Raw genomic sequence first — 230,190 nt, forward strand, 5'->3', positions numbered from 1 at the left:
AAAGATAATACATCTAAAGGGGTTTATTCTTATGTAATATATTTTGCTATTTACCATATGAGTCATTCACATGTATGGAGTAAAACTTTAAACATATTTGTCATCATCATCAAGCCACTGTAGTAAATCAAGCTTCACACTAAAGAGAGGCCTTTTGGTTCACGAGTGAATGTGCATTTCTCAGTCTGTTCTCTTTCTAACACTCTGTCTTGCACACACACACACACACACAAACACACAAAAATGTTTTCACGCCAGCATGAACAGCCCAGACATAAGCCATGTTCTCTGGATCATTAGCCGCATGTATGCTGTAGATCTCACGGTGCGCTGAGCCAGGGTCAAGTCAGCCACTCAGTTTGGGTGTGTGTGCATGTGTGAGAGTGTTTGTGTGTGTGTGCGTGTGTTGTTGTCGTCCTTCTGTCTGTCTTCTTGTTTATGTCTACATTTTCTGTCTTTCTGTCCGTCCAGCTGACCCGCAGATAAAAGCCAACTTCTTACACTTCATCTCCCTTTGATGCTTCTACAGTAGCTGTTATCACAGAGTGCTCTGTTCCTGTGTGTGTTTGTGTGCTGTATATGTGTGTGTTGTGTCAGCATCCGCGCACGGCGCACAGTGTGCATGGCAACAAAAAATGTCGATCCCTGTGTATTTTCTGCTTGCTCCATAAGTTCCTTAATACAGCATCAATGGATTCACAATTAATCTCCAGCTCTCAGTACCTGCTTTCCTGCGCTCTTTCACCTTCACTCACTCTGCTTCACACACACAGACAGACACATTAACACACACACACACACACACACACTCTTACAACCCTCACAGCTATCTTTCACTCTCTGTCTATTAAACTCTGAATAGGGGGCAGCAGAATACTGCCATTCTGTTGTAGTATTTGATCAAGAGCAGCTACAAGGCTGAAACCCATGCTGTGTGGAGATATGTGCCTGTGCGTGCATGTCAGTGGATGTGTAGATGTGAGAATTTGCATGTGTGCGTGTGCGTGTCTGTGAGAGAGAGAGATTAGTAAGATTACCAAGCCTGTTTTAACAGCCTCAGTGCTACTGTGGTGCCATCTCCTGGTGGAGAAGCACAACAGCCTTGACTTAATTATACAGCAAGTAGGAGAGCTGGCTGAGACGATACACATTTGCATTCAGAACACTCAAATAAGGCTTTCGAAAAATGCGACATTTGAAATATTAAATTGAAATGTCATATATTAAAAAAAAAACATTTAATATAGTGACAGACATCATAAAACATTTCAATTAATTGCGAAAATTGGGTTTAACATTTAGCATATTGGATAACATGACATGAACTTTATAGTGAATGCACATTATACAGAGGAAATACAACAGTACTGTACAACCTGTAGATTATAGCAGCTTGCAGCATCTTTCAGTGCACACATCCACACACACACACAGAAACATTTTCTCACTCTTACACAAACATAATGTAGTTATAATATGAAGCCATCTCGATCATTCATACTGCTAGAAGAGATGTGTTAATTTGTTTCAAGGGCTGTTCACTCATCCCAGTGAAGCATCCATCACAGACAATGCTGTTGCAAAGACCATCTCTTCTTTTCCATGACAGAGTTTGAAGTGACAGACTTTGTGACGCTAATATCTAGAGTGGATTGGAATTGGAGGTCCGCCAAGGTCTGAGTGTGGGGAGAGGATAATTCATTCAGCTCTGGCTCAAACACACATACACACACAAACAGCTTCTGCAGGTTTCTTTTTGCATACTGACACTGCTGCAGAAAAAAAAAAAAACTAAAACAGATGCACACACACACACACGATGAGTTAACCCATACTGTAGGTTTAAGGACCAGACATTCATTCCTTTCATTTACACAGAATGCAAAGAGCATATTCATATATACAGTCAGCGGCTTTGTGATAAAATGCTGAAAATTGAGTTTATTTGGGTATTACCATCCATGTTGTACTCAAGACCACCTAAACTGAGACCAAGTCAATACCAAGACCAGAGTCTATCAAGACTAAGTAACCTGTTTCATCATTATTTATCACAAAGCAAAAATGCATGTTTTGCAATGAACTCTGTGGTTTAGGGAGGCAAACTGTTATAACAGAAGATGTGTGTGAAAGGGGACGTGTCAGAGATTTAAGATTGGAAATGAGCAGAGTGATTGTTGCATTTGAAGCATTGTAACATCCAATGACAGTACCGACATTTTGTCACTGCCCCTCAACAACTCATACAGTTGTGCATGGTGCCTGTTAGTGGCTGAAAGAGACACAGTGGGCTTTCAAGTGACTTTGCAGCTGTATGAGACACATTGGGCATTCAGTGTAGTATAAAGGGGGTGAAAGTCCACATCTGGAGATGGTGGGGTGGATGGATGTGCCAACAATCACAGGACTTTGATGCAAGAGCCCAGGGTTCATGTCCTATGTGAAAACCAAAACATGATTAAAACTTTTAAGGCACATAATGTTACGTCCATCATGTGATTTGCTTCATGTCATTTCTTGTAAGTCATTTCAGTGATGTCACATGGAGTTGTTTTTTGCAACCATTTCACAACATGAACCACATGCTGAAAAGGCTGTCTGGCAACCCCTCATACAGATGCTAAAGCGCACCTTGTGTGCCTGTATGAGATGCTGAGGGGCGCGGCGGACAAAACTATGTATTTGATGAGATGGGATGCAAACAGATTGGTAAATAAATAAATCAGACCATGTGCAGGCAACTTAGTGATATCCTCACAGTTGTGGTCTTGACTGGTCTTGAAATATAATGCAGTTTTTGAGGCAAACTGAGTAAAAATTTGAAACCTTCAAAAAGTGGTCTTGAGAGGTCTCAAAACTAAGACCAATCTTGACTACTACATCACTAATTTCCACACAGCTGACATCTTTAAGAGACAGAGAAGCGACTGAAAGCTGAAATGTAGATAACATACTGTACATCTGTCTACCACGACATTCATTTCCCTTGTCACAGATCTATAAGACCCAAATCACCTTTGAGTGTCACAAATATACTCATTAAAATACTATGTACAGTAAGGACCACTTTATTTAAGCCCCTGGAGATGCTTGGTAAGAGTGCCCTTAACATTGGCCTTCCACTGGATAGTTCTGAAGTGGCCCATTGATGTACTCTACTGAGGGAGCTGCTGAACCACTGCACTTTGGTGTTCAAAACATTCAAGTAATGCCAGGAATCAAGAGTATTCACATGCACACATACCACTCTGGTGGATTTGCTACCAAAAGAATGTAAGAAAATGGACACAACCAAATATCTGTTTGCCTGATCTGCTCCCAACTCAAAGACATCCTTCTTTGTTACTGTAACATTCAACATTCATACAGGGTCCCTTCTTTACTTGTAGCTGCTTCAGCAGTTCATTTCTTGTCTAAGATATGAACAGTACTTCACTCTTCATAATTACCATCAATGACTCTCAGAATCAGTATCTGATTATGATGTGTTCACAGTGTTTCCCCATCCATTCATCTATTTAGAGTGCATCCTCAGATCAGGTTCTTGTTGATCTGTGGGCTATGTAGGTATGAACAACATAGAAACCAGGTGTCCTGAGTGCACCGATGGATTTACAGGAGTAGAGGCTGTAGGTTTTTCATATCGTCCCCTGGTTCTGTTTTATTCTCTGTTGAGTCTCTAGGCGATCTCAGGGTTGGGGTAGTGTTTGAAGACCTTGTAGATCCACTGTGTGTAGAAGGGCACATTGATGAAGATGCCAGGCTGGTTGGCTCGAGCGCAGCCTCTGCCGTGGACACTCACTCCCATAATAACCCTGATGTCACCATCCCGACACACCAGAGGGCCACCGTAATCCCTCTGCAAAAGAAGAAAGATGGCACATTCTCTGCATCATCGGTGTAGAAATGGCTATTGTCACTGTTTGCATTTTTGACTGGGTTAAATGAAAGCAAAACGCACTTTCACACTGTCAGTGACAGACAGCACCATCAGTATTTGTGAACATGGACTGCTCTCTTCCAAAGCAAGAAACCACAAAACCAAGGCTTTGATTGCTGATGAAATTTACTGCAACAGTCTCCAGCTGCTCTGTTTATGACGGACTGAATACTAAGCCTACAGATTCAAAGAACATTTGTTTGAGATTTGGATCAAACTAAGCTTTGAAAGCACTGCGTGGAAGCAAGGCGCAAATATTCTTGTAAATTCACACTGAGAACAATTACTTTATCCAGAGGTCTAAGGCCTGTTCTTGTTTACCAACAAGGACTGAGCACACCGTGTGAATTCTAGTGTAGACTTTTCCTTCAGATCCCTGAAACAGTTATTTGCCCTCATGTTTAAATGGTCAAACACCTCCCTAGAAAAAGAATATGATGATATGAAGTAACAGTTTACCTCACACACTCCCTCATTCCTCTTGCCTCCTGCACAGATCTTGGTGTTGGTGATGTGAAGGTTCCCTCGGTGCATCTCTCTACACCTCTCATTGGAGACGATGGGCAGGTCGACTGCCTTCAGTATGTCATCATGGCCAGTGCCTGAAACAGTCATAAGGCGTACTTTATTGCCTATGTTCAATCCCACCAGGATTTCACAGGCTTTGTATGGGGAGTTGTGGCCTAAAATGCCACACGGCAGCTTTTCTAAAAAAAAAAAATGTGATGCATGTTGCAATGTTTTAGGTATTTTTTGCTACTAAACTGCAGGGGCAAATGAAAATGACACAAAAAAAGTACAACACTGAGCGGGTTCATTGAGACATAAATGTATGAATGGTGGAACGATTGGACAAATATGTGGTGAAAACTGCGAAGGGACTGTCTGTTTTGTTGTAGCCAGTAAGCGATCTGATAGCAAAATAACCAAAATGCACCACTTTTGTTAACCCTGCCACCCCCCGTTACGAGAGGGGGCATTGGAGGGTGACTTTAAAAAAAATGCAGACAGTCGTTCATGAGTAGGTTCAGTAGTGGCGGGTGAATGAAATGATCCGGGTTGCTTAAAAGAACCAGCCTCCTCATTTCTAGTCTATAGTGCTCCCATGAAAACCCCCCACCCACACCCCTTTTAAAGATCAACAAATCGCCTACTAGTTGTAGCAACACAAATGACATCTTTGTATCGTAGAACTCCTGTAACATAAATATAATACAGTACAATAACATATTTAGCATATGTCAAGAGCAAGGAGGGGCATCTGAATGGCCTATACAAAAATCTTGAAACATTTTAACTTTTATTAAAATTATCAATCTTCCATAATCCCATCTGTGTATAAAGCCACCCACCAACAATACTGAGGGCTGAGGAATCTATGGCCTAACCTCTGCCACAACCAACTACTGAAAAGAGGACTGTGTTACAATATACATTTGCACCTCCACCTTATATCATTAAAAACTACACAGACTTCTGCAGGGGAAATGCAATATAAATTCAATATACTGCAAATCTGGGAAACCTGGAGATTAGGTATGTACACAACAGCTGTATTGAATGTAGAATATAGAATATCAGTACCTTTGGTCTCTCCCCATCCGTACATTTTGCAAAATTGTCCTTCTGGGATGGAGCACCCTGCCACAGGTAACTGAATTGTGCGGACATTGTCTGCAAGAAGGGGAGGCCTGGACATATTTAATGAACACAAATTCAAAGCATGATCAACATCACACACAAACACATACACAGTATATATCAGTATATCTCTGAGATGATTTTTCCAGGTACTCACTTAGACAGCCTTATGAGAGCTAAACTGGAGCCCTCAGGACCACATATCACGTGAGCTATGCTGACTTCCTGTCTCTTGGACAAGTCAGGAGCGCCCTCTCGAATATCTGAGACTCCGAGCCACACTCGATACTCACTCAGGTCTGGAACACTGGAGAGGCACAGACAGACAGATTTAATACTTAATAAAATATTCCACATTTATTACTCTCTACAGGCTCAGACTGATCCGAGCAGACGGTAGCAACTGAAGAGAGATGGTTATGCTTGAATATAGAGAAATACATAGGGACCGAACAAATAAATCTTACATTCAATACACTGAGGGTATAACAGGAAAAAAGTTCAAGCAAAAGCAAATAAATGACATTAACAGCAAGCACTGGAGTTACCATGAGGAGAAGCACTGTCTGTCAGTGAGCACCCACATCTCTCGTATCAGTGAACCCCCACACCAGTGCATCGACCTGAGAAGAGCACAAAACACAAATCTAAGAGCTGGGAAACACCTCATATGAATAGATACATTGTTAAAAACCGCACACACGGAATTAATAGAAATCCAGAAATGTGTAACATTTGAGCAGAGGGACACATAGTAGTTGAATGAAAAACAAACGATATACAAAGTTATTCCAGAATCACAAAATTAATCACATCTTGAACTTTACAGATGTGGTAATGCTGGACTGACAGCATATATGACAGAGGTGTTGACTTGAGTCATATGATTTGCACGCAAGCCAGAAATTTGATGACTTTAGACTTGACTTGACAAATTTAAAATACTTGCAAAGCAACTTGGACTTTAGCAGCAATGATTCATTCAGGGATAGATACCAATATTTTTAAGCAGTGGCCCCACTGGCCACCAAATTTGGTACATTTTTGATGGCCAGAATGTAAACTTATACAAAAACAACACAGAAATTGCAGTTTACACACAGACTTCCCTAACTGTGACACTATGTGTTGTTCACTTTTCCCATGGATTGTGACGTGGTGTTTCCTCAAGGCATTGTTTCTAATGAAAAACCAGCACGGCTTCTCTAATAGCAGAGGAAACTGTCAGCACTCACTGCAGTTCATTACATCCTTATATGTGTCATAGTCTTGCCACTTAAACTCCTGCTTCCATTCACTCCTACATTTTTGTTATTACATTTTTCATTGTCTGCTGTTTGTGTTTCTTTAAGGATTGTGTTATCAGTTTGAAAGGCTTAGTAAGCCCAGACTTCAGTATCCTCACATATCAGTAGCTAGTCGATGATGAGCACTGCTCGCTGTTTTTCAGAACTGTAACGTTGTGTTGACAAAGGCTCACGTTCCTGAGGTCCAGTTGGAGAAAAAAAATATACCAAAGTTTATTTTGTTTGTGTTTGAAAAAAGAGAGAGACAGAGAGACAAAAACTTAACAAAAATAAAATACCTTGTTTTACTTTGATGTTGCACAGAGAAAGTTAAGTCAAGGCTGTTGTTGAAACGACAATTTGTGTTGGGAAGAGGGCGTCATGATTTGTTAAGGACTTCAAACTCAAAGTTTATGGCTTGGGACATGAAACTTGAGTGCAAACTTGGAAGAGAAAGACTTGGTCCCCTGGTATACAGTTATGTATAGGATTTATATTATAGACAGTCATGCTATAAGATTAACTCTGACTTGAATGGCTGTTAGGTACATTGTTGAAAGAATAAGTAAGAGTTTAATAAATTTCTATCTAAACTAAAATTGATACAGTGAATTTGAGATTTCCACAACTTAAAATTGCCCTTTTTGACCATTTATGAATTTCTTATAATTTGGTGAGTTCAGTTTTATTATGAAAGTATTGCTGAATTCTAAATGTATGGCATCCAGGTTGATACTGTATTTACAGCCGTATAGAAACAGCCTCATTTTCTCAAATGTTTGCATGCATGTATCTAAGCTGCATTTAAACCTGCTCTCGAAAAACAAAAGTGAAAAAGGAAAAAAAAAAAATAAAAAATTCGACTGGAATTTTTATGAATTCAAGGGTGGTCCGAGCAGGATGGCCTACTGTTCTTCTTCAGTGGTAGAGGACAGTGTGTAGAATATTAAATGCACCGCTGTACCCTTTCTGTATGCTGACCATCCAGCTGCCGTCTGGTATGCCCACTGGACCTCCTCCCACAATCCTGGTTGCTTTATGGACAAAACACCCCACAGATGACAGCTCACCTGGAAAAAGCAGAGACACACAAACACACATAGAGAGAAACACACAGAGAAATATTTCAATGTATCTCATGGCATACAATATAAGTTTAATTTGGGACATAAATATGCATTCATAGACACAGACATACTGTCATTAATGGTGACATATTATTGACACAGTCATTATACAAGAGGCACTTGAGCTGCCTAATGATCCACCATAATCATCATTACATATAAAGCACAGCCAGTTATACTGATGAGGCCATTAATCAAGGTAATTATTAAATATGTTTATATATCACATGAGTGTAATTTGAGGGGTTCATCCTCTGTTCTTGAGTTATTACGTGCAGAAGAATGAATCACACAGTCAGACCAACACACATACCAGATGCCACCATGGCAGAGTAATGTCCTGCATCATGTACCATAATAGCTGGACATAAAAAGGACTCAATCAGGCTTCTGAAAACACCATTGCTACTTGCCTTGGAGGCTATCAAATACAGATCAGCAGCTGAGCCACTCTCAAATACAGACAGACAGACGAGCTGACAGAGACACTCACCCAGTGGAATGGAGTTCTGTGAAGCATCACCTGCACAGAGGAGAGGAGACAAACAAGGGATCAGGGAGTATTAACTGATACAAGATAAGAGACGGCCTCACACAGGAGTGTAATTTTCATACAGCCGTGGCCGCCAGGCCCCTCGTGTTGGTCTGTCATGCAATGATCTTTTTTTTTTCAAATCTGGAGGGCTTTGATTGAATGTAACAAGACTTAATCCCAGTTCAGATGAGAGATTCACAATAAGATGAAACTGTTTCAGAATACTGCAGGGAAAAGTTGCAGGTGTGAACTGGCCCATCCTAGCTTGACTCAGGCCAACTGATGGCATCATCTGAGCCGGCTTATCGAATCGCCAGCGACTAGTTTTAGAAAATACGGCAATGTTTCAATCTTAATCAGCTCATAGTAAGCTCAGCCCGTCAAGTCAGTTACAGACCTTCAATAATGGCAGACTTTTGGGTAGAAGAAATAGAGAATCACCTCATTAGTGTTTGAGGAAGAGCCGTGTCTCTATGACACAAGGCTTTAGGCCACAGTCAGACAGAATCAGGCGTTACGGTGATTGACTGCAGGGTGGTGCAGTGATCTGGGTATATGTAGGGGTGTTTATTTGTGACAAAAACATAACTGATGTGAAACAATCATAAAATGTACTTTTGTGATTCACTGGCTCTCTCATTTCCAGTGCTCCCTCACCTAATTCAGACTGTACCTTGACAGCCCACAGTTGCACATTCACTCTTCCTTTTGCTAACTCCGCTCAGCCAGACTCCTGATGCACAAACCATTTATGTTTTCATTGTTAAATCGATACTAAAAATGCAACTGTGGTAAATTACTCACTGTCCTCATCCCTACAAATTATATCCAGCTAAAAAAAAGGCCCCTATAGCTCAGTTGGTAGGGCGTGCGCACCATGTGTTAAGGCTATCAGTCCTCTGCAGCAGCTGCCGGTTCAATTCCTGCCTGCAGCACATTTGCTGCATGTCATCCCCCCTTTCTCTCCCCCTTTCCTGTCATATCTTCAGCTGTCCTATCCTAATAAAGGCGAAAAGCCCAAAAAAGCAGACATACAGGATTGTTGTGACAATCATTTAAGACAGCTACATTGTAAATAGTAGCAAGTTTCAACTTGTCTTGTTGTGAATCTTAGGTCTGAACTGGGCTTTAAAGTTCTATATTATACATTTGCATGTTGTAGCTTTTCCTTTAGTTCCAGGCCAGAAACTTGTTTCCATTAATTTCTGTACAGTATGAAACTCAATTAGCACACTATAATTACCTGCTTATGTTGTGTAATCCATCATTGTAAAGAGTGAGAGTAATTTGTTGTCTGCATTACATTATTCTTGCATGTTAATGCAGTTTACAGGACTGGACTAAATTACCTCACATCATTAAAATTCAGACGGTTCACCCCAAAAACAAAATACATCCCTGCCTTCTCTCCAGTATAAAAGTACTAGATGGCACTCAGCTTGTGGTGCTAAAAACACCAAAAAGATAAATTTGAAAAATTCAGTAGCAGTGTCTCTTTACAGAAACAAAAATATACTTAATTTTGATTTTGAGGTGAACTCTCTCTTTTAGTGAACTTTGATAAAATGCATAACAGTTAGACACAGAATATAGTAACACTCATAAAATACAGCAGCATTGTTTGAAAAATCATTAGCTGTGATGTAATGTGAAGTAAGTAGAAGCAATGTGTGGTAAATAGCCTAAAACATGTAAAATCACTGGTGTGGTCCTGCTAATAAAAATGTTGTAAAGAAAGATTTTGCATTGGCTAGAGAAGCATTGGAAACCCAACACAGAATCATGATTGAAGACAAAGGCAAACACACAAATGCTCACACACACATACACACACACATGCACACAGTCATGATGCCTCTGGCTCTTGGTCCATGTGGGAATAGTTAGAAGGAGCCCTCCCTTGTCTTCCGGATGAGTTGTGAATCTCCTCTGACACACACTGACCTGCAAGTGTAGACAGATCTACACACTGCAAATAAAGTGTGTGAGTCTGTGTATGTCTGTGTGTGTGTGTGACAGACCAGCCACCAGACACAGTGCAAACAAATCCACACTAGTTATATCTTGGATCAAGAGACATGACAAACTTTCAGTTTCACACGGCCTCACAGATTGTTTTCCCTCCATGTGTCTCTGTGTGTGATTGTGTGCATCTGTGCAGGTATTGCATTCACACACTTCCATTCACTCACATGGCTTTACGTTGCAGTAGTCCCAGGGAATGGCAGAATTGTTGGTGTAACACCAGGGCCCATGTTTGTCTTTATCAGGGTTTCTGCAGTGGTTTCCCTCCAGGCCAGCCATCAGCATGCCCCTCTCACCACTGTACAAACACACAAACACAAAAGATCCAATAACTTATCTTTCATCACCATTCAGTAAGCCCCAAAGACAATTTTCAAAACAAAATGAAGTTTTCTTTTCCTTTAAGCAGATGATTCGCCTGTTGATGAAAGCAGAAAGGATTTCCCGGTGATTTATTACTATTAGTAAAAGCTGAACAAATTCAGCCAGATTGGATCTGGACAGTCAAACTACACAGCTGCGTAGGCTCGAGTCTCTCCGGACAAGATAAGAAGGTAATCTGCAAAAGAATTACTCACTGAGACAGTATGCATCCACCTACACGCACATGTTTAATACATGCTCCTGCAGACATATCCCACACTTGATGGTGTTCTCTCAAGACTTTTAAAACCACAAACAATCTTTCCCACACTGGATTTCTTGAACGACAAGGTGGAAAAATCTAAAGAAAAAGGGAGACTTAGAAATAAAGGTGCTACCTAGAACCAGGTTCCACTTCTAATTCTTTCAGGGCCTTTTTCCACCAAGTTTTTCGAACCGGCTCCAAACTGTTTGTTACCTTGGTGCTATCTCGTGAACCAGCACATATTTACATCAGTTTTGAGTGGAAGCATTGTAATCAAGTATGTCATCAACAGAGGGCGTTACACAATGCGGCCACTTTGTCTACTGAGAACACTTTTATATTCTGAGAGTTTTAACTAGAACACACTCATGGGGTTCTGATGAGAAACCTTTTATAGTCCAAGAGTTTTATCAACTACCCATTCAGGGTTTTTTTTCCACTAGTAAATAGTTCTAAGTGTAACCTCAGCCCTTCAGGAGGAACCCTTTTGGAACCCTTATTTTTAAGAGTGTAGAGAGGGATGCTGTGTACCAAATCACAGTGATCCAGAGGTCCAAACCTGTGTTTGTGTGTGTTGTATTTCTAGCAGCTAGCATAACAGCCAGCTCTCACTGTGACTCCCTAACCCTGACTTCTGACCCCTGGGCAGGAGCCAAGCGGTGGAGCTGATTGGCTTTGAAGTGTTCCTACAAAGGAGGGGTCCAGGGTCAAAGGTGAGGAGTGAAGTGTATATCCCCCAGCCAAGTTATCACTAGCAGCCATTCCTGCTGAGTTAGGTCATCTTCAGGGAAACACTTCTCCAGCCATTTAGAGATACTAGAGAGGCTAGTCACGGCACCCGCAGGAGCCGTTTTCTCCTTTGAGAAACAAGAGGCCTGACTTGATCCGTTAACAACAATAAGACTTAAGTAGAGGTCAATAATAGGGCGCCGCCCTGCACTAACCACCACGTCTCAGGTTCACACACATGGTTCTGGAAAACACAGACATATTCCCCTGCACACTGAGCTGTCATGCACAGGCTTGTATCACAAAGAGCTAATTTCTCAAGCATTGTTTCTCCTGTTGAAACCCATGAAATTTGCATATTTTCTGCTCATTACCGGCGCTTTCCTTTGATCCCATTGAGCTTTTAAAAAGACGCTACACTGTGTTAAACCTTCTCTCATGGGTTCTCTGTATGACATCTTGATCTCTATTTTAGGCAGAGGAGCTTGTCTGCAGTTTATTGATGGCATGGGTCTGTTTTGTACATCATAGTGGAGTTTGGGAAAGTTATTAGGTTAGAAAGTAGCAGGGATCCAGTGGGCTGACCTGTTGCTGTGGTCTCTCCAGGGAGCACAGGGCAGGTTTGATCTAGTCCTTGACTGCTCTCCTTGGTAATTCTCTCCAAAGCCTTCATAGCAGTCTGGATTTAGAGAAAAAGAAGAAAGAAAATGAGAGAGGAATTCTAGACACATACTTCACTTCTGTATGAATAAACAGCTTTGAACAAAAGCATTCACAATAAGCTGTACTCAACATTACTAAGCCTCTATAAACCAGCATCATCACAACAATAGTTTTTGTGCATTCTTTGACATGCTGTATTGTTGCGCGTAGGGCTGTGACAATAACTGCATTACTGCAATACTGTGGTCACATGATGCCTACTGCAGGGTTTGAGCTCCTTACCAACATCACCACAAATCATAAATCACAAACATTTTGAAGGGTCTATTTCTTCTTGAGATCAACGCATTTAACTATAAATACACCTAAAGATCAGCTCTGTTACACCCACAAGGCAGGAACACAGTCTCTTATTGGTTGACACACTCAACCCAAGGCATTTTAGGATTGTCACTGGGCAGCTAACAACATGTTTTCAACAACAACTGTTTTCAACATGGGAGAATGAAAAAAATTATCACAGAAGGCATTCACTGTTGGATTTATTGTTATGGATTTACTTTACAAAACCAATGCTGCAGTTCAAGGTGGGATTACAAAGATTCTGAAGGGGATAAGATTGCACTGGAGCTAACAATACAAAGGTAGAATGCTTGCTTAACATTAGCCCTTCTGACTCAGCTTACTTTGGGGCTTACTTAAGGTTTATTAATATATATGCTGAGGAGCAGGTTGGCCTATATGCACACTATGCAAGTTACGTAGGGCTCTGCGAGGTACGCAAAGACTCCGTCTCCCCCTCGTGCCAAAGTGGTTGTCAGTGTTTACAACATTGATGAGAGGATGAAGCAGAACTAAAGAGAAAATAATACTCCAAGAGTCAATGGGGTCAACAGTAATCAGGTAAACTTGTGTTTTCTGTTTTCTTGTGTTTTTTCTCCTTTCCAAGTTTGCTGTAATGCATTCACAGTAATGTAAAGTTGATGTGATATTTTACAGTGCATGATGCACTCCTCTCTGTCTGTCGTGTTGGGCAGTATGTCTGTCTGTGTTGTGCTTATGGCCACATCCAGGGCTGTTCTGTGACTTTGTGTCTAACAAAAGTGAGAATGAAACACTACTATCTGCACCATTGTGCAGTAGCATTTATAATCTGTAGCTCAAAAAAGAGTGTGTCGATAACTGCGTGGAGACCATCTGCTTGTCCCTCTGTCTGCAGAGGGACAGACATTCAGTCATTCAGGTCATTTACTGGTGCAAAAGCACTAATATCAGACTGTATAAATACTTCACTACAAGTGAAAGTCCTGCATTCACAAAACCTTGCTGAAGTTAAAGTATGGAAATATTATCACATGTTGCAGTAAAATGTTCCCTGTCAAGTGCTGTATGTATGGCTGATGTTTCTGGATTAATATTATTGCATTAATGTTAATGCTGTAGATGTTTAAGGTTGAGTTTATTTTACTCTATTTAACTTTAGCAGAACTTTGCTTAGGGCCCCATGGAGGTCTAGATCAGCTCTGATATACTGTGACCTGTAATGTACATTTACTGCCACACTGACAACTTGCTGATAAGTTTAAGTTTCTGCTTCACTATTAGCAACATCATCAAGTCCTAGCTCTCCTTCACTTCACTGCCTTGTTCCATAAAGGAGCTCTGCTATACTTATGACAGTATGCTTCAGTAATGTCCAGTAAAATTTAATTTTTAAGGCAGTCATGGTAAACTGCCATCCCATGAGAATATGTTTTGTAACCGCAGTAAACAAGCCATACAACCACAGCCCTACGTGCCCTGCAGACCATTAAAAACTACTAAGGACTGATCAATTTTATGCAGAACAATAAAAGGAGCTCTTAGTTTCTGACCTACCATGGCTGTCGTTGGATATAGAATATGCAATGATGATGAAGATGTAGGAAAGCTAGGAAAACAAAGACGTCATCCAAAATGACGTCTCAGAAAAACGCAGGTCATGAATAAGGTTTTAAGCTGTCTGTTACCCCGCATCTCATATCTGTGTGGAAAATATTCAACCCTTGAGGGCAGACCACAACACAACCTCAGGGAGGTTTTATAATCCCAATGGCTAGGTCGCATATTCTCAAAGACATATCCCTAAGATCCCTTGGGAAATTTGTATTTGTCTACTCAGCCATAGATCTACATCTTTTGCTTCCAAATCTCTCGCTACCCCAGAAAGAATCCCATCCATCACTAATCCTTTCACTCTATCTTTCACTGTCCAGTGAGACCTGACGATCCTGAGCTGCTGTCAGAGTTCGTTTATGTGAGGCATGGTGGTCAGTCCTTCCCACAGCCCCATAGGGCTACGATTCTCCACAGGGACAGAAGGGACGTGGTTACAAGCCAATATGTGTGGTTACAGTCTCATGTGAACTCCACTGTCCACAAAATATGAAAATGCAGAATATTTTTGCTTAGGATGTGGAGCAAATCAACTTTCCCTTGCTGTTTCAAATAAAGCTGTTGAGTTGCTCACCACTGGGCTTGTTTTGGGTACCGCATTGAGGGATGTTGGTGCAGAACATTGTGCGGACTCTTGGGTCTGTAGTGAAGCACCAGGGGGATTCTTGGCCATCTGGATTCCGACAGTAGTTTTCTCTCAGGTCTCTGGAAAACATAGAGAAAGTCATCCAGTAATCTGCTATAAGTGCATGCAGGTGGTTGAGTGAGTGGATGCATGTCTTATGTGAGACTCTGACTCACTTGCAGGGGTAGGCTTCAGGAATGAATGTGTGGTTATGGGGATACTGAGAGTCCCAGCGCTGGCAGGTGAGTCCAGTGGGCACCACATCTACAGTCCCCCTGTAACCCTCTCCCCTGCCCTGATAACACTCGGTTGTTTCCACAACATTACTTTTAGGAGGTGATTCTGTAAAAGTGAAAAAAAATATATTAAGGGTAGGGTGATGCTAATCAAGGTAGCATACAGCAAAATGATATTCCCTCACATAACATGTGAATAGTTCAGGATACAGTCTAAGCTACAGTAGATGGCAGTTGATGAGCCTCCAGTTTGAAGAAGCGGCAGGAGCACAGGCATAGGAAGCTAAGGAATGTCTTGCTGTGGACAGAGTCAGCAGCAATACATATTTTGACTCTTAAAAGAAGGTCCACTAAAAAAAAAATCTGTTTAAGTGTACTAATATAATGACTCTTTCCCATTGGAAAAAGGCTGGCTGATGGCAAGATAAAGTGGTGAAAACATTCTCAACATAACATGCACTTAAAGCGATTTTTTTAGTTGAGCCTTTTTTTTAGGTGGTTAAAATCCATTTTGTTGCTGACCGGGTAGTCCTGCTGCTTCTCCAAACTGAGGGCAAGCTGATATCTATCTACAGGAGGTAATGGTAACACTGATCATGGAAAGGTACCTTATATAACCCCATGTCAGAAACACACATTAACATAGTTATTCAGCTTTTTCCAGCAACACAAGCATATGCAAATTTTACAGGGTAATAAAAAAAAACAAAAAAAACAAAGCAAATACAATAGTTCAGGCTCTAGATCTCGTGGTGTGATAGTCAAAACATGAAAGGTGTTTCATCACCACCCCTTATAACAAGCTTTATATTTCCACATTCACTGCCATGCCGGTCTTTTCTCAAAGACACCCACTCAGTGGCCTTTGAAGCAGATGTACGCAATTAACACATGGATAAAAATCAGACTAAAGCAGATCCTATAAATGGAAACAGGCATTAACCAAACCTATAAAGACGAATCTCTGCATTTAATGATTTGAATGAATTTCCTTCAACAAATATTGAACAACTGAGTAATGCAGGACAACACACTAAACAGCAGACACCCTATGATTACAGTCTCTATAGGCAACCCCAAATTCAACATCAGCAAGAATTTTCACATGTGATTGTACCAAAATAGACAAGGACCCAATTTATGTTCTGATTTGCACGAGAAAGCCAAAGACACTGATAAAAAGCCAAGTTTGGTTGAAATGGTTGATGGAGAGATGTGGGAAACAAGGACTGGAACTGCAGATAGAGTTGGAGGTAACTGAACTTTGTAAGAGCAAGCCGAACTTTAGATGAACTGTGGCACTGCCCTGAAACCTTGATGAACCCGATTAGATTGGATTATTTAATAATACTCTGACACGCATAACACATCACGCATTTTTCCATTTGCCTGTCATTCTAATATTATTTCTCCCACTCACACATGTGATATAGAGGTCCTGATTACAGTCGTAAAAAATCAAATAACGCAGGATTTTATTGCCCAACTGTCAACACCAAATGGTCAATATTGTTAAAGACCAAGATATGCACAAATCCGCTGGTCAAAAAAGTTCCAGTCCACACCCTCACCCTTAAATTGTTTGCATGAGAGCTGCAAATACTTTGCTTTATTTGAATATAATCAGGTTGTTGTAGTACATGTACAAACAGTTATAAACAATAATGATTTAGCACTGAGGAAATATTCAGTATGACAGCGCGTTTAAAATGATGAACAGCTGAACAGCCTCGATGTTTTGACCACCTGCTCTCCACAGAATAGCTCCCTCCTCTCTACGGGTTTAGAGGACCTACAGTATAATGAGGCAGATACGGCCAAATTTGGAAAAACAAGGCAGGAAATCTTATCTGCTCTGTTTTTCTTTATAAAAGCGCTGCTCATTACACTCGAGTTACACAAGTTCATTAGCCTGAACATTGTGCGTGATTGTATCCAACAATGTGTTGCGCTGCAGATCTTCAAGACTCTAAAACAGACATTTTCTACCCATACAATATGTCTAAAAATAGATATGCACCAGTTGTGACAGTAAACAAAGGAGCAGGCTTTGACAAAAGAACACTTTGTCTCTCTGTCTCTTGCTCTCTCCTCTCTGCCTTGTTTTGATTAAGACTAACTGGGTCGTAAACTTGGTCTGTTCCCAACAAACTCCCATATCAGAGAGAGGGAGCGAGTGCAACTTTTAGAGGGGAAAGAGTAGGGGGGAACAGTGAATCACTGGGTCCACATGGAGCGGTGCCATCTAGTAAACATGGTGCCAGGACTGCTGATGATTCTTGCAGGCAAACAGGCCAGTCACAGGCTCAGGAGAGAGAAGCTGAGCCCAACAATAACACCAGTCCTCTCTCTGTTTTATGTTCTCGAGGACCACAGTGGCTGCCTGTGTGGCTCTTCGCTGATTATAGGTCATCTGTATCTGCTGGCTCAAGTGTAAAAACGCACGAAACACAAGCGCCAGGCCAGACGTGACACATGCACTGAGCTCTTCAATCACACTGCTTAAACTAAGTGTATGAGGTGTAATGAAAGCAATCTGCTTGTAGTGTGTGTGTGACCCCGGTGTTGTGTCTGTGTGTGTAACAAGAGGTTAATATGGAGCAGTAACTGAGCCCTCTGCAGTTTGACCATCACACATAAGAGCTGGCATAGAACAATAAACAGCAGGCCAGTGGCGCAGGGGGAAAAATAAACATTCTGGCTATTAGAGAAGACATAACAGAGAGCCAAGCCTAAGAGGGGCTGTGTGTGAGTGTGTGTGTCCCACAGTATTAAACAGCGAACAGGAGAGGAGTGGTAAAATTAAAGGTACAGGAAGTTGTAAATTGTGGTCCAGTCAGTCACACTTCATGGACCAGTACAGAATACAAACACACCCACTTAACATGCATGACAAATGTTAATGCATTCAACCACACGCAAACAAACATGCATGCTTACCACAAACTTTGATGTCGCAGTACTCCCAGGGTGTGTTTGGGTCCGTGGTAAAACACCAGGGTCTGTGGCGTCCGTCTGGGTTCCTACAATAGTTATCATCCAGGCCCTTGTCAGGGTACCTAATGCAAAACATGCAGTACAACAATCTTAGTGTATAGACAAAAACTATATAGGAATGAAAAGCAGAGCACAAACAACTATCACAGTGTTGTGATGGTGAGATTCACTGAGGTGAAGTCAAGTTGAGTTCCTCCTCTAAATCAAGCAAGTCAGGTTGAGTCTCTCCTGAAACTGAAGTCAAGCTGAGTCCCTGCAATTTTGAGTCTCTCCTGTTGTTCAAGCAAGTTAAGTTGAGTCCTTGCTATAATTCAAGCAAGGCCCATGTTACTGTGGTGAGAATCAAGCAATTTAAGTTGAATTCTTCCCATAATTCGAGTCAAATTGAGTCCTTTCTATGATTTCCTTTCAGGATGAGCCCCCCTTATAATTCAAGACGAGTTCCTGCTGTGAGAATCAAGCAGTTCAAGTTGAATCCCTCCTATAATTCAGGTCAAGTTGAGTCCCTGCTCTAAGTTTAAATATTAAATAATATTTAAATAGTTTTCACATTTAAATTACTCAGTGGTAATGAAAGTTGAGTTTTACTTTTAACATTAATGAAAACCATTGCTCAGAAACAGCACAGAAAGGGGTACAATGGCATGTCTTGAGAAGATTTACATTAATTAAGTCAAGAGCATGCAGCTATGTTAGTTGATAATGTGTGCACATATTTTCACTGCTTATATGACCCTGATTATTTATCAGTGTTAGTCAAGCAAGTCTCAAGTTTCAGAATTGCCAAGTAATAGCAGCATAAAACACTAATTGTCACATCATTCTTAAAGCCCAGAGGCGCCAGAAAAGAGAAATCATCTATCTATTTTCCCCTCTGCATCCATAGCAGAACAGAGCAGAAGTGGAGAGACAATTCACCATCGCACGCAACAGAAGCATTAATAACTAGGAATGGTGCAAGGACTCCATCTGTGAATCTGTTCAGAGCTCAGGGGAGTGAGGAAGATAATAGGCTGCACCGCTACAGGTGTTCGACAGTAAGTCATCCCAGAGTCCCACATCCCTCCAGGCCTCCAGCTTCTAGGCGCGCAGTATCAGGCTGTGGGACCCTCTCATTACATTAGTGCTATGAGCAGTCTGGGACCTCGTTTACACAAACACTGGGATGATTAAGGATGTGTTAACGAGTCCCCACTAATCCAGACCACCTGCCATCTGACTAGCTGGAACGCTCTCCTGACACAGACACACACACAACACACATGCACACACACAATCAAAGATCATGTAAGGAATACTAATACTGACAAAAATATATGGCTTCTCTAACATAGGTATTAGTTTATCTCACGGCTGGACACGAGTCTACTTTATAATTTACTGAGAGCTTAAAGGAATTTGGGCCAATTAAGTCAAAATGAAGAGTTTTCCCAGCATAGTGCTGCTAAAAACACACAATTACACACTGGATTCTGATAGCATTCCTTAGGGGAAACACACACTGGCCAACTGCAGAGTTAGTCACAAGAAATTACTTTATGAACTTATTATTACATGAGGTATTGTCATGCTTTTTGCTCTTAAATTATAGGTATCCGTGTGTGGGCTTAAGTGTGATTGAGCATGCACAATTTAGTGTGATGCTGAGTGATTAAGATGCATGCACGTGTGTGTGTGTGTGTGTGTGTGTGTGTGTGTGTGTGTGTGTGTGTGTGTGTGTGTGTGTTACCTCTTGGGGTGGTACAGGTGTTCGTGTGGTCCATCCAGGTCCCAACGCTGGCATTCCTTTCCACTCTCTGTGTGGTCCATGGGTCCTCTGTAATCTTCCCCATTACAGTTCATACACTCAACTGTGAAGCAATGACACACACACACACACGCACACACACACACACACACACACACACACACACACACAGAAACAGCTTAGAAACACTAAATCAAAAATTCACTATCCTCTGTTTGCTGTTTTGGTGGGTCATTACTGTCACAATGAGACAAGAAAAAAGACCCAGCTGAATCACTGAGAGCACAGAATGAAAATAAATCATTATACTTTTAGTAGTGTAGTTATGAGTTGACAAAGCAATAAACTTCAGCATAATGGATCATTCACTTTAATACATTTTAGGTCATAATTTTCTGACCCAAAGTGGTGATGCAACATTTTGCAACAAAGCCTATCATAAATACTCGTCAGATCTCCCTCAAAGGTCCATTGTGTATGATTTACAGGGATCTATTGGCAGAACATGCCAGAAATTGAACATGGTATTAACAAGAATGTTTTCATTAGTGTAAATCACCTGTAAATAAGAATTGAGGTACCTGTACTTCTATACTTCACTACACTACATGTCAGAGGCAAATATTGTACTTTCTGCCGCACTACATTTATTTTAAAGGTTAACATAGAACTTACTTTTAAGATTATGGTTATTAAAACAAAATATAACCAGAAAATAAATTATTTTGGTAGTTCCCTGCAATATAGCCTAAAAAGCTGGTATTGTTGTTATTGGTGCTGAGTGCATATACTCACACACTTGCTCAAAATGGGACCCTGCAACTTCACAGCAGTATCACGCATGCCACTCTTTTCCCTCCAGGATGGCAAGGTCACACTCTATGGCATTTATTCTCTGTTCATTTGTCTGTTTTTTACAAATGATTTAACGAGGCCATACAACAATGACAACCATCGTATCACATCCATTCAGGGTTAGTAGTATATGGTAAACTGTTAAAAATAGTGATACATTTTTATCAATATCAGTATTGTGAAGGAAAAAATGTTATCTGAACATGACAGAATTTGGATGTGTTACAAAAGATTAAGCTGTAAAGCTCTAAAGTACTTTGTAAATCTAATATCCAACATTTATATAATAAATGTATAGACTCATATAAACACAATTCCTTTTAATGATCACTTATGACTTACTAGAAGTGTGTGGTGGTGTCTGTGTCTGCAGAGACTCTGCCCTCTGCCTATATTTGCTTATTCTCTCATTTTTTCTCTGTGCTTGGGACATTTTACCAACTCAAAACATTGGTATGTGACTTCTTGGTGTCTTCCAAGTGCATTCACAAACAGCTTAGACAAATCCTACTGATTCTACCTCATTAGCTCCACTTTTACCATCTGCAACATTAAAGGGATGAACACAGTATGTGTATATCAGCATAAAATGGTACAAGATCTGACTAGTTCCTCCACCACTGCCACTAGATGCCACTAAATCCTTCATTCTGGTCCTTTAAGTTTAGACAATATATAGAGTATAAATACACTTAATGTACTGAAGCACATATTATGTGTCACACCAACAAAGGCAAGGATCTCTTTGATGTAGTAAAGGCACCTTTTGTTGCATAGTGAGTAGTACACACTGTCTAGTGTAAACAACAGAGAAATACAGATTAGAAACAGATGTTTGTAAGTCCACTGCTGTCATGACAGAGCACATTTGGTACCGCTGGCTGCATGTGCGTGTGTGTTTTGCACACGCCGTGCTTGCGTGTCTGTGTGCATGTTTCCTATTAGGACCAGCTAATTTCTGGAGAAGCCCTCCAAGTCATTTTTGTCTGAATGTGCGCAGGCATTCTATCAAAATAAAAAGTCATTATCTCTGTTGTACAACTCGCGATAACCCAGTGGGACACCATATGTGAGCCTGAGAGCAAGAAGGATTCCCATCCTGTCTTATCGACCTACAGCCTGGTTCCTCATTAACGTGAGCCGGTGTCATACATGCAAAGGAAACAACCCCTCTGACAGCACCAATCCCCAGGGATTAGATAACAGAGGTCATTATCATCCCCGTCTTCAGGAAGACGTCCGTGCCTGACAGTAATATTGTGTGATATAACATGGAGGCTGAAACACTGATGGGAAAGTCTTTTTCTTTCATCGCAGCCAGATAAATATCAAAGTTTCCCTTATACAAGCCCATAACTCAAACTCAACAGCTTTCTACTATGTTGGATAAAATATCTTAACAATTCATCTATAGGAGACAACGGGGGATTAATATCCTCTAACATTCCAACACCAGCCTCTTTAGGTTCAAACCATTTACGAAAGCTGAATCTGATGGAATGAGAGAGGACAGCATAAACTGAACCACACACCTGGAAACAGCTGCAGCTGGCCTCAGAAAAAAAAAAAAACTGTGCCCCACACACACACATATATGCAGACAGATGTAGAGTGGAGCACAGTTAAAGCCAGTGTTGCTTAGTCCAAGGCACTATGTGATTGCCTAATTTGCTGCAGCTCATTTCAGACTATCAAGCTTTAATTGGTGAGGCAATTTGCAACATGAAATGGGCATTATTTTAAGACGAATGCCCACTCAGATGGATATATTTTGTGTGTCCGTGTGTGTAGCCTACCCTGTGAACACTGCGGTATGCCACACTCCTGGTGTCTGAGGTGCGGTCGAGGGTCAGTGGTGAAGCACCACGGGCCGACGGTGGAGTTGTCTGGGTTGCGACAGTAGTTTTCTCTCAGGTCCTTCTTCCTGAACCTCTTGGACATGAATCTGTCAGGAGCAGAGCCGCAGTTACACAAACAGGCACATGTATCAAGAGAGGTTGCCAAATACTTTGACTAGCATGCAGAGCAACCTCTTTTTGAAAATCCAAGGCCACAGTTTCTTTTTTATCTCTGGCAGGATGACAAACCCTCCACTCATGCTGCTTTAGCTCGTTGCTGCCGTCGAGGCTGAAACCTGCCTCTCAACATGACCTGTGAAAACTAACAAGTGTAAAAATGACTGATGGCTACGCTAACGCTAAAAGGTTGAACCGTCCATCGATGACATGATGTTATTAATGAGAGAAAACACAATAATATGTAGAAGCAATGTTAGTTTTCCATGAGGCTGGTTGTGATTGTAGTGTAAACACTTTGACAAATGACTCATATCTTCTACATCAGGCCAGCACATGGCTGTGGTCACCAGTTGCAATGGCGAACCTCGCGAGGTCTTTGACTCAAGCTGTGTTTTTCCACATGATGATGAAAAGATAAAGTTCTGAAGCGGTCTCTCTCTTGGAGAGGGTAATGACAGGGACAGACGTGAGAAGGCCTTCACTGGACAATCAAAAAAGGACAAACCTTTCACTGATAAAAATGCAATTTGTTCTTCTGTGTGTGTGTGAGTGTGTCAGTCAGAGTTTCCCATGCTTGTAAGCTGACTGATAAAACATACAAAGCTTCTGGGTTTAATTACCTGATCTACAGAGACATTAATAGCGGGCTGATAAAGCAGGTTCACTGGAGGTACAAACGGACGCTGCCCTCTTTGATTGGTCTGCTGCGGCGACAACTCACTACAAAGCCTTTCAAAGTCATTTAATATCTCTGAGGAGAGGGGAGTGGAGAAGGAAGGAGGTAGCGTGAGGTTCAGAGATTTAAAAAAAAGGGCCTGAGATGAGGTGTCGTGTTTAAAGTTCTCTGATGGTTATTAATATCTGGCACAAGATAAACTCTCCTTATTTTCATGGCATTTCCTCCTCAGTTCTCAGTATTTTTCCAGAATTGCAGCCCCTTGACACAAAATACTGCACTGCATAGTCACCACAGAAATGAGACTTTGACAATAATGGGAGAAGATGATATACTGTGTGTCTTTTCCAAAGGTAAACCTTTGAATACTTTTAAGTGGACGCCATGCAGTGTATTTTCTTTTAGGCTGTAGAGTCATTTGTGTTATATTGTTATGTTTCATGATGTCACTTAAAGGGGCAATATGTAAGACCCTGGCATTCAAAAATGACTACTGCCATCCAAATACAAAATGGAGCTATAGATGGTATATTAAATTGTTAAATCCTTATTTAATATACAATCTATGGTTTGAAGCAAGCTGTGTACCCCCGCCTCTCTTACCCAAACTCTAAACCCAGGCGGGTTGCCTGCAGGCAGCAGGAACATTAAACCTACCAGGCAAGATAAGCGCAACATCATACAAGAGTTTGACAATGACAAATGACGGCGAGTCCCACACTGTAAATTGATTAGCTGTTTATAACTCTGTCAGCTGTATGTCACTGTAAAGTTGAGCCTGTTAACCCCACAACAAAAACCCAGTGTTCCTAAAATGTACACTGGTGTTGGAGTTCAGTGACTGCCTGTCTTACTGCCTGCCTCACTCCATTAACATATTCAGTTAAACACTTGTCTCCACCTTCTAAAAGATAATTGATGATTTCTAACAACTAATAAGCAGCATGTTCAGCAACATTCAGCATTGATTTTGACTCAAATAAACATGAAATGGGCAAACAAAAACAGATGTCTCAGACCAGAATAGGAATTTCACAGGAGAACATACTGGCTGTAGCGTGGTTGTCAAAGAAGCCAGTATTTCAACTTTGCATGTTTTCTTAATCTCTGATGACATACCATGATTATTTTACGATTTAGTACAGTAAATAGGCCTATACTTTAAGATAAACTACATCTACACTAGACTTAATGTGAGACTTAATACTCTGAGACAGTTTTGTAAAGGATAAATGCTGTTATCTTGTTGCTTACCAGGCAATTACTACAGATCAGTGCTAATGTAGCATTCATAATCCTATAGAAGGCACTGCTTCACTCGCATCCTTTGTTTTTAAACTCCAGTTAATTGGCTCTTTCTTCTTTTGGGATCTACACTGTATCAGAGAGTCTGCCTGCATATTGGAAAATGAGCTTTATCTGAGAATTTAGCTGGGGAATGTACCTACAGCTTAACCAAAAGCTGCATATTAGATATGATCCTAATCCCAGTAAAACACACATACACGCACACACACACACACCTAGATAAACAGTAGGTTCACGGCAGGAAATGATCTGTGACTCTGTAAAGCGTTACAATGAGGTCAGTTCTGATGAATGACTGCTCCCACGAGCCTAATCAACCCCTAATATATCATACTCATATACACATACACACATGCACAGACTCGCCCCCAGCTACTAGCTAATTGCATCACAGGCCAACACTAATAGTAAGAAGCAGCTTTTACGCTACTTTGTTTGACATTGTGGTGAAAATACAGATTCTTACTTGTGTTCGTGAGGGATGGGAGAGGCCCAGGCCTGGCACAGGATCCCGCTCGCTGTCACTGACCTCCGCCCCCTGTAGCTCTGACCTGTACCCACAATGCACTCCCTGACATAGTCTGAAAAAAGAGTCAGACAGAGGGAGGATGAGGAAAGACAAAATGACAGTACAACAGAATGAGCAAGTGAGACGAGCCAACCACCTGATCACAGTGTTGTGTACACAGACAGAGCCAGTATGGATGATGAAGAAAACAGACAGAAAGAGATGTTCGGCTATAATGCGGAGCTTAACAAGGCTGCAACAATGCCAAAAGCCGAATCTGTTTTCCTAATCTTCTGCTAAACATTTGGATCCAGTAAAGTAGGCTACACAGCTTGCACGTTCACTGTTGTGGCCAGAGTCGAGTGGGGTGGGGGTTTCCACCGTTTACACAAGCACTGCTTAATGACAGAAAATGAACCATAATGTGCTGCGACACAATAAACATGACAATAGTCCTTGCCCTTCCTTGTCTTTCTCTTGAGGGAATAAACGTTAGAATCACTGTGAAAATAGAGTTAGAACATTTTTCTGCATATTTAAAACAAAATCACTGTGAGAAAATAAGTTGAGACACCACAAAATTTCAAGCCAATTAACTGCAATAGATTTTTGAGTTTAGAAATAAACTTAAAAAAAAAAGTTTTGCTGACTTTAATCTTTAATTTAAATAATTTCCCTTTTGTCTTTAGATAAACTTGAATCTTTGAGTTTTAGAAACTACAAAAAATAAAAATAAATAATAATCAAAAATTGGTCACAGCAAGCTGTGAACCTTATTTGTTATTATTTCGGTGCCTGAAAATTAAATGGTTTTAATTGAAAATATTAAAGCTATTACAACAAGTTTTTAACTGGTTATGAAATAGTGTCAATTTAATTCTGATGCCTCTTTGTGATCTACGTAACTTAAAGAGACCATCCACAGATGGTTATTCCTCTATAGTTGTTCTTACTGCCTGCCACTGGGTCAGACTCTCAGTGAAATCAGATAAAATTATGTGTTCACATTTTCACAGGCAAAGTCACAGTGAGTTATCGAGTTAAAAAGAAGCAGGAGGAGATTTTTCTTCAGATTCAAGTTTATCTAAAGATTGGAAAATAAAGACGATTAATCAATAAAACTTTTTTCAAAACTTAAGCATTTGAGTTGGGCTCAAAACTCAACAATTGAATTGAAATTTTGAGTTTTCTCAACTTTTTCATTTTTACACTGAAGGAATACACTAAAGCACTATTGCTTATTTGAACTGAGACTATATAAATTGAGCTACAGTTAGACTATATAAATTGTAATTTGTAAACTATACAGACTTGTTTTTCTGAAAGCTTTGGTGATGGGGGACACCATAGTATCAGCTGGTAGAGAGACAGAGGTGGAAGAGTAGAGGGCACCTTTCTTTTGATAGAGTTGGTAGTTGAAGTCCTGTTGGCTCTGAACTCCTGGCGAGTTCCTGTCAAACGACAGCCACTGGCATTTCCTGTTTTTATGATCATAGAGGAACGCTCTGGAGAATAAGGAGGAAAGGAAAAGAGCAAGACAGAACAGAGAGAGAGTGAAGTACATAATGGTCAGTTTTATGTAACGTCTTGACGCATCAAGGCGATTAACGCCGCCATTACACGAGCATGCAAAGCACTTAGGAGGCCTGCTAAACCAGTCAGAGAGCCATGCACTATACCTGTGAAAACAAAAGTATAATTAAGGGACCTGAGGAACCATCACTTTTCAAAGAGTTCCCTTACCTGCAGCTGAAATGATATTATCATAAGAGCAGACATACCTGCAGGTGAAAGGGAGTCTCCTGTTGCGGCTGCATGCTTTGGCACACTTAGCCATGCTCAGCTTCTTGCTTTTGGTCAGGTGAGAGGAATCAAGAGACATGATAATCAGTTGCACACCATCAGTCTTCTGATAGTCCTGGAGCGCATTTCTTCTTCCCTCTGATACACAATTACATAAAATGTCCATGAGCACTCAGTTTTATCAGGCAGTCTAATAATTTGTCTGCCTACTTTATTAGTTTGTTATATTACCTTTCATATATAGGGGAGACTGGGGAGTATTGTAATGTGGGATTTGTTGCAACCCCCCCCCCCCCAATTTTATGGTAAGAAAGTCATTTATTGTATTGTAGATACAATGGTTTGACTTACAATACCCAAAGAAGCAATTTCTTACTTTAATTTGATTCTTTGCATCAGTGTGTATCAGTAATGGCTGCCTGGGGTGGGTATAGTTGTAACAGTTTGTTAAAATGATGAGAATTTCTGCTAAAAGAAGAGTGGGTCAGGTCCCTACATTGTCAGCTCTGGGCCCACAATGCCTGCACCCTAGGGGCCAGTCACGTACATTTGCCACAGCTGTGACTGTATGTGACACATAACCCATTCAGGACACACATAAAAGTACTTTTAGTCACTTTTAGTCACTTCAGTCAAAACTATTTATTCTTTATATCAGTTCAGCAAATTATCTCTCAATGTTACATCTAACTCCGCTAGTGTTACAACTCACACCAGTCGTGGGGTAAGTTTTAACAGCGTAACTATTTGTATTTGCAGTAACTGTGATTTTGTATTTGATGTCCAAATGACTTTTATTTAAGTATTGGTACCCTGTATTAAAGTTTGAGAGGTCAAGAATGAACAACCACTGGGTTATTGATGCTCAAACAAAATATGTTACTACCATCCTGGTCTCTCCTACTGTTTTCTTTCAATGTAAAGGAAGGAGAATTGAAAAATTATTATTATTATTATTAAACATGCACACAAACACTTCAGCAAACCCCTATCTGTGGTCTGAAGAGACAGTGTGCACAATCTGCTAATGAGACTGAGAACACCGGGCAACTGCATCCCAATATGTGAATTAGTGTACTTTAACTGTTATTAATCTACAGCAGCTAATAGGATGCACAGTCATTTATCACTGCCCCCAATGAAACCTGGGCTGACACACAAACTTACACGCACACAAACACAGAGACACTGTTTTTTTCCTTACGTTGTTGGCAGGTTTTCTGCATAAATCAAAGAGCCAGTTATACATTTACATTTAGACAGCAAACTCATGCCTCCTCCTCCTACTCTCTGCTGAAGCTATATGCACTTCAGTCGATTCAAGAGCTTCTATCAAAACAGAAGAAAAAAAAAAAAAACTTAATCTGATGGTTTCTGTTGGAAAAGTGCCCGAAAGCCTGTCGACTCTTGAAATAACGCGTCATGTAATCGAAACAGACATCAGAGTGGGTATTTACTGTTTGCTGGTGTGGTGGACAACCTGAGGATCACAGAGGACCGGAGGCATCATGTTTGTCCGATCCTCAACTTGACTCCACCGGCTCGGCAGTTTGTCTGCCTGAGCGCCTACACGCAATGAGCCGCAAAATCGCACTCTGTTAGGACTATACAGGATGACTGAACCACTAATTTGATTTTAATATGGGTCATTTTGTGGGACAGTGGGTTAGTGTATCCACTCACTTTATCATAGAGTGTATTTATCTCCCGATCCAGACAGATAATGTATGTCTTAATGCGTCCCTCTGCGGTGTAATGCGCACTACAGCAAGAGTTGAGGTGAAAAAGCCTCTGCTGGATCAAACTAAAAACATTGTTTTCATCTCGTCACACCAGCTGGAGTGGACAACTCAAGAAATGTTACTATGAATCACTTAAACTACACTGTCTTGTTAGTATTAGACGCGAAAAATAAACAATAGACAAATATTCCTCACATACAGTGTAAAGACTAATATTGCAGATGGATTGACGGAATACTAGACTATAAAAACAACAGAAAGTAATAAAGTTAGATTAAGAAATCCTCTGTGAACTCGTGTTTGACAGTCTGTTTTGCACGGAGCGCAGAATCAACGCGTTCAGCACCAGCTCCACAGACGTCAGGGACCGAGCACAGTTGCTTTTCGGCCAAACTTACCAGAACAAGAAATGACGAAGAGTCCCAAAATCAGCGCGTAAATCCACATGACGGCGTCTCGAAGCAACAGTTTCGGAAACAAATTGGGAAACGCTGTGTTTTTTTCCGCCGCGCTGTCGGGACTGCGACCGAGGAGATGTTGCCTCCACCACTGCACAGATGATGCGTCTCCTCTCTAAGTACTTCCTCGCCTCCCTCCCTCGCTGTGCGCGTGCATGACTTTATCTCTCTCTCCCTCTGCTCTCGCCTTTTGTTTCTCTCGTTCTGTCTGTGTCTCTGTCCATCTGCAGCCCCTCCACTTTTCAATTAAGCCTCTTTATTGGCCTGAATGTCACATGTGAAGCTTCAGTAACGGTGTTGAATATGGCAACATCATTTTCACACACCCCTTCAGAGTGATGTTAATGTCAGTGTGTGTCTTTGTGTCCCATTCAGAAAATATTACATAATGAACAGATTGTGATTCTTTATCTTTCTTGCCTTGTTTAACTTTTTTCCCTTGCCTTTGTGTCCTCCCATCTACACAATTCAAAACTTGTGGAAGGTCTATAAAACAGCATGTTATGCATAAGTTGTAAGGAGTAGTAGAAGTCAGAATTAGAGCCAATAGTAGCCAATATTATCAGCCTGATATTGGCATATCACAGCTATATCGGTCTCTATCATATGACATATATTTGACCAATATGCACTGATATGAAAACGTTGACAGAACATAATGCAGTTTGTTTTTATTTGTTGGCTTTATAGGCACGATTTTATGTATATTTGATATTTTTTCTTGATTCAAGTTTAATATTACATATATTTTTGCTCTATTTATGTTTTTTTTAAAACATTTATAGTTATTAACAACTGTGAAAAAATAATGGTGAAAGTTTACTGTAAACTGTAAAATATCCTCTGTGTTAAAGGAACAGTTTCACGTCCAAAAATATGTACTTAAGTTCAAATAGGAAGTTAGAGCCATGGTATAATTAATAGGTTGAAATCCTTTAAATATATGATATATGGATGAAGAGAATTTTTCTGCTCCCACCTCTCCAAACTTTGGGAAGTTCAGTCAGGCTGCAATAGCACTGCAGGAGTGCAAGACGAGTGCAACATTGTAATTTGACAATAACAAGCTACGACTAGTCCTACACTGTAAGTTGATCAGCTGTTTATAACTGTCAGTTGTGTCAGAGTAAACCTATATATGCCGGTATATCGATATCTGATTTTTTTCTAACTCCCCTGTATCAGTAGTCACATTGGCCCCCCAAAAACTATTATTAGTATTAGTCGTAGTAATACTAATACTAGTATTAGTCAGGCCTTGGTCAGAATGTCTCAAAAGCCATATAGTGGGATTATGAGAGCTAAGATTCAATATAACAAACATGTAAAGCATCTGCACACTCTGTTCTGTGCAATAGCTATTTACTGAAGAATCCTCTTTAATAAACACATACCACAGAAACACATTAGGTTATCCAAGATGCCCTCCTGAGAGAGAGACACTATGATTCCTTGTGGAAAAGTTTGAGGAATTTAATAATAATAATTGTTTTTATTCTCTGCCCGTCCCTCTCTGTCACACAGCAACATCCCACTCAGTCATCTTCTTGTATCTTTTTTTCTTCCACGATCACCAAGCAGCAGAGTGTGCAAAATGAAACAGATATTGGCAGGCACTTGTCAGCGACGGGAAACTCAGTGGGGATGTAAAATAAGGGGTGGGAGGAGGAGTGTGTGGGGTTGTTTATGCTGCTTTCCTTCTTCCCCCCCTGTGCCAGATAAGAAGTGAAGTTGCTGGTGGGGGGTGGATGAGGACAAGACATCCCAATCCATCTCCTGAGTGTCATCTCTATTTCCAGCGATGACAGCACGAGATAGGAGACGTGACACTTAGCTGGCCTTAGCATTTTCTCTAAACATCTCTGATGTCACCAGGCGGCACTCCTGTCCTCCAGTGACAGTCAGATGGGGCGCACGGTAGATAGGAATCACATTAACTATCCAGTGTTAGATTGAGAGTTACTGCATCGTGGGGATTCCCGATATTTTCTTTTAACTCGCACCATGTGCACAAAACAAAACAGAGGGTTAGGTGGATAAATATGCAGGAGGAGACTGACTCCATCTCTATCTTCTCTCTGGTTCAGTGAGTAATGCTCCTGCGGCTTCCTGAGAGGACCACGGAGTCATTCGCAATAATAAACAATCAGCCATGAGTCAGATACTTTCACTGGAGCGGAGCACAAGTCTCCTTGTTTCTCTTTTTCTCCAACCTTCCTTTAACAGTACATGCACATGCAACGCAACCACATATACTCTCTCCTGCAGGCAAACATGCATTCAAACTCTTTTTCTTCTGTGTTTCCACTCACAAACACGCATGCTCGAATATAACGAGCAGCAGATGACTGGATAACCTTCACCAGTTTGAGCTCGCAACAAAAAGCCCTCATCACCACAATCTCATTACTGACTCTCCTAGCAAGAATCCAGTGGGTGTTTTCACTGCGTCTGAGCGAGCCACGGCTTCTGCTAGGAGGATGGAAATTAGAGAGACCCAGTAGCCCCACTGCTCGCACATATGAGTGCCGTCACCATTCAGGACTCCTCACATCTGTGGCTGGTTATTGCCAGAAACTTCATATCTTCATGCAGCTGGTAATGGAGGGAGGAAGTTCAGTGGGAGATGGAGATGATATGGAGAATGAAGAAGTTGATACTGAGAGTGTAGATGAGGAGCAGTGTGAGGAAAAATGGATTGACTGTAGAAGGAAAGTACAATACAGACCAGTGTGCTCCAGCTCGCTCTGTCTGTCTGTGTATTTGTGAAGCGTGTGGAGTATTAATAGACAGACTTCCTGCAGATTTGTTTGGAAGTTTTGTGTGCATCGTGTGAGTCATGTGTTGTATACTGCTACTCCTCTGTGCATGTATGTGTCCATATGTGCAAGGTTTCATCTGCAGCAAATTAGTTGGAGCTCATTGTGACCTCTAATCTCTCCTGCCTCTCTTCCAGATTTCACTCGTATGACCTTATGTACGAGAGACGGAGTGGAGTGGAAAATTGAAAGGCAGGATGACAAGAATAGGGGACAGAGAGTTTGAGTGAGACATGCAGAGATAAGAAGTGGAAAGGGACTCCGATTGAGGAAGTAAGGGAGTGCAGAGCAGCAGGTATTTCACTCTAATGAGAAAAGACAGATATTTAGGGGCTGTGTGTGTGTGTGTGTAGGGGTTAGTGATGACAGCGGTGGCCCTCGATGCTGTAAACACAGATACTGTGTCAAGAGATCCTCCTTTAAACAAACACACACTTCCTGTTGTCAGTGCATGTGTAGTCGCTGCTCGTAATTGAGATCTGCTGACAGTTTTGGGTAGCACAAATAAACTGCATACGCACACAATCTGTTCATACAAACAGTTTGAAAATATGGCTTCTTTGATAAAACATATGTAAAACCAGACTTTTTTTTTATTGCAGCTCTGCGGTCACATTTCCATTTAATTTTTCATATTGCAGCAGTGAAAAAAAGGCTGTAGAGTGGGCAGAGGACAAAAATGCAAAACTGGAGTTTTAACACATCTTCATTATCATGTATATTAGCAGACTGAGTCACCAACACATCCCTAGAAATAGCATTAAAGAACATCAGAGGACCATAACAGATATAAACCACTCAATATGCCATTGATTTTTCTTTCAGATAATTCACCCTCTAACAACAAACAACTGCTTTTCTCATTGTCTCTGACACACTGAAACTTACACTATCGATTACAGAAAGTCGAGAGCAAGATCTTACTAATGACTCATCTTTGATGTGCTGAATCATTCCAAATTTAACAAAGCTGTCATGTCTGCAGGATTTATTTCTTGAAAGAGTGATCCTTTAAAACTTAAAGGTCCAGTGTGTAAGATTTATGATGACTTATTGGTGGGTGTCATTAGTATAGAATCACCTGAAAACTGAAGAATTGTTGTTTTCAATACCTTAGTATATGCTGTTTATATCTACAGAGGGCACAAGTCCTCTTCCAAGGTCACCATGTTGCACCTCCATGTTTCTACAGTAGCCCAGAACCAACAAACCAAAAACTGGTTCTAGATTCGTTCTGTCACGTTTTATACAAGTTTCACAGCCACCGTAGGTTCTCCTATATGCTTGGAAAGTGAGAGTAAGATAAAGTGTTTGCAATCTGCAAGCTCACCGCTAGATGCCACTATATCCTACACAGTGGTCCTTTAAAGTTCCCATGAAAAAGCTAGTATACTGCTTCCTGTAAAAGATGCAGCTAGGGATGGACATGTTGCAGATTTTGATTGGCATTTACAGTAGCCAATAACGCTGTCCGTTCTTCTTGGTGACCAGTTTTGTTCAAGCTTGGTGACCAGTCATGTTTTATTATTAGTTATATATGCCATTGAGCTACTTTAGCAACAAGTATGCTAAAGCTATCAGCCCATCAGGAAAGCTCTGTAATTAAATCACTGGGAGTTGAAGCTGAGCAGCTGCAGGACGTCAGAGAGGAAATCAGAAAATATTTTCTCTATTAAATATGATCCAGTTTCACCCGAATCAGAGATTAAAGTTATAAAGTTGTGTTTTTGCACAGTGAGGGTCCATTCACCAGAAACACTGTAGTCCTTTCTGAGTGCAGGATGAGTCATCAACAATCTTTAATCTTTAGTTTCAGGAAAAAACAAACCCTGAAATACCATTTAAAAAAAAACAAGAATATCTACAATACAGCTATTTAGATATTGGCCAGATACTGGCATATAGTTTAATACATGCAGTATGTGATTAAAAAAAACACACTTCAAATACTTCATGGGAACTTGAAAAGAAATATGAATCTGCAGTCAGTTTCTCATTGGATCAACTTTTCATACTCTCAACTCCTTCAACAGGATAATTGTTATGTTGCAACATATTGAGTCTTAAGACATACCAACCATTTTAGATCAGCAGTACACGTCCAGCTCGCAGTGCACAGTCCTCGTTCAGCCTTTTGTCCGTCTGTCCTCCTGTGTTTATGGGTGTTGATGTGAACGTCTGTGACAGAACCTTGGAACAATTCATCAACAAAATGGCCTTGTGAGTTTGTATATCCACACAAACCATAACTGTTTAAATGACACATCCTTTAACATGGTCCACATAAAGCGTGTCGCGCAAATACATCAACATCCCACATGCACCCTATTGTGCCGGCCCTTTGACAGCAGATGTCAGTCACTCAAAAATGCACAAAACTGAAACAAACTGAAAAAACGCACACAAATAGGTCAGGTTTACATACACAACCTATATTGTTTATATATTTACATAATGTATTGTAAAGGAAGGACTACTTTGTACTATTGTCTAGTTCCAGATAGTGTTTATTTATTTATGAAACAACCTTCCTGACCACAGTGGTCAATAGTAGTGTCTATACTTCCCTTTGGGATGTGTTAATTAGAACTTGAAAATCATAACTGAACACAACATTAGTCACTAATCACACACAGTGAACAGAATTCCACAAAATCCAGTCTAATCAGATAAGATATTTGCTGTTAAGTGTTTAAACATTTCACTTACACAAAGAGACTATAATCTAACTACAAGGGAAACATTTAAAGTGAAATACTATAGAATTCCAAGCATCTATCACTACAAAGGAATATACCGCATGGTCACAAAGTAAAGCTTTGATAGGAAACCAAACACTGCCTGAGGACAAGGGGAAAGGGGAGAGCGGCTCTTAAAATAGTGCCTAAACCTGTGTTTCCTCATTTCTTACACATCTGTGAACAGTCAGCTCGTCTTGTCTGCTGCTTACTGCTAATTTACCCCCACATGACTCACATAGAACTGGAGACACACAGGGGAGGGAGGCTGGTCGGTAAAATTAAAGAACTGAGGGGGGAAAAAAAGCTGCTCTGGGGCAGCAGGTACATTTCATCCCACATGTGTCTGTGTCAGACCTCATACGTGTAATTAACGTGTTGATGGTGAACATGGCGTCGGGCAAGCGGGACAGCAGGCAGCCTGGGTCTTCGGAGCCCACCTGAGTGATTCAGCAGACACGCACAGGTAACTTGAAGCATAGAAAACACATAAACATGTCGTGTGGGGTCTTCAGAAGCCAGCTGCTAAAGTTTTTCTACTTTACTCCTCTGCAAAAACAAAGTTGCCAGAAGGACAACACTCACAGTCTGTACAACAACTGCCTCTCTCCCTTTTGATCTGTTTTGTTTCCATGCCAGTTTTTTGAGCATATATTTGTGGGACATGGAAAAAATTAAAACGAAACAAAACAAACAAATAAACATGTTTCTGGCCCCGGTATAAGTTGTACTGAATGAAGATGAATCTCCATTACTTCAGTGACCATCCGACTTTTCCTCTAGCACCACCAGCTGGTTAAATTCCATAGAAATGAACATCCACTGCTCCCCAGGGAATGAATTCTGTTGACTTTAGTGATTCCCTGACTGAGCATTTGGCCAAAGCTTTTACTTATCAAGTGAAATATCTTGACATTTAGCAGATGAACTGGGACAAAACCTTGTAAAGTCATTCACTGTCCCCAGGGCGTTATTAATATAAAAGACTTTCTGTCTAGAAACATCAAACATCAACATTTCAGTTTGTCCCACACTTTGGTTTACAGGCAAATGCATGCAAAAATAATGACATTCCCATGAGAATCTGTTGTACTTCGTGTTAAGTGCTACTCAGCAAATGTCATCATGTTAAGTATGCTAACATGTACAAAAGTATTTGATGTTAATCCTCTGGGGATCATGGATGAGGATCATGAATATCTGTCCCAATCCACCTAGTAGATATTAGATATTAAATCACATAACTGAACACTTTGGTCGGCTGGCGGCAATAGGGCAAAAATTAAAGCCACTGTGATTCAACCTCTGGTTGCCATGAATGTCTCTACATCATTTAGTCTGTGCCCAGTGCATGTGTTACTATTGCTAACCAGAGAAGACATTCAGTGTTGTATTTTTCAATATGGATTTATTTGCGAAGTCTCTGAAAAGACACTACAATTAACCTGCAGAGGCTAACATTGTTGGCACAAAGGGATTGCTCTTGTTAGCCTGTCTTGCTCAGCGTACTTCAGGGCTAACCCCCTTCAGAGAGACTATTCTTGGTCATGTGAAATTACACCGTTTATTAACTGACACGCTGTGACCTGGACTGTACATTTACATCTACATTTTTTTTACAAGCTTCTGCTCTGCTATGAGCAGCACTGTCACTGTCAGTTTGCCACTGCCATCCCCTCGCTTCTGTGTAACTGTGTAGCCTTTTCACCGTGGGAAGAAAAAATCCATACCGTCAGAGCCCGAGTTTATGTTAGAGAGAGAGAGTATAGACTATAGGTTCACACTGTAATGGGACATAAACCATCTGTTGCATTGATGTTATCAGTGGAATGTGACAGGTTGCTACCTGGCGGTCTTCCTCGCCTTTGTCGGCACATCTAAATTTCTTATCGCCTTATCAGCAACTGTCATTCAGTGGAAACACTTGAACTAAGCAGCAGGAATGTGTATGACGTTGCCTGTGTGCTCATACATCTTGTATGCGTGCATGATACAAAGTGTGGATCCACTGATGCTATTAGTAGTCAAAATCTCAGAGGGTATCAGTGAAGAATGAAATTACAGAAGAACAAAACTACTGTAAACGCAACCATTATACTGCATGAACTCAATAGCTTATGGTTTAAATGTGTTAGCCATAAAAAGTCATTACAAAAGAAACTTTAGTAGCAAAATACCTGATCCCACGAAGAGAATTACATACAGTATACAATTCAACCTTAGTGAGTGCGTGTGCCCCCCCGCAAATCTAACACCTCATGTTACCAGTTAATGCATGTTAGGCCCCACTCTAAACACAGAGAAAATCCACAAATCAATCCCCAATCTGTGCTGGAATGGAATGTGTCCCGTTGAGACCGTTCACCTGGACAAAGTTTTCCAGTGTTACGCCTGCCAATCACACGGAGCACACACACTCAGACAAATGCGCAGCCTGCTTACAATCTGAGAGAAAAACCAAGGTAGTGAGAACAGACAAGTGTGTGGTTATGTTTATGGGTTTGAAAAAGCCTGTGGCATTTCCTGATAATCCACGCCAAGTCTGTGTTTGGTGTTCTTCCCAACCCTCAGTTAGTCTAACATTATCTCCATTTTGCAAATATATTTTAAGGCTTTCTTTGGCTTATGCTGCTGCCAGGTCGGGTGGGGGTTCGTAAGAACAGGTGCCAAAAAGTTTGAACAATGACAGGAAAATATCTGAAACCTATTTCGGATCCTTTTCTGTGATTAAGAACTCATTTGATGCTATCTGTGCTTTCCTTTGCCATGCTGGTTAGCAAAAACATAAAGATTTATCTGCAAATAGTGTTTGATCCAAGTCTGGGGAGAAAGAAAGTGTCTCATACAGGAAAACACACAGTGGATCTACCCATGCACTCAGTCGCCGACTTCAATGCACAGTAAGAGACTGGCTTAGCTTTTTTACAGGATGTCAGAGAACCTTAGTGACCCTGATGCCCCTGACCTGCTGTGTTTTATGGTGACGGAAAAACTGTGACCTCTCTGTTGCTGCTTACAGGAACTGTACACTTGTGTTTTCATAATTAGAAAAAAAAAACAAATGGTGCCAATTAAAAGTTTCAGCTAATGTAAACCACATTATATTTACCAGATTGAGGGAAGTTTATTCAGACATGGGTTGATTGCCCTGGGGGGTGAAGATCCAGAGAGTGCTGAGGCTAAATTTAGTGATCAAAGTGTCACTGAGTTCCAATACTGTTCCAAAATAGCGCTTGCTCGTAAAACTCTACGCAAATGGATAATATAGTACTATCAAAAAAATGTTAATGAACTTTAGGGGGGTTTGCTAATGACATGCTGATCCTTGCAGATCCAGTCACGGGTCATGTTGTTGATGCAGCATCTATCTCATGTGTCACTTCCTGCAATTAGTGGAACAAACCCAAAAAAACACTCTCAGACTTTAACTTCACCACCAGTGAGTCATACAGCTCCAGCTTCGAAGGCTTTAGATTGGACGAAATGTTCTTTCTTGGGAAACCAAACACTAATGGCGTTGTGCAGAAATATGCCTGTTTGACCAGCAAATGAAAATGAAAGCTGATGGGCAGAAAAGGCATTAAAACTGCATTTGGTACTGAAGTTCTAAAAAGACCATCTGTATTAAAGGCCTCTGTTGTATAAGTCATTGTTCTGCTTATCACATCACAACCATACCAGAACACATGCATTAACATCTTGATGAAAAAGAACAAGTCAAAGTAGAGTTTTCCAATCAGGCGAGTATTTATCTAAACCACTCATTTGGATTAAAAAACAACAGTGAACCAAAACTGTCCATTAGTATAATCATACTTTGCCTCGTAAATCTACATGTGCACACATTTGCTATACTGCAAATATGAAAAGTCAGATTTCAAGGTTCAGCGGGTAACTTCCATAAAAATAAAGGGGGGAAATATGTCATATTTGCTTAAACTGTCACTATATCCTTACAGTAGTACATGAGACAGAGAAGATGTGAAAAAATCAGGTCCCTCTGGCTCCTCACAGTGCTCCTAATGGTGTCTGCAAGAATCCCCTTCACCTGAATGGAATTTAACCAATCGGAGCCAGGAGGAGACTCTAATGCAGGCGGCTCAGACCGAGCTTCCAACAAAAATGTTGGTATTTGACAACCTGGGAATGAGACGTAACGATCAAGAATCTTTCTCAAGACTCCCCAGCTGTTTACACCAGAAAATACAATGTTTAACAGACAGATTAAGTAATGATTTTTCATCTTTATTTCCTTTTAGAAACAAATGGTTTAAATAACATGCTAAAAAATATGGACTTACTTTGTGTCACATGCCATCACTGCGATCCCACGGTTTGATTGTGGCCTGCAAACTTTACTGCATTTCATAACCTTTTACTCTCCAACCATGTGTACCACTACTTTTAACTGTCAACTAGGGAAATTAAAGAGAATAGAATAGGACAGAGAAAAGAAGAAGTTGTTGCATGTGCTGAATTGACTCAGTTAAGACATGATTGCACAGCACAATGTGGCCCCATATGTCAGCAGTGAAGTTGGTTAAAAGAACGGATGCCAAGAACTACAAAAATAAAGCATAAAAGACAAAACAGAAAAACCTCAAAATGAAACACAACAACTTAATTTTCATTTATAATGAATGCAACATTTATTTTAAGTAATGTTCATTTATTCTCTTGTAGGTTTTTGACTTATAAAGTATCCACATTGCAAATTGAAAAGAGATGTCGAACTTGTCCCTGCCTTTCCTACGTCTGTAACTTCTTAAGCCAGGCATGTTAAAGGCTACGACCTCATTCCCATTTACAAGAGTATCCCGTTACAGCCTCCCCTCTAGATATCACCATATAGCACACATACTAAGACCTCCCAGTCTGACACATCTGCAAGAAAAACAAACGTCTTTATACTCTCCACTTAAACCTGTGAGCGTATTGATTCTTAGATTACCAACAAATAAACAAAAAATACCATCTAGTAAAGCACAAGTAACGTGCAAATCCTCTGTCTGTCACTCGGGTGTGAGCATCTGCCTTTCTGCCGCTGCTCCGGGCAGGAGATGGCAGAGCTGTCTTTGTCAATAATGTCACCAGAGGCGTCACAAAATTAGAAACACAGGGAGAAGACCTCAGTCAGAACGCACACTGCCACGCTGCGTCATCTTACAGTTAAGCTTTTCATTTGAAGGCAGCTTCTGTTGCCCTGCTCACTATGGCATTCGTGTGAAAATGCATGTGGGTGTGTGTTTGTACCGGTCTGTACTCTAGGATGAAAGAGGAAGAACTCTGCAAACAGGAAATAACTAGTTCATGGATTTTTCAAAAAGAGCAATTACGTTTTCTCTTGGGGGTTAATTTCTACTGTGCATTAATGTTGTACTATAGGCACTCATGTTTGGCCAAATGTGTGTTTTATGTTGAAATAAATAGTTTAAAATAACCTCATTAAGTGAGATTAAAATTTGTTGGACTGATTTATACATATGTCGGGTATACATTATATATAAACTAGGGGGGAAAATGCAGCTTTGTTGAAACTGCAAACATTTACATTTTATTTAATTAATCCACAGCAGTAAACACATTACATGTAAGTATATGAATACCTAGCTTAAAGGCATACTATACAGGATTTTGCTTAAAAAAACAATATATAGACTGATAAAACATAATCCCTTTCATTCATCACTCAAAGTGTGTGGTTGTGTCTGCATCTGCAAAGACCTGGCCCTCTGCATGTGTTTTCTTATTTTCTCATTATTTTGCTGTGTTCGTGACATTTCTTGACATCAGTGACTCTGGAGAAAGATAGTCATTTGTTGAGTCTTATTCCCAGGCTATCAAATACTGACACATTGCGTTGGTGGCGGGGATGACTCATCAATCAACCTCAACCCAAAGTGTCCATACTTGACGACGCGGGAATGAGACTCATCAACTGTCTTTCTCCAGAATCGCTTAGGGGCTGTTTTTCCTGACGTCAGCGTATTTCTTTTTTTTATTGTTCCAATGTAAACACCACGTATATACTACTCTGCCAATGCCTGCAGCATAATGAGGTGCTGAGCACTGAGTGTTTTTTTTTCTCTCCCAAATATGAACCCACATATACCAGCAGGTCCACCCTCCTCCCACCATGGTTCAACATTCTCCTCATCCAGAGCAACAACCAGAGCAAAAAGGCTGACATTTTTTACATGCAGTATTTGTTGATGACACAAACTATCTGGGAAATCTGGTGCTTGCGAAACATAAAGTAACTGTTACTTCCAGTGTTGTGCAAGTTCACACTTCAGAAGAGCTAGCTCAGATTTTTAATTTTGAAGTTCACATTGCCATACACTACACTACGGCAAACTTGAACGCCGACATGCTGTTAAAATTTCCATCTGGTGACTTGAAATCCCGACTTCCCAGTGCAAATTGAACGCCCCATAATACATGAGAGCTGTAGGGAGATGAAGAGCGAGACAAGAAAGAGAACAGCGAATATAATGGGTCTGTATCAGTCTTTTTCTCACTGTAACACAATCTCCACTCTTCGTTGAAGTTCATACACTAAATGCTAAAGTTTTTACACCACGCCAACATTTCTGTCCATATTCGGACACTCTGTCTCTCTCCTTGCTGCAATCACTCTTTGTTTTAACCAGCATTATCTCTCTCATGAGTGAACATTCACGTTCACTGATTGCAAGCTGATCCGTTTAGTTCACTGTTCACCAAAAACATGACCATGTTCAACGAATGCCGCTCTTTTAGTGTGTTCATACACAACACCGGTCACTTTAGTGGAAATTCAATATCATAACAACCAAAGCGTCTCAGCTGAAATACCGCTGTGCCTCTTCAGCTGAGTCTTATAAGAGGAGCACTGGAATTTTCAGGTGGGGAAAAAAAAAACGCTTTGGTGGACATAGGACCTGAGTCCATTTTTAGTTCACTTTGTAAGTTGCTCAACCACAGCTGCTGTCTCTTTCCCTCTCTCTTTACTTGAGCTGGAGAGGAGGGGCCAGCTTTGAATGGTGCGTTTACAAACAGCAGCCAACAAATCCTGCATATCGATGCCTTTAAGGCTCCTGAAAGTCTTGTTGGAATTGACCCTCATTGGTTTAACTTCTTACCTTCCTGCAGTGACGTGTAACCCTAGGGTGTGTCAGTACCCCGTGACATCACTGTTGGGCATGGTCACATGTGCAACATATCACACTTCTGACCACACCCAAACACAAAAGTTTGAAATGTCGCTAGGCAGTGACATCAAAATGTACAGGGCTATATGACAAAGCAGCAGCCAGCCACACTTACTTCATACATAAACTCAGACACAGATGCGGATGCACTTCCCCGTCTCAGCAGCTCTCTCTTTGGGCAGGAAGGATGACATGTTTGGTCGGCTCCCAGTGGAGCCAAACCAACACGGCCAGATGTGACAGAATAAAAAAGAGCACCCTGGGTCATAACAATACAACACTTTTATTGTGAATATATTATATTTGCACAATAATCAACACCATGTTATAAACATTTTTCTTCTCTTTCATTTTCTCTTTTATACAGTAAATAGTATTAGTGTACAAATGTATACAAAATTTATTCAGGCTAGTCAAGTTCCACAAAAGAGTAATTCATGTACAGTATTAAAGCACAATCAGATATCGGAGGGACACGCACATGCCTGCACATAGACACGGGACCCCCGGGGTAAAACACAAGTCAACACGCGACTTTGATAAACAGGCATAACCTGAACACTCAACACCAGCAGGTCACCATGAAGACGAGGTGGAGAGAACTTAACTTTAACTGTTAAAATGGCTAAAAATGGAAAGTAAAACACATTATGTATGATCTTTATGACTCATGTTAAGGTAAATTAAGGCAATGCAAAATTAGCACTGGTATTAGTGTGTTACAAGGTCTCTCCAACAGGCCCTGATGCTGACTGTGGGCATAGACAGCGTTCAAACACAGAACAAGCTCATCCCATGACATTGCAGCGTTTCGACACTGAGCCTTCAGTGTCTGCTTCACAGCACTTATAGAGCAACACAAAGAGGAAACAAGCATAAGGAGGAGAACAGCGAAGAGAAGAAAACAAAGAAAAACAGTCATTTTGTTATGCTGATCTCATTCACAAGTCATCTTGACTCCTGAGTCTGGTGATCCAGAAAGGTAACAGAAACAGGACTAATAAAGAGGAGTGTTGGAACCAAGCTCAAGTGTGGTTTCGCTTTGTTTTGACCATGGAAAAGAAATGGTAACACTTTATTTAATGGGGTGTGCATAAGACTGTCATTACACTGTCATAACCATGTCATTACCCCTGTCATTAAAATTAAACAGTCTTCATAAATGTTTATGACAGTTATCATTAAGTAGTAAATTATGCCATTTTTCATTCAAAGTTAACATTGCTTGACAACTTGACATTAATCAAGCTAATAATTGACCATTGTAAGTCATGAATATTTTCCTCGACCTCAAGTAAGGTGGTACATTTAGGACTTGTCATAAATATGTCATTAAGGTTAATTGCACTGTGAAATGCTTTTATAACACTGTCATGAATAATTTCCTGGACTTCCACACAAAACATTTTTGTCTTGCTTATTGTCAAAGTGTAATTACAAAGACATTATTGGCTTAATTAACGTCTCAAGTCCTGTCATAACAAAGACATCTCAAGTGATGTTTACTCAGCATTAAAGATAACATAACTGACCAAATGACATAACTTAATGACATCAGTGATAAACATTCGTAGGGAGTCCTTCGTGTTCATGACAGGTTTCACGACATTGTTATGACCACGTAATGACAGTCTTATGCACACCCCTTCAAATAAAAATATTCCTCTCCCATAATCAAAATCACTGGTTGTTTCTACTGTTGTTCTGGGTCATATAAATGAGAACAACTGCATCAGATTCGGCCCATTTCACAACATATCACTGCGAGGGCTGCCCTCTGTGCTATATTGCAGCAAGCATTAGCATAGAAGCATACATGGTAGGAATATAACTGATGCATGTCTTCATTCAGATAACAGACTGTCTGAGCTACTATGTAGGCACTGGGAATTTGCTGCATCAAATTGAAGACAACCAAAGCTGTCAGACCAAGTACAAACATATTTTAAAGTGTAATATTCTAATGGATTTGATTCGCATGGGTGCTCTCTGACCTCACCTATTTCTCAGAGAGGTATCTAAGATATCTATCTACCTAGCTAACGCCGTAACTTGAATACTGATGCACACCCACATCTGAGGAATCTCTTAAAATAAACTAGCCTGCAGATTCTCCGTAGTAGGTTTGTGTGTATCCTTTGTACTGTGTGGAGCTTTGGTGTCAGAGTACTGGTGTTGTCTTTAGCTCTGTACTGAGCACATGCTGCTACAATACAACACCTAGCTAATCACGTAATGCTAGTTGATTTTTGAGTACAAAAGAAATGGTCGATAAATAGATAGGTACAGTACATTTAAAAAACACTCAAACAAAAGGGATATTCTTCATAGTTGTACTGGTTGCCAAAATCAACAATCATTGCAGCATAATGATTCATACGCAATTATATTATAATAAGCAACAAACAATATCGACAACTACACAAATCAACGCTGTCAGTGAACATACAGTCTTTGAATGATATTCAGTTGGCATAGTGGGACAACTCTTCAACCTCCGCTAAATAAATCAGAGAAACAAATTAGGCAGAATTAAAGGGTTTGGTTAGCTCTTACTCTTGCACCAATATTAAGGAGTATATCATGGAAATGAGTGCAGCTGAGCACAGTAAATGTGTCTCTGTCTCTGAAGATGACGAGGAGGAAATGAATGAGCACCCTTTGGCATTGCAGAATGGAAATGCTGATAAAAATGTCTATGCAACTATTCTGCATACATCCTGGATGGCATAACTGGAGTGTCTTCTGGCCTTTTGTGAAATGAGATGATGATCAGTGTGTACTGTAAGTGTGTGAGTGTGTGTGTCTCTGTGTGTGTAGGGGTCATGAGTGTTGTGAAGATGTGACGAGCCACAGCAGCAGTAGTTGGAGCCCAAGCATCGGCCAAAGACACGGGCTTAGGCAGGTCCCCCCTCCGCAATCAGAATCATCTTCCTGTTGGATGAATCGGTTGTCAGTAAATTAGATAAATGAATAAATTAGATAAACAGTCTTGTCCAGAGGTGTAGTGCTACTTGTTTAAGAACCAGAGCGCACCTGTTCCTATTGTGGCCAGTTTACATACGTTAGTCAGCTGTAACTGACCTCACAATTAAATGCTGGGGTGACTTTTGGGAATATTATGCGACAAGTCTGCATCACACGTTTCTCATCAATTAACTGCCAACAGGAGAACTACGAGTATGAATATTTGTTTTTATTGGCTCTCCTGTGTGTTGCCTAAAATCTGAGGCACCCAGGCAGCATTTATAAGCAACACACTTACTGCCTATAGGAATAAACTGCAAATTGGGGGCCATACACTATCATGTAAGCGTAAAAAAAGTGGTGGATATCATTCTGGTGCGCTCTGGCAGCACTACACCTGTGGTCTTCTCTTACATCCAGCAGCTCTACTACTACGTACCACCATCATCACAACTACTAACAACAAGGACTTCATACATGTATTGTACCTTATACTGTCATATTATATCATACTGTGATGTAGGATATTATATCACTTATATGTAAGCCTACCTGTTATATTAAAATTTGACATTTTAGGAAATATGCTTATTGACTTGCAGAGATTTCCACTTACCAGCACCTAAAAACTAATTAACCAGCTTTATCTCATTTGTTTAATACCTCCAAAAACTGAAAAGTAATTATAGTTTTACACAGAATATGTGCCACACTGTCCTGAGTGGGTGCACAGAAGAATTATAGTTCTGTATTTTCCATTAGTTTTCATTTGTAATTTGTTTTTAATCTTTGTTTTCAATTCAGTTTCGTTTCAATTTGTTTGCTAACTTTTAATTCCTTTATTTTAATTCCTTTATTTTAAAAAGTTTGGTTTTAGTTTAGATTTCATTAGTTTCAGTATTAGTTTTAGTTTAGTTTTAGGCAATGCCAGGGGCAAAAAAAGTAAAAGTCTCAATAAACATACACACCAATACCTTGTCATTATATTTAGTTTAAATATAGTTAGTTTTTGTTTTTTTCTAAAGTCTAGTTTTTTTGTCTTTATTTCAGCCTAACTTATTTTTTTCAAATAGTTTTCATTTTCAGTTTAGTATTAGTTATAATAACCTCTGTGCAGAGCCTCTCTCCACCGTACAGTGAGAGTGGTATCCGTTTTCTCATCTAACTCTTGGGAAGAAAACAGACAAGAGTATTTCCCAAACACTTCATTTAACTGTTCATTTAAATTCTCTGTTGCAGTTTCAGAGGTGTTCCGGACCTCACTCCGCTCTCCGTGCATGTGTGTGTGTATGCACATGCACCTGCCCACCACAGTGCGTGGCTTTTTTGTATTTGATGATGGGAGTATTCAGGATATCCGTTCATGCCAAAGGCCTAGGAGAAAGAGGTGGGAGTCTTCTATATTCAAAGGGCAGGAAAGCCATGCGTAGCTTCCTCTGTTTACACCAGTGACAAAATGGACTGGCCTGGATACAGACTGTCTTCCTATGAGGAGCTGAGCCAAAAGTAACGGGACAGATGGAAAGAGGAAAATGGGAGGTGGCCTACTTTTACTCTGTTCATATACTTCCTCAGCCATTCCTCGCCTTCCCTTTGCCACCCAGCACAGCCTCTCCACAATATAAACACGCAGGCACATGAATTAGTGGCCTGTTATGTGTGTGATCTACGCCTTCAGAGCACAATGAGTGGCTGAGTTCACAAAGATATGGGAAATAATTTTTCCAAATATTTAGACGTCGTATAAACTGTTCAAAGTTGGGTGGTGATGCAATGATCTCACACATGATTTATGCACCTCGCTCCTTTGTTTTACTGATTTAGCTCAAATGGTACAATACATGAACTTCCATCACATCTTTTCAAGGGAATCTACTGCTTTTGCTACTGTGTGAATCAGATCTGAATACAGCTTGAGGCAAAATACATCCAAATGCGCTAACGTATCTACACTCATATTTCCGACAAAGCAATGCTAAATGAATACATTATGGCTGCAGATATATTAACATGTTTTTGGTGCTATTATATGGAACTGATTTAACACTTTTAACTGCCAAGATTCAGTCTGTTCTCCATCTGTTGGGGTAAAACACAGGGAAAAGCTAAAAAAACAAAAAAACAAAAACAAAGTGCCATAGAAAGATGTAGCATTATGTCATGGAGACAGGCATGCAACAGAGAAATGAATCCCACATGTTATTCCAGTGTGTTATTTGCTTCTAAATTCTAATGGGCCATTTCCTTCTCAAATTATTTGAATGTGTGTAAAATGAGCTGAATTGTTGTAAAATAGGTAATAGCAAATAATTATAAAAAGATATAAAATCTAGGGATGTCTGGATGATGTTTTTTTTTTCTAGTCACGATTGCAGATCATCTATATGCCATATCAGCCTATACACAGCCAGTACAAATTAAGTATAGGTCCTGTGTTTTGGATTCAATCTGTGTTCATGTGGAGGCAACACAGAGTGAGAAACTGATACATAAATCATGTTGAAGGTGCTCCTTTTACTTAACTAGCAGTTTTTTGTGTCATCATTGGTTTTCACAACCAGCAACTAGTTTTTAGATATTCTTTATGAATATGAATATAATATGACTACGCCAAGCACACTCCAATATCCAAGGATCAGCAGGGGTCATAGTTTTTAATAAGTCAGTAATGAAGCAGCGTGAAGCTGCGTGAGGACACTGACCCTGAACTCAGCACCAGAAACAACAAGAGAGGTGTGGGGCTCAGTGCAGAACCTCTGCTGATTGGACAGAGGGGCTCATCCTATCAGAAGAGAGCAGCAGCCAGTGGGATGCAGAATCACAAAACAAGAATGGCAGACGATGAGTGAAGAAATCACATAAAACAAGAGTAATAAAAACAATATTGTGATAATTGCAAACAAAACAAAAATAAAGAACAAAACGAATGAATAAATCAAATAAGGATCAGAGTGGAAGAGCAGGCAGCCAACAGTGCTGAACGCTGATGAAAACCAGGCAGAAATTGACAGAGGCCGACTGTGAAGCCTCACTAATAGAGCTGTTTCCAGCAATATTCACTGCACAAAGGCACATGTGTGGTTGTGTCTTACATCTTCATTGTTGTCAAAACACACGTCCGGCCCTTTGCGGTATCTGGGATTCTGAGCCAGCTCGCACGGATCTGGACCTTCAGCTGAACAGACACTCTCAGGAAAACGTTATTTACAATCGGCAGTGCATATTTAACACTTTTAACAACGGCAATTAGATGGTGTGCTGACTTTCAATTTCCCTGCCAAAAAAATCCTTCTGCAGTTCCAACTGATCAGCCTTGGCGAGAGATGCCCTGATTTATTTTCTTCCAGATATTTGCTGATCTTCTTTTAACATCTAAGAGAGATTAAAATAAAAGAATTAAGAAAGGCAGTCCTAGAAATAACTACATGTTATGTCATGTGGTCAAGTAGTATTATGAAGCCAGTAATTGCAAGTAATTTTGCCAAAGTGTCTCTAATAACGTCAATACTGTAATCTTATGATGACATTTAAATCAGTCTTCATCATTAAACCGTGCCATATGTGTTTGTTTATACAGCAGTGGTTCTCAACCTGGGGGTTGATACCCCTAAGGGGGTGGCGAGATATTTGTGAAGAATAAAATAAAACATTGTGGCAAGCAGCGCAGAATGAGAGGCAGGAAGCAGCAAAAAATATGCAAAATAAATTATAAACCAGCACAAAAATGACAATCACCAACACAAACCACCATGTTCTGACACAAACACTAACAAAAAATAACATTTGCATTTTGGAATCTAAAATAGTAAACTTAACAAAAATCTCTGTCCAGCAAGCGTGATAGGAAATAAATGTCGTAATATAGACAGGAATAGTTTTTACATCACATCACCTGTACGGATGTTGACGGTTGTGAACAACAACCTGATTTTTCTGGGGGGGTCAAAACTCTAAAAGGTTGAGAACCACTGTGCTAGAGCAGCATGTGTGCATCAAATTATGTGTGTCAGTGTTTGTGTGTGTTGAGTGGAGTCCTTCACCCCTTTTCCATTCACTTTTTATTTTCAGCACTGGCCTGGTTTGACTCGGCACATCAGCCCGCCACAGCAATGATTTGCATCTCCATTACAACAGGGCAACCTGCTTGAAGGTCGGTCTTTCGACTGAAGACGAGCTTAGCTCAAGTCAAGCGGCTGTAAAACAGCAAACAAACACTTTTCTCCTATACATTCTTCACAATAAAAGTCCTGTGTTATTTTTATTCAAAAGCAGCTTATTATGAAGCAGCTGAACTGGGAAATGTTGGATTTTCATCTTAAGATGACTCCCATTTGACTGAGAGCAAACATGAAACAGTAAAAATAAAGCAGATGACTGGAAGTACAAACAGTCAGGAGAGAAATGCATAGACTTTTTAAAAACTCTTTTCTCTCTGCTCTCCTGCACAGATATGCATTTACTCTCACAACACACAACTCGGCACAGCTTGGCATGTTAAAAGTGGTAATGGAAATGCAAATCAGGGCGGCATGGTGTGACTCGGCACGGCCAGAAATGCCAGTGGAACAGCCTCGCTTGTTAGCAACCACTGGTGACCTCTGATGATAACACCTGTGCTATTACACCAGCAGAAAGCTACGTTCAAGACACATCTGTCAAATGTTATATATATTGCACATACACACAAACAAGCCCCTGCTCTTAACCTTAATTCAACCTGATGGTAGCATGCAGCCCAGATGAGTTTAAACAAAGAAATCTAATATGGGAGTAATGTGAGACAGGCTTTCATATGCTGTGCATCTGGTTTACTGTTCACCCGTGAACATTCAGAGGGGACCTACTGCAAACTCTTTAGGTGTATGTCCTTGTATTGAGAGTTAAAAGCCCCGCTGTCACAGGGGTGATGGATGGAGGGCTGGAAAGTAAAAAAGGAAGTGTAACTCTATGTTCGATTTTTACAAGTTGAGTGAAAGGATACAGGGTTGTTCCGCCTGTCGTAGCGGCCTGGGGTCACACGACAAACACGTCGCCTTGGCATCGGTGATCAGGAACACCAAGTTGGTGTTTGGCAGTTTCTCCGCACGATACATCCTAGAAAGCACATATGGCCACACACATACTGGTAAACAGGCTATAAAATATTCATACTGTAATATGCCTATGGTGCAAGGATATTATGCAGCTCTTATAAGAAATACTCTATAAGAGATTTAATTTGAATATACAGTGTACAGTATACTGCACACACATACACGTATGAGTACAGCTGTGCACATGTCCACCCTCGAACCTCTTCTCCTCTCTTGGGGTTGGCTTTTTATGGTAGTCTTGAAAATTTCTGTGTCTACAGTCGTTAACATTGGGGAGTAAAGCACCGGACACGTGGGACTCATAACACCCAGTAATTACAGCCATATTTAACCCCCTCCGACAGCCCAAATTGACACAAGAGGAGGTTAGAGCAAAGTAAATGTGCAGTGGTCCGTGGATGTGTATATTAGTGAGTTTGAAGTAAAGCCAGAGAGAGAAGGAAGAAAAACAGATAAAAGAGCTTTTGTGCTTCCCTCTGCAATTCCGGTCACTGACAGATCAAGGTAATCTGTGTCTGATCATCATAAAACAGCTGCCTGAAATCAGGCTGGAAAACAGAAAGAGGCCAGGAAACTAACACTATTCTTGAGCGTCCCTGCAGACCATTAAACAGAAGGATGTCCAGGAAGAAGATACATTTAGAAGTGGAAAATATTTAATAACAAAACGCATTTAGAGTATAAGTTGAAAGAGCCACTGAAATGGGAGCACATACACTGTAAACACAAATTAATCCATAACACAAAATATGTTGTGTGTCCATAAAAATATTCAGGACTGTCAAAAATAACATGAAAATGTTATGTTCACTTGACACAAACACTCACTCATTGTGAGACTGACATATTTTAAGTTAAGTCAAGAAGTTTGGATTTTTGAGTTATTTTACTAAAATGCATAAAGCCAGTATAGTCTATTACCTTTTTACTTACATATTTTGACAGATGAATGAAAAATATGTACCCAATGTTTTTTATGTTCATATGACATGTAGTCAATGTCCTGTTCAATAAAATGAAAATGTTCACTTTAGATAACAGTATGACAACAAGACTTGCAGTTTCATGCTGAGCACATTTTTTTTTTTTGGTCAGCATAAAGTGTTACTGAACAGTTTTATATTTTAAAAGGACTGTTCACCCCAGAATCCAAAATACCTATTTTTCCTCTGGCCTGCGATGCTGTTTATCCATCTGGATTGTTTCGGTGCTAAGTTGCTAAGTTTTGGAGATACTGACTGTAGAGACGTCTGCCTTCTCTCCAATATAATGAGACTACATGTCACTTGGTTTGTGTTGTTCAAAGCGACAAAAAAATCAACAGCAATGTCTCTTTCCAGAAATCATGACCAGGTTACTAAAGCAGTTTCATGACAGAACTATTTTCTCTCTACAGTAGAATCTACCAGGACTACTTGCTCTCTGCTGTAGAATCCACTAGAACTCATTTTTTTCCATTAGAAACTGATGCTGGAATGAGTTTTGAACGAGGGGGACTCTCAGCTTTGGATGACGTTAATACACTACTGTATGTCAGAGATGCTTTCACAAATATTTGCTGATCAGATAACGAACACTATTAATCATCTGACAATATGGTGGCTAAATTAAGCTATTAACCCTTTGATGCACAACATATGAACACCCCTTCTAATGCGCAACATGGGTCAAAAATGACCCGCATTCATTTTCCATGTGTTTTCAGGCTGGGTGAGTGTTTCTTTGCTGTATTTTTTTTTTTTTAATTTATTTTATTATTAAATGTCCCAATTATAATTTTAATATCTTGTTTTTGATTAGTATAAGGTCAATGCTTCCATTGTCTGTTTATTATTTTAGGAATAAAAATAGATTTTGGATTACTACACCACATGGGTCAAAAATGACCTATTTATCCAAGTGTGATTTTGAATTAAATTACTTCATGCTATAACAATAATTTGCTTCAACTAATCACTTTAGCAATGCTTTGGGCCAAATAATCGTACATTTTATATTTGAAATGTGTTTATTTGTCGTACACAAACATGGACATTCTGTAGACACATACCTCTGATAACAGTTGAACAGTTGATATTTTAACCATTTTAACATCTGATTTGTGACCAAATAAAATATAACAACTGATCACAGTACATATTGAATAGTTTAACAATTGTAATCTTATTTGTGACCAAATACAATAAAACACAACTGATCACAGTTTTCATGATGCATTTACAGAAGCTTGTAACTCTCTGAAACCATCTAATGATGCACTGACCTGCTTGTAGAACCACTCTGCTACACAAAGCCTATAGAAACACCTATAAAAATTTTAGCTTAGAAATACAATCAAAAACAAAAAGCTGTTGTCATTTTCTGATGTAACTGTATTAAAATCACTGCATAAAATTAGATTGAAGCTAACTGTAAGGAGTTCTCCAAGTCTGTTAACTAACTGAGATTTCTTTCTGTCTTCAGGAGCAGTATTTTTATTAATTATGTGGTATTTTTCACCCGGATAAAAACAATCCAACTTAAGCTACTTAACTTAACTTAAGCTAACTTTAAGCTACCTGGAATAATGAATAATTATAATAACATCTTGAGATTTAATTTTGTCTTTCTCCTGCCGTCACCATTACCGCTTTTTGTTTGAATGACAGAGGGAGAGCTTGCTTGTTCTTGTTAGTGCGCCTGGACGTATTTCTGCTTTTACATCAGTCCCATTTGAGAGGAGCTACTGTGATTGGTTTCTTTCTGTGAGGAACACAGCATGTGACCAATTGCATTTAAGAAAAGAAGAAACAGCTGACTTCAACAATGTGCTCAGTCAAAAAGTAACAACAACCTTCCTACAAATGTAGTGGACTCAAAAGTACAATATTTGTCTTTGAAATGTAGTGGAGTGAAAGTAATAAGTTTCCAAAAAAATAAATACTCAAGTAAAGTACAGATACATAAATAATGTACTTAAGTACAGTACTCAAGTAAATGTACTTCACTACTGTCCACCACTGAACGTAACACATCTGATCACAGTAGACTGCTAACAGCCATTTCAATTCTTACATCCCTCACAAATGACCACGATTTTCGATGAACAGCCATGATCTGAATATAGAAAAGCAAATGCACAAAATATTATCATCAGTATACAGAGACAAGCTTGATTTTTGGGCAGCCAGGGTTTATTATGATCTTGAGGCATTTCTAGTGACAGGATCTGTCAACTGTCGCACTAGTTTAGCTTTATTTTGGTGTCCTAGCTAAGATAGCTTGCTAGCTACAATATAATATGCTATAATACAATATAGCTAACAGTATTGAATATATTTTCCTCTCTGACAAGTAATGTACTTTTTCTCAAGGTAACTTAAACCTTATCAATTATTATACAGTTATATTTCACAAGTCTAGCTAGCAGCAGTTACTTTGACAAGTCTAACTAGCTAACTAATAGGATAGTTATTTTTCTTTCTGAGATAAGTAGTCTAATGTACTTATTTAATAGACTGTATGACTCATTCTCAAGGTAACTTAAACCCTTATCAATTATCATATACTTATGTTTCACAAGTCATCAAATGTCAACATCTAACTAACAGTAGCCTATTGAAAATGTTTCCCTTTCTGACAAGAAATGGAGCTACTTAGTCTTCAAATTACCTTAAACATAATCAATAATTATGCAGAGTTATCACATCAAATTTCTTATCAGGTGAGATGATAATTATTGTAAAATAAGACTTACATGTTTCAGGTCTTAAAATAGTTCTCCACAGTGGGCTACAGTAAATACTGTATGTTACACAAATGTGGGTCATTTCTGACCCATGTGTGAAAACTTCATGAAGACTGACAAAAGCTATGCTTATTCATAAAGGAAGAACAGAACACTTAATATGATGATTTGTGCTAAATAAAACAATTAAAATTTACTGAATAGTTGGATTAATAAATGATGAAATACATAGATTATAAACATTCAGCATAGAAACACTCAGCCATACATGAAATAACATGGGAAATGGATATGGGTCATTTTAGACCCATGTTGCGCATTAGAGGGGTAGTGATATAAAAAGTGTTTTTATTCAAAATGTAAAAAAGAAAAATATACAAGAAGGATGAATTATGATCAAAAACAAGTTAATTGAGGAATACCTGGAATGCTGAGTAATAAAATTAATTAATTGCAAAGATACAGCAAATAAAAACTCAGTCGGGTCACTTTAGACCCATGTTGTGCATCAAAGGGTTAAGCAATAGTGCTGTCTGATACGTACAAGCTAGGATGAATATTAATGCTGGATGATGATTGGTTTGTAAAATTATTTTTAAAATAGAACTCAGCCCCAGGGACAGTTCTAGCATCGCATTGTAAGTAATGTTGTATTTTTTTAATGAACATTTAATTTTGTTATAAGCTAGATGTGAAATTGAAGAGGAAAATGAGTCAAAACTCCACAGACATCAAAGGTGTTTTTTGATTTTGAAGTGGTGTGTGTGTGTCTGTCGACTAAAGCCCCACAAACACTGTCCTTCAGGGTTCAGACTTTGTCCTGTGTGCACAGGAAGCCTATTTAACACATAATCATTATATTTTTCATGAAGGAGTGGCTTTGAGTCTTATTTGGCTTGAGATTTTAGAGATTGCTCTGAAAGAGATGAGAACATTTTCACACTATATGTAAAAAATGTAAAATGATCTCATATTTCTGTTTCAGCAGTGAGGTACAGTTTCATTCATGATTTTCCATACACATACTATCCTAAAAACCTCTCATAGCAACTCACGATAAAGTCATAGAGCAACAGAGATATAGAGCGTCCCATAACCATAGTAACTCACTGTCACTCCAGGCGCATGGTGCTGCTGGACACGGAGAGATGCTATTTCTGAGCAACAAGCACAGAAATAAAAAAAAATATACAAATAAAATAAAGTGATTTGTGTAAAGGCTATTCCTCAATTTCCCCTGATGGTCTGAATAAGAAGCTGCTACTGCAATGTCTGTCTGTCTGTGTGCTGTCAGCGTCTTTTTGCACCACTACATTATCCGTTTCTTTTTCACTGTGATTCATTCTATATCCACTACTGAAGTCAGATCACTACATTACACTGCACCTTGCTGTTGGACAGCCATTATGTATGACTGTAATACCTGGCTTAGCAGTTACCACTATTTTTATCATAACACCTGAAAAGTTGGGGAGCGAAAAGTCTTGTTGTCCTTCCTCTTCTGTTGTTTTCTACAAATCAGTTAACTCAATTAGTTTTTACTAAACTCAAATAAGACTTTATTCAACCTAAATTCAATTAACTTACATTCTTAAGTTGAACCAACGCAGAATTATTTACAGTGCACATTAAAAGTTTTGGGTACAAGCTGTTTAAACTTCTAAGTGAGGGAATTGGCATTTATAGTCTACATATTTGTTTGTACACATAATGTACAATCACATTAGGAAACACTCACGTACCTGGAGCAGTTTCCACAGTCCAGGACACCTGAGTAGGATCTTTCATCGTTGTCAAAGAAGTACTGAGTCTGCTCTGTGATGCAGCTTTCCTTAAACATGGCATCTGGTATGTCTTCATCTGCTGACTCCGCTGGAAATAAGAGACACGTTTAATAAAGAAAAACGAGGGAAAGGATTAGTGAGAAAGTGATTAAAGGGATTAAAATGGACCAGATCCTGTTGTCTCATCTAAATTAGGCTGACGGTTACACTTTACACAGTCAAAGCTTTTGTTGCTCACCTGCCTCTAGAAGGTTGGGGAACATGAGACCGAAGAAGAGCTGCTGGAGTATTGACCTAGACACAGAGAACGAAAAAAACAAGATGAGTCACTCAGATGAGTCAGAAGACCATCTTTAACTTATTTACATTCAACAACCAAACACTGTTTAATAGCAGCCACACATCTGTCCATGGCTAGAGTCACTGGTGATGTAAATGTCAAGGGAAGTATCAGTCATTCTATTTAAAAAATCTGGTTTTATTGCAGTTGGACAGTCATACAGATAGTGATGCGGTTCAATGTTGTGTAACTGCCCTTGTACTACACTGACCTTCGACAACATACAAGCCCACTCCCAAACAAACTCCTTCCCTAAAGTACAAATGTACTCCCACTCTAAAACACACACACATACAAACAAACACAAAAAGCACATGAAATGATACACAGAAACACAAACTGTACACTCACCAGGCAGCACTGGAGGCCCACCAGCCAATACTGAGCAAGTCTGCGATGGTAGGCTGGAGAGGGACAGGAAAAGAAAGTCTAAAAAAAAAAAGTCATGACTCTTTTTTCCCATTTGGCTTTTTTATATCCCACTTATAAATATAGAAACTAGAAAAATCAAGAATCGGTATTTTTGGTTTTTTTTTTTCGCTCCATCCCCATTGAACAAGGGTGTAGGTTTCGTTTCCACACTGGGGGTCTGTGGGTCCTCACACACACTTCATTTGATGGATAAATTCTGATGTGCTGAATTGTGAATTTTCACATCAGTTTATGGTTGAAATGTCTTAAAGAAAAATACACAATTCCGGTGGCAATTCAAAATATAATGGCATATAATACAGTACTCTTTGGTATTCTGTATTGCTTTATTCTTCATATTATAAATACACAAAGTTTGTTAAAGGAAGTGATTTCGTGTTTTCATGAAAGTCATGAAATTGAGCTGTGACAGATTCTGTATTCTGTCCACGTTAAAAAGTAAAACTCTGAAAAAGCTCTCACTCACTCGATGTGAGATTTGGGACAGATTCTTCAGATTTTGGCTGTCTTTCTTCAGTGAGAGGCACATTTCACACGGCCAACTGTTGAATGTAAATCCATCACATGCTGCCGTCTCTGCCAATATTTCACCCAAAAGTGTTATTTAAAGTAGGAATACAGTGTTCCTGCACTCTTTAGGCTAGCACTAATCTGAGGCTCCAAATGTGGTAGCAAGCCACGTGTTGAACTTCAGTCTGACACATTTTATCCCTCCCTGGGCGCAGTACACACTTTGCATCTTCATTGTTTTATCTTTTGAAGTATTTCCACAGAATGCTGATAGCAGCGACTGTGTTGTGTTAGCCTAATTCAAGTTACTGTACTAACTGTATTAACAGTCAGAAGTGTTTACATTCATGCCGTTTTGTGCTGGTTAATCAATTAGGCTAATTGAAGCACTCAGTATGCTCTTCTGGTAACACAGAAAAGCAGCAAAACAAACACCACGCTTCATCATGTAAATTAAATTAAGAAAAATACAGTACTTGCTTTGTCTTTATTTGAGGCCCTTTCAAACGGCAATGAAATTTATTAGTCCTTCGCAATTTTACAACTGCCTTTTTTCCTGCTTTGCTTCAGGATTGGGAGGTTGTTGCACCCCATCTTTAACTTTGAGGAGGCATAAAACATGTTGTAGTTGTTCTTCAAAAGGTCTTTACTATCACATAGAATAAAAGCTAATGTACTGTAAATACATACATGTATAAATAATAACTAATCCTGCTGTGTGACAGCTGGTGTGAGTCAGTATCTCACCACATGGACGGACCGCGGTCCCGCTGCAGCCTTGCTGTCTCTCTCCGGGTCGCAGACAGACTGGTAGTCATAGGTCTTGTTGAAGGAATACAGGGAGGTGTTGACCAGGTTGATCATCAGCACAGGATCCACCTCGCCAAAGAACTGACCTATCTAGACGAGTCCGCGCACACAAACACACGCAAAGCAAACAAGCAAACAATAAAAGCGGCGTAAGGCTCTGCTTGTATAAGCAAACATACAGCTGTGTATTATTCCCTCTGACGGGGCCTTATGGGCTTACCCTTTCACCACTGCACATCACTGCACTGAAAATTTGGATTTTATGTGCTTAGCCTATCAGGATGAGTCCATTCAACCATTTTGTGTGAGCCCATATAAAGGGATGGCAGTCACTTCGCCTCTAAGGTCTGTCAGGCTTATGTTGTATTAAGAATAAAGGTCACATATTTATAATCCTATTATTATAATCAGAACAGGTAGTTTCACAAGTAGCTGAACACCTAGTGGATGAGCAATCAGGTGATTGGTCTTGTTTATATGGGCAGCCTTTATAAGGAGGAATGAGCTTATTCAAACTGGCTGGACATAGAGAGTGTATGAAGATGTTTGATAAGCTGATATGTAAAGATTGTGTGTAAAAAGGAGTGATGATAAACTCAGTATGGCATAAAAAATGAGGTTGTGATTGTTTTGACAGATATTGCAACTGCGATACAATTAAAGAGTAGATGAAATGATCATTTTTGAATCACAATTTTCATTTTAACTGAAAAAAAAACATTAAAATCATGACGATGTGACATTTGTTGGGGTCTGAACACTGTAAATATAAACTTTTTGTTTTAACTTTATAAAGTGTCAGGGCTGCTTAAAAAGTTTAAGCTGACTGAATTTGATGTAATTAATTTTGTAATGATTTAAAACAAATAAATTTCTAGTCAAATAAACTAAGTTGTGCATGAGTTTTCTCTCTCAAAAAGTGCACGCTATGATGAGTTTAATTAATTGAACTCTGTATTCAACTTATCATTTCATGTCAAAAGACAAAAGGTAGAAGAACTCATGTTTATGTTCTGAGTGTCCTAAAAATAAATTGTCAGCTATACATTTTCAGTTTAATTAACTTGAATAAATAAAACTTTTAAAGTTAAGTTAATGAGAACAGATTAGTGGATTCCATCAAATACTTGTATGATTTTTTTTCTGTCTACCAAACAAACTTGCTTTCTTACATCTGGAAAACAAGATTTGTAGGCCAGGGCATCTCTGCAGCACTGCAGTACAATTCTTTCACATGCGTCTCCTTTATTGAAAAATTGCAGCTTCTGTGGATATATTTGTGGATATATTGCATTTGGACATATTGCAACTTTGATAATATTTTGGCATGAAATGCTGTGTGAAGACAGTCACAAAAAAACCTGCGTGATCCCAGCAGACACCGATGTATCACAAGATGTGAAAAAGAGATATGAGGGCGCTTGTTCAAATGCTCGAAGACCATAAACTCTATGCCAGACACTGCGATGGTAGAATGGATCAAAGCTAGCAGATGTCCTGTCACGACTGACATGAAATGTTTCTGAACCCACTGTATATCCAACCACTGACACACATGGGCCCGTAGCAGCCTGTGAGAGTGGAGTTAACACAGCAGAGCTGACTTCTTGCGTACACCGGGGACTCACTTCACTACAGCTTCCATGACTGACTAAAACCCATCAGACCTCTCCCTTTGATCCTCCTCCAGTGGCTAGTGCTTTACTTTACCGGAGACATGGATGTACTGCTGTCCTACAGGAGCTTTCAAACAGCTCGCAGCTAACAGGCCATTCTCATAACTTAGCTGAGTCATAAGCCCTTTATTTGACCTCTATATGAGATTGATGGATCCCTGTGACAGAGGAAAGAGGAGCCAGGTATGTTGAAATGTAGAGAAAAGTAAGAGATATAGAATTCTGGCAGTCTTTGATTTGAACTTTTCTGACTATGTGACTACAGATGTTCTATTGTGTTATTGTTTATGATCAATTACTGTTCGTTTAGAGAAAGGCAACATATAGGTGAAGCAAACGTGGTCAAGTTAAAGTGAGGAAAGTGGTCACCGGTAACTCACCAGGGTGATATACTCATCCTGATTGGACATGAGAAGAAATCCCCCATCGTCCAGGATCACACAGTCTACATGCTGCAGGGTAAAATGATTAACATTAAAAAAAACAACAACAACAACAAAGTCAAGCGATAAAAATGTGGAAATTGAAAATGACCTGTCAGTATTTTAAAAAGAGATACTAACTGTGCTTAAAATTCTCCTCCTGTCAAAAATATGCTTTTCTTCTTGTTCATACAGTTGAATATTTGTGCTTCACTGTGCAGAATGATGTATGTGCAGCGTTTTTTTTTTTTTTTACTAGAAAGATGTTTTCATGTTCATCTATTGAAAGTGGAGTGTTTATCCGTACTCAAATCACAAATAGTTTAGAAGCCAATCCTTGTCCAGTATTCAATTTGCAAAAGTGTGATGTGGAAACTTGAGGGTTCCAGTGCACAAACACTGAGAACGGACTCTACAGTGAAGTAAGAAACACCTGTTGTCCAGCAGTTCAATTTATAGATTATAGATTTTTAATGAAAGGGAAGGAGTAGATGTCACTTCATTACATTTCAAAATTTCAATGAGATAACTGAGCCATTTTGTTTGAAAAAACATATCAGATACAAATTATTAAGTTTTTTTGCAAAGTGCAAAAAAAGAAAAAAGTTCTTGGATTAGATAATAAACTGGATTGCTGTACCTTGTCATTCCTCAGACAGCCACAGATCTCATCCTTGCACTAAAAGGTAAAAAGTGAGCCAGACAAGAAATCAGTTCTGTGCACCAACAGATAAATTTGTCAAAGATAATGTAAAACAAATGGACCTTATTAACACGACTTACATTCAGTTTTAGGGTAGCGTTCATGAAACTGTTCATCCAGAATGACACATTGAGTTTCACTCCCACAACTGCAGAACAAACCACAAAACAGGCAGAGGTACAACTGTGATGAGTCTTTTCATTTATGTTGCATCATAAGAAGCAATCATTTTGGTACTATTAAGACTGACCTGCTGGTTTGAGCGTGACGTCGCCGATCGTGAGGTCCACTGCTTTGCTCACGAGGATACCTGACTCAGAAACAGGCTCCCTGTTCTCTGCTGCTATTCAGAGGGGAAACACAGGGGAAGCAGTAATCATTGTAATTTAGATGCAATCATATTTAAAGGCACATGGCCGAGAATATTTCTGTGAAACAGGAATAATCGCTATCCATTGTGGGAAATTCCATACATTTTTAGTTGCTTTTAATTTATGTGAGCAGAGTGGAGTCTGTGAAGCCAGTACATGTGTTAATCCAGTCAAGTGTAGCTGTAAGCAGCACGGCTACATTACACTGACGTTTTCCTGCCCTAATGTCTGCTAGAGAGATCAGTGCAGATAACAGGAAGTATACAGGGCAGGAGGGAGGGAGGGAAGGAGGGGATGATCGCTGAAAGACACAGCGGGAAAAGGAGAAGGATAAAGAGAGTGATATCAGAGGCCTGAGAGTGTGATCTTTGCCAGTAGGTTTGGGATGACGTCCAAAGGCAGAGAGCAGGATAGGCTCAGTGCCAGGCCACACTGAAGAGCCTCACGCACGGAGAAGTGCACGCACATACGCACATTCGGAAAACTTACTGTTGAAAGATGGAGCTGTGAAAATATAAATTTCATTGTCCAGGGTCCTTTTGTAGAAGCTGGACTCGTATGTCTCATGATTCTCGGTCCAATCTTCTCCAGCACTGAAAACATTAACACAGTCACGTAATTTTATATATGGACCATTATAAGCATAAAACACCCAGCAAATGCGTTTGATCTATCGGAACAATTTATATTTTAATCTACAGCCAAATGTTAGTCAGTGAAATAAGAGTCACACCCTATCCAGTTGATATATGTCAGGGGCATGATCCAGTAAAAGCAATAACTGATTGTATTTCATGTTTTATTGTCAGGAGGAATATGCATTCATCTTCAGCTGGAATGTTATATTCTGACCAAGTGGAACCCCCAAGTGTAGTTCAGACAAAAGTAGCAGCAGCAGGGAAATTGAGGAAAATGAGCCGCGTTTGGCTGCTGGATCTGTGGATTTGACCCGTGTCCTGTTTTGGCCTGGCAAGCTCTGGGAGTTCAAGCTCAAAGTGTCTAATCCTCCATGTTCTGGAAAATAACCCAGTGGAGCAGGTGAGTGAAGCAGCCAAAAGCGATCAACCTAAGAGTATTACAGTCTGTATCCATTTTCATCTCACACATTTACACCAGCGGATATTTGGGCAAAGCTTTTCCGTGCTGTTTTACAGCGCCAGAGCTCTAACGCTAGAAGAGAAACTGAGAAGATGGGAGGGAGAGTACCTTCTCGGGTAGACTCTTGTGATTCCTCCATCTGTGGCTACGAACCTGGCCACAATCCCGTCCCTGAGAACATAGAAAACAGCAGTCAATCAAACATTACAAGACTAGTGTTTTTAGACCAATATGCATTATCTCTTTTGATGCCACAGTAAAAACAAACAGGAAAAAGTCACTGAACACTTTCTGGTTTTGGTGGGACGATAAAGACTGAACAGAACTGAGGTCTTGAATAGGGCTGTGATAATAACTGCGTTACTGCAATACCGCAGTGATGTGGTGCCTACTGTGGGGTTGCGGTCGTCACCATCATCACTGGAAATTTTATTTTGAAGGGCCGAGCTCACGTTATTCTATCTTGTCTATCTATCGTGCAGTGCTTTGACAACTGCACAGTAGATAGCGCATTGATCTTTTAATACATCTATGAATCACTGCTGTCACACACAGAACGCAGCTTCTGATTGGTTGACAAGTCAGAAGCGAAGCCTCTGATTGATTGACACGCAACCCAAGGTATCGTGGGCGTGCCAATGGACAACTAACAACATGCTAACAAAAACACAACAACAATAACTCTCATCTGCTCATCATCTCATCTGAAAATAATTGTTAGTTGCGGCCCTAATAATTTCAAACACGTAGTATTAAAAAAAGCACATCAAAGTCAGTCACACATATTAGAAATAGAAGTGTTTGTGAACTGTAAGACCGAGCTGCAGACGCAACACAAATCGTTTTATGCCCACAGTCACTTGTCTCTGCATGTCCTAATGTTAAACAGATACCCCGCAGTGTGTGGAAGTGTGTATTCAGATTATTTCAGACAAGTGGGCATACCATGAAAGGCAACACACTGATGTAGTTATTTTATTTTCCTCTCAAAACAGCATGTCTTGGCAGAGTGCGGCGTGGCTGGGCGTGATATGCATTTTGCGCTCTGCTTTCATCACGTTTCACTAGTTAGACGTGATCGAATCACCCAGAGAAAAGAAAAAAAATATCTCTGGCTCAGTTAGTCAGTAAATTGGGCATGAAATGAGCATAAGCTATAGTACAAAGCAATAGTGTACACATGCAACACAGACTTCCATATAAGAAGTAATACATCTCTGAGAGGAGCGTAAAGGTTTGGCACTCACACTGTCTGCTCGTTCCAAAGTTTAACCAGTTCCGCCGTCAGACCCGCATCCAGGATTAGTCGACTCACCAGGGAAACATTACCTACAGATTCAAGGCAAGATATATTTTACATGTTGTGAACATTACAAAACCACAATAACAGTACTTAGTAGGGAAAAGGAAGCAATGACAGCCTATTGTTTACTTATCTGGGCAGTGAAAATGAATATGTTCTACTTGAATATTAACTCTCAGATGAATTACTACCGATATGCCACAGAGCGCTGCACTTAACCCGGCATTTTTTGGCTAACAGTAAGAGTACTGAGAGGACTGGTGATTAAGTGTATGAAGGTGAAAGTCAGGCTGAAAAACAGCAGGTGCATTCAGTCAGATATTCTCCCTGGATAAATGAGGGAGGAGAAAAATGATCTCATGGCACTTGTCAGGAAATCATCCAGCGGGGAGACATGTTTTTGGAGGTCCTCTTTGAGTGACCATTAGACAGTCAGACAGCAGGAAACACTTTGTGAAGGGTTGGCTTTTGCAGCTTTTGGAGACAGACGATGCGAAAGTATTGAGTTTTATAAAGCCCATTGTCAAGAAAAGTACTTTTCAAAACAGTGCAACCTCAGCATATGTGTGTCAAAAGCGTTTTGTAATTGGGTGTCTAAATGTATTACAGAGTTAAATGAAAGACATTTTAAGACTTTTTATGCCACTGTTTAATTACAAATGTAGGCAAACTCTGAGTAAATACTTATATTGTCAGTTCAAAATTATTAGTCAGGCAAAATGACAGTAACTGGTTGACTTAAAGAATATTTGTCCAAATATGTTTATGCTTGTAAAAAAAATTTAAAAAAATCACTTAACTTGACCTACAGCCAGTCTGAAACAAGGCCTATTCACAGTTTCTATGCTGAAAGTCATTTAAACCTCTGTATTATGACAGTGGTTCTGTTTTATTATACACTGTTTTTTACACAAACAGGTGAATGCTGTCCATGTCTCATTTAGCCTCCAGACAGTTGTCTGAATAATTCTAGTCAATTTCCTTGTGTAAACTGGACTGATGATTGCCCCACTTTTCACACCTCATCTTTTACTCAAATATGGGTGAAGTACTGAATTAATTAATTAAATATTAAATACCTTGTCAAGCAGAATTTAAGACTATTTTATACTTTTTAAGACTTTATATCAGCAAATGTGAATTCAAGACATTATAAGACTTTTTAAGGACCTGTAGTCAAGAGTCTGTTCAAATGAACTGCGAGAACACACTGCACAAACAGCAACAAGAAAAGCATTAATGCCTAAGTATATGGCTTGACCTCGGGGTAAAATGGATCAGGGATACTTCGATCCATTAGCTGGATGATGGTGGTAAGCCATACTAGGAGGAATGATCCATTAGGTGATGACAAATCAAGCATCATGAGTCATTGTGCAGCATGACAGCATCGGGCTTCTAGGAAACTTACTGGATCAGGCTGACATCACTGTGCTTAGATGGCAATAATCTAATGACCAAAGTCACGCTCTGACCTTCAGATGCTGACCATCATGATGTCAGTGTGGAAAACTCCACCATGACTAACAGTAAAAGATACCATGCATGCATACATAGACACAAACTTCCACTCTTATTAACACACAGAGAAATGCAGCACACTGTATATTGATTTAGGTGACATTGTGCAGCTCAGTGGAATAATAATACTCATATGGATATAAACAGTGCAGCAAACTGACATCACAACCAGTGTAAATGTTTCAAGTGAAATAAAAGATGCATGACTCACATGCATCTGGAGTGTTTCTATCAATATACTGGCTGAAGTCAAGGAGGAACTGGGTGTTGTTGAGTGACAGCTTCAGATCTTTGCAGTACTCCCTGAAGAAACAGTATCGACAGTTTCAGTCTCGTGTATACTGAAAATGTAGTTGTACAATATTGTTGAGATCACGTACCTTGGAGCAATGAAGGTGTAACCAAACTCATCAAACCTCTCCAGCTGTATGGTTTCCATGGCTTATGAAAACACAAAAAACATCTGTTTTATGCTCTTACTGTAATAAGATTTTTGATATTACACATTAGTTACTTAAAAGTGTGGTTTCTCTTTATTAAATGATGTAAATTCACTGGTACGTGCGCTGCGAGACGACCACATGAATCCAGGAACACGTGACAAGCAGGTGATCATATTCAATATTAAGTAATGCTGTGGTTGATACATAGACACAGTCGTAAACTGCAGCTGAAAGGCCCATACACACATGCATACACACACGCACACACACATAAAATATTGGACAGATATGAGGTGATGGATTAAGGTAGAGAGTGTGAATGGAGTTGCCGTGGGGAGGCATGAGAGAATAACTGAGTGAGAAATACTTGCCTTCTTGCCCTGTTGTGACCCCCAGAGAGAAAGAGATGGGGAGAGGAGAAAGTAGGAAAGACAAAGGGTGATAAAAATGCATCCATCATCTGACAAATGATGTCATACCTTGGAAAATGTGCTGAAAAATTGTAAATATTTCCCACAGTAGGTAATAAAACACTACAGTGCAACTGTGGTGAAAGAATATTAGATCTCACAGACAAACTTTAAACATAAAAAAAGATTGAGTGCACTTTTTTTAGAAATGCAGAACAGGAAATGAGTAGATAGGGATTACAGCAAGGACATGCAAGCAAACAACATGTAAAGGTCACAGAGATGCTATTTTTGTAGCATTATGTAGTCCATTATGATATAAATAAAAAAATGAAAAAACACGGTTATACATTATTTAACAATACATTAATAAGACTTAACAAGCCATTCTTTGTATAAAAGTAGATGAAAACTAGAAATAATAGTCTGTCTTAGAAGCTTATACTTTATTAGAAGGTAATTTGTGACACGTTACAACAGAACTGTGTTATAAGCTTAAGTGTATTTTCCACTGTTAGACTTTAGAGACACATCACAGCAGAATTGTACTGTAAACTCAAGTGAAACCACATATCTCTTACTTCCCCATTTAAAAACAACAACAACATCTGTGAACCAGATCAACCAAGTAAAGACCAAAATTATCGAGGCAGGGGCATCAGTCTTATTTACTTTGCCAATTGTGTGGGACAAGCCAAAGATGGTGCTACATAAAGTAGCATATATGTGATTTCACTTTCGTTTACAGTGCAGTTCTGTTGTAATGTGTCTCTAATTACTCTCTAATAAAGTCTAATAAGGATCTAACCAAGGGTCTAACACTGTGTAATGAGGAACATATTATTTCTAGTTTTTGTCTAATTTGTTACATCTTATCAGAGTACTATTAGATGTACGGTGTCTAATTATGCTATAACTGTGTTTGTTTACTGACTATTTAAGAACATATTTTGTCTTATTGACTAATTTATTACGAAGTACAGCTTGTTACATCTTATTAGTGTACTGTAAAATAATGTGTGACCCTTGTAAATATACAGTAGTAATAAAGAAAATTCCTTCCACTCTATGCTTTGTCTGCCCTGGCTCTGGATCTCATTTAAAATTCTCTCTGGCAATTCTTATCTCATAAATGACATGACAGGCATCAATGGCCATCATTCACTGCTCTCTTAAAATGATGACATTTTGGACATCGCCTTTAAAATATATCGAGTCGTGTGGTGAAGTCTGCGAAAAAAATTACTGAGCGCCGAGTTTCCTCGGGGTCATGGAAGTCTGGTGCAGGATGAAACAATGTCCTTCACATAAAACATAACGGGCAGATTCATTGTCCCTCTGTCTCTATAGACTGGGCAGGGTGTCTCTATGTCCAATTGCTTTCCACACCATACATTCTTTCTCTTATTTCTTGTTCTTTGCTTCTCTGTCACCGTCTCCTCAACCCCAGCATTAGGTCATTTATTCAATGCATGCAGCGTTCCTGCTATATGGATGAAAAAATCTGTTTTCATCCATCACACCCTTGGCCAGGGACCCTCCCTAATGTATTGGGAGGACAAGTGGCTGCAGGAACCACCTACTGCAGGAAAGTGGTTAGATGGATCGAGGTACTGGTGGTCTGGCTCCAGTGTGAAACCCTATATGGCTGTGCAGAGAACTTTAGAGTCCCAAACTCCCTATCGGAGTAGTCTGTGGCAGCTAGGCATGGTGTGTTACTTTCTTTAACAGGCCTGTAAACGTTCTGACAGTCTTTATGGCACAGTGACAGACTTGTTATAGCAGAGAGGGAGTGATACAGAGGCCGAAACACTTGGTCAAAATCTCATCTGTTGGAATAACTGCACCATTAGCCGTTTATGCTTTGTGGCGTCACATCAAAGTCAAGAAAAAAAAACAAAACACTAAAGCCAGATGGTTGTGCGCTGAATCCAGTGTTTTTCTGCTAATTATATCCCTTGATCAAAGGGATTATCTGCCCATGCATCTACAAAGTCACGATTAAACATTCATCCATCCATCATCCATCCATCCGTCCATATGTAACCATGCAAACACAGAGGACACAGAGGAGCATCACATGGAAAAAAAAGATAAAGGACGCAGAATAGTGAATACTTGCCCCAAGAAGAAGCTGTGTAAATTCAGTGTGAAAGGAGGACAGAGAGAATAAGTTGCATCAGAATCAAAATACAAAAAATTGTATGAAGAGTCACAGTTGAAAGTACAGTGTGTGTGTGTATGTGTGTATAAGAATAAGTTTTGTCCTTGTGATTATTAGCTATGCTCTGAGCTGTTAGGAGAAGCAGCCAGTGTATCACTGCAGCGAGACAGCCTTGAGAGCACAAACAGAGCGAAAAAATAAGCTGGAGAAAAAGAGAAAAGAGGGGAGGGGGAGGGGGAATTTAGGAGGCATAAAGACAACGAGGTGAGGACAGGTTTACAGATTAGATAGAAAGACGGAGAAAAACAGAGAGAGAGACAGAGAAAACAATTTAGAGTAAAGTTTGTTGACTTTGGGTAGCTTGTCACCCAATGGAAAATTTAGGAAATAAAAGATCGACTTAAAGGAGAAATGTGTAAGTCCTTATCATTAAAAAAATGAGTACTGCAGTACGAATAGTGAGTAGGAGCCATAGACTGTATACTGCTAAGTTTAACTTTCTGCTCCGCTATGTGCAGTACCATTATTCATCTGCCTGTCAGTCGATGTAAAGCTAAGCGTGTTATCCTGTAAACAAAAGCCCACTGCTCCGAAAATACACAGTCTGGAGTTGGAGTTCGGTGACTGCCTGCCCTGCTGCCTGCCTGACTCCATTAACATATTGCTCAATTCAATGTAATGTAATTAACATCTACTCCTCCCGAAAGATCATTCATGATTTCTTCCCATCTATAAACAGACATTTCAGCAAACATTCAGCATAAATATAAACTCTGGTAGATATGAAACAGGCAAACAAAAAAACAGTTATTCCAGCCTGGAATAGAAATTTAAAAGTAGAAATAGACGACTGAAGTGTTGTTGTCAGAGAATCCAGTGTCTCAATTCAGCATGTTTCCTTACTCTCTGATGACTTATCTTCTTTATGATTTAGTGCAGTAAATTTATTACATATTTCTCCTTCAAGGATAGAGAGGTAGAGGAATTGAGTTGGCCACTGAAACGCAGTGAAAAGGGTGGAGTGCAGAAGAAAGAAAAAAACATTTGGTAGGAAAAGGCGATAATGAGCAGGGAGAGGAGGTGTGATTATTCCGTCTTCTTCTAAGCCAGAAGGAGGGCCAGAAGAGGGGAGTAAAGAAGGACAGGAGCAAAATGCAGACAAGATCAAAAGAAGCTAGTGCTGGGCTGGGCCTGGGAGAAGGAAAGCATGTGGATGAGAGTGTGTGTGGGAGTGCAGGGCGACTGACCAGTGGGTTACACTACAAAAGAAAAGCACCGTGGGGATCTGCTGATCTTTTCACCAAATACAAAGGAGTGGTTGTGGTTCCAGCTAGGAACGAGTGATACAAAGAAAGAGGAGATTCTTGAGAGTATGACCCAAAGAAAAGTATGTATGGGAGTTGGCTGCAAGGCACCAGCAAAATTAAATCTGATTGATTTGTTTGTGCTCTGTTTATCATGAGGGTGTATGCAGTACTCACACATAGCTTGTTTCATGTCGTCCCCCAGTTTAGCTTGAATGAAGTGCTCGCTGTATTTAGGCAGAGCGAGAGCCAGGCTGCAGCAAAGACAATCACAGTCACACTGAGGACAAAATATTGCAGTTGGAAGTCGTCTGAAGGAATCATTTGCTGCAAGGAACTGTCAGCCTTTTAGTTCAATGGTTAATTTAAGTTTTCCAACATGTTCTGTGCGGTGGTTTTAAATTCTTTAAATGCATGCAATTATAGGCAATTTCTGTCAATCAAGAGAAGAAAAGTACACAGCTAATTAAGGTTTCAGTGTTTTTCACTAAGGCATGTTTTTCTGCAAGTTCAGTGAAATGCAAAACACATCTCCTAAATGTATTCCCCATTAACCAAGAAGAGCTTGATGTTAGAAACAAGACAGTGACCCCTGTTGGCTTAAGTCACGTCCTCCATCAACTGGAGTGCTCTCAGTAGTTAGTGACAGTGAATTTTCTTAAGTGACATAGGGACAGCTTAATGAACCGTAAAGCAGTAATACAAAATTGCTGACATGACTCACCTGTAATCTGTTCCATTGACTGGTGCCCATGTGTAAGTCCTGACTCCTCTGTCTATATACCTCTGCCAAAGATGAAACACAGGAATTGGCATTTAGAATTACTTTCTAATGTTACTTTAAATAGTGTGTTTTTATTGTACAAAAAAACCCAATACAGGATATGATCAGTTTATATTTTAAATGGTAAAAATATCTGAAAATTGCAATTGACAACAGCTGTATTAAATCAAGGTAAAAGCAAGGAAGTCTGGCACACAGTCAGCAGCTCATTTGTGTTTTCTCTCTCTGTTTCTCTTCACTTTGTATGAGCAGACAGATATTCCAAAGTACTCTCACTGCAAGATGCCCTTAAAGGGATAGTTCAGTCAGTAGTCAGTGTATTGGCTACAGTAAATGGAGGTCAGCACGCCCCCAGTTAGGAGAAAGTACCACTGTAGGAAGCTAACTGCTGTGGACAGGGCCATATATATAAGTATACGCTATAATTAGAATATTTTCACTACTTTATCCTGCCATCAGACAGGTTTTTCCAATGGGAAACCTCCGTTATACAAGCCAAATGTCACCGTCTTAAAAACCAACCAAACTTCACAGGCAAAGTCAGTAATTTTACCTCACAGAATACAGGAGTTGCTGGTCTACTTCTGCCTTGATCCGTTTTTTATTTGTAATATTGTGTAACTTTGGTGAATCTGTCACTTTAGAAACATCAGAGTCACATAACAGCACAAACAAACTGATCGAGGCAGCTTTAGACCACCTATGGAGTTTGGTTGTCTGATGGCAAAGTAAAGCAGTGAAAATACTTCAAATATAGTGTACACTGAACTGTTGTACACCATACAACTCCACTTAAAATGATCCAAACTAGTCCCTTTCTTTTAGCCAGGAGCAATGGCTATTTTATGTAGGGGAATAAAATTTAAGTGGAAAGTATAAGGTTAGCATTTTCTAGGAGTATTTTGATAAGATATGAAAAAATGGAAGCAGTGAGCCTGAAAAATTGGCTAATAAATATTCAAACTAAGTGTTTCCTTCATATAAACTAGCTGAATTGTACATTATAATGACAACAGTGTATTTATACTACTGTAACATAACTCTCACTTTTTCCTGCACAATGGATCAAATTTTGTACTGAAAATTTATTGTAATTTCAGCCCCAGTTTGTCTATTTTACAATGTTTGAGAACAGCAGCTGCAGCTGTAGATAAGACCCACGATAAGAGACCTCTACAAAAGCCTCAAATTTAAAGTCACCCAACATACTCCAGTGCGATACATAAGGCCTCCTGTTTTCGGTTACCTCATCCTGAGTTTTCACCAGAGTGTCAATGGTACGTTCGCCTGTCTCTCCATCAATCATCATTCTCCTGATCTGTAGGGAAGAAACAGACAGTATTCATGTAGTTTCATATGTCACTGAACCTGATTTACTTTGTACCAGCGGATTGGAACACATCCTGTCTCATAACCTCATGCTAACAAGTTAGGGACACTAAATAAATCACATGCAAGGATTGATCATGATAGCTTTATGAGGAGTCATGAGACATCTGGCACCTGAATACCTGGCTGGATGTGTATGAACTGCACCTCAGTACCTTTGCTTGCTCTGTGTGTGTGTGTGTGTTTGTGCATATGACGGGGGGATTTCCATGTAGTTCCTCTGTACCTCCACTTTGATGTCATTCTCCAGCTCAGCATCCAGGAAATCGAGGGTAACAGGTTCCTGGAATTTAGGATTCTGTGGGAAACATAATTCAGTCTGTAGCGGAACACAAAGAATACTACACACAGACAAAAAACTTAAAATGTCTTAAATAAGATTTTGACAAGACTTATAAAATTATTGTATTATGAAGTTAACATTGCTTTTATAAAGTTGCATTAACTTCAATCTGCACAGCTCTGTTAGAACTTATCAGGATGTGGTGTGTGGGTTAAAATAGCTAATTTGAGAAGAAATAAGTTCATGTCTTTCATTGATTATTGGTAAGGGGAGTGAGATCTGGCTCCAAAACAGCATGGCTGAAGCTTGTTAGAAAAAAAGAATTTGTAGCCCATTGCACTTTATGCAAGAAAATGCTCAAATGAGGAACTTTGGGAGTAAAGGCAAGGTATAGAGTCACATTAAAAGTCAGAAAAACAAAAATCCACCACCAAACATCTGCCATCACCCAATACAGGAACATTCCTGAAGTCCAACCCCAGTCCCAATCTGTGCTAACAATGCTAACCTTAGTGAGTGACTTGTGGACAGCCAGTATAGACATGAAATTGGTCTTGAGTTGCATTAATAATGGTTTTTAAATGGTTTTCAAAAGCCTTAAATTTTACTTGTTGAAACTTGCAGAAACCCCACAAAAACACATGGACTGATATGAACAAACCAAAGAAGAATCCTTTATTTTAGGCTGAGTCGTTTGGCTGGAAGCAAAGTTTATTATGTAATAACCGTCCTTCATATCACTCTATCTAAAGTGGGCAGAGTTGATAAAATAAAATGTTGTAAAATGCAGCGGACTGTTTCACAGTTGTTATTGAGAGAAGGGTTCTCACTATGGCAATCAGCCATTGAGGAGAATAGCTCTTTGCATCTTACTGCCATTTAGTGGACTTCAATTATTTGAGCCACAATGATCTTTTGTATTCAACTCAGGAGCAATGCCATATATTTTCCCAAACACATGAATTTAATCAATTCCATGGGATAAAATCTAGAGGGTCCCATATGGCAGCGTTTTGACAACATATCTGTGACACCAGACGCAGCTGAATCAGATTTGATACAAAGTGACACTGGACCCTATTAATGTCCTCTCTTAAAAACCCTATACGTCTGAGTGGCTTTATGGTGGTATAAAATGGTAGCAGTAATCTAGTGCTTCTCTATAAAACAGCAGTACACGGAATCTGATACCAGTCTGTCCTCGACAGCGTTTGTTCACTCTCTGGCTCAAAATGTGGGGTGATGTTTCTTGTTTTTAAGTTGACATATGCAAGCAGTGGCTCTGAAAATCATTAAGTATACATTTCAGCTTTAAAGGAGGCAGGAGAGTGAGGATTAAAACTTTGCTCTTGTCACAGCAAAGCTTAAATTAAGAAAAATACCATTTGTAGATAAAATGTAAATCAGTACAAGTACAAGAGAAGCAATTAACAAAACGCTCAATTAAATGGCGTGAGATGAGTTCCTTACATTTGATGGTAAGTGAAATGAAATGGAGCAGCAAAGGAAGCCGATTAAGATGAAGCATCTCAACATGAAAATGAGAAAAGAAAGAATAAAAGATCAAGAGATAGAACACTGGCTGATACAGAATCAAACATCAAACATGCACAAGAAAGACAGGAGAGAATATGAAAAGATCCAAAATGGGAACACTGGATGGTGTGAATAGCAAAGTGGAAAAAAAAGATCAAATGAGGAATAAGGAGTGAGGGAAAAAAATAGAGCAGCCAGATTAAAAAGAAAGAATGAAACAGTGAGAGGATACTGTATGTCAGCGGAGACTTGTCGAGGTGAGCCAGGGTGTGAGATCAAAATAAAAAATGCTACTGCAAAAGGGGAGACTTGTGTGATGAACATGAAATATGTACAAACATAATAAAATACAGAAAGAGTCACCGCTGAGGCAGAGAGACAGGAGACATGGGAAATGTTCAAAGGGCCCAAGGTCACCATCAGTATTCAGCTGATTCAATGAGACAATGAGTGATGGACAGGCAGCCCTCCAAGCCTCACACACACAGTGCAGAGGCTTGATGGGAAACATAATAATAACTCTGCTTTCATTCTTGAATGCTCCTTGTACTTCTGATTCTGATAGTGCCTTTATGTTTGTGTTATAACACTAAGGCTGCTCTCAGCTGACATTGCTTTGTATACATTTGAGAGGAAACCTGAAGTACGGTACAAGTCAGTCCTCTTCCCACTGCATTTTCTCTAGCACAACAAGGAATCTTTACATGGAAAAAGGAGGTGAAAGCGTAGTTAGAAATGCCAACAACATCTGCAGAACTTTAGAACAACCTTTGTGGAACCAACAAATAAAAAACATATAAAATATAATGCTGACCTCTGTAGACAGATCTGGCTATTGACAACTGATCGAATTCTCTGCTTCAACTGTGTGAGAGCCTGACCGAGGCCAACCAAAATTTCTGTTATGTCAGAAAGTCATCCGGTAGTCCTGTCACCATTCAGGAGCTATTGATTGGTCCTTGTTGCCCCCTTCGCACTGCACGGCAAACGGTGCCCGAGGAAGCTGAAATTCGGTCTTACTCAAAAATGAGTCACGTAGCTCAAAAATTGGGCCAGAAATGGGATCTGATCATACAGTTTTTGCCGAAACAGGTAACAAATCCCCAGGATATGTCACCTGTTTTCTCTCAGACTCAACACTGTCACAAAATATTTCACACGGTTACAAAACATGCACATTACATGTTTGTATTTTTTTTTTCCATGACCAGAACGGTCATTACAAGCATAGAGTTTTATATCACATAATAGATCTCCTGCAAAAAGTAATGGTTACCTACAGTCAATGCTACTCTAGCTGAAGGGAATTACATCTATGGGAATACAATACAGAAAACTCCGCTATGTTTACTACTTCTGCAATCAACAGTACAACTACTTCTACTTCTTCTCTCACCTCATGAAAAGTGACAGCATACTTATTATTGAGCCTGAGCTTCCTGTTACGAATCCTTTTCTAGGAAAGTTATAAAAAGATGGACAGTGATACAATGTGGTGTTTCAAAAATGTGTGTGTGTCTGTGTGTGTGTCCATCAAAGAAAAACATGGCTTTTAATACATTGTGTAACTCCCTGCTGTAACTTTTCTGATAAGTAGGCCTTTATCTAAACACATGCAGAGCTTTGACCACAGGTAGAAGTTCTAGTCTGGATGAAAAGTTTGAAAGGGGACAAAAGACAAGAGGGAAATCTTCTTTCTTCCGGGGGGTAAAGAATATGTAGCGCTGCGATATCTCTTACTACTGAATTACAAGGTTAAACTAAAAGGACACAGAAATACAGACATTTCTAAATATCTTGAATGTCTTCGTACTAGTTACAGCACCATCATCTCATTTATTTTTTTAGTTTTCTATTGTTTAATGTAGTTAAACCAGTTTTTCACCACTGTCTGTGTGTGAGTAACATCTCTTTTTGTGTAATTTCCAGGAGGCTTGAGTCAGTTATAAACTAATCCTTGTTTTATTGTTGACATGCGAATCCAAACCAATAAAACCAATAAAACTGAGTATTAAAGTAATTGGATCCATAAGTGGTTGTCTTGTTGTATTAAATTGTGGAGATTTGTGGGTGGATGGATGGGAAGCAAGTGTGTGTCTTCATGGATTGACTGTTCCAGGACCAGGGAGGTGCCACTCTGAATATCTTGACCCCAAACACAGAACTCAGTCCTAGGCAGCACCTGTTTGCCTCAGGCTAAAGACAGTGGGCTGGAACCTCTTGTGGGGTCACAGCTACTTTATATCTGTATCTCAAAGGAACACTTGGATTATTTGATGTGGGGCTGTATGAGGTACTTATCAACAGTCAGTGTATTAGCTACAGGAGATACTGATCGCCACACCCCCAGTTTGGAAAAGCAAGAAGGTACAGGAGCTAAGAAATCTGCTACTGTGAATGGGGGAGAGAGAGATCCACCTGAAAATAAACATCACTCTCTCCAAAACAACCAATCTCCATAGGCTAAATCAATACTTTTACATCAGAGAGCATAGGAGTTGCTGCTCTAACGCTGCCTTGACCGGTTAGTTTGCTTATGTTTTTGTGTGTGAACTGTCCCTTTAATATCTGCCTCTGGCTAGAAATCCTGCTGCATTTATTTGAGGATCTGTATGACTATTCGGGGCCTTTGGGTGGTCAGGACAGGCAGAATTAAACCGATATGGTAAGAGACATTGTAACATATATTTCAATGTTAAGCCTTGTTGTCAATATAATTAAAATAGCTATAAAATCAAAAATGTTTAATGAATTTAGTGTGCTAAAATCAAGCTAAACAGGAAAGACTGTCCTAAAAAAAACATATTAATCAAATTAAATATGAAAAAAATCATACTGTAGTAGCATGATATATTCCCCTGTTGGAACAAATTAAATTATATTCTGGGGTGTTCTACCTTCACTTTAAAACACATTATCTCTACTGTATGCCACAGTGCCTCATTTTATCCTTCATTCTTAAACATATATGCCAGTTCGCTGCCAAGTCTACATATCTATTTTATCTCACATGGTAATGAGTGACCTTCTAGCCGACATCTGAGGACTGATGAAATCAAGTCATACTCTAACCAGAGAATGAATTCTCTATATGAAGATTGATGAGGTGACGGCACATGGAAAAGTTTGAGAAAGGTCTGCACCATCTGCTAGCCTGCATATTATTCACAGAGTGCAAGCAGTTATTGTGCAACCATGTGGAATAGTCAGAATCTAATATAATGCTGCAAGACATGAGCCACATAAAGTGATGTATAGGGCCAGATGTGATACCTTTGGCTGGAGATTGGGGTGCAGCAGGACATATCCATTGGGATCAATGGCAAAGTAGTATCCATTTGGACCAATCTGAGGCAGAAGATGAAGAGAGAAGGACATTATATCTTTGGTTCCAGAAACCCACGTGATGCCAGTGCCAATACAGTATAATGACAAGACAACTGGTAATGGCTGTCAAAAAATGTGTCAAAGAAGGGTCTCAGTGGTCACAAAAACATACAACAAAGGACATCTTTTATCAGCAGATGATTTTATATAGACATAAGATCTTTAATGATATTGGATGTCACTTAGTAATTGCACCAGAGGGAAAACTCTGCAAGTTCTTCACAACTGTGCAATTCACAAGACTTGCTTTGATAAATGTATTTCTCTGTGTGCATGCGATCACATATGGGCGTTAAACTCACTGTGAAGCGTGGTGTGAGCTTCTTGATGTCATCTAGAGACACATCAATCCCCATTACGCCAAGAATCAACTGATTCTGGTGCTGAGAGGAAGTATAAGAAAAAAAAGACATAAAATATATATTCATCAGGTCCTGCCACTACTGACTCCAACCATCATGTGTTCATAGCTGCTGCACCTTGCCATTCCTGTCATCTTTGGTCTTGGTTTTGTTGAAGACAGGTAGTGTTCCAGTGATGACCAGACCCAGTTCCTGATGGAGAATCAATCAAACACACTTAGGAATCATGCTGTGTCACAACTAAGCCCATGACCTTCAAAACAAAAGAGAACTGCTCCAAAATAATGACTGGCTGCCTTTCTGCCAGCCAGACTCTGTTAACATATTGCTTAATTTAACTGTTATAAACAACTACTCCTTCTAAAAGATTATTAATGACTTCTTAAGCCTCAAAAACACACACTTACTCATTCGACAAACATTTGGCATAATTCTGACTCGAATAAACAAGAAATGGACAAACAAAAACAGATGTCCCAGACCAGAATGGAAATTTCAAAGGACATACTGGATGTGGTGTTGTTGGAGAAGCCAGTATTTCAACTTAGCATGTTTTCTCAATCACTGATGGAATATCATGGTCACTTTATGATTTAGTACAATAAATACATTACATATTTCTCCTTTAGCACGGAAGGAACATTATTCTTGTGTCATTTAACGTGGAAAATGAATGAAGACACAAAAAGTGTCCTACCAGAGCATCGAGGTATACATTGGTCCACTGGACTTGTTTTGCTTGTTTGTCTGCCAGAACCATTGGTCTTCCCAGAACATCCAGGTATTCCTAAATTGAACAGAAAACATAATTTTCCAGATTAATATTCTTTTACCAGCAGACTAAGTGCTTAATGAATGAGAAAAAAAATACATCTTGATGCTCTAACCTGTGTGTTTATTCTGATGGCTCCAATGGAAGGAATCTCATAGAAGTAACCTGGATAGATAATTTCACCAAAACTTAATGCCACAGTCACACAATAATAACACAACTATAGAAGGAGATGCACAGCAACTGTATTTCACAGCAACCCCAAAACAAGGAGCAGATGAAACACTCTGCTATACACTGAACTGATATGCAGACCTTTTTCTTGTGCATGTATGACGTGATTGTTTATTGATTCATCTATGAATATTTTTTATCCAGATGCATTCCTCCACAGGGAGATTTAAAGTGTTGTCATCACATTTTGAGCTACTAATGTTTTCAACATTTGGCCAAGGACATTTCAGCAGGACAGATGACAAAGGGGCTTGACGGCAGCTCCTCTGTTTCTAAAATTTTGTTCATCATCACTTCATCACCCTGTCTTGTAGTTTATGTATTGTTTTATAGTGCCCATAGACCACCTGGGTAGGTTGAGACCATCGACATATATACAGATGGACAACATGACAGCTCTCCAAAAGCGAAGCCAAAATATCTTGATCGTCCCCTGGGGCTGCAGGTTCAGTCATAAAGCCGGTCTCCTCCATGTTAGCAAATGAGATGTGTGCCAAGCTAAGAATCAGCCCTGATACTATGCTGTAGACTCTGGTTCCAGTGATACCACAAGTACAAGACGTTAGCGGTCATATCCAGGACATTTTGGCTTGTATGGTAGGAGGAAGTGGAGACACTAGATGTAGTCTACTCTTAAATACAAGTTACTCTTAGACAAAGATTTAACAAACTGATAAGAAGACTCAGCACTGATGTGTGTTATGATATGTGCTGTACCTTTATTGGAACAGGCCATCCACTGTATGGGTCCTTTATCATAATTGTGCTGTCCGACTGAGAACGTGAAGATCCTCACCTGGAGCATAAGATTCAGTTCAACAATATATATCATGCTGTAGCCTTACAGAGTTAAAATATATATTTTCTTTATAATTCTGGTAGGATAACTGATATATTTTTCTCATTGACCTTCATTCATTCGTGGTATGATGTTATTATATACAACAATCCTGTACATTTGTGTGATTTGTGGGTGTAGATGTGTGTGTGTGTGTGTGTAGATCTTTGTTTGACACATTATACAGAAACCCAAATCTGCCTTCTGCATAAACTTTTGGGTAGTGAGGAAATGCACACGGAAGTTGCAACCCAAAGGGAGCTCCAAAAAGCTGAGTCTAATAAAAACTACAATGGAAGCACACCCCCACAGATAAAAGCAAACACTCTGTGTGTGTGTGTGTGTGTGTGTGTGTGTGTGTGTGTGTGTGTGTGTGTGTGTGTGTGTGTGTGTGTGTGTGTGTGTGTGTGTGTGCATGTTTTGTGTGTCATCCACGTACCTTTTTGTCAGCATTGTACTTCTCCAGTATGGCCTGAGCTCTTTCCTCTCCTCCATCAGTAAACAGCATGATGATCTTGTTGCAGTTTGCTCTGCTCACATTAGTCTAGTCAAAGGAAAATATGACAGTTTTTTTAAATTATTGTGTAATTTATTTTCTATCCAGAAAAGGTCACCCTACTGGTCCACTGCTTTGGCCCAGATAAAGACACCAGTTCACACTGTCATAAACTTTGGCATGCTTGATTAGAATGGTGACGTCGTTTGGTGTCATCATCAAAGTCAAAACAGAATCAACACTTGAGGTTTCTCAATAAATAATATAATAATATAATAAATAACACTTCACAGTGATATTGTTATGTAAATTCACATGGTTTCCTAGATGATGAACCCAATTATCTTTGGTGGCATCAAGCACTTTTCTTTATCTCATTCTCAGACACATTCACGCTCCAAAGGGATATTACCTTTTGATTTGGATGAGCCAATGGTCTCTCGTGCCACCCTTGTTTGTTCAGTCCAAAAACAACCAAAACTGAACACTGCTGCTTCTTAGACTGTTGCAAGGCTTCAGACTTTGTTTTGCTGATGGTTAAATAATACCTAACTATGCCACATATCTTCTACTACTGCATCAGTATAGCTCTGTGGACGTTCAGAGTTATCACTCATATTACTTTTAGTATTCCACCAGTTGGGTCAGATTACTTTGAAATGTAGTCAGTTACTGAATATAAATTACATGGCAGTTAGTAACACTCTAATCTGAATACTTTTGGATTACTGCTGCATTACTCCAAACATTGAAAATATGGCACCTTACAACAAAAAACTGGATGTAGCCACAAAAGGTTCCACAAGTGAGTTCCTTTTTACTTTGTAAATATCTCTGTAAATACATCTGTAAATATTTTCACTGAAAATAAAATGTATTTTTGAAGAGGGAACAGTTAGCCTGACCAATATATCACCTGATATTGACCCTATGATTTTTTTTTTTTATACAGAACAAAATGCATTTGCAATTGTTTTTATTTGTTAGCTTTATATCCAACTTTCTAAACATATTTGAACATTTGTCTTAAATTAGGTTTAATATATATATATATTTAGTTCCATTTGGTATATAGTCATTAAAAATATCAGTGAAAGTTTCAGTGCTCTGATATCATTTAGGACAAAATTAAAGTTTTGTTGTTAATTTACAAAATATCCTGCTTCCATTATATATCTTTGTCAAGTGCAAACTACGTTTTGCGTGATTATTGCAAAAAAAATGTGCTAAAGATGTGTGATAAAGAATATCAGCTAATACATTAATATTGTATTTTTTTTACTCTTAACTATCAGGACTGGCATTGGTCCCAAAATCCTGTATCCGTCAGGCCCTAATTAATAGAACATTGGTTACCATAAAAAAAAATAAATTGTAATTCTAAAATTGCCATATTCTGATGATGTAATTCAAGTTATGCTTGACAATGTAACTAGAATCTAATTACACATTTTTCAAATGTAGTCTGGGCTAATTATAGTTACTTATTTTTTGTATTCTGATTACATAATCCAATTACATGTAATTCATTACTGCCCAGCCCTGCTGTCAAATAACTGCACTTGAGGATACAGCATTGCTTTGCCATTTCAGGGTTTTCCTTCATCTGTATAAGTCTAATATTTCTTTTATTGTCTGGGCAGTTGAGTCGAGATAACACATTCAGCCAGCAGATGGCAGTGAAAGACAATACTCTGCTGCTGCTGAAAATATGAAGGCATCAAAGGTAACGTTCATTCAAAACTTGTTTAAAGGCTCTTCTGCTCCCAGTTACACTTAAAAGGGACAAAATGACACAAAATGACATGGTTTTTCATTAAAAAAAAACAGGGAGAATTTTCATCTTACCGCAGAGAGCTGCTCAAAAGCAAACTCAAAGCCTTTTGTGTAGTTTGTAATTCCTTTCGCTGTGATGTTCTGCACCGCATCCTTCAGCAGCTTCTTGTTCCTCACGTTGGCTTGAACCAGATGGTCAAAACACGCCGTCTTCTTCACCCTGGTGTTAAACTGACAACAGAGGCGAGGAGTTACGACCTACAAATTATTCATACAATTACAACATGTGTGCATCTGAAACAAATGATACAAATGCAGCACAGACACACACACGCACACACACAAACACTCCCACCTGGCCTTGGCTGTTATCAAGCAGTGGTAAACAGACACATTCATCAAGCCCCACTAATTGCTTCACATCCTCGGAGCTCAACGATTTGGTACCCATGGAAACAAGATTCTGCTATATAAAAACAAGGTTAGGCAGCAACACCATCTTTTTTTTTTTTTTTTTTTTTAAAGGTGAGACCTCCTTATTTCCACCTTGAACACACATATGCGCACATATGCACACACTCCAGCAGCCAATAATAACCAAAAGCCTGCCTCCTTCTACTCTGAGCTGTGCTCCAGGTTTAACAGATGGTCCATATTTTCATTGTTAAGAGAGAAATATGTGATATAGTTACTGTCCTATATCATGAAATGACCATGATATGTCATCAGAGATTTAAAAAACATGCTAAGTTGAAATACTGGTTTCTCCAACAGTGCTACATCCAGTCTGTCCTCCTTTGAAATTTCCATTCTCGTCTGGAACATCTGTTTTTGTTCATCCATTTCATGCTTATTTGACTTAAAATTAATGACAAAAGTTCGCCAAATAGTAAGTGTCTGTTTATGAGTCATAAGAAATCATTAATAGTCTTTTTTTGAAAGAATAGATTTTAAATTGAGCAATATGTTAATGGAGTAAGACAGACAGCCACTGAACTCCAACTCCAGAGCAGCAGGCTTAGCTATACATTGACAGACAATTGATAATTATAAATTATAAACAGCTGATCAACCTAAGGTCTAAGACTTGTCCCTGCTCGTTATTTTCGAAACATAATGTTGTGCTTAACTCGTGCTCATGTAGGTTCATTGTCCCTACAGGCAACCTGCCGGAGCTCGCTTCAACTACAGATCGTATATTAAATAGGAATTCAACCTCTTTATTATATTGATGGTGGCTCCAACTTGCTATTGGACCGCAGTACTCATTTTTGAATGCAGGAGTTTTACATATTTCTCTGTCTGTCTGAACCTTTTAGATCAGTCTGTCTGAATCTTTTAGGAGCAAACACAAAGGACCGATTCAAAGAGTGCCCAGTGACAATAAATACAAATGACAGAATAAATTATAGAATACAGTGACAGAATATACAATATTGGTATATCAAGACACGGGACAGCAGTATAGTAAAGCAGCACTGCTATTGTGTTGCAGAACTCTTCTAAAACAATACTGCACCTCATCGATCTCAACTAATCAATGTGTCTCTGTGAGATGGCCAATAGGGAGGCAGAAAACACTGATCTACACGGACAAGCAAGGAGGCAAAAAGAGCCCTGACTGTATTTGAGCGTGTGTGTGAGTGTGTGTTGGTGTTTCCAATGAGCCTGATAGCCTTGAAGTTCCTCCTAGATTGACAACAGATGTACACATCTCTATTGGACTGAAAGGCACAATGACGACAGCTGTGGTTTGACAAAAAGACTGGATCAAGGCGACAGCACATGAACACACGCGTACACATAAACACGAGTTCACACAATTGCCCCCGTGGAGCAGTCGGGTTTCTTTTTATCACATAATCTATTAAAAGGAGATGTGAGGAAGGTGAGACGGGAATGTGGGAGGAGGGTGAGGAGCCAAAAGTGACAGGAAGAGGATGGAAAAAGAGGAGGGGGAGGGTGTGAATACATGGTTTAAAAGCAGGAAAGTGACGAAGTGTATCATGTATAGAAAATAATGAGCTCATGCAATATGATATAAATGAAAAAAGTGTAATAACTGACAAATTACGGTTATATGTTATTTTACTGTACATTAATAAGATGTGACAAGCTGTACTTTGTATCAAATTAGACAAAAACTAGAAACAATATGTTCTTTATTGGACAGTATTGGACCCTTATTAGAATCTATTAGAGAGTAATTAGTGACACATTACAACTAAACTGTACTCTAACAGTAACTGTAACTAAAGTGTATTATTTCCCACTGTTTCCGCCTTATTAGTCCATCTGTCTTGGTTCCTCTGCCAGTTGTATGGGACCAACCAAAGAAGATGTGTCTCAAGTAGCAGATATGTGATTTAACTTTAGCTTACAGTATACTTATGTTGTAAAGTGTCTCCATTTATCCTCTGAGAAACTCTAATGGGGGTCAAACAGTGGGAAGTAAGACATTTAAGGTTATAGTACAGTCTCTAATAATGGTCTACCGATGGAAAAAAAATATACTCTAGTTTACAGTACAGTTCTGTTGTAATGTGTCCCAAAATACCTGTAATAAAGTCTAAGGCTGCAACACTGGGAAACAATACACTTTAGTTTACAGTTCTGGTGTTGCATTGGGTCCCTAATTACCCTCAAATAAAGTCTAATAAAGGTCTAACGCTTTCTAATGAAGGACATATAATTTCTTCTTCTTGTCTTATTTGATAGAAGTACAGCTTGTTATTTCTTATTAGTGTAGTGTAAAATAAAACATGACCAAAATCCTATTCTTGCTTTGTGAGTTAGTGTTGTTGGCCTTGCACACAATGTGAATACAACCTACTACAAATTCCACTGTTCCCTTGTGATCCTATTACAACAGCTCTTGTGTGCGTGTGTATGTTTGTGTGTGTGTGAGATGGTCCAGGCCTTGGGAATGGATTAGCGATGACACAAGAGAGAAGGCTAATCGTCAAGCCCTAATCCCGCTGGACTCCGGTTTGGTACTCCGGCTTGCCCACTGCACTGACGCTGACTAACAGCACTGACACCAGCTAACACGGCTGAACGGGCTGGATAAAACTGACGGAGGCTCAGCGAGGTGGGAGGGTGAGGGGAAAGCGAGAACACAAGTGAGAAGAAAATAGAGAGGATGAGGACGGAGAAGGAAAAGAATGAGCGGAAAGGAAGAGCCATCAGCGTTCCTCTGACCTACCGCAGCTGTTGAGGAAGTGTGTGAGCATCTTCCATGACCAAATGCCAACTTAGTCCCTGGGCTACTGTTAATGAGGAGGGATTTATGGGTAATATCAGAGATTAATGATTTAGTGTCAGGTTACAACACCCTAAGGGCTAGACATGGGGTGCTGTGTGCGTGTGTGTGTAAGTAAGTGAGTCAATGACCGAAAGAAACAGATACAGAGAGGATGACACAGAAAATGAATAATGAGTTGTGGCAAGCCAATTAATGGACACCAAGTTACATTTCTAAGATCTGAAAACATGGCGACATTCAAAAAAAAAAAGTCAAGATGGAATAACAAACATGATCATATCATCAAAGATGTTCCAAACAAACACTGAGGTTAACCAAACAGGAAAGAAAACAAAAGTTAATGTTATAATTATGATCCAAACTGTCTGTTGCAACATCTAGAACAGTTTGCAGACCTCCGAGGATCAACTTCGACCTACTGTATTTGCCATAGTCGGGCACTTGCATAGGATGCATTTCAATACCCATACTACCATACTATTTGGTATGCCAGAAAGAGAATCAGTATGTCCCTCTATGCCGTATGCCACAAATACCAGGATGTCCAGCTGCATCAGTTTGCATTTTGCGGGGTGTAAGTCAGCATGCTTTTCTGGCACAATCTTCTGTGCAGTAGAAGCTACGTTACATCTAAATGAGCCGCAGAGACAGCGCCGAGTGATGACAGCTCATTGACAGATGGCAGAATTTTTTAAGTGAAGAAACTAATTCTAAAGATGACCTATAATAACAAAGGACATAACTCTGAAAACAACAATGACAGAGAGACCATAAACAGCCCTAACCAGATAGTACTGAGACAAACTACTTGGCCACAACGTCTGATAGAAAACTGAGGAAAACACGGACTAAAAACAGACTGAGTGAATGCAACCTGGCAGTGGACACAGGCCGACACAGACAGACAGTCCTGGCTGCAAAGAGCAGAGAGGTTGTGTTCCTACTGCGACCAGCAGCACATACTAAAAGGAAAAGAAAAAGTATACGATTTGGAACACAGCTAATGTTTTCCTGAGCAGTAAAAGATAAGTACCAACACTTAGATACACTCACTTTCAGTTTATGTCCAAATAAAGTGGTTTGGATAATCTGGCTAAACGTTTGGTCTGTTTACCACATGTCTGGTAGTCTAACTCAGGGGTCGTCAATTATTTTTCATGGGGGGAACATGAGAAATTGATCAGGCTGCTGTGGGCCAAAAACAAATGTGATTTAAGGATCCTCTAATAATGGCTGAATCTATATATAATGCAACAGTCAAATAGTTCTATATAGGACTGGATAACACAGAAACACCCCTACTGTTGGACAACTTTTCTGAATTGCCATGTGATGGAACAGTGAATCATTAGAAGTTTTACAGTATTCCATGCATGCCGAATACAGCAACAGTAGACAAACATGATTAACATTAAAGTTTTATTAGAGTTTAATATAAAAGATGCAGTTTATTGTTGTAACCAGTGAACACAGCATTGACCCATTTCTAAATAAAGGCCTGATAGTGTTTGAATGGTTGGAAAAAAAATAATAACAGTCTTTGTTAGATTTTAATTGTAATATTTCCAAATGCTCTTGATGGCTTTGCTGGCCACACGAAACATTTCAGTATTTTGCCCAGATCTGGTCTAACTGCTCATTTTATCACACTGAACTTCAATGTGTCTGTATTCCCAGATTTGGTAAAGACAGTGTTATTGTAACCAGTAGAAACACTGGCCAAAACTACGAGTGTAAGACCCAAATTGTTATAAACTTCACATAATCCTTTTAGCACCTTAACAAATCTATGGGTGCCTTCCATCTTCCTCTGACCGCTTATTCATTACAGCTACAGTACCACACTATTGTTTACATTGCAGGAAAACATTTCAAACAAATGAAAAAAGTTCTAAGTCAAAACTGAGTTGAACTTTTTGAACTAATCTCCCTCACTCTGTCTCACTTTCTTAGACGCACACACGCACACGCACACACTGAGCTCCCCGACAGATTCCGATAATTGCACATCTTTGCAGAATCACAAGTCCACCGTGAAACAGAATACATTGTGCCCAAGACAAAGGGTCCCTGGAGAGAGGAAACAGAGTCTGAATGGCTGTCTTTGTGCAAGGAAAACGAAGACAGCTCCAATCTCTATAAAGACCCATCTCAATAAACACCTCCACAGGCGCCCATCTACGCATCACACAGCCTCCTGATTGGCTCTCTTTCTGAGTGTAATCACAAGCGTGGAAGGGCCTAGAATAGATGGTCAGAGAATGAAAATGTGGAGGGGAGAGTGACGGAAGTGATTGGTGGGTGAGAGAAGTAAAAATGAAGGGAAAGAAAGTGAGGCCGGTGAATGGAGGAAAGTTGTATATAGAAGAGGGGGAGGCGTACCTTACAGCGTGCAGGGAGATCATGCACTGACACAAAGAGATGAATTGAGGTATATGGTGAGATGCTGCTGAGACTCAATGATGAAAGGAAAGAGTGATGGAGAGATCAAGAGGGTGATGAATGAGTGTTTCCTAGTGTTCACTCCAGTCAGAGGTACAGCTTTAATTCCTTTAGGAGCGATGGGAATGCACACACACACACACACACACACGCAGACATGGGTACGGAGGTGGGGTGGGGGCATGTAGTGCAGAGTTTTAATCCTGTACACCAAATAGAGCAGTGGGTATTTCATTAAAGGTCTGTTTCAGGGTGGCCAGACCTGAGAGAAATCCATATTTCATTACTTGTCATCCATCTCTCTGTCTCTGGTGTGTGCATGTGTGTGTGTGTGTGTACGCGTGGGCATGTGCACAATATCTCCATGTGTGTATCTTCATTCAAATGCATCTGAAAGCGCATGAATGGGCGTGTAAATACATGAGCCCATTCATGCGCGCACATTCTGAATCTGTCTGTCACTCTGCCCCTTTTCCCAGCTTGCACCATGCCCCCCCGCCGCTTCACACAAACAGACCACCCAACGTTCAGCAAGTGCAGGGTTTAATAATACTCACATAAACTACATTGACGTAGTCATCGTCAGACAGAGTCTCCAGCATCTCGCTGACGGAGGTCCTGATCAGTTTGAGAGTCAAGCCAGACACACTCCCGCTCCTGCAACAACAACAGAAGAAAAAAATACCTGACAGCTTCTCACTGCAATCTGTCAGCTCAGTTCTCGTCCTGTGAGATTTTTCCTCAGTGTAATTAGAAATGCGTCTGCTATGGGAAATGCATTACATTATGTGGCAAATCTGGGAAGGCATGTATTGTAATCAGGGGAAATCATGACTGATGTGAGGAGGTTACGGATCAATGAGGTTAGAAAGTAACTCACGCATCCACCAGGATCAGCATATCTTTTGGTGAGGCAGCTCCTTGGATGTACCTAAAAGGACATTAAGACAAGCTGGTGTGAGACACACACACTCTGACCAGTGATTAACATAATAATTTACTTTGATCGCAATATTACGTATTCACTTTGAGCCGTATTTTTGTTGCATATATTTGGAAGGGCAATATTACAGTAATTAAGGTAACAATGGCAATAAGAATACTTCTAAGGTTTTAAAGGCTGCATTACAGTAAAGTTATGTTGTTGCAATATATATACATACATCTTGATGTTGAGGTAAATGGTCAAAATGATTGTGATGTTTGATTTTGTCCGTATGACCCAGCCCTACTTTGAGTTACATTTTTGAAGTATTACACACATACATACAGGGCTGGACAATATAACAATGTTACAGTAATAAGAATACTCGCAATACCAGAAACTCTCATTTCAAACTCTACTAACTAACACTGCAACTCATATTATGTGGCCCTTGGGAAACTTATGAGGAACAAAATTTGCACAATTCTATTCTGGTTTATGGAAGTCAGCGTACAAAGACTACATGTCTCAGAATGTGTGCCAATTTTGTTATCCATGCATCGAAAGCGTCTAGAGGCTAGATGTCAGTATAGGCTAGATAGCATCTCAATATCATAATGTAAAGTTGTTTCCAGCAGCAGCACTCTGGACAAGTGGCTGTAGCTAGTAATGTTAATAGTAGCAGCCTAGCAAAATGCCATCATTTTATTTTTAAGCCAATACACATTTTAGATTTGAAACCCTGCTTGTGGAAACAGACTGAAACAGCTCTTCTTATTTTGACATTTGATATTTCATTTTTTAAAATCAATCATATAATAGTTGCAGACTTGCTTAAGCCTACTGCTACGTTTACAACTGGCCCTTTGAGGGCAACAATAATGCTGGTGTGTCCCAGGATGAAATTGAGTTTGACACCCCTGACCCAGTCCTTCATATACTTACTATAAAGAGAAGAGACATTTATTTCCTTGCATAAACACCGATATCAAAATGCCCGAACAATCAATTACATAAGAATAAAAAATCATAAATACACCTAAATAAATAAATACAATTTTGGGCTTCAATTCCGACCAACAGCAGTTTTTCTAGCAATTCTCTTACCATGGCCTCCTGCGGACGTCATACAGGTCTATTTTACTGGGGGTCTTACGAGCATCCATCCAGGGAGAGGCTTGAGGAGGAGATTAGACACAGTATGTGATTATTATACTTCTCTCATAATTATAAGGAATAAAACACTAATTCTTATTTTGGATTGTTTTCTGACACCTCTGAATGTCAGACTGAAGTGTTGATCTGCAAATATCTGGCAATATGCAGTGTTATATTCATCCCAGCAGTGCCTCATCACTGTCAGTCATATTGTGTAGAAAAGAGAGGCGGGTTAAAAAAGAAAAATCTCTGTCATAATGACAGTTAGCTTGTTGGATGGAGTTCTAAATTTTTCACACCATCTACATTATAACATGTTTAATGCTCGCTAAAATTATTCATGAAGAGATAAATAGCAGAGAAATAAGAGAAAATATTCCAAGCACGGAGTGCTGGATTCACTTGCTTTGACAATAATCAGCTGCTTTCTATCTGTATGCTATTAGTGAGGGGCACCATGAAAACAAGCCAGTATGAGAGTGTGTGACTGCCTATCATGCATGCTAAGAGGTAAAAAAAAAAGAAACAAAGAAGAATAAATTCAGGGCCAATGAAAATTCATGAATATTAGACATAAACTTTTCCCATAAAGCTATACAGGGTCTATGATGACAGGCAATCTCATGAATAGAAATAGCTTGGCAGAGAAAACACTCCCGATAGAGCAACATGAGACTAATGCAGTTAAAGATAGTATGACACTATCTATGGCACCACATATAAAATCAGTGAGGAAAGGGGTTATTTATTGAGCTTATTTGTTCAGTGATGTGTGAACAATGCAGACTCTTCAGTATATTCCCTGGCTGTTTGTTGTTTTGATTAAAAGCTACATGCTGTATCTTAGGTCAACCAAATAATAATCGGCTGATGAGTGCACTCCCGATTTGATAAGGAAGGAAACAAACACAGCTTCAGCAGTCTGATATAAACAGATAGGGCATTTCCTTCATGATAAATGTCAGGCAAGACAAATATTTTTTCTTTTCTTTTTTTTTTTTTTTCACCTGGGTAGTAGCGGGCCAGGCCTGTAGCGCTGCCAAACACCTGCCAGAGAAGGGTTGGGTCATCCTCTCTGTTCTTTCTAAACACTTCCTCCAAAGCCTCCGTCCAGTTCAGCTCATTCAACACAATGGTGGCTAGAAATACACACAGATCCACACAAACACAAAAAAACACAAACATGTCAAAAGAAAACATTGGTACAAAAAATATACGGTATATTATTGCAACCATTCTTGATCTTGATTATCCACAACTCTGCAAATTAGTGCATGTCTGTGTATGTATTCTGCAATGATGATCAAAGTAGACCTGCAGCAATTAATCGATTAGTTGTCATTACTATTTTGTTGATCCAATAATAGGTTTGAGTAGTTTTTTAAAGAATAAGAAGTCAAATTTCTCTGATTCTATCTTTTAAAATGTGAATATTTTCTGGTTTCTTGACTCCTCTATGACAATATGTGACTATACTATATTGTGGACAAAGCAAAACACTCGTCTTACGGCAAACCTGCATACAGAGTCTGCATACAGAGAGGAAGCCCAGAAGCTGGCAGAGTGGCGTTCTATGAACAACCTGGTGCTCAACGCCAGCAAAACCAAAGAGACGGTCATTGACTTCAGAAGGCATAGAGTGGACCATGCCCCACATTACATCCACAAGGACTGTGTCGAGAGGATGTCCTCCTTCAAGTTCCAAATGGCGGAGAAGCTGTGCTCGTGGCCTTCTACCACTCCACCACTGAGAGCAAACTGGCATACTGCATCACAGTGTGGTACGTCGGCTGCTCAGCAGCAGGCAGGACGGATCTGCAGAGCGAAAAAACAGCCCAGAGAACCATCGGCTGACCTCTGCCCTCCCTTGAAGACATCGCCAGCTCTCGGTGTCTCTGCAGGGCGAGGAAAATCACCACAGACCCCTCTCACCCCGGACAGCACCTGTTCAACATCCTGCCCTCCAGCAGGTGGCACAGGTGCATAAAAAGCTGAACAAACAGACTCAAAAACTGTTTTTATCCCTGGGCCATCAGAATCTTGAAGTGCAATTATGTTTGAATGTACTGCTCATAAGTGTTCTATTTATTTATTTTATTTCTTGTATTGATCAGGCGAAGCATCGTACATCTGATCTACAATAACAATAAAGGTTTTTTTATTTCTATTCTATATATAACATTTTGTGGACCAAAGAACAGATTAATCAACAATTAAATTAATTGTTAGTTGCTGCCGTAGATCAAAGAATATGAGTGTAGGTGCAGGTAACCCAGCCATTGTAGACTGTCCAGGGTTCAATGTTAATGTTTTTTGCTTGGTTGAGTAAGTGGGTCAGAAATCTACTTGCCAGTCAATTTTTTTTGCCCCTGCACAAACTCTTTTATGCATTAGCGGTTATCAAATAACAACAAAGTCTAAAGTTAATTATCTTATTTAATCTAGGGCTGCAATGTCTAAAAAATGTCAGAAAATGTGTATTCTGCTAAAAGGATATAGCAGTGCAGGTAAGTAAGCCATTGTAGACTGTCATAGACATGTGGACATCCCAGATTAACACAATCATTAAGATTCACATGCACAGCCCCACTCGGTGTCAGCCCACTCGCCCAGCAGGAAACATGAGCAAATATTAGGCCAGTACACCCAGCCAGTGCCGGTCTTTAGTGAGAAATACTGAGGAAGGCTTTTCTGTCAAGTAATGGGTTTGCACTGATAAAAATCAAACAGTGTTTAATTTTACCCGAAACACACAGTGTGTGTCTGCATGTGTGTGTGTATGTGTGTGTATGTGTTCGTATGTGTGCATGCGTGTGATTGATAGTGTGTGTGGTGAGAGGCAACAGGCATTATGGATGTAATGACACAGCACCCAGACAGCTCAGAGCCACATAACACTCACTATGATGGATGGAGACACAGCACATGCTGCCCTGACTCTATCATCGCTCTGTCTCTCCACTACTCTTCTTTTTCTTATTCCTTCCTTGTTTCCTCTCTTTATCCTATATATATATGCCTTTACGTGTACATCTATATGTGTGCATGTGTGTGAAATAGATCGGTACCCTGTATTGAGTGTGACATAGCCCATTGATGTGCAAAGCAAACACTGTTCATTTGCATGCGTGCCTCTAGAGGGGCGAGTTAATGAAGCCTTGGTTGCCAGGAGTGCATGTTTTTTTATTATAGGAAGGGCGGGGGGGGCATGCAGCGTATGTGTGTGTGTGTGCACAGTAATGTATTTCCCTCATTAAGTGCAGAATTTTAAAGGGAGAGAAAATAACACCACAGCCCTTGTTAGATAATGAGAAAATTACAAACTGACCGTGTGATTTTTGAGTGAACATTGATGAAGACAGATAAGGAGGTGGAAGGCTATCTACAGATAGGCACACTCATAGATATTTAGATTTAGCCATTTTGTCAAATAGCTAGACACAGAGAGAGAGAAGATATTACACATACATAAATACTTTAGGCCAGTGGTTCCCAAACTTTTTCCTTAAGGGAACACTTTTTTATCATAGAGTACGATAGACCCTGAATAAGTGTCTTATATTATGGATATATCATATTTTATTCAGTGCAAGTGATTTGGATGAATTCTCCATCTGTTTTTTGTATTTATTTATTTTTTTACTAATCATGGATACAACTTTAATAGGCTTCTTTTTTGACAAATTCATTGTTTGTTTTTTTCTCCCTGATGCTTGGCCATTGTTCTATTAGCTCTTTGGTTATTTTAACTGAAAACTTTTCCAATGCAGGATGAGGCTGTTTAGCAGAGAATTATGTGAGTTTCATCTTAAATAATTATTTAAACTTAAAAATCATGATTTCAGTTATGTATATACTCTACCTGAGAGGATCTGGTGACCCCTAGTGGGGATCAAGGGTTGGGAACCAGTGCTCTAGGCTAACAAGCTGAAATGCAGTGCTACACAAGCCAACCAGGCCTTTATTCAATAGGATAGGTGAGGATAGAAAGGAAAGGTGCCACAGACTTGAATCAAACCCCAGCCGCTGTGATAAGGACTCAGTTTTCAGTACATGCGGTGCACTCTCTACCAAGTGAGCTACCACAGTGCCTCAATATGTTGCTTTTTAATGTTTCCATTGGTTTTGAGTACTCCTGAGTTAGTCATAATATTTAATAAGCTGCTTCATAAGGGATACGGCATCCTCTAGTCGCCCATATTGCCACTGACACTAATGAATTCCCTGGCTGCACTCGGCATGGCTTTGATGCCACACTGAATCTACACCCTGTGATGACTTCATCTCAGTGGAATACCACGGGTGCTATATAATTCAGGAACAAACATGGATTAGCTTTTCTGAACAATAAAGAGTACTTAATTTTAACTGCTTTAAATAAAGGTAAGTAGTCAATCCCCCAAACACTCAAACAATCATCATGTACTTTCGGTCTTGAAAGGACTGCTAGCCCCACTGAAGAAAACTCACTCTGATATAGTGATGTGTTTCAGCTAGAAGTGAGTTCAACAGAAGAAAGTCCTAATTACTAGATCATCAACAAGGTAATGCACATATTCACTTTTTTTGTTGAGAGTTAGTTTAGGGTGACCAGATGTCCCCCTTTTCTAGGGACAGTCCATTTTCAGTGGCCTCTTCCCAGCTGGAGCTGTACCCAGAAATTCATTAAAAAAACAGAGGCCACAAAGTGAAATAATATTTTACATGGCAAGAAAGACCGGTCAGCAGAGGCTACTGTTCGACGTCTCAATTGCTTATTTTGGCCAACAGAAGGGGTTGCACATTACAGCAGCTCCTCTTCCTCTACTAACCACTCGCTCACACTAGGTTTAGAGAAAACTGCTGTGGGAATCTCAAGTGAATCAAGTCAAGTGAATCCACAACATCACCGCAAACATCTTTTCAAGCCAGATAGAGTGGAGATGAATGAGAGGAGGCAGACTGGTTAAGAAGAAGAGTGAGTGCGATACAGGAAGAAAGCCAAAGATATGATTACAGCGCCTGCCAGTTTATTATTCCAAACAATGTTTTGGAGATAAAACTGGGCAAGCAATGAAACCTGTTAGCCAAAGCATTGTATCTAATAGTGTACACTTTATTATTATAGACTGGAGAGGAAGAAGAAAAATTAAAGGTGGAAAGGGCAAAGAGAAGAAAAGAAATGTTTAAGAAAAGACAAAAAAACATTGTAGCTTGACCATTTTCTTTTTGTCCATAATTTACCATAGCTTTACTCACCATGCTACTGGAAACTATGATTTTCTGGCACAGATGACAAAGTCACTCAGTTCAAACCAATTTTATCAGTCGGTCTGCACCATAGTTTTTTATTTTAATGATGTATTGACTACCAAACTGGAAATTTCAGGAATCTGGTCACCTTACAGCTGCTACAAGAAGTTAAACTGGTTATGAAACAGTCTCAGTTTAATACCGTTGCCTCCACATGACCTACATAATCATACCAGACCATCTGCAAGAAGACTGCCATTTCTCTACTGTTGATGCCCACCATTGTGTTGAAATCAGATTAATTTAGCCTGAGTTTATATTTTAGCCAGCAAAAAAGGAGGCAATTTTTATTTGGATAATTTTATTTTATGGTGTTTTTTATGGCTATGGCAGTGGAAACATGACAAGGATCTCCGAAATCAACAAAATATTAAAATTCCTTGCAGTAGCTATAAGTTAGATGAAAATATTAAAGATCACAGATCAGTTTATGTCTGTACACTAACTAGAGCCAGCCCCCGTTAGCTTAGCTAAGCACAAAGACTGGACACGGGGGAATACTGGGCTCTGCCCAAAAGAAACAAAATCTCTTTCTCTCTCTGTCTCTGTCGCTGTCTCTCTGAGTTTTACTGTCTTTCTTCTCGGCTGGTTTGTTCTGTTTTTCTGGAAGAGAAAAACTGTGCGCTAGCATGAGGAATATCATAATATATGCTCTTCAAAATGATTTATTTAACTGCGCTCTGCCCTGGAGTGTCATATATATTATATACATACATTTTCAGCTTCTGAATCCAAAAGCAACACCACTGAATTCAACCATTTTCTGTTCTGTTGGTGTATCTCTGCCTCTACCTCATACACTCTCTGTGTCCTTCACTCGACCAACAGATGTGGCTTTTGTGATGTTTCTGTCATATGAACGTCTTCGTTTCCTATCCGACACTCGTCTCACACACGTGATGTGCTGCCGCCTATATAGAAGGTGATTTCATAAACTTGCCTCCCACTTTACCCAGAAAATCCAATTTTCTCCAGCTGAGCAAAGGCTATTCCTGGAACATTTATAGGGTGAAGATCAAATTGGAGAGTTGAAACCTCAATAACGTCTATCTCTTTTTTTTTTCTCCAGGTATACAAAATACATATATCCTGCATGTGTGCTCATATCTGACATACAGTATGAATGCGTGCACAATCAAAGACACGCAAATGACTCTTCTTTGAATGCATTCATTCCCTAGCCCCTTTCCATCAGCACTGTATGCCCTATCTATCCCTTTCTCTAACTCTATTTCCTAGACAGTAGAAGCCGTCAGAACTTCTGGGTCTCAAAAACTGTAAAACTAGGTATGCTGCTCAAATTTGGATCAAGATTATGTTACTACATTGCCTATTTCTCATTTAAAATGTTTTCAGAAAAATATTTTGGTGTATTGTTTTGTGGTAATATGAGAGAGGTTGTGACCCAACAGGCTGACATTATTTCCTGCTGAACAAACAAGCCAAAACTAAGCCCCGCCCAAGCCTTAGTACGTCATCCTCCAGCTTCATGCTCTCATCTGTACCGTGCATGTTGTGGTTGTAAAAAACCAAGATGGCAACCCCCATAATGCCAAGCTCAAGGCTTCAAAATGGTAGCCCACAAAGCGTTGGGTGATGATCCTGTCTATTCTCTTACCTAAGTAACTCTAACCTAAAACTTTGTTAAATGTTCTTTTTTAAGTGTGCTATTCACACTTTAAACTCAGAATTTAACTAAACTGACATATACTTATTCTGGGGCTTGTGTTAATATTCACACACACCCCTCTCTGGTCACCAGCATCACGGCCTACAGCCCCAATATATTTTTCAGTGATAGCGGTGGATTCCCAGGTTAGCTCGCTAACTAGATTTCTGTGGTGGTGGCAGTTACTTTGTGTAGCAAATGTTACGGTTAAATTAGATGATCAGTTCTTGGATGATGACAGTATTTTCACAGCTTAAGGCAGAAATGTCACTGTACTGTGATGTTGGTCCTCTTTTCTGATTTAAAGACAAAATAATGTTGAAATTTCCACCCAGTGAAGCTTTTTCTCACTCAAGGTTATAATAATGAATTGACTGTAAGATTAGCTATAGTTTCACTTGAACTAGAGTGGTGCCGTGATATGGTAATATTTAGTTTTTTTTATTTTAAAATGTGTTTTAAAATTGTAGTCCTGCCAGTAATCCCCATTTATACTTAATGCATCTGCAATCTGATTATGTCTTTTTTTTCTGTAATTGCAATGGAATACAGTTACCTTTTTCCTATTGTGATAACATAATCCTGCTATTCCCCAAACCTGGTCTCCACCTTAAAATACACTTGTGTGTGATTGGCTTTTCAGAGGAGTTTGTTCCCCGCTACATAAGTGTGTTACCAGATTTGGGTCTTCACGCTTGTTCCCACACACCTATATTTTCTTTCATCTCTCTCAGATCATACGTCAGCCCTGGATAGGTCCCAGCAGCTCAGCGTATCTATGCATACTCATTACGGGCTACCAATAAACAGCATCCTTGAGAGAAAGGGAGTGTGAGGAGTCATGGCACCCGGCCCAGATTATGGCCAGAGAGGTATCTTGGGGAAAAAAATGACAAAGTCACAACGAGTTCAAAAGAGTGCTAATAAACTAGGCTTGCACTTTTTACAGATAACAGCCCCCGACAGCAGTGTGTGCCCATCCCATCCCTCACTCCTGCCCCTGTGTTTGGGGTCAGTGGAAAGGTGAAGTTTGTAACCTTGGGGCCAGACGGTTCCCCAGCAGGCTGACGGCCACGCTGAGGAAGTCACTCCATTCTGCTGTCCCTCCAAGTCACTGCTGACGCAACACATCCCACTGCACGCTAATTAGTGGATATCCGAACACATACACATGGACACACAGATGCCCAGTCTCACACAGCCACAGATAAAAATACACAAGCATGAGCCAAGCAGCAACAGTGCAGCCTGCTGGTTAAAGAAACTCTCCTGTAATTGGACTCATGTTCAAACGCATCATGAACCAAGTGTCCTGGTGAAGTATCTTTGAGCAAGGCACTTTATCGCTCACTCATTGTAAGTCTGTGATTACAGCATCACCCAAGAGCTTAAAATGTAAAAATAGGAGAAAAGGTATCCGTTATAATACATAATTCAGACCACAGTTAAGATATTCAACAGACCATTCTTAAGTCATTGACATTCAACTTGAGCTGTGCTAATGTCAGAGGGACTCTAGAGAATCAAATTATTCTGAACCACTCAAGGTAAATGTCACCACATGATGAGGGAATGATCAGAAATGTACATTTATGACAAACAGGGCAAATACACTCAGTAACAGATGCACATACTGTATGATTCATCACAATCTTAAATATTTTTACATGGGACGTGAATTACAATGCTCACTACTTGGTTGTAAAAATGCTAACGGAGCCACCTTGTCTGATTTCGCACTTTTAACACTGTAATACACTTCTTTAAATGCTGGTTTTTATCTTTTTATTCAAGGTATTGGTTTTGGTGCTAAGTGCTGTGACAGGACATATGTCAGACAAGACAGACAGTGAGGAAGGAAGCTGATGAGCGTGACTGAACATAACATGAATAAAACTTTATTATTAGTCTGAGTAAAAGAGCAAAAAGTGAAAAATGTTACAATTAGGGTGACTCCCCCCTACCACAGATTAAGAGAGATCACTAGCTAGAATTCATATCAATCAAACTTTTTATTTATGATTATACTTCAAAGCCATTAATTCAAAGCCTCAGGACACATGGGAAGGTTGAATTAAAAGACTCATTATCAAAACCTTTCCCCAAATTAAAAAAAAAAGGAATTAATGCCTCATGTTTGGAGCTTTACTCAGAAAGATGAAGGCCAAAAGGATACATCAATTCATTTCAGGTAGCGGACCCTCTGTTCATTTACATCCCAAGGACACACGGCTTAGCCAGGAGACAGTAGACTACAGGAGAGAATCCTATTATGCTGTATGATTTTTTAAAGCATCATTTAGCCATGGGCAAATTTGCTAGAGGCACAATCTGTACACAACATTTCATAATGGGTTGGTGTGTCAGTTGTATCCATGGTTACCACTTGGGTTTGTGTGTGTGTCGGTGTGTGTGCGCGTGTGTGCACTCACAGCCATCATAGATGTCAGTGGGGATGTGGACAGCCGTGTGGTTGTGATCAGTCAAACGTTTAAATGATGGGTCCTCTTTAAAGTCTGGTCGAATCCTGTATTTCCTCCCCTCCGTCTCATTTGCATCCAGCTGAGGGGGGGAAAAAAAATCAAGATGCAGACAGCAATGCTGACCATCGGTTTAAGACATCACACAAAGCCTCTTTATTCTATTTGCTGAAGCATCATTGCATGCACGAAACAGTTTGTGGGTTCACTTAAAAGCTCAGGACCTCAAAGACAGTCTGACTATACATCCTCATCAGCTCCGTGTCTGATGTGATAATGTCATCGCTGCACTTTTCGCACCCTCCCGGCTCATTTAAGAAAATATAGCATCATCAACTATATGCTTAATGATATCTTGCTTTTTCCTCCTTCTTATCATTTTCACTTGGGAGCAGAATAGCAGGAGACAGCCAGATTGTCTGTGCCCCTTGTGGAGATTCATAACTCCTACCGTGCATTCACCAATTTACATCAATGAGAGCGGTACAGACAGGGAGATATATGAAGAAAAGCATGATGAGATATGGAGGAAAGAATGCAGGGTAGAGAGGGAGCGAGGTAGGGAGGTGGAGGGGGAGGGGAGGTAGAGAGAGTGTGAACAGTCGCTTCCTAATAAAGCAACAGTGTAGCCAGCTCATACATCTCATCTGTCAATTAGAGGAGAAACATGGCAGAAACCTCTTCACCTGAGAAAGGGTGGGAGGAGGGATGACGAGGAGGAAGCTACTCTGGAAGAAAAGCCTGGAGAAGAAGCGGAACAGGGTGGGATTGCAGTAAAAAGGCTGAGGCAATGATAGAATGGCAGGGTGAAAAAATTAGACGTGAATGTGGTGGAGAGGAAAAGGAAAATGGAGGAGAGGAGCAGGTGAAAGGGAGGACAAGAGAGAGAGAGAGAGAGAGAGAGAGAGAGAGAGGGTGCAATGTACACTCTTACAAGTAAGTGTTCCAGTAAGGGATCTTCCTGAGGTTTTACTGGGAACCACTAACTTACAAAGAATCCTTTTTGCTTTTTGGAAGAAAGACTTCTTCAAGGATTGCTGAGACCCCTGAAGAAGTCTTTCGTCTAGGGTTCTGGGTAGAACCCCCTGAGTGGGTGAAAGGGAGGACAAGAGACAGGATGCAGTGTGCACTCTTAGAAATAAGGGTTCAAATGGTTTTTTCCTTAAGGGCTGAGGTTCTACTGGGAACAATTTGCTTATAAAGATCCCTTTTTGGAGGAAAACCCCATTTTTTGAAGAACTCTTTCATCAAGGGTTCTAGGTGAACTAGACCCCCTGAATGGGGTCTAGATAGAACTCTCAGAATATAACAGGGTTCTTGGTAGAATCCCCTGGGTGGGTTCTAGACAAAACTCCTGGAATATAAAATTGTTCTCAGTAGGACCCCCTGGGTTGGTTCAAGATAAAACCCTTGTAATTTCAAAAGGGTTCTCAGTAGAACATGTTGGGTGGGTTCTTGTTAGCACCCTCAGGGCCCTATCCAAATGGGGTCTGGTTCTTGACCAGTTCAATTCAAGATCCTCGTAACCATGGTGGTATCTGATGAACAAGTCCACTTTTCAAACAGTTTTGATTGGAACTGTTGTAATCAAAGATGTCACCAACAGAGAACCACTTTGGTTCCCAAGGAAAAGCCGCTCTTTTTTTAGTTCTAGCCTGAAACCAGCTTTTCAGGATGAAAACTAGTTTATTTTTGGTGTAAATGCTCAAAAATGTTCAGAATTAGGTGCTTGAACCAGAATGGGGTTGGTAAGGGCTATTAAGAGACTGAAAAAGTTCTGGATAGAATCCCTAACAGGGTTCTTCATAAGACCATTGCACCATTGAGTGTTTTGCTGAAGAACCTCTCATATGGGGTTTTGGGTGAAACCTTGGTTCTAGGTATAACCCTTTATGTTGGATTCTAAGTACAGCTCTCTAAAAGGGTTCCATGCGATCCTCTAGATGGTTCTAGAACCTTTATAAAAGGTCGTACAAGGAACCAAGAAGCGTTCTCCTATGGTGACCAGCCAAAGAACCCTTTAGGGTTCTAGTTAGCACCTTTATTTCTATGAGTGCAGTAAAAACGTATCACTGGCCCATGTCTTGAGTGTGACCTGTGTGAATCTGCGAGGGTTAAACTGGAAGGAGAGCAAACAGGGCGGAAGGATAAAAAGTACACTCACATTGTCTTTTGCGTTGTAGTAGGCAATTTCATCATCCTGTAAACAAGTCACACAGAAGCACAAATATCATTTTGTGGCTGCTTCAGGGTGTTGCACAAAGAAGCGTAACATTTATGTAATCATGCAATGCTTACTCCATTTCCAAACACTTCTTTATTTTGTTGGCAGACAACACCATTAGTAAATTCTCCAGTTTTATGTTAATGAAGACACTGGCCCTCTCTACCAATGCAATGAATACTGTATGAGTTGAGCTGAGTGTGCAGAGTGTCCCTCTTTTTACATCTGTGTCTGTGTGCCTGCAGCCATTTGGAATACTCCAGGGAAGCATTTTCCTGCCATTGAGAAAGCAATATACTGAGTCACAGCTTAGACACATATAGAACTGTGCGTATTTTTCCTGACCACAGCTTTACTCTGAGTTATAATTGTCTGCCATTGTGGTTCTTTGAAAGCAGAGTATCTGTCATGTGAAATGAGGGCCATACTGCGTCACAACACAGTGTATAATGTGCAATAAACCTATTTACTAATGGAACTCTAATCACAGCTAACGACACACAGACGCAAACAGATTAAACCTATTTAAACAATGAAATGAATTTATGGCCAGTAAATCCAGACTACGTGCACGGCCATCAAAGGGATAGTTCTGATTATTTGATGTGGGTTTAAATGAGGTACTTATTGAAAGTCAGCCTATTACCTACAATAGATGCCAGTTTGGAGAAGCAGAGAGGAGTAGCAGCATGAAAGCTATGCAATGAACTGCTGGGGTCATCAATAAAATATATTGTAGCCTCCAAAAAAAAAGACCAATGTCATTTTAAGTGTACGCTGTATTTAGAATATTTTCACTGCTTACTTTGTGTCAGACAGCTGTTTCTGAGGAGAAAACCCTGTTATTTAGGCCAAATATCACTCTCTCCAAACCAACCAAACTCCACATGCAAAATCAGTAATTTTACCTCCCAGACCACAACGTTGCCAGTCTACTGCTGCCTCCAGCTGTTAATTTGTTTGTGTTAACACCAATAAACTAACAGATTTGAGGCAGAGGTCAACTGGCAGGGTCAAATGAATGATTTTGCCTATGAGTTTGTCTGGTTTGGAGAGAGTGATATTTGGCTTACATAAGAGCATTTCCCCCATCAGAAAAGGTTGTCTGACAGCAAAGTAAAGCAGTGAAAATATTTTAAATACAATGTACACTTAAAATGGCATTGACATTTTTAGCTGGACCTTTTTGTAAATGACTGAAAGGCTTTTTTTTTGCTGACCCCATCCTCAGCAGGGCATTGCTTAGCTTCTGTGCAGCTACTCCTCTCTGCTTCTCCAAACTGTGGGTAGGCCAACTGGCATCTACTGTTGGTAATACATGACTGTCAGTAGGTACTACATTCAACCCCACGTCAAATAAACCAAACTATCTCTTAAATGTTTGTGCGTTTGTGTATCTCCCTGTGTTTTACCCACACACAGTGTACAATACATGCACATAAAACATTTATAATACAAATACTTATGCAGGTGTTTCTGTAAGTGTGTGTGTGCGTGTGTGTCTGTATTTTTGTGTCCCTCTGTTACCTCAAACTCGTCTTTCCACTGATACTCCATCTGGAAGTTCTCAGCAGCTGTGGCCAGTTTCTGGGGAGTGAAATATGACAGGGATTTAGATTGGAAACTGCACAAGGTATGCCTCTCTCACAGCGTGTCTAATTATAGAAAAACCTGAGCAAAAGAGAGTATGTTAAAAAGCACGATGGAGACCATTCTGGAGACGGAGAAATGATTATGATCTCACTCGCGGAGCTCAAACCACAGGGCTATCGGGGTCTTACAGCACTGTCTGCTAAAGGCCACACCACAGAGAGTCATACTGTCAGAGTGAAAAGGTTGTACTGTAGGAGCAGAGTGTGTGTGTGTGTGAGTGAGGCCATGAAAGAAAAGAAGAGAAAAGGGGGGTGTCAGCAGTGAAAGAAACAGAAGATCACTGAATAAAGTCAAGTGGAAATGGATTACCAACTGAGAGGCTGTCCGTCAAATTGGATGCTCCTAAATAACAGGGGGATGTAAATGTAATTAACCTCACCTTTGCTCTACACATCTCTTTTACATGCGCACACGCACACACTGAGAAGTAATAGAGCAAAAGAAAATAGTGGCAAGAGTAGTTCATTTATCGTACTAGAATATTTCTCACACAGTACAGGCAATAAAAAGGCCAAGCATAAACTAAACGGCACGTATTTATCATTCTGGAAACAAATGACTGCCTTAACTGCTCTGTAGACATTCGGGGAAGTATTTATTTATTACTGAAACATGATGAGTTTGGAATTGCATTTAGAGTTGAGGATTCTGTGATATTTAGACACTGCTTTCGAATACATTCAGTGCTTTAACAGGCTTTCTTTATGGTCTTCACAGTTTGAATCTGTCTTCATTCTTTCCTTTGAAGGGAAATGAGGTCAAAACTGAGAACAACACTGGAAAGAACACCATGACACGCAGAAAAGGGGGGAGGCAGACAAAGATCTGATTTCTACATTTTACCGTTGATGTGTGAACTAATAGACTTTTCCACAGCCGACATTTTGACAAGAAAGCATAGGATACACACCAAGCCCCCAGGATGAGCGCCAGGCTTTGACGCCAATTTGACATGGTGGCCAAACCATGTAATGACAATGTCATGTGATGCTCTACAGCCCAAAAAACTTTTCCTCTATTATGTTGTGATGGAAGTGGCCTCACAAACCCTACAAAATGACTTGTTTCATTATCAAGATTTGATCCATTCTGTCCGATAACATTTGGAAAGACTAGACGAGTAGCATGATGAACTAACTTAATCACTAGTGCGCTTGCTCTATGGGCTGTACAATGGGGAAACTTATTTGGAAACTCTGGCACAGAAGTTGGCTTCATGCACCACTGAGCCACTCTAACAGGAATGTGGCCACTTCCGATGGTGTATCCACTTCTCTTTGTACATCCATGATGAAGACAGGTGTTACCAATGTTGCTAATTTAACATTTGGTAGTATTGAAAGTACAGACGCTAAAAATAGAAAAGATCTAATCTATGACTTTCAGTGTAGCAAAACCTGGCAGTGTTTAGTGACTATTTCTGTACCAGCACTGTTAGCAGGTTGGACAGAAAAAAATAAAATTCATTCTCTGTGCTTAGGACTGTTTTTTTTCCTTCTTGTTGTGGTACTGAAAGAGATACTAGATAGGTATTTTTTTTTCTTTTTTCACACTTGTATTGAAATTTAAAATACTGGTATTACTTGGTACCTCGGGCTCCTTCCCTTTAAAAGTGACAAGTTAAGGTTTGCAAAATGCGAGCTGACTAGCTAGTGATCAATTGATGTGTTTTGCTAACATTAGCTAAGATGTGAATATATGTTTCTTTTACAGGTCCCCATCTTTTAACCATCTTCAAAATGTGGTTTTCTTTTCAACATAGACGAACCTAAGACATAGCACATCTAAGCAGTTTTTTCCGAAAACGGAAAAGAGAAAGTTCCCCAAGGTATACGGTGCATTGGTGTGTTCAACTGAAGTTGTATTTACCATGTTCATGACATGAACGCATTTGAACGCCCCCCTCATGTTGCATTCACGACATCTGGAACTGAAAGTTTTCTGTTAGCTCAGAGTTCACAATGTTCTGTTCAAGACTTCCATGAGTTCATAAGTTCCATTTCAATTTAGGACTAAAGCTTGCTCGACTATTATTAGAGAACAGGAGTATTTTTACTGTGCATGTTGGCTCACTGGAAAGACTCTGCTACATGTGTGTACAATTTTATTTCATATCAGTATGACTGCCATGAAAAGCTCTATTACGCTGATGCATACATTTCTAGAGATTTAACCCAAAATTTCACCACTGGTGCCTAGCACATTGACGGTAAGGGCTGGAATAAAAGAACAGTGAGATCCCAAGGCAGTGAGCAGGCAGAGAAACAAACAAACATCAACACTATTTTGAAAGACGGTGTGTAGTATGTTCACCCAGGTAAATCCACACAGATCAAACCTTAACCTGGCCCTGGCCTGCTCCTCTCTGACTGTACCGGTTAATGACAACCCCACAGAGGAAAGGACTGCCCTTAAATAAACCCACCTGTCCGACTTCCCTCACAACAGCGGGGTTACCACAGCCTCAGAGAAGCTCCACTCAGGGATGTATTTCAAATTAAGTGAAGCAATTAGAATGGATGAATTGTTGAGCGCATTTTTGGCTGAATTTAGTCTGATATTCATCTGTTGGACAAGTAGGAAACTATAACATGTCAGATGTGTGCATGAGCAATAACTGGATGAGATATTTCTGTCATTCTGTGCTTTTACTGAGTGTGGGTATGAATGTGTATGTGTGTGTCTATGACCATGTGTCTGCTGTCGGCAATGGTTCCATTCTTGATCAACAGTCCCATCCCTTTGGCCTCCAGTCCTGGGCTCTGTTCCAGACCTGTCTCCACCTCCTCTGCACTGGCTGTCAGTAGCTAAATATACACCCCATCATCTGAGCCATAAACACACACATACACACACACGCCAATACAAAATAGTGATTGTGAAGTTATTCTGCACCATGTTAACCATGTACAAAAATAACAAGTTCAATCACAGTATCAAGTACTGAATCATGTGTTTTTAATTTATGAATTCTGTCCATCAAATGCTTGACGCTTGCTTTTACCAGACATTGACGGTGTTTAAACCATTTAAGGATTCTGTCTGGAGATTTATATCAGAATCGATAGCTCTGCTAAAGTATAATAATTTTATGGGCAATCTGAAATTTGAAATCGTGTGCTGGCAGACGTGGGAAGTAGCAAAGTACAAATACTTCGTTACTGTACTTAACACTAGAACCTCCAGTGGTTGGTGTAACCTAAAACAGCCAACAAGTAAAATTTACCTGCTATTAGAATGCATTGATTTTCAAGCTGCAAGCAGTCAGTGATTAAATTCATTTGTTAAATTTTAACAGGGGAGGTGGCCCAATGGGAGCACCGACCTGCCCCCACACCACCACTTTCAACTGTGTAAACCTCAAATTATGTACCTAGCAGCCGAGCACGGTGCTACAGACTGTCCTTCACTCATTTGTATCCATATCTTTTTCTTTTATCCATATTGATGGTTTGTCTATGATTTACAATGCAGATCTATCACATGGTAGTAGACAAAAGGTGTTGACAACAGCAGCATATAAAGTTTATCTAAACATGTGGGATTAATAGTGTAAGAATGACTGTTTTATCTATGTGGTAAATTATACCTGTTGGTTTGACAATTTTTACCAATAGGTGGTGCTGCATAATACACTTTTAGGAAAAGTCAAAGACTTGGAGACTTGAGTATTTTAGTGAAACAAAGTTACATACAACTGAAGAACAGCCTTGTTTTCAGTTTTCAGGTGTCTGTACTAACTTTTTACTTTTGCTCCCTGCATTTTAACACAAATAGTTGTATTTTCTACTCATTATACTTTCAAAACAGGCTGGTTAGTTTAGTTTCAATACATTTGAGGGGAATTATTGATTATTTTTATTTTGCATCATTGCACCTTCCTGACATCAATACCGATTTCAACCTAAATGGAAGAGACAACATACATAGACAATATGATTTGTTGGTCTATCTATCTGTGCATATCCTGCACAACAGCCATAATGAGACAAAAATGACATAAAAGGCATAATGAGACAAGAAAAAGGGAGAAATGGTGAGGTTCACTTCACTCTGCACAGAAACAGGTAGCAGAAATCTACTTCAGAGGGCTAATTTTACTTTTATACTTTGAGTACAAGCCTGTAGTTTTCATTTTTACTTAAGTAAACAAACTGCATCAGTATATGAGTAAAGAATGTGTGTAATATTGCCACCTCTATGTGCTGGTCATACAAGCTCCTGAGCTACTGATATCTTTGCACCAACAACATCTAACCCTGCAAAAACAAGTATCGGTACAAGAATGCTTTACCAATGTTTTATTGTGTATTCAGAAGTTTAATAAAATGATATATGAAAAAACCCAAGGCTGAACTGTGTGGTTGTACAAAAACCCACTCTTCTGCAATTAATAATTAAATTCTGTGATGCCTCAGCTGCAAAACATTCAGAAGAAAATCCTCCTTCATATTTTTATTCCTTAAGTGTTTCACTGAAAAAAAAGAAAAGATAAGATTTAGGACTGTAATAATATGGCACCTGAGGGAAAGCAGAGGAGCAGCAGTTCATATTCATGTTGAAAAGGCCAAGTGCAGGAGGTCTTGTCATTAGGTTAATGTCAACTAATGTCACTGTAACATCACATCATGTTAATGTCACACCATTGAGCTAATTCAGTGTTACCACTTATGCACAAATCCATACCATCTCTCTCAAAATATGTTCATATATATATATATATACACACACACACATGTTCAATTTTCCTAACTCATATGTATAATACTATGGTACAGCAGTGCATGGACATATGGATATTGATTACAGATCCCCCAATAGGTTAAGGATTTCTCTCGTGGCATGATGTTGTATGTGATCTGATACATGAGGATAAGCAACAGCTGTTCAATACTTGATACGTCATGCATCATACTCCAGCAATTTGTGTGACATTAATGAAGAATATGGGACTACGTCATTTTGTGTCAATATACCCTTCTCCCTCACACACTTCCTTTATATGAACATGCACATGCAAATGCGCACACACACACACACCTCCTAAGAGAACAGACCGACAGGGTTGTTAAAAATTCATGACAGGGCTTTGACGAAGCTCCTCTCCCCTCTGGGAGATATGGGGGAGGGTGAGAAGGGGTGTGTGAGGAAAGATACCTAATTACCCTTCTCTTTTTTTTCCCTCTGTATCCCCTTCTATCTCTCTTTGTCGAACACATACACACGGAGAGGTTATCAGTCTACCCGGAGAAAGCGACGCCACAATCAAATACTACAGAGCCCTGATTTGATGAGACCACTCCCTGAGTGACAGCTAACCTCTCTAAACTGGCATAACAGTTCATTACGGAGCTACTGCAAGGCGCTGTTTCTGACAATTGATTAGAAGGCTGCGTTGCTCTGTTGGAACGCACAAATTTAGCACTACAACCGTTTAGTTAATGGGTGTAAATAACACACTCCCTATAGACCTAACTGCTCATTAGTCTCCCTCTCACTTATTGTAGTATAGATATCCAACCTCCACGCCATAATGAGTTCACTCTGTCACCAGGTGACCACTGGAGACCCGAGGAGGACCACCGCTCCCCTGCAGCCTTAATGGGGGAACAAGAATGCATGGATGCGAGAAGACTGGGAATTGGGATTTATGGATGTAGGGAAGTGGAGTGGTTAAAGGAATGAGGTGCTTTCGTGAGTGAAAGGAGCGAAGAGGAAAAAGAATTCATAAGAATCATGAAATCTAATACTGGCGGGCAAAAATGTCCAATACAGTCTGCAGGCAGCATTGCTTGTTGGCTATATCTTAATCCCAGCTGAACATAAAAACGGCCTAATGATGACCACAGCAACTGTGGTGCCTATCAATATTCCAACAGCCAAATTGACCGCATAATGCAATATTTCTCATTTTATGCACCTTCCACTGTTCATGCACACTGATGTATGAGATCATTACACTGCAGCTGCAGAGAGTACAAACATTTGGAGCAGGCCTGAGAGTTGGATGGCAGTGGAGTTTTTACACTGTAGAAATAAGGTATTTGTATTAACTTAAAAAACTTTGTGTTTGGGTTGCCTTAAAATTTAGCACCAACCAAGCTCATAGAGAGGCTACCTAATTGCCATTAGCTTTGTTAGCCCTGCAGAACTGGGAGTCCAGCAAGAAGCTACTTGAGCAACAAGTAAGGTGCTAAAGCTAGCATTGTCCATCCATCAGGAAATCACAGAGTACACCAGAAGGAAAACCAGAAAATGCTTTCTCCATAAAACATGACTCAGTTTTTGTGCTTTGGAAAAGTGAGGCCCTGCCCCCAGAAACACTACCCCTGAGTGTGTCATCAACTCTTTCAAATTGTTTTATGAAAAAACAACAACTCTAAAATGCCATTAAAAATACTGAGAATATCTACAAAACTTCTTTTTTGTCATTGCTGGGCCAAATGCAGGCAAATAAGTGATGCAAAGATCGATATATATATGTAATTAAAAACTCAAAAACTGATTTTGACTTAATGGGAACTTTAAGTGTGAGGGGTTGACTAAATTCAATACTAACCTTAATCATTGTTCACAGTGTTTTCATTAGTGTGGGCAGATAGCAAGTTTGCATTATATATGTTTTCTTCAAACTATAAAACAGAACAATGCATTCCACAAAGTCAAGTTAGGATAACTTGTTTGTAAGTTTGGAAATGTTCTGAAGAGAAATAAAAGAAATTTTACATTTAATTAACTTGAATAAATAAAACTCGCATATTTACACTGAGGTAAAAGAGGGGTTAGTTCTGATTTTTGTTGATTTTTTTTTACAGTGTACCTGCTAGCCCCACAGAGAGATATTTCTGCCCTGTTCTCACCAGTCTTATTGTCATTCTGCCAGGGCAGCCCAGCAGCCCACCATGCATTTAGTGAGAAAGCAGCAGCTTAAAGGATAGACAGGGAAGATGAGACAGGCTCTGCTAAACCTCGCAGAGCCTCCCAGACTCCCTGTGTGTGTGTGCGTGCATATGATAGTGTGCATGTGTTTCTAAAGGCTCCACACGCCTGAAATCAATGGGCCATTCAGAGCACACTGCCTTCTCCCCCAGACAACAAAGCAATACTCACAAGAGTAGTAACGGTCTAAAAGATCATTAACACCCACATTCAGTCTTATCTTTTCCCTTCCTTGCTTCTGACAATGTGTCCACATTCATGAACGGTGGTTACCTATACGCCATAATGAGTCCCAACTCAAAGAGATGGAAAGAAAGTAAAAAAAAATAAAAAATAGGGTGGCTGTGAAGGGTCAGTAGGAGAAGCAGAAAGAGAGGGGTCTGAAAAGAGGGAAAGACATAAATCATGAGCAGATGGATTAACGGAAAGGACAGTACAAAGAGAGAAAAACAATACTCAGCATGATCGCACTGTTCGTGGTTCTCATTAAAACTTATCTTATGAGAATGAACAGTGGGATGATAAAGAGAGATGGAAGGTTGGGAGGGGTTTTTTTTTTGGTAAAGAAGGATGTAGGAGTTATGAAATGCATTAGTTTATGTCCTGGGAAAAGGACAAACGAACGCACCCTCCTGTGTGCATGTCTAATAGATACATTGTGTTAGTGTGTGTGTGTGTGTGTGTGTGTGTGTGTGTGTGTGTGTGTGTGTGTGTGTAAGGTGTAATAACAGAGGAAATAGAGAGCTAATGAAGAAACTTTTCACACTTTACAACACCAGAAAGTCTAGTAAGGGTCTAATAAAGGGTATAATACTGTCTAATAAAGAACATTTTATTTCTAGTATTACTTTAATTTAATACAAAGCACAGCTTGTTACATCTTATTAGTGCACTATTACATAAAGTAAGACTGACTGAAGGGAACAAGAAATAGAGAATTGGGGAGATGGACAGATAGAGTCACCTGGAACAAAGACACAGACAGAAGTAAGAGGAGTAGTACAAAAGAGCAAAGAAGAGTAAAGAGGGGAGTTGGGCGGAGAGGGAAAAGATATGCAGCAAGAGAAAGGAGGGAACATGATAAGAGTAAAGCAGAGGTCAGAAGATATAAGGTTTATTTCATATTCCAGGTTGACAGAGAACTGTGGCAAAAGGTCAGGAGCTGGACACGGGAGAGATACAGTAAAGGAGGACGACCGAAAGAAAGCGATGCGAGGACAGAAAGAGAAGGAGCCGGATGAGTAAAGGGTAGAAAGAGAGCATGAGGCAGAGAGAGAAAGAGCAGAGGTATCTGCAGCTGTGAGGGCCCAGGGGAGAGCTGTGCTGCTCCACATGGCTTCTCTCAGAGGCCAAAAACTCTGATGGGAACAGTAAATCTACAGCTGCTGCTTGTCTCATTCGGTCTCTTTGGCTCTTTGGCTCTCATTCGTTTATCGCAAATATATGTGTCACCTCTGTCTACCTCAGAGAATTTATATTGCTTGTCACCATGTCATAGGGAATGTGCTGTATTATTTTATAACACATTTACTGAGAGTCATGATCTTCTCATTCAAAAGGTAAACGATAAAGGGACTACTTTTAAAAAAGACATGCTTTATAGAGGTTTGGGTAATAAATCATTAACTACTTTAAGCTATTACTAGGAAAACCTTTTAAGTTGCCAGCTTGGCTAATGTTTATCATTCATGATATTTGGTAATAATGCCGTAAATGTTGATAATCCAGTAATAAATGCCCACTGGTTATTCGCCTTTTAATCAGATATCAAGTTTGCAGTAGAATGCTAATAAATATTTAAAGCTGAAATATGTAAGGTTGGTCAAACCCAGAGAAACCTGTAATTTATGCAACGTAATGGTGCATTTCCTACCAGCTGTAATGTGCTATAACTTCCACAAAAACACAGGATACATCTGGATATGTCAGAGAGAAATGAAGGAAATCAGCAAACATGACTAAAGGTAACATAACATAAAACAATATGTTACATTGTCCTAGTTGTCTGATTGCCCACAGCTGTGCGCTCTCTCTCTCTCTCAAACACATGGACATGAAACCAAAGCAACCTTCTTGGTTTTGCTATTTTGCAGCATAAACGGTATCATGAAGTCGGCCTGGATAAAATGATTTATTAGTCATTATTAAAGCCATTAGTTACATCTTGCCAACAATCCATCCATCCATCCATCCATCCATCCATCCAATCATTCAAACAGAACTGCTATTTTCTGTAAGACAGACGGTAAAAACAGACATGACGGAAATGTAGTAGCACCAGTGTCAGACAGCAACAAAGTTCAGGTAGATTGTGGTTGAGAAACACCATCTTTAACTGGTGTAAGACAGAGGCTACTAATTATCTTGTCACATCTCACTTACTGTAATCAGAACAAAGAATCACAACATTGATTCAAAAAATACTACTTGTCACCTTTAATTATTAGATATGAAAAACGGCCTCTCTTGGCAGTGACAGGTCAGTTTCCAAATCAAGTATTCAAATGTAACCGTGAACATGTTTCGATCCATCAACACAGTGTGGATTTCTTCTCGATGAATGTATTAGACGCTTGTCCCTGGCCGACCATAAGTCTAGTTAGAATTCCACATCTGCACTGCTCCCTCCCACTCTCTCCCTCTCTTTCTGTCTATCACATACACACACATAAACACAAATGCACGCACACACACACACACACAGACACATGCAGACACCTCTTGTCTGCTTAATATGATCAGTGCAGAGCAGAGATGGGAGGTTGAGTAACATCTGCTCCGGAGACTGGGATATCTCTGATCGTATCATAGCCTGTGTTCATTACTGTGTTACGGTGGCTCACGCACATGCACACACACGCACACACACACGAAAACATCATAATGTCACATCTTGTGCTCATTATTGTAACATTGTGACAGCAGGCAACAGATTAATAAAAATATGGTCCAACACCTGGGGCACAAAGACTCTATTAAACACATGCACAGATAACACACTGATCACTTAACACACACGTCAAAATAGAGGGAACTCAGCTGTTTAGCACTGCATCAGGAATGTTGAAGATGATAACATTATAAATGTAATAGTAACTGTAGTTATATACATGGTTACAATTTACAAAATAAAAGATTGGTGTATCTTGTTTAAAAAACAGAAGGAGATTTTCCGAGAGTTTCTGAACACTGAATAGTTTAGTGTCAGACAGTTATTCCTGACACTAAAGAGTGGCCATACACCATATTGTGTTTTGCACTCGGAACCACAGTACACATTTCAGGTGAATGTTGGCACAGTTGCCAGGATCAGATTTTCACCTCATTTTCACCTCAACACAAGGACCCAAATGCAGACAAGAAGGCAGACAGAAACAGCTCAGGGATTTACTGATGAGAAATTAAGGTACATAAGATTAGGGGCACCAGTAAAAATCCAAATAGTCATAGAGGTACAGATTGAGAGTCAAGTACAAGTTCCATATTCCAGGATTCAGGTGGCAGACTTTCAACTGGAGATCTGGAAGTTCCAGCTAGGCGTTGGCAAAGACAGCACAGACATGTCTGTGGTCAGTTAAGACACTGGACGGTGGAGGACCTGTGGTAGTTGAGAGGCTGAGGATCTGGGTGGCTGAGAGACCAAGGAACTGAACAGCGGGAAAAAAAACCCCAAAGAGTCATGGGGACCAAGAGAAAAGCCTTGGGGACTGGGGGCTCTACGGGGTTGCCCCCTGAAAATGGCAAGGCCAGACTCAATGAAAGATTGCCGCTGGACTTCAGGGTTGGTCTTAATGTCTCATCCTCTCAATTGAAGGCTCTGAGTGTTCAGGAAATACAGGATCAGGGCAGGCAGGTGGAAGGCTAGCCAGCTCAAGGCAGGCAGGCCGGAGGCTAATGATCCAGAGACCAGCTGATTGAGAGGCAGGTCGGGGTGCAGGCTGGAGGTTAGCAGGCTGGGGTACAGGATTGATGGTTAAGTACGCTGCCAATCCAGGTAGCAACTTTACAAGCCCAGGCTTCAAAGGAACTTGCTGGAGTGCCGGTCACACATTTTCAACCGACTGCTTAATAACAGCATTTTGGCAATAGATTAGAAGGCACTGAATGGCATGAATCACTTTATGTTATTCACACACAAAAAAACCTTCATCTTCTAGGTCAGTTTTTGGCCAGATTGTACAACTACCAGGGGGCAAGGATGAGGCAGCAAGGAATAGAACCAAAATGCAGATAATCTGGCAGACAGAATCAGCTCTAATTTACTCATAAAATCAACACACATAGCTTTACTGGCATGAGTAAAGATATTGATCAGAAAGAGTCTAAGGATGACAGAAATGGTGCAGGGAGACAGGTACAGATTCAGAATCAGGTACTGGTTCCAGCATTCAGGAAACAGGTAGGCAGGCAGAATAACCCAAAGACAGAAAGTGGAAACAGGCGAGCAACTTGATGTGCTAGTCAGGTGACAGGGTCAGGTGGTAAATTCTGAGGGAATCTGGTGGACAGGTAGAGAATGGCGATGAAAGAGCCTGGGAAAGTGAAAATGTTGTTGGAGGGGCAGACAGAGAGGCAGAATCTGACAAGCGGCATGGTTTGCAAAGCAAGATCCTTTAAGCCTGAACTCTTTACACAAAATGTTTGACAAAGCTGGAGAATCAGCTACTGAAAAATAAAGCTGAATATCTAATGACAGACATTATTTCAGAATAATAAGTATGATCAAATAGTAAATGTTGTGAGACTGAATGTTAACAGGGATATTGGCATTGACATTATCTGTAGTGGTAGGGAATTTACCAGACTAAAATTTACTGACTCATTCATAATGACAAAAATCTGCATAATGTAGTTATTTCAGGACAATTACTGTTTTTGCATTGTATTTAAAGCATTTCTTATAAATATATATTTTATTTAGCTTACCCAGTTAAATGTGTCTGTAAACAATTTTACAAACAGTATATTACTACAGCCTGCAATACAACAAAGTGACTTTAGCGCTGTATCTATACATTCAGTACATATACTAAATGGCTGACCATTGAAATGTTTTACACATTATATACCTGTAGCAATGACTATGAATGTTGAGACTAGATAATGTGACAATATCAAAATGGGCAGGCAAAAGTATTAATGGCAGAATCAAATATGCCAGGCAGAAATCCCTAAAGACATGTCAATGTCAATTGTGAAAAAATGCACACCATAGAACTATGCTGTATCTATGATATTTTTGTGGAATATCATATGGTGGCATCTAAAGCCTTTCATAACATTTCCAAAAACAGATAAACAGACTCTCTTAAATAAATAAACCAACACCATTTTGATTGATGTTCCCCTGACAGCACAATAAAAATATGATTTATGAAATTTTTAAAAAAGTTATCTCATCAATACAACCAAACACGTGTTTGATTGATAGTCCTTGGAGTACACATGATTTAGGAAAATAAATAAAAATGGAGATATGTGTTTTTGCAGATGAATCCTTCAAATGCAAACTGTAAAAGTGTTTAATATTGAAGAAGAGTGTCTGAACTAGACACAGCAGCAAAAACCTTGATGTTGTGGGGCTGAGACTGGATATGTGAGGCACGGGGCCTTGTTTGGGCTCAAAAAAGTACCAGTGAGAGGTTTAAATATACTCCTCTAAATGCAAACTGACAATGTGCAAATTTAACAAAAACAATTGCAATGGTATCTACAAGGATGCAAGGAGGTTTATTCATTTCCAACAAGGTTCTATAACAAGATTTCAGTGTAGTTCCTTCTTTGATTGGTTGATTGGATTGGCTGAAGAGATAAAATAAAAACATAGACCAAACTAACTTATGAGGTGGAGTGCTGAGGATGAATTAGTTAGTCTCACAGCCTGAGGGAAGACGCTGCTCTTCAGTCTGGTGGTATGGCAGGGGATACTTCTGTATCTCCTGCCTGATGGCAGCAGAGTAAACAGGCTGTGGCTGGGGTGGGCATTGTCTTTTAGTATTCTTTGGGCTCTGTACACACACCTCACCTCCCTAATATCACCGATGTTTGGTAAATGGGTACCAACAATGTTCTGGCAGTTTTAATTACCCACTGTGGAGTTTTTTATGTCCTGGGCTGCCGGTTTGTGATGTTTCCAGTCAGAATGTTTTCTATTGTTCCCCTGTAAAAGTTAACAAGAACTTGGGAATTTTGTCCTCTTAAGTTTCCTGAAGAAATACAGCTGTTTCTGAGCTTTTCGTTTCCACGGCGAAGATGTGCAATAACCATGACAGGTTCTCTGTGATGTTGATTTTAGGGCTGCACGATATTGGAAAAAACTGACATTGCGATTTTTTTTTAACCCTGCGATATATATTGCGATATGAAAAAATACAGGAATTTTCACCAGATGACATTAATAGCACTTAATGTTACTGCTGCCATCTTGTGGACAATTAACCTGCACTGATCTTGTGACTCACTGCATATGCAGGGGCGTGGTCTGCTTTGGCAAAGTGATTAAGAACGATTGTGATTGGTGGATCGCTGCGCGCAGTGTGTGTCAGGTACTCTTGAAATTAGGTGATTTCGTTTGCCTCCTACATTGCAGGACCTGCAATGTGACTATTGCACACACGTACATTGTGATGACGATGCTCAAACGATATATTGTGCAGCTCTAGTTGATTTCCAGGAAGCTAAAACTGTTCACCTGCTCCAGCTCAGCTCCACTGAGTACATAGAATGTAGACAGGGATGTGCGCCTTTGCCTCCTTTTTCTGAAAATCAACAATCAGCTCTTTCGTTTTGCTGACGCTGAGCAGTCGGTTGTTTTCTGTGTACAGCAAGACTGCTGATTTCCTCCCGATATGAAGTGTAATCGTTGTTTGAAATCCGACGATGGTGGTGTCATCTGCAACTTCGGAATCAAGTTTTTTCCATATCAGGGGCTGTTTTCGTGGGTGTACAGCATGAACAGGAGAGGGCTGAGCACACAGCCCTGAGGGACTCCAGTGTTGAGCAGAGTGGAGAAGGTGAGCCGACCAATCCAAACTGTCAGGGTTCTGCTGTGAGGAAGTCCAATATCCAGGTGCACATTGTAGTACTCAAGCCCAGAGTGTTCAGTTTGCCAATCGGCTTCATGTGGGAGATTGTGTTGAATGCTGAGGTGAAATCAACAAACAGCATTCTGAAGTAGGTGTTGTTTTCCTCAAGGTGAGTGAAGACTGAGTGGAGGGCATCATCTGTGGACCTGCTGGTTCTGAATGCAAACAGGTGAGGATCCTGGCGGGTTGGAATGCTGTTCTTTATGTGCTAGAGAACCACTTTCTCAAGTTTCTTCATTGTTAAAGTCTGGCATTATTAAAATCACTTCACGTCCACGTCCATTCTTTACTACACAGATAATTGCATCTAGTAAAACGTTCCTAGTTTATAAGCCCATTATTGCACTTCAATAATGAACTTAACTTGCATGCCAGTAATGATGCCAGCATTGGAAAAGGAAGATACGTCACTTTGAAAATACACTTGAACAAATACACATTCCCATGATCCACACACAGAGTACTGGGCCACCTGTGTCCTGTAGAGTTTTAGAGGTGCTGGTTGAGGTATTACTCTAAGTAATGGTGCAGACTGGCTCATTAGTCACTGGATAGAGCCCTTCACCCCAGGAGAAGAGAAGGGAATTGTGCAGACACACACACACACACATGCAGTGCACACAGAGAGATGCACACACAGACCCTCACCTCATGCAGATTGTTCAAACAAAAGCAAACAACAGCAGCCGACGCGTTGTTTGTAAGAGAGAGGGGTGGATCATGAACAATACCTTGATGTGTGAGCATGTGTGGATGTCTCTCTTCGGTGTTTTATCAGTTGGCCTTTTGCCCTAACAGTTCTGCGGCATCAATAAATAAGTTTTTAATTACAATGTACACAGGCAGCAAGAGAAAGAGGGAACAGGCTGGGAGTGGGGAAGGGAGAGATAGGTTGAAGTAATTTGATCTAGCCTCGGGCACATCGCAGACTTTCACTACGAGGTCAACTACTTTTGACAAATGTTTTCTCTCTCTTTATATGGTGTGGTAGTGGTAGAAGTAGGATTTGACTCAAACACTGCACTGTCTGGACTTGATAGACAAAATAAATGAATCATTTCACTCCATTTTCATATTCAGAGAATCAGTCAACTCAGTGGAGTGGGCGGATTTGAAGGTCTGGACCCAGGCAACACTGTCTGAGATGTTCACCTATAGGGCTTTCTGCCAGACAGTCTTTCCAGCACTTGTTTAACAGTCTGTTATTTCAGACCATGACCTTTTTCTAAACCTAACCAAGTAGTTTTGTTGCTGAAACTTGACAGGGTACTTTTAGTGCCTAAGCCTGACTACCTAACAACTACGTCCTCAAATAATAAGTCAGCATTAAACTTCACGTGGGAGTCGCACTCCTTTCTTGTCTGTGGAAGTACTGTACTTCATTCATCCATCACAACCTGCTTCTGATGAGGATTTGTTGCTCTTTATACTTGTACTCTGTTTATACTTATCACCTGACTTCCTACATCCTTTCTGCCTGATACCCCTTTCTGGTAGTTCCTTTATTAATAATAGTTATTTAATTTGGTCTAATAAAAACAATAAGAGTCTCTGAAAAGTTACAGAGAGCATGTGTGGCCTATAAAAACTAACCAATATGTAAATTAAAAGAACAGATAAAGAACTAGGGCTACTGAACCCTCATGCTATTATTTTCTCCTTACCACAAAGGTATATTAAACTTTGTTGGTTGTTGGTGTTTGTGCGTAAGAAGTAGGAAGCTACAGCTACAGTGCATGCATTTATAAATATTTAGAATAAAAAAAAAAAAAACTATACTCTATAGATACAACTGAAACTTGTCAATATGGTATTAATACTACAGCTGAATAAACAGTACGATTAATGTTTATTCAACATTAATAATGCATCATGTTTAAGAAACCGTTGATCCCTGACAGCTGTCAGTACTTTGCATGCAGTGTTTGTTTTTATCTCCTCACCATTGCATTGCACACAAAAGGACACAAGACTAAACAAAACAGAGTAGGGTACACTGGATTTACAGGGTAAAACCTTTTTTCACATAGCCTAATATTTAGTTGGACTATTTAAAGCCAAGATGTATGATATTTCTGCTGCAGTATCAGCTGAGGTGCACAATCACATCAAAACACTTAATCAGAAAAAACAGAAATACTGTACATTCATTCTTCAAAATTGCCATGTTTTTCATACTTGAACACAACAGAATAAAGCATCCACAAGCAAATAAACGGAAATAGTTACCATCATTTTCATCAGAGGTTATTTAAAAGGATCAAATGGTATTTCCACTGTTTCACTCTGGCCAGCAGGGGAGGCTGCACCCTCCTGTGCTAATGTGTGCAAGTGTGTGAGTGTTTCCTGTTGAGATCAAACCCCAGTATACATTGTAAAACCTTTGATAAAGTGATCTCTCCCAACAGTGTGCAGCCAAGTACTCATTAATAATGTATGTTACACTCTGCGACACACATATTTATGGAAGCATGGGCAGACACACATGGACACATGCTTTTTCCCTGCACCTGTGGCTAGGTAAACTGTGGCCTTTCAAAGGTCATCCATCATGCAGAGTTAGAGATCAGAGATAGAAAGACAGAGAGGACGAAAGAGAGAGAGAGAGGCGGAGGGAGGATGAAAGTTTGAAAGCAGTTGACAACTAAGTGAAAGTGGCTCAAGTGCCTTGGGCTATCTCCAATTATGTTGACATTGAGTCTCTCCCAACCTTATATCAAAGGCCTTGAACAAGAAAGGATCCCCCAGCTGCAATGAAGACTCTCTTCCTGTATTTTCTCTCTGATAAACTTTACAGCCAAATCCCTTCATTCAACTTGGAAGAAGATGGGTCAGCAAAAATCAGCTCAAAGCACAACTATAAAGTCTTCTGGGACACTATGTATACTTTCTGATTTGAGTTTGCTGATGTTTATTGTCACTGCTATGCGGCTTAACCCTACAAGTCTTAGACAGACTCCCAAAAAAGGAAACCCAGGGTTTCCCCCGGTGTATTACAAGCCCAGTGACCCATCAGACCAAAGTTGACCTCATACTGGGCCTGAGAACCTGGGAATTTTATTTTAAGGGGATGTATTTTAAGATGTTTTTTAAACAAACAGTTACCAGCAGCAGGGCAGCTTAGATGGAAACAAAGACATAATGGTCGGAGAGCTCACCAGAAACATTTGTTGCTGAAAACGTGACTGCGCTATAGAGAAGCAAAGTCCCCCCCTGTCCAGTGTCCCCTCTGTGACCTTATGTCAAAGATATGTATGGTTGTCAGTGACAGGAAACAAATATTTTTTTGATCCCAATCAATTTGTGCCATGAAATACACAAAAATCGAGTCTGTAAATTTACAAGATAATTTTGAAGGTTAACAGAGTTGCGATTTGATTTCTCTTGCTGTTGAAAACATAGAAAGACTGTACATTGTCAGTTTCTTTGTAAAACTCTTTTTAAAACTATAGTTGTTTTTTTAAAATGTGTGTTGACTCATTGGCTTAATTACTTTAACCTTTAACTGATTATTAAAAGGCTCTAATAGTTTAATTCCATTTCACCACTTGCCCTGTCAATGAAGTGGCATGGCATTTCACTTGCCCAAGGTAAGAAGTCTTCATTGTTGAGCCCTGGCCTGTGATTATGTTGAGACAATAGGGCCTTACTTAATTGCTGCTATCAGTCTGTCGCTGGCCCACGCCAGGCCTCCATCAAAAAAGACAGTTGGCTGCTGGCCTCTGTCAAAAAATACTTGCTACCGTGCCTAACAACTTTGCTGGAGGAAACCCTGAAACCTCTTACAGTCTGAGCTCAAAACACCATTTTTTGTCTCACTGTACCTTTGTTTGCACCCACTTTCCTTTGCTCAGTCTAGCTGTCCATCACTTCGTGCATCCATCATGTTCATGCATTTGCCCTTCTTTCACATCATCCATCCAACCATTTATCTCTCCGTCCCTACATCTCAGGACAGAGAATTCAATATCAGTGTGCCTTGAGGTTACTCGTAGGAGAGGATGAGACAGAAAGTCGCAATAAAGAGTGAGAAGTGATCGATGTCCGGAGGTTGGATGAACTGTCAGCATCAAGCTAGCTGACCTCCCACCCACCACCTACCACCTACCCTTAACATACACTAAAACACATATGCACAAACACACCGGCCCCCGCAACCATCCTTCTCTTCTATCACTTCCATTGAAGCCAATTTTCTCGTTGCTGCTTACACATCTTATGGCACCAGTGCTCGGAAAAACGATAAGAACACCAGGGTGTTTACTTAACATACACAGAACAGACACTTGGCAGGAGATGTGTTTATGAACATTCATAAATACTCCTTCTCCATTACTAATAAGACAACAATGGTGATGCCTTATAAAGGCAGAGTAAGGGGTGCTGTGAACTCCCTCTGAATGTATAAAAACAGTTCAAACTCCTGATATAGATGAGCATGTCTGACCCACTTCTGGGAAAAAAAATAAGGGAATAGTGGGGGAAGAGAGGGGGAGAAAGAGAGAACATCCCCAGGGTCAAAGCTCTCATTATCACACTGAATCCTGCAGAAGAAAGATCTCAGTCCCCGCTTTCTACTCTTTTGTGTTCATGCTTCATTCCCTGCTGTTAATGCATATACAAACTATATCTATCATCCATACAGTCACACAATGATATGATCCGGTCTGTACATATCAACTCACCACTAAAATATTGGCGCGCTGTTACAAAATGGCCACAACATTCAGATAACAGCTTGTGACAATGTAAAAGCATCATGAATGGTGGAGGTTGTTTACTGATTCCATTTATTTGTTATGGATGCCTCTTGGTATGGAGAAGGACCAAAAAATGTTGCCAGAAGATCATTAAATGTTTTGAATGAGACTTGCTCCATTTAAAGGATCATTTCAACCAAACTCACAGTAATCACACTTGGAAATATTGTGTGAAACCTCAGCCAGACAAGTAATTAAAATAAAAAGCCCAGATGGTGTTGTAACAGCAGTGGGATGCTTTATGTTTTGGGCAGTAACTTGTGAATCAACTGATATAAAACCAAAATTAATTATTTTCATAATTATGCAATTATGATATTTTGAATTACAACTATGATTCAATTTGGCCTAAAGGGGAATAATGTTTAATTTATCCTCCCAAAATAGTTTTAGTAATTCTGTGATTGTTGTAGCAACTGCCATTTTGGATTTTTTTTTACCTTTATTGTCACATATTGCATCCAGTCTTTACCAAACTTGGTACAAGCCATATTTAGATGATGGCTACAATTTTCCATTAGTCTGTAATTTGTTACCAAACTTTTGAGGCAGGTCCTGACCCACTAAAACAGGCAATAACTCTTCAATTCTGAACTGTATTGCAAACAGTGTGAATGTTCATATAGCCAGTTTGCACAAATGTGAAGCACTTCATACAATTCTATCTACAGTTAACTGTAAAACATGATATGTACTGGCATGATATGTCTTTAATTAAGCATGGTACCAATAGCTCAGTCCTTGCTGGGACTTTCTGAAGTTGGGCAGGTGAGCAGTAGCAGTAGATGCAGCATCACGTGCATTTTCTTCAGTGAATGCAAATATTCTAATCCTTATTAGTTTGATATTGCAGATGATTTAAATATCATGAGCTAGCCAACAGATATGCAGCTAATTTACTGTATCTGAATATAGCAATGATAAGTCCAATGGGTTGGTGAAAAATTAAAAAGATATATTTAATCTTATTTCTTTGAGTAAGTCTCAGGATTGCAACATTTCTCCCTTTAGATCTTCTCACCAGCACTACTACTCTGCAGCTAAAGCCCTCAGGCTCTGTGTTGTGGGTTCAGACCAGGTCTGCCCTATTTTGAAGTCACACTGCTGACAATAACAAGCATATTTTCCAGTGGAAATTTTTAACATTCTTCTTTTCTTAATTCAATCTATCCTGTGTGTCCAACAGTCTAGTAGTTGTCTTATCAGTCCATTAACATTCACATGCAAACTAATGCACCCAGCTTGTTCATTTCAATAGAACATTTACCATGGAGCATTATTATATAATTGGTTTTAATTTTGTTTGATTAAATGTCACAAACTTTAAAAAACTTAAGTACTACATCACATTTCTATGGTATTTTCATTCTTTCAACTTGTGAATTTCAATACACATTGAGATACATGGATTTAACACAATTGCAGTTGAACCAAAAAATGGATTAAACACATGGTCCGCTACACACACTCTGGTTATTGAATATACATGCTCACGTCTACAATGTCTTAACAAGAACCAGATGGAAAATGTCTTTTCTCAGCCCTTGTTAATAAAGATCTCATCCCGTACAGCTGTAATTAAAACCAATGTAAAATTGCAAACTAACAGTAGGTTCCTCTAAGTGGGCTGATTCCTACCTCCAAGGCAGCAGACCTCTTCCGCAGCAGCTGTTCAATTTTTGTGGCTGCTCTGGCCACGAGCTCCTCTGCGTCATTTTGCTCCACAGTGTACAGGTGCTGGTTCCTCTCAAAAATCTAGGCAGAAACAGAGTACTGAATGCATAAAATCACACATATAATTGGTAATTTAAGAAATACTTATGTTCCAGAGATGCATTTGATTTGTTCGCTTAAAAAAATCTAATAGAGTTTTGCTCGATGTGAAAACTGCACAATGTCAAACGCATATAGCAACTGAGCAGAATATAACTTTTAAACACAACATAACTTTTCTCTCTCTCTCTCTTCTCTCTCTTCTTTGATGTACTATATGTGGGGGTAAGTTTGGATCATGCTCTTTTTTTATGTGTGTGTGCATGTGTGTAGCATACCTGAGTGAGGCTCTTCCCAGCTGTGGCTGTGTCTGCCAGGGTTACAAGCTCTTTCTGCATCTGATCAACCCATTCTTTAATCCTGTGGGACAAAGCAATGCACACAACCAATCTTGTGACACAGATGCAACCAGTTTAGAAGAGACATCACAGACATTACACAATGCAATTAAACTGTCAATGAAGTTATCTTACATCTATCATCAGACAAGACCATCTAGACACACAGCGTGAAAACAAAGAAGGCCAAAGAGAATCACTCCAATAGGTCAGGCAAAATGTCAACCAATCATCGCCGGAATCGCTGGGAACAAACACAGTGTCGTCCAGTGCGTGTCACTGGGTGTCAACCAATACGATTACTTTCTGAAGGTTCACACATGAAGTCAGCCAATCAGATAAGTGTCAGCCAGTGTCTAGCCAGCGACTAGTGACCGTGATGTGAGTGGACAGGTGAGAGGTGGGAGGTGGCCAAGACGGACGTGCTTCAAAGAGCTCAGGGGACATCAGGTCCGGTCTGCTTGTGCCACAAACTGGATTATACCTTCCTCTCATCCTTCTCCAGTCAACTCGTCAGACCACAATAAGCTCACACCATGCGGTATAATATAATGACACAGTAGGGTAGACTGGGGATGGCTGCAACAAGGGACAGTTGCAACGCATCACATTCCTCTGATCAGAAGTGATGATACTCATTCTGTGCATGCTCAGTTAGACTCATGAGCTCTATTTTTGTCATACAGTCCTGTTTTTTTGTGTGAATTAATCAAAACCTACCTCGTTTGAATCACTGTTTTCTTGACTTCTAAGTGACATGGGGAACAAGGAAGGAAAGGTCCACACACCAAAAGGTCCCGTTAAACTGGAGATTTTTGGTGTGCGGCTCTTTCATTCTCTTTTCAGGTGTGTTTATAATCCACCACCCATCCAATTGGCTTATGGTCATCTTTTTCCTTTTTTGACACACACAAGTCATTGTAAGGTAAATATATAAGGGTAATTCATACATTGGACTATGACAAAAATCTGCTGCTTTTAAAGAAGATACAGTTTTGTAAAATAAATATGTATTTTTATTCAAGTTTGTTGCATTGCAAATTGTTCCATTCTTGTTCTCTCACACTGAAATACAGAGACTAAAAATCTGTAACATCTGTATCTGTAACATCTGTACATTGACTCAAGTTAAGCCTATGTTCTACACATAAACAAACAGAACTCAAAAAATCTTATTTAATAAATACTAACTAAATAAATAAATAACACTATAATAAGATTGTAAAGCCAGTTATAATTTCTAAATATTCATCTTAACTTAATGCATTTTAATATGTTGTAACTGTCTGCTGATTATGTTGTAAATGTTGTGGGTTGGGGTCAGTTGCAACATCTGTCTTCTTCCCCAGTCTCCCTATATAACTCTGTGTCTCCTGAACACATTGGCCATGGACAGAGATGGACGAGACAAGAATGACAAAGACCTGAGACATTATGCATTAAGTTGCATTGTGACTTGAATAATCTGACTCATCTTGAGGCGTTCCTGGTGTGAGAAGCTTGTAGGAACAAAATACTCGTGTGTGCATGTGGATGCATTAATTCACCATATATGCTGCCATGCGTGCACACACATACACATTGATACTGAGTCAGTTCCATTAATATTGTATGAGAATGATAACAGATTGGCATGGGATACAGATGCTCTCATTGCCATGCATTCACACCGGCATAGACTCGGCTGTGAGCCTCCCCAATGGCAAAGAGATGTTTTATACTCACATATACAACCTGGAATAAACAGAGCAAAACACATATGCATACCCAGAGAGTATTTCTCAAAAACTGTCATTGCAACAGTGTAATGAGTGTGATGCAAGTTCCAGTATGTTTGCAAAACATCACGTCTCCTCTGACTCTAAACGCAGCTGAGGGAGGAGGTAAGATGCAAATAAAGAAAGCGAGATAAAGAAGATCAGAAGCCAGAAAAGAAATGGGAAAGATGCATCAGGGAAACAAAATCCACAATAGATGGGGAAAATTCTGAGAAAGTATGCTTGTGGAGAAAGATGAGACACTTTGCAAGAGTGGGAAGACCAGAGGGGATAGCACAGTGTGAAATAGTTTAGGAAAAGAGAAGGTAGGTGGAGATATTAGAGCAGGGTCAGCCATAATTCAGCTGCTATCTCTTAATTCCCAAAGCCAGATGGTTTCGGGGCTGTGGACGACACTGCAGACTGAGGCTTGGCAGAGCTTTATGTGAAGCAAAACTAACATAGATGTCCAGCCACTGTACTGTATGTTACTGTGGTTTTAAAGCCACCAAATGGTGTTCTTTAGGTATTCATCTTTCAGCTGCCAACAGTGGTGCAGCTTCCAACCAGAGGTGCTGGCAACCAGGTGATCCGCAACAGTAAAAGCAGCATGAGATCTGTTTGTCATTCTGTTTATCCACTTCTGAAATACTGGAGACACAATAGTAGAGATATTGCCTGATGTTACTATATTTTGGAGGCTGATACGAATATTGATATTTGAGTATTGCAAAAAAAGTAACTTTACATTTAGACATAACATATATTTTTGACAAGGATCACTTACTGGAAATTCTAAATATTGTATTACCGTATTGGCCCGAATATAAGACGGCCCTGATTATAAGACGACCCCCTCTTTTTCAAGACTCAAGTTTGAAAAAAGACTTTTTGAACACCAAATTAATTTTTATACAGAAAATTTTTCCTTACGTTGATTACATAGCGCTGAAAAGACAACAGCTTCTCTCCAAAGTCAGAGGGCAGGCGCTGGGCTAGACTTGTTCTGCGTCGCAGCGTTAGTCCGTTACGCCGCATCATTCTTTTACACCAGCCGAGGCTAGCTTTGAAGTCAGCGGTGGGTATGTTTAGCTCTTTGGCTATTTCCACGGCCTTGAGCTGAATGACAGCTCTGCTGATGGGCATCCCGTCCTTTCGTTTCTCGTCCACGTACGCGCACACCCTCCTGTCAAGTTCTTGGAAGCGGCCGCTCTGAGGACCATGGAAAGCTTTTCTCTGACTGTGAGCATTTTTTAGGTGATCTTTTTGAGCTCTCCATCTCCGTACATTACACTCTGTGACACCATATTTCACAGCTGCTTTGCAATTGTTTGAAGACTCTGCCTCATTTATCACCATCATCTTGAAGTTTACATCATAACTTCTCCTCAGCTGCCGGTTAACCTGGCCGATCTTCGACCCACTTTTCTCCCGATTGTCGCTACGTTTCTCCATTTTCTGTTATCTCTTCTATTATTTTCTTCTCTTTTCTTTCTTACCGCTATTTTTTATTTTTCTTCTTCGTGACACGGGTTCGCTTTGGCCTGGGGAGTCAAGTTCAGCATTCTGGCGCCATCTAGCGTCGTGAATGGCTATAATGTCCAGACCCCGAATATAAGACGACCCCCACTTTTTCAGTCTTATTTCAATGCAAAAAACACCGTCTTATATTCGGGCCAATACGGTATATAAAATTCTATACTATATTCTATAATTTTCGGTTGCAAATTCTGGCAGAAAACCCATACATGGTGGAATCACTTTTTCTTAATTAACTCAAACAGGTCTACAATATATGGCAATATTAATATACCAGTGATAAGCTAATTTTAGTTTAGACTATCTGTGATTATGACTTGACGATGAAATGTCATTCGCTGTGGAGGCATGAGGATACTTTTATGAGCCACAGGACACAAAAGAAACTGAACGGGTCGACAGACAGAGAGCGGCAACGTGTGTGGAAACTAAAGGCCAAGCTGAAGATCCCCTGGAAAAAATGTCCTAGCCGATTCGGGGAGTGATGCAAAACGCAGCAGAAGCGGACGCATCTATGCATAGGAATACAAGGAAAGACTACAGCAATTGTCTAGTACTGTCTTGCATGGCTAAAATATATTTTTCTGCTGACCCTGTCTGCAACAGTACAGTGTGGAGCTCCCGTGCCTTCTCTCCTCTTCTACTAGGTGGAACTGCACTCACTATCATCTGCTGAAGGTGCACTGACTTATGCATAAGTACCTCATACACTTTAAAAAACCCCACTTTAAAAAAATAGAACTATCCCTTTAACACTAAATCACTGACATACATTTGATATAATGGTGAATGCAACTGTTGACTCTACTGCTACTATCGAACTAGCACACTAATTAAGAGATAATATTGAATGAACTGATTGAAATCTTCTCATAATATTGTAAAGATTTACACACTGGACTCAATATTGAGTTTCAAAGTTCATTCTTAACACTGGAAACAGCTGTTGAAAAATCAATATCTCCAAAAGATGTATTTAGTATCAGTTCTGGGGCTTTTGATCATGTCTCATGAGCTTCATCAGCAGATGGAGCGTGCCTTGTTATCATGGATCTTAGATGTTCAAACTCCACTTCTTCTGAGGACTTTTCATGCATGTTGTAAAAGGTTTTGTAAACAGCTTCTACTGAAGCCAGCTACTAAATAGATCTTGTGGCGAGATTATTTTCTCAATTGATTAAATACTATTTTCTGCTCATGACTAATTGGTCTTTATCTGACACAGTGTATTTTGTACACTTGTAATCACACTCTAATACTGCTCATCATACTTACACTTACAATAGAAATAAATACAATTAAAATACGATGAACCTTTATTAGTCCCACAATCTGGAAATTGCAGTTTGAGAGCAACACAAACAATATTAACTGAAAAACTGCAAAAAATTAAACTATATGATAAAATCCAAATTTGTGCAGATTATTTTCAAGCAACTCACAACAAGAGTATTCTCAGATTTGCTAACAATATCTCTGACTTTTTGCATGTCCTAAACTGTGACTGTTTGTTGATTTTTTTTGTACATCATGTGTATATTGTATATTTAATCAGTGCAATCTTTTGAACAGAGCTGCCTACGGAAAAGTGCAAAATGAATTTCAGTATACTGACAATAAAGTCATATCGTATCGTATCGTATCGTATCGTATCGTACAACCAGCCAGATTCCTTCCTATATGAACATACTTGGCCAATAAATCTGTGATTCTTGCTGCACAGTGTAGTTATAGCTATAACTATAAATGAGGCGTTGAGAAACTGTCCGTCCTCTCTTCTTGCCTCTATTTCACTCTCCTCTCCTCTTAAATTCTCTTTTCTTCATCCTCTTCTCTCCTCCATCCCTCCTTTGTCTCTAGATCTACTAACAGCTAACTGATTGTAAGGTATTTTAGTGGACCTTGGACCCCTAAGCTCTCAAAGCCTGAAGCACTGACAAGTCAATTGTGAGTTAGAGTTTATGTGAGTGAGTGTGTGTTTGTGTGTGTGTGTGTATGCGTGCGTGTTTGTGCTTCTATGGACTTGACATTCAGAGAAGCAAAGGGCCATCTCTCCAGAGTTTAACTTCTGTGCAATCTACTGCTACTAGTGTAAATCTCTATAACAAAAACTCTCAGGTGCTGACAAATAGATGAGACAGCAGGCTGTGGTGCAGAACGTGGGCATGTGTTCTTCTACACGATCCAATATGGATGACTTTTTTTCTTGTTCGTTTTTTTCAAAATCTATTTAGAATATTTTGTCAAAGCCTTCACAGAAGTGTCTCATCTTCAGAATAGCTCAGCCCAATTACCACAATGCTGAATTCCTTAAATGTGTATTTGCTTTGCTTGTGTGTGTGTAAATACCAAACACTGCAATGTGCAGACAAAGAAGTCGTGACTGTAAAGTGCTCACTTGGCTCATTATACACAGTAAAGTGCCATAGAATAGAAAGTTATGCTGCTACTAGACAGAAAAAAAGTTTTACAGGAATTTGGTGGAATTTAACTCATCTTTTCTCATTACCTTAATGTAAATATACAAGTTATATTTATTCAAGTTGATTGAATTTGTATTTATTTCCAGAAAACTTAAGAAATCATAAACATTATTTCCTCTAACTTGATGTTTTTGACTTGAAATGTTGAGTTTAATGAATGTACTGTGCATAGTTTGATCAACTCATTGAATTAAGTTTCCGAAGACCCATTTTCAGTATATTAGCAGACTTCCAAGCATGCATTGTTGGACGGTTAAAACTCTCCTCAGACTCTTCTCTTTTATAGTTATAGTTTCAAATTGATAAAATGTAAAAGGAAATTAAATTTTTTTGTATTGTGTGCATGTCTGACTGAAGAGTTGTTTGTTCAAATTAATATCTAATAGCTTGTTACACAAGTTCTGAAGTACAACTGAATTAATATCAAGTTTATTTGACTAGAAAAGTTTATTAGTTTATACTTACAGTGTAGTCCCCAATACGCCTGTTGCTTCATATGACTATCTGCAGTCAAATCCACTCTTTAGTTGGCTTTTAAGGGTCAACTGTCTTATCCACAGGTATGGAAAATCTGACACACATCGATTCCTCATCCTTAAATCATGCATTTCCAATCATCCCTTGAGGTCCCAACCTAGTTTAATGGAAGCGCGTCATAAATGCCAGTAGGTGAAGCCTGCTCTCATGGCCCATCATGGCTGATATGTGAAGTCAGGTCTCCTGCAATTGAGAGTAATGTATCTTATTTTATCTCTTTCCATACAAATCCAAATTATGTTAAGTACAGTGATGGTTATTATCTCATCGCCATCATAATGTTGTCCTAAGTATAATGTAGGCTCTTTTCAATGGGTGAAATACCATGGCAATTCAGGGATGCCTAAACAGTAATAAAGTCATTGTTGCTGAGCTGAGGTAGCAAAATGTTTCTGCTCTGGTTGCTGGGCTTTGATTACTGCAGCCTCTGGTACAACGCTGGATAATTAAACACGCACACACAAACGCACATACAAATGGCAACTGGGTCAGACACTGCCCTACATTGTTTTTCAGACACAGGAAGAGCAAATGAGAGCAAAACAGAAAGAGAGGCGGAGAGACAATACAAGAAAGAGAGAGACAGATGTTGTGGTACCGTCACTTTGGCAGTAGCGAGAGTAATGAGCTGGCCCATAGTGTCTATCTCGGTTGGCGGCTGTGTTAAACTACACTCTAATTACACATCATTACAGAGGCAAAGACAGAAGTGGTCCAGTCCAGACAGCAAAGTGGACTGAGGCATGGAAACACCAACAGTAATGCACCAAAACAACCCGCTGTGTTCTGCTTACGCTCTGTAGCCTATACACTAACACCCAAGTGGCCAATTCAGTGCTTCTCCAGCCAGGCACAGATAGTAAAAAAAAATCCCTTGATATTAAGTGGAGGCTTTCTGGATCAAGCTCTGACCACCACAGCTCCCCCTGCCTTTATTACAACAATTATTAGCTCAAATTTGCAATGTGGGTAGTCTTTTTGGTGATCTCATTCTGAAAGCGTTCTGGCACAGACAACATGAGTTCACTGTTACAAACTCATAAAGTCCCGCGTGAGATGGTTATTCGCCCCATTCTTGTTTTTATTCACTTTGAAATGTTGCTCTAGATATCCAAGGTAGTGCAAAATGTTTCATCTTCAGAGTGTGTGCCGGAAGAACAAAGCTATTTGGGATCATAAAGCAACACGAAACCAGCTTTTCCAAAACTACCTTTAATCAGTATTTTTCTATTTGATCAGTGTAATCCAGGAGAATTTACTTGATGAAAGGACTGTTGTCCTGGTTAATTTGAATTTCTTGTGGCTCATTGTATCTGTATTGAAACAAGCTATTGCATCATGCAAACTCCAAACAAAAATCAGACAGCCACTTTTAGATATACCCCAGAACAGTGATTCCCAAAGTGTGGGCGGCGGCCCACTGGTGGGTCATGAAGGCCCTGCAGGCGGGCCTTGAGAGGTCATGAAAGATAAATAAAACCTAAGTTTCAATTTTATAAGTCTGAATTTACTAGAAAATTTAATTTAGGATTAATTTTGAAGAACTAATAAAACAAAACCATGGGATTTAAATCACGTTATTCTTCATTTATCTGACCTAGTTTAGAGGTGTTACTCCATATTTGGTCAACTGTCACATTAACAGCAGAACATACAGTATCTTATATGTATCATTAGTCTCATTTGTTGATCAGAGTGGGCCTTGGCATTCTTAAGTTTGGGAGCATCTATCCTAGAGATATCCTCTTGTATCCATATAGGGCTACCTAGTCATGCAGATGGACATGCAGAAATTAATTAGGACAGAACTGTGTATATTTACTAATAGGGGTGGGCAATATGGCTAAAATCATATGGAAGTTATTAATACTACCAAACACCAACTAGGCGGCAACAATTAGTGTTCCTACGATTAAGCTACACTTAAATTGCGTGTGGTTTAGACCGGAGGATTAGGTAGAAAAAGACACACAGAAAGCTTGTTAAGTATCAATCCCATCCAATCAGTGCATTGAAAAATAAAACACTCAGGGAAGTGGTACTGTTTTAATGGCTAAAAAATTATGTTGCATCAGATAGGGGTATAGACTCTCAAAATCTCTCTGATACCAATACCAGCATGTAAGGCTGTATTGCAGGCACTGTCCAATACAGGTATTGGAATCAGAGCAACCCTAAACATGGTAAGCAGCCCTGCTGCCCAAATCACATTACCCTGCCTGGATTTGTGAGATGAATTACCAAATGAAAATCCAGCCCTGTTTTGATACGTAACCTTCCCCGGATGTAAAGCAGAGGGCTCCCACAGTGGAAACAGTATTGCCAAATGTCCACCAGTAGATACATCCGTCTCATGGCATATACCATCATACTGCCCAGCCCCATTAATGGGTCATTTCACTTTGATATGCTCAACAGTAAGATCAGAAACCTTTGTTTTTTCAGACTGCAACCCTGATGTACAAGATGGACTACCTGGTAAATGATCCGGGCTGCAGATTTTCCTCTACGGAGGAGAATATGGCAGTGTACATGAGCAATGCGGGCGAAAGGCTTTTTTTTGTTTGTTTTGTTTTGTTATTAACTGTATAAACCATGGGAATCACTTCTACCTGTGAGATGACGGATGCATTTTGTAAATACAAAGCACCTACTGGAATTAACTTTGAACTGGCTCACTGATTCACAAATTCACACTGAGCATCCAGCAGATTTAGACAAGTTCTTTTTTTTTCATCATTAGGCTGCACAAATACAGGTATTTGTTCTGTCACTAATTGTGCATATACTGAAGGGAAGCCATAAAAATGTATATTTTCTGCTACAGCAGGAGAAGAATAATTGGTTATTTGTTCCTTCATTGCGTAAATATCAGCAACTTCATTCTGTTGGTGCTGTAGATGTGTACTGCATTATACTGAGAAGCATTTCTAATATTTCTGATTTCTAACTTCTATACCTCCTGTGATATAAGTGGGGTAGACAAAAAAATCAGAAATGTCTGACAGATGCCAATGTTTTGGTCTGGTCGTTATTTACTTACAGGTAAATAAAATGTGATAGCATGCAGACTTAGCAACAGGTAACTTAAAGAACCAGTGTGTGGGTTTTAGCTGCACCTGGCAGTGAGGGTTCATATTGCAACCAGCCGGCATCATCCTCTCGTTCCAAACATGCAGGTAGAACTACAGTGGCCACGAAACTCCTGAAAAATGTGACAGGCCGTATCTAAAGACAGTGTTTGGTTTGTCTGTTCTGGGCTACTATAGAAACATGGCGGTTAAAAATGGTGGACTCCGTGAAAGAGGACCTGCACCCTATATAGAAATAAACAGCTCATTCTAAGGCAGCAAAAACATGACATTTTTTATTTTCATTTGATTAGCAATGAAAACATACTGATGAATGCTATATTCTGACATATTCTACCAATATATCCCTGCACATCTGACACACGGGACCTTAAACAAATACATACAAATTTTCACTTTTTCCCTATTTTTTTTTTTTTATCTGCGTCTCTCTTGTGTAAGAGTTAAGAGTGGGGGGAAAAACTGATTCTTAGGTTCCTCATTCTTTCTTGAAAGATTATTAATCTATGCAGAAAATTCAATATTCAAAAATTTTCTCTTCTCTCTTTCTCATGGCTGGACCTATTGGAAGATGAAACATAACCAACATAAACTTATGGAACATGTTTATGTTCTAAGCTAGGTTACTTCTTGAGTTTTGGTGATATAACGGAGTGCGAGCAACTGCAGACTGATACAATCCAACAGCCCCCATATGGCTTAAAAGCTAATGCATGGAAGCATTTTGACTTCTGTGAAGTTGAAGGGAAAAGGGACTTGGCTATACAGTATGCAAGTTGTGTCTAAAAACTAATGATGGATCATTACAATTACACTATGTTTTAAAGGAAATAGTCACACTGTGATGAAAAAATAAATCGTGCATAGAAATAAAAAATGTAGATGTGTAAAGATGCAGCAATAATTGTTTTATAATTGCAATGTAGCCCTCTGAATCTGAATCAAGTTAAATGCGGTGAGGTGCCAAGAGATTCCCACGCCTAATAGGAGATAATGGATCTCATAAAAAAAAGTAAAAAAGTCTTTATTTATGTCAAATGTTAATAAAGGGGCAGCCCCACAAAAAAACCTGTTTTTGTTTCTAAAGCTGTTGTTAAATCTTTTAACACTTAAACAGTTAAATCTTTTCTAATGCTGTTAACATTTTGTTTATTGTTGTAAACACAGCATGCATATATCAGCTGATATTCTTTATTTCTATATTTAAAATCCAAAATGACATAAAGGCACTGAAACTGTAAAATTTCACTGGTATTTTTAATAATTCTAAATAACTAAAAATAAAATACACAAATAGAAAAGCTTGACTTCCAATGAATTATTAGCGTGTATTGCCCATCACAGCTATAGCCGTATGGGCAATAATAATGTCTGACTTGACAGATCATGTCAAAGCATTTAGTCTGAATTCTTGAGCAAAATACTTCTTAGCCTTCCTTACCCTCAAATGTGCAAAAACCACAGAAAATTAGCAAATACCTGTTGATTGAACAAAAAATCTCATGCATTCCTACAATTTGACTTTAAGAAAAATGATCAAATTACATAAAATACTGTCTATAAAACAAACAAACAAAAAATAATAATTATCTGCAATATTTGTAGCATATAAAAAAGAAAAAAATCGAGCAACACATAAATCCTGATACAGATATAGACTGATATAGTTGTGCTCTGCCAATACCAGGCCACTAGTATCTGTCAACCGGTATCTGTATCTTGCTCTATATCTCTAATTACACGTGAAAATACATTTAAATGGTTGCAAAATTAGTAGTTTGGCATTTAATGTTGTAGAGTGGCTCTAAATGAGATGTTTAGGTGCAACAATCCATACATCCTTGAATTTCAATATAATTTTGTATGGAATCTAAAATGCAAAGGAACATATAATTTAAAAAAAATGCCAGTGAACAACAGGATTGTCTCGCCATATTTGGGCAGAACATTATTTTATTATTAAATTGGAATAAATAAACTCCAAACTCGCAAAGGGCCGTAGACAGGAAGCAACTTTTGTCATTTTCCATGAAGGACCAGGACCGAGCGAAGCCACTGTAACTCCTCAACAACTTCATGGAGCAGCTGTCACGGAGCTCCGCGGCCACCTCACACACCTACCGGCGACTAACTGCTCATCACGGTCACCAACATTAGTCACCGCCTGGAGGCGAGCGGAACTATTGTCTACCCCCCCCCCCAAAACGTGTCTTTTCCCTCAAAGACGACCACTGGTGCATGAATGAACCGACCTGCCCACCCCACTCTCACGCCCTCCCTCCTCCACAGCCTCCACACCTTGAGTGGCTCCTGTAATGTAATACTTGGCTCTGAACGACGAGCGCAAACCACAACATTTGCTGCTCTGAAATTGGATTATTAGGAGCTACTTACATGAGCTGTGTCGGGAACTGCGATGCCAGAGACCCGTCCTGCCATAAGAGGAGCAGAAACACCCAGGCTCGTACCCTGCAGGTATCCATTGTAAAAAAAGAAAAGAGAAGGGGGGAAATTCCCCGACGCGCGTCAACACCAAATGTGCTCCTCCGCTCCCCTCCGCCGCCGATGAATGGGAGCGGTGTGCGGGAGCAGCGTGAGCGGCAGTCTGTCTGTGGCTCCCTCACAGATTAACCAACCCTGACGCCTCTAATCTGATCACCCGCCCGGCCATCCAGCGCTCTAACAGGTACTGAAGCTGCTGGAGATTTCAGCCTCTCTCTGCCTCTCTGTCTTTCTCTGTCCCTCCCCCTCTCCCCTCACCCTGTTGTCCCCCCCACCTTATTTTCAGTCTGGCAAAAGAAAAATCGCATATGCTCCTTTTTATTTTATCATAATCTGTAGTGACTTCACCCTAATGCAATTAAGACTTTTTTTTTGTATAATATAATATCAGTCTATATCAGCATAGGTTGTTTGATATGTGCTGATATGAAGACTTTTTTCTTTAACAGACCACAATGCAATCCACAATTTATGTTTATTATACCTTTTCTTAATTCAAGTTTAATACATATTTGCTCTATTTGTGTTTTTTTTAACTAGAGTGCAACAATGAGGTTCCAGGAGTGAAAATCCCATTCATAATCTGTATGCACTATTTACATTGTTAGCCATAGTGTCTTAAGCATCATATTTACCGTGAGCTATGAGACTAAAAAAGATGATGCTCTGTATAATATCAACTTTGTTTTAAGAAAAACATGTTTTATTTGCAGTGTCAAGGAGAAGAACTACAATACCGACAATCCTAAAGTGTCTCAGCGATGTCTCTGATTACTGGAGCTTGCTGTTACCATGTAAATGTTTACACACCTGCGGACAGGTAGCTCTGGGAGCAGGCTGGCTAGCTAGGTAGCTATCATTAGCTAACATGAGTCATACTAATGAGTACTTGCCACAGTTAATACAATATATATACACACACAACACAGACAACAACATATCGCAACACTTTTATTAACAATATAAACACTATAATAATGACAAATGTTTAATCAAACAAGAAGCTGTATCATTTGCAATGGTTTATGGGAGGAGTAGTTCCCTTACTCTTAAAATAATTATGTACAGTCTCATACCTTTGCCTTTTGTACCATTTTCCACTCTTTTTTCTTGCTCTGAATCAAATGTTTTATGGTCACGATTCATCTCATAGTTAGTTGGCTGAAAACTAGAAGAAAAAATATATATAATTAAAATAAATGTGTGTTCAGGTATATATTCCATATTCTGCATGTGTGTCTGTGTTGGCCGATATCAATACTGGAATTTTTTTCCCCTAATATCAGCCCCAGAAGTCCAGTATCGATCGGGCGCTAATCTATATACTCTGTAGTGACTTGATGTGATGCAATTTGAACTACTGCATTTTTGTATATTTTAAGATTTAATACTTGTAATGCTATAACTAAAATATGTAAATTTTCTGTGATATTTCAAAACAAGCCGTGATATTAAACATCAAAAAGCTCTTTTTTCCTCCCCTCCAGCTGTACAGCATTCCATATTGTGAGCAACAAATTGTTTTTTTTACCTCTCTATAAAGAAACACCTGCTAAAGGAGGGTCTCACTACAGGTACCACACACACGAGTGCACTCACACTGAATACAAATGCAGGGACAGCTCTTTAAAATGCCCTACAACCTTTCAATTCCTACAACCTGGAGGGGTTGGAGAATTTACTGGCTTTGATAGCACAATCTTTGCCAGTTGCTATCAGTCATACTGGTAGCATGAGTGGCAGCAAGCAGAGAAACTGTCCCACATGGGAATCAGTGCTGTGACACATCTATTGATTTCCCACATATAGTGTAAAACCTTATGAGCAAAGTAGAGTAAAAGCCCAATAAATCTCGCTGCCATCAATCACACCTGTTTTATAACATTGAATTTGAGGGTATGTGCTGCGCATCCTAACACGAATGTGTAAATTATAGAATATGGAAGCTCCTGCACCACTGCTGTATCTAAAATCACAGTTTTCTATCATCATTTTAGATTTAAACAGCATCAACATTTTGAATTTGTTGAATAATTGAATAACAAAGCGAGAATGTAAACCTACTCTGTGTGTTATGTGTGTGTGTGTGTGTGTGCATGTGTGTGTGTGTGTAATTCAGGCCTGGAGGGAGGGCAGGGCAGCGCAAGCAGGATGCTTGGGGATTTGGTTATCAATCGTTGCCTGGCAACCACACACCATCTCTCGTGTCCTCTCACCCTCCCTCCCTCCACCCCCTGTCTCTCTTTGTCTCTCCCATCCACAACTAGGCTCTCCCCCTGCTCTCACTCCACTGCACTGTTGCTCCCCCCCCCCCCTCAGTTTCATCCCTTCCTCCACTCCTCGGCCGTCACATCACCCTCACTGCATTCTCTCTCTGACGGAACCTTTCTCACACTCATTTCCCCCAGCACAGGAACAGATGCACCTGCTGATGGGATGGAGGAAAGTAAGTGAATGTTGAGAACTGGAGAGGTGGCGTGGGGTAGGGGGAACATAATGGCATAATAGCAAAGGCAGCGAGGAGAGGATAGAACAGACGGTCCCATTCAATACTTTTTTTTATTAATTGAGGACATCTCACACTACATCCCAAATAGAAGGAGGTGTCAGACTAATGTTCACGCTGCAACACCTCTTCTCACATATAGTGTGAGAGATGGATATTAGTAAAAGAGCTGAATAAAAACTAATGGCATCTGTCAGACAGACCCGGACAGACAGTGCATCTCTGTCCAAAGCTTGAGACGCCAATATAATCCACAGTCCATATGGTCACATGACTAGAATTAAAGTGAAAGAACCAACTATTATAAAATCCATTTCACTTTTACAAACAAAATGTCACAAGGCAACAGTTTTTCTTTACGTATAAGACTAATAACTAAGACTAAGACTAATATTTGCCCTATGGTCCCGCATTTTTACTCCACTGGAAGTGGTTATTCCCAAATAATATAAACAAAACTATTTTAGAACATATTAATATATGTGGAATGAATAAGATAATAGGCTAAAAGTCCTGATGAAAAGGCTAATCCTGACTTCATTAGAGGAACCCACCTGTAGACACAGGTGTCTCTGGCACTGATGTTAATGTAATAATGTGTGAAAGCACCACTGGCTAAATATCAGTTACACTGTGGCAGTTTATTTCATAGAGGATACTGCCATCTGGTGGTAAATGATTAAAATCACAAGAATCAGTTGCTGTTAAAGACCACTGATGCACCGATACATTGAATCATATCAATTTGGAACTTAATATTTTTTACCTCGTTAGTAAGTTGTTTGTCCTGTTCTTTTTGTTGATACATGAAGTGTGCAAGTGCACTATGAGTCCGTGTATCTTTTGGTAATTAGATTTTCCGTTCAGAAACGGATATTAAAAAACAAAAAACGACTGGTTATTTGATTTTTGTTTTAAAATACAAAAATTAAAATTGAAATACAAGGCATTTTTCCTTTTCATGGTCAAAAAGGGATAAGAGAAATTTTAAAAATGCTTTGATTTTCATTTTCGATTTAGAATAACAAAAAATAAAATCAGTAAGAGACAGAAACGAAAAAAGGTCCCTTTTTTCATTTTGTAAGACCAGATGTGGTCATCAGCAAGAGCGCCAAATATGTGTGCCAGTGTTGTATCCCTTCTGGTTTTCTGTTTTTTAACTGGCTACTGTGTGTGTGCGTGTGTGTGTGTGCGTGTCTGCGTGTGTGTGTGTGTGTGTGTGTGTGTGTGTGTGTGTGTGTGTGTGTGTGTGTGCGTGTGTGTGTGTGTGTGTGCGTGTCTGTGTGTTCAGCAGCTGTGTGTGCTCCTGTCACCAGATTTGTCACACATTCATAAACATACTGGTGATTTTTAAGTCGCATCTCATATCTACTGCGGCGAAAATTATTGTATAAGCAGCACTAGATGACAGACAGCTATGAGAAGGTTAGAGAGAATCAATTAAATCAAGAAAAATAAATTCAATTAAGCTTGAAAGAACACGAACTACAGGAAAAATCCAAAAATGTCATTTAAAGTCAGGAACTTCCAAGCATCTGCTTGCTTCTCTGGTTGATTGTCAAGTTTTATCCTCAGGTGGTAAAATACCATTCTTTTGTGTTAATTGTCAGTGTCAGCATAGCACAGCAAAATCATGAGAACATAAGGAAATACAGACAGAAAGCAGGGTCTCTGTATATACAAACACCACCGCACACTTCTAGTAGGTCACAGGTGATAATTGAGAGGGTTTATGTTTCTGAGTCTATATATTGTTTTGTAGGAAAATGTTGCATATATGCCCTTAAACAGGACCGATCACATAATAATGAAGGAAATTAAAAAAAAAAAAAAAAATCCAACACAGGTGTCCAGATTGATTAGTGTGATCATTATAAAAGATAAAATACAAAGGGTGAAGCACATCCAAATTTAATAAAGTTCAGCCAAGTATTGAGCTGCCAGTACAACAGTACATATGAGCAGAAGAGACCTTACAGTTCCTTACCATCAAAGTCTGTTCGATGACTATAAGAAATCAAATTCTGCACAGTTTCATTAATGCAGAATCAGTTTCCTGTAAGTATGTCCTGTATGATAGCTGACAGTCATGTTGAACAATACAGGTGTTTACCTGAATAAACACACATAAGAACACCAGTCATTATCTGATTAGCTGCATCTGTACTACACAGTTGGCCACACTGATGAGACAGATATGGAAAACCCTGCTATGTGGAGCCTGTTTGACAGCAACCTAAGAACCCACCAGTTCACCAGTGGCGATGGAGGCCATCGCGCTGATGAAGGAGGCCTTTCAGGCTTGGTGGCCCAGGATTTCTTGAAGCAGCAGACAGGTACTGGGAGGCCAGAAGGGCTGTGGCTTCAATGGCTGCCAAAACAACAACCCAGGTATGGTAGAAGTTTGGAGATGGACACATTCTCTGTGGAGGAGGCAGAGTTTCAAGACTCAGCAAAAGCCTCATCCATATCCAGGGTTGGGTACCAGAATGCGGTGCTAACATGCCACCGGTTCTTATACAACGAGTAACTACAGGACCAAATCAAAATACAGATCACTCAATTTGGTGCCACACACCTGAGTTATTGATTGAGGTTTGTATTTATTTCTAAATCTAAGCATACTTTAAACTGTTAACAGTTGATATATTGTTTAATTTTAAGTCCAAATACTGTATACCTTCACAATGAAAAAAAGTTGTTCCAAGTTGTTCTTCAATTTCTGTCATTTAGTGCTTAATCTTTTTAAGTATTGGCTCAGGCACCAGTACTATTTTAAAAGTATAATTTTAGCACCAGTATCAGAAAAAACCTAAAGAATAGCCAACTCTATCCCTATTGGAGGTCTCTGAGGTTGTTAAGATGCTTCTCAGCAACAAGGAGCCAGGTGTGGATGCGACTTGCCTTAGGATGCTGAAGGCGCCACACATTAATAGGCTGTCGTAGCTGACAGAGTGGAGCTCAGAAATCCAAATGGAGCTCAGAGTAGAACTGGTCTGATCTAATCAGGATGTCCCCTGGGTGAATACTATTTGAGCTTTTCCGGGCACGTCCAACTGGTAGGAGACCCTCAGATAGACCCAGTACACGAGGCAGACATTATATATCTCATCTGCCTCAATATCCCCTAGGAGGGGCTGGAAAACATTGTTGGGGACAGGGACAGCTGGATTACCAAAAAGGAAACATAAGAAAATAGCAGCTCAACCCTTCAGCACAGCAGTGGCGTGCAATTCTAATATCTTTTAAACAAAATTCTTACAAAGCAGGACATGCAATAATATGTTCTGATGTTCATTTATAAATTTCCATCAGTTCACTCCATGAAGTACAGCATTTTACATGAACCTATACAAGGACCGAATCTTTGACCTTTTAGTTCTTTATTGCAACGCAAATGCAGTCTCCTCTTCAGCATCCTTGCAGCATGCAATTTTATGTTTAACAGTTCAGTTTATTTGGTCATGTCTAAGTTCATCCAGCTCCTCTTTGTTGGCGTTTGGCTCACCCTTAATTTAGATTTACCCATTCTTCATTTGTCATATCTGCATCACAGCTCTTAATAAAAGATCAGATCTTTGGCTGCTTGACCTTTGAACTCCTGCTTGCTTGACATGTTACTGATTAAGCCATCTGAGTGCTTAGTGCTGTCATATGCAGATGACAAAGAGTAACAATTATTTTAGAGTGCTGTTGTTATTTCCCAATGAAAATCCCTAAGATATTACTATTACAAGTGTTAATCTTGTGCTTTGATACTATCCACTTCGTTTCAAACCAGGAAACTCAACAATGGTCAAGCAGCCCAGTGTCAGTCTGGCCATGACTTCACATTTTAGCTAAATCGAGCATCACATGTTGAAATATGAAGTCTTTGACATTTTAGCTTCAGGTTCTAGTTAACAGTGGTAAATGCACTGACTTTAAATTCAATAAAAAGAAAGGCAAAGTAGTCACGGAACAGAATTTTAAGCCTGTTTAGGCAAAGCTGATGGAGATGGTGATGTGGAGGAAAATAAGTGTTTCTGATGGGTTACTTTCTTACTGTAAATACATCCTCAATTATCTCAGCCACAGTGTGCAATGCTTTGGCACCATCTGGTGGTAGTATTAAGAACTACACTGTGGTGGACAGTGAAGGGACTTTGTTGTTTTTCTTCCTATGACAAGTCAAATGTCTGCTTGTTTACTATCATTGACAAAATAGTTTAGGTCTAATGCAAAAGCAAAAAATGTTGGTATATGTTTTTCAAAATTCTGTCTTGTCAAAACAAAACCAAACTCAACTCTGCATTTGTAATATAGCTCTTCTTAATATTTATTCTTTAGACTCAGGGGAAACAGCTGATTTTTTACAGCACAATTTGCATAATATCTCAACACATCCTGTGTACAACCACAAAACCATAACATTAGATTCTTTGTTTTTACACAGAGTGAAAAACAAGACAATTTTACAAGCATATTTCTTTACAGTCAGCATACAGATAAATCTATACATATTCTGTCTCTTTTTAAACATAATCTGTAGGCAAAATATACTGACAAACCATCAACAAAACATGCAACATCCAAAACATAAAGTCTCAGACAACTATTGAAGTTGAATAGATTTTTTTTCCCTTTGTGTTGTTTCAGCCGAATACGGGACGTGGTTGCACAGATAGTCATTGGTTGACAGCACATGTTTTGATTACACAGTCAACTCCCCTTATACAACTATAGACACGCATTGCTGTACAGTAAGTCTTTTGTGATTTTTTTCAACACTCACATGCTCAAACTTCGGACAATATAAACATTCAATCTTTGTAGAAAATAAACACTTTATGTACACATGTCAAAGGACTCGATTCACATTCACACCCCTCAGAACAACAACAAATGGATGGTTTCACAATTACAGGCAACAGCTGATTGGAACAAACAGTATTTAGCTTGAGGGAAGTCTAATGAAACACGAGGGGTCAAACAGTCATGACGGAGCATTGAACGATTATGTCCTATTTACTGTACTTTGTACACAGACTGTTCAGTAGACTATGAGCATGATGTAGTAAGGTAATTTCTCCCCAGATTGTGCATTGTGTTTAGGAACCCCATCGTGTCTGCATGTTTTTCTTTTGCCACATAGATACAAAATGCACACCACAATATTTTCTGCCACCACATACACCATGATTCAACTCATCTCAGTGCAGAAACACAAAACACATAACCTTGCATGTCATGACAGTTAAAATGAGACAAGGAAATCAACAATGTAATAATAAAGTGCACAAGCTCCATGTAGATGCTAACAGCTGTTAACATCAATTTATATTAAAATCAGTAAAAAATCAATATAGTTAATATTTTCTTTCAATGATGTACAAATTAAAGTTATTCTTCTATAAGACATATTTTTTAGACCATGTGTTCACAGATATAACATTTAGTTCCAAAAAAACAAATGCATTCAAACACATCTATGTTGCATAGAATTAAGAACCAATGGGTCTGGAATAAAAAAAAAAAAGATTGGCACAGCAAAATAATTATCTGAAAAATCAGCCACGTTCCCTTCATTATTATATTCTCAGTTTTGTTATCCTTTGCTATAAGATTTAAGTGACATCTTGTTCTAAGTGTGTTTGTTGTTTCCTCATTTAATTCTTACAAAAAATTGCATCAGCCCTGTGATATGCCTAAATACACTGACAGTAGTTCTGAGGGTCACATGATAGTGCTTTTTTTTTATTTTGTAGATGTGGTGGCAAAACATTACAAGATGAATATATGGGTCACCTGCTCCTCCATGTATTCGTCTGACTTGAATATGACTGAACCCCGGTGGGCCTGAGTGGGTGTTTTGGTCACAGGCAGTGAAAGAGGCTGGTTCACTGTGTTGAAACGGGAGTCACTGACACAAAACGGCATAGTGAGTTTCACAGCACAGCCAGACACACAGAGGAACCTTGACGTTTGACTGTTAAGAACATTTTTTTTCTTCATTTTGAGATTATTTTTAGGTAAAACTCAGAGCAGGGGGTTTTTACTAATAATACAAAGAAAGCAGAGCTGTCATCCAGAAGTTATGACAGTTGCAGTCTACGTATGGTTTTGACACAACTTGTGTGAATTACATGTCTATTCCAACAGTGTAATTACATGATGGGCTACACAGAAAGAAATATTAGCATACTCTAAGAACTACAACAGCCTTGAAGTAAAATGTACACATGACACAGATATGATAAACTCTTGTTATCCTCGACAGTTGGCTTGTAACATTCACTACAGCATGTGTTTTGGACACAATATGCTGTTCATTTTATTGTAATTCTTACCTGCCCTACACAATAGCATGCCAGTGAAATATAGCGATATGTCACTGGATGTTGACCTGGAGCAAATTGTAATCTATCACAGCCCTGTTGAATATCTAGTGGTGCATCAGTGTGATCAGAGGACCGAAGGAGCTATTTTTCCACAAACATCCTTGAGCTCACATAGGTCCACATTCACATAACAGCTATTAAGACTGCCTACACCATAGACTAAAAGTAGCCTACTGGATTGTCAGTGCGCCAGCCACAGTCTCAATCTAACAGAGATCATATGTCTATACTTTATTATATATAGTGACAAGAGAACTCTTATATTGATATTTAGATATATTCTGCATCTGATATCTTTGTATATTATATAAACATCACACTGTACAATGTGATTCTCTGATATGCTCTGTAATCTGCATGTGTGATATCTACAGTCTGAAGTGCTATACAGTTTATCTTCATCTCATAGCAAAAGTCAACTTTCTGACTTGGTTCTACACAGGCTTTGTTGTTTTTTTTTTTCTTTTTTTACATGAAACTGAAAGACTATCATACAAAAACATTATGCATTCCTTCATCATTATATATGTCAAGACCACTGATGTCCACACACATCACAAGCATCATTTGGGCATTACAACGATGACTCCCATATGAAGAAAACACAATGCGAATGATGATTCTGTGATCAAAGTCAATTTTTTTTTTCATGTTTCCCTCTGATAGATATGTTAGCTCAGTTGCACAGCACCAAAACAACAAAGTATCATGTGGATCATGAAGTTGGAACTATGGTAAGAAAGACATCACTGCCCTCAAAGCCATATTGCTGCTAAGTCTGTTTCAGTGCTCGCTGTGGTGTTTGCATGTCTGCATCCTACAAGCAAAGTCCACAGCCAAGCGGAGACCTGACATGGGCGGAGGTGGACATGTGTGCTGGCAGTGTTGGACTGATAGAGTTGTTATGGTATTAGCACATAATTCCCTCCTTCTTAGAACTTATGAGTTAAGGAAGTAAAGGAAGAATGGAGGAATTAAATGGACCCTTTTATTTCCTCTTCTTGACCGTTTTTTTTTTCTCTTGTCTTTTTGTCAAACTGGATCTCACTCTGTCTTCACCTTTCATCGATCTATCGCAGCTCCATCTTTTTTTTGGTGTGGCGCTCAGGGGTTGGTCTGAGTGGAGCTGACGAACAGCTTGTGCCAGCTGACCACTCGCTTTCTCATGTCCACCTTATCCAGCCAGATGTAGGCTTCGCCAATCAGGGTCTTCTTCATGAACTTGCCTCCGTTGGACACCAAGAAAAGCTAGAAATAAAACGGAGAGTGAAACAGATTTGTCATGATTTATTCTGTTGTCGTTTTACTGTTAGTGCTTTAGCTCAGGCAGCCATTCCATCTTTGAAAGTGCACAGGTAAAAGCATGCTATTCGGCATGAATAATTCAAGCACCATTGAGCAAAGTGGTTACAAGACGGCAAAGCTTGATCTATTGATCAATATATACCAATCTATAAATAAATAGGCAAGTTTAACCTTTAAATCAGGATGGAATATAAGCATATTGGTCTGATTAAAAATAAGAGCATAAATAAATGTGTTCATATTTGTTACATATTTCAATTCATTTTTCCTTTAGCTGTGGCTAAAACAAGGAGTTGGTGAGCATGAGATTTTAAGAGTTGCCAGTCTTCATTAAACTACAACTGTCTGTGTAGAATTAAGCTTTTATAGATGCTCCCAGCCACTTTTAGATGTTCATATCCTGCATCCCACCAGGAGGTGGCTCAATCTTCCAGCTGCTGCATGAGGTAGTAGACTAGTTTATAAAAGTTCCCATAATGAGTTTTAAGACTTGTTTTCTCAGACATTACAAGCCTCCACTTTTAATTCGCTGTAATGAGCCATTTTGGAGATTTAAGGGAGTTTCTGTCAGCAGCAAAATGCTGGATGCAAACTAGAGTGGAACAACTGAATGAATACACCGTGGAGTACTGCAAATTTATACATGAAATTGATTACCTATGATTATTAGGTCAATGCAGAAATGTATTAAAGGACCTGTCTAGCAGGCACGATAGTAGCATTTAGTGGTATCTAGTGATGAGCTTGCAAACTGCAAAGCCCTCATGTCACTGTCCCCTTTCAATGTAGGAGAACCTATGGTACTCACAGAAAAGGTGAAAGGCCATATCCTGAGCCAGTATTTGATTTGTCCATTCTGGTATAGATGTCATATATAGAGGGGACACGAGGGCATGTCCCCACCACATCTGAATTAGCCAATTTTGTCCCTATCACTTTTGCATGGTTTGTTAAAAATATTCTTAAAAATAGTTTGGACCGCAAACTAACAAATGAGAACGCTCTGAGAATTGTTTATTTTCACAGTAAGAAAACATACAAGGAGCAATGAGCTCTCTGTTTGTCTAATGTTAAAGTATGCAGCATCAAAACAATAAGGTAGTTTGACTGAACATGTAAAAGTAAGGTTGATTTATTATCTGACGCCAATGTTAATGTTATTCCTTCAGTTGTTTCTACTTTGTCATATTTTAGGGTAGTGATATTGGATAATGTTATTAGGGCACTAGTGCTCTCTACAATAGATGTGATATCGACATTGCTGAATTGACTCACATGGCTATGCAGCTGTGGATGCGATGGATGACATTACTTGTGTTATCGATGTTGCTTTGTGTTTTGTGCTGACTTGGTTTGTATTATCCACTCTGTAGTAGCTTCGACTATTCCCTTTTGATGCATTTTTCTCCCAACCTGCTTGAATCATCTACTCTGACCTAATACCGATCGCCCCATTACATTGTCTAAAATGTTGAAGGCAATTAATTTCTGTCATAGTCAGTCAGTAAATCTCCATAGATCTGACACACTGGACCTTTGAATGTAATAGATTTAGAGCAGTACTTTGTAACACAGCATGCTTGACAGGTGGACAGAGCCAGATCCATATCTGTCAGTCTGCAACTGTCCGGTGTGTGTGTCTGTTGTACCTGTATGGAGTGTCCGGTTGGGTTGAGGGGGAATCTGAAGGTCTCATTGAAAGAGGGCTCCCTGTCATGTCGACAAACTCTGGTCTTCTTCTTGATGATCCTCTTCTGAGTGGCCACATTCACCACATACAACTTCACATACAGGTCTGAAGGCAAACGAGATAAATGATGATTATGAGAAGAGAACCTGCACACTATTCAAAAGTTAATAAAAACACTGGTCCACGGTCTCACACTCATGCATGTGCACAACTAAACACTGTACTTCCAGACCTGGGAGGTGGTCAGGGCTCTTGAACTTGTAAGTGATGTTTCTACATTGAAGGATCTCCAAAACCAGCTGGTCCCCTTCAGTCTTCACTTCCTTCTTGAGAGCGACCTTGATCTCCCCCATCACTTGTGTTTTACCAGCTAAAAACAACGACAGAAATGTGGATGATCAGTTTTTAGAATAAAGTTTCTGTATTTCTTTATATGGACTGAACCCTGCACTAAATACCTGCAGGCAGATTCTTACAGCCTTCTCCTAGTGTCACTAAAGATTATTTAAATTATTTAACAATAATGCATCACTCAACCTGGGCTCACACAGCAGACTGAATCCAGGTCAGGGAACATCTCTTGAGTTTCACACTGGTCTTATCGATTGCCGTGTGTGTCTTATAGACGTGTAAGGGATTTACTTAGACCAGCCGAGTTAAATGTGTTAAATGAGTCGTCAGACACCATGGAAATGACCTCCTGACCCTCTTCTGTGTGACAGCTGCAAAGCCACAGCCTAAGATGACCTTGGACTCTTTGTTACAAATTGAAACTAGAGATGGAAGAGAGGCATCATGACACCTGAGCTACATGAAACGTAGATATAGTTATGACAGTGGGTAGGATAGTGTGACATCCACTTCTCTTCCACCATCCCAAGCCAAGCATTTAGTCATTAGGCTGGGTAAATATCGTTAATTGACTATAAGCACTTGAGTGAATATTTGACTCCCACAACTGAATAGAGTCATTATGAAAACACAGTTTAGAGGTAGTTAAATGAGTGTCTGGGTGAAAAAAAAATAGTGTTATTATACAAGATAGCCAGCAGATGGAGACATACAACCAAGTAAGAAAACCTCAGAAATCATGTGTTTTTTTTTCTTTTACTGTAAACACACGACATTTCTGGAACTTGCCTTCGTTTTCAGGGGTCCCCAGTTGGTTTTTGTCGGTGCCATTGGGAATAGTCTTACCACTGTGAGAAACAAAACATATGAACACAGCTTTTTTCACCAAAAAATGGGACATCATCAATCATATTGAATGACATTACAATACTAGACATTGCAGTCAGCCTTAAGCATTAAAGGGATAGTTCAGGTTATTTAAAGTGGAGTTGTATGAGGTACAATAGCTGCAGCAGATGCCAGTTTGGAGAAGCAGAGAGGAGCACCTGTATGGATGCTAAGCAATGTCTTGATGTGGACAGGTTCAGCAAAAAGAAGGTACCACCTAAAAATGTCAGTATAACCTAAAGAATATGTTATATTTAGAATGTTTTCACCTCTTTACCTTGCCATCAGACAGCCTTTTCCAACAGGAAACTGCTGTTAAATCAGCTAAATATCACTCTCTCCAAACCAACCTAATTCCATAGGCAAAATCAGTATGTATACCTTGCATAATTGTGAGTTTCTAGTCTATCACTGTCTTAATCTGTTAGTTTGTTTGTTATTTTATGACTTTGGTGTTTTTAAAGGATAGTTCTAAATTCACCAAAGTCATGCAAAGTAATGCAAACAAACTAACAGATTTAGGCAACCAAAGACCACTGTCTCTTGTGTTATGAAAGGTAAAATAAATGACTTCACCCATAAAGTTTGGTTGGTTTGGAGAGAGTGATACTTGTACTTGTCTGAGAAAAAAAGTTGCCTGACAGTAAAGTCAAGCTGTGAAAATATTCTAAATATAGCATACGCTTAAACCTATGTTGATTTTTTTAGGGGAACTTTTCGAAGTGGCTAAAATACCTTTTGCTACAAACCTCATCCACAGCAAATCATTGCATAGCGCCCCTACTGGTACTTACACCAACTATTGATAAGTACCCCATACAACACCACATCAAATAATCTAAACTATGTGTTTAACAGATGCACACTGTGCTATGAATATGCCACAAATGCTCTTACATGCGTGGCACTTGAAAAATGGCACTGTCCACTCCAGTGCCTGCCCCCTCTTCCGAATCCAGACCTCCATAGGCGTCTCCCACAAGACTCGGGGCAGAGAGCACCACTGACCCTGAGACATCACTGAGTCGGTGTCCTGGTCCTGAGGGTGGCAAGAGCAAGCATGATGGTGAAGAAATATCTATCTTTTTTTTTTTCTCTTTGGAGGAAATTGATGTTGTGTATACAGCAACAAACACAGAGCATCTTCATTGACTCAGCTTTTACCCCACAAGCATGCGTCTCCAACAAATATGCTGAAACACTTCACACCCCCAGCTATCAATCAGTGACAGTGATGCTGTCTGTCGCGCATAACTTTGACTGAGCATCATCACATACCAGCACATCAGGGGAGGACGAGATTAATGCAGATGACACCCTGTCCTTCCATTTAGCAGTGCCTTGTATAACCTTGGTTAACTGAAAAAGGCCACAGCAAATCTTCTAACTAGAAATAAATGAAGGTCACTTAGTTTAATTCACACATGAACAATGTGAATGTTCTTTCATAGATTTAATCATTTGTTCCTGACTCCTGGCAGCTGTTGAGTTATGCTCATACAGTATGAAAAAGCGTGATTAGCTCAGGGAATATGTGAAGTGTTTCTGTCTAGACTAATAACTGTGGATACATTCTTTGCCTTCAATGTCTACTGATATTTCATTTAAAATGATGACTAATACTAGTTAGGTTATATGCGAAACAATCTGTGACTCAAAGGCAATGGCTTGGATTTCCATTTCTGCAGCCATGAAAACACAAGTTAACATTTTATTTGAAGGGGTGTGAATAAGACGATAATAAGAAGTTATTACACTGTCAAAAAACATGTCAAGACACCTGTCATGAACATGTCTTTATGAATGTTTATGTCTGTTGTCATTAAGTGTCAGTTGATCAGCTATGTCATTTTGAATGCAAAGACAACATTGTTGATATTTGCTCTGACAATTTGACATTAACCAAGACAAAACGTCCTCGTTATGCAGTTTGACATTAACCAAAGCAACATGATGTCATGATCAGACTTACAGAGACTGTTTAGCTGTATGTTTTCACATTATATTAGACGTATTAGTCATATGTGGATGGTTTTGACACTAGCTGTCATAAGACTATTATAAGTGTGTCATGAATATTTTCCTTGAGTCAAGTAAAGTAGTACAGTGCAGAGGACTGCTAGCCTCAGTACGATGTTCTACTAACTGAGCTACAGAGGCACTGCTGTCATGACATGGTAGACATTGTAATGTCTGATGCACACCCCAAATTAAGTGTTACTAAACATGATCATATCAATAAGTATCATAAAAATGCACACGTGCACACTCTTGGACATTCACAGACTTACATACAAGAAAATCACTAAATGAGAATTAATTAGTTACTTCAATTATTTACACATTTAGTTATATGTTAGACTTAATTTTGTGTCTTATGTTTCTTTTTTTTTTTTTTTTTAGTTTTTAGTTTACTTATCTTATTGTTAATAATATTTATCAGTACATTATTCCTATGTTGCCTCACCTTCCCTTGACACTTCTGTTCCTCTCATGGTTAGCTGACCGCTTTACTCTCATTGGCCGGTGAGTGCAGAGTGAGCCTCCTGTTGACTTTTGAACGTCTTGATGTGTCTGTGTTTCCTGGTTTGACTGGTTCGGCCTCACATTTGTATCCCCTTTGTTTTAGATGGTGGGTTTGGGAGAGGATTGGGTAGGGATGGGAGCCTGTGTGCCATAACTGTGTGTGTATCTGTATGTGTGTGTGTGTTTTGTGACTTTTCTAAGGGTTCATTCATATGGCACACGCATGCACACACAGAGAGAAAGACTGCAACATCGCAATGTCCTGAGTGGCCAGGGAACAGTAGCCAGGGAAGCTGCAACTGCATGCTCAAATAGCACTGACACTGGGCTAACTTATCTCAGAGGAGGACAATGTAGCTCTTCACTTTGGGGACATCACACTAAAGATTATGCTAAACATGAATGGAACTTGTTTATATCATGTTAATATGGTACGAGACATGTGAGGGATTGCCATCCCAGTTTGGTTTCTATACTGGGGTTGGAGATCTCCACACTGGGGTTCTGTAGAAACCATATGCTTGGGATTGGCACATGCACAATTCATGTAGAAACAGAGGGGTCTGGGGCTCTTATTTTGGAGGTAAATAATTATATTTCTTCCTTTGTTTTGTTATAAGTTGTTAGTTAATTGTGTTAGAAACTGTTCTGCTTTGTTACAGTAATAAATCATATTAACATATAAAATTTATGTACTACTTATGATACCCAAAACTGTTAAGCAGATAGTAAATGTCAAATCGTGTATTTGGAATATTTAGTGCACTAAATGTGCCAGAATTATAACTACTATATTATACATATTTTAGATTTCAAGACTGAATGAAGTAACATTTTTACAGCAAGTTTATATCTCAGTTACTTTTTCATCCACCTTGGATTTTGTTCAGTGACTATATTAGTAAGATTGATCTAACTTGGAGGAGGCAGAAATTAAACTACGATTATTCATCAAAACAAATCACTTTGCTCTCAGAGAAATTAAGTAAGATGAGGAGAGCTGAAGGCAAAGGTAAAACGTTAAGGACGTGAGTGCACAGTGGTTCAGGTTTTAATCAAATGATCTCAAGAAAGCTTGCATGCACAGGAAAAAAGGAAGCATGTCACAGGAAGTGTATCATGGGTAGGGATGGGATTTACTTGGTTGCAGGCGGGACTGTTGCACGGCGGCCTCAGCGGCAGCAATGGCTATCCCAGCGTCCTCAAGGTGTGCCTGAGTGACACTGCTCTTGCTTTGGCTTCGGGAGGGGCCATGGGAGCGTAGTTGGCCGTCAGAGGAAGACTTGGAGCTGCCTGGGCTGCTGTGTGACTTTTCCAAAGGCATCATCTGCATGTCTGGAGGAAGGAGGGTTAAGATGGAGGGTTAAGACTGTTCATGGGACAAGAGAGAAGGGTCACTTTATTTTACAGTACACTAATAAGAAGTAACAAGCTGTACTGTCAAAATAGACGAAGACTAGATATAATATATTCTTTATTAGACATAGGGTAATTAGGGACACATTGCAACAGAACTGTACAGTAAACTGAGTGTATTTTTCCCACTGTTAGTCCCTTATCAGATTTTCTTACAGGGCAATTTGGGACCTATCACAACAGAAATGCATTGTAAACTAAAGTCAAATCCCATACTGCTGTTTGACACACAACAATATTCCTCTGCCTCTATAATTTTGACCTTTACTTGGTAGATCTGGTTCATATATTGTATTTAAATGGACACTTCTGTTGTAATATGTCCCCACTTACCGTCTAGTTTAGCAAGGGGCTAATAAAGAGTCTAATACTGTCCAGAAAAGGACATATTGTTTCTAATTTTTGTCTAATTTGGTATAAAGTACAGCTTTTCACATCTTATTAGTGCACTGTAAAATAAAGCGTGACAGAGAAAAGCAATGTAGATGAAAAATATCAACACTGTTAACAGTATTTATTATTTTCTGCTCCACAGAGGCCGTGATAGTGCCATGTAGCAGTTGACAAGCACATGGAGTGTAACTACAGCTGTCAACAAATTATTAACATTTTTGTTTCTAAGGCAACAGCCTCTATCTCTATGACAACTGAGTGACCACCTTATAAATGACACTTTTGGTCACAGATGGAAACCTGCTAAGAATAATAATATCAGAGTCGTAATTTAGAAAAAAAACAGATATAAAATAAACTGATTCATGGAAGTTATGTAAATTTAGGACATGTGGATTCTTCTACCTTTGGCTGGATCAGGGAAGATTCCATGGCTTCTGCTCTTGATTACAGAGTTTTTAGGTGAATCATGACTCCCGTCTCCCTGTCCTGGTGCTTGACCCTGTCCCATACCATGCCCAGGCCCCATCCCAGGCACTGACATATAGCCTTGGCCATGTCCCTGACCGTGACCCTGACCTGACCCAGACCCTGGTGGGCCTTGAGCTGCGTGGTGGGCTCTGTTGTGCTCGATGCTCTCACTCTGCTCCTTCAGAGGCAGCCAGCGAGGAGTGTTGTCTAGCTGGGCAGTGTTCGACAAGTCAATCAACACCTGAGACACAAACACACACAGTGACGTTAGAGAAAATAAAGGCTCCAAAGCCAAGCCAGGTATAACATGTGTGAAGAGAGTCACTGATACAAAGAAACAAGGAGAGGAATTTGCTTGAAGGTAGCTAAGAATTTGCTTAACAATAAGAATTTGTCCACTTGCTAAATAATTTATATGCGTACCACCTTCACTACACAGATTTACAGGCAAGAAGCAAAGCCTGACTTCTGAGTTTATGAGAGGAAAGAGATAAGGCTAATATTATTAGGTTAGCTGGTCCATCAAAAATAAATAAATAAATAAATAAAAATAAAGGAGCAGAAACCTTTTGTGCGAGGTAAATACTAAATGCATTTGACATTTTCAGACGTGTGATTCAGATTCCAAAAAGCACTCACTTCTCCAAGGAAGTCATTGGAGGAGGATCTGTCATAGTCCCACACTGTCACCTCCAGTGTCTTCTTCTTTAACTGGATAGAAAGAGTGAGGGGCACCGATTATAACGGCAGATCCTGTGTGCATATGTATGTGTGGGGGAGAGAAATGTGTATGTGAATATGAGTGTGCCTGTGTTTGTGTGTGTGGGGGTGGAAGAAGCATGAAAGAAACAGCTCAGGCCCACTGTATGTGCAGCGCATGCATAAATACAAACCTGCAGTAGGAGGGTCATTTACTGTAATCAGCAAGGAAATGAGGGGTTACATTAGATTTGGTTTGCTCCAATGCACATCCATCAGGATTGAGTGGTAACAGGTTAGAGATCATTGGAAGTAAGTAATCAGATTACAAAAAATAAATAACTCTTTTTGGTATAATGTGCCATATTTTCAGTGTTTGGTTTTTAAGTAATCTAAAAGTAAAGATTAGATAAAATTAGATCAGATTAGATTACATTTTTTGTAATTAAATGGATTACATCCTAATTACAAAAACGGCCATGTAATTTGTATTCAGTAACATGACAAAGCAATCTGACCAAACCCTGATGTCCATGCATATGTGCATGCATCTGTGAAAATGTGTGTGTAGGAACATGTGGGAGGAGATGGAAACATATTTCAGGGGGTGGTGGGTGGGCGAATGAGCGATGCAGCAGCATCTTGAAGGCTGCTCCGGCCGGCAGTGAGACGTGATGAACAGAGGGCAGCCTCAGAGGAGCCAATGAATCCTCTGCCTCCACAGAAGGCCTCTACTTTCTGACCACTAAAGCTACCACATCTGCACTCATCCCTCACAAATGTAATTATTGTCTGTGCAGTGTTCTGCCACAAACAACACATGCTCCAAGCAAACACCAAAGAACACACACACACACACACACACACACACACACACACACACACACACACACACACACACACAGCAATGTACACATTAACACTTGCACAATGACAGACGAGGACACAGGCACATGATTACCAAGTTTCTATCACTCTTTTTGTTAAAATGAAAGGCAGTGAGGCTGTCTATGTTGAGACTGTGTGAGAGCAGAAATGATGGTTGTTAACTTGAGTCTTGGGAGTGCTGATAAGAGGTTGCACAGGGATACTGAGTACAGCCCTGGGGACAAGACATGAGGACAGAATCCTAATAAGAGTATAAGACATCCACTTCACCCAAAGTGGCCTACAGCACATACAGTAACTGCACAAGCAAGAGAGAGAGTGAAAGTGTGTGTGTATGTACACTGATGTGTGTGTTAATATCATTTTGCACAGTACCTGTTCCAAGTGAATGTTCTTGTAGATGACAGTCTGGTTCCACTCTGGGTTCATGGTCTTCTGGGCATATCTGGTCCTCCTCTTGTTATCGGCACTGATAAGTCATGATATTCAGAATGATTTGTTGTTAGTAATACATTTTTAAAAAATTCCCCGTCTGACCCCATGGCAAACATTCACCAAACTGTGATATACTCAATAGATGTGGACTGTAAAGATGACTGTAAAATAACCAATCTCCTGTTGTGTAGAGACATCAGAAAACAAATTCAAATGTAAATGTTTTCTTAATTATCTTATTTTAATTGTCTTGTTTTGACTGAGATGCTTTTTTACAAAATCACAAATTACTTCAGGGATAGAAGCTAAGGAGAGTTAAAGTGAGAGGCACAGAGAGAAAAAAGCAATGATAGGAGTGTTCTTAAACACCATGAAATAGAGCAGATAATTGGACAAACAACAAAGGCCACAACAAAAGGATGGAAAACCACTTTGGAGACATAATTTACAGAAAAGGAAAACAGAACACCAACTAAAAGCAAAAGATCAGCACCACACTACCTTGCATTCTGGACAACCATGACTTGGCTGAGGGAGTCCAGAAGAGGAAGAGGAGGGCAGATATCACAAACAAGAAAAGCAAAAACACAAAAAACTGTCAGAGAAGCCCAGAGAGCTCAAAGAAAAGGCAGTAAAGGATAGAGAGCTGAGGCAATCAATATTCTCTGCAGGGTGTATCACTGTTTTTGTGCCTGAGCAATGTATGTGATGCAAGACCAAAAAACCTCACAATGATTACAACGGGCTCATGGGTGAGTGACTAATTCACTATGCTGAGCTATCGCTGAGATGCCATGGCTGTGCACTCTACGGCTATAATGTTAGACAAATACATTTTGAAAATGCTCTTCAAATGAAACAGCAGGAGGACAAAAGTGCTCTCCTATGGAGCTTTCATTTGTAACTTCTACAGCGTGTAGGTAGAGAGGGTTTATAATCTCATAAACAGGTCTGATGGGGTCATTATCTAAGAGCAGATACTGTTACACAGCAGATAAAGGCTGTATCGATCCTCTCTCTTGCTGTTCGCTGGCTCTTGGGAAGATGTTGGAGCAGACAGGATAAGAGGAGGAAGCTTGCGACATAATACTGGGACAATGCTAAAATACTCACTTTAGTCAGTAAGAATGAGTGGTAACACCTTATTTTACATTATCCTTCCAGTAGGAAGCTAAGTTGTACTTTGTATTAAATTGGACAAAAACTAGAAATAATATATTCTTTATTAGACAGTATTAGATGGTAATTAGGAACACATTACAGAGGAACTGTACCGTAAACTAAAGTGAAATCACATATCTACTTTAATGGTCCCATAGAATTGGCAGAGTAGACAAGACTGATGCCTACTTCTCTGATCAAATCACATTATCTCCCTACAATATTACAATAAGTCCCCGCTAGACAAAATATTCCTCTTCTGTACCTCTATAAATTTGACTTTTACTTGGGAATCTGGTTCACATATAGTTTTTAAATAGGATTTCACTTTTGAAATAATGTGTTCTTTATAGACAGTATCAGACACTTGATTAGAGGGTAATAAGGGACACATCACTTTACTTTACAGTACAGTTCTATAGTGTGTCCCAAATTACCCTCTAATAAAGTCTAATAAGGGTCTAACAGCCTGTAAATACAGCATAGTGTAGAGTGTATTCCCACACAGGTAGCATGTCTATGACCAGGTAGATTGACACATTATACTGTTGCAGTGTGTTAAAAGATCTCTTCTCACACACCCACCCATTGATTCTCAGAGATTGAATCCAATTGCACTACAAATGACTGCCTCATGTCATCATGTCCGGTCTCATTCTCTCATACAAACTCAAGTAGTTAGTCAGTTCCATACAGCACGGTCAATACACAGTCAGAAAGAAATAGGGGGAGAGGAAACAAGACAGACACAGAAGCAGAAAGGGAGACACAGACCAGACATTTGTGAATACTCAAACAAACTCAGAGCTCACCCTCTCCCAGGTAAGAGGTAGACCTTGACGAAAGGGTCAGAGTAGCCGTCGTTGTCCCTTGGGGCCAGGTTTCTAGCCTGCAGGACGTGGACGATCAGGTTTCCTAGGTTTCTGTCATAGTTGATCTGGAGCTAAGGAAAAACGAGTGGAATGGAGGCTGTGTGACAAAGATCAAACTACAGCTGGGGAAAAAAAAAAAAATCTGTGCTATGATAAAATTGTGTTTTTATACCTGAATTTCTCCAGTGATGGGATGAGGTATCCTCATTACCTCTGTTGGCTATATGAAAAAAGCAAAGAAACAAAAAAAAAGAGAATATAAAGGCTATAAAATGATTGTTTCATGATTAGTCAAAAAGACGCGGACAGTGCTGACAGAACTGACCTGACCACAAAGAAAAATTCATATCAGACTTGAGCCATTACCCTGGGATTAGATTGCAGTAAATGGCACTCTGACTTCACTCTTGAAATATTGTCAGCGTACAGATGAATGGGTTGCCCTTGTAGAGAAGAGGCTGAGTAAAGATTTCTCACCGGATCTATGAGCCTCCAGAGATATTTGACGATCTGAGCCATGTAATTGGCTGGAAAAGTCCTCCAGTGAAGTTTGAGAAGGTTAATCAATTATTTGAGGTGCTTAGAGATTGATAAAAATTGCTATTTATGAGACATATTCTAATGTACAAATAGAGTGTACTTCTACTGTCTGTTTCATGTTTCACGCTCTGTATTAATCACTGTCTGTGTTAAATATTGCATCCTCTTTTGTATGTTAGTGTGACAAGCCTTCAGGTATAAAGCATTTTAACATTTGTTACTCATAAGCATTTATGTCAGTCTACATATTGCCCATTTCATGTGTAAAGGCACCTAAAACCCAGGGTCAAGGACTGCACCACACAGTGTTCTTGTTCCAGTATAATTGGCCTGTCAGTCTTTGATGAACACAATTGCACCATTTGACCTTCACATGTAACCTCCCCTTTGCACTGTTGTATGATGTAATACTAATGGAGGCACATGACACAGGACTCCACAGACTGCAGCTTAAAACTGTAGGGGAGAAAAGGAGCAACAATATAAGTTTTTTGTATTTCCCTATGCAGAGTAACTATATTTCATTGTGAACAACGTACACGTTTACTCTATCAATTCCATTTTATTTTAACATTTTGGATAAATGAGTTAGATGCAATCAGACTGGAAGTTGACATTGCACGTAGTTACTTTTGGCCTTCTCTAAGACACTCTAACATACACATCTGGACTGGTGAGACCTCTCTTGTCTTCCTCATCCTGACCCTGGGCATTTTCACCATGTTACTTTTGTCCCTGGTGTCTGTATGATAAATTAAACCTGTGCTGATACCTAGCCTACTGATATGTCTAACAGATGATATGCGTACATTTCAATTTTTAACAAATAAACATTACCCTAAAAACAGAAAACTTTCATTTTTACTTTCCATGTGAAAAATCAGTTTTTCGACTGTCACTCTGACAAAACAGATCAGATTGGGATGATTTTCAGCTGTGGACTTAATGATGGGGATATCTTGTGCGGACTTGAACAAGAGAAAAGGTCTGTGTTGCAACTGTCCCTCCTATATTTTCGTCCTTGCTCTCCCTGCTCACCATTTACATTCCCTCTGGTCGTCACTTTGTAAAGTGAGCTCTTCACAACTGAAGTGTGTCTGAGACGTCCAAATCTCCTACCTTGTGTCGTTGTTTCTTGTTTATGGCGGGGGAGGCAGGCTGGCCGGGGCTTGGCACGCCACTCGAGGCAGCCGATCCAGTACCAGAGTGGAGGAGAGCAGAGCGCTCCAGTGCGGAGAGAACCCCCAAACCCCCAGGCCCAACTCCTGATCCAGCCACACCAGGAGCCTGCTGCTGGGACACCTTCTGCAGTTCTGCTGCCAATTGCTTAGGGTCCACTCCAGGGGAACGCTGCCCACCTACTGAGACAATATGTATAGTAATGCGTGTTGTAATGATGTGAAATAGGTACACAGATACATGCATGCATGCAGACGTATCAACAAATCCTTGTACATACCAGCCTTAAGCTGGACATGGTGCTCCAGGGCTTGTGGGTGCTCAGGGTCAGACAGCATATTAAGGTCACTGTTTGGATCCATACAGGAAATTTATGATGGAATATCAACCAGTGTATCTTAGCAGTAATCAGTCATACAGTGATATTTGTCAGATGAAGGGGTGTGGAATGAAGACAAGGGACAGGAGGGAGGAGAGAAGGTGTACATGGGTGCAGAACACCATATTGCAACTAAACATGTAGGAGTTTCGGTGGGATAGAGGGATAAACGATGACAGATGTAACTCACAGTCTCACACAGAGCTCCGCCTCTGCACATGGCTGGCCCATGATGCACTGCACTTCTTCGTAAGTCTTTGCCGTTAGAGGGACTCCGTTCCACTCCAACACCTGCATTCCTGTGGTGTGATAAAGGCGAGCAGGCAGATTCAGATATGAAATGGTCTTACCAATTCCCAGACAATATGTTGTAGCCTGTGGCAAATTCATTTCACCCCGTCTCTACACATGAAACAATCTGAATAGTGCAGCCTACATGCTCACATAACAGAAGTAATACTTCAGTTTGTAGCACGCCCAGAGGGAAAATTTTAATAATATAATTGTCAGTTTGGGTTTTGTGTTGGCTTTGACATTACATTATTATATTACACACAAAGCACAGCATTATGAAACTAAGGTTTTGCACACAGTCTTATTTGTTTTTTCTCAAAAAACAAAGAAGTGAGACAAAACAATACACTTCAAACCATAATATGAAAATATATTGCAGATATAACATACAAAACTCAGAGCACAGCAAACTCAAGCTTCCAACTGTATGAGGCCTCACTTACACAACTGAAAACTGGTCTTCAGACTAGACCTCACCAGCTGCTGTGACAATAAAGGCTTGAATTAATATTTCCGTATCCTTCTGCTTGAGCCAGTGCTCATTTAGATGATTCCCTCTCTATATATAATTCACCATATCCTCCCCCACTTAATTTCTCTTTTCACCTGTAGGCATGTTCGGCTGCCATTCTCTTTCAGTGAAACATAAACATCACATTTGCATAGTTACAATTCAGCATATGCTAGAAGGTAAACATTGCCTGACCACCATTCCTTCTTCATTATTACTAACTAATAATACCATGAAAAGGCAGCCTGACATTTTATTTCATATTATTTCTAATCAAAAAAGGAATGAAATACACCAAACCAGATACAGAAGAAGAAATATATTAGATGATCTGTCCTTCACTCCCTCCCTTGTGCAATCGCAAAGTCATGGCAGTCCCTGTGGTGGAGTTCCCATTGAAGAGGGAAACTAGAACCAATCTTGTCCTAAAAATATCCTGCCGGAATTACTATTGATATTCAGGCTCTTCTCTGTCCAAATGAAAAACATTTGAAGATCAATCATTTAAAAAATTCAAGTACAAATTTAGCAGGATTTTTTTTAAATGTTCATGGGGCTAATTATTGTGTGTGTGTTTGTCAAAGCCTGCCTGTGTGTATTTGTGTGTCTATAATGATGCTAAATATAGTCTAATGACTAACACAGCCCAGTGCTGTGGAGGGAGAGTTGACAGGCTTTTTCTGTGTTTGGATGTGATGTGTCAGAGAATGAGACATGACAGACCACACCACAGAAGGCTACAGCAGCCTTTCACATCTCTCTCCATCTGGAATTCAGCGAATCAGGCAGGGATTTAGTGCAGGCTTACATTGCTCCAAAATTAATAATATTCTGGTTTAAAGATTCACATTTCCACCATTAATATCTCAGGCCTCAGAAATTATATTTCTGTACAGTATCTTTCCAAGCAAAGTCAGATGAATACACCCTCTATACCTTCATTTTGAACAACAGGTTTTTAATGATGGAAATGTGTAGCTTTTTTGGTAACACTTAGTTTGAAGGGGTTTGCATAAGGCTGTCATTAGGTCATAACCCTGTCATGACACCTGACATGAACATGAATGAGTCTTTGTTTATGGCTGTTAAGTGTCATTCGGTCAATTATGTCATTTTTTGCATTAAAAGTGACATATTGACATTAAGTTGACATTATGTGAGATGCCTTTGCAATGACAACTTGACATTTGCAAGCTTTATGTTTTAACATTATGTTATATTATCATATGTGGTTGGTTTTGCCACCATTATAACTGTGTCATGAATGTTTTCCTTGACTTCGATTAAAGTGGGACATTTTGGACTTGTCATAAAAATGCCATTAAGTTTAATTACACTGTGAAATGGTTTTGTTAATGGTGTCATAATGTGGTGACATTTCCTGAGAAAAAAATGTATCAGACCAACAGGAGCCAGTTGGACAGAGATTACAGTACCATGGTGGTTTTCGTGCCATGTTTGGCTCCTGGATAGCTCCACGGCTAACTGAGCTAACTAACTAAACTCCAGCTACACCAGCAGACAGCAGTTAGCCTACTTTAACGATAAGTAAACTAGCTAACTGCTGTCTGTCCATCAGCTAACTCTGTAAGCTCAATCATCTTGGTACTGGACAAAAGCACTTAACAGTGCAATAAAACTTAATGACATCTTTATGACAAGTCCAAAATGTACCACTTTGCACGAAGTCAAGGAAAACATTCATGACATATTTATAATGGTCTCATGATAGCCAGTGTAAAAACCAGCCGCATGTGACATATTGTTAAAACACAAAGTTAGACACTTTCTTTAAGTGTGATTAAGTCAGGTTGTCCTGACAAAGTCACTGACAGGTTATGTTGCCATAACAAAGGCATCTCAGACAATGTCAACTTTGCATTAAAAATTACATAACTGACCAAATGACAGAGTCAAAAATATTCAAAAAATGTTGTATTTTGTTTTCAAATTCCAAAGGTGAATGTTATCCTGATGAACACCACTTCCTTCTCTCATCCTTCACTTACCCTCTACAACTTTCCCTGTTTGTTCTGCCGCACCACCAGGGATAACCTTGGCGATGTAGGCTCCAATCTCTCCTCTGCTCCCCGGAATCTCCTTCCCACCAACCACACGAATCCCAAGTCCGTTGCCTGAGGGAAAAGTAAACATACAAATCCTAATTAGCAAAACCGTGATAGGAAATGATTGTGTGCATAGTCGCTGTATGATGTGTCTGTGTGTTCCTGTGTGTGCCTTACCTGACACACTGGTGTCCTTCATGTCTCTCTTAAGCTTAATGCGAGTGTGAGGGAAGGCATATGGAACCAGTTTCATCTGAGAGAGATTTTAGGGAATTTACAGCGTGAGAAAAGTAGGTTTCCTTACAGAAGACATTCAGCAGACAGCATAGTGTCAATTTAAATGCCATTAGCTTGGATCTCACCTGTCTCCTGTCTGACATGTTTCCACTCTGCGGATGTCCTTCTCTTGGCTTATCAAACCAATCTGTGTCCTCTCTCCTCAAGTGGTACGCTGGGCAGGGAGAAGGAGTGGTTAAAATCCATGTACCCACAAGCACACACCTAATATATACCTGAAAGCTTGATAAATCTCTGCATTACACATGGTAATGACAACTTGGGCAGAGATCAATCTTGCAATCAAGCTTTAGTGAAAGGTTTCTAGTATGCATCGCAAAGTTTGTCACACATCCATCCCTGTTTGCTTGCTCAAATGTAGGAAGATCTCTGATCTGTCCTGACTGGATAGGTGAAAGCAAAGAAGTATAACCTCAGTTCCATCCTATCCGTACCGTCTGTGAGATCAAATGATCGCTACAAACTCTGAATGAAGGATGAATCATTTTTAAGAGCATTTTAGGTTTGGTATGCTTTTGATACCATACAATGCTCCCTGTTTGAGTGTCAGGGCTCCACATTTTCATAGCTGCTGTATATGAAACAATGTTGAAAGAAGCCCCAGGAAACTATGTTTTATGATATTAAATAAATTCAGTCAAAACATTGTGGGTTGGAGTTTTCCAAATAATAATAATAATAATAATAATAATAATAATAATAATAATAATAATAATAATAATAATAATAATAATAATACCCAATTTATATAGCCAGATAACTAACAGTTTTTGTACTGTATTTTTTCTTGAGGAAGTAATTTGAGGGGTAGAGGGGGAGAAATATCTCCACGGTATTTAAATCTTTCAATTCCACTTGAAACTCATAGTACACACTGTAAATCATTTTAAGCTTGTCCATCTTAAAAATGTATCCTCCCCTGCTGTCTTAAAAATGTGAGTTAAGTGAACATGGGCAGAATAATGAGTTTAAGTGGCCTGAAAATAAAAACTAAAATATTTTAAAATGATTTAACTTAATATTTGCTTTAAGTTACTGAAAAAAGTTTAGTTGATACCACTACATTGGAATGACACAGTGATGGGATCAAAAACTATATAATGTGAAGTGGTACTGTACTATGTGAACTAATTTATGAAGTACTGTAAGTGCAGTGTGCCGTGAACCACCTGAAACCATCTAGACAGCAACTAATACATCTGTAATACCTGAAAGACAGTGGATGTCTTGTGACACATTTTAGAATTATTATTGCAAAGCCCAGAAAACTTGAAGTATTGTTAAAGTAAAAATAATCTAGAAAAGCCATGGAAACGAGGCATGTTGGTGGGAAATGTTCTACATAGAAATGTGAGTCATCACTTTGGTGTCCAATGCAATTGACTGTCACTAAGGATAGAATGTGCACAGGTCTGCCAAACGTCTCTTTGTATTATCAATGATCTAAGTCCACCAAGGAGATGCAGCAGTAATGATGAAGAGAAAAGCCGATGACCATTTATGCTGAAGGTAAATGTTGCCTGTTATCTACACGTCTTGAATTACTTGTGAACTCTTAGCAGTTCTTATCAATATTAGTGTTTTCAGAGTTGGAGTGGCAACATCGACCTTCAGAATTCTCTACAGATTTGGAGGAAATGCCTTAACATATTTGCACTGAATAGCAATTCAAACATATGTTTGTGCTAACACTTAAGCATGATCACACAGTATACACGTGATTTTTTTTGCAAAAGTGCATGAACATGAATACTGGGAATGGGTCTGATATGCTTACAGAACCACCGTGATGTGCAGTCATTCCAGAATGATGTATAACTGAAGTTACTACAGCAAAATGACACATAAAAGATATCCAGTGTCACTGAGATGGGGTTCATTTGAGAATGGATCAGATATGTCAACTAGAGATCTACTAAATGACATGTATCGTGTACTATTGAGATGTGGGTCATTCCAGAATGAGTCTGGTATGTTTACAAAAATCAACCAGAGACGTGGATCATTCAGAACCATGATGTGCGGCATGGAGGCATACAGTCTCTACTATAACTACATGGAAATTAGGATGCTGTCTCACCTTCTATATTCCAGTTTGGGCCTCCAGCTGGGGTACAAAGTTATATGTTTTTTTCAGAAATGCGTTCAACATATTGTCATTAATCTAACAAACTACAGGAACTGGGCTAAGACTAGATTTGTATTGTGAGTATACTTCAGCACATGCACTGGAAGCAGTAGTCAATGTAAGATACATGCTTGAAATTACTGCCAGTCTGACATTACTTGCCTGTCAGACAGTTTACAAATTTAAGAAGAAGCATTGTGAAACACATATAAAACACATTTTAGGGAAAAAGGCTATCTATCAATTCATGTAAGACTGAGCCATAGTATTACCAGGAAAGTAAGGGGTGTTATCTAGTACTGTAAGATACTCTACCGTGTCTGATACTTTCATGAAAGATTCTGGCATCATCTCTGTTCAAAGCCAGCATGGACTCACTTAGTGCTGTAATCAAGGCAGATGGACACTTTTACATGGGGTCAGGACAAATATCACCTTCTTATCATGAATTTAACCATACTAATCTTTTAAAAAATGTCCAAAAACAAAGCTAAAGATGCTAAATATATTTGTACTGTTATGCATTGTGATTTATCTGATAATCAGTGTGAAAGACTTGAAACCCTCTTAAACTTAGTTTCAACCAAACTATTTTACTGCAAAGCCGTGTTGCTGTAACACGTGTAGGGTGTGTCTTGGCATTGTCTTGCTGAAGTAAGCAGGACATCTCGAAAAAAAGACAGTCTGGATGGCAGCCCCTCAGCATTAATGGGGCCTCCACAGATGTGACAGTTAGCCATGCCATGGGCACCTCCTCCCCCTCATTACAACACATATGCTAGTTTTCTTTGACCTTTTTATGGCTTTATTGATATGACAGGAAATGGGGAGAGAGTGGGGGGAGATTACATGTGACAAAGGGCCACAGGCTGGAGTCTAGCCCATGTCCACTGCAGAGGAGCCATAGCCTCAATACATGGGGCGAACCCTCTACCAACTAAGCTACCTGACCACCTGGTTTTTAAAGTTAATCTGTGGTCCTTTCTCTCTTTAGTCCAAAAAATGTACAGGTTTTAGAACAACATATGTTCACATTTTCACGTCCCTGCTTATCTCAGCAAGACAATGACAAGACACATTCTGCACGTGCTGCAACAGTATAGCTTTGCAGTAAAAGAGTTTGGGTGACACTACGTTTAAAAGGGTTTCATGCCATTCACATTGATTATCAGATAAGTCGCCATGCATTACAGTAGGAAATATGTTTAGCATATATTTGTTACTGTTATGCATTGTGACTTATCTGATAATCAATGAGAATGATATGAATCCCCTTAGTCTCAACCAGGCAAGTGTTTTGCAAAAGCCAATGGCCTTTAAAAATGTTTTTTTTTTTTTTTTTGCAGAGTTTAAGTTTACTTTTTTAAACTAAATGCATAACATACTGTATCTAATTAAATCTAAAGAATAATGGACTATGTTTTCATTTGGCATATTGATATCTACAGAAATGGATTCACATAACCTAAAGGAACACTACCAATCCCACACTTACAGATATGGGGATAGTATATGTCAATATTTGCTTTCAATCACTAGGGGACATAGACATCTCACATAGCAATGAGACATCCAGAGCAACAACCAACAAGCAGAAATCATTCACTTTATTAAGATGGAAATGGAAAACCATATTGCACAACATGCAAGGATGCAAAATCAGATACAGATAGAAAATTAAAGATATATAAAAACAAACACAGTTAACACAACACAAATGAGACACAATATTATGATGTTAATATAATTTTCAATAGTATACATAACTGCATGGCAGTCCTTGAGAGAAAGTCCTTGCAATGCAGTATGGGTTGACATAAAAGGTCTTGCCAATTGGATTACTTTTAGATTGGTAGGTGCCAGGAGTTAGAAAGAAGTAACTACACAAAGTGAATGCCTAGACTGCACTTGCGGAACACTTACAGTAAGTACATTGAGAGACCATGATTCAGCAGTATTCCTGTAAACTTTCTGCTGCTAGTTGTTCTCCAAAATAGCTGAAAGGGTGCCTTAGAAAAGTAAATATACTTCTTTCTGCAGGGATGACCTACTTCTCACAAAGACACGGTTGGTGGGGAGGGCTGGAAAAACAGAGAGAGAATCCCTAGACACCCCTTGTCACACCTTGATGTAAAAGTGTTCTGCTACAGGTTTCTACAGCTAAGACAGCTTCCAGATGGTGTCTACAGCATCTTAAGCACTATAAATACCACGAACCAAACATTTTGAAACATATAATCAATATATGAATAAGTCATGTATATAATGTGATCTACGTTTATGAGGCACTTTACATATGGACATATGAATAAATATTCTATTTTATATTTTTATTTGGTATTTGAGACAGACTTACACTTTATACATTAATGGGATCTTTTATTTTGTATGCAAGTTTTTTCTTGGTATCTCATTTTAAAATATTAAAAAAAATAAACTCTGACATTCTAGCCCTGTAAGTTTGTTTCTGAATAACCAATCATATGTGCCATTATTTGCCACAACCTCTCTTAAAATAAATATTTATGCAGGAGTGAATTCTCAATAACTACCATGCATTCACTGAATGCACTAATGTAGATGCTTTCACTAGGGTGACTGTAAACCATGTATTGTTTAGATTTTCTATAAATGTTAAGCTCTCACTAAGAATAAGGCAGCCATAATGTGGACAACATGTATGAATAAAGTTCAAGCCCACAGATTTTGTACATACCGAACCAGTTTTGTGCAACGATTGTGTTACCACAGAGTTTTAAAGGTAAGGATGATTATGTAAGTAGAAAGAAGTAAAGACAATGTAAAATAAACAAAAGCATGCTAATGAAATCACGAAACAAACATGGATAGAACTGATAAGTGACATACATAAACTCAGGCCATTAGAGTATTATGTATAGATATTATTTTCAAAAGAAAGGAAATAGCATGCAAACATCTAATGTGACATTTACCGTGACAGAGGGAAATATAGTAACGAACAACCAACAACAATTATCTGGAGAACTGATGGTTGAGAAAGAGCCAGTTAATGCACAAAGTCAGTAAGACCACTCAGCATTAGCATGCGTGACAAGCAGGTCCACACAGTCAAGTTGCTGCAACAGTCTCAGGCTCCATTTACCTTCGCTGTCAGACATGGCGCCTTGCAAGTCATCCATGATGAATGCGATGTCTCGATCATAGCCACGTGTCCGAGATTCCTCCCTCATATGTTGCTGTACCTCAGGCAGGGAATGACTAGACCCAAATTGGTCCCTGGAGTCAGCAGAGATGGGTGGGAGAGGTCCAGCTGAAGCTCTAGCCATACCCATAGGCTGCCCCACTGGGCTCAGAGGACTCTCCTCTTCAGAGTTCTGAGCCACAATGGGGATACGGCCCCGGCTTTGGCTAATGGGTAAACTGGTTGGCTTTGCTCTGGCCACCCCAGGGGCAAATGCTGCATCCAGAACCTCTCCTTCTGTTTTCAGTCTAAGTGAGGAGCTGGACAGGTCCCGTTTGATAGATAAATCCAAGCCATAGACTGAAGATGGGCGGGAGGAGGGGCGTGATGAGGGTCGAGAACGAGTGCCACTTGGGTAGGTGCCATCATCCTGGACAGTGGTCCTGATAGCAGATCCCAGTCCAAGGGACTGCCCGAGATTAAGAGAACCAGCTAGGTTGGCCCCTAGGGAGGAGCCCAAATATTTTTGCTGCTCTGACAAGTTCTTTCTTAGTCCAAATGTAATTTCATCCTGAAGCAATCTAGCTGTGGCAGCCAGATTGGTCACAGAGGAGGCCCCAGATCCCATGTAGCTTGCAAAGTCTGGCTCCAGGTCCCTACTCTCCTGGATTGGGGAAAATTTAGTGATGGCCTTGGGGTCTATTAGCGCCTTTTTGTTCTTCATCTGTTTCTGATAAAGCACAGCTGCTGGGAGTTGCTTTGCAGCCTGTTTTTCAAGAGTAAGCCTGCCGATGCTATATTTTTCTCCTTTAGGAAAGTGTCGAAAACTGCTATCACTGGGGAGATACTGGGGCAGGCCCAGACCTGTTAAGTGTTCAAGTCCCTCAGTTCCTCGCCTGAACTCCTGCTTGATCTGCTGCTTCAGTAGCTTCAGCTCATAAGGCTCCTCCATGGTATCATCTTCCCCTTTACTATAACCCTGAAGACGAGTTGAGCCTAAAAAATCAGCCACCTAAAAGGGAAAAATGATATGCCAGACATTGAGTGTTTTCTCAACAATAACGTGTATTTAATTCACATAATAACAAATGCATTTTATGTGCGTTATTTACTCCATCTCAATACTAAGTGATAATAACATGTATACAGAGGTGGCAAGACTTATCTTTCTATTTGTTTTTCAGCAAGTAGTGTTTGCATGCGGGTTGTTGCAGAGGGTTATTAATCTAGTCTTCCAAATTTGTATTGACATATGCAGAGTGTGTAAAGGCTGAACCTTTAGGAACAGATGGCAAATTTTTATAGACAAAGGCAACTGTTTAGCCAATACACTGTACAGTATCAGCACATTAGCTAAAGCTTTGTTTTGGTGGTACCCATTTTGCTATTTTCTTAAATTTTCAAATTTTGTATGTGACAGATTTGTAAAATTGCTTCCTAAAAAGCAAAGACATGAGAAAATAAGGATGCTAAACTAATGTAACAGTATAGTATTTACCTCTGCTGTGCGCCTGACCTCTGCTGCCCTGAGTAGTCGGTCTGCCTTGGATAACTCCTTATCAGGCAGGTTGAATCCAGAACCCAAGCCGGTGTTGCTCAGCCCCGTTGAGCCCTTGGTGAGCTCCCCTATGTCCTCTATCAGCACATAGTTCCTGGCATTGTGGTGGTCAATATCGGCATAAAAGGAATCAGCAGAAATGCTAGACATGGGACTAGAGGCCATACTCCTCTCTTCTAGCCCTAGCCTCAAGTCCAAATTGCCATACTTGCCCCCTAGGTGAGCCACCCCATAACCACTTTCTGTGGAGGTTGGCACAATGAGCAGAGGCTGGTTGCGCATGACTTCATAGTTGGTGGTGATCTTAGGCTCTAAATCAGACAGAGTGGTTTGACGTTGCTTTCCTTGCTGCAAGAGCAGAGCATGTTGGAAGCTGCTAGGCTGAGACTGGGCATGTGAGAGGGATAGGGTTGGGTAAGGAGAAACCTGTTGGTGGTAAAGGGACTGCTGCTGATAAAGGTTCTGCTGGGTGTAGTGGCTGGTTGTTTGGGTCTGGGGAACATATTGGGCATAATGAGAGTAGGGGCTAGTTAGTGTGTTGTACTGGGAATCAGCTTCTGTCTGTGGGGGGATGAACTGGTCAAACTCCGACTGGGGAGCTGTCCGTGGTCTCTCCAGGCCATCACCCCTGGCTTCTCTGATGTTGCTAACCTCACTGTCTGACATGTAGTCTCTTTCCTCTGCCACCCCCTGGAGATAGGCCCTCTCTCTCTTCTCTCTCTCCTTCAGCAAGGCTTCCTTACGGCGGTTGATACCCATCTCCAGGTACCTACAGTAATCAGAAAAAAGGGTACATATTGCTTTACAATTTTGGCACTAGCAATTTTATGAACATTGCCACCAAAGAGGCAAATAATGTTCCGGGTTCTCACACATTAGTACCTTTTACTATGTGTGAGTGTGGAGATGTCTCACTGAGTGATGTCAAGGCAGCCTTTTAGCCCATAAGCTATCAAAGTAAGAGGGGAATCATGCACATGAATTAGGAATAATAATTGCATGAGAGGGATGAATGCAGTGATATTGGTTGTAATCAATACATGTCGAATTACTTGGTTACAAACATTACTTGTCTGAGTTAATGCCACAGGGTCAGAACAAAAGTGCAAGCCTGTATGCTGAATTGTGCTGATGTTAAATCTGTCTCTGGAAAATCTCACCGTAGCTTGGCGTCAATCTCCTTTTCCTCCTCATCAAGCTCAGCCTGTTTCTTGCGAAGTTTAGAAGATTCTCTCTCCACCAGATCAAGCTCCTTGTCAATATCTTGCAGGATCTTTGCTCGGGCCATTGTTGTACTACGGGCAAGACGGCGACGAGCAGAGTTGGTGCTGTAGCCTGACCGTCCTGTCAGAGAGTCATCCTCGGGAGGGGGGTCTGGTAGTGTCCGCTTTACCTTCTTACCTGTACTAGAGGGAGAGCCTCGGCCCTGGAACATAAAATCATATCAGAAATTCAAGCAGTCATTTGGTCAGTCATGAGGATAAAAAAACCACAGAATTATCATTTCTGAATACAGCTGCATTTTTTAGATTTAAATTCTGCTATGACTTACAGAATAGCTGTCTACATAGTATCCACTCATCCTGTCTTCAGTGGTAGGACTAAGGGATTTAGGATCAGATAGAGACTTCTGACCAGCCTTTAATATCCGAGGGCCAGAGGAAAATCTGGTTGGGTCAGCAGTCAGCATTCTCTGCCCTCCAAGTGACTTTTCCGGGGATAACGGTGAGACTTGGTTGTAGAAGACTTTGGTCTTAGAGGGGACATCTGCTGTCAGGTGTGTGCTGTAGCCCACCTCAATGGGTGTGTGCCTTCTGTCCGAGTCTGTCTGGCAACTCAGACTGCCACCTCTCTGAGAGTTCTCTGGAGCTGAGATATGCTTGACGATTTCCACCTTAGTGTCCATCTGGACATTGGGTCGTTTGATAGTTCCTGAGTGGTCAGTTTGGACAGATATCTCAGCCACCGTCTGGATAGCAATGCTAGAGACCTTGGAGCCATGTTTCCCCTCGCTGCTATGTTTTCGAGAACGTCGCCGAGCTTTTGTGGGAGCATCCCATTCATCTTGGTCTTCATCATCAGTCTGAGCTGAGCTATCAATATTTCTCTTACTCTTCTTTCTCCTTCCTACATGCTGCTTCTCTGCTGAGTCTTCATCATCTGTCTGCACTCCACTATCAATTATTTTTTTCCCTGTGTCTTGATCAGCTTGAAGTTTATTTACTAGATTAAGCTGGTCCTGTCTTTGCTCAAACTGAGTTCCACTAGATGGAATTGCAGACTCATCTTTGACAGGCCAGTACTGGCCACTGTCCCCGACCCCTGCATATTTAGCATCTAGGAGGTTTCCTGTGGTACCAGTGCTACCATAGTGCTCATCTAGCTGGCGCTGAAGTTGCAGTTGGAGTTGTTGGATTTGCTGCAACTGCTCTTTCTGCTGGGCATAGGTCTCCTGCTGGGCCACCATGTGGGCATGGTGCTCTTCCTCTTGCTGCAGGAGAAGCTGCTGTTTCAGAGCCTGAAGCTCCTCAAGCTCCCTTTGGACCATAAGCTGCTCCTGTTCACGGTAACGCTGGATCTCTTGCCTCTCCCACTCCAGCTCCTCAGCGAGACAAAGCTGCTTGAGCTTCTCTAGCTCCAGAAACTCTCTTTCCATCTGATACTGGGCCATTTTAGTATTATCTAAACCAGGGAATATTGGAGAGGAGGCTAAGGCATCCAGAGAGGCAGCAATTGCTTCCAGGGTGGTGTCTGAGTACATGTCTGGATAGCCTGTTATGATATCAGCCAAAGCAGTGGGTAGAAGCTCCTTAGGTATCACAGTGTCAAAAGGAATTATCTGTCCCGGGTCTGTACTGGGAATGAAACCATATGGATGTGGCAATGACTGGTTCTGGACTGTTGATGTAGGTGTTAAGGTAGTGCTAAAGATGGAGCCTGGTTGAGTTGTAATTGCATATGTGGATGGAACTGGGGCAGCAACAGAGGAGTAAACTATTCCATCTGAGGTTCTTAGAACACTATTAACACCAAATCCAGCTGCAGGGACCTGGGAGTATGGAGCAGTAGTCATCCCAGGGTAGCCTCCTGTAGCTTTGCTAGTGTAGTCTAGAGCTTTACCTGCCACAATCAAAGACATAGATTTTACTTAATCAAATATATTATAATTTATAAACAAACATACTATACTGTAAATTACTTAAGGGTCATGCAATTTAGATCTTAAAAGAAGACTCCTATTGGGCATGCATATCTGTCATTTTGGCTAGCAAGATGCAAAACCAAAATATTGAGGGAGCACACGCAGGCAAACACATGCATCTGTATGAAGACAAAAGAAAAAAACAAAAGCAAGCAGGTGTTAATATTTAATGGAGACATTCATATTAGACACCAACACAAAATTAAACAACTTAAGAAAAGCATGAAATAATAAACTAAAATGGAATACAACCACATGCATTGTGAGTAAGCAAATTTTTAAACTTTAACAATACAAGTTAAAAAGCAAAGCCACTTTTGTAAACAAACATTTCAAAACTATTAAATCAAATGCAAGCCAAGAAAGCAAGCATAGAGGATGATAATAAAAAAAATGCAAACATGCAGAAACACGTCCATACTCACCTGCAGAAAGTTTGGCAGCAGTGAGATCTATAGCGCCATCTGCAGATCCACTGAGATAATCATGGTCATTCTTGGGATCATAGGAGAAAAGTCCAACCTCTGTCAGGTTGGTCTCAGACATTGAGGCTTTTATACCATTCATGCCTTTGATACCATACAGTCCAGCATTATCATATTGATAGTGGTCATCTCTATAGCCAAAACGGTTGTCAGGCTGGGTTGTAACTGGGGGCTGTGTTCTGCAGCTTCCTGTAAATGGCAACTTGTAAATGACATCACAGCACACACTCCTCCTTCCAGCTGTAAGGTCAACTGGAGTCCCATCATCCTCCACAACTGTGGTTACCACTCCTGGGCTTGTGGCAGACAAAGCTACCATAGCTCTCACTGGTCTGTAGTTTGACAGATCCATAGCCCCTGTGGCCTCTAGAGAAAGGACTGGACCTCCATTGCTGATTGCTGCTGAGTTTGAAGTAACTGGCTGCTTGCCTTCCGCGGAGACACCAAAGGAAAGATTAATAGGTATGTCTTGATCTGTGGATGCTACAGCACTGACTACAGCCTGGGTATTCACAGGTCTATATACAATCTGTGCCAGTGGTTCAAATGGTTTGTATGTAGTGAGAGGCAGTGGCAATGACGTAACAGGGCCCTGCAAATCGAGTGGTTTCTCTGCTGGGGTGTTGTTGTATGAGGCAATGGTGGCTGTACATGTGACAATTGTGATGCTGTCAGTCACAACAGACAGTGTTGTTGCAGGGGTGATCTCTGCACTAAGATTTACAATCTCAGGCTGCACTGCTGTTATTTGACGCCCACTAGAGTCACTTGAAAAAGACTGTCGACATGACTCAGGCGGTGTTAGGTCCATGCCCTGTTCAGTCATCTTTACACCAACCTTCATGGTACGCAAATCGATAACGTCACCAGGGTAGATTATCCTACCATTCTGTTTTGGCAGAGGTTGGACTTTAGCTACATCTGGTTGTATAGTGATTGCTACACTGGGTGGAGGAACCTGTGGAAGTCTTTCATGGACAACAGAAACAGTGGTCCTCTGCACCTCAGTGGTGACCACCTGAGTGACCAGGCTAGGCAAGCTTTCAGGAGGCTGGCCTGAGGTGGAAATTGAAGAGGAATACATGTGACTCATGCTAGAGACCACCTTTTCTGGTCCTCGAATCTCTTGGCTCTCAATAGACTCTTGCTGAATTTTAGTGATGGTGACTGGAGCCACAGATACACCTTGTGGAATGTCCTGTGCAGTGGGCACTGAGGTTCTCCTGGTGTATGCCTCAGTGGTTATTATCTCCAGAGGGCGATCGTATTCTGATGAATAAGTTAATACCTGTGGTCTTTGTTCTGTAGAAGGAATAGATCCTCTCCTGTGCGGGACCTGGACAGCATGACCATCAATAGGAATATCTCTTTCAGCTGGCATGTTTACTACGTGTGCCACTGGTAATGGTTGCTGCATGGTTATAGATTCTCTTCTGGTGGCAGCAAAGGCCTCAGTTGTAACCACCTGTGTGGGCATTTCATACTCTGTGGGATAGGTAAATATCTCACTTGTGGTGTATGGTGGCTGCACTATGGAAGATATAGATGTCCTCCTCCTGCTTGTGGTTTCCTCAGTTGTAATAACTCCAACTGGCATCCCAGCCACTGCCTGAGGCTGCATCACTGATGATGGTATTGGAGCTGTTGTCAAATCAGCATCCTTTGGTATAATCTCTCTAGGTGTTTCACATTCAGGCTGCAATGCTATGACCTCCAGTGGTGGTGCTGAATGTGACATGACTGAAGATGTAATTGCTCCATAGTCTTGTGGAATACAAGTAACATGAGGTACTTCTGGCTGTCCTGCCATTCGTTGAACTTCAATCACATGAGGTGATGGTGTTATATCACCAACTGTAGGAGTTGTCAAGCTAGCAACTGTAGTTATTGGCATTAACTTACTTACTTGGGGTGGTGGGCTAATTTCAACTACTACAGGGACAGGATGAGGTACTGGGGATACTGTTGCTACTCCTGGTATTTTAACAGCAGAGTCAGTTGTAATAGCCTCTGTAGATAATTCAAACCTTGTAGGAAGGGTCACCACTTCAGCTACATAATGTGGTTGCTGTGTGGATACCTGCTGTGCCACTAAAGTTGGAACTTCTAAAGGTGGTATAGTTGGTGGCACTGATGGGAGCTCAGAAGTGGCGTGAGTCTTGTTAAAACCTTCAACCATCATAACTTGCTGCTGACCAGGAATTTGATGACTCACTCCTGGTATTGTTGATCTTAACTCAGTTGGCTCGGTGAGAATGACATCAGCAGGCATATCCTGTTCTTTTTGTAGCATTTCTATTTGAGTTGCAACTTGAGGATAAAGAACAGTTGAGGGTACTGCAGTTGGTCTATCTTGGGGAACATGTGCATTTGAAGGTACCTCAGGCTGCAGTGGTATAGCGACATCTGTCAGAGGCTGTGGCTGGACAGGTACAGTTGGTATTGGGGGCTGAGAAATTAGTGCTTCAGCTGAAATCTCTGGTGGAATTGTCATGGCCTCTGTGGCTATGTTTGGATGTTGGGCAGCTGATGGTATAGACTGTGCTCTTGCTGTGGCTTGGACTGTTAGTGGTTGAATAAGAATCTCTGGCTCTGGGGGCATTGTGATGACCTTAGGAGTTGTTTTAGGTGGTGGCAGTGGCTGCGTAATTGATTGTTGTTGTTGCACATATGGTTTCTTAATTGGAGGAAGCACAGTTTGTGCCTGAATAAGTGTGTCTTGACTTGATGACAAAATGATGCCATCAGCCACTGATTGTGGTGGCTGCACAGAGTCTCTCCTGGCTTGCACATTATCAGCTAGTACCTCAGAGGATGTCACTTGCTCGACTGCCACAGTTGGAGCAATGGCTATTGGAGGTGGATGCCTTACAGAGGGGACAGAGGCTCTCCTAACTGAAGCCTGTGCTGAGAATGCCTCAGTGGGCGTTTTCTGCTCTGAAGGTGTGGTCCTTACCCCTGACACTTTTGTTGATGGGATGGAGCCTCGTCTTACAGGTGCCTGGACTGTTATGCTCTCTGTTGGTGAACCAGGCTCAGATGGAAGGGTTATCACAACATAGGTTTGCAAGCATTTGGCATGTCTGGGAGACAAAGGTGACTTAGGAGATGTAGCACCTGACTTAGACTCCACAGGCCGTGTCAGGCTAAGTGACAAAGCATTTGGTGGTTCTTTGGTCCTGGGCAGTGTTGCAGCTTTGGGGGCCATGGGAGGAGGTGGTTTGACACTCTCTCCTGGCTTGTGGCTGAAAACCAGTCCTGCTGGAATTGATATAGGCTTAGGTGGTATGGGTGGAGGAGGTTTGGCGGTTTGACTCGGGCCAACTGCTGTAACAAAAACTTGTGCTACTGTTGCTGCAGCTGTTGTCACTGCAGAAGGAACTGGTGGCTTTGGATGAACAGTGGTAGAAGGTGGTGGAGGTGTATATGCTACAGGTATTTCTACTGTGTCAACTTTTGTCCCTGCCATAGGTTTAGGTGGAAGTGGTGGAGCTGAAGCCACTGCTGACACCTTCATGGATAGTGAAGCTGTATCAGTGATAGGTATATTTGAAGCAGGGTGTGTGGTTATTTGACTACTTTGTGGCAGGGAAGGAGTGGAAACAATTGGCCCTGTGATAGCTATATCCTGTGGGATTTGTCCAAGCAGAGATATGTTTTCCGCAGTGGGCACTATAATGACTACATGGCCTTGTCTGGTTGGGGTCACCACTTGAGGTACAGCAGCATTGTCTGGTTGTATTTCCTCCATTCTTGGCTGTATATCCACAGCTACAGACTGCATTGGCTGGCCAGACACTGTGGTTCCCATAGCTACGGTGGTGGTCACAGTGGGGGTAACATGCTGAACAGTCTTTACAAGTGGCAGCTCTGTATTAGGCTCAGGTAATGACACTGAAGTAGACCGAGGGGGAGGAGGGGGTGGGACTTTCTTTTTGACTATGGTCGTCGATGCTAGAGCTGGTGCAGGCACCTGAACTGTGTGAGCCGGAGTTGGTACTACTACTGGGCTCATAGATGGGACGGCTGATTGCACAGGGACTGAGTGTACCACTTTGGCTTGGGCTTGAGCTGGTGTAGTTACAATTGCTGAGACTGGTAATGGAGTTTGTGCACAGATTGGAGATGTAGTTGAAACCAGATCTGGCATCTGGACTATGACTGGCCCAGGACCTGAGGCCGGTGTGACAGAAGCAGAAACAACAGGGGCTGAAGCTGGAGTGGGGACTGCAACAGGTCTAGCAGCAAATTGGGTTGTAGGTTGAACTGAAACAACAACAGGTGGTGGACTTATTGCTGAAACCTGAATAACACCTGGAGCCTCAATAGGCACCTGAGATGGAGATGAAACCAAGTCTGGCATTTGAACTACAACAGGTACAGGAGTAGATGTCTCCGCTCGTGTTAGAGTTGGGGTTTCAGCTGTAGAATCCTTAACTTGAACTACAGCAGTTGTTTGAGCTTTGGATGGATCTGACACCACATCTGGTATTGTAACTATAACTGTGGTTGGAGCAGGATGATAGGCTGAGTCCCCACCAGATGGTACTGCTGCAGTTGTGACAGGCGATGGTGGCGAGATCTCTGGAGGTGAGGGGGTTACAAATGAAGCTGGAGGTGTTGGTGTAGACAGTGGAGTTGAATCTGGTGAAAGAGGTGTTTGAGCCTGGAATGAGGATGAAGATGTAGCATTAGAAGCCAAACTGGAATCTGGAGTGGCTGGTGAAGTTGGAGGTGACATTGGTGATACCGGGGAAGGTGTAGTGGTTAGCTCTGGGGCTGATATTGGAGTTGGAATAGGTTTAGGCTCTGGGATTTCACAGACCACACAGATAGGTTCCATCTCAGTGGTTTCAGACAAAGGTGGGCTTATTGATGGATCTTCTTTAGTCTCAGAGTCATCACTGGGTGTAATATCAGAGGAAATACCAACACCATACTCGTCTGCAAGACTGTCATCCTCTTCCTCCCCAGATGAACACTGGGTAATCTTGAGGTCTGGAATGGGGAACAATGCCTTTCTCAGCGCAGGATCTTGGGGAACCATAGGCCTAACAAAACCTATACCACTAGGAGCACTGGGAACAACAGTAACCTCAGAGCGCTTAGGAGGTGCAGAGGGGCGTGGTGGAGCTGGTCGTTTCTTTTTCTTCACTGGCAATTCACTGGTTATTTCAGTGCCTGTTAGAGGCATATCAGTTTGTACAGTGGGGGATGTCTCTTCTGTGGGTATGGTCACCACACAGGTCTCAGCAACCAAGGGAGGCACAGTGACTGAAGCCCCTGATGAAGAAGATTCCATGGCTGTCTGGGCCTCCTGAAACTCTTGCTCTATCATCATCAGCTCCCTCTTTTTCTGCATCATCTCCTCATAAACCTCCTCTGGAGACCTGAGTTTTTTGAGAGATTCAGAGCCAGTATCGAGCTTGAGTTCTTCCTCTTGAGAGTCACTCATCTTAATTTCAGGTTCCTCAACTAAGGATTCATAAAGATAGTCTTCTATTGCCATTCCTCCATAGAGGGGCTCAATATCAGGAGGACTCTCCCCTGGGATAGCTTTTGTCTTCTGAATGATTTCCTCATAGGCTTCTTCAGCACTCTTCAATGATTTTGTTACAGTATCCATCTCTCTGAATGGATCAGAGGGAGTGTATGGCATCACTGTTGGTGAAGGCTTACTTCCTCTCTGTACAGCTCGCCTAGCATCTGTTTCTGATTCTATACTGGGAGAAAACTCAGAGCCAGATGTTCTACTGGTTTCATCCACGGTGACCTGTCTCAGATCCTCTGTGGAGGAAACATCTTCAGTTGGAGATAGTGATTGGGCATGGGCCCTAAATTCATCTTTGTCTTTCCTCGACTTCTCCTCCTCCCTCATCTTTTCATCCTCAGAGGAGTCAATGGTAGGAAGAGGCTGGGTTGGCTGTCTGTGTTTGCCTTTGCGATGCTGTTTGTCCCCACTGATTTTCCTGTGACTTGGGCTGCTGTCACTGTCCTCCTCCAGAGATGAGGCTGATGTAGGTGAAGATCCTGGAGTGAAGCTCGATGCCTGAACACTAGAGGATCCCTTTGATAGGGATTCTGTGATGCTCTCTACTTCTTCATCTGTGCTTTGTCTCTGTCTCATGACTGGAATAGCTTTCTTGAAAGTTGTGCTAGGCATTGTTTCAGGAACATCTTGAGTAGTTTCAGTGTCAGTTTTTGAGATGACTTTTTTCTTGGCTGGGCTGTCTTCTTTATCTGTGCTACTTTTTCTAGTCAACGATTTGAGCGTCACTGAAGAATTATCAAGCTCAGTCTTGATAGCTTCCTCATTTGCCAAATTCTTTTCTTTGTCATCTTCTGAAAGAGACATTTCTTCTTCATCACCCATTCCCATTATCTGCCTGCGGATGAACTCTTCATCATCCATATTGGAGTCAGCACTTTCAGTTTTGAGGTCCTCACTGCTGGATGAAACATTAGTTACCTTCAGCCTTCTCCTCTGGACTTTAGGTGAGGGGGAAGGTGTGAGCTCACTTTCACTGCTCTCATCCATTGCCTGGAAACTTAAGCGCCTCCTCTCAGTTTTAACTTCCTCCTTTACTGGTATTGATGAATCGGTATTTATATCATTTTTACTTGTATCACTAACCACCTGCCCTTCCTCCAGTTCTTGTGACATGGGCAGAATATGGGGTTGATTTTCATCATGCTCCACTGCTTTGAGGCTGCTTTCAGGCTTAGAATGTGCCACAGGGACAACTGTGTCCAGTTTAACCTGCTCAGTAGACTCCTTCTTGGTTTCATCTTGGTCCTAAAATTGTAAAAAAAACAAGATAACAGTCAATAGATTTCATCAGTGAGAGAACCAGGCTTTTTGCAACAGTCATCTTGTTTATACTTACAACTGTGGCATTTTATTAAGCAAATGGTCTAATTCAGTGGTAAGAGGCATCATTTAATCTTGCCTATATAAAATTGGTATGGTGGGTGAAATATCGCAGAAAACACAAACAAGCCAAACAAAATGAAGACCCCTCAGTGTAATTTAAATCTCAGACATTAGTTAAACGTATAAAAAGTCTGTCATAGTTTTTGGTGTTATTACACTAATTATATTAATATCACCATATGATGAAAATAAGGGATGAAGTAAGCTAACAAATAATGTGTGGGCAAATAATGAAAGTAACAAACAAAAATCTGCAATGTAATGCAGCAAAAACATACATATCAAAATTAATACTTGGTGCATTTTTTTCCAATGACAGTCAAACAAAGCAGCCTAAAAAGCCAAATATTTTTTACACCTAACATGGGGAATGAAAGACTTATTTAAACCAATTTGACCAAAGCACTTTTGGTGAGTTTTATTTTGTTTCAATTTCAAAAGAGGTGTATCTTACAGAGTTAACAAGGCAGTTAAAGGTCATCTCAGTTTGGTAAAAGAGAGAAACTTGAACTCATAACACATATGGTTCTATTTTTCTGTTTAATAAGGAAAATAATTGTGAGAGTATTTCCTTTCAGGACAATTTGTCAGTTCGTTTTGTTTATATTGACACAGTTCACACACATCACCCGCTTTCATCTTATTACATTTAGCTGTGATTATCTTTGAGTTGTTGTTTGTTTTTTGTTTTTTTGGGTTTCTTAGTATTTTTTGACTGACAGTGTCAGCTGGTTTGTAATTAAACTTCAATTTTGAGCAATTACTACTTCGACTCTGGAACCAACAACACAGCAAGATGACATTTTTGCTTGGTTATGTGGCTTACTACTCTGATGTGATTCATATTTGTCTCCACTTTTTCCTTTGTTTTACTTCCAGCTAACACTGTGATGTAATCATGATGATTATTTCATAGAATTTTGATTTTACAATGTTAAATTGAACATTTGCTGCTACAATAATTATTTTTATCATTAGGACTTACTTTTATGATGATATTCTTTGTGAATTCTGGTTGTGTCTCTTGAGTTGAAGTGACATCAGTGATCTTCTCCACCTGCTTAACAGCCGCTTCCTTGCTCTCAGCTGCTACGACTGGCTCTTCTTCCAATACCGGCTGTGGCTGTTCTAACTTTGGTTGCACTTCAACTTGCTGTATAGGTTTCGTTGGCTCTGTCAGTTTGATATTATCATCAGGCTGTACTTCTGGCTGTGTTTCAGTCCCTGGAACAATCTCAGCCATAGCCACCTCTGCAGCAATAGGGGGGGTGGGCACAACTGTAGCCTCAGTCACTGGGATGGAGGAAGCTGCAGCTACGCCTGCTTCAACTTTGACTTTTGAGATTTCCGGTTTAGACTCTTCCGTTTTCGGAAATTCTGTCACACTGACCTCCTTTTTCACTGCTTCTTCTTTATTGTCCACTGTTACAGTCTTGGGAACATCTTTGTTTGGCACTTCGACCTTTGGTGTTACTACCGCCTGCTGCATAGGGGCCATAGAGTCTTTAGTGGGTTCTGCAGTGGAGGCTGCTGAAGGTTGTTTTTCTGCTGTAACAGGTGGAACCTTTGTTGTTGTAGTCTTAAGCTCGACTGGTGCAGAGGCTGCTGTGGCTGTAGTTTCTGCCTTGACAGATGTAGGTTCCATCTTCTCTTTTGAGGTCGGAACCGTTGGTGCTACCTTGACGGGGGCAGGTGTGGGCTGTGACTTCGGGGCCGCAGGTGTGGGCTCTGCCTTTGTAGGGACAGTAGCTGGCTCTGCCTTTTTCGCTGCAACTGTGGCCTGGGTCTCTGGCTTCACAGAAGGCTGGGGCATTTTTCCTGAATCTCCCAACTGTCCCGACAAAGCCCTTTGAGTTTGGCAGTTCAGACACAGCCATTCCTTCTGTTGATCAAACAAACAATGTGTGATTAGGAGACACACTATCACAAGATTAACATGAAAACACCTTGCAGGCTCAATTAGTCCATTTTCGACCTGCTGTATATAACATAAGACTTTAAGTTATAATTCAGTTGATGCTAAATCAGCATTTTGCTGATTTCAGCACAGTATAAGCCTATTTAATAAATGAAAATAAGAAAAGCAGAGTCATGCTTGCATTAGCTGATCAGCTGCTTCATTAACACTTAATTAGCATTAAAAGCTTAGCTACCAGCTAACTAGTAACATATTCATATGGGTGGACAACACATGCGCTGATTTAGTAACCTGCTACTTTTCACTATTACTAAATGAATACACTCACGCCGGTGCTGTTTTGCTTCTGCAGCTCTCTCCACACCACCACCACCTCCTCCTCATATACAAGGTTTCTGGTATTGTTGTTGTTTAAAATTTCATGCTGTATTTGTTCAAAGCATATTAGTTGCCCCTACACAATTGCTTTTCCTACTTGGGTTTTTGGAGAATTCCTCCACAAAAGCAGAGTCCTTTTTGCCAGTGCCAACAATAAAATGCATTTGCTGATGTAGGTTCTGAATGAATTACAATTTTCTAAAAAACTACCAAAAGCGAGCACATTTGCTATTCAGTTTATGCCAATGAACTCATCCACGCGGAAATGAAATTTCTTTGTGTGTTAAATTGATATAAATAATAAAACCTGCACTGTGAATTCCTGCAGTGCATTTATTGTGTGTGTGCTGTGCACAGACATCACATTAGCCCAGCGTCAGCACTCTACATTTTAAAATGGTAATAAACAAAATTGAAAAAAGGTAACTGCAACTTTTAATTAAACCCTGTTTTCACTTCCTATTTTGTTCTGACTTACAGACATAACAGCAGTGACAAAGTGGAGGCACTGAAGCTCAACTTTGAAATAGAAGCAGCATTTTAATTTAATTGAAGATTGTTATATTGGTAAAAATCTGAGGACTGTAATGGTAGTTTTCATTGTAACATAACACTAACTGCTTTGTGAAGGACAAGCCTAATTTACTTGAATAAGACTGCCTGAACTCTTCACTTTGTGAAATACCTAAAAAAAACAAAAAACAAAAAAAAACTCCAGTCCAAAGACTACAGACACAAACAAACATGTAACAATGTAACAAAACTGTAAACAAAAACATAAAAACTTATTCCTTGTTGTCTGGTGTCTAGCCTCGTGTCAAAATACTTGTTATTTAATTTGTAAGTGATTATGGCTTCTGGGGAGGTTTTAAAGTTGAACTGATATGATATATTAATTAAAAAACACATAACTCTACAATGTGCCATGGCAGTGCAATAATAATAACTATGACAACATCAACTCGTAATTTCCACATTTTCAACTACCAAAGACATCTTAGATTTGTTATAGATAAGAACATGGTACAATACAGTACAGTCTCTTATGCTGAGTAATACCGTAGCAGTCAAAGTAATAGAAATCCAGTCTTCAAACTGCACTATCATTGCTGGACAATTCAAACATCCAAAACATTTACAGAGAAATATTAACCATCAAAAACACTTTCCATGAACGCTTATAGTAATATAAACATGCTCACTTCTATTGCACTCGAACTTACGGCACTTGTAAGACAGCAATAAAAATGCTTACCTTGCAATTGATCTAATCACATTTTATAAGCAACCCTATTAGTTTAAAAAAAGTAATCCTCTGAAGACATTCCTTATCACATCTAAGCTCCATTCATGGACAGTTAAGGAGGAGAGGAAGGCATAAGCTGTCAATAGATAAAACAGTGTCTGTAGCAACCAAGCAGACCAAATCACAGCAATGCGCCTGCCTCTGCAGAGCCAGGGAGAGCAGTTCTGATACACAGGACAGAGGAGGAGATTACATCGCACACATATCCTGTTTGTGAGACCATTAAGTTTTAATTGCTTTATCCATGAGATATAAGTATTAGCACCTATACATATTTAATACATCTTAATTATGAAACCACAATAGCCACATATGCACACTAATGTTTATGCACACTACAAACAAGAAATGTATCTGGATGTGTCTTCAAACACACACATTTTGTCTTGGAGATTAGCACTGACTCAGGATGCAGTGACGTAAATGAATACCACAGTTCATGGGCTCATGTGCTGAGTTGAGCTTTAGTAAGTGATGTAATCTACCCTCTGTCATACCCCGGCTTAGGCCCGCTTTTACAATCCAGCTGTGCTGGACATTTCGTTTTTGTACTCATAAACAAGCCTAAAATATCACACTGCTAAGACCTGTTGTGATCATACTCGGAATCAGAAAGACAAGGCTGGAGCGAATATTTAAAGGGAACTTGCAAAATATCATCACCACTTTCTTGCTAGTAGAGGTTATTATTGTTTGAAACTTACAGTTGTCCAAATTTGTTTACAGAGATTAAATATTTAGGAATTAATGTAAGCATACATGAAATGCAAATAGAGCATTGCTGAAAATATAGATGTTCATATTCTACCCTGAAAGTGTGGGCAGCAGCAACACTGCAAGAAATTAGCTGCATTGCTGTAAAATGCTTTCACTGACTGAGAAATATTAATGGCAAACAGAATTACAGAAAACGAGAACTGATACTCATATGCAGGATCTAATTTGATTGATACTGAGATACCTTTGTTCAGTCACTTGTGGTTCACTCAGGAACACGATAATCCTGTTGGTTCCCAACAATGACAAACAAAGCCTCATCAGCATAGTGCATGAAGCTGATAATCATATAAACCAATAAATCATTTAAACCTCAGTTTCATGTTATTTGATGCTCAGTCTCACACAGGATTACCTTTAAAGTTGGACAGTCAGTTACATGGATCCACATAAAAGCTAAATCGTGCTGAGGAGAGTTGCATTTTTTTGTACAAAGTTACATCAGTTGATTATTAAGACTAATCTTTTTGTTAAATGACAAACCTGTATGTCTTCTTACTCTACCTCAAACATCTGCCAACAATACAATTCCCACACACTCCTCTACTTGTCCTCCTCCTCCGCTGCCGTGCTTGCAAGATGTAATCACAGCTAACAAGGATTGTGTTCCTGTTGCATACATATGCTAATCAGCTAAATAATGTCACCACTGATGCCATTCAAATGATAAATTAGTAATCATAAATTTTAAGTCTTCCTACTTTTCTGATCATGCTAAAGACGCAGCAAAATGGCCTTACCACAAGCAGCTCATATGCACTGATGCTACCTTTATAGCTATGAAAAGAAATGGAATTATAGCCAATTAAATGTATGTAAAAATAATTTTGTCATTTGTATTTTGCCTGGCAGAACAAATAAGATGTAATTAAATACTTTAAGGGCTTTTGTGTGTTTCTAAAAATACTTAAAATATGTCATTTTACTTTCAAATAAGACACATTTTTATCTCCGGGTTTTAAAGTGCTTAAAAAAACTGCATAACAATTAGCCTAATATCAGGCCTTGGCTAAAAGCAAGTTAATATTGTGCTAGGAGTTAAACTTGGCAAGAAACCAGGAAAACTCACTACAACCACAGATTGTATATGAAATAAGGATTCAACCTATTTAATATAGTATTGTCTGTGGCTCATACTTACTATTTGGAGTGCTGTACTCATTTTGTGACACGGAATTCCATATTGCTCCTTTAAGGGCCGGCCCATATTGAGTATAGTTGTATTTTTGTAGTTTCAAATAACAAATGATTGTATTTTAATCCAAATGCATTTTTTTGTGCCATTATTATTTTTTATTTTAATACATTACATTACATTTCAATACATTTAATTAGAAAGTAATTCATAACAATGTATTTATGTCCATCTCTGATTTTACCTGCATTTTGGAGGAAACTATATTTAAAAACCTATTCCTGAACAGCCATGACCACAATTTGAGACAGCAATAAAAACAAATATAATTCTAGAAACATAATTACATTAGGTTTTCATATTCTTAACATGTTTATCATTGCATTTCCAGTAATCAGTAGCATCATAACAGTGCAACCTTAATTAATTTTGGCCACTGAGGATAACCGCACTCGGACATGAACATTTATTAACAAAACACAGGTTGTTAAGAAGCAGCAGGATTGTCAAAAAACACATTTGCATAACTCATTAAAATCAGACATCGTGGCCTATTCCCTGTTCAGCCTTTGCTTCCATCTAACAGAACAAACTTGAAAGGAGTAAGAAGTAAGACTGATAGAGAGGGATCAAACAGCAGCGTTCACAGATGGCTGAGCCATGGCCTTGCATTCCTGAGTCTCTCTGCTGGTCCACTGTATTCTCCCTTTCTCCTGCAATCTAAATATGGCCCGGCCCCTCACACCTCTCCAGGTGCTGATATCACACAGCCCCATGTTAACTGACCTCAACCCGAGTGAAGAACAGATGGACAGAGCAATTAGAGAGGTATGGAAATGAAGGGCTGCACTTCTGCATCACGCATTACCAAATGAACGCCAAACAAATCAGCAAAAATAAACATTTACACCCCACCACTGCACCAACCTTGCATCTGATATCTCATTTAACCTGCTAATTCTAAATAGGACTGAAAAGAAAAACATCTTAGTCAACAAAAAGACCTTATCCCATCACATTCCCCTCCAGCGCCAGTCACTGCCTCACCACCACACAGTCTCAGAGCCATGCATCAGAGCCACGGGCTTTGGAAAGTCGCCATCATCCTTTTGTCTAATTAAATCTGTTTTATGAGTAAAGAGCAGGAGCCCCAAGCAGAGAGCTGTGGGAGAGGCTGCTCCCCACGATTAGCCTGTGAGCTGGATTACCAGACCTTCACAATGACAGCAGTCAGGAAATTATGCTCTTGACACACAGGCGTGCTGCATTAGGCTGGATCTGCAGAGCTTTATTAAGAAGTGCCCAGTTCACTTTATTCAAAGCAAAAGGCATTCTGCATTTATGCAAGATCTTAGGAAAAACAGAGGTGGGAGCTAATTAAGTACAAATACTTGTCACTGTACTGAAGTAGATTTTTCAGGTATCTATACTTGTCTTGAGGATTTATCTTTCTGACAGCTTTTTAAATTTTGAGAGATTTAAGATTTTTTCATCGTGTTTCATCTTGCATCTCCTTTCACCTCAAAATAATGACATGAAAAAGGATGAAAAAGGTGTGATAAGATTAAAAATGATGCAACACAACAATGAGACGAAAAATTAAGTAACAACAAAATAGATGAAAATGGCATCAAAGACATAAAACAAAAAAGATGTAACAAGATGAAAAGTGACGTAACAAGCTGAAACAAGAGAAATACGATGTGACAATTTGAAAAATTATATAACAAGATAAAAAAAAATAATGTAACAAGATGGAAAAGATGTAACAAGATAAAAAATTAAATAAAAAGATAAAAAAAATGATATACCAAGATGCAACAAGACCAAAAAGATGAAGTCAAGAAAGATGTAACAAGACTGAAAATAATGTAACAAGATGACAAAGATAAAAATGGCGTAAAAGATATAACTAGATGAAACACAAAGAGAGGGATAGAAAAGGTGAGGTTCACTTAGCTTTGCACAGAAACAGCTGCTAGAAATGTCCTTCAGAGAGCACCTTTTCACTTTTACTTGAGTAAAGAAGCTGAATACTCAGTACTTCTGCCTTTACCAGAGTCTTTTTCCAGAACTACCTGTACTCCTACTGAAGTAAAGAACGTGAGTACTTCTGCCACCTCTGAGGAAAAGAACTCATTCAAATTGGGTGCAAATTACTTTCAAAGATTGACATTTTAAGATACCTGAAAATTTTATACTTTCATTCAGATTACACCAGTGTGTTTATGGGTATTCATATCCTAGATGCACATGTGGCGTATTCCACCATGCATTATGCATAACTGACAAGGGGAATAAATCTTGTTCTCTGTCACTGTGAGGCTATTACAGGTGTGTGGCTCAACAAAGACACTGTAAATCAATATAAAATTCAAGTGCACAAACATCTATCAAACTGCTTTTAACAGGGAAAGCCTGTCATGCTTAAATTTCCACATTAATTAATCAATCCAGCAATCTGAGTTTGTGTATTTGTAGAAAGGCACCAGACACTGGACATCCAAGTGGTCCTGAAATTGACATTTTCTGATAGCTAGACTGAATGGGTGGCCTTTAGACTGTGGACTACGCCACTATTTTCCAGCCTCTCATCAGTGCTTTCTTGCTGTTGATACTGGAGCTGGTAAGTTTCTTATTGATTTTCTGGCAGATGCCTTTGGCACACGCTGTAGCTGGCTAATATACTTGGCTTTCAGCAGCCCCCACAGAGCAGAACTCCTCATGAATCAAGCCCTCTGATAATAGAGAATGTTGACCTACTAATCTGTAATAAGCAGAGTGCTTCATTCTAAAGACAAGGAAATACACCCCCTGCTTTTTGCAATCTGTCAAATGGCGCATCACCACTTTTCCCTTTGATGGCAAAGTGCAATGGGGTGTACAGTAGATTGGGGTAGAAGAGGCAGTGAGAGGGTGTGGCATAAATAAAAAGCAAAGACACAAGCAGGTACATCAAGAAAGCTAGACCTTATAGGTGAGGTCATATTCCTTCTTTTCTGGCAGAAAGTCTCAGCATGTATTAAAATAACAGCAAGGATTCTTTATTCATATTCGGCTTGATAGATATGTACGAAAATCTTGAAAATGTCAAGGAACGTTAAACAAACTGTCCTTTCAAAAGCAAGAGAATAATACAAATAATCTCACTACTTAGGAGCTTAATTGCTTTGGGTGAGACAGAATATTCTTGAAATGGTGAGCAAGAATTTGGTGGCTTTACTGTGGTTGCGCAGTATGCACACATGGATGTCAAGTGTTGGGGAAAACTATCAGTGCTGGCTGGTTAATACAGCCTGTAATATCAAAGGGATGTCGTAGTCAAATAAACAGCAGGTTTGTATGGAATGTCAAAAAGAAAGGACTTGACATAAACAGTGATTTGTCCTGTCCTTTTTCCTGTCCCTCAGGAAGGTGCTTTGGATTGCCACAATCCACCTAAAATGTCTGAGAAGTCATTTATTTCAAGGGCACTTGACTAGTTAAATGATTAAATATACAGTCAGTTGTACAGGATTGCTGCTGAATTTGCACATTTTTATGCAGAATTCCAGCATTTTGTACTCTTTCTACTGGGCCTGGTGAACTGCATGAACTCTAACCCTTCCCATTTTACTGTTTTATTTTATTATCTTATTTATAATCCCTGATGACTGGTGAAGCCAAATACTTTCCACCTTGTAGACAATAAAGTTTAACCTAACCTAACCTAACCTAGCCTAGCCCAACCCTACCTAACCTAAACTAATCTAACATAACCTAAATTAACGTAAATTAAACTAAATTAACCAAGCCTAGCCTATGTTATACTAACCTAACCTAACCTGACCTACCATATTTCATTACTCATACTGATATAAAACCAGTTCAAGAATATTCTAAGCGGAGGCCTTGTTGTACCTTCTACAGCAGGCTGTGAAAAAAGACTAAGGATGCAGCAGGTAGGCTGTGCTTGGTCTCTCCTCAGAGTGACTATTTTTAACACTGTCACTAGGTGCTCCTCTTTGTCTAGGGGGGCAACAGTCTGTGGTTGTCTGGCTGACAGCAGAAAACATCTTGCACATACAACTGGTGTGTGTAAAGAACATACACCAGGTATGTATATGTATATGTATATGTGTGTGTGTGTGTGTGTGTGTGTGTGTGTGTGTGTGTGTGTGTGTGTGTGTATAAAGACTTCAGTGCTAGATTTCAGGTTTAAGGGTATTCTCTACTGGCCTGTGTGTCAGAGATAATACATTTTATTGTGGATTACTCTCTCATGGCAGCTTTGCAAAATATTTGTCATTTGCTTGAATATGAACGCAACACTTGCTTTTGCCCCAATTTTCATGAGTTTAAGTAAACAACTTCTTCTGTGGAAAGTCATTACCAGCCCTACTCTGCCCGACTGGCTGGTACTTGCTGCCTTTGTTGGTTGCCTTGGTTTGGCTTGGTGGGCATGAAGAATGATTGATTAGGGTTAAGGTAAGAATATCAGGGAAAGCCAACTGGAGGCAGAATAGGGCGGGTCATGACTTTGCCGTTCTGGGAAAAGAAATGGTATCTCTATCCCTATGTGAAATAACCATAGTTCATTTTCAAGTGGCCTTTTATTGTGACCAATCCAAGACACACCGGTGCAACAATCATTCTTTTTAATCAGGATCTCTATCTGTCACACCTGTCAGGTCTTAGATCTTTAACTTCAACTCATGAAACATGTGAACAAAAGCAAAATTGTGTTTATTGATTTTATTGAGTATATAATAATATAGAATTCAAGACAAAATATAAGGCGAGAACTGCTGTGTACCAGCAAAAATATCCATAAAAATCTATTTGAAGCCAAATATACAGCCAGCCATGTGGTAAATTTGAAAAACTACTGAGGAACTATCATTCATGCTGTCTCGTCTGTCAAACACAAAGCATTAGCTGGCAAAGCACGACACACGTGTGTCCTACTTATCAGACAACAGTCACTCCCGGCTTTTGATGGCATCAGCTGAGGCAGAACAAGCAAAGGAAAGATGGATAGACTTGCTGCTAGCACTCACTTTGCCTAAAGTGGCCTCTTCTTCTTTCCAACCTCACATGTCCTTTTCATAATCTAAAAGGGGGCATTTCTGCCCTTCTACTGGAGCCACAAACATTCATGATGGAGAACTGGCAGTTACAGCCTCTTTTGGATGAAGCAGGTCACAGGGCAGCAGTAAGTATGGCAGCTCATCCTATTCAGTTGTGTTAAGGCCCAGCTATTTCTGTTTTCCTTTGCTATTAAGAGGAATGAATCTTGTTGTACACACAGCAGCAATCATCCACACTTGTCCCTTCCCCCATCCAACCTCTACCCTGAGGCTCTTCCCCCACTCTGGTGTCCGCGAAAAACGTGAGAAGTGTCAATTACATAAGAGACACATCTCTTTCAGTGTTATTTCTCTGTAATAGTGTGATATTTGGGCTGAGTGTGTGGCAATCAGTATCTGGGAAAACCAAATTGAAGGCAGAAATAAAGGAAAGAGAAAAAATAGAGCTCACACTCACTCAGTCACGACAGAAATGGCTGTTCTGTTCTGTTTACTGAGAGTCAACAGAACTGTCCCCATGCAAATAACTGTCAGCCAGAAATACTTTGTCTTTTACCAAACTGTGTAATATCTACATTTCAAAGATATGTGTAGTAGTGTTAACTCGGCTACTGAGTCTGTTTCCTCTTTATATTGTTCTTACTGGTTTAATCTTTCTTGTTTCTATCTTTTTCATATCCTGTTTGTACCTTCTTTTTATCTTGTTTACTTATTTACTTATTTATACTTATTAAACATTTTGCTCTTTACTGTTAAGTTACATCTCGCTTTCTTATTGTTGCTTCTGTTTGTGTGCTGTCCCCCTTTGCTGTTGTAACAATTCACATTTCCCCATTGTGGGATTAATAAACAATTATCTTATATCTTGTCTTATCTTGAATCTTATCTTTACATAAAGTGTGAATTTACTTTTGTCAAAAATGGAATAGAAGATCCCATTATTTCAACAAATGGATCTATTTTTCAGATATTTCAGATTTAATGTAACTGACTTTTTCCCTGTTTAATAGGACCTCATATTGTGAAAGTATTAGCATCAAAGATGACCTTATTCAAAAGCCTCCAGTAAAATGACTAAAATGACTGACGGGGCACATTATTGAATTGCACTCACATTTTAAAGACTTGCAGTGCAGTTTGTATCATTTGAACTCCATTACACCGACCAGTGAAATAACTGTGAGAGAAGAATATAAAGCTCACCAAATCACTCTAGATGGCTCTGAAAAAATCCATTTGCAAATTATTTAATGCATTAACTGTTAATACTGTTTGCCAGAAACGGACCAACCCCAAAGGGAAATGTGAGCTGTTCAGAAAGGAAAGTATTACTGCACTGGACATGTAGGCTATGAAAAGGCAAGGTTCCACACCCTTACATTCAACAATGACCTGCATGTGTGGGTACGTCACAAAGCAGGTACACACATGTGCTGCTGCCACCCACGTGAAATGAAGGGGAAATTGTTGAATTACGTGGAGCCACTGATCTGTGAGAGAGCAGATGGCCTGAAAGGAAAGGTCTGCTGCTCTAATGTACTGCAGCGTGTTGTGTTGGACTTAATCCGGTTCACCTCTGCTTATTGGCATATCACAGGGCTTTGCCATCTCGGATCTCTCACGGGGCTGGAGATTCCCTGGTCTGCTATGGCAGCAGATCCCATCTCACTAATGCTGTTGCACAACCCTCAATCACTTTAATACATTTTCAGTCCACCGGTCTGCTGTGCTGAAGCACTCTTCTCATGAGCCGTTATGTAATAACTCTGGCCAACCTAGTGGAGGGATCGCAGTCACCATGTAGCGGGCATTTTAGTATGTTTTAAATTGCGTTTGAGAAGCCCTCAAAGTCAGTCAATTATTCACATAGGTTACATTCATTAGCAGCGCACAGATCTCCGCTTAAAGCCACATTCTGAAAACCAATTCAAGTAAACTCTCCATATATTGTCTCTGCTGTGGAACCTTCTTCTATTATTCCATCACACTTCTTATTCATGGTCTTTGTCAAGAAAATCAAGTCAACAATGGAGTAAAATTCAGCCTATTGTGTTCAACGTTTTCTTTAGAAATAAAAGGCTGCATGACAGCCAATCTCTCAGTGTTTCCACCCTTTACACTGCAAAATATTCCACAAAATCAAAGTGCTAAAAATCAATAGTATTGTTTGCACATTCCAACCTGACTCTTGACTGTGCAAGAATTAACAAGAAACAGCAAGGACAGTAACAGCCATATTAGCCTACTTGATTCTTTTGACATTGAAAGCAGACAGCAGCAACATTGTGATTTATTGACACTGAACATAATTTTTCTCCAAGTGCAGGTGACATTAGCGCTAAACAAAAGCAGTGAGGAGCATATTAGACATAAGACACTGGGACATCTTCAAGTCTTAAGGATTATTTCTCTCTACCTCCATTTTTAGAAATTTGCAGATTAATTAATTGTTTTATATTTCCCATCTCCAATTTCTTCACATTTTGCATTGTAAATTTGTACTGTGCATTCATTTTTTGTCTTGTGTATTTGTTTACAGTGTCAAGTGAATATATTGTATTTGTTACATACAGTATGATCAATGTAGAATATAGTGAAAATTTTGCAATACTTAAGCTCTGAATGGTGTTGAAACGTGCATGCTTTAATCCAAGTATGCCGTTTCTCTATCATTCTGAATTGCTCATACTAGCATTTTGTACACAATATCAGACAGAATCACTGAAAGCACTGTTGCCCTCATTACAGTTCAGTAAAACAAATAATGCTAAACCATGACAATCACTCCTGTGATTGTAGGGGTTGGGTTTGAAATCATAAGGGGACATTTTTACAAACCTAAAACATTCCTATATGTTGATGTGAAAATGACATGTGAAATGAAATGTATTGCACTTACCGCTCCTGTATGAGGCATGGGGTTAAATCCACAAAGATTGCAGACAGTGTTCTTGCATTCAGTGCAAGTGTGGTAATTGGGAGGATCCTTGGAGCCAATGTTGAGTTCGACCTTGCAGAGTGGACAGGTGGATGCACCTGCTTTAGGAGCAACTTGGGTCACTTCCACGGATTTTGGAGGCTCTGATGGTGCTTTCTCTACTTTGGCTGGTGCTGATGGAGCAGGCTTGGCCTGTTGAGGTGGCTCTGATTTCTGTGCAGAAGGTGGCTTGGTCTCCTTTGCAGGGGTAATCTTAGGAGAAACTGGAGGTGTAGCTTTAGGAGAGACAGGGGCTGCAGTTGACATCTTACGTGGAGTAGGTGGTGTAGTTTTAGGCTCATCCTGAACAGCTGAGGTTATCAATGTTGATGCAGAGCTGAAGATAGAGGAACCAAAGCCAAACATCTTCCCAGTCACTGACTCAGCAGGCTTTGCAGCAGCAGGCTGTGATTTAGGGCCACCAAAGCCAAAGAAGCCTCCTGACTCCTGTTTTGCAGGCTGAGCTGGGGTTGGTGTAGATTTGGGAGGAGGGGTTGCAGATTTGGGGGGCTGTTGTGGTGGTTTACCAGCCTCTTGTTTTGTGAGACCTGCCTTGACTTCTGGCTTCGTAATTTGAGAAGGTTGCACCTGTGCTTCTCCTTGTTCAGTACCTGCAGGGACCTGTGTCTTTTGCATAGAACCTCGTCGTAGTGTGTCTGTCTTTTTGACTGCAGTTGTCAAGGGAACCTCAGCTTCTTTTTTGGGTAAAGGTGTGATGTCTTTCTTGACTGCTGGAGATTCTGGGGACTTCTCTTTCTGGAGTAACGTTGGTACATCCTTCTGTTCAGAGGCAGGAGGTGTAACCTTGCTTGGGGAGGGCTGTGGTTTCACTGTAGGAGGTCCAGTAGGCTCCGACGCTGCTAGGGCCCTCTGCATCTGGCAGTTCAGACAAAGCCATTCCTTTACCTGAGAAAAGAACAATGAGATATATATATATTATGGTGGAAAAACAAACAACATACATTGTTTTGATAGACAACTCCTGGCAGACAAATTTAATTCAAATTAATGAGGCATCCTTCACATTATTAATTTATATAAATTGCAATCAGGCCTATTGTAAAGATAAAATCTGTTAAATCTTAATTCATGTGGCTAACATTTATAGTTACTGATAGGATGGACAGAATGAATGTGATATTTAAACCATGAGTTTGGTAAACCAATGTATGTCAAGGAGTTATTGTTCAGTGTGTGGTATTAAATTAACACTCTTTGTAAAGGAAGTAGTATAGGTATTTAAACCTACCAACGTATTGATAATGAAATGGTTTTAAAATGTTTTATGTCTTAGATCCAACTAATACCCAAAAATGTTAAGAAATGTGGGAATACTTCATTGTAAGAGTACATTATTTATCATTAATGCATACATGTAGCACTTCATCAACTATTGGGAATGTACAGTATCTCATGCATGACTTAAAAGGGATAATGTGCAATCCAACAACTAGTGTACTTCAATCTTCATGATTTCTGAGTTAATAATAGGTAAGTCTGCAGTTACATATATTATTATTAACATATAATTTTGGGTGACATAATTGTGAAATCACAGTTGTTTCTTATGCATACATGATACATACAGGTTTTCTTGTCCTAACTAAGTGCCCAGATGAAGTCATGAAGAAGCAATGTTTATAGTGGTTAGTCATGATAACAGCACTTTGATTCAACCAAATACAGTACATGTGCACTGGTCAGTTTTTTGCCCCCTCCCTTTAACTGCAGATACACCTATAAAGAAGACATGGACATTATTAATCATAATTATCATAATTATTAAATTACCTTAGAAGTTATATTAATAGATATATTGTTTTTAAATTAAGTCACGCATTAATGATGCTGTTCATGAATATTCCTGATAGTTCATGAAGTACCACATGAATTAATTTATGCTTTTTATGCATGAAGTCATGTGTGCATTCATGACAACTCATGTACCCTTACTATAAATTCATCACTTTAATCAATCAATAAATGAATGTCTTTTTTACTTTCTTTAGAGGACTTTTAAGTTCAGTTAAAGAAAAGGCAACAGTTGTGGGGGCATTGATTTACCTCAGTCACATTTGGCATTGGATTAAATCCACACTGGTTGCAGACAGTAATCTTGCATTCTGTGCAAGTGTTGTAGTTGGGTGGATCTTTGGAGCCGATGTTGAGGTCAACTTTACAGAGAGGACAGATGGACGGATCTGCTTTTGGAGCACCCTTGGTGTCTGTTGGTGCCTTGGGGGACTCTGGTGGAGCTTTGTCTACTTTGGCTGGTACTTTTGAAGGAGTCTTTTCCTGCTGTGGTTTCTCTGGTTTCTTCTCTTCTGTTTTCTGGACAGCAGGTGGCTTGGTGTCCTTTGCAGGTAATTTTTTAGGAGATGCTGGTGGTGTAGGCTTAGGAGAGACACGGCCTGTAGTGGACATCTTACGTGGAGTTGGTGGTGTAGTTTTAGGTTCATCTTGGACAGCTGAAGTTATCAAAGTGGATGCAGAGCTTAAGAAAGATGACCCAAAGCCAAACATCTTCCCAGTCACTGACTCAGCAGGCTTTGCAGCAGCAGGCTGTGATTTAGGACCACCAAAACCAAAGAAACCCCCTGACTCCTGTTTTTTAGGCTGAGCTGGTGGTGGTACAGATTTGGCTGGAGAGGTACCAGCTTTCGGAGGTTGTTGTGGAGGTGGCTTTCCTGCCTCTGGACCTGGTGGAGGAGCAGACTTGGCAGCAGAAGTCACAGTTTTTGGGACCTGTTGTGAGGGTGGCTTTCCTACCTCTGGACCTGGTAGAGGAGCAGCCTTTGCAGTAGAGGTCACAGCTTTGGGAGGCTCTTGTGGGGGTGTCTTTCCAACCTCCTGATCTGGTGGAGGAGCAGTCTTTGCAGAGGAAGTCACAGCTTTTGGAGGCTCTTGTGGGGGTGTCTTCCCCACTTCTCGTTCTGGTGGAGCAGCAGACTTATCAGTAGAGGGCGCAGCTTTTGGAAGCTGTTGCTGGAGAGTGCCAGGTTGTCCTTTAGGTGTCTCTTCAGAAAGCTTTTGTGAAGCTGGTGAAACGTCAGTCTTCAATACGGTGGATGGAACAGCTTTGTCAGGCAATTCTTGGGTTGTGGCAACATTAACAGTCTCATTTTTGGGTGGAATTGGCTTAAGGATATCTTCTTGAACTGCTGACATTGTGGTCTCTTGCTTCTTTGTGGGGGCAGGGACCTCTTTGATTGGTGAAGGCTGGGGTTTTATCATGGGAAGGCCTGGAGGTTCAGAAGCTCCAAGTGCTCTCTGCATCTGGCAGTTGAGACAAAGCCATTCCTTTGCCTAAAAAACACAAACACAGCAAACACATAACATGACTCACCCATACTTTGGTATATTGGTCCAAAATCGTGTTCTTTAAACTGGGAGTGACAACAACAATTGGAGAGGACTGACAGATTTACAATAAATTGGGAACAAGGAAAGTCAATTTACAAATAATTAAATTAAATTATTTAATTAAACTGTCTCCTAGCCAAAAATGCTGAATGAGGAAATTAATTCTACATGAAATAAAGTATTTAGTCATTTAATTACCTCTGCCATATTTGGCATAGGACTAAATCCACATTTGTTGCAGACAGTAGTTTTGCATTCAGTGCAGGTGTTGTAGTTGGGAGGATCTTTGGAGCCCATGTCAAGTTCCACCTTGCAAAGTGGACAAGTAGACTGGCCCACTTTTGGAGCAGCTTGGGAGGCTTCTGGTTTTGCAGGCTCTGATGGACCCTTGTCGACTTTGGCCTGTTCTGATGGAGGAGCCTTGTCCTGTTGTGGCTGGTCTTCTTTCTTGTCCAAATTTGGTTTCTGAGCAGCAGGCTGTTTGACCTCCTTTGCTGGAGTCATCTTCGGAGAAACTGGTGGGCTCGGCTTTGGAGAAATCTGTGAAGCCTGCCTCTTGTCAGAGACAACTGGGGCAGACATTTTGCGAGAACTTGGTGGTGTTGTACGGGACTCCTGAACTGCAGATGTTATCAAGGTTGATGCTGAACTGAACAGGGATGAACCAAATCCCAACATCTTCCCAGTCACTGCTTCTGTTGTTATTGAGCCAGAACGCTGAGATTTAGGACTACCAAAGCCGAGGAATCCACCCGACTCTTGATTTGTTGGCTGTGCAGCCTGAGGAGCAGATTTAGCAAGTGGTGTTTCAACAGGTTTTGATTGTTTGGTTAGGGCTTGCTTGGGCTGTACTTCATCAGTGGATGTGACTGGTTGATCAGTTGATTTCTGAACCATTCCTGCTTTCTCCTCTTTCTTTTCTGATACATCTTTAGTTGGAGGAGAACGAGGTGGAATAGTATCTTTTTTGTCTTGAAGAGACATTTCAATATCTGTGTTGACAGGAGGAGCTTGAGCAGGCAGGGGTTTATTGCGGTCTGAAACTACAGCTGCTGTCTCTTTGGTAGGAGGTGCAGTGGAGGTTGGAACCTCCTTGGTGGGTTGTGAACCACTGTCCTCTTTTGTCGGGGCTGAAACAGTAGCTGGAGTATCTTTTGCACCCAGCGAGGCAGTGGTTGATGTTTGGGTAATATCCATTTGAGAGGGAAGTTTAGTTTCTTCTTTCTTTAGTGGTGCACCTGGTGTTGAAATGTCCTGATTTTTGTCTGGCATTTCTGCTTTTTGAGTCAAAATAATGTCTTTCTTTTGATTGGCAGCAGCAATGGGTGTTGATACTTTGTTGGGTGATGCTTTGCTGGATGATGCTTGGGGTTTCATCAGAGGAGGTTCTACTGATTCAGATGCTTTGAGAGCTCTTTGCATCTGACAAGTTAGACACAACCACTCCTTCATCTGTGGGGAAAAACATGATTTTGAGTATTTTTTTTCATAAAGCATTTGAACAATAACATTAATATAGCACAACAAAAGTCATTTATGTATTGTAGACCACATTATCTATTTTTAGACTGACAATATATATTTTGAGTGTAAAATAAAGCATTTATAGAAATATAGATTTATAGATATTATATGAAATATAATCATTAATGCACATATCTCACTTACTTCAGACACATTTGGCATGGGGTTAAATCCACACTGGTTACAGACAGTGTTCCTGCATTCAGTGCAGGTATTGTAGTTAGGTGGATCCTTAGAACCCATGTTGAGTCCAACTTTACAGAGTGGACAGGTAGACTGGCCTGGTTTGACAGTGGCTTGGGAGGCTGCTGCAGCCTTTGGAAGCTCTGGTGGAGCTTTGTCCAATTTGGCCTGTCCTGATTGAGGTGCCTTGGTCTGCTGGGGTGACTCTGTTTTCTTCTGCTGGTCCAATTTCTGCATACTAGGGGACTTTATCTCTTTTGCAGGAGACATCTTTGGAGAAACTGGTGGAGTAGTCTTGGGCTGGTCCTGAGTAGCCGAGGCAATCAAGGTAGATGCAGAACTGAATATGGAAGAACCAAAGCCAAACATTTTCCCACTCACTGACTCAGCCGGCTTTGCAGCATCAGGTTGAGTTTTGCCACCACCAAAGCCAAAGAAGCCTCCTGACTCTTGTTGTGTCGCTGCTGTGGCATTACTCTGCTTACGTTCAGTTTGCCTTGTCTGTTCTGGTGTTTTGTTAGGACCTGAAGGTTTCTGGGGCTCCTGTGGCTTTTTCTGAGAAGGAACTGGGCTGGGTTGTTTCTGACCATCTGGCTTTTTAGCAGCCTCGGATGTAGCTGGCTGTGGTGTTACAGACAGTTTCCTCTGAGGTGACTGTGGTGCTGATGACTCTTTCTTTTCAACATCAGCTGGCATAACAATATCTTTCTTTTGGGGTTTTGCAGGTATCTGAGAGCTGACAGAAGTGACCACTGAGGATTTTGTCACTCCAAGAGCCCGCTGCATCTGGCAGTTAAGACACAACCATTCCTTCGCCTAAAAAAGGAAAGAAAACAGAAAATTCATTAACCATTAATTTTAATCTCTGTATAACTGACCCTTCCTAAGTCCCACCCCTTTTTGCTCTATACTCCAATGAAAATTGTGCAAGCTTGGTACTTCTGTCAGCTTTCTCCTTTTCCTGTAAACGTTACATATAAGGTCACATCTTAAGTTAGCTAATGTTAACAAAATGCTATCTAACTATCTAACTAATGTCACCAAAACATTAGCTGACTAGCCAGCTAATGAATAATGTAGATTAACTAGCAAGTTAGCAAGCATTTTGCTAACATTAGCTAACTAAAGATGTGAAAATATGTGGCTTTTACAAGTCCAGCAACGTCTTTTAATTATCCTCAAAATGTGGTTTTCTTTTCAACTTACACAAGCCATGGCATATCTAAGTACAGGAAATAGGAAAGAAGAAAAGTTTATGGAGACACCAACCTTGCTCAACTGTCATTGAAGCACAGAGTGAAAAGGGGTGGAACTTAGTTTTCTCAGTGTTTCATATTTATGCAAGGCAGTGAGCTTTTTTTGTTATATTTCAGCAACTGTTAGAAATGATGAGATTTCAGTTTATATTACTCCTAGAAAATAATGCACAAAGCCATGCATAATTTGAACATAATGAAAGCCAGTAAGAGAAAAAATGTGAATGTGGTGTAATCCTTTATAGTCAGCTAGCTGTCAAATGTAAAAATGAAAATGTAATAAAAAATACTTTAGTTTTCTTTAGTCTTACCACAGTTTCATTTGGCATGGGGTTAAATCCACACTGGTTACAGACAGTGTTCTTGCATTCAGTGCAGGTATTGTAGTTAGGGGGATCCTTAGAACCCATGTTGAGTCCAACTTTACAGAGTGGACAGGTAGACTGGCCTGGTTTGACAGTGGCTTGGGAGGCTGCTGCAGCCTTTGGAAGCTCTGATGGGGCTTTGTCCAATTTGGCCTGTCCCGATGGAGGTGTCTTGGGTGGCTCTGTTTTCTTCTGCTGGTCCAATTTCTGGGTACTAGGGGACTTTATCTGTTTTGCAGGAGACATCTTTGGAGAAACTGGTGGAGTAGTCTTGGGCTGGTCCTGAGTAGCTGAGGCAATCAAGGTAGACGCAGAACTGAATATGGAAGAACCAAAGCCAAACATTTTCCCACTCACTGACTCAGCCGGCTTTGCAGCATCAGGTTGAGTTTTAGGACCACCAAAGCCAAAGAAGCCTCCTGACTCTTGCTGTATAGCTGCAGTGGTATCACTTGGCTTTCGTGCATGTTGGCTTGTCTGGTCTGGTTGTTTCTGGGGACCTGTCTTCTGGCTCTCTTGAGGTGTTTTCTGAACAGGAGCTGGGCTGGCCTGTTTCACTGGTGTAATACCTGCCTCGGGTTTGCCTGACTGCACTGATGGTGTAGACTGTTTTCTCTGTGGTGAGGCTGGTTCTGAGGTCTCCTTCTTTTGCACAACAGGGCTTTCCTTCTTGGGAGGTGTAACTGGTTTGGAAGAATCTTTCAACTGGACTGCAGAAGGTGATGGGAATTTGCTGGGTGATGTTTGGGACTTTATTGTGGGTGGTCCTGGGGGCTCAGATGCTCCAACTGCTCGTTTCATCTGACAGTTAAGACACAGCCACTCTTTTACCTAAAACACAGTAGAGACCTGGTTATGTGTTGCTCTGGAATAGGAAATTTCAATAATTTCCAACAACCTGGATATTTAGAGAAAATTACTCCTGAGAACTGCAGGTAAATGAGGTCATTGTAAAAGGGTTACAGATCACAGATCAATACACAATATAATTTTAAATGTGCTGACTGCAAATTCACTGTAAATGCAAGCAGTAAATAAAGATTTTTTTTTTTTTTGTCGTAGAGGTTGTTTTGTATTCCTTCACTTACCTCTCCTATAGGCATTGGGTTAAATCCACATTGGTTACAGACAGTGGTCCTGCACTCAGTGCAGGTGTTGTAGTTTGGAGGGTCCTTGGAGCGGATGTTAAGCTCAACCTTACACAGTGGACAGTTGGCCGCGCCTACATTAATTGATGTTTTTGCCTCCTTTGGTGGCTGTGAAGAGGCTTTGTCCTCCTTGCTCCTCACAGATTCCTCTGCTGTCTTCTTCTGTTCTGGCGCCTGAGTAACAGTTTTGGGCTCTCTGGCTGGTGACATTTTGGGAGAAACTGTTGGTGTACCTTTGGGAGAAATCTTTGATACAGCAGATATCTTGGGAGAGACTTGAGCTGGTGCAGACATCTTACGAGAACCTGGCGGTGTAGTGCGTGATTCTTCCTGAACAGCAGATGATATTAAGGTGGATGCTGAGCTGAAAATTGAGGAGCCAAAACCAAACATCTTCCCACTCATGGACTCTGTTGTTTTTGAAGTGTCAGGTCTTGTTTTAGGACTACTTGCCTGGTCAACAGGTTTTTGAGAACCTGATGCCCCCATCATCCCAGGAGTTTTCTTGGGACTAGCCTGTGTGTCACTTTGTGGTCCTTTAGCTGCCTGTGTCCCTGTTGTAGGTTGTGTCCTCTGAGGAGAACCTGGCATGGAACTCCCCTTCTTTTGAACTGTATCAGCTGCTGGAGTCTCCATCTTTACAGGTGCATCAGATTTCGATAATTCTTTCTTTTGAGTTTCCATGTGATTAGGAGCTGTTATTTTCTGATTTGTAGCCGATGGAGAAATTTTGCTAGCTGCATTTTGAGGTATCAAATTAGGCCCTTCAGATGCATTAAGAGCTCTCTTCATCTGACAGTTCAGGCACAACCATTCTTTTATCTGCAAACACAAAATATGTCAAATTAGAATATTAATCATTTACATCATCTGCATGCAATCACTTCACCATGTCAAAATATGTACTTTTTAGAGTTCATAAGGCATCCCTGTTCAATTATGGGCTGTCATATGTTACTTTTTGTATTTGTAATTGTATTTTAATGTAATTTTCTAAAGTTCCTAAAATAAAATTAAGGAATTTTCTAATCTTTGCTTTTATTACCTCTGACACATTTGGCATTGGATTAAATCCACACTGGTTGCAGACGGTGTTCTTGCATTCAGTGCACTTGTTGTAATTGGGAGGTTCCTTGGAGCCAATGTTGAGTTCCACTTTACAGAGTGGACAGGTAGATTGGCCTGCTTTGGGAACAGCTGTGGAAGCAGCCGCATCCTTTGGAGGCTCTGATGGAACTTTATCTACTTTGGCTTGTAGCGATGGAGATTTCTTGGGCTGCTGGGCTGGCTCTAGTTTCTTTTCCTGCTCTTTCTTCTGTGCAGGAGCTGATTTGTGTGCATTTGCAGCAGGCATCTTGGGAGAAACTGGAGGTGTTATTTTGGATTCATCCTGGACAGCTGAGTTTATTAAAGTGGATGCAGAACTGAAGATGGAGGAGCCAAAGCCAAACATTTTTCCACCCAATGATTCTGCAGGTTTTGCAGAATCAGGTTGAGGTTTAGAACTGCCAAATCCAAAGAACCCTCCGGATTCCTCTTGCGTAGTTGAGGTAGTATTGCTCTGTTTACGTCTAGTTTGACTTGTCTGGTCTGGTGGTTTCTGAGGACCTGTCTTCCGGCCTTCCTGCGGAGTTTTCTGACCAGGAGCTGGACTGACTTGTTTCTGACTTTCTGGACCTTTCCCGACTTCAGCCTTTGCCGGCTGCTCTGCTGTTGCAGGCTGTTTCCTCTGAGGAGAACCTGGGGCAGAGGTCTCCTTTTTTTTAGATTCAGAAGTTGTTGGAATGTCTTTCTTTTGAGATTTATCTAGTGAGGGACTTTCCTTATTTGGGGCATTGGCAGGTGTTTTATTTGGTGAGGCCTGGAATTTCATCATTGGAGTTCCTGGAGGCTCAGATGCTCCTAGTGCTCTCTGCATCTGGCAGTTGAGACATAACCACTCCTTCACCTGTATTAGAACAAACAGTTGAGTAAAATTTAGATTGGTGTTATTGTATAATGAAATGGATTGTATTTTATTAAAAAAACCCTTTTTTTTTCTTTACTTTTTTTAAAATCATCTTACCTCCTTAACATTTGGTGTGGGATTAAATCCACATTGGACACAGACAGTATTTCTGCATACTGTACAGGTGTTGTAGTTGGGAGGATCTTTAGAGCCCACATTGAGTTCCAGTTTACAGAGAGGACAGGTGGATTGGCCTGCTTTGGAGATGACTGGGGAAGCTGATGCTTTCTGTGGCGGCTCTGATGGAGGTTTGTCCGCTTTTAGCTGTGATGACGGAGGACCCCTGGTCTGCTGGGGTTGTTCCAGTTTCTTCTCCTGTTCTGTTTTTTTGGCAGCAGGGGATTTAGAGTCCTTTGCGGCAGGCATTTTGGGAGAAACTGGAGGTGTAGTTTTGTGCTCATCTTGAACAGATGAGGAAATCAAAGTGGATGCAGAACTGAAGATGGAGGAACCAAAACCAAACATCTTCCCAGTCACTGACTCTGCAGGCTTTGGGGCATCAGTCTGACTTTTTGGGCCACCAAATACAAAGAAGCCCCCTGACTCTTGCTGTGGAGCTGCAGTGGTATCACTTGGTTTCCGTGCAGGTTGGCTTGTCTGGTCTGGTGGTTTCTGAGGACCTGTCTTCCGGCTCTCCTGAGGTGTTTTCTGACCAGGAGCTGGGCTGGCCTGTTTAGAACTGTCTGGTCCTTTACCAGCATCAGCCTTGGCTGGTTGTGCTGCTGGTGTAGATACCTTCCTCTGTGGAGAGCCTGGTGCAGAAGTCTTTTGTTGTGCAGTCTGTGCTGACGTCGGTTTTTTAGATGTGTCTTTCGGAGGTTCAATTCCGGCAGCAGCTCGTTTCACCTGGCAGTTTAGACAAAGCCACTCCTTTCCCTAAAAACAGCATAAATAAACAAATAAATGAATCAAAATGAAAGCTGTACAGTAATAAACACCCCTCCCCCAACACACACACACACACACACACACACACACACACACACACACACACACACACACACACACGCGCGCACACACATCAACCAACAATCATGAAATAATGTGAGTAGAGTCTGTGAATGGCTGCAGCAATTTAGTTGAAGGCAGGCCTGGATTAGTCCAAATATTGGGAATGGCGAGGAATATGTAATCTTGATAAGATGATGTGAGAAAGACACCATCTGGCTTAGTCCCTATTTATACTTTTGTTAGCATCCACAGCATTTATTACAATTGCATGTCAGATGTTTTAATTTTATTAAATGTCTTTCAAGGCTAGTTTAAGCAACTAATTGTGTCATTGTAAAAGTGCAAAAGTAAGCATGTAAAAAAGTAAACCGAGTGACAATATTGAAAATGTTTTAATGGTTTAAGCTGTGCAACAACACTCACTTTCACAGAGCAAAATGCACAGATCCGGTTTTTGGTTCAGCACTGTTTTAGCGATTTGTTAAAGCAGTATCACATGATCAAGTAGCCTTGGGCTGTCCTTGGCAAGGTATCTTACTAACTGTGCATTGAATTACAGAGTCAAGTGACAAGTCCTTTGTGCTTTAGACAGCCTGGAAGATGCCATGGCCATTTACCCTGTATGTGGTATTCCCTACAAGACATCCCCTGTAAGGTGTCTTTGTGTTTATGTCTATCTGTATGTGAGTTTTCACATATAGCTCTTGGACTAAAATTGACTGACAGTAATTAACAGAATGAATAACCAACAAAAAGGTATTTTTTAAAGAAACATTGATAAATTCTCTTTAAATTCCACATGTAACCAGGCGATAATTGTATTATTACCTCTCTAAAAACTCCTTTTTACTTTAAAGAGCTGTGATATTACAGGGAAAGACAGTGACACATGAGGTGCATAGAGATACTTCTGTATGTGAGTGTCTGACACAGTCTTCTCACTAGAGTCTTGAGGTTCTGTGAGTAGAATATGGAATGAAACTGAAAAACTTCTGAAACAACTTCAGTCCAAGGACTGGACATTGTAACCAGTCTGCATTAAAAATCTAAATAAAAAAAGTCCCACTTCAATTTAGTGTGTATCTGTTTGGTGTATTTATCTGTTCATACAGTCTCATGAGATAGAATCACTACTAAAACATGCCTCAAGTTCTGCCTCAAAAACGCTGACTTTGTAACTTGAAAATGACTGCTGCTTTGTCATCCTCTGCATCTGAAAGTGTTATACCATTTGGGAATAACAATCCAAACAATTAAATGAAAGCAACCACTCTGAACTTGAAGGAAGCACTTAACAGCTTCAAAGAGCTTAATTCACAAGTATCATGAGCGTGTTACAGTACTGTATCTAAATAATGAACACTTGAGACCTTTAAGGCACTAATGTAACAGCCTGGACAGAACCAGCAGACAGGTTCTTTAAGTCCAATAAGATCACTAACAAAATACCACATGCATCTTACCTCTGTTACGTTTGGCATGGGGTTAAATCCACATTGGTTGCACACAGTGCTTTTGCATTCAGTGCAGGTGTTGTAGTTGGGAGGATCCTTTGAGCCCATGTTGAGCACCATCTTACAGATTGGGCAAGTGGATTGACCTGCCTTAGGAACATTTTGGGAGGCTGCTGCTGCCTTTGGAGTATCCGATGGAGCTTTATCCACTTTGGTCTGTCCTGCTAGAGGAGCTTTTGCCTGCTGGGGTTGCTCTTGTTTCTTGTCTTGTGCTGGCTTTTGGACAGCAGGCGGTTTGCTCTCCTTTGCAGACTGCATTTTGGGAGAAACTGGTGGTGTGGTTTTAGGCTCATCCTGAACAGCTGAGGCTATTAAAGTAGATGCAGAACTGAAAATGGAGGAACCAAAACCAAACATCTTCCCAGTAACTGAATCTTCAGGCTTTGCAGCTTCAGTTTTAGCACCACCAAAACCAAATAAACCCCCTGACTCCTGCTGGGTAGCGCTGCTTTGCTTGCGTGCAGTTTGACTTGTCTGGTCTGGTTTTGGAGACCCTGTTGTTCTTTGGGTCTCAGGTGTCATTTTCTGAACAGGTGCTGGGCTGGCCTGTTTTTGGCTGTCTGGTCCTTTAGCAGCCTCACCCTTGGCTGGCACTTTAGCCGATGCAGGCTGCGTTTTTTGAGGTGAACCTGGTGCTGACGTGTCTTTTTTGATAGGTGCAGCAGGAGATGATGGAGTAGCAGAAGCTTTGTTGGGCATTGGCTTCTTCATTGATGGTCCTGGTGGTTCAGAAGCTCCTTGAGCTCTCTGTATCTGGCAGGTAAGACAAAGCCATTCACGCCCCTATATAAAAATAAGATAAAATAAAATAAAAAGATATGTACATTTTCACAATGATACAATATTACTGTAAAGCACACTAAGTAAGACAAAAAATACAACATAAACTTTGCCATGCTAATGAAAATTAAAGGAGAAATATGAAACATTTAAAAATGAGTACAGCAGTCCAAATAGTGAACTGGAGCCATAGTCAGTAATATTAAATACTTGTGAGCAAGTTGTTTTCAGCATGCTGCAGGGACACTGATCTTACACGAGCGCAACATTATACTTTGACAATAACCTACACTGAGTCCTCCACTGTAAGTACATCAGCTGTTTATAACTGTCAATCGTCCGTTCATGTAAAGCTGAGCCACCTATCCTGAAAACAAAAGCCCACTGCTCTGAAAATGCACACTCAGGACTTGCAGTTCCGGCACTGCCTGTCTCAGTGCCTGCCAGACTCCACCCACATATCGCTAAATTTACCCGTTATAAACATCTAATTATATATAATTAATGTCTCATGACTCATAAATAGACAGTAACTCATTCGGCTGACATTCTGTATTAATTTTAGCTCCATGTAAGGTCAGTAAAGGTGAAACAGGCATTGTGCAGAATGTCTCCACCACAATGGACATTTCAAAAGAAGAACAAAACTGGCTGTTGTTGGCGGTTGTTGTTAGAGAAGCCAGTATTTCAATTTAGCATGTTTCCTTAATCTCTAAAGACGTATAATGGTCATTTTATAATGTACTAGAGTAAATATAGCACATATTTCTACTTTAATTCTCTGTTAATGATATCTTTATTCAAGAAAGCCTGAGAAAAGTGTTGATTATTGTTTCATGTTGAATGAACATTCACCAAACATGTTAAATTTACTTTCACCAATTATGACACCACTACTACAATTGCATATAGTGAAAGAATATTCAATATACCCTTCCTAAGTCCTGCTTCTTTTTGCTTTGTGCTCCGATAGCAGTTAAGTAAACTTGGTACCTCGGTCAACTTTCTCCTTTTCCTACACAATCTGCACACAGGGTCATTTTTTAAGTTGATTAATGTTAGCAAAATGCAGGCGAACTATCTAGCTAATGATTGATTGATATAACATTCATAGCAAAAGTATGTACTGCATATAGATAGATAGATAGATAGATAGATAGATAGATAGATAGATAGATAGATAGATAGATAGATAGATAGATAATCAAAATACTAAACCATTACTTACGTCAGAATCTGGAGGGCTGAAGCCACACAAGCTGCACACTTCAGTTTTACATCCTGTACAGGTTTTATGGTTTGGTGGTTCCTTGGTGTGCATATTAAGTTCTGTTGTCTTACACACTGGGCAAAGGGACTTAGCTGCTGTTTTTGACTGAGGTCCACCTTTAGTTGATGAAGACCCTGCCCGGGACAGACCAGGTGTACCAGGCTTATCAGAAGACTGCTGCTGGGGTGAAGTCCTCGAGCCTTGCTGTTGCTGTCCTACTTTAGATGAGCCCTGTTGTTGCTGTGTAACTTTAGGGGAACCCTGTTGTTGCTGTGAAGGTTTAGGGGAACCCTGTTGTTGCTGTGAAGGTTTAGGTGAACCCTGTTGTTGCTGTCCAGGTCTTGGTGAGCCCTGTTGTTGCTGTCCAGGTCTTGGTGAACCCTGCTGTTGCTGTCCTACTTTAGGCGACCCTTGCTGTGGACCAGGTTTTTGTGGCCCAACCTTTGCAGGTTCTTGTTGCTGTGTACCAGTCTTAGCAGGCCCTTGTTTTTGCATCCCTGCCTTAGGTGGAACCTGTTGTTGTGACGATGCCTTTGGAGATCCTGGTTGTTCTCCACTTTTAGTCAGAATCTGTTGTTGAGCTACAGGTTTCGGTGAACCATTAGCTTGATTTTTCTGTGGTTCTCCTTTAAGCTGGCCCCCTGGCTGTGTCCCTGCCTTTGCACCAGCTTGTTGCCCACCAGGCTTGCTTGGGGGTCCAGCCTGTCCATTCCCCTGCAGCTGTGGTGAGCCCTGTTTAGATGGAGGCTGGCTCTTTTGCATAGGCTGGCCTGATTTTTGTGCCCCCTGCTGCTGTTGCAGGCCTTTAACAGGACCTGCTCCTTGCTGCTGCTGCTCTCCAGGTGCCTTCCCCACTTGCTGAGGAGGAGCTTTCTGATTTTTATCCCCCTCCCCATCATCTCCAAATAAGCTGAACTTATTCACAGCAGAGGACACGGCATTGAGGGGGTTGGCCCCACTAAGGAATTTGGAGGAGAACATAGTGGGGTCTTCCTCCTCCCCCTCCTCTTCCTCCTCCTCTTCCTCGTCGTCCTCCTCCTCGTCCTCCTCGCAGGAGCTTGAGTCTACAGGACTGTCGTCGGAGTCAGAGCAGGAGCTGTCTCCTCTCTGTCCTGGCTCTCCTGCAGAGGCCTGGGGGGGAGCTGGGGCCGGAGCTGTGGAGAGGGCATCTACAGCCCCACTGCTGCTGCTGCTGCTGCTGCTGCTGCTCCCTGGGCTCTCCTCTGGCTCAGCATCTACACCAGACTTCCTAAATGCGTGGAAAAAAAAACAGACAGAGCGGAAGTGTGAGCTGACAGGGAACAAGACAAGAGGGAGGGATAATGAAAGAGAGCGTGAGAATTTGTGAACCACATTTACAGCACTGTCTGAGCCAATATGTCGTCTGGTAAACAAAACCTGCTGCAGCGACACACAGCGTAAGTATAATGGATGTAGAGGAAACCTAATAGCATCTAATATCAGATGCTGGAAGCCAGAAAAGGCTCATGAAGATACCTCTCCTATAAATAACAATGGTTATACTCCATCAAAGTGTCAAGGCTAAGCAGTAATATGGAATTTATTAATAAGGTACAGGTCAAGCTGCATTTTCAAGCTCAAAATAATTATTTCACTTTTTCTTCACATTAAAAGCACAATATGCAACATTTTCTGGAAAAAAAAACAAAAAAACAACACACTGTACCTTGCAATTCAATTCAATTTTATTTGTATTGTGCCAAATCATAAACTTTTTTAAATGACTCAGATCTAAACTGTACTCTATAAACCCAACTGTCCCCACTAAGAGCAAGCACTAATGTGACTCACTTAGAAACCTCAAGTGGATCCAGGTTTTCTTGGGACATTTTGCCAAACAAAAACATCAGGATTTGAGATCCTGGAATTTAAAAAAAGTTTCAAACCCTGAAGAATTGCTATAAATCCTTATGAATTATAGACCTGTTTGCGAATAATTATAATGTAGGTGTTGATCGTAACATGTACAAACAAAGTTTCAAGGGAACTGCCTCATTAGATTTTTTTTTACTTTTGAATCAGCCCTTAAGTTTTGAAATAAACTAAATAAAGTTTTGCTGACCTGTAATCTTTTGTTGATATAATTTACTTTTCTTCTTTGGATAAGCCTGAAATTTTGAGTTTTAGAAAAACCAAAAAATTGGATTTCAAAATATGTTCAAAGTGAGCAGTGAACATTGAAATTTGTCATTATTTGGATGCCTAAAAATTACAGGAGCAATATGCTGCAATTGCACATTCAGAAATGAGTACAGCTGTCCAAACAGTGAGTTGGACCCATATATTGTACATTAAATAGGTTGAAATTCTATTTAATACACGCTCTATGGTTGAAGACATTTGTTTCCCCATGACCCCACCTCCTGAGACTTGGTGAAGCTTTGCAGGCTGCAGGAGCCCCGCTGGAGTGCAGAACACGTGCAACATTGTAAACTGAGAATAATAAGTGACAGCGAGTCCTCCACTGTAAGTTGATCAGCTGTAAGTTGAGTGTCAATGTTCACAAAAGCCCACTATTCTGAAAATACACACCCTGGACTTTGAATTAAGTGGCTGCCTGTCTTATCACTTGCCAAACACCATTAACATATCGCTTAATTTAACAGTTAACATCCAGGGATTCAACATTATTATTATTGATTTCTTATGATCCAGACACTTATTCCTTTGGTGAACGTTTGGCATTAATTTGAACTCTGATTAACATCAAACTGGGATACATTAACAGTTACTCTGACCTGGAATAGACATCTAAAAGGGGGGGCAGTGCTACAGCACTTACGAACAAGTATTTCTACTTGGTATGTTTCCTTCATCTCCGATGACAAATGATCATTTTATGATTTATTACAGTAAATATGTTACAGATTTCTCCTGTAATTGACTGCAACTGAAAATATCGGATTATTAACCATTATTCACTTTCACTTCACATGTTTTTGTTTTTTTTTTTAACTCGAACATTCAAGTTTAAAGAAGAAATGTAAATTATCCCAACAGATCATTATAGTTTGTAAAACTTTTCCAAAATTTTAAGAGAATCCATTGAAATAGGTTGGCTCGAAATTGTAGTGTTCTCAACTTTTTACAGTGTAGTGATGGGGGAAGATTGTTCCAGTTCTGTAGGTCAACGTGTTCATCACGTGATTCACTGTCTAAGGTGGTATCCCTTTTTAAAAAAATCAAATTAAGACAGATTTGTAATCAAGTTATCTCTAACAACTCCATTTAGGAGACGATCAGTGTGTTACATAATACCATGTGCTTAACTCTCGCGATTAGAGCCGTGCATCTTTATCTTTATCCTTAAACTGCACCTTTTTACAATAGAGGAGTTTACATTTGAATACACTGTAAATGTGAAGAAACTGTGTCTCTGACACTCAACAGGAGTCGACAGATAAAATTTACTTTCATCGCTCCAGCAGAAACGATTATCATTTGCATTGCAACCGTCGACTCTAACCAGAGAAAGCCATTAACGATGCAGCCTCACTTTGATTTACTCCGCGCCGACTGTTGCTTTCAGGACCATGGACAGGGTCAGAGCCGCTCTGTTGATCACAGCTTACACAAACCTCACAGATCCCTTTCCGACAGCAACACAATACAGAGCAATGTGCAACACCCCGGCTACTACAAAGCCGGTTCATATGAGCATTCAAGGTGGACTCACATGCACAGATTACTGTTTTTTTTTTCTGCCACCGTCAAAGAATTCATCCTCGGGTTTTCCTCATTCATCAGCCAAATGGCACCGAATGAGAAATCTCATGCAGGACATGTTTTACAGCAGCAAGGCGAGTAAACACAGGACATCTAGCGCTCTCTCTGGAGAAACTGCAGGCACATCCGGGTAGGGGCCCGTCAAATAATGCATGGGAAGTGAATACTGATACTTTCCTTTTCGAAAAAAAAAAGCATCATCAAGGGCAGTGATGAGCATTTGTCTGTGTATATATTTAGCATAACAGCTGGATTTACTACGCTCAGCCCACTGGCAGCAATGGTCCACCCAGAGGCGGTTGTGGATCTGATATCCCCACACAGCGTTTTATCGCAATGAAAAAGCAGCATGCATTAAACCCGATAACATTTTAGTCCGCAGAGGGTGAGAGGTGATGACAGCTCCGTGGACACGGGTGAGCGGTGATGGTAAAAAAAAAAAAAGAAAGAAAAAAAAAGAAAAGAACACATTATCACCTATTTATTTGCCCTTGACCAGCAGCTTGCTCTGGTTCTGCAAAAGTCTAAATGCTGTACCACCATGATTTCACTATAAACCAGACTAATTTAGCGAGGAAACCCAGCAAAAGCCCTGTCATCTGCCGAAATACCATCTGTTATCCGCTCCGTGTCCCCCCACTGATCTCCTCCCATCCTGCAGCCGAGCATCCTTCACCCTCCACGGTCACAATGTCAAACACTGACGCGCGGTATTCCAGTGACAGCGAGGGGAAATGTACCTTCATCCGCAGCAGGTCTGCCTCCCTATCCTCGCCCAAACCTCCTCGGATATCCCCTGTCCGTGTCTGTCTGATCGCCGAGGGATGGAGGGCACAGGGCAGCAGATAGAGAGCGATCAGCATCCACTCCGCCTCCCATTCCAGTGCGCAGGCGCCGCATCTGACAGGTGATCACAATATATATCACGCACGGAAATTGAAATTAAAGGGGACAAGGCGATTTATTTCCCCCGAGTCACGTGTGATGAGCGTCGGAGACCTTAAGATTTACCCTCCTGCGTGACACGTTGCGCATATTCTCAGCGCCCGCTGACATATTAGACCAACTCGAAATGTCACATGAGTGGTATAGAGGGTTAATGTGATCATAGATGCAAGTGCTGAATCATGTGAACAATGTCACATGTTTCAGTTTACTTTGAAATTAATTTCATTTCTCATGATAATTTGTAATTTAAATACTTTTTTTTCAAAACGCCACATTAAGATGTTCACAAGTTTTATCTGTTTTATGATGTACACTAAATTTACATAGAGCCTAGTGAGGGATGGAATATTTTATCTGTGGACTGATTGTAAACAGTATGTGATTTGTTCATTTTTAACAAGGGGATAGTAATGTCTCCCCTAAAATATTTTGCTATAGAGGTGTCTTAGTCAGGGAGTGTATTTTCAGTAGCACATATGCTACTGTACGATCATATAAATATTATAGGAATAGTACAGGCAGGAGTGCGTCTCTATGATTGTCTCGCTCCTGTGCAACTACATGTTGAAATTTGTCACTTTCATCATGAAGGAGACACCACTTTATCGTATAGGCTGCAATGTAGTATAAAATTTAGTATTTAGAATGAAGTTTAGAGAATGTTATAGGTCCAAAACAAAATTGGCAGAGGAGCAGGACTGGCAGAAAAAAGCAAAATTGCAAATCTGTCTGCTACTTCAGCACCACGGACAGTGCCATGGATTTATCTCAGAAATGTCTTATAATGAATTAGATAGTGTATTCAAAGATGGTGCCCATTCAGTCATTTGAGAGTAGCTCGCCTGGTGCATAACCCAAAAAAGGTTTCTAGTTTCTGGATATATGGCCCACTGATTATGTGCAATAGTGTCAAGAGTCATAACTGACCTTTTTTACAGTTGGAGGTGTCCTGTCAACAGTTTTACAGACAGTCTTTTATATTGGTGGCCTGTGGGCGAAGAGGCTTTTTGGGCAAGAGGGGAATTTTTTACTACAATACAGAGAGTGGCCACTGGGAAAACCTGATAGCAAGGCTGAGTGGCAATGCCTTATCTAGGCTCATATATTACATCTATGATTTATCTATACACAACACAGTTGATACTTCAGAACCATGGCCGGGGCCATTGAGTATAACAGTATTTTCACACTACTGGTGACAAGGGCAATAAGTCATTTTCAGTGGAAGCTGGCAATATGAAGCCAGAACCTGAAGTCTGATACTTGTTGCTGGGTTGTTGTTGGGCGTAAGGAGCTACAAATCAGAGTTGAGCTAGCCTTAGTTTCTTTTAGTGCTCCAGTGACGTGGTGACACGTCAAGTGTATTCTTGCTGTAAACTATTCTTTCTTACAGTGACATCAACAAAATGTCCAGTAATATCCAGGTTTGCGGTAATTTGCACAAACCTCAGTCAGATAAAGGATCAATGAGTCAGGCAGACTGGAGTAATACATTCAACTATCCAACCCTTTTATTTCTGCACTGTCTCTGCCTTGAGGGAACAGACAGGGGTGTATACTTTGGTCATTTTGCTGACAAGGCAGATAGCATCTCCTATCATCCCCTTTCAAACGGCTGACTGACTGTAGACACTTCTGTCTTGTATTTTCTTGTATTTGGTATTTCATATTCACACAGATCCATGTGTGGACATGTGTGTTCAGGTGTATGCCTAGTCATCACTACACCAAACATCATCCATCCTTCAACCAAAAGTACAACCCCACAGAATAACACAAGTCATTTCAGCAGAAATAATACATCCCAGAATTATCCTTAAAATAGCCCTTTTTCATATTTCTTTCTCTTTGTCATTTTTAAAAAAAACTAATTGCTCTATCCATAGACTTGACTCCAGACCTGCTACATCATGCACAACATGCTGGATATAATCCACACAGCTTCCAGTTTGGGACATCAGTCAATACATTTGTAAAGCAAATGTCTGGGCATGGCTACACTGTCTGCACATAATCACATGCTTTATTTAGCATAAACAAACATTTTGCACTACACGCCTTCTCACAGTGTGCAGCAATTCTTCCATTGTGCAAACACCGTCTAGACATTTCCCCTAGAATTAAGTGCTGCTGGTTGCATTTTAGCTTATAGAAAACTTAATGGAGATGTATGTAATATAAAGACCCAGAGGCACAAAGCACCTCTTCAGTCTCTGTAACCTCTATCTTCTTCCTGTGCTGGCCTTCTGAGTCTGACATTTCTCCCACAAGAGTTTTTCTACAGAGCAGATGTGATGCGAAGAGACAATCTGGGCAATCTTATTCTCTGCTGCCGTCAGAGTAAGAAAAAAAAACAACTTGCTGGCTTTCTTCCTCTCTCAAGTCAGATAAGTTAACTTGCTGCGACTTCTGTCTGAGCTGACCATCATCTTTGAAAAGGAAATTCTTCATAAATCCTCTCAGAAAAAAACTCGTACGATGTAAATAGCACATTATAACACCCTGGTGCATATAAATAAAGTATTTTCTCTTTACACTTCCTGCAAATTGGTTTACAAAATATAATCTAGAGGTTTAGAAAAGTTGATTTAAGAGCAAGAGGAGACACAAAATAGGATAAACAAAAAAGTCTCACCTCTACAGATCACCCTTCTGCCATCAGAAAGATAATTCACCAGAAATCTAGAGTTTCTGAACAGACACATGCCCCCACAGTCACATGCAAATTCACACACGACATACAGTAGATACACTCCTATTCAGAACGTGGTAAGCGTGAGTGAGATGTGTGGGAAGGATGGAGAGCAAGTGGTGTGTGGGCGTGTGGAAGAGTTACGTCATGCGTGATGTGTGAGCGGCAGAATCGCTATGGTCTCTCTTTGGAAAGCGCCAGATTTGGCTTCATTGCAGACACACACACACACATACACAGTCACACACATACACAGGAAACATTCATCAGCACAATCTCCATCTGGGGATATAGGCTGTAGCTTTGCTGTGTGCTCTAACACGGGCCGGAAATCCTTTAAGTAATCTCAGACTGCTTATATCTACCTCATCCTCACAATCTGGTATTTGAAAATCTTTTTTTGGGACATAATGATGAAGTGATGATAATCTTCCTGTTTTTATGGAGTATCAGAATAGAACTTACATCAAGGCTACTTATTATCCAGCAGGAGATGTAACTGTATGATTTGTTTGTCGCACTTTATTTTACAGTTCAGTAATAACACATAGCAAGTCATGCTTTGTATCAAATTAGACAAAAACGAGAAAAAACATGTTTCTATTAGACAGTGTTTGAGCCTTTATTAGACCTTCAGACTTTATTAGAGAATAATTTAGGACAAATTGGAATACAACTGTTCTGCAGACTAAAGCATTTTACTTCCCACTTTTAGATCCTCATTAGATGTTACTGGAAGATAATTAGGGACACATTACAACTGTACTGTAAACTGAGATCTGAGAAACTTATCAGACTGGCTTAGAGGATAATTTCAGACATATAATAGAACAGTACTGCAAACTACCTTGTTTAAGAGCAATATATGAACCAAACAGTGGACAGTAATGGGAAATAATACACTTTAGTTTAAAGTTCAGTTCTGTTATGTGTCCCAAATTATCCTCAAATAATAACATATTATGTCTTATTAGCGTACCATTAGGGGTATGGTGTCTAATTAGATTATAGTTGTGTTTACTGGCTAATAAAGAACATATCATTCCTATTTTTTGTCTATTTTGACGTCAAGTATTGCTTGTTACATCTTATCACTGTAAAATAGCGTGACCGTTTGTCTATCACATGGACTGCTTTAAATCCTGAGAAGAATGCAGACCTGTGGTTCTTCGGCCTGTTATTTTAAAGCGCATCCCGGTAAACAAACAGCTGTCTAAAATTCTGAGTTTGTCATTACTGTTTTTGATGTCGTTAAACTGTTTTCATCCCACTCCACAAGTGAGTCGTGTTTGTCAGTCAACAATGTTATGTAAGACTGTAAGACAGCAGGCAATCACCAGATGCGGCACCATCATGTTCTTTTCTTTTGATCTCCCCCCGCTTGTCAGTTTAAATGCAATAACTACAATCTCCACTGTCACCATCCTTTTTTCTCCCACGCACTCTCTGATAATGCCAGACCCGGACTTAAATCCTGCGCTCACACAGCTGAAGCATCATAGACTTTAACAGCATCGCTCACTCATAAAGACAGACCCCAGAATGAATTGGATGCTCCCGTGTGTATTGGGGAGTGAAAAGAAATTCAAGCTGCTCATGGGGAACAGTTTGAAAAGGTTGAATATTAAAACAGGTTTCACCTGTGGGTTCCTTTGTCTGGCTTTACCACATGTGTAGTGAGTAAATTTACAAGAGGGACTGAGATAAAATTTCTTTCAAAGGCCTTTTTAATAGCATTTTCCTTTCCATTCAAGATAGATTCCCTAAGAATAGAGACAGTATTCCCAGCAGGAATTTCAAAAGATGAACAGCATCAGTCACTCTGATTCCTTCTCAATGGTGTGATTTAGCCGGCCTAATGATATGAGGCCTACATTAATTCACCAGAAGCTTGTAGTAATATGTTTCTTTCCTCATTCACCCCTTCAAGTCACATGATTTCCTCAGAGAAATACAGTCATACATCTGGCATCCACATCTAGAAAAGCTAGGACTTGATATAATGACTGAATATTAATGGTGAGGAGTGTTATGAAACAGTGTTATCTGTTCAGTGACATCCCTTAAAGGGATAGTTCAGATTATTTGAAGTGGGATTGTATGAGGGATTGTATGAGGTACAGTGTTCAGTTTGGAGAGGCAGCAGGAGTACCAATGTAGGAAGCTATGCACTATCGTGGAGAGGGTAAGCAACAAAACATGTTTTAGACACCTAAAAATGCCAACATTACTTTAGGTGTAGGCTTTATTTAGAATATTTTCACCTTTTTTACCTTAGTCAACCAGCCTCCTTTGGCCAAAACAGTCATTTTATTGCACAGAGCATAGGAGTTTACTGGTTTACCGCTGCTGTTTGTGTTACTGGATGACTTCAGTGAATCCAACCTAACCATTTAAAACACCATAGTCACACAATAACACAAACAAACTAACCGATTGAGGCAGCAGTAGACCAGCAACTCCTGTATTCTGCAAGTTAAAATGACTGATTTTGCCAAGGGAGTCTAGTTGGTATAGAGAGAGCAATATTTGGTTTATATAACAGCGGTTTCCCCTCACAAAAGGCTGTCTGATGGCACAGTAAAGCTGTGAAAATATTCTAAATATAGTGTACACTTAAACTGATATTGATATTCTTTTAGATGTGCCTTTTTAGGTGGCTAAAATACGTTTTGCGGCTAATCCTTTCCATAGCAGTACATTGTTTAGCTTTGATGCAGGTACTCCTCTCCATCTTTCCAAACTGATGGCATATCAACCACCATCTACACTGACTGTCGTACCTCATACAACCCCACATCAAACTGTACAAGCCACCCCATTAAGGCTTCTCTAAAATCATGTGTGCTTCCAGTTTACATTTAAATGTAGAACCCCAGTACATGCTGCACAGCTGAAATTGAAAGCTGATCTCCATGAGAAGAAACCTATCCTGTTCAAGGTTCAGGTGTCTGAAGCCTATAGGGAGAGAGGTGGGGTACATCCAGGTCATCAGTCCATCACAGGCCACATACAGACAGGAACAGTCACACCTACAGGCCTTTTATTGGCTGAGTTTGCAGTACACGTAACCTGCAAGTCTTTTTGACCGAGGGAGGAAGCCCACACGGATTTTAGCCCGGGACCTGTTCACACGCCATGGGACAAACCTAAAGCCCATTAATGCAAGCTATTAATGCACATATCCCTGATTTCCATTTTCCAAACATTAATATAGGCATAAGGGCATGTCGCGTCTGACAGTTGACCAGGTTCCTCTGTGGTTCTCCTTTCTGGGAGCACTGCCTTTCTGCTCACTCAGGCATAAACCCTTAGAAGACATTACATTTATCCTGCATTTGTATTCTTCTCTGCAAACTGGAGCCCGATCCCAGCACCCACACACCCATCTTTCTCTCTCTCTCTCTCAAACACACTCTCTTTCTCTATCTGGCTCTCTCATGCACAAACAAACTCAAACAAACAGAGCTCAGAAGCAGTACTTATCTCACGCTCATTTTAATTAAGCCGACACACTGGCACATAATTCTGCCCAGCATTTTCTAACTCCCTCCGCTGTAATTCTCATGGATGAGACTGCAACTTCCACAACAACAACAACAGCCAAAGAGTCACTTATAAAAGACAATTTTTAAAAGCATTTTTGGTGCTAGCTTGCAAAAAGACACACCTCTGACGCTGACCCTTGAGGAAGGCAAAGCAGTTTTTCCCCGGCATGGTTTTCTCTGGAGCAGTGCCGGAGCAGTGTGGAGCGGTAACCTGCATGGAGGTGTGTTGCGGTCCTCTCTAGGTCTCTAGGTCTCTGTGCCTGTGTGTTTGGCAGGGTCACCATGTAATCTATACAGTAACCTGATCACACACACTTTGCCAGTGTCATTAAATTTACATATCTGCCCTGAGGAGGGGAAAATATGGACTCACGACACTACTCTCTAGATGGGAGCAAAAGACCGGTGGAATGCACCAAAACAACAAATAGAAAATTAAAGTTGACATTTGATAAATGTTTCATGTGATCAGCTATATTATTTGTATAATATAATTAGCCAAAATATAAAACAATGTATTGACTTCTACTATGTGTAACTGCATCTGCAGACCTGAGCCTTAGTCCTTCCATGGCATAATTCTGAAAAATGCTAAAAAGTGTGTAAGGGACTGAGGAGTGGGGCGGTCTGTGGGTGCACAGGACAATCTGTATTGTGATGACACCACACAGTGTTACAGTATAAGCTAGTAGTCAGAATTAACCAACCATGGGCAGCTGCTGTCAGACTCTTTGTGTCTGGAAACACAGAAGGACCGCTGGAGCTTTGTCAGCCACTACAAGCATTATTTGTGACACTTTGTGAAAGTTTCTGGGTTGTACCTGTGTTGTAGCTACCCAAGCTAATGCTAGCAGCTGAGCAAGGCTGTTCTCTCCAGTGTGTGTCTGTGGGGGGGTGTCAGTCTGTAGCTGTGGTCCTGCTGTTTATCATGGGATCATCATCAAGGGAAAGAATGCAGTCTGATGAAGCTTATACAGCTGCCAAAAGCATAAAATTGCAAAACATTAAGAAGAGGGTTAGCAAAAAATATTATAAACACATGTGAATACATAAGACACATACTAGAGCTCTGCTTCAGTGATGACCAGATCCCAGTAAAAACAAATGTGTGACAAAGTATGTTTGTCTGTATGGGACAACAGGACATGTCACCAATGATGAGGTGATGTCTTTTTGGAATGTCTACCTAACTCAAAAAATACACATTTCTGTCTCTTGCTTTACCCTCGGGGTAGCACACAATATACAACAGATAAATACTTTGTTGTAGCTGTATTTTCTTTCCTTTGTGGTATTTTCATATTCATGGGACATCATCTCAATATGTGAGATGGTGGGACAGAGAATAAAAATGCTGTGCATTCCCACAGGAAGTGGACTCCTGGCCACCTTACTTCACAGAATCCCACTCAAGAGTCGTAAATCTCATCATGTAGATTTCGTCCCAAATGGTTGATGCTATGTCAGCATTAGCCTTGCACAATTCAGGATTTAAAACATTTTCAACCCACAAAATGCAGATTTTTACAAATTTATTAAGACGTGAAAAACAAGTGTGCAGGACTTCTACAAGGAACTTTCATACTTTGTTGATTTTGGAGGCCCCTGTGGACAAAAGTATTAATCTTTCCATTGTCATAACCACAAGATATAATATCAAAAATGATCTACATAAAAATCTTCTCTTTCTTCCTGTTACACTGTCTAATGTACTTCTCACTTTACCTTTGGGGAAAAATGTAAATCACCTAATTTTAAGGAGAATTGGACCTGATGGAAGCCGTGACAAATAACATTATGAAAACAGCCAATCTTCTCTCCGATGGTCTTGTCCCAGTATGAGTTAAAAACTCTTTGCAGTAGCTTTAAGTAAAGTGGACAGGAAAACTAAAATCGGTTCATCATGGGTTCTTTTTCCTCTTGAACACCTGCTTATTCACAGATTGGTTCAAGCCAGGACTTTGTCACACATTATAAACGTTCCAACAATGTAATTGACTGGCTGATAACTTGATTGTGTTAGAATGCGCATGATACGCAGGTAGAGTTACCAAGCCTTGGCAGTGTGCTGTGTGTCACTAGAGAGCATGGCCTGTGCTTTGCCTTCGCCCTTCACTCAGCATCATGCTGAAACACAGCACAAGTCTCTTAAGCCACCCAGCCTTTTTTTCCTGACGAGTGACCACTGCTATCCGCCATACTAAAAATACTCTTAAAGAAACAGCGTCCGCAAGGCATCGCTGCACCCTTATCGCTACTTCCCCCTATTCTTATCTCGCTTTTCCCACCAGCCCCTCCCTCTGTGGCCATGTCATGGGAGAATTCTAAGGATAACATAGTTCACGCCCCCAAACCCTGCAAATCAGTGAGCAGGAAATCACTGTTGATCAGAGTCACACTGGCAAAGGGGAGAGGGATGGGAGAGGACGAAAATCAGTGGGTAGGATAAAAATACATTGAGTCTGATAATGGAAATGAGGACACTAAATTCACAAATACAATAAATATGAGAGCATCATCAACAGATGTGATGAAGTCTCAGCGATGCTCTAAATAGAAAATGAAGGTAGACATGGCAGAGCTGCAGCTGCTCTTTCCTGGAACTGGCAAATGCCTTGAGTACCAAGTGCTCACTGTCTTTTCTTGCATCACACATCTAATATCTGCAGCCAGCAGTAGCCTTTAATAAAGGCACAGGGAAATGCACGCATCTGCATTGTGTTCCTTTCTTCCTTTTTACGGCAGAGGGGGGAAGGCTGTGAAATACACATTTTAACCACGTGACAGAAAATCATTGAAGCAGGCCAAATTTATTCACGCTGCCACCAAATAGACAAAACTAGAGTCACTGGCGGCGTGCAGAGTGAGGCTATATTGCTGTTGGGTGAACAGAGTTGTTTGCTGTTTGGCAGAGAGGTGGGCATCAGAATGTTTGTAGAGGTGCTCTGATAAGGTCTAGACAGCAGGCTGTATATAATTGAAGAGGTGTAAAAGAAGATGGGGTTTTAGACTACCAGAGGACTCCGACCTCAGCAGTGTACAGTGTCAGAGGCAAACTTTGTTCAGTTAGCAGTGCATATTTTCCTTTCGAAGAAATTCAAACTGATTCAATATCATTGTTACTAAAGGGGTACAGAGGTTCTCATTTCTATTTCAGTGTGAGGAATGATTTATAAATCAATTAATCCAGGCTTTTCATCATATCTGAAAGTATTCACACACCTCAAATCTATTCAGCATTTAGCATTTACAAACACACATACTTTGTATTACTGATGACCCTTTTTAACATAAATTATTATGTTTGTTTAGCACTTTCAGGCTGGTTTTAATCAATCAATTCACACCAGTATGGAAAAACAACTTGCGAAGGCTTGAAAGTAGCTTTAGTCTATCAAAATGAACACCATGTCTGATGGCTTGTTGTTGCAGATGTGTTACCCCCTTTATGCTAAATTATGCTAATGCAGTTATAAGTGCACACTTATTTGGAAAGTCTGCACTGCAGTGCCACGCAGAAAAAAATAAATCAATCAAGCCTCTAAAAAAGTGTGTAATAAATGGGTTGAAACATCCAAAAATACTGGCACTGTAAGCATGAAATGCTACTAATAGAGGCAGAAGTTGAACATGAATGAATGGACAAGTGGACTTGTAATTGCTGAATTTCTAGACATTTTTGCTTTCAATTCTCTCTTAGTATTCCTCTCTTGCCTCTTGAAAGCTACTGGCGAAAACGAGAAGATGACCTTGCATGTGTGCTTGAGTGTGTGTCCCGATGATCTCTAAGATGGGGACCATGGAGAATAAGAGGCATCACTTTCTGGTGTGCTTTTCATCTTGAGTTATGCAGAATACTCTAATATCACCTTCACTGGCACCTGCTTGGCGTAAGACTGCAGGGCAGAGAAACTGTACCACTTGGTGTGTGTGTGTACATATGTGCATGCCTGCGTGTGTGTGTCTATGTGTGTGTTCATGTGTGCGACTGAGTATGCACACTGTACTCAACCTGCCCAGGGAGAGGATCCATTCTCTCATCAAATATTCACCAGCAACCACAGGCTCCCAGCTGCCTGCTGCTATAATGCACACACACATTGCCGTGTTATTGGTGCCTGATGTATTCACAGCAAAAAGTGGTCTATAAAATGTTTGAGCAGTCCATTTTGAGGATCATTTTTCAAGTTTATGCAGCTCAGTTTCAAGTGTAACTGCCACACACCTACACCTGGATACAGCAAATCTCTCACTTGAGCGCAAACAAGCTGAGTGAAATCCCAGGTGTGGATCAACTCAAAGACATGTGGCCTGCTCATGCATCTTGCAGCTGTTTGTGGAATATACTGCCCTAATGTGCCTGCCATGTTTGTCTACTGAGGTAGTGCTAGTATTGACTAACAAGATCTAATAGGTTGATGAAAGATGTACACTGTAAAAAAATCATACAGGAATTTAGTGGAATCAACAATCCTCTCATTAACTTAATGTAAATATATACATTTTACTGACACTTAAAATACCTTGTATTTGCTTTCATAGCACTTCAGAACTTATAAACATGACTTCTTCTGACTGCCATCAACTTATTAAATTATATTTCTGAAGAAACATTATCAGCATTAGCAGACTTCCCAGCATGCATTATTTTAGGGTAAAAACTCTTATAATATTTCCTTCTTCTTGATAATTTGAAGAAAACATGTATGATGAAAACTTGCTGTGTGTCTCTAATACATTTTTAGATGAATCATGTTTGCTTGTGGTCCGTGATGAAGGAGCAGATTCACATAGTCTGTCCAAAGCTGCAACAAAGAAGCTCCAACAGGAGCGGCTGAAGCTCAAGTTTGTCATATAAAATGAATAACTGATTTTTTCAAACTAAGAAAAATGTAAAAGGAAGTCAAATTTGTTTGAAATGTTTGTCAGAGAGACCAAAGAGTTGTTGGTTCAAGTATTTTTTTTTTTTTTACAGTGTATAAAGAGGAGAGGGAGGGAAATAATTAATACACATGTATGCATCTACTGTGCATCAGTCTTATTTATGTACAGTGCTAGTCTGTATTCAGCATTGTGATATGATTCACTTCCATCTACTGCATGCATTTATGATGACATTTAAATAACAGTGGCTTTAAAAGGAAAAAAGATACATGTGACTTGAAACTGATGTGACTCATGAACCTATAAATTATAAATGTCTAAAACTCCATAAAATGGAAGTTTGTGCTGATGTACAATCACAGCCAGCCTAAAATGCCTATGGTTTAATAACAAACAGGAATGTAAATAACACATTGTTTTTGTATTGTAACAAATAGTAATTAAAGCAGTGATGTTGCTTATTGTATGTTGCATCATCCTGCACATGAACAACACAGCCAACAATCAGGCTTAAGAGTAACAAACATATTCTAGATCTAATTTGTTCCAAAATAAAATGTATGTTATTTCAGATAAATCAAAAATGTTCCCCTTAAGTATAGTATCATACTGACAGAACACAGAAAACCATACCCTCCTTCACAGACACTGAGTCGTAATTCATAATTCACCACAGATACAGAAAAACAGGCAGCTCCACTGAAAGTCTGTTTATTTTCAATGTCAGAGAGTTTTGTAACAGGCCCCTGACAAAGATGCACAATATACATCTGCTACCTTTGTAATAATAATATTCCACTGTGGGAATTAATTTCATATCTGACTTGTTTCATGTTATCATGAAATACGGGCCAGTGCTGCAAATACAATTGTTTGGGTTGATGGACAGTGAGAGAAATTAATTCAGAGAACTCACCAAAACACTTAAGCATATGCAGCTCTAACATTATATAAGGATATTATTTGCAAATATTGATATTTCTTTCTTTTTATGTGCTGCTGAGACAGATTTGCAAAGTTCGATTGTGTTTTGTTGTTTTTCTGCTGTAGTAATCTGAAGCAAGAACATCGTGACAAAAGCTGAGAGTTAATCAGTGATGTATTACATTTCAGACAAATCTACTTTAATCACCTACAAAGTGTAAGTGTTCCATAAGATGATTTGATGAATGTTACTGAAGATTTCATAAAGGATGAACAATCTGCTTAATACTTTTAATTAGATCACTCATACAAATCCTTACCTTTCTGTGGGAGAAATTCTGTCTTTGTAGTTTTATCCTACCTTGCAGCCTCAAGCAGCATCTCTCAATGCAGCTTTGAGTCACAGGGACCGGCTGATTCAGTGCTGAGTAAAATGTTGTCTGGTGCTGTGTTTTCTCAACTCTTATCTTCTCCCTGCAGAGGGGAGAAATCTATACATTCATCTAAATCATCAAAATATCACAGTTGTTATCTGACTATTTTTCATTTAAAAGAAGGATTCAGGGATTATATCAGAGAAAAGCAGATGAATGAGTGTAGTTCTGTAGACTCATTTCATGCAATTTTTGGTCTATAATTGATTTGGATCGTACATTTTCTTGGTGTATTTTATAAAGAATGACCTTTTTGCGGACAGACAATAAGATACAGTATACTATATGTGTCAACAGCTTCAGTATTTTATTCCACATTCTCAGAGAGAGAGAATATTACCGCAGGCATATTGATTAGACAAGTGGAGCGGCCCAGTCCACACCTAACTCAGTCCAGTGGAACAGGTAAACATACTGGTGGCCTGCAGCATAAAATTAAACACAGGACCTTGAATATTCGGTCGCACTAAGACATAACAAGCCTTACTTCACATGAAATTAGACAAAAACCTAGCAATAATATGTTCTTTATTACACAGTAGTTGTGCTCTGTTAGACCTTGTAGGACTTTGTTAGGGGGTAATTATGGACACATTACAACTTAACTGTACTGTAAACTAAAGTGTAATTTTTCCCACCGTTAGACCCTTATTAGGTTTTCTAAGAGGTGAACTTTTGAGACATTACAACTGAATTGTGAACTAAAGTGAAATGTGTCCCTAACTACCTTCTAATAAAGTCTAATAAGGGTCTAAGAAGGTAAAATACGTGACTTGTAATGTTTTATTAGTGTACTGTAAAATAAAGTTTGTCTCAATATTCAATACATGCATTTCCTCAGCTTTTGGGATCTCCAGCAGTATATATAGAGGAATTCCTGTGACTATGCTGAACGAATGCAGAGCTCCAAGCATTCATATTTCATATCACTGTATTTATAGTCAAGCTTTTGTAAGTGATCCTCGAGTGAAACCGCAGAATGTGTATAGTGGTGTAGCATTCGGTGTATAATGCTACACTTTCTTATTTCTGCTCCTCCTATTTTCCCTAAGATGCAGAGTCAATATGTTGCGTTGATTGACTGCACGTGCTTTTTGTTGTTTAACAGCCTGGGCCAGCTGTTGGGCCTGCCACGGTGCAAAAGGTCAGAATGATGTAATGAGAAAGATGCAGGGATAAAGAGATGGATTAGAGGAGAGAACAACCCCCGCAGGGACACAAATGTAGTGATTACAACCAGATTAATGACACAGCACTCACTGCGTCACACACACATGCACATGCATTCATGGAATTGGCATTACTTTGACTGAACATAATGTTCTTTAATGCATGCAGATGCAGCAACATCCACCCAAACAAGTTGCACAGAAGGATTTAATATTCACACGTTCTGCTGGAAATGCGTTCCCAAAATAAAAACTCATGACAGTCTATTGTTGTTATTTTTTAGCTGTGCTAAACAGCATTACAAATTTATACCTGTCTGACATGTTTGCTTTCACCATATTTTGGGGAATCTGTGTTTTCTCACATGCATCAGACACCTGTCCCACTTCTTTTGGCAGACAGAGTGTTCAGGTTGCCAGATAAGGCAGCGATATTGAAATTCAAAGACATGTGGTCCCATGAGAGGCAGAGCCCCAAGGTGAGGAGAGCACAGAGCTTAACATCACACACCTCCTCTGTTCTTTCCTTTTTCCTCTCCGTTTCCTTGTCACCGCTTCACTCACTTCACACTTTCCCTCGCACTGACTCACTCTGTCTCCTCTGCTTTCCCATGGCTATCAGCAGTAGGAAAAAGCCAGATGATCTACGCCTCCCATCTTTCTCACTCCCTCGGCTGTCCTCCGAAAGCCTCATGTGTGTGTGTTGTGAGGTACGTGAGCTGTGGGAAACATCACAGGATGATGGGTGGTAGTCATCTTTTATACATGTAGGCTCCTCCCATGCAGGGATCATGAAGAGGCACATGTGCAGCCCAGTGAATCATGTTGTATGAATGGACTGAATTTTTATTAGGCTGTGTGGGTTTCTTGTAGGCAAATGTGGGACACAAATAGACACGTGCACAGAATTATGTTTAGCAGGGGCCAGCCTAACTTCTCTTTGTGCTGGTTATTAAATGTTCTGACTGCTGAGGGGAACCACTGTACCTCAGTGACAGCTGTGTCAGCGAGATAACACGCCGTACATGTTGACTCGCTGCTTGTGTGTACAGTGTGTTGATGTCTATATTATTTCAGATTCCCTTTTATGTACTTTACGCATTTTGTTGGCTTATCTGTGTGTATGTATGTCGTCATCATGTTTATTGGTGACAAATATACACCTAACTTCAAAACTAGAGCCCCTTTTGTCCTAACCTGATATGCAGGACTAGCTACTGCCTGCCTGTGCTGCTACTGATAGTCGCTCCCCTTTGTTTATCGGATCACTTATCGATGTGGAGAGTATTGCGTTTGAGGTTTAACCTTCACTTGTCGCACCTGTGAGCCAAGAACATCCAGAAATAAACCAGAGATAGGCTTACTCTGTCTGAACAAATGCTAAAAAATAGTGACACCTTATTTGAAAGTGTGTGCATAAAACAGTGCATATGTCATTGCACTGTCATAACCATGTTCATGAAGGAGTCTTTATGAATGTTTCTGACTTATTAAGTCTGATTTGATCAATTCTGTAATTTTTAATTTAAAGTTGGCATTATTTGAGATGTCTTTGTTATGACAATCTGACATTAACCAAGACAACATTAACTGTCAGTGTCTTTGTCAGGAAAATTTAACTTGATCAGACTTAAAGGAACTTTTTACCTTTATGGGTTAAGGTTACATTATACTATGGTTGGTTTTGACACTGGCTGTCATGAGACCATTGTAAGTGTGTTATGAATATTTTCCTTGCCTTCAAGTAAAGTGGTACCATTTGGACTTGCCATGAAGATGTCATTAAATGTTGTATGACCAGTTTGATGATAGCATCCAATTAGCTAGTTTACTTGTTAAAGCAGTCTAACAGCTGTATGCTGTTATCTGTAGCTGGCATTAGCTAGTTATCTCAGTTAGCTGTGGAGCTTGCTGCCTAATTAGCTGACTCAGCCCCAGGGTGCCAAACCTAGCAAGAAAATCACATTGGTACTGCATTCACTGTCATCAAACTGCCCACCGTCGGTCTTGGGGGCTGTGTTCAGCCTGAGTCAGACTCAGCTAGATGCTGACGATGCGAGCATAACGGCCTGGGCAAAAATGCCACTCAAACAGAGATGAGACACAAGCGAGATGAGACAACTTGACATTACCAAGCTTCAGGAAACTGTTCAGCTTAGCATTTTAGCATTTACATTACAATATAATGTCCTATCCGGTTGGTTGTCATAAGACCATTATAAGTTTTATAAGTTATTAATATTTTCCTTGACCCCAGGTAGAGTGGTATATTTTGAACATTTCATAAAGATGCCATTGAGTTTTATTATAAAGTCAAATTCTTTTGTAGTGGTGTCATTAATAATTTCCTTGACCTCAGCTAAAGTGGTACCATTTGGACCTGCCATAAAGATGTCATTAAATGTTATAAGGCCAAATGACAGGGTAAGATTACAAGATGAGAATGGGTGGAATTCAGGACAGGGAGTTGAGGGTGGGCATGTTTTTACAGAAGAATTAAAATAGAATAATTTAGAGTAGCATCATTCGTTATTAATGTCATTAAGATCAGTTACAGATTCTGATATGACGATATGAAGCTGTGTCCTGGCACGGGTGACAGGTGTGGTACAGTCATTTTAAACGCCTTTTCAGCTGATAAGATTTTCATTAAGCTGTCAGAGCTTACAAACACATTTTTTGGGGGGGGTATTTTTCATCACAAATAGCTCCTGCAGTGGCAGCTGCACTCTGTTATCTGGTTAAAACTGGTCAGATGACATCAACCATTACTTATGATAACCTCATCAGAGCAAAAGCAGTTTTTAAAAACTAAAAGCAGGAATTACATATAACTGATTTGTTCAGAATATTTTTACAAACTCATATGTTATTCATAATCTATAAGTATATTGGTTAATTTTCAGGATTCGGGATTGAGGACAGCTGCTTGTCATTTTCAGTATGTCTGGTCACTAGATAAAAGAGTACAGTACCAAGGTGATTTAGCTTACAGAGTTAGCTGATAGACAGATACTGTCGCTAGTTTAAGTGTTTCTGAAGCAGGCTAACTGCTGTACTTTGTAGCTGGTGTTAGGTAGTTAGCTTGGTTAGCCATGGAGCTTGCTGCCTAATTAGGTGACTCAGCGCTGGAGTGCCAGGAGCCAAACCCTGCAAGAAAACCACCTTGGTACTGTTTTCCCTGTTGTCAAACTGGCCACTGTTGGTCTCAGAGGCTGCGTTCGCTTCTGGTCCTGGCGGGATTTGCAGTCCAGCCAGACTAGATGCTGACAACACTAGGATACTAGGAACACTAGGACGACTATACCTCCATCATCAGTTCTGGAAAAAAATTCAAATTTGAACAATGTGTTTACTTATGCACACCCCTTCGAATACAGTGTAACCAAAAATGATAACAAAATGGACATTGATTTGATTGAAATCGAAACACAGTATATTTTATGGTAATATTAAAAGCAGTAGTGCAACAGATTTGCTGTAGTGAGCACCGATATGAATGCTGATCAGCTAAATCCAGAATATGAACAATAGTTTAGAGAGGATTTTAGCTTGCAGGTCATGATGAAATAAAAAAGAGAGAGTTTATGAAGTGAATATGAAGTGAATGGTATGAAAGTGAGACATTTTGCCACGGGGGTGTGTTTTGCTAGCTTTGCATGTCACTGATAACCCTGAATCAAAAGAAGAAGAGAGACAGTAGGAGAGACATCGATCTGTTCATATCTGCTGGGCTTTCATCCTTGTTTACACAGACATGCCCATAAAGATTTGTGTGCAAACATCACAAAGACATGTACATATGCAGTACACGGTACTGTACTGTACTGACAACCTGCAGAGTGTTACTTGCTGTAGAGGGTTGTCTACTGTTTGTCCCCTAATGTTAATTTCCCACTGCCTCATAACCTCATTCCCTCTCTGACATTTTCACTTGTAATAAAGCGTTCTGGTGCATTGGCTCCTGATAGAAACAGCACTGTGTGGGGACAACAAAGGCAGCGGGGAAAAAAGGGAGAGGGATGCCAAGAGGAAAAGGATAAGCACTGTCATCTTCACACAGCGACAGAAACATGTACAGCAGCCTCTGTATTGTAGTGGCCTTTGACCTTTTGATCCCTTTGT

At 40.1% G+C, this 230,190-nt stretch overlaps 3 protein-coding genes across 7 annotated transcripts; all 3 read right to left on the reverse strand.

The window, feature by feature from the left end:
- Positions 1-2,551: 2,551 nt before the first annotated feature.
- Positions 2,552-29,688, reverse strand: hgfb (hepatocyte growth factor b). Of its 2 annotated transcripts, XM_084734029.1 has the most exons (18): positions 29,423-29,683; positions 27,261-27,420; positions 26,872-26,984; positions 25,438-25,552; positions 22,766-22,914; positions 20,097-20,217; positions 18,311-18,429; positions 15,311-15,476; positions 15,084-15,214; positions 12,497-12,590; positions 10,722-10,852; positions 8,488-8,517; positions 7,832-7,937; positions 6,130-6,204; positions 5,739-5,888; positions 5,525-5,631; positions 4,400-4,542; positions 2,552-3,859 (listed from the first exon to the last, which is right to left on the reverse strand). In XM_084734029.1, exons 1-18 carry the CDS (start codon positions 29,469-29,471, stop codon positions 3,680-3,682), a joined length of 2,139 nt encoding a protein of 712 aa, XP_084590155.1. In that variant the 5' UTR covers positions 29,472-29,683; the 3' UTR covers positions 2,552-3,679. The 2 variants fall into 2 exon arrangements, with proteins under 2 accessions (XP_084590155.1, XP_084590156.1); XM_084734030.1 differs by lacking the exon at positions 2,552-3,859 and having other exon boundaries at positions 4,405-4,542; positions 5,525-5,614; positions 29,423-29,688.
- Positions 29,689-42,496: 12,808 nt separating this feature from the next.
- LOC146316449 (voltage-dependent calcium channel subunit alpha-2/delta-1) lies at positions 42,497-135,287 on the reverse strand. Of its 4 annotated transcripts, XM_084733392.1 has the most exons (40): positions 134,973-135,287; positions 123,111-123,192; positions 122,698-122,814; positions 102,150-102,209; positions 100,563-100,598; positions 98,351-98,480; positions 89,965-90,096; positions 88,907-88,976; positions 87,755-87,805; positions 87,432-87,531; positions 81,240-81,398; positions 79,335-79,439; positions 78,775-78,853; positions 77,939-77,988; positions 77,749-77,838; positions 77,169-77,243; positions 76,992-77,072; positions 76,576-76,650; positions 74,699-74,758; positions 71,710-71,766; positions 71,341-71,412; positions 70,035-70,096; positions 69,488-69,564; positions 65,370-65,430; positions 65,201-65,292; positions 63,413-63,494; positions 62,274-62,336; positions 61,557-61,660; positions 60,947-61,036; positions 60,777-60,844; positions 60,634-60,672; positions 59,952-60,023; positions 57,833-57,985; positions 56,495-56,547; positions 56,042-56,097; positions 55,762-55,891; positions 50,181-50,293; positions 48,292-48,374; positions 47,902-47,981; positions 42,497-45,166 (listed from the first exon to the last, which is right to left on the reverse strand). In XM_084733392.1, the coding sequence occupies exons 1-40, from the start codon at positions 135,059-135,061 to the stop codon at positions 45,130-45,132; spliced, it is 3,285 nt and encodes a 1,094-aa protein (XP_084589518.1). In that variant the 5' UTR covers positions 135,062-135,287; the 3' UTR covers positions 42,497-45,129. The 4 variants fall into 4 exon arrangements, with proteins under 4 accessions (XP_084589518.1, XP_084589514.1, XP_084589517.1 ...); XM_084733388.1 differs by lacking the exons at positions 98,351-98,480; positions 100,563-100,598; positions 102,150-102,209; ... (1 more) ...; positions 123,111-123,192; positions 134,973-135,287 and having other exon boundaries at positions 60,947-61,039; positions 89,965-90,292; XM_084733391.1 differs by lacking the exons at positions 74,699-74,758; positions 98,351-98,480; positions 100,563-100,598; ... (2 more) ...; positions 123,111-123,192; positions 134,973-135,287 and having other exon boundaries at positions 60,947-61,039; positions 71,710-71,781; positions 89,965-90,292.
- Positions 135,288-141,879: 6,592 nt separating this feature from the next.
- On the reverse strand, positions 141,880-208,778 carry pclob (piccolo presynaptic cytomatrix protein b). Its single transcript, XM_084734960.1, has 36 exons — positions 207,678-208,778; positions 205,619-206,452; positions 203,262-204,080; positions 202,242-203,144; positions 201,137-202,018; positions 199,995-200,879; positions 198,389-199,243; positions 196,919-198,172; positions 195,422-196,663; positions 193,280-194,263; positions 180,783-181,679; positions 172,804-179,659; positions 170,729-172,296; positions 170,337-170,602; positions 169,117-169,945; positions 167,580-168,630; positions 164,771-164,839; positions 164,408-164,434; positions 162,393-162,481; positions 162,208-162,283; positions 161,974-162,099; positions 159,350-159,458; positions 159,061-159,128; positions 158,721-158,962; positions 157,234-157,281; positions 157,002-157,132; positions 155,530-155,556; positions 154,969-155,062; positions 153,646-153,717; positions 152,941-153,247; positions 151,867-152,061; positions 149,098-149,239; positions 148,102-148,160; positions 147,194-147,331; positions 146,921-147,066; positions 141,880-145,214 (listed from the first exon to the last, which is right to left on the reverse strand). The coding sequence occupies exons 1-36, from the start codon at positions 208,698-208,700 to the stop codon at positions 145,071-145,073; spliced, it is 23,457 nt and encodes a 7,818-aa protein (XP_084591086.1). The 5' UTR covers positions 208,701-208,778; the 3' UTR covers positions 141,880-145,070.
- Between the last annotated feature and the right edge of the window lie 21,412 nt (positions 208,779-230,190).

This window comes from Lutjanus erythropterus, chromosome 13, assembly GCF_056507025.1.
Source record: "Lutjanus erythropterus isolate fLutEry1 chromosome 13, fLutEry1.hap2, whole genome shotgun sequence".
NCBI classification, from domain to species: Eukaryota; Metazoa; Chordata; class Actinopteri; order Lutjaniformes; family Lutjanidae; genus Lutjanus; species Lutjanus erythropterus.

Excerpts from the sequence above, each read along its gene's own strand:
- pclob (XM_084734960.1), bottom strand. The coding sequence starts at position 208,700 with ATGTTCTCCTCCAAATTCCTTAGTGGGGCCAACCCCCTCAATGCCGTG. Across the intron at positions 162,284-162,392 it reads ACATGTCAGACAGGAGACAG|ATGAAACTGGTTCCATATGC; the intron begins GTGAGATCCAAG and ends AATCTCTCTCAG. Across the intron at positions 147,332-148,101 it reads GGGGACCCCTGAAAACGAAG|CTGGTAAAACACAAGTGATG; the intron begins GCAAGTTCCAGA and ends CGTTGTTTTTAG.
- LOC146316449 (XM_084733392.1), bottom strand. The coding sequence starts at position 135,061 with ATGGATACCTGCAGGGTACGAGCCTGGGTGTTTCTGCTCCTCTTATGG. Across the intron at positions 102,210-122,697 it reads AGAGGTCTGCTGCCTTGGAG|AAACTGGCCACAGCTGCTGA; the intron begins GTAGGAATCAGC and ends TTCACTCCCCAG. Across the intron at positions 60,024-60,633 it reads GCTGTCTGAGGAATGACAAG|CATGTAGACTGTGTGATCCT; the intron begins GTACAGCAATCC and ends TTTACCCTGCAG.
- hgfb (XM_084734029.1), bottom strand. The coding sequence starts at position 29,471 with ATGTGGATTTACGCGCTGATTTTGGGACTCTTCGTCATTTCTTGTTCT. Across the intron at positions 12,591-15,083 it reads TACCCAAAACAAGCCCAGTG|ACTGCTATGAAGGCTTTGGA; the intron begins GTGAGCAACTCA and ends CTCTAAATCCAG. Across the intron at positions 10,853-12,496 it reads TGGAGAGACCACAGCAACAG|TGGTGAGAGGGGCATGCTGA; the intron begins GTCAGCCCACTG and ends GTGTTTGTACAG.